This window comes from Gopherus flavomarginatus, chromosome 3 (assembly GCF_025201925.1).
Source record: "Gopherus flavomarginatus isolate rGopFla2 chromosome 3, rGopFla2.mat.asm, whole genome shotgun sequence".
NCBI classification, from domain to species: domain Eukaryota; kingdom Metazoa; phylum Chordata; order Testudines; family Testudinidae; genus Gopherus; species Gopherus flavomarginatus.
This window is the reverse complement of record NC_066619.1, coordinates 271664078-271952435: the sequence shown is the minus strand read 5'-3', so window position 1 is coordinate 271952435 and position 288358 is coordinate 271664078. Positions and strand designations below refer to the sequence as shown.

General features: G+C 43.7%; 1 protein-coding gene and 1 long non-coding RNA gene across 2 annotated transcripts; both read left to right on the top strand.

Annotated features, from left to right (window-relative positions):
• The first annotated feature begins 110742 nt into the window (after window positions 1-110742).
• LOC127047405 (fibroblast growth factor receptor-like 1) lies at window positions 110743-254279 on the top strand. The gene is made up of 4 exons (XM_050945519.1): window positions 110743-110822; window positions 112176-112285; window positions 233894-234166; window positions 254215-254279. The coding sequence occupies exons 2-4, from the start codon at window positions 112225-112227 to the stop codon at window positions 254277-254279; spliced, it is 399 nt and encodes a 132-aa protein (XP_050801476.1). The 5' UTR covers window positions 110743-110822; window positions 112176-112224.
• Window positions 121706-127144, top strand: LOC127048407 (uncharacterized). The gene is made up of 2 exons (XR_007773653.1): window positions 121706-121965; window positions 126914-127144. It is a non-coding gene; the product is annotated as an uncharacterized LOC127048407 (long non-coding RNA).
• Window positions 254280-288358: the final 34079 nt, after the last annotated feature.

Below are 288358 nucleotides of genomic sequence, written 5' to 3'. Positions count from 1 at the left end.
CAAAGATCAATTAAATGCCAGAATTAGGCTATCCAATCATACCATCCCCTTCATAAACTTATCAAGCTTAGTCTTGAAGTCAGATATGTCTTTTGCCCCCATTACTCCCCTTGGAAGAATGTTCCAGAACTTCACTCCTCTAATGGTTAGAAATCTTCATCTAATTTCAAGTTTGAACTTCCTAGTGTCCAGTTTATCTCCATTTGTTCTTGTGTCCACATTGGTACTAAGCTTAAATAATTCCTCTCCCTCCCTGATATTTATCCCTCTGATATATTTATAAAGAGCAAGCATATCCCCCCTCAGCCTTCTTTTGGTTAGGTTAAACAAGCCAAGCTCTTTCAGTCTCCTTTCATAAGACAGGTTTTCCATTCCTGTCTTCCCCTTGCTTCTGCTTCCACTATTCAGCGCTTGTCATTTCTTGTTGTCTTCTGCCTTAACCTAGGCCCTGATCCTGCAGGCAACTGTCCGAGCCCTTATGGGGCCCCGTTGTGGTTAATGGGTCTCTGTGCAGGTGCAGGCATCCATCTGCATAGAGCAGTTTGCAAGATTGGGGCTTTGGACTGTCAGTTCTGGGCAGGGAATTCATCTGTGTTAGCCTGGAAGGTGCATTGTCCAGTTGTTGCTAATTAATAATAAAAGGAAGGAATGTACTGGCTCTGTGTCCACTCTTTTCTTTACCAAAAAGGAACAAACTGGCTCCCAGAGTCTTAACCATGTCTTGATGGCTTGGAATCAGACAGTCATTTTCTGCCATACTTCACCATCTCATAAGCATTCACACTGAAGCTGCTTTTGGGAAGGAAGAAAAGTGCAGATTTTAAACATGCAATAAGGAGTCATTAATAACTGGACAATTTCTAGCATCTTGGGACTTTGATGGGGTTGATTCTTGTTCACAAGCATAAAGTTTAAAAAAAAAAAGCGAGAGAGATTGGGAAGACTGAGAAAGCATTTTTCCTTGGGGCATGTTATCAGAAACCTTGGCTACTTTATTATATAAATATATAAACTTATGTTTAGATTACCCTACTCCTGGCATATTGCTCATGATGCTTTTCAATAAAAACAAATACATTACAATAACTGATTTGTGTTACAGTGGTACAGAGAGGCCCCACTCAGGATTCTTGTGCTGGTTGCTCTCTCTATATACACAGTAACAGAGAGCCCTTGCGTAGGAGAGCGTATGATCTGAATAGAAAAGACTGTCAACAGTTGGTAGAAAGAAAATGTTTTCTGTAAAATGGGGATAACATCCCATGTGGTCTTTTCTCTGCATTTGTATTGGAGGACCTTAGTCTTTTCCCTTCTGTCTGTGTGTGTGTGTGAGATTAAAAATCAAAGACATCTTTTAGTGGAGCCATATATGATTGAAAAAACATATTCAATGTAGTTCTCAATGGTTCACTGTTAAACTGGGAGTACATATCTAGTGGGATCCCGCAGGGTCTGTCTTTGGTCTTGCGCTGCTCAACATTTTCATTAATGAGTTGGATAATGGGGTGGAGAGTATATTTATAAAATTTGAGGATGGCCTCAAGCTGGGAGGAATTAAAAGCACTTTGGAGGATAGGATTAAAATTCAAAAGAACCTTGACAAATTGGAGAATTGGTCTGAAATCAACAAGATGAAATTCAATAAAGACAAATGCAAAGTACCATACTTAGGAAGGAAAAATCAACTGCACAGCTATAAAATGGGGAGTAAGTGGCTAAGCTAGGAGCAGCGAAAGCACCCAAAAAGTGTGTGTGTGTCGGGGAGGCACAGGTGCCTGAACCATGGCTTTGCACCCCCACAACACCTCTGAGGCACCGCCCCCACACCACCCCTTCCCCCAAGACCCCGCCTCAACATTGCCTCTTTCTCCAAGGCCCTGCTCCCATTCCACCTTTTTCTCCCCAAACCCTGCCCCCTGCTCGCTCCTCTCCATCCCCTTCCAGCATCGTTCATCTGTACTGCTGGTAAAAAGTGGGAGGGCCTTTGTCCCCCCATTCTGGTCCCCTGGATTAGGCAGTAGTACTGCTAAAAAGGATCTGGGGGTTATAGTGGATCACAAATTGAATATGAGCCAGCAACGTGATGCAGTTGTGAAAAAGGCTAATATTCTGGTGTGTATTAAGAGGAGTGTTGCATGTAAGACGCAGGAGGTAATTGTCTGGCTCTGCTTGTCACCGGTGAGGCCTCAGTTGGAGTACTGTGTTTGGTTCTGGGTGTCACTTTTGGAAAGATGTAGATAAATTGGAGAGAGACCAGAGAAGAGCTACAAAAATGAGACAAAGTTTAGGAAACTATTTCTATGAGGAAAGGTTAAAAAAAACTGGGCATGTTTAGGCTTGAGAAAAGATGACTGAGGGGGGATCTCTTTGTTAAGGGCTTTTAGAAAGAGGACAGTGATCAATTGTTCTCCATTGCCGCTGAAGATAGGACAGGAATTAATGGGCTTAATCTGAAGCAAGGGAGATTTAGGTTAGATATTGGGGAAAACAATTCTAACTGTAAGGAGGGAGGTTGTGGAATCCCTGTCAACTCAGTGGTCTAGGTATATTGAGTGCTGCCTCTGTGCAGTGGGATGAACTAGATGACCTCTCAAGGTTCCGTCCAGCCATACGTCTATGATTCTCTATATGAACCTAATGGAAGTTGGGGTACTCACTATGGGCAGCGGGTATCAAAAGCCAGGGTAGGCTAAGCCTCCCCTGACCCAAGCCATGGTCCCGCCCATGTTCCGCCCTGAGGCCCCACCCTCCCTCCTCCGTACCCTGAAGCCAGTGGGGGTCACTCTGCTCCAGCCAGCAGCCTGGAGCTTGGGCCTGCTGGTGGACAGAGGTGACCTGGGATGGCACTGGATTGGCCCAGTGCTGGGGGTGGGTGGATGGCTGGCGCAACTGGGGTGGGCAGCCTGGGTCTGGCAGGGCTGGCTGGTGCAGCTGGGGCAAGCGAGACAGGGCTCCTTGGGCCATGGGGAAGGAGTGGGGCCAGTGGGCTAGCCTCCCTGAAGGGGGGTTCACCCAGCACCCATGGTACTCAGTATTTCTCAATATCAGATTTGCTATTGAGTACGCAGTCCAATTTGAGGTTTCTGTCCTGACAGTCCAAGCTCTTCATGGGATTGGCTCTCAGAAATTGCATCTCCTTCTACAATCATGAACTCCCTCAAGAGCTTTGTGCCACTGAAACAACGAAACTTTAGGCCAATAAAGGGAAGACTTGTGGGCTCGGGAAACAGGCTTCAGAGGAGCTGCACCTAACTACGTAACTGCTTCTGACTGATCACAGACATCATGATGTTCAGAGCTAAAAACACAACTCCTTACTTTGACCTAGCTTGCGCCTGCCCATCCCACTCCAATTCTACTTGCTATTCAAGCTTTTACTCACACAGGTGGAGAAGGCAGAGAGAGAGAAAGAGGGAGATTATTTTATTATTTCTTTATAATTGTTGGGAAGTGCTCACATCCTAAGGTGAAGAGGTCTGTAAATAAGTTGAGAGATCACGTTTTGTTTTCAGCAGTTTTCAGCTCCTGAGAAAGCATAGTTTTCACTAGCTAGCAGAGTCAATGGATTGAATGGGCAGCACTCCACTCCCCACCCCAGGGTTGTCCCTCCAAGTAGGACTAGAGCATGAGTGAGAGCTGTACCTCTCCATACTGTACCTGTCCGGCAGCTATTACATTTCACAAAGAGCTCATCCATTAAACAATGCAGATGAGGAAACAAATATGTCCACCCAGTCTTGGGCTTCCCTATTTGTTGTGGATAATTAGCGGGCTGTGCTAACCAGGGGAAAACCCATGGTTTTTCTGCTGCCCCCTTCTCACTGTTTTGCAACAACAACATCCTCCTCTTCTTTCTCCTAAAAATAAAAACCAGAGTCACTTCTTTGGTGCCCACATCTTGTTGATGGTAATTAGCACATGGGATGGGAAAAAAGTATCTAATCCCCAGGAAGTGTTTTCATGGGCAGCCTTACAGCCCATTCCAATTTCTCCCTGCCCTCAGCTCTGCCTTTTCCTACTGGCTGCCTGCTTCCTGGCAAACTAGCCCAGGGGACTTGTACCCCCTTGGCTTCTGGATTTGCAACAAGGTGGCTGAGATCAGAATCTGGCCCTGTCCTCTGGCAGATGCTGTGACTGTGCAGCAGAATAGATCATGGGGTATTCCCTGCAGGAGAACACGCCTTCCAAAACACCAGTCTCGTCCTCACCAGCCCCAAACGGCCAGGGCTCGCTTTGCCTTAAAAGAAAAACAAAAATCTAAAGGCATCCAGTTGCTCCCAGGCATGTTGCCAGTGATTGAGTGACCTGCTGCTTCCTCCCAGTATTACATTCCGCTGGCATGTCTTTTGCCCTGACTGACGCCAACCTTCAAGCTCGCCCCCCAAAGCAAACATTTCCAGTTGGCACCACTGCCTTGTTTTTCTGAAGAACCGATTCATGCTTCCCTTAAAGTTTTACTATATCAACTTTTTTTCCCCTGGTGCATGGAGCCACTGAAAGGAGGAGCTGCTGTTGAAGTCTGTCTTCCCCCTCCTCCCCTCACCCCTGATCTTTTTAGTGAGCATGAAAAATCCATTCAGAATGCTTGTTGTGTGTGAGTTTGGAAGCCTTCTGCTAAAAGAGTTACTCTCCTCTCATTCACAGATAATTACTCCTTTGGGGGTGAGAACCAGAGAGAGAGAGAGAGACGGATAATTTGAGAGGACATGGATACAAATATCAGTGCTGAGCACCCAGTGAATTCAATGGGACTTGGAGATGCTCAGCACCTTGCAGAATTGGGCCCATTATATCCTTTTCCTGCTTAAAAGAGACTTCAAGTATCAAACAAACCAGCCCGAACCCAGCCCGATCTAAATGCTGCAGAGACTGGTTGTGTTTGTGAGAAGCACGCTTTGGTTTATTTTTTACACCATGGAAAGAATGAGCTTTTAGAACACAAAGTCCTTTCTGGCTGGAGGAAGGGAGGTGACAGCATTGGCTCCGTGCTGCCGGGTATGACAGAGACACCCAGGTTGAGGAATGAGACTAATGTGGCGCCCCAGGCAAGCTGAGGTGATATAGACCAGCAGAGGGGTGCCCCAAGAAGGGAAAAGGTGTTTCTCAGTTGGTGCATGTAGGGAGGAAGGATGGTATAGTGGTTAGCATACAAGCCTGGGCTGTCAGAGACTTAGGTTCAATTCCAGGTCCCCCATAGATATTCATGTGACCTTGGGCCTCTGTGCATCTCAGTTCCCCATCTGTAAAATGGGGGATACTGATTCCTTCTTCATTGGGGTGCTGGGAGGGTACAGGTGTTAGAGACTGTGAGGTACTTGGCTACTACAGCACTGGGGCCATAGATCTAGCACAGATATGCAGAGTTTCAAGAGCTGCATCCTGTCACAATGCACAGGGTGCTGAAGGGTAGGACTGAAATATAGCTTGTTAAAAATGGGCATGAGCAGCAACTCTGGATTACAAACCACTTGGTGGTCAGGGGTGCTTGGATCTGGGGATATGGTTCAGCCCTCTCCCTAGATAAATAAAAACAACCAATATTTGCAAAAAGGTTCATTGAGTGTTTTTATTCCTTTGGCTTGACCAACTTCTTATTTTCTCCTGAAATTTGCACTGATTTTTCTGTTATATTTGACACATTTATTTTAAATTTTAAAAACCATTTCAGACCTGACCTCTCTGCTCCAAGTCTATGTAAAGCCGAAAGGGTGGAGGGAAATTGAAAATTGCAATGACACTAAAACACAGCAGCCTCTCCTCTGTGCAAGGCCCCTTTCAGAGATAGCATTAAACATTTTTTGATTATCGATCAAAGTGACCCTCACCGTAGCATAGGGGACCTGAATATGACAGTGTAGTTTTGTATGGGATGGTCCAAGGAGACTATATAGTGATCTGTTTGTTTGTTTCTCCCAAGTGATGTTTGGGGTTTCTGCTTGTGAGGTTTTTAGTTCTATATTCATATGTCTCTCTCTCCTGTTATGGAAGGAATAACAAGTGCTCTGTAGATCTAGTTCACTTCCTTAGCTCTCAAAGCATTTTGCAAAACCAGTGAGTATCATTATCTTAGTTTTACCGACGAGGAAACTGAGCCACAGAGAAGTGGAACGGCTTGTTGAGGGAAGGCTTTGGAGAACAAGTGGCTCTTGCAGCAGTCCCAGGGGACAGTCAGGTTTTAGTTCTACCTTATCTCTTCCAGTGGATCATTCTACAACTGAGCACCCACAACAAAAAAACACTCTCCGTTTAAGTCTCGCTAGTTTCGTCAGAGGCTTTGTGAGTTCAGGTGGAATGAACTGTCTTGGAGGGTCACAGACAGAGAGACAGTCTCTGATGCAACCAAGCTCTAATCTAGCCTTGAAGATTACGATAATGATGGCCTTGAATAATTTAAATATTTACACTGTGCTTGTTGCAGGACCTGTTTGATTCATTGTATTTTATTTATTTATTTTAAGCATGGGCAATGTTAAGAAACACGAAGTTTTGCTGTAGGATTTGCAAGTCATTGTTACCTGTGTGTTTAAATATCTACCCACTAAGCATCTGCTACCGCTGCCACTTGGAGCGCTGTGCTACCTTCATAGCTCAAGTGTCAGGGACTCAGTCCTGGTGAAGGCAGGTATTGTGGCCACATTTTCAATGAGTAGAGGACAGCATGGTTCTCCCAGGTTCTGCTGCTTTGGTAGAGCACCCAGGCTGTCATATAGTCTCCTTGGGGACTAGCAGACCAGTGTTGGGGTTGCAATTCCTTTAGTTCCCTGGATATCTATGAGAAATGCAAGTGAAGGCTTTGGCATTCCCAGGTTATGCTTTAGGGTCCTGTGCGGCTCTGCATATCCTTTTCTCAGTTGTACCCATGTGCTGTTGGAGATACTGCTCAGAGATATAGCAGCTTGCTGTGCATTTTGTACTGTTCCCCTGCTTTGAGTTGGGAACATATGTTGAGGGGCTATTCCCTGTCTCCTTCTCCTCTCGGTCACACAGAGCTGAGCTCCTGCATTGAGGCTGCAAGAAGGGCTTGAGACAGCTACACAGCATGTGGGCTGCTACACCATAGCTAACATCTCCACAAGGTGCACCCCCTCCCATCTTTGTGCTGTACAGGAGAAGAATCATAGAATATCAGGGTTGGAAGGGACCTCAGGAGGTCATCTAGTCCAACCTGCTGCTCAGGACCAATCCCCAGTCAGATTTTTGCCCCAGTTCCCTAACTGGCCCCCTCAAGGATTGAACTCACAACTCTGGGGTTAACAGGCCAATGCTCAAACCACTGAGCTATTCCTCCCACCCGCTAAAACTAACATCCCCAACCAACAACCATAACCAACCTTTGTTGTGATAAAATCCTATGAGGGGAAGTTAAAAAACTTAGGAGGAGGAAGAATTGTTTCTAAAGAGAAGGGTTTTCTCCTTGTCATGGGGGAGCGCCAGCTGAGTGTTTCGAGATGTATGAATAATTGATCTCTTACTGTCTTGCTGATTTATGGGATAATACAGGAGGGTATTTTCCACTGTGAGTTCTTGTGGGGTAGGATAGCAGCCAGGGACACCAGTGTAGGGAACTTTCCAAAGGTTAGAAATTCAAAGACTGATGGTTGTTCCCTGGAGCTTTTGATGGTTTTTACTCAGGATCAAAATGACTCTGTTCTAATTCTGAAGCAACAGCTGAACGCAGAAGGGACAACAATCAAGTGATTCTAGCAAGCAGCAGAAGGCAGATGGGCTAGGAGCAATGAAGAATGATCATAGTGAATGAGAGTACTTGTGATATATGTCTAGAACATTTCTCTAGCGTAACTAAGTTTGAAGGTGTTGATTTTAAAGAATCATTTATTAATGTAAACAAAAGGCTCATGCAGACACTTGGAGGGACAATGTCAGGTTAACAGTCAGACTTATACACAAATCTCCCTACCTGTGTTCTTGTCAGAAGAATGTAGATGATTGAATATTATATAGTTTCAAGGCTGTACTTTGTTTTTCTCTTAGTGCTGATTGCTGGCATTAGGCACTTCAATCAGCTTGGACAATGAGCACAAACTAGTCAGTTTCTTTTTGGTTTACAATCAGTTTCACCTCCTGGCTCTCTCTGAAGGCTGCATTTACATTCAAACAAACAATGGATTTCATTTAAATGAAAAAGAAAAATCGTGGCAGCATATCCAGAGATCTTGTTTTTAAAAATCCTAAATTATGGGCCTAAATTGACCACATTCTCGATTGCACCAAACATTTAACAGAGATAAATGACAGCTCCCTGGAAAAAATAATTAATTAGCTGTTATCTGATTGGTTCTTTTAGCAGTGATGTCATGATTCCATGATGTCATGTCTGAATTCTTCAAACAGTTTCCGAGGGAGAGTGAGATCGTGTATCACCAAAGAAACTAGATTTAAAAAGCCATGAATAGTGATTGTTCCGGTCTGTTGTTGAGAGAAATGTCTGAGGCACTTAGTTTAAATTTTAAAATCTTTCAAATGTGTTTTGCCCAGTGAGTCCAATGCTTCTGACCACTGTCTCAGCTCACCTAACTGGGCTTTGAGAAGAGTGGTGGTTCCCCCCCAGTTCCTTGACAAGGCTCTTTTTCACTGCAACTCGTATTGTTACGACTTCTCTTTTCCTTCTGCAGAGTCTATCCTGCTTTTAGTGCCAGACTTCGCTCTAGGGGTGGGTGCTTTTTGCATGCACATGTGCTGAGGCGCTCCTTTGCAGCAGCCTCCCCCACAGGCAGACTGGCTGACTCAGACTGTATGCCTCCATGCATGCATGGAGCGGGGAGCACAAGCTGGACCTGAGACACACTCAGGGGTGCAGCGTGTGGTCCCCACCTTTGCAAGCTGGTGAAAAGTGGGATAAGGTAAAGGCCTTGCCCTCTCTCTTTTGGGGTGCCTAGCACCACTGTTGGTGCTAAGCATTCCCATTCCTCACATGCCAACACTTCTTACATACTCTCCCATGCACAGCGAACCAAAATCCAGCCCCACACTGCTAGTCATTTTCCAGCCTCAGTTAGATTGTCAGGATAGGGTCAGGGTTCTCTACATCTCCTCCCACTCCCCTTACTTTTCCCTTTGCTTGCCTCCTCAAATAAACAAGAATTGTGTGGTGTCTAACATTTGGAAAGCACCATAAAGACAGTATCTATTCAATCTGATTCGTGGTGTTTATCTGGCCAGCACCCCCAAAATATCTGCATGCCTCACAATCCTTGATGCATTTAGCCTCATTACAGCACTATGAGGTGTGACAATGCTATCATCTCAGTTTTACAGGTGGGAAGCTGAGGCCCAGAAAGACAAGGTGACTTTCTTAAGAGAGTCTGTTGCACAGCAAGGAATTTAACTCACATTCCCAAGTCCCAGGCTACTGTCCTAACCACTGGATCATTCTTCCTCCTTCTTTTACCATCTGTTATGTTTTACTATTCTCTTTATTTTTGGCTGAGGACAGCTGAACAAGAAGGAACAAAAGTAAAGTCTCTGAGAGTGCACAGCCTGCATCCAACTGAAGACAAAATGTCTGCTTGTCTCTGCAGTGAGCAGTGTGAGATTTAAAGGTGAAGCCCATAGAAAATAAAAGCATAAAAGTTACCTAAGTAAATACACCTCAGCCTTCCTTGCACACTTCCAACATTGTGGGTCAGGTCCTCAGCTGATGTAAATCAGCATAGCTTTTGTTGACTTTGATGGGATTACTCTGCTTTGTACTAACTGAGGTTGAGACATGTGTCTTATTTTGCTCTGCCCCTTACCTTTGGAAGAAGACTCTCAATTAATGTAGGCTAAGTGCTTCCCCTCAAACAGCATTGTAAAAGCCATCTGTCCCAGGAAGCAGTTCAGCTAAAGACTTACTGTTAATATTAGAGGATTCAAAAATATGCTAAGTGCCCAAGACAAGGCCCTGCTCTTTTCTCTAATTATCCTTCTCATCTGGAGTTTTCCAAGTGTAGCTTTTAGTTTGGATGGTCCAAAACCCATCTCCAAACTCCCCCAGGTTATGGGGAAAGTTCAGATTGGGATCCTGAGCTGAACATTGTGGCCCATATCTAGTTGTGTTTTATGATTTTAGTGTACAGCATCTTGCTGAGATGTTTTACAGAGTTTGCTGGAAAATTTGCGTGAAAACTGTTGGGTTTTTTTTGCTGGAACAGTTTCAACAAAACCAACAATTTTTGTTTTGTTTTGTGAAATTGAATCTATTACAACAAAATTTGGAAAAAGTATTTCATTTTGGAAAAAATTTCATTTTGAAAGATTTTGAAAGGAAATTCTTTGCTGTTTCTGAAAGGAAAACTTTTCTGAAGTGGAAATGTTTTGGAATTTCTTTTCACAGAGAATTTCAAAATATATTTGTTTTTATTCCCATTCAGAACAAAAACAAATTTCAAAATGTCAAAATTTCTTTCCAAACAAATTCCAAGCTCTGTTTCTGAATAATATTATGGATATTACAGCCTTGCGAGCTGGTCATGAACATTTTGCCAGGAGAGGCACAACAGTTAATCACTCGCCCTGATCATGATGACAGAACACACCTGTCATAAAAATATTTCCCCTTGGTTAGGTGGATTCTTTAAGGCTGAGTGACTGTGTTTTAATGTCTGGCCTTTAGACAGTTCACTCTACAAGCCAGGGACCCCGTTATTTGCAATATTCATCTATTGTTTTATAAACATACTTCACAGCATGTGTAGACTGACCTTGTTTCATTTAGCAGGGGTTCCTTGTATGCCTCCATTTCCCTGACAAGTTCCCTGAGTGACACCCTCTTTCAGAGTCTCCCTATAATCCCCCCACCCATCTCTTCCCTCCCAGAGTCTCTGTGTGCATCCCCGTTCTCACTTCTACCGATGTCTTACATTCCCCTCCAGAGCATGGCCTCTGTGTGCCCATTTCTCCTTTCCCGCCTATACCAGGAGCTGTGTGCACCCTATTCCCCTCTTTCCCCCATACCACTGTCCTTCAACTTCCTTCACCCCCTTAGTAATGTTCTTTGTATGTAGTTTCCTCGGCTTTTTAAAAAAAGGCAAACTGAAAAAACAGAAAACCCATTATGTGGCGTCATATTGACATCCAAATGGTTCATCAGCAGGGTTGAAACCTTTAGATGCACCTCACTGACCTCTGCCACTTGAGCAAACGGAGTTACTGATAGCAGTAGTGGGTTGTCATTCTCTATGCGGCCCAGCACTAGAAGGCAATGAGACACACACTTTGTCAGCAGGTTTCACAGATATTTGCTGTCAGCAGAGGACCAGTAAGATGCAGGAAACTTGTTTGATTGCAGACTCTGGAATGGAGTGTGCACTGGTAATCCCAGGCCCTTCTGCCTGTTTTCCCCAAGATGGATCCTTTCTGTCCTGTCTCTTTCCCGCCACTGGCTCCTCATCCCACTCCCATTCTCCCTGTCTACCCAGTCCCAGTGTCCACTCCTCATGCTGTGCACCTCAATCTCTTTACCCAGCCAGTCCTAGTCTCTCCCTCTGGAGTCCCCATTCCAGGCTTCTCCCCCACTTCTCCCAGTCCCAGGTTCCCTCTCTAGGATCCTCATCCAATATGCTGCCCCTCAGCTTCTTCTCCCAGTCTCTGTACCCAGCCAGTCTCAGTTCTTTTCACCTCCATCCTTGACAGGTTTCTCTCCCCACCTCCTTCCCTTCACCCTAGTGGTTGCCAGTCCCAGTCTCCCTCAGGCTCTCATCTAATCTTAGTCTCCTCACAACCTAATAGTTCCCGCCACCCAGTTCCAAGTCTGGGCTACTTGCCAAGACAGTGCCAATATCTCACAATTTGGCTACTGGTCCCAGTCTCCTCTGCCCCTCGGCTCCCATTTTCAGTCTCTTGGCCAAGCCACTCTCAATCTCTTCCTCCCCACATGACACATTCTCAGTCTCCTTGAGGATCTAGTCCCAATAGTCACCTGTTCCAATGCTGAGTCTCAGCTTCTCTTATCTCCCTTCCCTGGCTTCATGTCCCAGTCAGTTCCCCCACCCCAGGTCTGGCTCTTGTTCCCTCTGCATTTGAATCGGATAGCTACCTCCTCCATGCTGCTTGGGTGCCAGTGCGGGTGGGGAAGCATTGACAGGACCAGGACCGGCTCTGGGCACCAGCGTTCCGCGCATGTGCTTGGGGCGGCACTTTCCAAGGGGTGGCACTCCGGCTTTTTTGTTTGTTCGTTTGTTTGTTTGCTTTGGCAGTGGCACTCCTACCCCCCTTTTAAATTTATTTTTTATTTTATTTTGCTTGGGGCTGCAAAAAACCTGGAGCCGGCCTTGGATAGGACAGGAGACACAGGATCCCTGCTATCTGTTCCGGGGCCCAGCCTCAGTCCTTAGCAGCCCAGAGCTACAGTTGCAGGGAACTGTTCAGTCTCTTATAGGCCCGGACTACACTATGCTCAGTGCAGAAGGAATCTTTGGGGAATTTAGCTGTGCAACTCTAGCAAGTCTGAGCATGCGAGAACAGTGATTTTTCAAAGGCTTATAACTTGGCCAAATTTGGATTTTCACAGGGCTTGTAAAAAAGCACATCCCTGACACAAAGACCACAAATTCCTCCACATTTCAAGGCCCTTCGCAAAGGATGGGGGCACTCTAGCATCCCACAGAAAAGGTTACCCCATTTTTTTTAACATAGGTAGGCCTTATTCTCAGAAATGGGTGAAACATTTTGGCTTGAAATTTAAAACAAAACAAAACAAAACCATGTGGCCTCAAAAATTTCAGACCAAATGGCTAAAGTCTGGCAAAGTTATAAGCAACAGAAAACAGGGTCTCATAATGGGAAGTGTTGGGCAATTTGAAGAATAGCCCTGCCTATATCACCCAATAAACACAGTCAGCTGTGTTCTGTCAAATGGTGACAAATCCCATTGCCCTTTACCTCACAAGATTAGAACATTGCTGTCCTGTCTGTTTTTAAATTAACAGGAACTTTTACCAAGATGTTTACAAACAAGACTCTGATTTTCTGCCTCTTGTTCTTTCCAAGGATACCAAATTCTCCTCTCCTGCAGACTCTATTTCACCCCAGCAAGAGACAAAAGGCTACCAGCTGCCTCTGTTATAAAAATCCGTTCTCAGATCAACATACAGATTAGAATTGGCCTTATTAGACTAACTCTTTGCGGGTAGGGACCATCTTTTTTGTAGGGCTTAGCACAATGGCTCTCTGATCCCTGATTGAGACCTGTAGGGGTTACTTCAGGACAAAAATTACATAATATACTGACTTTATACAAAATGTATTCTAATAAATAACAGACCTTTATAATTCCCCTTCCAATAAAATACTCAGGGGTGTCAACTTTGATAATTTTGTCTTGAAACTTGCGATATTTGGCATTTTTCTTAAAGCCGCAGCTCTGAGAGTCATGTGAATATTTGAGAATCTCAGCTTTTGTATTTTAAAGACAAGAAGTTTCTAGCCCTCATAACTGCAAGGTACAAGGCTTGAGAATGTGACCTGAATGCACCCTAAAGGCTCAGAAACCAGAAAACAAACAAAAATAACTTTATGTGTATGGGGGCCTGACTCATGATTGTTAAATGCTTGGGGTTGACAATGCTAAATACATCTCATCAAATTAATTGAAGAAATAATCAATAATATGTGCAGTTGATTCAAAATGCTGCTTAGAGAGTAGATGTTGGATCCAGATCATACTGGAAGCTTCAGAAATTGTTATATCCTACAAAAATAAATGGTAATTAGACAATGTTTGGATAGATTTTTTGCTCAATGAACTGGTGCTAAAATCATTCTGTAGCCCCATCTAGTGTTTAAAGAGCCAACTTCTTTTTTAAAAAGAAGAGCTCATAGTTTGAGGTTTTATCATCACTTAGGGTACATCTTCACTACCAGCCATATCAGCGGGTAGCAATTGATTTCTCGGGGATCAATATATTGTGTCTCATCTAGATGCAATATATCGATCCCCGAGTGAGCTCCTGTCGACTCCGGAACTCCACCAACGCGAACAGCGGTCGCGGAGTCGACGGGGAACCGTGGACGTCGAATCTGCGCCGTGAGGACAGTAGGTAACTCGATCTAAGATACTTTGACTTCAGCTACGCTATTCACGTAGCTGAAGTTGCGTATCTTAGATCGATTTCCCCCCCCAGTGTAAACCAGCCCTGAGTGTAACTCACTAGGCAATGTCAAGCTAGGGTGACCAGATGTCCCAATTTTATAGGAACAGTCCCAATTTTTGGGTCTTTTTCTTATATAGGCTCCTATTACCCCTCCACCCTCTGTCCTGATTTTTCACACTTGCTGTCTGGTCACCCTATGTCAAGCCCTGTGGTGCTGAATTGCGATATGATAAATCCATTCTTTTGGAAAAGATTATGCAAAATAGTAGGCATTAAATTTTGTCCACGCTGCTTCCCGCAGCTTCCATTGGCTGGGAATGGCAAACCACAGCCACCAGGAGCTGTGGGCGGCCAAGCCTTTGGATGGTCAATGTAAATAAACTGTCTTATGGCTCGCCAGCTCATTACCCTGCTGGGTCGCAGGTTGCCCACCACTGTTTTAGACAGACCTGAACCTGAGTCATAAAGTTCAGATCTAGAATTCGGATCTGAATTTCCCAGAGCAGTTAGAATTTGATGTTCTACATACATACAGTCACTCACTCACTCGAGTCCTTCTAATTTCATTTGCCCTTTCTCGGTTCTTAAACGCTCCTTTCTTGGCAAGGCTCTCTTGATGTTAATGAGAGTTATACATTAGGAAGGACTGCAGAATTTGTTGTTAGCTATGTGTCAGTAGAGGAGTAACTGCTACATAACTAAATTCTCCAACAATTGATGGAAGACCAGGCAGTAGTATGTTAACTGATTATTGGATTGTGGTGATTGTGGACAGGTAACTGCATAAGAGACCTGAAGACGAGCTCTGTGTAAACTCAAAAACTTGTCTCTCTCACAAACAGAAGCTGGCCCAAGATATATATAGGAGACAAGCTATTTTGCTAGAAGCCCAGTACTCAGGTCAGACTGGTCAACAGATGAGACCATCTGTGATTCCGGGGCAAAGTTTCAGTTGCCAGAATGGAATTTATGGCTTCGGGGGGAAATCATATGAACCTCATTGAGGTTTTATGTGGTTTCATCCCAAAAGAAAGCATCAGTTGGAAAGCCTAAGCTTTTCTTTCAGAGTTTGGGGTCATTCAAACCCAGCACTCAAAGCAAAACTCACAGCACAAACCCATGCAAACCAAACCGATGCGAACAAAAGATTCATGTAGACCCTGTGCACTAGGACTACTGAGATGTGCACAGCTCTGCTTAATTACTGTGTCATCCTCAAACCCCTACTTTAATGGCCATTTCTTTAAAAAAACAGTGAGGGGAGGAAGGAAAAGCTATATTTTATATGAAGGAGTGGTGTAAGAGGGTATGTTTAATAAAGTTAGGCTTCATATAAAGGAAAAGAAATCTTTCAAGTGAGATCTCTGACACTCAGTCTCACAGGAGAAATGGTAGAAGCCCCATTGTTTGGTACATTTAAAACTAGACTGGACAAACCACTTGAAAATGTTATGATGGGAGCAATCCTGCACTGAATAGCAGATGAACTGAATGATCTAATAGGTCTTTTTCATCAGACTCTTTAATATCATGTGACAAAGATGTAGATTTAATACATAGCTTTTAAACCTAAATTAATATGTTTTATAATCAGTTGACGCTTAATGAGACCCCAGTTTTTAAATGTAGATGCCTATATCTGTGTAACCATTTTAGTCATTCAAACAAACAGGTGCCAACAAAACTAATTTAGAAGCCTAGCTTTACACTCATGTTTGAACATTGTGCTCTTAGATGATAACTTAAAGGTGCTTCCTGTTTACAAAGAATTAACTTTATTCCAGGCTACATAGACTCCAGGTAGGAGGATATGGTTACTGAGCTAATAGACATTACCCTTATATTGTTGTTATACTGATAGGATTAAGGGCAAAGTTCTCCACTCCGATCTACCTGGTGGTTTTTTATGTTGGTATTTTAATCTGACCAGCTGATGTCCATGGGAGAAGTTTTATACTTGTAGCTGGAGGAGAATATTTGGGCTCAAAATATGTTGTGTGCATCTGAAAGGAGATTTCGCCCTAAATCCTCTTGAGACATAATTGTGTTAAAAATGGTGGGCCAGCTAATCTCTGGTGTGGCTCAGTTGGCTCCAGTGTTTTACAATCCAAGCTGAAATGGCCCACTGATTTCTGTTTGGATGAAATATGTGGTGATCATGCTTATAGTGGGCAAATTGATGGCAAGTTTGAGGCCAGTAACACATCAGCTTGGCAGAATTTGCATACTGGCAAAAGTATGTTTATAGTAGTGAGCTGATAACTGGCAGCATCTCTCTGACTGATGCCATTCTGTGCTCACATAGCATACAATCACTGTAGTCTAGTGGACAGACCACCAAATCAGAATACATAATCTTCCATAGCAGTTCAGCCCAGTGGTCCATCTAGTTCAGTGTTCTGGGTCTGGCAGCAGTCAGCGCCATTTGCTTTACACAAAAGGAGAAAAAACTCCCAAGTGGAGAACTGAGCTTTGTTATCTGAGCTGATTTGTCAGTCTGTCTAGTTGTTGTCACTGAGGCCTTTAGTGTTAGGGACAGATTGGGGGCAGTTTTAGGAAACATACATGCTGTATTTTGGGAGGAGCTCATCTGAGGCTGTCGTTGATCAATAGTGCTGGATTTGGATATTAAATGATGTACGTATGCTCCAAACATGCCAAAGGGATACAACTTAGAAATCTACCCACAAAAGCAATGTAGGCTGAATATATTTGCAGGCAGCTGTGGAAACAGAATTAAAAGCAGAGCAAATGTTTTACTCAATTTAAGGATAAAATGAAAGGTAGCCCTAACCCTAACAACTCGAGAGTTGTAAGAGATGCTGCTTCTTGCCTCGCTTTTAGCTAATAAGAATGGAATGCTGATTTAAGCAGATAAAGGACTGAATGAAATGTAATGCCCTCCATTATTCTCCCTCCTTCTATGGTGGCTCTTGTTAGAATCTGATCTACCCATTCAATCAGTACTAACAGTAATAATTGCAGAGAGCTTCTGGTGACAGAAAGTCAAGTCCAGGAACATTGTTCATCTCACCAGAACTTCTCCAAGGGAGGAAACAAAATGACAGGCTGAGTTTACGTCCCATGAGGGTGTATTATTTGTTATACCACACATGTACACATAATGGAATCCATGATTGCTGGAAAAGTCGCTTAAAAGAAAACTCTCAAGTCAGACTAGTCCCAAATTTGGATTTTGTAAAAAACAAATGGAATGTAATGCTAAACTAAGTAATACAAGGCCAGATTCTTTCTTCCTTATGCTCCCTTGCTTCTCAAGAAGTCCAGATAGACCTGTTCAAGAAGTAAGATGCTCATTGACAGAGGGGCAATGGGATTCAGCCCACAATTAGCACAGTAATGTAATATTTATATTTGAGTGGTAACATGGTCTAGTAGATAGGGCACTGGCCCAGAAGACCTATGTTCAAGTCCTAGCTCTGCTAATGATCTTCTGTGTGACCTGGAGCAAATCACTTCCCTTCTCTGTGCCTCTGGATCTACCCTCTTTATTGATGGTATTATTCTGAAAGCTCCTGAAATGTGAGAACTTATTTAAAAAACTCTGCTCACATATACAAAATGTGCTTCTGACCCCAGAGGGTCAGCCATGTTACCAGGTCAGTATAGGTTTGAATCTTACCCAAAATACCATGCTGCCAGCCAATCCTTTAGTGTCTAAAACTAAAGGTTTATTATAAAGAAAAAAGAACAAGAAGAGAGATGTTAAATGGTAAAGCAGTCATATACATACTAAGATTCAAAGTCCACGAGGTTCCTAGAAGTATCGGTGAGTTTGCTGGCTTGAAAGTCCCTCTGGAACACATCCACAGTATGGATGGGTCATTCAGTCCTTTGTTCAGAGCTTCATTTGTAGAAAAGTTACTCCAGAGGTGTCATAAACAGATGGTGAAGGGTTAATGTCTCTTTTACCTGTAAAGGTTTAAGAAGCTCAGGGAACCTGGCTGACACCTGACCAGAGGACCAAAGGGAGACAAGATACTTTCAGATCTTGGTGGAGGGAAGTCTTTGTTTGTGCTTTTTGTTTTGTTCGTTGTTCGCTCTTGGGACTAAGAGGAACCAGATGTACACCCAGGCTCTCCCAATCTTTCTGAAACAGTCTTTCATGTTTCAAAATTGTAAGTACTAGCCAGGCAAGGCGGATTAGTCTCATTTTTGTTTTCTCAACTTGTAAATGTTTCTTTTGCTGGAAGGATTTTTACCTCTGTTTGCTGTAACTCTGAACCTGAGGCTAGAGGGGGTTCCTCTGGGCTATATAAATCTAAGTACCCTGTAAAGCATTTTCCATCCTGATTTTACAGAGATAATTTTTACTTTTTCTTTCTTTAATTAAAAACTTTCTTTTTAAGAACCTGATTGATTTTTTCCTTGTTTTAAGATCCACGGCGTTGGGTCTGAACTCACCAGGGATTGATGGGGGGGGGAAGGAGGAGGGATGGTTAATTCCTCCTTGTTTTAAGATCCAAGGAGTTTGGATCGGTGTGAAGCCTCTCAAGGCAACCCAGGGAGGGGAAAGGCTGGGGAGAAGGGAGGGGAGATGGTTAATTTCTCCTTGTTTTAAGATCTAAGGGGTTTGGATCAGGGAAGGTTTTGGGGGAACAGAAAGTGTGCCAGACACTAAATTCTGGCTGGTGGCAGTGTACCAGATCTAAGCTAGTAATTAAGCTTGGAAGTGTTCATGCAGGTCCCCACTTTTTGTACTCTAAAGTTCAAAGTGGGGAAAAAACCTTGACAAGAGGTAAGAGGCAGGAACAATGATAGAATGACTTTTGATTCAGGAGTGTTTGAAATCTAAACCTGTTCTGAACTTTGCAGATGGCCCCCATCTCTATAATGAGCCAAAGCAAAATCAAGGATTCACCCACTACCAAACCTTGACACTGTTAAAAATCCAGCTCCTGAGTTTGCAGTTCAGTCCCATGTCTGGCCTTGTATAGTTTCTGTCCAATATTCACTTTTTTATGCAGTTACACTTTATACTAAACAACAATCTGGGTGCAGATGAACACATCTGTGCTATCACCCTTGCAGGACCTATGAGACAAACTTACATGAGATAAACACTTAGCGGGGAAATTTTTCAGCTGGCTAAGTTCTCTGGTGTATCCTTTAACAGCTCAAGTTAAATGCAGATGGGAAGAATGAACTCCAAATATTTGTCATTGAGGAGAAACATCAGGTCCTGAGTGGGTGAAATATCTAGCAGCAGAGTCTAAGATGGTATAACTATCATAGCTCCATTGACTATGATGGAGCTATAACAATTTATAACAGTTGAGGATCTACCCACTAATTCTCCCATTTCAGGGGCTTTCAAAATAATACTATCAATAAAGATAAGAACCTGAAGAGGGTCCATGCAGCTAATCTTGCAGTAAATAGACCATCAATCTTATAGCCCCAATCTATGCTACTAGAACCTAGTTACAATATACTTGTTGCCTGTTTTGGTTACAACATGGCTCTGTTATTTAGTGTATAGAGAACATTAATGATGTCCGCAACCATGCTAAAGCTTGCACTGTCCAAGAATTTTGACAAAGTCTGGTGATGTATCAAGTCTCATCTACGCTAAGGGCTTGTCTACACAGGGACAGTCATGAAGGTTAATCTGAATTAATGAAAGGTGTGCATTTGAAGTGGTTAATTAGATAGGTTTTATACCTTTGTGTGAACACCCTTATTCAAAATTAAAGTGGCCTTAGTTCAGTTTAGCTTCATTATGTGAATTAAGCCAAACCAAATTAAGGCCACTTTTATTCTGAATAACAGAATCTCACACAAAGATTTAATGTGGTTTAACTATTCATTTCAAATTCACATCTTTTATTAATTCAGATTAATTTTCCAGGCTACTCCCTTGTGGGCAAGCCTTAAGAAATGAAATGGTGTTGTAACTGGTCCCCTTACAAAGATGTAATGGGGCCATGGGCATTCATAGACGTAACACAAAATATCTGAAGAGCAAAAGTAAAATAATATTAGATTGATACAGGCAAAGACCTTGCTCTAGTCTCTCAGTTGTTCTACCTTCAAAGGTCTGCATCCTTGGACTGAGTGCTCATCATGACCTGTCTTTCAGCATCTGCCTCCAGATGGCTTTCCATTGCCTCAAGATTATGTAAAGGGTTCTTCTGAGAAAATGGAAAAGCAGTGCCTGCCCAACTCATGGTGAGAGAGCTTCCAGAAATGGCCAACACCTCTGTTATGGACAAGCTCACATTCACTGGCATAATAAGAAAACTCCTAACTATATATATAGTAATGATAAACTGATGAGTGTGTTGTAGATTTATACTGCTCAATTTAAATGAATCCTTCCTTTAGGATATTCTATAATACTTGCATTATGGTCGTGTCTCTCTATAACCTTTCTATACTTTCTAGTCTCTATGGGCCCAATTTTCAAACTTGGGTGCCTAAAGCCAATCAACTAAATTAATGTTTTAGGTAACTAAAGCAACATTTTGTTGCTTAAACTGGATATCGAGGTGCCTAAAACAAGTGCTTAGACATCTTTCTTTAGCCACTCATGTTTGAAAATCAGGCTGTGTGTAAGCAATTGGATTGTTTTTGTATTTTCTGAAATACTTCAATCACAATGATGTTAATAAAATAAAAGGCCTCATTTTTAAAGCTACCTGGGTGAACAGGGCCCAATCCAAAGCCCATTCAAGTCACAGGGAATCTTTCCATTGACTTTGATAGGCTTTGGACCTGGTTTATGGAGTGTGTGATGGAGCAGTTACAGCCAAAAGCAGGGGAGCCTTGAAAAACTTCACAGTCTCTCCCTTGGCAGCAGAACAGACTGGCACCAACACATTTTTTTTAACCACAGGAAATTGTCTAGCATCAAGCTGAGGGCTTGGATTGAAGAAACCATGGGGCATGAAAGCACTGTGTGTGGAGAAGTTCTTAGATAGCCTCAACAGTAGCCTGCTGAGGTGGGACAATGTTTTTGATCCCTGCCCAAGGCAACAGTAAGGGTAAAGCTATCCTTGCCATAATGTTGGGTAGTGTTAATAAAAGGGCTATCATCTTGTGTTGAACCTAGGATCATCTGAGCTAGTTTTAGAATCCAGTGAAGACTCCTAGAGAGCAACTATCAAAAATACCCTCTATGGAGATGGTGGTCACATACACTGAAGAGTGGCTTACATTACCATGTGTAAGAGGTAACCGTAAGGAGATAGACCAATTGTTGCTTAGTTTCTTTTTCTGTTACACTCTGTTTGTGGCTATTACACGCCATTGATTTGACTGTGCTGCTCATCTAGATCTTGATGGAGGTAATGGAAAATTTGCTTCAGTAGGAGACAGTTGGGACTATTGTAGCATGTCTGCAAAATCTAAGGGCTCTTAGTGTAGTCAACCAACTTGTTTTCCTAAAAGGTTTTTTTGGTAGTGACCCAGATAGTTGTTCCCTTCTTCAACTACCTATTTTCATCTCTGCTTTGCCTGTTAGTTCTTCGCACCCAGTTCCCATTAAAACATAATTAAAAACCCTAAGCACAGTATTTTCCATCTCATATTGGATCTGTGCTATAATGTTGCTTGTAAAATATTTGCTTCCTCTGTTTAAAGGGGAAGGGAAGAGGCCTTTTCACTACCTGATTTATATGCCAAATACAAAAGTAAAATAAAACATGTGGCCAATGGCCTACAAAATTTTATGTTGGGTGTATAAGTCAGAGGAACTGACAATAAATTTCATTGCTCATTTGTAATGATTGCAACAGATTTATACATTTTATAACTGGTTATTGAGCAACATCATCAATGTAAGTGTCTTAATTTATATGTAATGGTAAATCAAAGGCTGGTTTGTAAATAAATATTTTATAATTTGGGGAAAATTACCTTTATTATTAGAGACATTTCACAAGCATGTGCCCCACCCCAAACCCCATTCCTCCGTTTCTTCCCTAAAGACCTAGACAAGGGCCCAATTCGTAAATGTGAGTTGATGATAATGATGATGTTAGAATTATGTTTCCATTGGTGATGAATAGTGATTTTACCCACTGTGTTTGACTCATCCACGAAGGCAAACAACCTCTGGCTAAGAGACAGTTGCTTATAAACTTTAGACGTTTGATATAGGCTGGGCTGGACTGTGCTATGAATGAGGATTTTGCTCTATAAAATGACTTTCCACAGACCTGGAAACTAAACAACCAAGCAAAGTAGCAGTTTTTGCCTCCCATGAGCATTTGCAAAGCACAATCGGTATATCAGTTGGACTCTGTATTTTTCTTAATTTCCTATCGTAAAGTTTTGTGTAGTAATGTGTGTTGTTAAACAGCTGCCACCTTCCAAACAAGAGAGGGCTGTATTATACTGATGGGTGAAGTGGTTCTTGTATAAGGATTTTGGGATCTTTTAGTGTAATATTGTTACAGTTGGGCCCAAATGGCATCTTCAAAGCCAGACGCTTCCCAAAACTTTGGGAAAGTTCCAATTCAGATCGGAACTTCCTATTTCATGTCTGTAATGGGTCAAATCATAGCCTCAACTCAGAACATCCCAGAAAACATTGGCAGAGTTCTGATTCACATTGGGATTTGAATTTCCCAGTTTGAGCTCATATGCAATATTTTTTTTCATAAGAATTTACCAATTTGTCTAATAGAAAGACACACCATTTCCATACAAAGATCCCCATTTTCAGGAAGTGGGGGGCTTAAGATGCAATTTGACTCACGAGCACTCACTATATTTAAAAATAATGATGGCTATGTCTGCGCTGAAGCTGGAAGGTGTAATTTCCAGCTCGGGGAGACATACCTGTGCTAGCTCTGATTGAGCTAGCATGCTAAAAATAGCATGGTGGTGCAAACAGTGGGACAAGCTAGCTGCCCCAAGTACATACTCAGTGTCTTAGATGGTACCATCCTTAGGTCGGCTAGCCCATCCCACTCTCATGCTGTGGTGGCTACTTTTCTATTTTTAACCACACTAGTTCAGTCACAGCTAGCACAGGTATGTCTGTCCGAGCTGGGAATAACACTACCAGCTTCTGTGCGGATTTATGTAAGAAGAAACTGGCTTAGTATGACTGGTAGCCCTTTCTGGTGGAAGCCTTAAGAAAATGTCCCCCAAAGCCTTAATTTTAATTCTGTTGCATTATCGTGATTTATAAGAAATGAGAAAGGGTACTGTAGTAACATGGCTGGAGTAGTGCCACCTTATGGACCTTACTTGTGTCCTGATGCAACCACAGATCTCCTGGGAAAGGGCAGTGGGGAGGAAGGAAGTCTGTCTGTCTACTATGTCCACTGGCAGGCTTACAGTTTAACCCCATCAGGGGGCTGGAGGGGCTTAGCCCCAAAATGTTTCCAAGCAATTAATTCACTAATGGGTTATCCCCAATCTCCCAAACAATTTCTTAGTTGAGCTTCACCCTCTTCTGGAATCTAAGTGCTTCTTCCCCAATGGCTTCCCTGGTTATCAGGCCTGGTTTTTCCCCAATAAAGCTCCCTTCACACAGAGAGACAGCGCTCCATCCTGCTTCCTCACCAGTCAGCCCTCAACAGAGCCACGTTCTCTCCTTTTATTTCCCCTCCAGGCTTGGTATTGGCTGCAGGCAGGGCCACCCACAGGATTCAGGGGACCTGGGACAAAGCAATTTTGGAGGCCTCTTCCATTAAAAAAAAGTTACAATACTATAGAATACTATATTCTCATGGGGGCCTCTGCAGGGCCCAGGGCCTGGGGCAAATTGCCCCACTTGCTCCCCTCCCCCGGGCGGCCTTGGCTGCAGGTATAGCAGGGCAGGAATAGCTAGGCCCATAGGCTTTCTTTTCTCTCTCCTCTGCTGGTGTGTGGCCTCTCTGCTTCACTACAGATACCAAGACCCTAGGGCCCCCTGACATGTCTTTAAAACACATCATAATAAAAAAACCACCAAAGCAGGAGCAAATGTCATCATATATCAGAAGTAAATAGCTCAGCCCTTATAGAAAAAATATTAAATCAATATTCCACTGTATATAGGTGATTAAGCCTCCCTATCATGTCCTGAGAAAGGCATGTAAATCTTTAGACTATTGAGTAGAGCCATTCAAAAAACGCCAATTTTTACAGGACATTTAAAAAAAATTGTTTTATTCAAAATTGCCTGTGAATTTTTTTTTTGTCTCTTGATGAAAACCTGAAAATCAAATTATTTTTGTTTAAAAAGAAATTGTTATGGTTTTTCATTAAAAATGTTTTCAAAACCCCCAAAATTTTATTGAAAACTGAAAATGTTTCCCTAAAAAAAAATAAAAAAATCCAAATTTTGGTTTCAGTTTTTTTCATCAGAAAAAGCTCCCAGAAGTGAAAAGCTTCTAAAATGCTTGGATGAAAAAAAAAAAATGGGATCAGGTTTACAACAGAGGGTTTTGGTGATTTGTTGCTGGTTGGTGTTGACTCCAGCTCCCAGCTGCAAAGGGACTACCTTCAACTTCAAAGAGTTTATATGAACATGAAGTCAAGGTTATCTAATTTAGGTACTTATGTGGGCCCAATTTCCATACTGTCTGAACCACCTCATAATCTTTAATGCGTTTACCCTCACAACGCCCCTATGAAGTAGGCAGGTGCTATTATCCCCATTTTGCAGTTGGAGAACTGAGGCAGAGAAAGGCCAAGTGACTTGTCCAAGGTCACACTGGAAGTCTGTGGCAGAGCAGAGACTTTAACCCATCCTAGGCTAGTGCCCTAACCAGTGGACAATCCTTCCTCTCTCCCTTTTTAAATCCATCCTGGGCAGACTGATAGAGACAACAGAATGTAGCAGGACCCCCAGTAACTTAGCAAGCAGTCAAAGGCTGCCGATAGACTAAGGGACAGTTTGAGGCCTCAGGAGTTGAGCTCCTCTTTTGTTTTATTTGGACTTGACTCTCTGCCCATGCTTGGAATCACACCTCGCAGCTGCTATGTTTCCTGGGTGCTGGCTGGTGAGTCTTGCCCACATGCTCAGGGTTTAACTGATTGCCATATTTGGGGTCGGGAAGGAATATTCCTCCAGGGAAGATTGGCAGAGGCCTTGGAGGATTTTTGCCTTCCTCTGCAGCGTGGGGCACAGGTCACTTGCTGGAGGATTCTCTGCACCTTGAGGTCTTTACACCACAATTTGAGGACTTCAGTAACTCAGATATAGGTTAGGGGGTTGTTACAGGAATGGGTGGGTGAGATTCTGTGGCCTGCATTGTGTAGGAGGTCAGACTAGATGATCAAAATGGTCCCTTCTGACCTTAAAGTCTATGAGTCTATGAGTCTAAGCCTACGTGCCACCCCTCCCGGCCTAGGCCTTGTACAGTATAAGACCTTCTCTGATGTAGGTCTTTGTTTGGCAACATCTGAACATTTACCTAATGTTTCTTGTGATTTAAGGCGCCAATTAAGCACAGCAATCGAGCAGGCACTTGAGTTCTGCTGAAGACAATGGGATTTAAGCACAAATTTAAAGTTACGCACACTTGCGCTGGAGTGTTTTGCTGAACTGGGGCCTGAACTAAGAAAAGCAGGAGTTTGTTTGGAAGATACAGCTTGGTAGGGAACTCAAAACACAACACTGTTCTCTTAGCTTCACTTATTGCAACTAGCCAGGGTGGGTGTAAAGATAGTTTGGCCAGTTCCATGTAATGAGAAACCTGAAAGCTACTTTGTCTGGAAATGGACCCGGCAATTTAATTTTTAATAAGAAACTTCTAGCAATGGAAGAGATGACTAGGAATGATTCAAACTCCATTTTCATTACAGATACACTGTCCAGGACTGCACGATTTTAAAAACTAGTTTTATATTTTACTTTTACTTCTAGATTCCATTGTTGTAACAAATCCTCGGAAACCTAGCCAAAAAAATTGTTCTTACTGGGTTTTTCCTTATTCATTTGGCAAACATGGCTTTTTTTGTCACTCTGTTTCCTAAGACACTCCAGCCAACACGACTTTGTTTCTTGTTTATTTCCTTGTGCCATAATTGTAAGCATCATCTGTAAAATCAATTTTGCTGTCAGGATTTGGGTCAGTTAACTTTGGCCCCCTCTGCTGGCTGCCTGCCTCAGCAATATTAAAGTAAAACCACAACAGGGTCAAGGATCAACAGAGGCTGCAATAGTTTTCTTTTTGCTTATTATAGGTGCCAGAATACTGGTTTTAAATATATGGAAAATCTGGCTGCTGCTCTCTACCTTCCACATTGTACCACATTTGTACAATTCGATCTAATCCTGAGCCTGAACTAGCTGAAATGGGCCCCTTTCATAAAGCATTTGAGACCTCAAGGGGTTAATAAAACTGCACTCTGCTATGCAAACAATATCAAATTGTGAGGATTTGTGCTAGTGATAAAATGTTGCATTGGGATTATGAGGTTCCCTTGCTTGTCAGATGGCTGATCTGGGGCAGGACTCTAAAAGGAATGGGGGAAGTGGTGTTAAGAAGGCTACCTAAAGAAAAGATATGTTCTCACCCTTCCATCTTGCTGAAGGCTAGAAAAGCCTCCGGTTATGTTACCAAATTTGTTTGGGCTGCTTTGCTCTCCTTTTGGACCCTTCTGTGCTAATGAACTGAGACCTGAGGAAAGGGACTTGAACTTACAGTGGATGCTTCCAGTTTACAGTGACATATTGTTAGGGGGCTTATTCCTTCACTCGCTCACTTCCCTGGTCCTTCTTGCATGAACAGAGAGCAACAATACCCGAAGTCCTAAGATGCAAAGAATTCAATGTTTATTGGGTTGAACTTCCAGCAAGCAATTATTCCAGTTTCCTTCCTTAGTGTCCCCCTTCCCAGCATTGACACCACAAAGCCTTGCCTGTGCCCCTGTTCCTGTCTCCCCCCACCTTAGCAAAACATAATTCCAATTCCCCTACTCCCATTCCCTGTTCTCATTCCCCCTTACTTCCTGATTGACTGCAGACTATATAGTAAAACTCGAGTTCTGCTTAGCTATACCTTAACCAATCATTTTACTGAAATTTAACTAACCAATCCTAACATATTGTAACATGATTATTTAACCGATTATATCCCATCATCTTAATTACTTTACACCCAGCAAAATTAATTATACAGCAGACAGAAACAATCACAGAACCAGACAAAGATTATACAGACAAACAATAGGGAAATGGACTATAGTGACAGAACAACAAAGAAATGAGGATTTCACATCCCAGCTATTGATAAGTGAGTTCTTGCCAGATAGGACGCTACCAAACTAAGTTTCCTTTTACATCTTCTAGGCTCTTCCCTTTATCAGGACAGGATTGTATTCCTAACAGCCCAATAGCACCTTATTTCAATGTGATTAGTTTGCAATGTAAGGATGTGACCACACACTTCCCAGCTTCTGGCTGCCTCTGCTGCTTAGCCAAAGGCCTTAGCCTAAGAACCGGGCCTCAGACTGTCACAGTGAGAGAAGGCCAATAACAGACTGTGATATTGATTCTTTCTTTTCTACCTGTATAACTAGCTAAGTGATAAGAATACACCTAAATTCTCAAAGTATAGGCCTTTGCAGACAGGCCTGAATATCTATATCCTAACACGTCACTGTTTGTTTCTTTTAAATCATCATTTCCCCAGATAAAAATCCTATTTTATTTTTATTCATTTTTCAGATGATGAAAGCTGGATACATGTGAAGGTATAAAATTGCATTCTAACATGGTCTACAGTCATAGAAATATATGTCTGGAAGGAACCTTGAGGTAATCTAGTCCATTCCACCCCTCTCCGCACTGAGACAGGACCAAATGTTCACAGACCATCCCTGACAGTGATGTCTAACCTGTTCTTTAAAACCTCCAATAACAGGAATTCTACAACCTCCCTTTCTAACCTATTCCAACACTTAAGTATCTTTCTAGTTTATAAAGTTTTTCTAATATCTAACCTAAATCTCCCTTGCCGCAGATTAAGCCCATTTCTTCTTGTCCTAATTTCAGTGGATGGGGAGAACATTTGCGCACCATCCACCTTATAAAAGCTCTTAACATATTTGAAGACTGTTCTCAGGTTCCCCCTCAGTCTTTTCTTGAGACTCAGTTTTTTTAACCTTTCCTCATAGGCTAGGTTTTCTAAACCTTTTATAATTTTTGTTAGTTTCCTCTGGACTTTCTCCAATTTGTCCACATCTTTCTTAAAGCATAGCACCCAAAACTGGTCACAGTACTCCAACTGAGGCCTCACCAGTGCTGAATAGAGCAGGACAATTATCTCCTGTGTCTTACATACAATACTGATGTAAGTAGGGTCTGAACGAATGCTTTCCTGACAGCAAGCTGGGAGGAGGAGAGACTTTGTGTGTTTATATAAATACAGTTTGCTCCTGCTCCGCTTACATATTCAGCAGATACAGTGGTGTCAAAGTGATCAACTTTGGCTCGTATTGGTTACAAATCACCTTAGTGCTGAATGCAGGGGTACTGAAATATGGTTACCAATGTTGTAATTATTGTAAGAATACAGGAAAGCAGGACTGTGCTTAATCTGTCCCAAATGAGGGGGCCACCTTCAGTTGAAAGAACCTCGTTAAGCCAGGGGCTCGAATGTCAGAGTCCTGTGAAAGTAAGAAGAGTGCGGCCAGGCATTTCAGCCAGGAGGCTGTAACTTCTTCCCAAGGGGTCTCCCTGGACTGGTTTAACCTTTTTCCTCCCACTGTACAAAGAAAGAGCTAAATACACTTCAATAGGAGCCTCTTTGTTATGTTAACTACTCAATCAGAGCAGAAATCAGTTGCGGTGGGACTGTTTCTCTGCCCTGCCTGCTAAGAGCTAAAAATCACTGAGAGATGAAATCACTTGAGATGGGGCAGTGTTTCTGCCTGGCCTGCAAAGAGCTGAAAATCACTAAGAGACTGATGTGCAGAGGTCCCAGCAGAGAGGCAGGTGGCAGCAGAAGGTGACTGACAGTTGGCTGGTGAACATGTGGCTGGTATGGTGGAGAGACACGATGAATGCCCAGCAAGACGCCTGGTGGAGAGACGTGGCGAGAATGGTGAGCAGGCGGCCGATGGGAGCAGCAAGCAGGCGGCTGGAAGGAGTGGCCAGTGAGCAGCCAGCAGAGTGGCTGGCAGGTGGCGCGTGAGTGTCCAAGCAGTGGAGTGAATAAGATACCTCTTTACCACAGCCAAAGGGGTGTGTGTGGTGGGGTGAACTCTACAGATGCACCTCTGAACTCTGGGTCTGCACTGACCAAGGACAGCAACTGTGAGTGGGGTGCAGAGAAGGATTAGACATGTCAAAGGAACTTTTGGGTTGCTGGACTTAAGAACCTAAGGGGAAAAGGACACTCTCCAATCTACTTGGGGGTGGGTCTTTTGCTCATTGTTTATGTTTATGAACCCTCTTTGTGGTGTTTTTCCAAACTAATGCAGAGTTACTTCCCTCCTTTAAAAGTTTATTTTCTACACTCAGACTCTGTGCTTGCGAGTGGGAAGTATCGTCTCTCAGAGGTGCCCAGGAGAGGTATGTAATTTTCCCAGGTTACTGGTAGGCAGGCTTGAGCTGGTTCTGTGTTGTATTGTTGAAAAGGAACCCCAAGATATTGAACCCAGCCCTGGTTGCTGCTGGCTCCATCTGGCAGAAGGGTTGCATATCCAGGGGCTCGTCCAGGATCCTGGGTCAGTATCTCTTGCAAGCACATCTTGAGTGATTTACTATATTGGGAAAACACTGCAGAAGAATCCCAGATACAGCAGGGGATGGGAGGATGGCACATGGTGAGTTTCGGGGGAGGGAGGATGCAGGCTATGCCCTCCCCACATACTATTTACCAGCTCTAAGAGTGAGCAATGTGGGGAAAGGTGGAGAAGAAGAGCAAGTGGGGGAGGAATCTTGGGGGGGGAAGGGCAAGGTGGAGGCCTGGGGGGAAATGGGCAGCGCAAAGTGGTGTCGAGGAGCAGGGACAGTGCAGGGGGTTACAGTTCGAGCACTGGTGACTGCTCCACGTTTAGAAAGCCTCTGCTGCTCCTGCTCCACACAGTACATATGAACTGCACAGCATTTCTGTTTCACCTCCCCCCAGCCCCTCCCTGAACCACAAAAGAAATTCTTCTCCCTCAAGCAAATCTCTACTGATCAACATTTTCCTGCTGTATTTGTCACCACTTTGGATATCTGAGCATAATTATCCAAATCTGACTACTTGTGCAGTTTGAATACTAATTTACAGGTAAAATTTTCAAAAATGGCTACTGATTTTGGCTGCTCAACTTCAGACATCTTGGGTCTGATTTTCAAAGTTGCCAAGAAACCACAGGTCCCATTAACTTTATCCAGAATTGTGGGTGTTAAGAATCCCTGAAAATCAGGCCCTAGGTGTCTTATGTTGGGCATCCAAAAGCCAAAAATCAATTACCATGTTTGAAAATTGAAGCTCTGCAAATTTACTTAAATCATTATGGGGAAGATTTTCAAATTCACCTAAGGTATTTAGAGCCACAACTCCTAGTGGTTATCAATAGGACTTGGACTCCTAAATCCCTATGGTACTTTTGAAAGTCTCTCACTTTCATCTCTGAATTTTTTTTCATGACTTCTTTACGGCCAACAAAAAGAACCAAGTTACTGCTGGAGACGAAAGTCCTCTTTACCTGTAGGGCAAGTAGAATACGGATAATAGCAATACCAGTTTCCCCATGAAGATCTTAATCCAAGGGACTCCAGCTCTCTGAGTGTGGTTGGGATTATTAGCAATAATTTATGCAGCATTGTAAATATATAAGGCACTATTGGCTTCCTTGTATATGCATCACTGGCTTCTGCTGAGAGTGCAGACAAGGTCACCAATTAGTTCTGATTACATGGTGCAGGCGGGGATAGGGGGGTGTGATGGACATCTGCCCACTAGGAACTGGACTGAGGCCACTGAAGACTCATCAATTATAAACAACTTATAGTCATTACTGATCTATGCTGGATTTAAACTGGTGACCTAGAGGTGAAAGATGTTCTGACTCCTTCTGCCACAACAATAAATAATCCAAAAATCTTATGAACATCCACAGACTATAGCCTTAAAATAAATGTATAGCTCAGGCTAGCGCTTACCAAATGTTCCTTAATGTTTCCCCTCTGACCTCTGGGAGATTGGTATCCCTCAGGAAATGAGTTTCTAATTAGATAGGAAAAGGCAGCAACAATAGTGTGGGAAAGCTGGACTAATAAAAAAAAGCTTGTAGTAGGGCTGCTCTGGCCACCCTGTACAGAAAGGTGACAAATGATTACATGTCATGGGATTGTAAAGGGAACAAGATTTTAACCCTGCCTCTTCCATGAGACGTCTGCTGCAGTTGTGGACAGCAGAAAAGATGTGGGTTTGTATAAGTACACCATAGGAAGTTGCTGTTAAGAGCCCCGTGTAAAGCCCTGCACAGAGGAAGCCATTTGCAGTGTACAACAAATCTTATTGGTCCTGCAAAACCCATGAACCATACTACAGTAGAACGTCAGCGTTACAAACACCAGAGTTACAAACTGACCACTCAACCACACTCCTCATTTGGAACTGGAAGTACGTAATCAGGCAGCAGCAGAGACCAAAAAAACCCAACAACAAAAACAAACAGTATATAACAGTTAAACATAAACTGATAAAAAAATGGGAAAGTTCAAAAAAATAGATTTGACAAGGTAAGGAAAGTGTTTCTGTGCTTTAATTTAAGATGGTTAAAAGCAGCATTTTTCTTCTGCATAGTAAAGTTTCAAAGCTGTATTAAGTCGATGTTCAGTTGTAAACTTTTGAAAGAACCACCATAATGTTTTGTTCAGAGTTACGAACATTTCTGAGTTAGGAACAACCTCCATTCCCGAGGTGTTCAGAACACTGAGATTCTACTGCATGTATGCTTTAGTGCCCTCTGCTGACGCCTTAGCTATTAACTATTTACATAGCTATAGAGTACTATCTCATCACCTTTCCTGAGGTTCTAACGGAACTAATTCATACACAGAGTTGTCTGTTCATTAAAGTTATTCTAGTCAGAGGAGTTACTCTGTAAAAAGGATCTTTCTAACAACCAGCTTTGCATCGTCAAGATTAAATTCTACCCTGCCTCACAGCCCATGCAAGCCCATTGATGAATGTCCTCCACCTGGACAAACTGTGCCGTGTTCCCTTTGCCTCTCACCAGTAATAAAGATTCTGCAGTCGGGGTTTAGCTGGCGAGTTTGTTGTTGATGCATGAGATAGAAAAGTATATGCCCATTGCTCTCCCATAACTGGCTCTTCATTTGGTCAGGAGATTTACTGCAGGCAGCATAGCAGAAGAAGGTATTCAGGGCAAAACTGGACCATATTTCAAGTGAATGCCCCCTCCATGCGGGTGGGGAAGAGGTTTATTGTTCCAGATGGAAAGCATGCCAAGTTCAAGTGGTTTGGTATGTTTTTAACCTGAGACCAAACCTCAGCGATTTTGCTGAATTACATTTTGAGCCTGAATTACAAAACAAAACTCAGGGATTGTGGACTCATCCAAACCAATAACAAGAAAAGAACTTACTAATTCTCTATGAACCAAAGCTACCGAGTCCCAGCCCAGGCTGAGAAGTACAAGAGCTCTTGCCCCCAGTGCCAGTTAAATATTTGGCTCCTATGATTGCATTCAACATTTTGCCTGAATCCATAGTGAAAGCCTGGGTTGGTTTGTCACAGACTTTGCCACACAATAATCATCTTATGCTCCTAACATGCAAATTTATGTTGTTTGTTTATCAGACTCACCTTAGCCTCTGAGAAAGGTATCTAGAAAATGTCCACACATATCCTAGAGATACCAGCGAGGGTTTTGATTGATCCTGAAATAGAGACACCAGCAAAATAAGTATCATGTTAGAAATGCATGTTGAAATGATATAGCAGTGGGATAGATTTCATTGCATGGATGAGGCTGCTGGACTGTAATCCTGTTCTATGTTTCCTTACATAATAAAACTTTGTTCCTGGTGGTTTGTCTGAGTGGGGCTGGTCTAAAATAAATACACATTGACACACAATGCATGAAAAACCTCAGGTCAAGTTTCCCAACATTGAGTAAAAAGCTACAAGGCAGACTTACCCCTTAGAATAGGGTGACCAGGAGCAGGATTGCAATTACATCAAGTCACATACTACATTGATCTATTTTGTCAGTAGCCCCTGACTTGCAGAGCCTACTTTATTAGTGTCATTGGCTTCCGTAGCTTAACTCTAACTAAACTGTTGCTAGGCTCTTTTCCCTTGATGTTTTCTGTTGTTTTTATTGCTTTTATAATTTCCATTATAGAAAATAAAGCTGCAAAGGCATAATCCTGGAGTGCAACGAGAATTGTACAGTACCTGCCTTTGTATCACCCCACATCAATAACAATGTAAAGTTACTCACACAAATAACAAGGCAATAAATATTGATACTACTGCGTAGAGAGGGGTTCTTTTGGTGACATCTTTTGATGTATCACTTTTGAATTGCAGGATGGCTATGCACAGGTTGTCAAAGTTGAAGCAAGGGTAATGTTCAAAGTTGACTAGAGCATCCTATGAATCCATAGCAACCAGCTGGCTGGGTTACATGAAAGAATCAAAGCCAGGTTTTTTGGTTTTACAGCACAGATCACTACCACTTGAGCTATAGGGCAATATTGTATGTATGTTAGCTGGGAATAGTAACAGGTAACTATCCTTTGCAAGAGCAGTCACTGAGAGGGGCACAAATGCACTTGGCTAGTGCATTACATACATCCATTCACTTAATTCACCAGAATATTTCAGCTGGTCATCTCAGAGGGCCTGACCATTCAGAGTGCTGAGCACTCCCAATTCTCACTGGTGCTCAGTACCTGCCAGGAAGCAAGCATTGCCTAGGAGGATAGGGGTTAGTCTGTCCACTGAGGCTATAGCTTAATGGTAGTGTGCATGTGTCACATGTATTGGGTCCTGGGTTCAGTCTGCAGCCCCTCTTCTTTCATAGAGTATCAGGGTTGGAAGGCACCTCAGGAGGTCATCTAGTCCAACCCCCTGCTCAAAGCAGGACTAAATCACCCCAGACAGGGCTTTGTCAAGCCTGACCTTAAAAACCTCTAAGGAAGGAGATTCCACCACCTCCCTAGGTAAACCATTCCAGTGCTTTACCACCCTCCTAGTAAAAAAGTTTTTCCTAATATCCAACCTAGACATCCCCCTCTGCAACTTGAGGCCGTTACTCCTTGTTCTTTCTTTCAAGGGAGGTTGTAGAGTCCCCATAAGTGGAAGCTCTTAAAAACAAGTAGGACAAATACCTATCAGGGATGGTCTAGATTTACTTGATCCTTCCACAGTGCAGGAGGCTGGACTTGATGACTTCGCAAGGATCTCTTCCATCTCTATGACTCTAGGATTAGTTTTGTGTCTCTATCCGAGATATCTGTTTGATCTGTCCTTAAACCTTGTGATTCCTGCACACATATTTCACCCACTAATAGAGGGAATATACAATACTCCCATATATAGTAATGAGACAAAATATATAGCCTAAAAAGACAGGGCTCAGACCACTACCTATCATGCTCACCTGTCTAGTCTCATTGTTTCCCTGAGCTCCCCCATTTGCACATAGCTACCTGCTGTCTCTTTTTTATACATAGGGCTGGGACCATCTTTTTGTTCTGTGTTTGTACAGTACCTAGCACAGTGGGGGCTGGGTCCATGACTGGATGCTACCACAATAAATAAAATAATAAGTTTAATACTTGGTAGTAGTAATAATATAGCTGACCAGTTTCTTTCAAAAGTGGCAAATGCTTTGGGTTTACTCTCCGTGAATGTAGTTTTGTTCTCAACAGGCAGTGGTCACAGAATTCTAGGCTGTAAAATGTCACCGTTCTTAGAAGGATCAACCTCCTTGAACTGTTTTCCCTCTTGTTAACAATTTCCATCTCATTTCCTACATGCAGCTGGAACTCCTGCCAGTAATGTTCTTTGGCTAATGTAGAAATCAAGGGGTAAATAGGAATAGTAGACATCCGATCCAAGTTTTGTGCGGAGAATTACTGGATGGAACAGTCATGAGAGTGGGAAGATTTTTTTGTTTTTGTTGTTTAATTCCAGAAGATTGCCAGTTTATGAATATATTTTTGCACTGACATCTGTGTTCAGTAGGGATGCTGTTTGCTCCCATAGTACTAATGGGGTCAAAGATCCCTAAAAAGTTTACAGTCTTAAAGCACAACAAAATGACCATCATCCCTGCAGTGCAGGTAGGGAAGTGGCCTAGGTGAGACCCAGCAGACAAGTGAAAGGGAAAACTGGATTAAGTTACAGGCAGAGAGAATGCAGAGCACTACGTCAGATATATAGGCCCAGCGTTTCTGAATTGCGTGTATATAACTCAGTGACTAGTTTGCAAGCCTGCAATTTGATGCTTTTACCAAAGCTTGCTCGGGGTTCAGCAGTTGCTTTACTTTACATTCAGTTAACATAGGAAGGATGATTATAACCTCATCATCTGTAAAGTGGGAAAACACTGGCCAAGTGCATCTTTGACCTCCTCTAGTGGCTAGACTAAGTAGAGGCTTATGAATGTGCTACTGCTGCCCAGCTAATAGAGCTGATTCTTTAGCTCCACCCACAGAGACTCATACCATTGGATCCAGAGGTTGCCAGCTTCAATCCCAGAGTCTTTGTTACATATTACAGGGTGAGCTGGCTTTTTAAGAGGGCTGGCACTTAGTTTCACTTATGCCAGGTGTGGCCTGCCTCCCCAGGTGAAGGAAATGAGGCTGGGGGTCATGTGACTCAGAATCAGGCCTGCTGAAGGAACATAAGGGGGAAAGGCTGAATTCCTTAATCCCAAGCTAGTGAGTCTGGTCTGAGAGTGTAACCTGTAGGTGCCTACAGTGTGGCAAGTGTAACCCATGCACCTCCTGGGTGCGGTATTCTGGCTCATCTAGTAGCACGAGACCACTTAAAGAGAGAGATTAGCGAGTCTGTGTCATAGTATCTTTCCCCAATCTGAACCTTAGAGTCCAAAAGTTGGGGTACCAGCATGAATTCCTCTAAGCTTAATTACCTGCTTAGATCTGATAAGCTGCCAACAATCAGGAATTCTAGTGCGTGATACACTCTAGTCCCCCCAAAACCTTCCCTGGGGACCCCCAAGACCCAGACCCAACCCCCTGAATCTTAACACAAGGAAAGTAAACCCCTTTCCTCACCTTTGCCTCTCCCAGACTTCCCCTCCAGGTGTTCCCTCCCTGGGCTCCTGGAGAAAGAGACAGATTCACGCTCCGTGAATCTAAAACAAAGGGATTCCCCCTTCTCCCCTCCCTTCCTCTTCCCTGTTAAGTACAGACTCAATTCCCTTGAGCCTCAACAAGGGGAAAAAATCAGACAGGTCTTAAAAGCAAAACTTTTAATAAAAAGAAAGAAAAAAGGTAAAAGTTATCTCTGTAATTTAGATGGTAAAAGTTACAGGGTCTGTCAGCTTATAGAAACTGGAGAAAAAGCCTCCTCCAGTAGAAATACAATTTAAAATACTTCCAGCCAAATACACATTTGCAAATACAGAAAACAATCAAAAGACTATAACCGCCTTTCTTACTAAAATACTCACTATTCTGAATATATAAGAGACTGTAGTAGGGAGATTGGCAAGAAACCTGGTTGTACGTCTAGTCCCTTCCAGGACCCAGAGAGAACGAAGCCAAACCCAAAAAACACAAACAAAGGCTTCCCTCCACCGAGATTTGAAAATATCTTGTTTCCTGATTGGTCCTCTGGTCAGGTGTTTGATTCCCTGTTTGTTAACCCTTTACAGGTAAAAGAGACATTAACCCTTAACTATCTGTTTATGACAGTCTGGTCTACAGCCTTAGCTAGCAACCAGATGGCTTTTAGCTCATGCAGGAGAGGCTTGTGCGTTAAACTCCAGCGACCCCAGGTTTGATTTTTCCTGCTGGTGACTGGGATCTGTCGGGGTTACACAAGCAGGCAGAAAGCCTCTGCAGAGGCAGGATTTGGACCAAGAACCCTGCCCCAAGGATTGTGAGCAGGGGCAGGAGGTTCTTGAGGTGTTTTGGATTTTGTTAATAAATCAAACTCTCAAGACAGGGGAGTTACTGAGAAACCCCCTGCATTGTCAAGTTTTCTTCCCTGTGGAAAAAGGGGAGATGGAAGCAGCAGCAGCACCTGACACTAGACCCTTGGTATGCCCTGCTACTGTGTCCAATATGCCGAAAATACAGAGCAAACTACTGTTAGAAATCTCCTCCCTGCGTAAGTACTTAGAGGCAGTGGTCTAATCACCTTTTCACCTTCTCTTGTGTAAACTGAATACATCAAGCTTCTTTGGTCTCTCCTAGGAGGCAGATTTTCCAGACCTCAAATCATTAAATAGGGTCACAGGTATGTAAGGTGCCTTATGAGCAAATGCAACATGAAATCAAGGGTTTTGCTCCTCTGACCTAACATAAATGCTTCCAGGTGCCCCAGATCAGGGTCAGTCCTGTGCCTTTTATGGGACTGGACCCTAAACAGCCATCAACAAGAAAAGTGAGACTGTAATGAGGATGTAGTTAGCTAAATGGATACACAGGTAAATAATTAAGGTCTGATGGGCTCTTTCTGTTTCCCATAGGCAATCAATTGCCCTAATGCAAAATGTGTGTAAAGTGCTGCCATGGTGATGGGTGCTGTTTCACACCCACATTGTGCTGGTGTAAATGACTGTATGAGGTGCAGAACACTGGGGAGTTGGGTCCAAAGAAGAAAATGCACTACTCATGAGGGAGGCTGTGTACAGCAATTCTCATGCAGTGTTTCACTTCGTACGGTTACTGTTTAACGTTTCTTTCTAATCTCTTCACTGTCTTTCTCTGGTGCCTCTAGTGTTGTCAGTCTTTGGGAATGGCGTGGGGCAGGGAGAGGTATATCTGCTTCTACTCTGGAAATGTAAGACTGGCCCAGGCCTAAGGAGCAGCATGGAGGAATGCATGGTGAGAGGAGTGAGAGTAGGGTACAAAGGGGGATGTTAGGTGGGAGCCTAGTGAAGGGAGCGAGATGGGGAAGAAATCAGCAGCTGTGTGGCTCAGAAGAACAAACAGATGATACGCAGCCTCCCATGCCCTCTGCTAAGTATTTTCCCTTCTTGTCCCTCCTCCCCTGAGAAGTGGGTGGAGAGGACAATGAGGGTCCCATCTGAGCGGAGAGGAGATGAACTGACTGGGTAGCTACTGGGGCTATGAGTACTGAGTGACGTCTGTGGGCATCTCAGGAACCTCATGGAACAACGTGCAAAGAGCTCGTCATTCTGACCCAGAGTACCCCAGTGTAAAGCTGCTGTTAGGCTACAACTCCATTCCCCTCCTCACTGGGCCTCTCTCCTATCTCCACTCACATTGCTAGGTTGGAGTAGGGGACAAATGGGGTGCAGGGGCACTGGAATGGGGGGGCATGGGGCCATGGCCCTCCCACTTTTTGTCAAGGGCTTGGGCCCTTACTCCTCCTCTTCCCTAGGAGGCCCCACCTCCCCGGCCAGGCTGGAAATTGGAGCCCAGCCTAGGGAGTCTGAGCAGCTGTGAGGAGTCATGGACCCTCTACCTGCCTTGGGTGGGGGGCTGGAACATAGGCCAGGGGCTGTTCTTAGGCCCCCTCACCCTGGCTCTGGCTTCCAGCTTGGCTGAGGGTAAAGCCTCAGAGGGAAGAGGAGACTCAAGGGTGGGGCCCGGAAGGTGGTGGGGCCTCAGGGCCCCCCCTCACTTTTAGGCAGAATCTGTCACCGCTGGCAGGGAGCGTTCAGATGCCTCCCTGCCCCCAGCCAGAGTGCAGTGGGATATATTGATATCTCATTCTTCTGTCACTGCTCTCTGGTGTACCTCATTCCCAGAATTTTCTGCAAAGTTATAGAGCCAGGAGTGGTGTCTGTAATGCGATATTTCCAGTTCTTGCAGCTGCAGGAGAGATGGATGGGCCTCCCATATTCTTTAAGATGTTCCAGTCTTGGAATGAGTGAGTCTAACTGGCTGCCCATTCACATAAGAGAAGGGGAGACCACTTCTGCCTGCAAAAACCTGAAGTGAAGTGGAGGACTGGCCCTGGACACAGAGAAGACAACATAAAGTAAGAGAGGGAGCTGGTCCTGTTGGTGGAGAGCAGGAAGGAAAGAAGAGTGCTGTCTGGTGCTGGGGTCTCTTGAAGAAGGAGGAGTCTGGTACCTCCACTCATCTCCCTCCGAGGGAAGGGGAAAGATGAGAGAGGGCTCAAGGGAGACTTGGACTTTACCCAAGCCACAAAGCGGGTTGAGTTTGAAAAACATGTAGAAGACCAGGGAGGTTCTGTGGTTATTGAAACCAGCCTGCTTCCCATCTGGGCTGTGTAAACCCTGAATAGCAGCTAATGTGCACTATGCAGCCACTATCCCTACCTCATGCTTAGCCTTTCCATACATATGGCCCTGCAAAATGCTTCCACAGAGAGGAATTACTAGATATTACAGCATGCACTGGGGAATGATGACCAAGGCCAAGATTTACAAAAATGAGAGCCTAAAGCTGGACTTTTCTGGTCCATATTGAGGCATCTAAGTAAGTGGCCTGATTTCCAACAGTGCTAAGCTCCTTTTGACCTCACTAGGAGCTGCAGAGGACGCAGCACTCTTGACAGTCCGGTCACTTGTTTAGGAACCTAAACAAGGAATTAGGGCTGAAATCCTGGCCCTACTGAAGCACAAAATTTAGATTTTTTCATCAAAGAAACACATGACTGAAAACTAAAATGTTTTGATTTGGAAATACTGCTGGGGTGTCTCATGGGAATTGTAGTTTGGTTGCCTTACAGCCCTTTTCTCTCTGAGCTGGGTTCCTTGGCTGGACTACATCTCCCATGATGCACTACCTTCCCTTTCCAAGACTCTGGTGTATTGTGGAAGTTGTAGTCTACCCAGGGAGACTAGTCTAAATAGGAGAGTCATGAGCATGAGGCACCTGAACTACAACTCCCATGCAGCACTGCAGCAACACTTCCAAATTTGAATTTCTCCTGAAGTTTGAATTTTTCCATATGAACCCCACCCCATTTTTTTTTTTACCATATCTAGAAATAATACCCAGTTATTCAAGGAAGCACTGTCAGTTTGATCTAGGGCCCAAATCTAGACCAATAGCAATGTCTCTGCTAATTCTTTCTTTAAATTTGGATGAAACATTGTTTCCACCCAAACAAAAAAATTAAATTATCATAGACTGTGCATCCCAAACATTGCAGCATTGTGCTAGTATACTAGAGCCAGAAATTGAAGCTAACTAGAAGCAATCTAGTCTATGTTCACTGTCAAAACTGATTGAAAGGCGAAAGAGTAAAAAATTTTTATAAGTAGTGAAAGTAAATTAGATGTTAATTCTTTTAGCTCCCCTACCCTTAGGCGTTAATTATAATAACAGCCAATGAGATTCGTTTATTTTTTTTGAAAGTGATAGATTCTTAGCTCATGTAAATTAGCGTAGCTCCATTGAAGCCAGTGGTGCAAATGATTTACACCATCTCTGATCCATGATCTTTAATTGGACGATTTTCCTTTAAAAATAGTGAACATTATTTACTTTGTCCCTATAAAGTAGCTACTGATACTTAGCTAATCTTTCTTCTAAAGCTCTAATTACCATAGAATTTACTGCTTGCTTATATGTCTAAATCTCCTGTAATTTTGGGACAGAATTATCAAAAAGAATGTAGCCACCGCTAGTGATTTAAAAGTTTAATTTATTTCTTGTAGGAGCAGGTTATCAGGAGGTCACAGGCTCCTTGAATAGGGTACAAGGCTGTAGAAGAGAGCTGTTCATGAGCATAAATACATTTAGCCTTGGTATCTTTAAATAGACTTTCATTCCAAATAATCCCAATGATTTAGTTCCCACTAGAACATAAGTTTTCGTTCCACTTTCCGCCCCACCAAGCATGCTTAATTGATTCAACACCAGGATGGAGCTGTGTAATTAAGCTTGCTTAAGTGCAATGAAATCCACACATTGTTTAAAACTAATGTTTTGTCTGCAAATTCTGGAAAGACCTTTAATTAAGCACTTTAAACATGCTGGAAATGGAGATGCAAGAGGACTTAGAAAGCTACAAAGCAGCAGAATTAGTGGGAAGAACATCTAATATTTCTTTAATTCTTGTGCCGGCTTTCTGCCAACAATTCCTTTGTTAATACCAGTTCTGGGGCACTTAATTTTTTTAACACTCAGCTATGAAATTGTTTTAATTGGGGCCGATTATCACTGTCAGTCCTTTGAGTCTCTCTTACTGCTCATGAAACATGGTCTTCCTGCGACCTTGGATATCAGATGAACACACTTCTGCCTGTGGTAGGGTGACCAGATGTCCTGATTTTATAGAGACGGTCCCAATATTCGGGGCTTTACCTTATGTAGGCGCCTACATAACCTATCACCCTCCACCCCCTGTCCCAATTTTTCACACTTGCTAACTGATCACTCTAGCCTGTGGCATTATTTTAGCAAAGGTATCTTTATCAGATACATGTTACTGTACCACATTGGTTTACATCAGTTGCGAATTTGCCTCCCTGACAAGTCTTGCTGCATGTGAATGCCATTACCTCAGATTTAATGCTGGTGAAAGGGGCTGGATTGAGAGCCCTAGAGGATGAAGGCCTCTATTTAGCTACGACAGAGGCAGCAGCAACAGTTCAGGCTTCCCTTGCTAGGCCCTATCAGTTAGGGTGACCAGATAGCAACTGTGAAAAAACAGGACAGGGGATGGGGGATTATAAGCACTATATAAGAAAAAGTCCACTAAAACAGGACTGTCCCTTTAAAAATGGGACATCTGGTCACCCTACTAAAACCAGGGAGGGCTGCCTTCAGGGTGAGCGTTCAGTCTCTGAGCATATGTAATCCTTGGCTTCTCTGCTGGGTGCCAAAGGGGATGTCGGTTTTGGTAATATGGACAATTGTCCACAAGAAAAGAGCCATGAACCCACAGTTCTTCCCAGTGTTGTGTGGCTTTTATCTTATTTTACGGAGTTTTTCTGCTGTGCTGCTTTCCTATTCCCGTGGTGACGTGTTCAGAACAAAATAAGAGCGTACATACAATGTTTCACCAGGTGGTGCTCTTTCGCTGTTCTGGCTCTAGTGGTTTGCTTGAACGGTTGGAAATTTGGAAAACCAGTTCAGTTATCCCCAGGGTTTACTCTTCTGAAATGTCTTACTACTACGATCCAGTGTGCTAAATTTAAAACGCGTTCCCTGCTAGTTAATCAGAGTTGTTAGGGTACCAGATAAGGAAAATGTGAATGCGTTTCCCATCCAAATATTTAGTTAGTTCGAATCTGATATTTGCTCAAGACAAATACAAAAGCAGAAGACTGTATGCTTCCAGTGTGATCAAACTGACAAAGTGCATCTTTGATCAGCCTTTTATTAATTAGATATTTTTAAAGGTCAGTGTAATGCCAGGATATTAGTGAAAACTGGGTTGAGTCTGATGTGTTCAAGTCTATGTCATAATGGCAGATATTTCAAGGCCTGTATTTAGTTCTCATGTGCAAATCCTGGGGAAAAAATAAGTACATTTCATAGCCTCTCAGCAAGTTTAATGATTATGGTCCCTGACTGTGAAACTTCCTCTCAAAGTCTCCATTTATTCCAGCATTTAAAAGGTGCCTTTAAGTGCAATGGTCCTTTCCTACTCAAAAGACTCTTTTTTTTTTTTGCTGGTCAGCGTTGTTTCTGCTGACTTTCCTTACAAAGTCAGTTTTACTCCTGTTAATGCTGTGCAGCCAATCCAGTAATGGGAGAGTGAGCTGGATTGTATTCTGCCTCAGTCAAATTGCCACCTGAATTCCAAGTAAAGAATTGTTGTTATTGGTGATGCCATAGAAAGCAAGAAAAATGTTGAGTCCTCAGCTGCTTCAACCAGCCTAGTTTCATTAAATGATTTCAAATGTATTTTACTGTAGAACACCTGTGAGCCTTTGGTCAATTATGGAATAGAAATGTATTCAGCTGTTTGTTTTAATATCTCGTGGTGCAGAAAGATTGAATTGCAGTTTGCTGAGGCATCCCAGCTGCTGCTCAGGATTCAAGCTGTGAACCTCAAGGCCAAAAACGTGGCATGTATTTGTCTCTTCTCCTAATGCAAACTAGGGACATTGGCAGTATGGAGGATGTTATCATACATGCAGTGTCACATGTAACAGTTCTCTCCGAATGCATTCATTCTTATTGTACTCTCCTAGCTGAGCTGCTTTGCTCTTTAATAATAGATTGTTTAACCTCAGATTTCAAAGCTGAGTAATCTCTTATGACCCCTATTTCGAAGGAGGGGAAACTGAGGCACAGATGTTGAGTGACTCACCCAAAGTCATGTTGTATGTTAATACAACACCTAAGGCTAACCCCCTGGTTTCCTGTCTGTGGGTATGTCTACACTGCAAAGAAAAGCATGTGGCTGGTCTGTGCCAACAGACTCGGACTGCGGGGCTATTTAATTCCTGTATAGACTTCCCAGCTACCCTCCCACTCCACAGGGTTCTAGAACCCAGGCTCCAGCCTGAGCCCAAACGGCTACACAGCAGTGAAACAGCCCCACAGCTCAAGTCCTGCAAGCCCGAGTTGGCTGGCAGGGGCCAGCCGCGGGTGTCTAGTTGTTGTGTAGACAGACATACACAGGCCAGTACCTAGCCACAACCCCACACAGCCTTTTCTCATTGCTTTATTTATCACACCCACTCACAGCTCAGCTGTTGCCTACACTTTATCTCCTCTTTTCTTCTTCCCCAGTTCAGTAGCAAATGGATTATGTTCCTGCTGCTCTACCTGAAAACACTCACAAAGTGAATTTTATATAGTTTTCTTGACTTTGGAATTAGGGCTGGTGGGAAATTTTCCATCAAAACTTTCTCTTCTATAGAAAATTGAGTTTTCAACCCAACTAATTTTTTGTGGAAAGTGTTTGCTCCCCCCTAAAAAAATGTTGACTTCATTAGAAAAATTGAAAACCTGAAACTGAAAATGTTTGGCCAATCAGAAAATGTTTGAGCTTCTGATGTTTTTTTAGCTGAAAATGTTTTGGTTTGGGGTTTTTTCCAGCAAAAAGTCAAAATGTCCACAGGGGGCAGGAAGGGGGAAATCATTTTCTGGTCAGCAGTAGCCAGAATATCTGTGTCCTTTATTCCGTTTACATGAAAACACAGTATGAATTCCTCCTGCACTAACACAGAGCACTAAATGTCTGGAGATCCTCCTCCCCCGGGGAGCAGCATAGGGTGAGAAGGGTGGGGCAGAATCTTCTATGAACTCTCCATCCCAGGTGTTAGTCTGAGACCAGTGCATCCTGGGACAGAACTGGGTGGATAACAATGCCAGCACTGGCATAGGTATCTTGTAGGGGAGAAACCATTTGGAGCACTAGAGAAATCACTTTCAACAACATATCAAACTGATTAGCCTTTCTAATGTATTCCATGAACTTGTATGAACATCTGCAGAGATCCTATTGATTTCCATAAGGCAATACAGCACACAATTCTGTACTGCCCCTAACGGTTGAGTCTCAATAAATTGATTTACTGAGCTCCCAGTGACCTCGGACAGAACAGTCAGGATCCCTAGTTTGTATCTTCCCTGAAATATGGCTGTGGAGAACTGTAAGAATCCAATTGTACATTAAAACATCCAGGGACTAGCAAGCAAAAATCTCCACTTAATTTATAGGCATTGGAATTTAAGCAAGAGAGACTATTTAAACATCTCTCATTTTACCCAGGACATACCTAGATGCACAGCAACATACTCTGCATGTCAGAGTCATTTATAGGTTTGGCAGTGTAAGCACAATTTTTTTTTCTATTGCTGAGTTGGCCATGAATTTAGGTTTCATACATATGAGCAAACACAGTCCTTATCTATCCTTAACACCAGCACACCACAGATTCTTTAAAGCCCTTGGAGGGCTTTTATAGTATTTAACCTTAATGCTAAGTAACGTTCATTGTCGCAGACCGGTCCCGGGGTTTCACTTTGTGAATGGCACTGTTTATAGACATTAGAGCCTTGGAACCCAAAGATCATTGAGTGGAACAATGCTTAAAGAACAGGAAACCTGCGTGCTTTCCAGAGCTAAGTGAGCAGAATGGCAGAGCCCATCAATTCAGTGCTACTGAGTACAGCTGCTTTTGGCAATGAGCTTCGGCACTGTGAAGACATTTCTTTCTCTCTCTCCATAAATCACTGTGCGGTGGCTGTGCCACCTTGTCAGTAAGAGAAGGTTCACCCAGCTGGCATGATTACAAAGAGGAATGAGGGGCTTCATTCCTTGATAGCCATCAAACATTCCTGCTAAACATATGGAAACCCCTGCCCTCCTGATCGAACTGAAGAGTTGAACAATCATAGGAAATCTCTATCTGCTCTAAGGTCATTTAAATTAAGTACTTGAAATATATATTGGGTGCCCAGAACGATGAAGTCATCCTTTCTCCACAGTTATTTGTCAGACAAATGTAATGGCCGCCTACAAACCCTGCTGGACTTTGTCTGTAAAGCATCAAGGATGATGCTTGTCCTTAAAATGATGGATAAGGTGAATGGGCTTATTTTCCCCTTAACAATTGCCACAGGATTTAGGTTGGCAAATTAATAAAGAGTGGGAAGAAAGCTCTTTTGATGTAATGAAATGGAACCTGGGGAAAGAGAGCTATTTTCCAAACAGCACATTTATCGCCCCTCAGATCTGAATGCTAAGTTTATGCATCTCAGCTATTGGCACCTGCAGCTGTATGACCTTGGGTTCCATAGAATAAGCAGGGCTGGGACTTACCAGTAGTTGCATGGGTGATGTCCAAGGGAAAACCCGGTGTGCTGCAGAAGGGCACACTAGTGATTCAAGACGTGGTGCTCTTCCTAGCCAAGTCAGTACTGGATTCGTGTTACAGCAGTGCTAGTCATTGAGCTGCTGGAGGAAGGGTAATTGTATCTTTCCTAGGGATTTGTAATAGCAGCCAACACTGTAAGATCTCAACAATTCCCAGGTTAATTGCACTGGCATAACAAGAGCCCTGCTGGACTTTCTTTGGCTCTTCTCTCTTATTAAGGGAAGCTCCGTTTGGGGAAATTTTTAATGTTAGGGTAGGGCAGAGGAGTGGAGTGGGAAAATGTTGTTGTAAATGCCATTGTGGTTATGGCTTTATCAAAGGGGAAGATCTTTAAGCAGGACCAAAAAGTGATGTTTACCTTTTCATTGCTGATTTCTCCAACACCTCCAGCTCCACCTTCCCTGTTGATTTAATTCTTCCTGGCTTGGTCAGCTGGTGGCACCTTTCCTATCCGCACTTCTCCCCTGTTCTTTTTCCTGTGAGTTTTGTCCCCAGTGTGAAGCCTTTTCTGTTGTTGTTGACTTGTAGCACAAAGCTTTCTGAACATGTAACTTTGACTTGCCAAACTGATTGGTGTCCCACCTTTTGATATCCCTGTCACCAGCTGTGAGGTTCTTTTTCAGGACATCTTTGGACTGACTCCTATGTCCTCCTCTTGACTTTTATCCCATTTAAAAATACCTGCCTGCAGTGCTACTCAGAAGAATGATCAAGATGTTGATCTAGGCCTGAGTTCTTGTTAGGGTCTTAGAAATGAATAAGATTAGGTCAAGGAATTCCTTGCAACTAAAACATCTTGTTCTACTTCAAGCAAAAAGTTTATCATGTCACCCTTTTATTGCATTTTCCTGTAGCTGACAGGTGATCCGTAGCAATGCCCTTCCCACCCTTTTATCTCTTGTAAATGAAAAATACATTAAGCTTTTTTTTTCCTGTGTGCTTCCTCATCAAAGAAAACTCATCATCAGATTGTCTGTTGGCTTTCAGTACTCAGAACACTGTGTAAAAAGCATAATGGTCTCTACAAGATGTCTACCTGTGCCTTAAGGTTTGATTAGTTGGGTTTGGAGCAGACATGCACCATCTTTTTGGCTGGAGAGAGAATTTTGGTGCTTTTGTTTGCAAATTATTTAAAAAAAAAAACTTGGGAATGAATTTTGTAAAAAATTCTTCTCCACCAGAACTTGGTGGTTTAATCTCAACCTAGAATTTTGAAGTGTTATATTTGATTAGCATAATACAAAGTTAGTAAAGAGGATTCGCATGCAATCTCTATCTGCCATGAATCTCATGTCCCCAGTATGCGCAAAGAATTGCAAAGAGGAAACAACTAAGGATAGAGGAATCCAGCATGGCTGGATCCTTCTGATCAAAGACGTCCATGTTTGGATAGGTAGCCTATTATACAGCAAATCAAGGAAAAATCAAACATGTATCTGGTTTGGTTGTAATGGAAGATATATTCGTATTTGCTAATTAAGAGCTGATTTTATGCTTAGATAAGGAGGTTGGCTTGGGCTATGTAGAGCCAGAGTTGGTGATATATAGGAGAAAAAGACAAAGACATCGGACAGAAAGGCAGACAGACATGCAGGGCTGGATGGTGGATGACAAATCCATTGTGTATATATGTGAGTAGATCAGTTAGGAACAGTTAGATCATGCAGGAATAAGCAGTTGTGGTGAAAGAGGGCACTTGGAGGAAGATTCTGGAGCTGCTCTTGATGCTCTTTGGAAGAAGCTCCAAAATTTGTTATGGATCCCAGCCCTGGTTAGCTTCACTCTAGTTTCACTCTACAGAGTGAGCCACACACCTTCCTCTGGATGATGGTGAAGAAATCACATTTGCCAACAGGTAGCCTCCGGGATACCCAAAAGAAGGAGGTGAGGCCTCCATTGGGTTTAAAAATAGAACTCCTAACCCCAAGCCTTCAAAAATCACAAATCAGGTATCAAAAAATTGAGATTGGCTTAAAATTCATGAGATTTTTTTTTTTAAAAGAAGAACCCAACAGTTACTTTTATTTGCCTTCTGTTTCTTTCACCCTTTAGGGTTCATGTTGTCAAGTGTTGTCTGCAACCACAAGGGCTGGAAACTTGCAATTTTAAAAATATGAAAGCTGAGATGCTTTTGTAATCACCTGAGTCCAAGAGCTGGGGCATTCAGAAAAACCATCAGCTACCCTCATATTCACCATAAAATTGCAAGAGTTGACAATACTGTAAAAATCCAATGATTCCTTAATGCAGCCAGAGCCCTTGTTTAGCCGTGCCTGTTGTCTCCTTACAGAGCTGGCTCCAGGCAGCATCATCACCAAAACCAATTTCTCTTTCACTTTCCATCCCCCCTGCCTCACTCAAATCTATACGCACACCTGCAACCCAGGTTTGCGGGAAAAGGGCAACCTGCGCAAGGCTGGCTCCCAGATGACTAGATCAGTGCCATCTCGTCACAGACCCTGTAAAATATCCTTTAGTAACTTTCTCTGAATGGATGTAACACCGACTGACCCCGGTTGTCAGCAGGCGGGATTGAACCTGGGATTTTTGGATCTTAATGCATGAGCTAAAAAGCCATATGCCTGTTAGCTAATGTGATAGAGAAGATTCACTACTCTCTCGCTCTCTAAGTAGTCTTGGTGCCACTCGAGGGGACAGGACACCACACCCAGAAGGTGTGTGGGTTACATGGGCATTGATCTTTCTTAGAAAGGCTCAAGACCCTCACATACGGAATCACTTTTTCTCTGTCCTTCTGGTCTCCCACTAGAACTCTTCGTAGCTGCCTCTGCTGCACCCTGCCCTTCCACTTCCTGTGACTGAGGAGAAGGATAGTCTAATGATTAAGCCACTAGACTAAAACTTCCGCGAGTAGGGTTCAAATACAAGCTCTGCTTCAGGTTTGCTGTGTAACTTTGGACAAGTCACTTAAGTCCAGATTCTCCCTGGCACCTAACTCATTGAAATCTTTGAGGAGCTGGGGCTTAGCTGCCTTACTGGTTCCCCATCTGTAAAACTGGGATAATAGTAGTTCCTTACCTCAGAGAGGTGTTGTGAGGACAAATACATTAAGGTGCTCAGATGCTCTGTAATGAGAGCCATATATGTATCTTAAGTATATAACTAGAAATGGGAGAATTCTGGAAAGGTCTGGACTTCACAAAGCCTCTAGAATTTTTTGAAGTTTTGAGAAACATTTCAGGTTCATTAAACCTTTTCCTTTAAGCTATTTTTAAAAGGCAGTTTTGGAAACTAACAGGGATCTGTGCTCCGCAAGCAATATTTTGCAATAAAATAAACTATGGCATTGAGAACCAAATGCTTTGCCAAAGCCAAATGGATTGATCTCAAATATTCTACATTTGAGCTGTGATTAGTCCGATAAATTGCATAGTGTTTCTGTTCCCTGATTGGATAAACACACAAGCACAGACAGTGTGAATTCTTAAATATGCAGATTTGAAAGTTTGATTTCTACAAATATTCATGTAACCCACTGTTCAGCCTATGTTATAGAGGTGGCTGAAAATTTTCAAATTTTTCAATGCAGAAAAAAACCCTCTTTCTTCCATTTCTTGACCAGTTCTTGTATTAAGTGAGACGCACACGTGTACCTTTTATTTACAGAGGATTCACAGACTCTATTGCCAGAAGGGATCAATATGATTATTTAGTCCAATCTACACTATACACAGGCTGTAGAATTTTTCCCAGGAGTCAGATTAAGGATATGAGTCTGCTACAACTGTCAACTGAGGGGGGATCTTAGGTACGTCTACACTCGAGGGGACAGGACAGATGTGACTCAATGCTACCTTTAAACTAACTAGTTCAGGTAACAGTAGTGAAGGTATGGTGGCATGGATTTCAGTGCAGGCTAGCTTCCCCAGCACAAGCCTGCCGTGGTCCCAGGGTAAGTACTCAAGTTGCTAGCTTGCTCTGAAGTCCATGCCACTAAGTCTTCACTACTCTTTGTGACTTGCACTAGCTAGCTTGAAGCTAGTATGGGTTTGCCTACCCATACTACAATCGCACCTTAATTAACAGCAGAGGCACCGACTTCCTGATTTCTCAGAGGGTGCTCGACCCCCTGCTCTGACCTAGACCCTGCCCCCCTCTCACCCCTTCCCGCAAGCCCCCACCACATCTTTTCCCACTCCTGCTCTACCCCCGCCATGCTTCTTCCTGGCCCATTCCACCCTCTACCCACCTCTTCTGCCCCCTCTTCTCCCACTCATCCCCAGTGCCTCCTGCACACCACTGAACTGCTGACACTGGCAGGTGGGAGGTGCTGGGAGGGAAGAGGAGGAGCTGATTGGTGGAACTGCCATTGGGTGCTTAGCACCCATTATTTTCCATGGAAATTTATGGGAGTAAAATCTGATTATTCCAATATTAGTAGCAAAGGATCACAAAGTGAAGTTGAATGTGATTAAAATGAGCTCATTTACTAATTCGAACAAATGTTAATGGAAAAAGTTTTCACATTGGTTGTCCAGCTTTTGTTCTAAATTTCGCAAAATGGGTCCACCCATCCCACTGGGTGTCCCCCAGTAATTTCTTAATCCAGAATGCTTCTTGAGAGAGCTATTCTAGCCACCACCATATCAGACAGGGGTTGCCAATTTTCCATTGGATGTATTTCTGAAGGCTTCTGAACATGACGTATCCTTCAGTTAAAGTTTAATCTTTAATTCCAGGATACTCCAGGACAAGCCTGGAGGGTTGGCAACCCTAGAAATGACTTGGGTATCACGGTGACTCTCCAGGGAGAGTTAAGTTACCCGGGAATGAGGTCTGACAGGAGCATCTGGTGTGGGACAGTGGTTTCCCTCAAAGCCCCTTTGAGCCAGTGTGGGAAGAAGAGGTGCAGAGTAGGGAAGCAGCATCATGCTGATTAGCTGCTGGGTTTGGAGAGGATGAGGCTGTGACCGAGACCATTGGTGGTCCTGCTAATCCATGCTCTGAGTGGTATATCTGCAGAAAAATATCTGCAGGATCAGGGAAGCATGCTTAAGAGAGAGTCTCCTTCCTTCCCATACCGCCTACATCCGATCCAGTCTGTTGAGCTACCAAGTGGTGGGTACAATGGATCGTCCTTTTTAATCAGGTTGGGGTTGCTTTGACACAGTAGCTTATGTTCTGTTCTGTTCTCCTGTGCACTACATAGGCACATCTGAATGAGATCGAGGGTGCAGGTAGGTTTAATTGACCAGGTTCTGTTCTTGAAGGGTAACTGATGCAAATTCCTGGAGAGGTGTTCAATGTATGTGGAGACTATTCGGGGTTTCCTGATGCATTTGCACCTTCCTTCACTAATGAATGCACATGATTCTGCATGTTGGATTATTGCCGGATGTCTTTTACCCCTTCCAACATTTCCATTTGTTCTCCCCATTCCTGCTAAGGACCAGAATGGAAAAAACAAAGATAAAAAAGAACCACTTGGGATTTGATGACTTTCCAAGCCATCGTTTATTTAGCAAAATTGAAATGAGGTCTCACACTAAATGCATGTTTTTTACTCATTTCATTTTACACATAACTCAGAAAAGTAAAGGGAGGTGGGTGCGAGAGACTCTGTTGGTGACTGATCCTATATCCTGTGAATAGGTTTACAATCAAAACAGGATCATTTATAGCAGCCACTGAATTTTCACTTTCTTCATTCTAAAAGAGAGGAAAATAATAATTGAAAACACACACAAACTCAAGCTATGTCAGCATTAATTTTCATCTCCACAGAACACTCGGTCTCCAGGGCAAGGAAGGAAATTCCAGAGAGTTAGCCAAGACAATCAGGGTTAATCTGTTTTTTAAAAAGGGTGGCGCAGGCAAGACCTTCACTTTCCCATTCTAAGGTCAGCAATGCTTCTCCAGCAGTGGCAGGCACTCTGCTGTGGGGCTGCCTGGCAGTGGGGCACAACCCAAGGGTGGTTTGGTTGGGCTGGGAAGCCAGCATCCAGGTGCATCAGCTATGTGAATTGTGGGCGAACATTAAAAACAAAGAGCATGAATTACTCAGGGATGGAGTCTATCAGTGGTTTCCCCAGGAATTGAAACTGGGGGGGTGTTTGAATTCACAGGAGGGGTGTCAGGACCATTGAGATATATAAAAGAGATATGAATAAAGTAAATGTTTTGTTAGGATTGTGCAAATTTAACATAAGAATAATGCAAGTTACACCAAAACACATAACAGGTCTAGATTTCTAAAATAATATACATTTAAAAAAATTATTTAATTTAAATTGACTTTTGAAAAGTAAGCCAACATGGGATAAGAGGGCAGTCCTCTCATGGATCAGTAACTGGTTAAAAGATGGGAAACAAAGGGTAGAAATAAATTATCAGTTTTCAGAATGGAGAGAGATAAATAGTGGTATCCTTGAGAGGTCAGTACTGGGACCAGTACTGTTCAACATATTCATCTGGACAAATGAGTTAACAGTGAGGTGGCAAAATTTGCAGACGATATAAAACTATTCAAGATAGTTAAGTCTCAGGCAGACTGCGAAGAACTACAAAGGGATCTCACAAAACTGGGTGACTGGGCAACAAAATGGCAAATGAAATTCAATGTTGATAAAAGCAAAGTAATGCACATGGGAAAGCAATCTCAACTATACATACAAAATGAAGGAGTCTGAATTAGCTGTTATCACTCATGAAAGGTCTTGGAGTCAATGTGGATAGTTCTCTGAAAACATCCACTCAATGTGCAGCAGCAGTCACAAAAGCAAACAATGTTGGGAATCATTAAGAAAGGGATAGATAATAAGACAGAAAATATCATATTGCCTCTATATAAATCCATGGTACATGCACACCTTGAATAGTGTGTGCAGATCTGGTCGCCCATCCTAAAAATATGTATATTGGAATTGGAAAAGGTACAGAGATGGGCAACTAAAATAATCAGGGGTATGAAACAGGATGAGAGATTAAAATGACTGGGAATTTTCAGCTTAGAAAAGAGGGGGATATGATAGAGGTCTACAAAATCTTGACCGGTGCCAAGAAAGTGAATAAGGACATTTTATTTAATCCTTCACATAACACAAGAACTAGCAGTCACCCAATGAAATTAATAGGCAGCAGGTTTTAAAAAAACAAAAGGAAGTACTTCTTCACACAATATAAAGTCAACCCAGGGAACTCTTTGCCAGGGGATGCTGTGAAGACCAAAACTGTAACAGGATTATAAAAAGAATTAGATAAATTCCTGGAGAACAGGTCCATCTGTGGCTATTAGCCAGGATGGGGAGGGATGCAATACCATGCTCTGAGTGTCCCTAGCCTGTTTGCCAGAAGCTGGGAATGGGCAACAGGAGATGGACACTTGATGATTACCTGTTCTGTTCATTCCCTCTGAAGCACCTGGCCTTGACCACTGTTGTAAGACAGGGTACTGGGCTATATGGACCATTGGTCTGACCTAGTATGAGCATTCTTATGTAAAAATTAATTATAATAATAAAAATGTTTAGTACAGAAACTCCCCAGCTTAATGACCTCCCAAGATAGCAACAATGTGAGATAACAACCTTGGCAAATAATGCATTTTAAAAATCTTGGCCTACTAGGAAACATATTTATATAAGTTTCCATTCCCAGTCACAAATCTAGCATTCTGGAGCAAAGTGACTAAAATATAGTCCAACAAACGTTTATTTAACATGCCCCTCACTTTTCCCTCCACTGCACTCCACTCACCGGTGTTGTCCTTGGTCAGTGGAGACTCAGAGTTCAGAGGTACTTTCACGTTAGTACACCTGCCAGGTGAGGGACAAGAAGGCACCTTGCTTGTTCCTCCAGCTGCTCACTGTTTGCTCTGGCCACGTCTGTTCGTTGTGCCACTGTTCACTCCACCGCTCTGTTGCCAATGGCCTTGCACAGTCACCTTCTGCTGCCACCTGCCACTGTGACCTCTGCGAGTTAGTCTCTTGAGGTTCCACCAGCTCTCAGTGATTTCAGCTGAGCTCTCAGTGCGGGAACCTCGCTTGCTGCTAGTGCAGTCTGGGCTGTCTCTTCCACAAAAACACTGTACCCACAGGAACACTGTCCCCACAACAGGACTATGCACTTAGACCCGATTGTCAGTGGTTTCAGCTGCAATGGTCACTTAATAGAACAAAAGACTATCTATGGAGCCTAATCAGCTCTGTTTTTAAACAGTGGAGAGGGACAGGTCCCCACCCTCTCTCTTGATGCCTTCAAATCATCACAGGCTAAGTACAGTTCTACTGCCCTTTACTCATATAATAAGAACAACATTTCATCCCCCATTCCCCCCACATTCAAGTGGTTTGTAATCCAACTCCAGCCAAAATCTATCACTTGGACAACACGGATCTGTTTGCTGGATACCTAGGTAGATTAGATGGAAGGAGTTGAAGTATGCCTCGCTGGCAGAGACCCTGAGAGCCCAGGGCTACGAAGTCCAGGTACACACCCTGATTGTGGGAGCCCTGGGCTCATGGGACCTCTGCAATGAGCTGGTTCTGAAAGCATGTGGGGTCGGTCGACGCTACGCCCGGCTCATGAGACAGCTCATGGTGTCTGACACCATCAGGTGGTCCAGAGACATTTATACCGAACACATCACCGGACACTGCCAATACCACACTGAGTAATTGAGACAGCCGACCAGGGAAATAACCCACTTCCTTCCCTGAGGGACCAAGAGATGCACCCCACCCATGTACCTATCCGCTCCACCGATACTGACTTGGACTCCTTATTCATTTCATGGGTGGCTAACCCGAGCCCACTTATTCACTGACACTTTAAAAACTCTTGCACCCCAATCTGGGTCTATGCCGGTTATGCGATATGTATGTATCTTTTCATCCTTGCAAACGGTATCTGTAACCCCCCATAACGCAAGCCTGTCCCCAGATGTACAGTACCTTCCCTCTCAACCTGTGTATATTTCATTTCAAACATTTACTTTAATAAAATTTATAGTCTGGCCCTGAAGCCTTTCCCCGCAGCCTCAGCTCATCACTAGCTGTCAGGGAGAGCTCATTTAGACTTTGCTTACAAATCATCATTTGAAATTATTAGGTTGGCCAACCTCACTGAAATGAATGCACTGACATCATAAAAAACAACAGCTGTATAAGGAAGCAAGGAAACTAGTCTATGTTCATACTTTTCAAATCTATTATACTTTTTCAGATACACATATTTTATCATACACTGTATAAGCTTTTAAAGTTTGTATTAATGTTTCAGTTTAAATTCAGATTTCCAAACAGTCACTAAATTGGTATGTAACTAGCTCACAAAACTGGTGTGGGGGTGTTGGGGAAATTCGGGGGGGTGTAGGGAAATCACTGAAGTCTGTGCTCCTTTCGGGTGCAATTAATACCATTTTCAGTTGCCTGAGTGGTGTCATGCTGCTTAGTGATGATGGGATCATTGAATTAATGCTTATGTTTGTTATATCAGGACATACTTTCCTTTCCAACCTGAACGCAAAAACTGCTTGCTTTCTTACCCAGCATGGGAGAAAAGCAGCCCTGCTGTCTTGCCAAGTTGTTTATTTGTATTGAGGTTGTGCCTGAAGGTCCCCCATTTAAGGATCAGGGCCCCATTGTGCCAGGCACTGTGCACACACACAATGAAGACAGCGGTGAGATGACAGCTGGCTACAACAAACGGATGCGGGAAACATAAAAGACTGCTGAGGTCTGTATGCTCTTTCTTTTCCTCGTTGCAACAGCTGAACTATACCAGAGCCTCATGATTTTCAGGAGTGATTTCAGCTTCCCTGTGCACGTGTGGCTCAGCAGCAGTAAGCATTTTTGCACAGCAGCCCGACCGGCGAGCCAAAGAAAGATGGCTTCCTCTGTGTTCCCCTCACTGAGGTTACCAATGAAGATTAGAAGTGGCCTTAGTCAACTTCTCTAAATATTTTTCCCACTGACAAGCTGAAACAATATTTAGATGGAGATTCCAGATGAAAGTTTTGCTTTACACTGTATTAGCCAACGGGCCAGGACTGTGGAAAACATACCCTGAGCAGAGCCCTGACAGCAGCACACTGTTAACTTTCAGCAGGATGCCTCTGCACTTTGATTCCACCTTGTGTCCTGCAGTTGTTACCCTCGCTTCTCAATTGAGATGTGAAAGTGGTGAGGGTGCTAATTTTAGAAAGAGCTTCTGCACAGCCCCCTTCAGAAAGCATTGTCTTCTCATTGCAGGTTGGATAGTGGACTGGGACTTAGAAGACAAAGGGTTAAATTCCAAGCTCTGCCACAGATTCCCTGTGGGCACTGGGTAAGTCAATTAATCTCTCTATGCCTTAGTTCTCCAGCTGTAAAATGGGAATTACATTTGCCTGCTTCACAGGGATGTTATGAGAGACATCTCAATCGAGAAGAAAAATGGTTCAGTGGTTAGGGCATGTACCTGGGAGTTAGGAGACCTGACTTCAAATCCCTTCTCTGATACCTCTATCCTGAGTGTCATTGGCTAAATCATTGGGATAATAGTGGTTCCTTACCTCAGAGAGGTGTTGTGAGGATAAATGATTGTGAGGTTCTCAGATACTCCCATAATGTGGGTCACATAAGTTACCTTAGATCTCTAGTTTCCCAGATGTTTTGTTCAGTTATGTTAGCCCAGCTGCTCAGTAATTCATACTCAAATAGTGATGACCCGTGGCTTTGCCACTCAAGTTACTGGTTTGTGGATGGTGTGTGTTTGAGGTTATTGTGTATGCTGGTTTTGTTTGGGTGGGTGGTTGTGTTGGTCTGTATCTGGGAAGTTTGTGTGTGTAGCGTATGAGAGGTGCGGGCTGCAGTGAGGGGCTATCTGTGTTTGGGGTTATTGTGTGTTGTGTTGGTTGTGGTGTTGTGTGGGTATTTTTGGAAAAGCTCTGGCAGCTGGGCCAAGTAATCCACCATCAGTGCAGCCACTCTCATACAATCAATGGAATTGTTGCATGCAAATTATCTGTAGAGTAAGGGTGGTGATTGGTTGAGTCACCTCTGATATCACAATAGTCTAGGACTCTTCGTGTGGCATAGATGCATGACTTGCTATCATACGGGTGTAATTCATAGTCAAAATGTCTGAGAACTTAGAAATTGGATGGCAACAGACTGCAAATCCCAGTGATGATTCAATCTGGCGATATTCTGAACAAAAATGGCTCTCAGCCATGCTTGTAGCTGTTTCCATCATGGCACATTGACTGTACAGACATTCTCGGCTTTAGAGTGACAACCCTGAAATCTTACTTTCATTGCCACCATAGCAATACTTAACATCCATTTGAAGACTGGGAAATGGCTGACTAAAATATCAGGTCTGGCATTAATTTGTTACCAACCTAATAATAATAATAATAAATAAAAAAAAATACCACGCACACTCGGAGCATATGATAGTGTGGGTAGTGTTCTATCCACTGGTGGCTTATTTTAGTAGTAAGAAATGTGTCCGGATTAGAATATGGGGAAAATAAAGATTTGGGAGTGTGAGTTGCACTGAAGTATAGATGCTTTGGGCTTTTCTGTTTTAAACCTGGCCTTACTGCTCCTACTCCCTCATTGTACATCACTACTGCTTTGGTCATGATCTTGCCCAGAGTGGCTGAAGGACTGGCAAGGGTAAATGCCGCAAATACTCCCAACCCACTGCTTGCCGATGGGGAAACGCCATTACTGCAAATGGTTGGGGTTCTGCTTTTCACGCTTTGAATCACCAGTAGAAAATCTTTTGTGCCTGAAATTTATTACCGTGTCACAGCTGTTCTGAGACCTACTGAAATGTGTTGATAGTCTTAATTCCAGTTCTTAATAGACAAATGTCCACATGACTGGCCTTGCCATCACATTCAGCATTTTCTGGCACAATGTAAGAATCAGCAGAACTTGAACGCAGGCCCACAGTGCTACTATGTAACCAACATCTTCACACTGCTACCTGGCAACAGCTGTAACCAGCCTGCTCCCTGTGACCCACAATCGGCAGAGGTTGCACGCCATGGGAAGTGCTGCCTCTGCTGATCTGACTGACCGTGGTCTTAGCAATCCTTGGCTGACAGCACAAACACACAGGAAGAGAAAGTCCTATCCCCAAGCAGTTTACAATCTAATTTAATTTCTTGTCCCCACCTCTCTGGGATGTGTTAAGTGTTACATCTCGGCCTCTCCAACTGTAAACTGGGGATATCGTGCCTGGCTTCTCCAGAGGTGTGTAAGAGGAGGGATTGGTCCTGGAATCCTCAATCCCACTTCATACCTGGGTGAAGTAGCCAGGGACTGTTGCAGTCTGTGTGTTCTCCCAAGCCCAGAGACTACTCACATCTTGGGATGGCCTGGGTTTGCAGGTCACTGCAAATGGAGTGAGGGAGGAGGTCAGGCTGCAGCCAGGGGAGACTATGCAGCTACCCACTTCAGTGAAGAAGCAGTGCGATTCCCAGGGTGCTCCTGCACTACCCGCAGTACAGGATAGTGCGTATGTGGCACAACTGAGTCCTACATGATTCATCCTAGGACGCTGAGGGAGTGATGCTTCGGGGATATGAGGTCTCCTCATTGCTAAGATCCCAATGGCCTAAGGCCTGATCCATTGTGGAACTTCACCCACAGCTGTAGCAAAGCCCCACCCTCTGGCAAGGGCACCATTTCAGATTTTGGTAGGGGAGACAACTTCAACTGTGATTCCAGGGGCTCCTTAGGCACTTGAAAACTCTAGGTTTTTTGCAGATAACTTAGCAGTCAGCTGACAGGAGCACTGTATCTAATTTGTACATAAAATAAAGGAAATTAAATAAATGTTACACCCACTCAGCTCTAATACTAATATGTTCTGACATCTTGTGACAAGTCACTTAAGGGATATTGGTTAGTTTTAAAATCTGAATGTATATTCTTACTTGTTACTAACTCTGCGGATCTACAGATACCCTTCAGGACTCCTGGGTTCTATCACAGCTCTGGGAGGGTAGTGGGGTCTAGTGAGTTACAGTTGGGGGCAGATACATCTGGGTTCTATATAAGAACATAAGAATGGCCATACTGGGTAAGACCAATGGTCCATCTAGCCCAGTATCCTGTCTTCTGACAGTGGCCAATGCCAGGTGCTTCAGAGGGAATGAACAGAACAAGGCAATAATCAAGTGATTCATCCCCTGTCGCCCACTCCCAACTTCTGACAAACAGAGGCTTGGGACACACAGAACATGGTGTTGGCCTTCACAATGTCCCCTGGCAAAGAGTTCCACGGGTTGACTGTGAAGAAATACTTTCTTTTGTTTGTTTTAAAGGTGCTGCTTATTAATTTCATTGGGTGGCCCCTCGTTCTAGTCTTACGTGAAGGAGAAAATAACATTTCTTTATTACATTTTTCCACACCATTCATGACTTTATAGACCTCTATCATATCCCCCTTAGTTATCTCTTTTCCAAGCTGAAAAGTCCAAGTCTTTTTAATTTCTCCTCATATAGAAACTGTTCCATACCTCTAATCATTTCTGCTCCCTTTCTCTGTACCTTTTCCAAATCCAATGTATCTTTTTTGAGATGGGTTGACCAAATCTGCATGCAGTATTCAATATGTGGGCGTACCATGGATTTATATAGAGGCAACATGATATTTTCTGTCATATTATCTATCCCTTTCCTAATGATTCCCAATGTTCTGTTAACTTTTTTGACTGCTGGTTCACATAGAGCAGATGTTTTCAGAGAACTATCCACAATGACTCCAAGATCTCTTTCTTGACGGGAAACAGCTAATTTGGACCCCATCATTTTGTATGTATATTTGGGATTATATTTTGCCATGTGCATTACTTCACATTTATCAACATTGAATTTCATCTGCCATTGTGTTGCCCAGTCACCCAGTTTTGTGAGATCTCTTTGTAACTGTTTGCAGTCAGCTTTGGACTTAACTATCTTGAGTAATTTTGTATGAGCTACAAATTTTGCCACTTCACTTGCCACCCTTTTTCCAGATGATTTATGAATATGTTTGTCATGGTATAATTCCCCACTCTGAACCTTAGCGTCCAAAAGATGGGTTATCAGCATGAATTCCTCTAAGCTCAATTACCAGCTTAGTACTTGTAGCGCTGCCACCAACCAGGAATTCCAGTGCCTGGTACACTCTGCCAAAAACCTTGCCCAGGGACCCCCAAGACCCAGTCCCTCTGGATCTTAACACAAGGAAAGTAAACTCTTTCCCTCACCGTTGCCTCTCCCAGACTTCCCCTCCCTGGGTTACCCTGGAAGATCACTGTGATTCAAACTCCTTCAATCTTAAAACAGAGAGGAAAATCCACCTTCCCCCCTCCTTCTCTCTCCCCCTCCCAGACTCTCCCTGAGAGAGAAAGTAATCCTAACACAGAGAGAATATTAACCTCTCTCTCCCCCTTCCCTCCTTTCTCCCCACCAATTCCCTGGTGAATCCAGACCCAGTCCCCTGGAGTCTCACCAGAATAAAAAAAACAATCAGGTTCTTAAACAAGAAAAGCTTTTAGTTAAAGAAAAAAAACAGTAAAAATACTTTGTAAATTTAAGATGGAATATGTTACAGGGTCTTTCAGTTATAGATACTGGGAATACCCTCCCAGCCTAAGTATACAAGTACAAATTAAAATCATTCCAGCCAAATACACATTTGAACTCCTTCCAACCAAATACACATTTGCAAATAAAGAAAACAACCATAAGCCTAACTCGCTTTATCTACCTAGTACTCACTATTCTGAACTTATAAGAGCCTGTATTGGAGAGACTGGAGAGAAACCTGGTTGCACGTCTGGTCCCTCTGAGCCCCCAGAATAAACAACAACCAAAAACTAACAGCACACACACAAACTTCCCTCCCTCAAGATTTGAAAGTATCCTGTCCCCTGATTGGTCCTCTGGTCAGGTGACAGCCAGGCTCACTGATCTTGTTAACCCTTTACAGGCAAAAGAGAGATGAAGTACTTCTGTTCTATTAACTCTTACTTATCTGTTTATGACAATGTTGAACAGCACTGGTCCCAGTACAGACCCCTGGGGGACACCACTAGTACTTCTCTCCCTTCTCACTATTTATTCCTAAGCTTTGTTTCCTGTCTTTTAACTGTGGTGTTTGGCAATGTTTTCAGGATCATCTAACAATTCTTAACAAGCCTTTTGTTATCTTAATCACCCTGCCTCTCTTTATAACAAATTCCCAGCCCCAAAGGCAGAAACTGTGAGCAGCACAGAACTCAGCACATCTCACATTCAAGCTGTGTTGCAGTTAAGAGCGCCATCTGGGGCTAGTGCATACACTAGGGTGACCAGATGTCCTGATTTTATAGGGACAGTCCCAATTTTGGGGTCTTTTTCTTATATAGGCTCCTATTACCCCCCTCCCCCATCCCGATTTCTCACATTTGCTGTCTGGTCACCCTAGCATGCGCTGTGAATAGACCTCAGGTACAAAACTCGGGGGCACAAAATGTCTAAAGCCCTCACATCCCCCCCAAATGGCACCCCTGCCCTCAGTCCCCTGACCTGTGAAGATGGTGCATGATCCTGAAATGACATGATGATTCTCCTGGGGCTATACCAGTCATCTTCCTGGCTCCTACACCCGTTACAAGATGATCAGCAAGTGACAGGTGTGAGTCTCCACTGTTCCTCTATCCCCCACTGTTGCAGCTGTTGAAGGAGGAAATGATACGGGGTTGAGGGAGGCTGTGAGAGGGGGAATGTGTAGATTAAATAAACATCCACTGCAGAGTGCTGTCCAGGAAAGGCTGTGAGGTGCCCCTCTCCCTCTCGCACTCTCAGTAGAAATATTTTCAAACATTTGTCATCCCCACTGTTTTGTATTTGCCTATCATTAGTTCTAATTAGTAACATCTGTATTCCCAGTTCACTTGGCTGACTGAATAATTCAGCGGTGCTTACACTCCTACTGCCAGCTACAACATGACAAGGAGCAGTTTTCTCCACAGCCCAGGTTCTTTATTCTGTTCATTGCAACCATTCCCTCCTGGTGCATTCATCTTGGTGCAGAAATTCTGAAATTCTTCTGAGATTGTTGCACAAGAAACAGGAAGCAGCTTTCAATGCTGCCTTCCAACATTCTCTCTGACCCAGGGGATCCTACAGGTAGTCACAGCAGAAATAATTACAGGGCCTCTATTCTTATTATTGTTTGTTAAACCTGTGTGCCTTCAGTTTCCGTGAAAGTTGCAAGACTGGTAGCTCAGAGAGTGGTATCATTTGACCAGCTATGGCGCAGGCAACTGTGAGTTTCTCCATGCTTCTCAACAACCCCAGCCCACATAGGAGTGTGAGGATAATAAAGTCTCATTTGTCTGTTTGGTTCTTGGCCTGCACGGTTGCCAGTAGCACTGATTGAAAATTTTCTGTTGAAAATTTTTCTGAGGGAAAAATTGGGTTTTTGACTCAATGAAAATGTTCACTGAAAGAGTGTCTGCTTTCCACAGGGCTTGGCCGGTAGCTTATTTTTATTTTTTTTTAAAAAATATGTAAGATTTTGGTTTTTGGAATTTGGGTTTTTGACAAAAATTAAAATCATTTTTGTATACATTTTCTATGGGGAGAGGAAAGAATCTAATTTCTGCTCAGCCCTAGTTGCCAGTTGTGATGGTGTTTCTGGTTAGCTAGGAACTAGATTGAAACCACCAAACTCATTTCAGATAACACAAGCCATAGGCCAGTCATCAGAGGTTCTTCGTCCCATTAGCAGTCCCCAGAGCCATGTAGTCCTTGTCACTAGCTTTTTCTTAAATCTTAAAAAGCTATTCAAATTGTTGGGATTTTTCCCTCCCAACTTGTCCCATTGGAATTTCCCCCCTCCCCATTAGCTTGGAGAAAGGATCTGGAGCAGACTGCTGTATTCTTCTTGCTTTTGTCCACATCACCACATCCTCCCTTCACTATATGGCCCTGCAGGACCCACTGAGCCAACGTGCGCTCATGTTTATGCTGGGCCCTGTGGCATTGCATTGGTGTAACTGGGAGCAGGATTTGTGGCTGTGATAGCACTGCTCCCCATCTAACTTCCATAAGAAGTCTCTCTCCCTTGAGTTCAGACTGACCAGTCTAAGGGTATATCTATACTACCCACCAGATCGGCAGGCAATGATCGATCCGGGGGGATCGATTTATCATGTCTAGTCTAGACGCGATAAATCGACCCCCAAGCGCTCTCCCATCGACTCCTTGTACTCCAGCGCCACAAGAGGCGCAGGCACAATTGATGGGGGAGTGGCAGCACTCGACTCACCGTGGTGAAGACACCACGGTAAGTCGATCTAGGTACGTCAACTTCAGCTACATTATTCTCGTAGCTGAAGTTGTGTAACTTAGATCGATTTCTGCCTCACCTCACAGTGTAGACCAGGCCTATGTTGTTTAGGACCTAATCCTGTCACCTTCACTATTTCCTGTGGCCTGGGGCCACACTGCAGCCTGATGAGCTGTGTGGCAGTACCACTTTTACTTTGCAAACTTTGGACCAGAGTCTGCCTTTATTTTCACCAGTGTAAATCCAGAGTAACTTCACTGACATCAGCAGAGTTACTCTGGACTTAACACCAGTGTAACTGAGGCCAGAATTTGGCTCGAAACATTCACACCTTGATTCTGTTTTGCCTGTCTTTGGGCCTGGTTCTGAACTCATTTACCCCAGTTTAAATCAAGAATCACTCTACTGAAGTCAACGGAGTACACCTTTGTGAGGTCAAAATGAGGCCTTTTCTGTCCACCTTTTTCTGCTAGTTCTTGTGGTTGAGTTGCTGCTTAAACTGCCCTTTGGTCCTCACAAACTTTTTAGCTTGCTCTGATGTAACTGTTAGGTTCTTTCAGCACTTCTCCCTGTGTTGCTGTGGAAACCTCATAATCTTTGTGTGTGTGTGTTTACTTTGCTAGGACTTGATGGAAATATCACTGACAGCTCTATCTTAGCTACATGGGTCCAAAGCTATGTATTCTTTGTCAGATTTCTGTGGGCATTTCCTTTTAAAATCTGATACACGCCAGTTGTACCTGGTGATTTTTTTTACTAGACAGGGGTGAAACAGTTTGGAACAAGTTCATTTTAGGACTTGCCGCTTGAAGCTTCACCTAGAACTCAAAACAAACTTTATTTTGAGGTCTAAAAGGGCTGAAGTGCCCTCCTTTCCACTTCTGTTATTCATTCATATGTATATATTTCTGGGTTCTGTCTGGGTCTCGAAGTGCATACCTCAAGAAGGCTGTTCTCATGGCTTCTCTGGTCCAGTGAAAGGCTATGAAATCTTGCATGAAAGCTCATGATCAGATGTACAACCCCAAGATTTTCAGAGAAACTTTAGATGAAAGACTGAATTATGCTTATCTGAGCCTCTGAACCTTTTGGAGTTTTTCTATTGCTAGTTTTCAGATATCAGTTACTGATAAAGATTGGATGGTATCAGGAAAATTCTGCCATCCTTAGCCATGCGGGAACCACCTACCAGTGGAAAATAGGCAATTTCTAGTTTTGGATCTCACCTGGAAGCCAGACCTGCATGATGAATGCACATCCATCAGTTTGTATCTGAACCATCCTGAAATTTCATCAGAATCACCCATGAAGTTCGTATCTGAGGCTCTGGGTGGCTCATCTCTATTTACAATAAAATGTTGCATTTATTAAGTAGTATAACAGGCACGGATTACATGAATGGAACCAAAGTTTCTCCACTTCCCAAACTAGAGATCAAATGATTGCGGAATCTATTTCTGATCTGATCTTTTTATTTGGCAATGGTACCGATATTATTGGACAGTTGTATATCAGTTCCTTGTATCAGTAATGCCTTCTTTCCCTTTTTCCCTCTCTGGCTTTTAAATTAGCATGTAACCAATGATCTCTTAGCATTTAATCTGAAGGGCTTACCAGCAGGCGTGGTACAGCTGTTCCTTGTGGTAGCCTGGCTTCAAATGTAACGTATTCAGACCCTTCAGTACGCAGCCTGTATATGTGGTCTTTTTTTCCAGGCCATGGAGATATCTGGATAAACAATGCTATGGCTGACAAATGGATTGCTCTATTTCTGGCATGAGAAAGTCAAATTAGACAGGAGAAAGAAAGCTAATAAAACTTAATCACAGCTGTCATTCAAGATGAAATCTCCTAGGAAAATGTGTTGATTTCAAATATCTACATAGATTGTCAGTGGAATTCTCAGTATAGTGGAAACAAGGACCTAGAGTAATGAGAGGGGCAGTAAAACTACTCACTGGGGTATCAAAACGCATCTATATTAGAGTAAACTAGTCACTTCCCTGTGGTTTCAGGTCTGGAGACTGCTACTGACTTCCATGGAAGTTGGCTTAGGTGCCTGGGGAGGAACAGGAAAAGCACAACACCTATTCCACCACAGCACAAGAGCCAGATAAGACCAAATGCTACGCTACCTTCTCCTGGGTGGAACTGGATCTGCTCAGTTGTGTGCCGCAGGCTTTATAATGTAGTAAGTGCTTATGGATGACCGCCTTTAGTTAAAAAGGGACGGGCTTACGCTTCTAGGATTCCAGCATACACATACAAGCGGCAGTGAACTTTGTTACCCTTTTGGATGAAAGGTTAAAGGGGCCAGGGGGCTACATAAACCTAAGACAGCATAACTAATCTGTGGTCATTTCAGTTACCAGAGCTCACAGGTTTGTGGTGTCAGTAGAGTTGGAATTTGGAACCTCCTGCTTGGGTTTTGGAACTGGAACCACTTGGGCTAATGGAAAGGCTGAGCCTATGGCACAGCGTTGAAGTGCTAATTTCTGATTCTATCCAGCAGAAGGAAGTAGTGGACGTTATCACTTGCTAGTTCGTTACAATTGCAATATAAAATGAGTGAAATATAATTTATTATACATGGCTAGTTTTGAAGCAATTGGTATGAGCAGCTGTTATTTGAGAGTCGCATAATTGGCACTTTTTAGTGCCCTCTTAATTCTGTGCCATGTAAGAAGTTTCAACTGTAGCAATATACTACTATTTAGTAACATGTTTAATGGGGTTGCGGGATGATTTAGCTGGGGTTGGTCCTGTTTTGAGCAGGGGGTTGGACTAGATGACCTTCTTCTGAGGTCTCTTCCAACCCTAATCTTCTATGATTCTATGAACTTTCTAATCGCACAAAACTGAACACTCTTGCCCTGCTCCCTGCCCTGCCCTTTCTCTGAGGCCCTTCCTCCTGCTCACTCCATCTCCCCTCCCTCTTTCACTCACTTGCTCACTTGCCTCAGGCTGGGATGGGGGGGGGTGGGCTCTGGCTGAGGGTTTGGGAATCGGAGGTGGGGCCAGGTATGAGGGGTTGCAGTGCAGGAGGGAGCTCCAGGCTGAGGCTGAGGGATTGGGAGTGCGGGAGGGGACTCAGGGCTGAGTAGGTGATCGGGGTGCAGGGTGAGTGCTCTGGGAGGGAGTTTGGGTGCAGGAAGAGGCTCAGGGCTGGAACGGGGTTGGGGTGCAGACTCCAGACAGACAGTGCTTATCTCAGGAAGCTGCTGGAAGGAGCTAGCATGTCCGGCTCCTAGGCGGAGGGGCCAGGGGGCTCTGTGCACTGTCCGCACCCGCAGGCACCACCCCCGCGGCTCCCATTGGCCACAGTTCCCAGCCTATGGGAGCCAGCACTCAGGGTGGGGGCAGCACACAGAACCCCGGTGGCTGCCCCTGTGCCTAGGAGCCAGACATGTGAGCCACTTCCAGGAGCCACGCGGAGCCAGGGCCGGCAGGGAGCCTGCCTTAGCCCCACTGCACTAATGACTGAACTTTTAGCGGCCTGGTCAGCGGCGCTGACTGGAGTCGCCAGAGTCCCTTTTCAACCGGGGATTCTGGTAAAAAACTGGACGTCCGGCAATCCTAATGTTAAATCAAACCATGTACATACAAAACTTTCTCTTAATTAGTTAAAAGCCTGATCATAATGTTCATGTTCTTGTTTGCATCTGTGTCTTTTGTCTTTCTGCTTTATGCATTGAAATACCAGTGATTGTTAGGTTGTCATTTTGCATTTTATGACTGCACTGGAGCTAGAGAATTGGTGAGAGAGACCAGCTTTTGAGCTTACACAGTTCTGGAAAACGCACTCAGGCCATGTCTACACTACCATTTATGTCAGCAAAACTTATGTCACTCATGTGGGTGTGAATATTCCACTCCCCATAGCAATATAAGTTACGCTGCCATAAGTGGCAGGGTGCACAGTGGTATGTCAGTGGGCAAGCTTCTCCTGCTCCTTGTTGGGGGTGTTTAATTATGTTGACAGGAGAGCTCTCTCCTGTTGGCACAGAGTGGCTTCATGAGAGATCTTACAACAGCACAGCTGCCACTGTAAGCTCTCTGGTGAAGAGAGAGCCTCAGACTGTCAAAGCTAAATACAAGGTGGAACAGATTTTATTATAAGCAGTTAACATATATTTCAGGGTGAAGTGGGCCATTAACACCCCAAGCAGAGAAGCAGCTGGGGGGAGATGGGTTGTTGGTGGGTTAATTGTAATAAGTCCATGATTTTTAGTGTCCAGAAAAGTTATAAATTTAAGCTTCCAGGCTTGTCTTTTGAATGTGTTGTGAAGGTTTCCTTTGAGGATGAGAACTGATAGGTCAGATATAGAGTGATCACTTTGTGAAAAGCGTTCACCCACAGGTGATAGGGTGTTTTTGTCTTTTATTGTTTTCCTGTGTGAGTTCGTTTGGGAGCATAGTGATTGGTTTCACCCACATAGTTGTTGAGATATTTAGTATACTAGGTGAGGTACACCACATGTAGTTATAAGCATGTATAGTGCTTTGAGTTGGTGTGTCCTGGTCTGTGGGGAACTTGCTTCTGATGATGAGCTTGAAGAGTTTGGGGAGTTATTTGAAGGCCTGAAGAGGGGGTTCAGGAAAGGTTTATTTCAAGATAGGGTCCCTATTGAGTATGGGTTGTAGTTAAAACAAAGATCAGAAGCACTGGAAAGTAAAATGGGAGACTAAGGAATAAGCAAATTTCTAAAATGAAGCACGTTTGGAACCAATTTCTTAGAGCTTTGCTACGTAACAGATAGAAACTGGTTACATATCACAGTGCAATCCACGCTGAACACCTGTTGAACTCCTCTGAGATCCTGAAGATTAAGAATCACTTTGTCATAAAATTAATGTGAAAGGACCTTTAGTTATATGACCCTGAGAATGAATGGAGTGTCACCATTGCCACAAAACTTGCTAGGTTCAGTAAAAGCGCTTATTGGGCCCTTATCTTAAAACACAGCCACAGTTTACTGATCTGAAATGATCAATCAGCCTAATTGCATCTGATATTTATTAGACTCTAGCTGCTGTTTAGCCATGGACAGCTGAACACACTAAACTTATCAGCTGGGTAATGGTTTTCAGTAAATGAATCACCTTCACAGAAGCACAAGGGGTGCCAACAAACACACCCTCAGAATGTGTTAGGTAGACTGGTGGCTTTGTTCAGTTTTTGAAGGCACAATAATATGGAGCAATAAAGAAAGCTCCTGGACTAAATGCCACACTGCCTTACATCCGATGCAATCTGTCTGAAATCAGTGGAGTCTGATGGTGTAAATCAGTGCAGATTTTGGTCCATGCAGCACACCATGTTGTACAATTAAACCTCTTTCTCACTAGGATTGCACAAAACAGAAAAGTTATTCCAAATGGTGCTGTTGTCACTTTAAACCCAAACTCACCCCTCTCTAATAGTCACTGTCATATATATTCTAGGGAAGCATTTCCCAGCCCTTTCCTCCTTGGCACCCAAAATCCACTTGTGTGTTTTTGCCGTAACCCCAGTCCCACAATCCTTTGCAGCCTGAAGGGACTGTGGGAATGTATGGCTAGATATTGTGGGCATGCTAGGGACAAGAGATTAGCGGGGTACTGGGAAATGATACAGGGTACTGCTGTGAGGGGAAGATTTCATTGTGCCTCACCATCCCTCTCATGAGCCATTTCCAGCCTGCTCCCCCTTTCTAATCTAGTCTTTAAATCATGATTTAGGGACTTCAGTGACTCAGCGAGAGGTTGGGGGGTCTATTACAGGAGTGGGTGGGAAAGGTTCTGTGACCTGCAATGTGCAGGAGGTCAGACTAGATGATCATGATGGTCTCTTCTGGTGTTAAAGTCTATGAGGTGGAAAACCTGATTGTTTTGATCCCTCCTGCTCTGATAGGGGGAAGCATTCAATAAGCCAATAGGCTTTCCTCAACTCTAATGTCCCTGAGCCTATCTGTCATTCTGTGCACAGAACTCTCATGCAACCAATAGAAATTGGGCACATTTGTGGCTAGTTGCAGTCCTATGATTCTGCTATGGCATGTAAGTAATTTTCATGACTAATAGAACAGGACATCACAGGCAAACAAGGAAAGAGGAAAGACAAAAATGGAGTGGATCAGGGGAGAGGGAGCAGAAAGGGTTGTCTTGAAGGGGATAGCTCCTAAAATAAAAGAGGAGAGCACAGGATGGAGCAAAAACCTGTGCTCATGCCGGCCTTGTAAAATGGTAACAAGGCTCTTTAGAGACTCTGGTATTAGGGGAGTGTGAGATGTTCTTTGTAAATGGCCACATAAACTGTGCGTGTCTGAAGAGAAATAGCTGGAAACAGCACACATGCCTGCTTGTGCTGCTAATGCTCAGGGGGGAGTTGTTGAAGAATAGTTCATCCATGTAAAAATATGACCCACGCTAGGCTGCCAGTGCTAGTTAGGTCTGAGGCAACCGGTTGTGTAAATGCAGGTCATACAAATGATAGGTGCCTGGGGGCGGCTTTCAGTTATGCACACAATTTTTCCATAATTTATAAAACTTGTGGAGAGCAGGATACATGCAAATTGCTCATTGGGGTCCCAGTTACTCCTTCCTCTTTCAAATTCCTTTGCCTCCTTGTGGAAATGGCCCCGGTTTCACTTTATTTATTTTCTGACTTGGAGTAATTCCATTCTCAGACAACAGGGTTAGACTGGAGAAGGACAAGCCTTTCTTGTTCTGAGTATTTTATAGACATTAGTTCAGGGTAATAGATTCATGGATTTTTTTTTTTTTACTTTTATTTTTTATGGCCAAAGCTGGCCATTATGATCATCTGATCTGATCTCCTGTATAATACAGAGCAAAGATTTCAAGTGATGGAGAATCCACCTCCTACTTCCATTTAATCAATTTCTCTGTATCACGGTCAATGGTAAGATTAAGAACCAATATTTTTCTTGCTCTAATCAAGAAAGCCCTCGCACAGTCAACATTTTAATAAGAATAAGGCAACTTCAGTAAAAGAACTAACCCTCTTTGCAGAGGGATGTGCCTTAAAGCAGTGCACTAGGAGTCAGTACTCTTGGGTTCTTTTCCTAGCTTAGCTACTGGACTCATGTTATTTCAGCAGGTCAGTTCACTTTTCCCCTTTGCTTTCTCCTCTATACGACAGATGTAAGAAATATTTCATTGGCTTGATTAACGAATGCTTGTAAAGGGTTCTGAGATCCTTGGATGAAAGTTGCTCTATCTGTGCAAAGTTCTGTAATTGTGGAAGCCCTTCACTGTAGCATTCACTGCTGTGAGCAAAGTTCTGTCTTGGTCATGAAATTAACAAGGACATTTGAGGATAAGGAACATTTAATGTTCACCTGTCCCACAGCAGATTTCTTCCTCTTCTGGGAGAGTTGCATTAAATTCCTGGAGGGAAAAAGAGACTCCTTTTGTGCAGCATAGTGAGAATGTTAAGGCTTCAGGAATATAGGTTTTTCAGACGTGTGCTATACGTGTGGTCCCACTACGCACTATAAGCTCCAGTAAGGATAAAGGGAGCAGGTGAGCAAACGCGGAATGTTTGTGCTTTTGCTAAATCCAGTCACTAATGATATTGCAACCAAGTCTTTGGACCAAACCATGTTGCCCTTTACAAGCTACTGAAGTCAGTGGAGCTCCGGGGGTATAGCCAAGAGCTGATTTTAGCTTTTTGCACGGCAGTCCTTTTCTCTCTTAAAAACGATTGTGAGGACATACCCCTTCCTTAAAAAGAGCAGTCCACTAGCCCAGTCAAAGACCTGCTGTTTCATTACCACATATTCCACTTGGCTCCCATGTCTGGGTGATCTGAGGCTGCTTGGGGAGCACCGAAGTATGCTCAGTTCGGTGCAACTCAGCATGTCATGAATGCATCCTCCAACTGGAATGAAATGAAGGTGTTTGAATGCCTGTGCAATGCAAGGACAAGACATGAAAGAACATTGCCATGTTTCATTAGTCGGTGTTAGAGATGTTAATAAATAAGATGCATCATGTTGACTCCTCACTCCAGGGTCTGTGAATGATGAGTTGTGTCAATGCCCATTAGGATGAGGGACCTATTGTGCTGTACAAACACTTAGGAAGACATGACCCCTGGCCCAAAGAGCTTATAATTTAATTGATGATGAGGCACATGATTAGAGCTGGGCAAAAAAAGCAGTTTCAGGTCAACCAAAACCAATCATGAATTTGGGTCAAATGCAGTGAACTGTTTTCAGCTGAAAAAAGGGACTGGGGGAGGAATTTCTAAGGAACGCTTCCCTTGACATTTTCTAAAGCACATTTCACCATTTTGTTTTGAAATGACATTTTGTACATAGAAATTTGGTTACATTAAACTTTTAAAAAATTGTAAAAATACACCCAAAAATGAAATACAACACTTGGTTTGGGGTTTGACCTGGGGCAATGTTTTGTTTTGGTTTTTCATTTTGACCACTGAGCCAAAAAAATCAATGAGCTGACCAGCTCTGCACATGCAATGAATAGCAATCTGGCTTGTGACATGGCTCAGCGAGTGACAACAGGGCAGAACAGCAGAGTGAGGATGAGGGTAAGAGTCATAAGAATGTGATTTCATAGGCTAGCTGTGTGCAGAGCCAAAGAGTGACCATTAAGGTACATAAGTATCAGTTGTCCTATCCAAGCAATGCTTCCTGGCCCATTAGATAGCCATGATCATTGCTGCACAAGTCAGAGAAGAAAGAAGTCCTTACTTTTCTTTGATCTAGGACTATAACTAGAAATGGGCCTTTAACAAACATCCCTGAATTTCTGTAAGTTCCAAACATCTGATTTCAGTCCTGATCTTCACAGCTGACCCTGCAATGGGTCAAAACAAAACCCTGGTCCAAGTTCCACTGACTTTTGGCTAAACTGGGAACCAGATCCAAGCTTTGCATTTTGGCTGTACCAGTAATAGAACTGATTGAATAATGGATTTTGCTGTTTAGAACTGAAAAATCAGGAAAAAAAACCTTTCTAGTTTGATTCGAACCAACACAATTTTAAATTTTTGTTGTTGTTGTTTTTGTATTAAAAGAATAATGATAGAATTGATAGAAACATTTTGAGTTGACTCAAAACATTTTTTTTCAAGTTTTTCATTTTGATTCAGCCGTTTTGGGGGTTTTCTCCATCCTTCTTTTTTTAATTGAAAATTTGGCCCACCAATATGCTGTTTTGAATTGAAAACTTGAAATGAAACTTTTTGACTTTTTCCAAAATAAAACATTTCAAAACAAAAAAAGCCAAAACAGAAAGTTTTGACTGTCCATTTTTTTCTCACTTGAAACTATTTGTCGAATTTGACCTGGATTCAACGAGTAGTTTTGGGCCTCAAAAAATGCATTTCTCTACAAAAAATCAAAAAAATTTGTCAAAAAAATGTCATTCAGCTCTAATCTGTAACTGTAATGCCGTCATCCAATTCTGCCGTTCCCTTCAGCACTCATCCAGCTTTTTGATAACTCTTTGGCAGTTCACAGGGCACCCAATCCAGCGAGGTGCTGAGTGCCTCCTGTGGGGTGGAGAGTGCTAACAGGGCTCGGTCCTTCTCACCCCCAGCTCTGAGAAAACAGAGGGCTGACAGAAGGAAGAGTGGTGCTTCTAATATCTCCAGACTCTTCCTTAACAGGTACCCATTGTGTTTGTAACAAAGTTTTCCATTTTCCTCAGTTGCCTGTTGTTTGGCACATTCCTCTCTCACCCCCACCCCGGGGAGTTTAAGGCAGATTTCCTGCCACTTCAGTCTCCTTCTTTTGGACAGTGTTAATGGAATGGAGCTGGAATTGACACTGCTTTTTTCACGTGATTTGTTCAACAGCAACAAGCACAACACATTGGCTCTTTTTCAGCCTCATAAATGAGGGGTGGTTATGTTTAAAATCATTGTGGGAAAGTCAGTACCTGGGGAGCTAAAAAGGACGTATTTTACCCTGCTGTATACCTTGTACAATGCCAATGGGGATTGGCTCCAAAAAATGATGTCTAGGGTACACGGGCTACTTATTATTTATGTATATGTTGTGTTACAGTCACACCTTAAAGACTCAGACGAGACTGGAGCCTACTATCCTAGGCACAGTATAAACAGAGTAAGGGACAGACCCTGCTCTGAGAAGCTTAAATCTAAATCTACAAGGCAATGGGTGGGAAGGGAAACTGAGGTGAAGTGATCTGCCCAAGGTCTCATGGCTGGTAAGTGGCAGAGCCACGAACAGAACCAAGGTCTGCATCCCAGCGTAGTGCTCTATCCACTGGAATCCACTGCTACTGACTCCTGTGCAAAACTCCCACAAACGTCAATAGAAAGTTGCATAGACGGCAGATTATGAATCCAGAGAACACGTGTCTGATTGTAAGAGTTTTTTAAAGGGAACCACAAAAGCTATGCACCTCTTGTCATCTTATCTACAATGGTGCTTCTCTGTCAAAACCAGGTGATGGATCTGAAAGCCTGTTTATTTACAGAACAGGTACTGTAGGCCTGAGGTGCCTCCAACCTGTTCTGGATACAGAATGGGCCCAACGTGCGTCATCCTTCTGCCTGAGAAGATAGTTCAGTCCTTAGTTCTTCTGCCAAAGCTGCCATCTCGTGGTGCCAAGTAATGGATTATCCTGTGGAGCCCTGTTTAGTGGGAATTGAACCAAGATCTTCAAACCCATTTCTCATAGTGAATAGCCACCGGGGATAACAGCATCTAGCCTCTAAGGCATTGGTCTGGCTTTGAGTTGTCAGCATCCTTTAAAGCTACAGCCTATTCTAGATCAGGGATGTATCACTTGACACTCCATAGAGATCAACTGATATCCTGACCTTCTCCTTGCCAGAAGGAATTGCCAGTCCAGCTGATTTCTCCACTGGCTGTGTCTGTCTTTCAGGTAACTATCATTTTGATTCTGAGAACTGTCTTCCTGACATGCAGATGATCCATTTTGCTGCACCATACCTGGGATTTGCCTGTCCTCTGTTGGAAGTAAATCTTTGTGATTTCAAACCATTAGGCACTTATTTCTCCCCAACCCTTCCAAACACCGTAATATGAGTCATCCCCCATTTTCTTGGCAGATGCTCCATAAGTAACGATTCAGGATGTATCATGTGTTTTAGTGCTCAGTCTATACTGTGAGTGAAACGTCACAGAGGATGTCTTAGAATGCTGGAAAAGGAACATTTCTTCAAAACAAGCTTGTCCAGATTTTCCTTGTGTTCCCTCTGCTGCTATTAAAGGCATTTTCTTCACAGCCCAGGTTCAATGATGAGGACGATTAGATTATCTGCACAGCAATAACAACTAATGAGCAGCAATAGCGCTGTCCGCAAAACTTTTGTCAGTCAGGGGGTGTTTATTCAGATGGGATGAGATGCACAGTCCGTAGACAAAGGTGCAAGAAGCCCCTGCCGGTGGCAGATGTGGGATAATTTGCCCCCGTGATGGTCTCCGCCTAACACCTAGTGTAGCGGAGATGGGTTTAAACCCTGAAGCAGGAGGTTTAATATCCTTTCCCAAAACTCTGGCTTTAGTCTTTTTCATAACAACTCTGGATAGTCTTGTGATCCATATAAATGTCCACTTCTTTTCAGGAACTGCTCCCATAAATCCCACTCAGTATGAGTAAGCCCTGGTCTACACTGGAGGGGGGAGGAGGGGATCGATCTAAATTACGCAACTTCAGCTACATGAATAATGTAGCTGAAGTTGATGTACTTAGATCTACTTACCGTGATGTCTTTACCATGGTGAGTCAACTGCTACCGCTACCCCGTCCACTCTGCCTGTGCCTCTCGCGGCGCTGGAGTGCAGGAGTCGATGGGAGAGCGCTCGGGGGTCGATTTATCATGTCTAGATTAGACTAGCTGCCCATTGATCCAACGAGTAGTAGACATAGCCTAAGGGTGGGAGAATCCAGACTTGAACTGGCTGTCCTCTGAGGATGTGAGAGGGAGAATAGAAGGGGGCTATGTCATCTGAGGGAATCCCAGGATTGGAGTCCCAGGACCCAGCCACGTGTCTGGAGTCAGATTTAACCACCATCACAAGTACCATGCTTAACACTAGAACCACCCTGTTTATCTAGCCCAGGCACAGTCAGGAGTAAGCCCTGGTCAGTATTTCTGTTAGGAGGTTACACAGACTGCCTTGTCCTGGTAGACAGACAATATGGGTGAGGTAATATCTTTTACTGGACCCCTGGTCAGGCTCTCTAGCAGGGCTTACACAAACTCCTTGTCCTTGGCACAACTTACAGCACAGATCCTCCCATGCATAGCTAGACACAGACTCTCTGCGCGGCATCAATGCACACCCCCGGGAGTCAGTGCAAGCAGTCCATGCTCTTTGATGCTGATGTGCACTGTGAGCTCAGAATGAGTGTCTGGCTGTGTGGTCTACACTGCCTTGAGAGCTCCAGGCTGTGTCTGCAGGGATCTCCAGTGCAGCAGCTGGCTTTCCCTTCAAGCTGTTCCTAGTTCAGACTCCACACCCCCGAGCTTTGGTGTGTCTCTGCGCAGCTGGTCCTACTCCAGCTGGAGTGGCTGCTTCTGCCTCCAAACTTCACAGGCTTGTCCCTGTCCTGCTTCCTCTCTGTTCATTGACTCAAACTCTCCCAGGAGGTCTGTAGCCATTCTTGTGTTCTTGTTTTGGAGTGGAACTCCTCTCAGCTAATGAGATTGGGTTGTCCTCCTGGGGAGGGGCTCTACCCCCTCTTGCAGCTGGCCTGTCTTCTGTGGCTATAGTATCAGAGGGGCAGCCGTGTTAGTCTGGATCTGTAAAAGCAGCGAAGAGTCCTGCGGCACCTTATAGACTAACAGACGTATTGAAGCATGAGCTTTCGTGGGTGAATACCCACTTTGTCGGATGCATGTGGCTATAGTGGCCCTTGGCAGCTGACAAGAATTAAAAATTGGTCAGGCTGTACTCTAGGAAATAAAGGGAGAGAGATGGCCCGGGCCCAGATGCCTTGTTCAGTCACTTCTCCGACTGTGGCCACACTGTAAGTGTTCACTTACCTTAGTATTCTGCACAGCTGGGGCCCACTCACTCTGATTGGATGTCCTTCATTCAGCATCACTTCTTGCTCCTTACACTTTTCTCTGTAGCCACAGCTCACCACTCCATCTGAGCCCTCTGTCTCTGCTTTACAGCTGCTTCCCTGGCCCCTTGTGTGTGGAAGAACCTCCTGCTGCCCCCCAAGCACCTTCTTTTTCCCCCTTCAAGTCACTCTAGAAAACCCAAGGCTTCCTCTGGTTTGATTTGAACTTTCTGCACACTCTCGAGTATTGTGTGTGTCTGAGATAGACTGTTTGGGCCAAATTCAGGCCAGGTACATATACTGTAAATGGGCACATCTCCATGGACTTCAGGGGAACTGCATCTACTAACTTTAGCCTTTATGGTTTCTGTGCATTACTATGTACATTTACAGTGCTTGAAGAATAATAAATAACACCAGATAGATATTGTAGTAATAATAATACAATCCATTTCAGTGCATTAAAATACTGCTGGTACAGTTACACCACTGTACATCTGAAGAAACTCCATTCACTAGAGTTACTCTGATGTGACTCTGGAGTCAACAAAGTCAGACTATGGCAGAGGTCCCCAAACTGTGCTGTGTGCCCAGAGGACCATTGGAGGTGGGGGTGGCTGTGGTCCCAGACAATCCTCATGGGGACAGGGAAGCAGCATTGCTCCACTCCTGGCCCCAGCTGCCAGCCCCGCACCTTGGGGTCCTGACTACTGGTCCCATGCCCAGGGCCCCGGCTCCCAGCCTCAGCCCCCAACAGGGGCTCTGGTCCTGGCCTCTCCTGCCCCAGCTGTGGCCCCAGTCTCGGTCCCCTGGCCCATCTGTGCCTTTGGACCTGGAACCACAGCCCCACTCCCAGCATGGCCCAGAGTAAATGGGGGAGGGGCACGACCCTGAAAAGTTTGGGGACAACTGGACTATGGTCTCTCTATCTGAACTGAACTTCCGAATCATAACAAGCAGCTTCAGCTGCACAGAAGGCTGCAACTCAGATAACCGTTTCCTTTATGTGTATAAACCCGAATGGCTCAATTCTACTGACCGGTGCATGAGTTACTCAGTTCTGGGAGTGCATCATAGAAATGCTGGACTTGGTTTCTGAACATTCATGCAGGTAAATCAAGCACTTGGGGGAATAACTGGGGGCAGGTTAATTGATGAGGTAGCTCACATCCAGCATCTTTCTAGATGCCATTCATTTCAGTGGGAGTGTGCATAATAGTCTACAGCTGACGTATGTCTGCCATTTGCTGAGTATTTGTTTTATAGTCTGTTTACTATGCAAAACCCCTGTGAATGGAAGAGTTTGTCCACGTGCACTAAGCAGGCTGAAAAATCCTGGTTAAAAGTTGAACAACTAATGGTAAAACACAGGTGATTTCATTCATGCAGGGGGTGCAAAGGTCCTTTTCTTTTTCCTTTCTTCTTTTTTTTATTGGTCATATCAACTAAAAGAAAGAGATGAGACTTAAATGCAAACATCTAGAGTAAAACACAAGCAAGGAAGGTTCTGAGTCAGCATTATGAACTATGAAGGGGGTGTAATCTCATGGTTAGAACAGGGAACAAGCAGTTCTGTTGCTTCTACCAGTGATTCATTCACTGGACAAGTCATATAACACCTCTGCCTCTGTATCACCCATCTATACGTTGGCAGAATAATTCTGGTGATAGTGGTGTGTGGCATAATTAATATCTCAGAAGTACTCTGCGATCCCTGGATGAAAGGCATTTGTGCCAGGGTGCTGGTCCTCAGTGAACAAGAGATTAAATTTAGCTTCCTCCTGGCACAAGCACTCAGGGAAATGAAAAGGAAAGGAGTATAAATTAAATGCTTGGAGGATGTGTAGAGGAAAATGCCTGTGAGGAGGAAGGGCTCTCATTTAGGGCCCTAGGGGTGGAATCCTAAACCAGGAGAGGATTGGGAGTTGGTACTGTTTTTTGTTTTTGTTTTGTTTTTTTCTTATGTAACTTGTTTTAATTTCTGATTTATAAACATTAACCTTTGAGGACAAATACTTGTTGACATCACCTGTGGGGGTTTTCCCTTGGCTAACTCATTTCCCCAGGTTACAGCATTCTATACGTGCAAAGTATCATTTGGACGAACTCGCTGTGCATTGCCTATGTTTTGCAACAAGTCTCTAGCCAAATTCACCCTTGATGTAACTCCAGTGAAATCAAAGGAAGTAGGCCAGGGATGAATTTAGGCCATGACAGAGAGAAACATACTCTTTTGTTCTGTAGTATCGTTAAGGACAGTATGGAGCTATAAAGGGTGTATATCGACCCAGCTCCATTTACTTCACTGTAGTTATTCCAGATTACACCAGTTGAGTATCTGGCTCAGTATGGACTGTGAGATTTAACACAGAATACAGCCTGTCTTTTGTTTCAGTCTGACTCTACACGATAGAGCTGAAAGAAAATGGCAAATTTTGTTGGGGGAGGGATCTGTCTAAGGTACTTCTCTGGCCCCCTGCACTGTGGTATCTGAGCACTTCACAATCTTTAATGTATTTATCCTCTCAGCACCTATGTGAGGCGGGGCAGTGTTATTATCCCCATTGTACAGATGAGGAACTGAGGCACAGAAACACAGAGGCCCAGATCCTCAAAGGTACTTTGTACTGCAGCACTTAATCTTAAGGCAGTGTTTCCCAAATTTGGGACGCCTCTTGTTTAGGGAAATCCACCTGCGGGCCTGGCCGGTTTGTTTACCTGCCGCGTCCGCAGGTCCAGCTGATCGCAGCTCCCACTGGCCGCGGTTCGCAGCTCCAGGCCAATGAGAGCTGCTGGAAGCGGCGTCCAGTACATCCCTCAGCCCACGCCACTTCCAGCAGCTCTCATTGGCCTGGAGCAGCAAACCACGACGAGTGGGAGCTGCGATCGGCCAGACCTGCAGACACGGCAGGTAAACAAATTACTGTTTCTATGAGTAAGTCTATCTGTCTCCTAAGACAGCATTTTGTTGGCCAGCTGCTATTGGTAAAATTGTGACCGTGCCTTCATACCTTATTTAAATAAATATATATTCTCACTGCTGATAAAATCAGGAAAAAATGTGAGGTGGTGAAGCAATCCTGCCAAGCTCATGCTTGTATGGGACTCGTCCTAGGAGTGATGTCATTATAGCATCCCCATTGGCTGGTAATAGCTGGAATGCCACCATCTTTTGTTTATGGTCCAGCATGCTCAGTCATATAGTGCCTTCACTCCTGTTTTTCTTTGTTTTCGTAAGTGTTAGTGTGTTCTTTCTTTTTTGATCTGTACATACGTACAATTGTGTATTTGAATGCTCATGCCGCTTTCTGCTTCATGTGCTATCCATGCATCACATGACTGAGTTTGCAGGTGATTGTCTTATGGACTTGAGTCAAGTGGATTTTGAGGAGGATAAATTTGTGTTGGCTTCCCTCCATCAGTTTCGGGAACCTTAATGGTAAATATCAGAGAGTGCTGACAACAGGATAAATAAGGGGTTTTGAGAGAAGTGAAGGAAGATATACATATATATCAAAATATTTTGAGTACTTGGTGAGCAAGTTATTTCAAACAATATGCATATATTATTTATAGGCTATTAAAGCCTATAATATTCATTATATTTGCTTGAATACAGGCTAGTTTTTCTCACTTTCTCAATGCCTGTCTAGAGATTACGTGCCTTTTTACTGGTAAATTCTCTCTTTCTATTTCGTGCCTATAGCTTGTTGTCACTCTGTGTGTCCGAGATGTTTACTCGAGATTAATTAGTGGTCCTGGAGAAGACAGAAGATAGAGAAGTAAACACGAAGAAAGATGTCAGCTTTTCTTGCAGCATTTTCTAGGCAATCTGCCCTAAGTATTTTGTGCATCAAAAGTACCAAACTCCGTAGCTTATCATTTGAGGACATCATCAATGACTTTGCGCTCCAAAAATCACAGATGAAAATGTTTTAAATGTAAATTTTAAAATTAATGTGATGTGCAGACATACTGCAGGTTGTACTGCTTCCATTAGGTAGGCTGGTCTGTGAAACTGACTGCTTTTGTGTTGCTGTAGATATAAAGTTTTCATATCTACTAATTAAGAAATCATAGATGAAAGTATGTTAGTTTGAAACTATTTTATAATGAAAACAGGTATATTGAAAGACGTGGTTTAGTTAGATTATTATTCTATTTTTACAACTTTGCCTTTGCATATATGCAAATATAAAGCTTTTGTGTTTATATATTCAATGTCCTTTCTGTGAAAATAACAAATTAATTTTTTGTATGATATGGGACCTCTTACAGTTGTCGTCGCTTAGGGCCTCAGTATGTCATAATCCAGCCCTGCAACAAGGCTTAGGTGGCTTTAAGAATGCTGACTGGCAGAAATTTAAGCGCCATGGGATTAGGTGGCAGCTGAACAGGGGTTTCAAAATATCAGTGGCACCTAAACTGTGGGCTTAGATGCCTAAGTAGCTTTGAGGGGTTGTTGTGGAGCAGCGAACTGATCTCCTGGGCTTTTTGGCCCTAACCAGAGAACCACCCTTTCTCTCAAAGGACAGATGGAAAATTAATATGCACAATTTTGTTTGGGGACATTTTGCAGCTTCAAGTTTTATTGTGTTTTTCAGCACACATTTGTGAAATAGGGGGTTTGTGCTGAAACCTGAAGCTCAGAAGTGTCCCGCCCTTCAATCTGAAAACAGTCGGCATTCAAATGAACATTTAGGAATTTCAAATTCTATAAAGGAGGAGGGGTTTTGTTTTCTGTAGAAATGAATGTATTTTCAAACTCAGAAGGGTCTTACTTTCTAGTAAGAATGTTTTTCATGACATTTTTGTAATGAATTGAACAATTTTCTGTATTACCTCACAATATTTGAACTGTAATTTTTGTTCTTTCATTTTAAAAAGACTCTTATCATTAATATTTGTTTATCTAAGGAACTTCTATGGCTCCCATTATCTTACAAATTTAACACGGTTATATTACCTGTGAGGTAAGGAAGTACTATTATTCCCATTTTACAGAGAAGAAGCTGAGGCATAGCCTGACTAAGTGACAGGAAATCTAGAGCAGAGCAGGGACTTGATCCCAGGTTTCCTAAATCCAAGGTTAATGCCCTAACCACTGGATCATCCTTTCTTTCTTTATAAAGTTTATGGTAGCATCTAGGGACTTATGTGCTAGGGACTTATGTTTTAACTCTGGTCCTGATCCTGCACAGACATAGGCACGTGCCTAACTTTGCACACTGAGCATAGTCGTCATTGACTGCACAGGGAAGTCAACAGTCAATATGAACTTTACAGTGTAGGATGTTAAGCGAGTGCATAAGCCTCTGCAGGATCACGGCCTATATTTGTAAATTTAAAATTACAAGACACAGAAAGCCTGATGTTCCTTTCTCAGTCTGACCTCTTTTGGGGATAACATTACTGTTGCTTGAAAATAATATTAATCCAAAGGATAATATTTACATTTTTGTTGGATAGTATTATTGTAACAGACATATCAATTTTCTTACATTTTTCTCCTGTTGTTCTCACAGGTCTGATCCAGGGTGGCAATAAAAAGCTGACATTTTTAAGAGAAAGGGATTTATTTTGGCTGATTCTGTATACCCGCTGTCATTTGATTTGAACAGGCATTGTTGTTTCTGAAGTGTGAAGTACATTTCAATAATGGATAATCATTGTGTCTTCAGTCTCTTTCGTTTTTACTTGTGCATTTTTGTTTCTACGCCAAAGCAAACTAACTCTTGCTCATATAACTCAACAAGACCAGATAAAATGCATCCAGGAGATTTGAAAGAACTGAGGCCTCGTCCAGTAGCCTGGGTTCAGGCCAAATTCTCAGTGCAGTCAATGGGAATTCAGACTACATAAAATCTGCAGGATCAGACACCTACTGGAGAGAAAAAAACCTCCAGACCCAGGGCTGCCCAGAGGATTCAAGGGATCTGAGGCAAAGCGGGGGAGCAGACTTGTACTCACCAGGCGGCACTCTGAGTCTGCAGTGGCGATGGCGGGTCCTTCACTCGCTCCATGTCTTCGGCAGCATTGAAGGATCCGCCGCCGAAGACCCAGAGCGACTGATGTGCCCCTTGCCACCGAAATGCCGCCAAAGACCCGGTCCGTCGCCGGGTGAGGAAAGGGATTCTCGGCCAGAGCTCGTGGGGTCCCTGCAGGGCCCAGGGCAAATTGCCCCATTTGCCCCCACCTCCCCCTCAGGCGGCCCTGTCCAGACCTCTGAAAGTAACCTTTTACTAACCATCAGGGTTAAGGTACCTGACGACTGGAAAAAGACATATGTGCTACCTGTCTTTAAGAAGGCTATGAAGCAAATTCCTGGCAACTCCTGTCTTATTAGTTTAGGGTATATTCTGGAAAAGTATCAGAGCAAGACAGTCTGTTAAGCAAGTCAGTATGTTAACGTGGCAGAAAGGAGTCTAATAACCAACAAACATTAAAAATACACAATGGCAAACAAAGTTAAAATTACCTTTCTAATTTAGGAGCTACAGAAAACCCAGCAGAGCTATGGTATATCTGGGTTTCTGTAAGGCATTTGATATTGGGCCACAGGAGAAACTAGATAAAAATACCATAGCACAGACTATAAACTGAGAACAGAGACTAATTATTATGAGTAAGAACTCTAGGGCACAGCAGGGCACCACAGTGATCAGTTGCGGAGAGTAGTGATATTTCATTCCTAGAAAACAGGCCAGTTCCCAGTCAGCTGGGGACCAGCTCATTCCATGGGTTACTTGAGGGCATTATGCCAGGGGGGAAGAAAGGGAAAGCAGCACTACATGGAGGAGCCAGACTGGGACTCTTGCCTGCAGAGAGTCCTGATCGACTCCACCTCCTGCTGGCCCATCTGTTGTGAGTGGCCTCCCCTTGCTGCTGGGCCCCACTGCTCACATCACCCCAAGGAGCAGAAGGAGGTTGGCAGCTCAGAGTAGCAGCAGCAGGGACTGGGGACCAGAGCCTTCTGGCAAGGAGTCCAGAGTGACTTAGGGCTGAAGAACAGCAGGTGAGAGCAGTAGGCATGGCAAAGGAGCTGTGCACTCAGTTAAGGGTATTTCATGTGCCAACATCAGTGGGAGCTGCGGAAGGGCTCATTTTGAGAGGGGTGAATGGGGGGCAGAACTCTGGGGGAAAGGAGGATGAGCTCTAAGAGGGCAGGATTGTCCAAAGTGCCCAGAGCAGTAGACTCATCCTTGGTGCATTTTATTGAGGGCAAGCAAGATCATCCTCTGGATCCTGTGAGCTAACTGATCTTGAGGAAGATATTCATTTAGCCATTGGCTCATGACACCACAATTGAAAGAAGATAGAACCAAATGGGATATCTTAGAGCGTCAGTAGAGAGGAAATCAGGAAGAGAGATGCACACTACCCAGGGGACAGCTCTCTGAAAGGAGTTCAAGAAAGCCCCAAGAGCCAGAGTAAATAGCATGCCGAATACAGGTCAACAGTGTGACACTGTCAAAAATAAAAACCTGTGCTATTCTGGGCTGCCTCCGGAGAGGTTCCTATGTGAAGTTAGGGCATGAATAGCACCATAACTTCACATAGCCCTGGAGAGACCCCACTTGGAATATTTTGGCCAGGTTTGGTTCATACGGTTTAGGAAATGTATTGTAAATCTAGATGGAATACAAAGATGATAGGGAAAATGGTGAAGGGTTGGAGGCTGATACATGAGGATGGGTGAAGACTGCTATATTTACATCTAGAAAAGGGAAGGTTTGGGAGGGACATGTCACACACATAAATATAATCAAGCAATAATGCAAATAAGGAAGGGAATTAGTCAGTCTCAGAAGATGGCAGGACTAGGAACAATGGCCATAAGCTAAGGAAGACAAAGGGCTTGGCTACACTGCACAGTTGCAGCGCTGGTGGTGGGTTTACAGCACTGGAACTTACTTACCGTCCACACTTGCAAGGCACATACAGCGCTGCATCTCCCTGGCTGCAGCGCTGGCTGTACTCCTGCTCTGCCTGGGGTATAACGATTGCAGCGCTGGTGATGCAGCGCTGCTCCACCAGTGTGGCCACCAAAAGCACTGTAATTGGCCTCCAGAGATATTCGGAGGTATCCCAGAATTCCTGTTCAGCCACTCCCAACAGCGCTGCAAATGTGGCCACACTGCCGCGCTGGTAGCTGTCAAGCTATGGAGGGGTGGAATGGCCTGACAGTGAGGACACTGTTACTTCAGATATTCATACACACGTTGGATATAATGCTAGATGGAATTATGTACCACGTAATCTTGCAAAATCCAAACCAAGCACTCAGCACTCATGAACACATACCCATTTATTTGGGTGCCTAAGTAAGAGTTTAGGAATCTAACTTTAGGCACTCAGGTTGGCACGTCTTGGCCAAAGTGTCCAATTTAATGTCCAAAATGCCCTTTTTACACTGTCTATGATTCTCTTGTAATCTCAGAATAATGTTACTCCTGCTTTCCATATACCATATAGAGATTTCACACAGTGAAGATATAACATGTAATGGGCTTGGTGGAATAAGAGGATCATAAAATCTCATTTGCTATACCAGGGAGTAGTTAGATCCAGGGAATTCCTTTAGAATTGGAGGCACATCCACCCACATCCTACCTGCTTGCCAGTGAAAGACACACACAGGGAAGTACTTAATATGTTAGAAAATTTATTTAGATTGTTAATTGCTTTGAGTAGGATTGTGTCTTCTGTCTTGTACAATACTCTATATGTATAACCCTTTACTTAGGCTAGGAGTAAAATAACATTGCAGCATTGGGTGGTAACTGTGGGTAACATTTGACTATTTTATGTTTGCTCAAAATTTCAGAGCACTATAAAAAAAATTTCAGAACCAAAAATTAGCAACAAATTTGCAAAGTCAGCAGACAGCAAATTAAAAAACATTCCAGCTGTTACCTTTAAATAGCCACCATTCAGTGGTGTCTGAGATACTGCTCTTGTTTTCCTCTTGGAAAAGGAGATGGTTGCAGCAGTTCCAGTATTTTCCTATAGCAACTGTGGGGAAAAGGTTGACTTCTTAATGGTCATCACTGTGGGCTTGATTCTAATGTGACTGACACCAGTGTCATTCATAACTGTCTCCATTGAATATGTGTTTATTTAGTCTCACCCACTACCCATGTATATCTGGCTAGGTTCTTCACCCACCACCAGACTATAAGAACACCTACATTAATAAAGTTACCCTTGTAATACTCACTGACAGAATGACGCCGGTATAAGGGAAACCAGAACTGGGCCCTGTGTCACGGTGATGCAAACCATTCCCCTTTCAGGGACAATGTTTAAAGCCATAGGTCTTAAGTTGTGCTAGTGAAAAAGTGTGAGCAGGTGCAGTTAATGGCATGGGTCAAACTTGTGCCTTTATGTTCAATCCAGTTACCACTTTAGCTAGAGTTGTTTACACAGGCAGGCAGGTACCTGTTTGCACTTGTATTATCTGTTTTGTGCAGGAAAATGTGGGTTTTGAACATGTGCTTTCTTGTGTACATAGTCCACATGCATATTTGGACTCAGGAATTAGGATACAGTTTTGAACATGTGCCCAGCTGTATTCATGATGAGATGGTTATGATCTCTATTCAGATGAGTAGATAATTCCTTATCTACATTGATCCTACTAAGTACAATTCCTTAGTAGTTTTCACTGTCCTGTGAGTCGTCTTGTCATTCTCATTTTGTACATAGCTCCATGACTGTCTAGCAGTATTATGGAGGATCTCTTGGGTGTCTCTCTGAAGCATCAGGTATTGGTTTCTGCTAAGATAGCAGACTTGATGGACTAATGGTCTGATCCAATATGATCCTATATTCCAGTGACTCCTAACAAATGATTTACCTCTAGCTGTGGTGCATTTTTTAGGTAATGCCATCTCATAGCTGCCAGGACTATTCAGTTTCTGATTCCCAGCTCTTACCCCCCAAAAGCTCCGGAGATGACACTCATTATGTACTGCAAGCTGATATATGAATTTATACAAGCAATCCGGTGAAGTACTGTAGCTAGATAAGGAGTCCACAGCCTATAACCAGGAGATGGCACAATGTAACCACTCCATGAACACTGCTATTATTTGCAAATGTTGTAAAGGCGGCACATTAAGTAAATCTCAACAAATAAGAGTGTATGTGTTAATGCTTGCTAAGAACAGTGTTAAATTACAAGTATTTTCATAACCCCTCCCCCCAAAGGATGTATTCTGATTCTCAAGTGAAAGCCAGAGTGCTAGTAAACTCACAGCAGCTTTAGTAGTGTGTATCTGTGTGATGTGTGTGTGCACATCTCTTTCTCAACGGGTGTCTTTTCCCACCCATGCTTGCTTGTGTGTGAACATAGGTTTCTTTCTGTGTCTGTCCGTCTGTGTGTACATCAGTGTGGTTGTATGTGTGAGCCGGGCAACATGTGACCATGCATGTGTCTATATGATTTCTGTAGCATTGCACCCGCTTACACCAGGATGATTTTGGCAGCATTTTAAGATTTAGCTGCACACCTGCTTAATTATTTCCCAAGCTAAAAAGAAAATACCTAACCCTAGAACAAATGCATAATAGACCCCTGGAACTAATGTATTAGGGACCTGGAGCTGTCATCACTCACTTACAATCACGTTTCCCCCCGCTCTTGAGGTGCACACACCTGTGGTTTGCTGGCAGTGCATTTCTTCTTAGCATGGGGGCATCCCAGGTGCACAGCTAGTTTACATTCTTGGCTCATCCTGTGAGCTTTTGAGAATTTCTGCCGGTATTTGCGTGACTTCTGTGGACTCTTAGTGTTTGTTACTGAGTGTGATTCTATCCTCATTGCTTTAATATTAAAGAGCTGTCCTAAAGCCTCAGCTGTCAGAAGTCAGAGTCAGTCCACGAGTGTAACTCCACTGAAGTGAGTGAATCAGGCCCAAGCATCCTTAATTGTACCACTGTGCGTGAGTGCATTATACCATCTATCAACATGTACCACTCTAATCGCTGTGGTATCTTAGCACCTCACAATCATTAATGTGTGTTTAATCAATGCCTCTTGAAGATAGGACGGTGCTGCTATTCCCATTTTACAGATGGGAAACTGAGGTTAAGGACAGAATAAAGAACTTCCCAACTTCACAAAGGAATAGAATCCAGGTCTTCTGAATGCCAGACCAATGCTCTATCTACTAGACTATCGGTTTTCAAACTGGGCTGTGCCCTCCCTGCTGGTGGGCATGGATAGGACATCAGGGAGACTGAAAGAACAAGGAGGAGGGAGATATGAGAAGGGAAGAGGCATGATATCTTTCTGCACAGAAGTGGGGGGCCCCATTCCAGCTCACTCCTCTCTCCAGAGACGGATGTATCCCCTTGGGAGGACGTTCCTATCTGCCCGCACAGGCTTTTGCACATCCCTGCTGGGGATTGCACCAGAGGAGCCTGTAGCCCGTGAGTGATTCTGGGAGAGACCCAGGGGTGGGGGCCCAAGGAGAGGGGTGTAGCCTGGATGACTATATTCTGCTGGAGATTGTCCTGGGTAGAGAATGGGCTGGGGAACAGCAGGACACATGGGCCAGGGTGGGTTCCTGGTCCCCAGGCACCTGTGGAAATACTGTTTCTTAGAGGGGACATGAATCGCCAAAGGGGAGGGACAGCAAATGAAGTATGGGAACCTCTGCAGTAGATTAGTCTTCCTATCTTTATGTAAGCCTAGGCTAAGGCCATAGGCGCCAACTTCCCATCTGCCCGGTGGGTGCTTGACCCCCGCCCCTCCTCTTCCCACCCCTCCCCGTCCTCACCCCAGCCCCATTCCACCCCTTCCCAAAAGTCCCCGCCCACCCTGCCCCCTTCCCGCCCCCATTCCACCCCTGACCCCAAGTCCCCGCCTCTGCCCTGCCTCTTCTCTGCCTCCTCCCCTGAGCACGCCACATTCCCGTTCTTCCCCATCCGTCCTAGAAAGTCCTAAGCGCCACCAACAGCTGTTAGGTGGAGAGGGGCAGGAAGCGCTAGGAGGGAGGAAGGGGGAGGAGTGGGTATGCGGTGCATGGGGTGGGGAGAAGGAGGTGGGAGCTTAGCTGCTGGTGGGTGTGGAGCACCCACTATTTTTTCCCCATGAGTGCTCCACGCCTATGGCTAAGGCCATAGATCAAGGGTAGCCAAACTGTGCCTCATGTTACAGTTAAAGTGCAGCTCGCAGAGCCCCCCCATCCCATTCTCTGCCTACCAGACAGGAGGAAGGGTGAAGCTAAGGACTTCTGTGGCAGAATGGTGGGGCTAGCGGCTTCTGCCCTGAGAGGAGGGGAATTTTGAAGCCCTGAGACCTAGCAGGTGGGTCCATCTCTGTAACTTTTGAAGATTATCGTATGCAGCTTGGAGGGTCAATAAATTTGGCCACCCCTGTTATAGACTGATGTGTAGTTTTTGTGGTGCATGAGGTTCTCCCTGTTATGCTTCTTGTCTACTTCTCAGGCACGTTGTGCAGCATAAGTAGTTGGCACTTCTGAAGTGACGGAAAAATATTGGGTAAAAGGGACAGGAAGGATACAAAGATCATGCTGATGAGATAGTGATTGATTTATTTTACACATAGGGCCAAATTAGCACCTTTAAAGGTGTTGATAGTGTGGAGAAAGAGCCTGAGCAACGGTGCCTGCAGGCATCCACATGTCTGCACTGGCCAGCAGCAGGAACAGAAATTTGGTGAGTAAGCCCTTCCATCCTTCAACTTGATCCAAACTTTGCAGAGGTGCCTCAAGAGAGTTTGTGGTTCCAAGGGCAGAACTGGCTCCTATAGTTTCTCAGGTTACTGAATAGCACAGATTTCTTATGTTCCTCTTTTCTGTTATACACACATCAAGCAGTTTCTCTCCATCTGTCTAGGAAGTTATGAGTACAAGCAAATGGAGATGGTAAAGAAAGCTAGAGAGAATTGATTGCTCAGGTTGTCTCCTGTTCCAGTATCATTAAAGCAATTTCCCCCTATATTACTCTTCAGTGGCTTTAATGATGTCTGTATTAAATTTTCTATCCTTGAACAGAAATTATTGGTATTGCTTTAGATTTCAGAGCATAAATACCATTTGCTTGCAAGCATAATAACGTGGTAGCTATTTGCCATTTAATTACGTGCTAAGTAACCATATAGTGGAACCATAATTACATGCTACCTTAAGCAATGACAGGGAAACATGGTTATTTCTGTCTCCCAAATCAGTGTTAGCATAAATTTTTAGACTAAAAAAAATGTATAGAGACATGCAGACACATGTGGTTTTATGGTGCTTATTTTCCAAGTAAACTCTGGGTAGTTAGGATCATTATTTTTATTTGTTAAGTGCTACTGGACAAATCAAATTCCAGAGTGCTTACAGCTGAAAGGGGAAAAACACATAAGACAATACATACTGGATAGAGCTGGCTGGGAACCAGATTTTCCGTTTCATGGGAAAATCTGCGATTCTGATTTTTTTTTCCCTCTTCCAAAAGAGCACACAACCAAAAAAATTCAACATTACCTGTGAAATCAGGTTGTGATAAATTTTTGTGTCATGTCAATTGAACCATTTCATTTAGCTAAGAATAAAACCCTTTGTTCCAACTGTGACTTTTAAAAACTTTTTTTAAATGATTTTTAAATAGAAAAACAATAAATGTTGTTTCAAAAAGTAATTTCAAAAGAAAAAGTTGAAACAGTCTGTTCCAAAATAGGATGTTTTGACGTTTTTGAAAAGCTTCATTTCATTTTCTCAAAATGAAATTTCTTCAAAGTCAGCATGTTTTTCTAAACATGTCGATTGAAATGAAAATGTCATTTTTCATGGAAAAAACATTTTAACTGAAAACTTCCAACCAGTTTATACCAGGAAACGTGAAGGAAGTTGTTATTCTAGGGATATCTTTGTCTCTCCCTCGCTCTCATCTAATATTGAGGTGGAGAAGATATTTGGCTGGCAAGGGTTAGTGTGTGGCATGAAGATGGGAGTGTGAGGAGAAATGAAGGGGAAGAGAGGTCAGCGTTGTTGACAGAGCAAAGGGGTAAAAAGCAACAGCAGAAGACTGAGGCATATAAAGAGTGCAGCAGTGTTTGTATCCTGTAGAATCTTTGAGGGCAGTGCAAGGAAAGAACATCTGGATTTTCTCCAAAAGTTGGCATGCTGCATGACTTTCTTACTACAGCACTAGCTAAAGAGAACCTTAAACCAAAACCTGGACCCAAACACATAAGAAGCTTGATGATGACAATTGGGTTCACAGGAAGGGAGGACTATGTGACTTCAAGAGGTTCATGCACTGGGATGAACTTCAAAAGGTTCCTATAAGTATCTTGGCAACAGATGAGCCTGAGCCCAAACTAGGGATCTAAGATTCCACAAGCATTGCATCAGGATGTGCCTCTGAACTTCATTACCAGTCCCTTTCTCTGTATAAAGCCAAACCACAACCCCAGGCCCGAACACTCCTGAGCTTTGGAAAAGTTTGGATCCAGAGCCAAATTTTTGCAGCTCAGGCTCATCTCTGATCAGATGTTTGAGGGGCTTAGCTGAACCTGTTGAAGTTTGCCCATCCCCAGTGCAAATTCTACCCTTGTTACAGATGGTGTCGTCATTCATTTGTACTGCACGCGTAGCATTGTTAAGAAAGACTTAACGCCATGTGTCCTGCATTCTGCTGCTGGTATCCAAGGCTTCACACATGCATTTTCACTTTCATCTCTGAAGAGCAGTGGCATAACTCACGATAAATCAGGAGCTTGCATGTGATTGACATTTGAACTGGCAGGGAGAGAGAGAGAGCCTGACATCTGGCCTAAGTGTTCTTTGTGCCAAGGCTTTGATATGTCCTTGGTGGAGAACCCTATTCTACTGAATGCCATCCAGATATATCGATGTGGGATTGTTCTGTCTCTCCCACAACACTTATGTGCTTCCCAAAGGCAAAGTACAAGGCGCAGGTGCAACCTCTGTGTTTGATCTTACTGAAACGTTCTCTTTAAATGTTTTTATTAAAAACTGATCATATTGAAGGAGCGTGGCCTACTGATTAGTGCAAGAGTCTGGGAGTCAGGAGTCCCAAGTTTGATAGCTGCCACTGATGTTTGTCAAGTCACTAAATCGCTCTATGCCTCAGTTATCCTATCTGTAAAATGGGGATAAGAAGTCATTCCAGAGGAGGGATGTGAGGCTTAATTCATGATTGTTTGTAAAATTCTTTGAGAAGCTTGGATGAAAGGAGATTTTTTTATATATATAAGGGTTAGTGTGTGGCATGAAGATGGGAGTGTGAGGAAGAAATGAAGGGGAAGTGAGGTCAGTGTTGCATATATGTGCAAGATATTCCCCTATATCAGTTTGCCGACATGGAGAGACTCTGTCCTGCAAATGTCCATTAAACAACAGGTATTTATTTCTACTTGAGTTCCATGCACCCTGATTTCACCCTGACTTCACTTTCCTAGATTAAGGAGATGCAAAATTTGGCCCACTGTGCCTGAGGAAATTGATTAAAAAACAGTTAATTGGACAAGAAGACTCCTTATTTTAAATCTAGGATACGTGAAACTCTTGGGCCTTCGGTTTGCAGATATGTCTAAAAGTATTTGTCCTCCACATTCATTACAATTACAAAACCATGGCCCTGAATCTGCAATAAAGTCTGTGGGGGTGGAGCCCCACTGACTCTCCGTGTAGATCCCATTTGAGGATCAGGGCCTCCATTAGAAAAAAATGTGCTACATGGTGGTGTCCATCATGTTTGAAATGCATTAGTTTCAGCTCTGTTCAGAAAGGAGTCTCTCTTACAGACTCATTCTGGAGAATTGTTTCCCAGAGCAACTGTAGCTAAGGTTGGACAGGGCCGTTGCTTCAAATTAAACACAGAGTACAGATTTGGAGAGGGTAAATTTTAGCTCAAAATTAGCCTTCCTGAGCAGTGGAAACAGTGTAACTATTAACTAAACCAGGGGTAGGCAACCTATGGCACGTGTGCCGAAGGTGGCACATGAGCTGATTTTCAGTGGCACTCATGCTGCCCGGGTCCTGGCCACCGGTCTGGGGAGATCTGCATTTTAATTTAATTTTTAAATGAAGCTTCTTAAACATTTTAAAAAACCTTATTTACTTTACATACAACAATAGTTTAGTTATATATTATAGATTTATAGAAAGAGACCTTCTAAAAAGGTTAAAATGTATTACTGGCACGCAAAACCTTAAATTAGAGTGAATAAATGAAGACTCAGCACACTACTTCTGAAAGGTTGCCAACCCCTGAACTAACCCATCCCAATAACAAGTGTGCTCTCTTTTGAATGGGACTTTGGATGAGATAGATTGAAAAATCAACCCCTCCTACCCCCCAGGGAAACACATAGACAACAAACTGAAAAGCGCCTCCCCGTAACTGAATTTAGGAAGGTGCTAGCTTCTTTGAATGCTAGCTTCAGATTAACGGAGTCAAGGTTAATTCACCCAGACTCATCTCCAGGTGGAGAAGATCAATAGAAACACTCAAAGTAATAAAAGAAAAATCCCAAGTAGGTTGTAAAGTACATATCCAAGGAATCAAATACACATTTTCAGGGCTGTCTGACAAACATCCTGTCAGAGTTCATTATTATAATATGAAGTGCAAATCTGCCAAAGGAATGAATTCATCAGGAGGTGTTTAAGTGGCATTATATTAACCTACAGTCAATCTCCTTTAGTCGTGTGTCACTTCAGAATAATCAGCAAGCCTGCTTTGATATCATAAACATATTGCATCCAATTAAGCAGCTAGCACATTTTTGTGGTCTATACAAATAGTAACTAATGATAATTAACATGTCCTGCTGTTCAGTGGCTTTCCATGTGTCTTAAATACTGTAACAGTGCTCCCAATATTTAGTGAAAGTAATAATGCAACATTATAGATCCCATTTTTAACACACTCAATGTACATACCATGGGCCTCTGATAGACACCAGCCTGAATCCACCCGTATTCCTTTTTTTCTTGGCAAATCACTTTTCATTGCAGTTGCTATTTTTTATTCTGAAGAATGATGCTGCCTTTTGGCATTACACTTTTTAAACAACATGGAGCTATTTATGGCATGTGAACTTTCACAGATTTATGTAGAACTCTCTCCTGTTAAGGGTTTTTTTGTTTGTTTGTTTGTTTGTTTTGGTTTGGCTTTTTAAGAAAACATTATTTTGGGATTTCCCAATCTGGATGTGTTCTGTGTTTTGGGGGCCAATCTTGCTCTAAATTATACTGATGTAAATCTGGAGTGATTCCTATGGAGTCAGTTCTTTTTGAGTTCCATAGGAATTCTGTGCCCAGCATGATCAAAGGGTTGGGGCTAGATTAGAATTAGAAATTACCTGGATCACTGCCTTATCGTACTGATGGTTTGTCTTGCGCAGTAGTGTTCCAAGGTGTCAGGGTTCCCTCCCCCACTCTGAACTTTAGGGTACAGAGGTGGGGATCCGCATGAAGACCCCCTAAGCTTATTTCTACCAGCTTAGGTTAAAACTCCCCAAGGCAAAATTTCTCTCTTATACCTTGGATTAAGTAACGCTGCCACCACCAAGTGATTTAAACAAACATTTAGGGAGGGCCACTTGGAGCCCTACCTTCCCCAAATATCCCCCCAAGCCCCTACACCCCCTTTCTTGGGGAGGCTTGAGAATAATATCCTCACCAATTGGTACAGGTGAACACAGACCCAAACCCTTGGATCTTAAAACAATGAAAAATCAATCAGGTTCTTAAAGGAAGAATTTTAATTAAAGAAAAGGTAAAAGAATTACCTCTGTAAAATCGGGATGGTAAGTACTTTACAGAATAAGAAAAGACTCAACAACACAGAGGATCTCCCCTCTAGGCAAAACCTTAAAGTTACAAAACCAGGCATAAAACTCTCTCTTACACAAAGGAAAACATAAGCCAAAATAAAAGTAAACTAACACATTTCCTTGCTAAATACTTACTAGCTCTATAGGAGTTGGATTGCTTGCTTCCTTGATCTGTCTCCGGCAAGCACACAGAACAGACAGCCAAAGCCTTCTCTCCCACCCCCAGATTTGAAAGTATTTTGTCCCCTTATTGGTGCTTTTGGTCAGGTGCCAGCCAGGTTACTTGAGCTTCTTAACCCTTTACAAGTAAGAGGATTTTGTGCCTCTGGCCAGGAGGGACCCCATAGCATTGTATATAGAAAGGTGGTCACCCTTCCCTTTATATTCATGACACAAGGGCTATACCTTCTGCCTTTGGATTCACATGTCTAGCTACGCTGAAGTCAATGGGAGCTGCGTACATAGAACTGAAAAGAGGAGAAAATCCTAATTGTTTTATCTCACTGGCTTTTGCACATCTTTAGCAATAGTGTCTCAATGACCCTTTATGACAAATGATTTCATTATCTAATAAGCCTGACTGTTACATACCTTGGAGGTGAATTAGACAGATATATTCTAATTCAACCACCATTTGTTGGGTCCGATGCTGGAATTCCTGGATGGGTTTCTATGGCATGGGTTATGCAGGAAGTCAGTCTAGGTGATCCTCAGAATAGTCACTTCTGGTCTTTAAATCTATGAATTTGTTTCCCTCAATGTCTGATCTAGATATTTCTGTCAGGATATAGTCCTCGAATAATTATGATGCAACATTATTATTTTACATTGTAAATAATTCCTTTGCACTTTCAGGTTATTAACTGCCTGTGATGAGACTCCCAGAGTAAAACCTGGAATTGTGGGACCGCTGTCCCCCCCCTTAACTCTCCAGCCTGGGCTGTCTCTCTCACTGCTTTGCTAGTGACAAGCAGCAAACCCCTCCAGGTGCTCGTATCACTCAGCCACCAGCATACAGCAATACCCCCAGCTAAATTGCATGAATGCTCTCTAAGCTACTCATGAACTAAACAGAGGGAAACACCAGCAAATCCCCCCACACTTGCACCCCAGAAATGTACTGTTTTACAGTTCTCTTGAACAATGCAAGCTCATTAATTAGTTTGCCACTTTGTCAAAGGAAAGTGGACATCCTACAATCTGAGCAGACTCCCCAAGCACTTTAGACAAACTCACTGGTAAGGATAAAACTTTGAAATATGTTTATTAACTACAGTAAGAGATTTTAAGTGATTATAAGTGGTAGGCATAAAGGTCAGAGATAGTTAGCTAAGAAAATAAAAAGTAAACACATTCTAAATCCTAAACTTTCAGACTAAGCAAGATTTACATCAAACAGTTTTTCTCACCTCACTGGATGTTGGGTAATTTACAGTTCTTAATACACAAGCTTAATTTCCTTCTCAGCCTAGGACCAGTCTCCTCAGTTCAAAGTCTTTGTCTTCCTCGCGTTCTTGTTGCCTTAAACGTAGGTAGGGGAGGAGAGAGGTGGTCTCATGATGCCACTGTCCCTTATGTTATACTGTCAATTTATATCCCAAGGAAGAAACTGGCCCAGACATGTCCTGGGGGGCCTTGCTGAGTCACGGAGTTTAGCAGTTCCCAATGTGTGGTGCCTGAGCAACTGTCTCTTACAGAATTGTAAATCTCCTGTTTACAATTCCCCTGATGGTCAATGGCTCGTGATGGTCGTGTAATGCCTGTGTGGGTGTGAGTCATCTTCCTTGTTGCTCCCTGGCTCCGCCCCTTCTGCCCACCCACCCCCTGTGGCATGAACCTCGAGACCCCCTGCTCCCCCGTGGCATGAGACCCCTGACCCCATCTGCCATTGGAGCCCGAGACCCCCTGCTCTCTCTTCATGGCCAGCCCCCTCTCATGCCCAGAGCCACGAGCCCTCCTCTGCAGCTGGATCATGAGACCCTTCTGCCCTCCCCCATGGCCAGAGGAGCTCTGGGCCAACCGGAGCCTTGAGACCCCCACCCAACCTTCTCGGAGGAGCCTCAGGCTGGCCAGAGGTGCTGCAGTCGCGCCTGCCCTCCGCAGACCGCCTTGTGGGAGAATTCAAACACTCTTCTCTTCTTCTTTCTTACAGAAGAAGAACCTGAGCTTTTGCTATGCCCCATGCAGGTTCTGGGGTGGCCAAGGAGGCAATATGTGTTACTCCGCTTCCTGGGTTCACCAGTAGTCTCCCTGGACTCCAGAGAGCTGAAGTAGCACATAGGGCCTCTTCAGCCACCCTGGAACCTGCATGGGACATAATAAAAAGCAAAATTTCCCCTGTCAAACCCACAACTGGGGTCCGGCAGCAGCGGCTGTGCTAGGGGAGGCTGAGCCTCCCCTGGCCTATTATACCCGCCAGCCATGAATCTATATACAATGATGATACACATCTTTTGACAGAACAATGAGTTCTAGCAGATCATGACCTTTCATACTTGCAAGGCATGCCTTCTATGAAATATCACAACCATCTACCAGTGATGAATATGGGAGTCACAGGGTGCTGCTTTGAGGTATGGTGCATCAGCTGCCAACATTTGTATTTGAGTACCATATTTCATGGTCGTCATCTGTTTCTCTAAGTTAATGAGCAGGGCCATCCCTAGCTATTCTGGGGACCTAGGCAGCCCCCCCTGCAGGGAATGTATGTGGGGCCCCAGGCCTCTGTGGGGGAGGGTTGAGGCTGGCTTGGGGGTCAGGGGAATCTGCACCCCAGCATTCACTGGTGGCATGGCTGGGGCTGGGTTGCTTCATTTCCCAGCACTGGTGAGTGCAGGCCCGACCCTGCTGCAGTCCTCAGGGGAGTGGGGGTGGAGCAGAGCAGGGTGTGGAAGAGGCAGGACTGGAGTGGAGCAGGCGTGGGGGCCATCAGGAACAGGCGGGGCACGGCTGAAGCAGCTGCACAAGGCACCAGGAAATTTGGTGCACCAAATTTCCTGGTTTCCTACGCAGCTGCGTACTTTGCGTATGGGTAGGGACCATCCTGTTAATGAGTCAGATCATGGGCCAAAGTTATTTAATCTGTTCTCATCCTTTTCATATTTGCAAAACATCTTATGGAAAAGATGTCTAAAATACCTGGGTTTGGTCAGGAAAGTTACAGTGTAAAAAGCACCCATACTTAATCCACATAGTGTGATCCTCATATGTCTCTTTACCACTGCAAATAATTGTTTTTACTCTTTTCAGCACAACAAAGCCAATACAGCTATGGGAGTGCAACTGGAGTCTTTTATGCATCATCAAAACCTTCAGCTAAATTCTGACACTAGAATTTTAATTACCGTGGATCAGGGGTGGCTCTAGGTATTTTGCTGCCCCAAGCACGGCAGGCAGGCTGCCTTCGGCAGCTTGCCTGCAGGAGGTCCCTGGTCCCGTGAATTTGGCAGCCCGCCTGTGGGAGGTCCGCCGAAGCCGCAGGACCAGCGGACCGTCCGCAGGCATGCCACTGAAGGCAACCTGCCTGCCGCCCTTGTGGCAACCAGCAGAGAGCCCCCTGTGGCTTGCCGCCCCAAGCACGCGCTTGGCTTGTTGGTGCCTGGAGCCAGCCCTGCCCTGGATAGAGGAGGAAGAATGAAGATAGCTTGGTTTTCAGATCCCAGGTTTCCTGTCGTGGTCATCAGAAAAATCCTTTCTCACCTTGTAAACTGAGCAAATCTGCTCTGGAAGCCAATGAAAAATGAACATCACCATGTCATTTTTACAGTGCCTTTTCTGATTATTGCTGCAGTTTATTGCGGCTTTGAAAAGGGACTGTAAAAATGCCACCTTCTGATTTAGCAGAGATCTGCTCTCTGAGTGTAATCAGAATCATATTTGCTGTCTTAATTGACAAGAGTAATTAGACAAAAGTAATTGACAAGAGTAATTAAAGAGTAATTTTAAGGTCTTTTAGTCTTGTTAGCGCTCCAGGCCAACACAGCTAAGAGAGTGAGCTGGATTCTGTTCCAGCTTGTACTCCATCCATCAACAGAATTGTTAACTATGTTCAATGTACAGAGCCAACCAATTACGCCTCGTGAGACAATGGGGCTGCATAGGAGTAAAGGAGGATAGACTCTGGTGCTTACTTCTGATTTCATACCAGTTTTACACTGGTGTAACTGTTGACTCTGTGGAATTACTTCTGATATATGCAAGTGTGAATAAGATCAGAACCAGACCCTAAATTTACAAAAATTGTATTTAGTTCTGATAATGGTGCATGAGAAAGAACCTAGCCTGACTCTCAGGGCCAGATCCCCATCTGTACTCAGCACACCAGGCAAAAGGGGTGAAGATGAGGTAGTTAGGTGGTGTGTCATCTGCCCACCCCCAATTCTGGGGGTTGCCAGCGGCCAAATCAGCCCCTGGAGCGAGTTAGAGCAACCTTAGGGCTTTGATCTAGAATCCACGAGTCAATAACGGTGGAACCAGGGGTGGCTTCAGGCCCCAGCACGCCAAGTGCCTGCTTGGGGCGGCATGCTGCGGGGGGCGCTCTGCTGGTCGCCAGGAGGGCGGCAGGCGGCTCCAGTGGACCTCCTGCAGGCATGCCGCGGGACCAGCGGACCCTCCGTGCTTGGGGCGGCGAAATGTCTAGAGCCGCCCCTGGATGAAACCCTCCCAGCCTGACTTTTACAGTCATTTTTCAGAGTCGATTCACACATGGAGCAGATTGTACAACAAACAGCCTCTGTCCCCATAGCACATGTCTCAGTTACCGTCATCTTTTCAGTGCCTTGTCTTTTCATCCTTTCCTCTTTTTGTTTTCAGACATAACATTTGCATTTGGAGACACCCTTAGCGAAGCAGAGTTCCATTACTCCATTGGCAAGGTTGTGGGTTTTTTCTTTTTGTTTTGTTTTTTTTAAGTGAGACAAAAATATACATTCAGATTTAAGAAAGGGCATTATTTTATCGCTCTGTTTAAGCACTGCCAGGAGTTATTGTATTATACCCAAACATGTCTATTTACTCTTTAAAGCATGTTCCTTTTATTTACTCCTCCAGAGCTGGGTTCTTTAATCCAGTCTCTTTTCCACTGAATTACACTTGCATAATAATACAATTGCAAGGCCAAACAGGTTCAGCTTGGGTAGGGGTGGCGGTGGAGGGAGCATGTATTCATGTCAAATAATGTCTCTGCCTTTTAAAAATAAATAAATCAGTCTGAAGATCCATCCTGACCAGCAATTTTTGTATCTAAATCTAAAAAAGGAGTCCTGAATGGGAGCTACTGCTCATGATCTTGATCAGCAAACTTCTTTTAGAAAAATCAAGGAAAACCAGTTGAAAAATGAAGCCCATTTCTAAGTCTTTTATCCACATAGTTTGAGATTTGACAAAAATATATGCAATGTTCTTGTGCAATCGTTTATCCATAGGGCTTGGTTATTTAGGGTTAGCCCAGTTCTCAGACACGAGCACCTTAAATGGACATCTAAGCCGCACATTTAGATATTCAAATCGGCACAGAGATATATAAATGCATATTGTCCATGCCTGAGGGTCAGTAGGCCTGATCCTACACAACTGACTTCAGTGGGTATTGAATAAAGCCCACTATGTGTGTGTGAACACAGGGTTTGGATACCTAATAAGGGCCTCCATTGGAAAGCTAGTCCCATAATGAAGTTTATATATTGTATTTCCAAAATGTCTTCACTGGGACAGTTTTATTGTAACGGTTTTTGCCAGTGCTTTGGTATGGATGGGATAGCAGCAGAGGACACCTTGTTATTTATCCACTCCTCACTGATTTCATGTTTATTAACTGTTGTATTATTTTGTTTCCCCTGTGTCACATACTGTAACTGGCTGCTTTCTTTTTGTTATTAATGCCTACTATTATAGCTTAATTAAACAAACGCCACAGCACTTTAGTGACACCAAGGTCCCTGCCCCAAGGAGTGTACTTTATTATTTATCATCTAAGTGTTCCTATCTGATACATTGTCTTCTTCTAGATTGTTATTCACCATGGCAGAAGCCAAATAATCTCTGCTGATGCTGTTGTACAATACAAAGCTGCAGGGTTTGTGACGTTTGGGTTAAGTAAGGGGCAGATTCAGTCTCTTTGAACAGGAAAGTGCTTAGCAGAAAATGTTGACAGGTTTTTGCATGTGCCAAAGACTGTTTAACACATAGCATATTCTTCCTCTTTTATCCATATCTTTTATGGTGTGGTCATCTGATTAAAGGGATTGTATCCTTTTATGGTTAATATTTATGGTTAATATTTAACCCAGGCTTTTGCCTATATGCCGTGTGATTCCCTCCGCATGCAGTTTTGCTTCTACTTTGCACCTTTTTCTGTCTGCCCAGTACAGACTTTGTTTCCTAGTCATCTCTTTAGAACCTGAGACTAGCAGCAAGGACGTATGGGTTCTGTTCCAAGCTCTGATTCTTCGTATGACAAAGAGGATTGTGACATTATGTCTTGGGGGCTCTAGAAGTACAATAGATCGCGTGTGTCATTTTTGCTATGGGGGGAAGGCCTTTTCAGAGAGGAAGGCTTTGCAGCGTTTCCTCAAGACAGTCAGACTCTGGTTTCCCCTGATGTCTTCTGGAAGTTTCTTCCATACCTGGATCCCCTCAAAAGAGAAAGCTCTGATCCGAGCTCTCACATGTTTTGTCCTGGGCTATGTGATCTGCATTGTCCCAGAGAAGTGCGACTGTCTTGGCTGTTTGGAGATTGAAATTCGGTCTTTACTGTAACTAGAGCATGAGTCATAAAAAGGGCATCTACAAAGGTGACTGAATAAAATTAACTTGTGCAAAATAAATGTTGAGGGGACTAAAATAAGAATTCAGTAATCTTCAGTGCCAACAATACTTTGTCAGGAGGATGAAAACCTGCCCTGTCTTTCAGGGGGAGGACTATGGGAGATGTTCTCTGGTGAGACCTCTGCAAAAGGACTCCAGCCAGCCAATGCCAGGGCACTTCATGGTGAGGTGAGTCCAGGTGCAATGCAGTGCACTAAGAGCAGCACAGTGCTCCTGCTTGCTGCTCATAGCCATGTATATACTCAGCAGCAGGGGAGCGCTGTGCTCCTCCTCTAAAGAGAAGCAAAGTGTGCTCCCCAGTCTGAAACACACAGATTCTATCTGTGCATGGGATGGAATGTGCTCAGCCCCTTGCAGGATCAGGTCTATGGTGTGTATAAGTGTATTCTTCTTGAACATGCTGCAGACGTCCTTTCCTACTCATTGCTGAGGTGGAGGAGAGGCTCCCTGCATGCGCTTATCTCCCTCAGGGCCAGCTCCAGGCACATGCCTGGGGCAGCACATGCTCAGGGGCGGCATTCCATCCATTCTTGGGGAGGCACAGTCCTGGCAGCTTTTTTTTTTTTTTTTTTACACTTAGGGCGTCAAAAATGGTAGAGCTGGTCCTGGTCTCCCTCATTCCCCAGCACGGCAAAGGTCAGCATTTGGCTCACTCCATATTTTCCAATTACTTTTATCTGTGCATAGAAACAGAAAAATGTTCCCTAGCAGAATTGTCTCTGTATGGCCTTATGCATAAGAGTAAACAAGGCAGAGCTGCTGACTATATGGTTAACATATTTTTGGTGGTATTTCCATCCAAAAAATGCAGCTGCAATATATTCTCAGTAAAGTGGAACTAATGCTCAACTTCAGCAAGAACATTAATAACTGAAAGACGTTTCAAACAACACTGATTAGAGCAAAAGTTTTCCCCAAAGGGCTTTTGCTTTTTTTAACAAAGAGTTTCAGAAAAATCACTGCCCACCCTAGCAATCAATATTGATTCAGAATCTGAAGCTGCTCCATTGCTTTCTGTGGGTTTCCTCTGGATTTGCGCAAGTGTAAATGAGATCACAATCAGACTCATTGTTTATCAACGGCATTGTTACAGATTGTTACTTTGGCCAATCTGAAGTTTCTCATTAAATGATGATGATTAGAAGGATATGGCCAGCCAGGGTGAAGTTGTGCTAGTACAACATAAATATATACAGTGCATCTGACACGATGCATGTGGCTGAGGCCTAGGATCCTACTGCTCACAATTAAAACACAAACATATAGTCATGGTTTTGGATTAAATTATACAAACATTTCAAAATAGTTTATGCATTCAAATAGATGTGCTGTCTTGGAGAGTCCCACACAAACGAAATAACATACATTGGTCAAAAATGCTGAGAGACTTGAAATGAAATAGTTTGGAAAGTTGTCTTATTTCTTCTAACATCAATTCCCAGACAGCTTCTCCTTAACATTCCTCAGGTCAGTGTAGCAATTAACTCAACATTTCTCTATTTCACTCCGTCTGTTCAGCTTTCGGGGTTTTTTGATCAGTTTTCACTGTCTTTTCTTTCCTCTCTGTTACCTCAGGGGGACAAAAAGTGCCTGATCCTGACCTCACTTTATGCCAACAAATCTCCTAATTTCAATGGGCATTTTGTCTGCATGGCGGATTGGGCACTAAATATTGCAATCTCTTTAAAGAGTGCGATAATATGATTTTTGGGTTGCATAGTCAGAGGCATCAACTCATGCTACCTCGATTTAATAGTCTCTTTCTCTATGTGGCTCTGGTTGAGACCACACCTAGAAATATTGAATCTAATTCTCGTCTCATACCAGCTCCAGTTGCTTCAATGGAATTACTCCTGATTTACTCAGGTGTAAGTGAAAGGAGAATTGGGCCCCTTGTGTTTGCTTCTGGAGACTTCAATATCAGAAAGATTCCAAGAAACTGGAAGTGAGGAACAAAAATGACCGGGATCTACATAAGGATGTATCGATAGAGGATAAATTGAAAAAGCTAACCATGTTTAATTTGGCTAAGTAATAACTAAGCAGAGGGAACTGGAATCTATATGCAAATATTTAAAAGGTGTAAACACCAACAATGGCAAAGATTATCTAGGGTGCTACAGAAGGATTTCATTAAGAATAATGAGATTAATTAAATGAAAGGAAAATTAACTATTTTGAAAAACATTGTGACCAATTCTATATATGTTTTTATACTGCCCTCATCGCATCTGAAGTCCTTGCAAATGTGACTAACATCTGGCCCCAGGGAGAGCATTGTGCATTCACTTTGTACTTTGTTTTGATAGGCACCACTCTGCCACCATAGGCATGACCTCACACACACTGTGCATGGGAGGTCATGCCAGCAGGGGCGGGGTCACACCAGTGGGGGCGGGCCATTCCTGGAAGTACTGGTATGTCTGGTATTTTGGGAATGTGTGAGTGGCCACCCTAATTGTGCCAGGGAATGGAATTGTGGACAGCTGTCCCCAGCCAAGAGCTTTAGACAATCTTTCAGATATTCTGTGCCCAGGCCATTGAGCACTCTGAAGATAAGGACTGAGACAGTGACGTTGACTCACTATTCTGTGGGAAGCCAGTGTAGAGAGTGGATGGGTTTGATGTGCTCCTGGTAGCCTATGTTGTTGAGGAGATGTGCAGCAGTGTTCTGATGGCTTCGTGCCCAGGTATATCACACTGCCATAATCCAGATGGAAGGTGACAAAGGTGTGTCTAACCAAGGCCAGGTCACCATCTGCTAGGACAGATGGGTCTCCTAGCTAGCTGGAGATGGTAGCAGGCATTATTTCTGAGTGCTATTGTGTGGAGAGTTTAGCATCAGCTTGGAACCCAGCAGCACTCCTGGAATACAGTGAGATTGGTTACAGTGTACAATAGTCTCCAAAGGGAAGTGCTAGAAGATCTCTCTCGCTTGTGACTTTTAAAATATAGTGGACAACCCCTAGGAAATGAAGAGGATAATTGTACACTGGACTAGGGCATAGACTAGGAACATGACTACACTTACCTGTAGACTGGCACTGCTGCAATCGATGCTGTGGGTGTCAATTTAGCAGGTCTGGTGAAGACATGCTAAATCAATGGGAGAGTGCTCTCCCATCGATTTCTGTACTCCACCTCCCTGAGCAGTGTAAAGGAAGTCAACAGGAGAGTGTCTCCTTTCAACACAGCGCGGTGTAGACACTGCTGTAAATTGATCTAAGCTATCTCGACTTCACTTACGTTATTCCCGGAACTGAAGTAGCGTAACTTAGGTTGACTTATCCCGGTAGTGTGGACCAGCCCTACATAACCTAGGTCTTTCCCATCCTCTAATTCTTATGACTCCAACTGATTGTGCATATTCATACAATTTAAAACTACACAGAAGGGGTGAAATGTGACTGACCTGGGCATAGGGGGAAAGAAATCTAAACTGAACACTACAAAAGAAGGAAACACTGTAAACATGCCTCAGTAAATCATCCCTCAATGACTCCCCTTGATGTCAAAGAGCCCTACAATTCTAATGTTTTCCCTACAGAATTTGACTCCGTTCTGTTCAAAGTTCAGTAATTTTGGACCAGACCTTGCACTCCTTATTGGAACAAATCTTGTGTTGAATTAAAAGGGGCAAAACCTGCTTCCTAGCCTTCGGGCAGCTATGGAAGGTCCTGATGCAAGGGAATTGGTGCAGACCTCTTGGGGAACAGAACAGAAAACTGCATGCAAGATCCAGATTATGTACAAGATCAGAGCCTTTGTTAGCATGACAAGTGTTGGCAACGTTAGTCTAATTATTCAGGCCATCATTTTCAGACATGGATGCATGCTTATAATTAGCCATCTGAATTCCAAGCTGAATATCTGATTTTCAGAGGTACGAAGCACCTGCAGTTCTTGATTTCAGTGAGAGCAGGGCTTGGATGACACCAGTAGCCATGAGATAGACTATTCAGAATTTGTCTTATATCCTCAGTCAACAAACAGAGCAGAAAAAGTGCCAAGTCATGTGTTTGGAAGAGTGTTGAGTGTATGTAAGAGGGATGTATTTTCTCATGAAGAAAGATTTTTTTTTACCTGTGTACAGATATCTCATGTTTACAGTATTTTAACTGTAACATTATCTGCCTGAAAATAGATTTGACAGAGAACATTCCAGTTCTCTTAAGATACTGTTCTCTGAGAAATGGTGCTTCATACTCAAACTACAGACCCTAACGTAATACCAAACTGATTTGGAAAAACCCTCTTTCCAGCAAGTTCAGATATGAGTAGAAACCACTATGTTCTTGTCAGCTTCAGTGAGAGCTGGGAAATACAAGGCTCAGCATTTTGGGGTCTGTTTTAGACTTGGTGTAAGTAGCTCCACAGTAGACAATATGCAATATGGCTTGATTGCCTTGTCCTTAGCCCGCTAAGAATGGCAATAAAAAATGCCTCATGTATGATGCCCCATTTGTCCAGCTGTCTGTGACTTTTTCTGTGCTGCCCCTTCCTCCTGGAATGCTTTCTCTGAACTGAGTAGTCAAGTTACTTACCTTCCCCCTCATTCAGCGCCCTCCTTAAGAGTCAATCTGGGATGGAGAAAGCATGCTAGTCTAGGGCAGAGGAAATAGGGCAATGGATTTGGGGTATATTGCATAACCTTGGATGTGCCTCACCTTCACCTGCACATATGGTCCTGCAGCTGTGGTTACAGAAGCTGACGGTTCCTACCTCCCCTCTGTGCTCTTGCAGAACACCCTCATGCAGCTGGATAGAGGGGCTGCCAGTCCAACCCTTCTTTTGTGTTCTCTGAGCCCAGAGCACTCAGCTCAACTGTGAGACAATGGACCAACCTGCACACAGACCTTGTCGGTGCATGTCCAACCCACACATCTCCTGGGTGGGGGGCTCTGTCCCCTCTAGTGGCACCAAGACCACTTGAAGGTTAATGAGTCTGTTACAGCCTGAGCTAAGGCCCATGTGGCTTTTAACTCATGCAGTAGAGGCTCATGCATTTAGCACCAAGAGGTCCCAGGTCCAATCCTGCCCGCTGATGACCGGGATCTGTCAGCATTACATGTGCATGATCTTACTTCAGTTTAAGAGTGCCTTCTATCCACTTAGCTGAAGTTGTAAGGAATTGCATAGATAAAGCCTTGTGCATCCCAAATGCTGAGTAGCATTGCAGTGAGTGGAGGAGGGAGAGAGAATATACAAAAGTCAAGATGGGGGAATAAAAAGAAGAATGGAGATATAAAAAGATGCAAGTGGGAAAGAGGAGATGAGCAGATTAAAAGAGAGTCTATGTCATCTGTTCTGGAGCAGGGGATGAGTTCTTGTGGGATACAGATTGACCAGGCCATTATAGCAAAACCAAAATGTCTGGGCACTACTGGTCTACAAGGAGCCCTTGAGGATTAGGGTGACCAGACAGCAAGTGTGAAAAATCGGGACAGAGGGTGGGGAGTAATAAGAGCCTATATAAGAAAAAACTCCAAATATCGGTACTGTCCCTATAAAATCAGGACATCTGGTCACCCTATTGAAGATCTGTGCCTCTGTCCCTTAGTTCCCCATCTGCAAAGCGGGGATAAGATCATTTAGCATGTTGTGAGGATAAATACATTACAAATTGTGAGAGCCTCCCAGACAGTATGGAGGGCCATGTGAGCACCTTAGGTTTGTGTGTCAGCAGTGTAGGATTGGATTCTTCACTGGGTTAAGTTTTTAAAATGATCATAATATAAAATAGACATAATGGCTTCTATTTTGCTGCTATGTTTGTTTAGGTTCATTATTAAATCCTTTCGGCTAGTATTGATCATTGAGGACTCAAGCTATGTTGTTGTTATTTGTATGACTGCAGTATGTAAGGCCTCAGTGTGCTAATAGTATCAGAGGGGTAGCCATGTTAGTCTGGATCTGTAAAAGCAGCAAAGAGTCCTGTGGCACTTTATAGACTAACAGACGTTCTGGAGCATGAGCTTTCGAAGTGGGTATTCACCCACGAAAACTCATGCTCCAAAATGTCTGTTAGTCTATAAGGTGCCACAGGACTCTTTGCTGATTGTGCTAATATGCATTAATAGACAATCCCTGCCCCAGCCTACACAGACAAAGGTTGTGAGAAAGGAACTATTACTATCCTCATTTTACAGGTGGGGAGCTAGGCCTGAGGCATAGAGAGACTAAAGACTTGTTTATACCATGGGGCAATGTTCTCTATGAGGATATGATTTCTGAAGTGGATTAAATGGTTCGTGTAGACCTGCTGGTGTGCTTTAACTTAGTGCTGTTTGACACTCTAGGGCAAACGTCCCAGTTTATTTACCCGCTGCATCCACAGGTTCGGCTGATCACAGCTCCCAGTTGCTGCGGTTCGCCACTCCAGGCCAATGGGGAATGGGGGAAGCGGCGGCCAGTACGTCCCTCAGCCCACGCTGCTTTCTGCAGCTTCCATTGGCCTGGAGCGGTGAGCCGCGGCCACTGGGAGCTGCAATCGGCCGAACCTGTGGACGCAGCAGATAGACAAACAGGCCAGACCTGCCAGGGGCTTTTCCTGAACAAGGGGCGGCCCTAGTTTGAGAACTGCTGCTCTAGGGAACTTTTAGTGTGTACCAGCAGTGTCTACATGGACCAGTTAGTGCGCAGGACATGCGCTTCAGAAACCATACCCCCACAAAGTGTGTTATGCCACCATGTAGACAAGTCCTTAGGAAGGCTGAGGTGGTGCTAAGAAATGAACCCAGAACTCCTGAATTCTAGTCTATTGCCTGACCCACAAAACCATTGTTAGATAATAGGAATACCGACTAAAATGTTCTACTTCCTATGATCTTACATGAATGGGAGTTGAGGACATTATTCACTCTGCAGGATTCTGCCCTTGGTTTGAGTGGAACTTGGCACGGGCACAGAGCAGAGCTGATTGGTGAATCGGGCCTTAGATTGTAAAATCTTTGTAGAAGGGGCTTTGAGTTCTTTTTGGTAAAGAACCTACGACGTTATGCTTGTTATATAAATAAATAAGACAATACAAAAAAGTTTCCTAGCTATTTAGAGCCCAAATGTTCTCTCTTGCTGGTGTAAATCGGGAGTAACTTAATCAAAGTCCAGTGTGTAAATGTGGTACTGTATAAAAGAAATGAGAGGAGAATCAAGTCCATTTATGTCCAATACTGATCTTCAAAACTCCCTTTGAAGTCGGTAAGGATCGTGTGTTATTGGCTGACACAAGGAACTGCCCATCTGGGATATTTCAAATGAGTGAGATTTAATAATAAAATAATAACAGTAATATATAAAGTATACAAAGGCGACTGTACGACAGCTTCTTTTTGTTTCTGGTTTGGTGTTTTTTTTGTTTAGTCTGTTTCTTGAATCCATTGATTTTGTATATGGAAATTTGATTCTGTCAAGAACTGCCAAGCTAAGGCATTTAATAAAAAATGAGTGCGATTTCATAATCGTAATAACAGAAAACAGATTAAATGGACATTTTAACAGCTCCTTGGTTTTTGTTTAGGATCCTCATTATATGTGTTCACACTGGAGTGGTATTAAAACTTATATTTGCTTCCAAGAGGAACAGCTATGCTGGGCCATTTCAAATTAGATTTTGTAACAAATAACAACAACAACGACAATAGCTTTCTCTGTATGTAAAAGCATAGCTGTTAATACTGTTTTTTCCCTTGGCTATTGTTTAGTTTACTTTGTGAGTGCTGTTGGATTGATCTTATACTGAATAAGAGAATTATTTGGTGTAAGACTGGAGGTTAGAACTCAGCAGCATTTAAAAGTAAAATAATCATAGCAGTTAATATATGACACAGACATGTCAAGAGCTTATCCTCTCTCCCCCCTTTTTTTTGTTTAGTCTCATTCTGGAATGATCCAATGGGTGCTTAGAGGTTTATGTTCTTTCAAGAGGAGTTGCCAAGATGGTCTGTCTGACAGACCGAGTGGTGTGCAATTACATAGAGGTATGGATTGTGGTAGAGAAAGAGAGAGGTATAGCTATGGTGACAGACTATCTGTCTCTCTCGAGATCTGTCTCTCTTTGTGTACCACAATGCAGGTCTATCTAAATGCACACTCCTCTCTCTGGCTGGCTAATTATCTTATAGATTGTCTGTTTTTTTTAATCAGTCTCTTTCAAACCTAACAGAAAACAATCAGGCCGAAGGAGGAGTGAAAATGTGAATGTCCCATTAGCGAGAGAGACATGGTGGGCGAGGTCATCTCTTTTATTGGCCAACTTCTGTTGGTGAGAGAGTCAATGGCTCGCTGGCACACATCTCTGATCCCTTCGGCATGGCCAGAAGCAGAGCGATTTCCACCAAAGGAAGGCTCAAGTGAGTGCAAATAGAGAGGGCAGCTGGGTGGAGCTCTGCGTGGGGAGGAGACAGCAAGCCAGCTCCCTTACTTGGGCTGGACTGCCGTGCCCGGGGAACCAGCAGCCACCCAAGCACCGGCCCCAGCCAGCTCCTCTGCAAAGGGTTAAAGGGAGTCTCAGCCTTGAAGTGGGCTGGAGGGAGGGGCGGAGGGATTAACCTGATTGGTGAGAAGTTTGTAGCTGGGCGGTGCCGGGCCGCCCTTACGGCTCTGCGCTCCCCCAGAATCACAAAGCCCTGCAGGGAAAGTCGCTTTAGCGTTTGTTCCTTTGCTTCAATTCCGCCCGCCACCCCTTAAACGTGATTCCGGCTCAGCTAGCCCCAGAGCGGCATCACCCAGGCATCCTGCAGCGCAGCTCTCCTGCGATCCCCGGGGATCTGTCATAGCCTGGGCGGCGGATTCCCAGCCGCTCACTCACACACGCACCCTGACCCGGAGCTGCAGCTCATGCAAAGCAGGGAAAATACAAGTTTTTTCTCCCCTGACTTAGCTAATCGCCGCAGCCCTGCGCGCTGCCAGCGCCTTTTGTGGCAAAGTGTTTTCTGGTGGAAAGATGGTGGCTTGAAACTTTGATGCTTTAATGAACGCACTGAAGGTTTTGTAGGTAAAGGGACCATCAGAGTTTCCTTTAAAAAAAAAAACCAAAACCCAAACAAAAGAGCCACGAACTTACCAAATCCTCAGCCAAGGAACCTGCTTTTCCGTGCCTGCCCTCCCTGCCTTGCAAAGCTGGGGGCTGTCAAAGTGCAAAGTTTGATTTACTCCCCTGCCCGCCTGCGGAAGGAATGAAGCTGAAATGAAAAGAAGCAGCACATGGGACTGGCTAGAGGATTGCCATTCAAAGGGATATGTTGTGATGGGGCAAACAGCGCGCTGTTAAGTAACCGGACTGCAACTGAAGGTAAGTGGCTTATTTAGCGTCCAAGAAAATTAAATAAGGAAACTTAACCTGGACACTTGATCGAAGTCCCTGTGTTTGGCTGAGGTTAAAAACAACGCCCGTGAAGGGCCCGGGAGCTCAGCAGGCGTTAGTGAATTAAGAAGTGAGTTAACATCTGTTCTTAAAGCCGGCCAGGGCGCACCGGTGCGCTGTGCCCCTGCCCCCAGCCAGAAGGCAGGACTCCGGCAGGCTGCTCCAGCGGTGTGCTGGTGTCATGATTAACGTTAATGATTAATCAGACCTCTCGGCCTTTCAGGCAGTCTTCGGCGTTGGAGCCACGAGTGACAGAGCTCAGCAGGCAGGGGGTGGCTGAGTGACCCATGTGTTGTTCCACTCCTCCCACGGGTGGGCAGCATGCAGAAACTTTTCTGTTCCCCTCCCGAGCGCTGGGGCTGCTCGCTGGCCTGCCCGGGAAGGAAAAGGCGCACGAGTGATAATTACCCCGCGAGTCATCCATACACGTGTGTGCCTGCCCGGGGGAGCCGCAGGTTCCATCTCCCTCACTGGCTCTGGTGCCTTTGGCGAGAGGAGGGGTTTACTTGAAAAAGGGACAGGAAAACCCCTGGTCAGTTTCACGCTGGATGTTTGAAGCCTGGTTTCTTCTGGCTGGCTATAGAGAATCACAGAACTGGAAGGGACCTCGAGAGGTCATCTCGTCCACTCCCCTGCACTCAAGGCAGGACTATTATCTAGACCAGAATGGGGAAGTGCTGGGAACTGCACCCCTCTTTTACAGGACTCACTGACTAGTGGGGAATGGGATCGGGTGCGGGGTGGCTTGGTCGCACAGGCCCTGGACCAAGGCTGACTCCAGATGGTGGGGCTGGGAGGGGAAGGGATGGTGACTGCTCTGCTGGGTTAGTTTGGGAAGCACAGTTTCTTCTGAGAGCTGGTAACCTCTCCTGGCATGACCTGCCTCAGGCTCCCCGCTGTAAATAATATATTAACATAATAGCAGCAACCAAAATAGCCTTTCTCTGAGATGCCTCACTTTGCCTTTACAAGACATAAACGTTTCTGGATTGCTTCCTTCCCCTTCCTGGCAGTGCAGTTCTGTAAGATGGAAATGACGGTACATCATGTGTCCCTCTGCACTCCCCAGGTGGGTTGATGTGCATTCATGCCTTGGGCAGAGATTCTGTATTAACCACCGCCCCCACACTTCATTTTACCACCTTAAGAATTTGTGGTGCAAATTTGTAAGCTAATGGCAATGTGTAATTATTTGGTTTGTTGGATGCTATACATGGATTGTTGTATGTCCTGAGGGCACAGAGCGTTTAAATCAGGGAGTTTACAAGAGGGAGGAATTCAGATAGTGTTTAGAGAGTGAGAGTTTTGGGAGGAGAACAGAGTGTAATTAATGTAAACCTGATCTACCTAGATTTTTTTTTTTTTTAAACACATATTAGAGCAGCCAAGGAATAGTCAAGGGTACGAATGACAGGCTTGCAGCAGGGCACACCTTTGGTGTAAACCAAAACAAGCCCTGTTTGAAAGGAAAGGAGGGTTGGGGAAATGAATTGCTGCAAAGAAAAATTCAGTACTGAAGGAAATATACAAAGCTCTAGCACCCACGTTAGAAGCAATGAAGCAGAAAAGCTAAATTCTGTGGGTGGAAAGGATAGATTCCTTTTTCAGTACCTCCAAACGTTTTCAACCTGAAATCTTGTTTTATGGCCACTCACTAGTGTTTGTTTGCCTTCAAGACTGGTTCTGTACAAGATACCCAAAAAGTGTTTGATTTATATCAGGCAAGAGCAAAAGATTAGGACAGAGCAAAGTTTGACATGCTGAATGCCAAGGAATGAATTATAAATATTGCTGGTACAAATTTTGTTTGCTCTATTGACACATTGAGGGTTTTGTTTTTTTTTTTTTAATAAATTCTCATTTCTCTTCTTTTTCCTTCCTCCAGGTTTGAAAGATCAGAAATCTGTACAATACAGACAGAACCAGTTTTCAAAATGGAATTCCAGTTTGCGCTCTTTTTTGTAGGGATAATTGCGTTTTCTGATTCAGCCCGAGGTAAGGAGAATGAGCTTTATGCAGCCTTGGAAATGGTTTGTGGCTTGTGCCTTTACATTTTGCTCCAGTTGTGCTCATGTTCTTCCAACACCCTATAGTCCCTTTCAGAGATCAAATCATGATATTTCATTCTGCATAGAATCTCCCTTCCCCCTTGTCCTCCCACACATGCATTCCTCCCATGGCACATTTTTTTCAGTGTTGACCGTGATATCGCAGCTCGGATGCAGGATGGTCACTTTTGGGCCAGTTTGTTAATTGCAGGTGAGCTCTTTGCTTTTGTCATTTATGTGTAAAAATACACAGTTGGCTTTCAACTTTCAGTGTAGGGTTAAAGGAAAACAATTTTATTCCTTTGTGGATCAGGAGTGCCTCTCCCCTCTTGTAATCCCTCCAAACTCTGCCCTGTGTATTCCCAATTGCAAACTAAACAAACAAATCCATTAACTTCCCAAGTGACAGACAAATGACAGTTCTCAACAGCTAGCACATATTTTAACGCTGGGACTCCAGTAGACGATCGGATTTCAACAAACAGGTTACCCTACCAGTGGTGGATTGAAAAACAATGACCTAGGAGTTGAGGTAAGGGAGGAGAGGTTTCATATGAGAAGATAATTTAACAAAAGTTACAGGCTCAGAATAGAAAGAACCATTACTTGTCCTCAGCATTAGTCTAACACCACGACTCTCAACTTTTTCAGACTACTGTACCTCCTTTAGGGGTCTGATTTGTCTTGCATACCCCAAGTTTCACCTTACTTAAAAACTACTTGCTTACAAAATCAGACCTAAAAATAGAAAAGTGTCACAGTGCGCTATTACTGACAGATTGCTTACTTTCTCATTTTTACCACATAATTATAAAATAACTCAACTGGAATATAAATATTGTACTTACATTTCAGTGCATAATATATACAGTGGTATAAACAAGTCGTCGTATGAAATTTTAGTTTGTACTGACTTTGCTAGTGCTTTTTAGGTAGCCTGTTGTGCTACATACATGTCTAGATGAGTTGATGTACCCCCTGGAAGACCGCGTGCCCCTAACGGTACATGTACCCCTGGTTAAGAACCACTGGTCTAACATACCTTTGCCAGTGCTGTCACGTTAGCATTGGAAAGTCTGAATGATAAACCACTCTCTCAGTCTAACTGATTCTGTGCTGGTCACAAAGGAGAGGACTGCATTGTTCCATGAGAATGGTTGTATGTATTCAGGATGTAGATTTACCCCAGCTGCAATCCCAAACACTGTTGAAGAAGCATAAATTGCTGAGCGACCATTAAAAATGCACAGCACAAGATTATGTGTGGCTTAGTTTACAATTTAAATATTTAAACTTGCTATTAGTTATGGAAGCCATAATTTGCCAAAAATATATACGTGTGTGTGTGAGAGGGGATAAAAAGCATTGCTATAGAAACTTGGAGCTTGGTTAGTGCACTGTTTTTTTTTTTGGTTTTTTTTTTCTTGGCATTGACTCCCAAGCAAATATTTTATGGAGGCAGAAGCACTTTAAAATGATTCTGCTGGAAGCTGAATGAAAAGGAAAACAATGTATAGCCTTTAAGACCTGAAAGTCTGAATTCCAGGCATGGTTTACGGTGGAGACCCAGTTTTAAGTTGTAGGCAATGGACAGGAGTGGTATGAATTAAGGACCTCGTGAATATATATTATTCTAATAGACTTGAGTACCCGGTGGAGTTCAATGAGAAATCTTGAGTGGGCTGTTTACCGCAAAAAACTTTTGTCTGTTTTCTGCAGTGTTTTGAGTAGAGTGTTACTGCTTTATTGCTAAATCTTGTTTAATTTTTCCTTGTCTATCCTGCTCGTATTATTTTATTGCACTTAAAATATAGTATGCAGCTTTAATGACCCATAGTGCTGTGAATGATTGTTTTGAACAGAAAAAACAAAAACTTCACAGCCATGATTTCAGAACAGATCATATTTTTGCATTTGCAGAGATTACTTAGACATAGTGTAAACTTTATAAGGTTACATTGTCTGGTGAACAGACCTCTTTACTGCTCCAGACAAATACACCCTGCACATGGTGAGAGAGGGAGTCTGATTGTTTAAATGGCATAAAAATGTGGTAAATTACTGTATTGTGGCCAAAGAAAAAGAATATAATCCTCTTGCTTTCTGATGTGGGGAGAGATAAATGGAGCAAATGAAAAGGAAAGGTGTCATTACAGGAAAAGCAGAGGCAAAAAGGTAACACATTTAAGGCCTGATTCTCCTCCCACTAAAATCAATAGGATTTTTGCTAGTGATTGAAATGGGAGCAGCATCGAGACCTTAAACACACAGAAGTGAGAAACAGAAATATCTAGAGCTCTGAAACCTTATTTGATGCTGTAAAATTTCCCTTATTTAAAACACACCAGTCTAATGTTTAGACTTTTTGAAATGTGCCCTATTTGTAACATGCCTGTGGATTTTTTTTATTTTACACTGGGTTAAACCACTGCAGATATATAAATATTACCTGTTTCAGTCATGGCGGTTTTACAGACAGTCCAGTGGATGAATCTCAAATTGAGGGTTTTCAGGTATTTCTTTGAAATAGGAGGGGACTCTGCGCAGTTAATGTGTGTCCTGATTGTAGATTGCATGCATGTAGCCCATATCATGGCCAACACTTTGCAACATGAGTTGCTGTATGTTAAATGGGTGCCTGCTGGTGGGAATGGCGAACACTCATCACCTGTGGATGTGGAATGAAGTGCCTACATTTTAGCATCCAAGCTCGAAGATTTAGGTTAACTTACTTTAAACGTCTCATGACACGTAATGGTGCTACAGTGCTAATTCCATGATTTCACGTTGCATACTGTGTGATCATGGAATTAAGTCCTGGGATCATAATGCGTTTGCACAAGAGGGCAGAGTTAAGGCTGCTCGTGCAACTCTAACAGGTATTTCCTGGCTTTTGAGCGCTTAGCGATGATCTTAATGTTCCATTAAACTTTACATTATATTCTTTTACTCTGTGTTCAGATGGCACTTTTCCTGGTGAAGGATCCCAAAGGACTTTGTGCCTGTGGCCTTATCCTGCAGTCTTTATTCTAACTAATCTGGGGGTTTTGCTAGCATCACAGCTGCAGGAGCCGGCTGTGCATCCTTCCTGAACTATTGAAATACAGGCATTTCTGTGGTGGAGGGTGGCAGCCAGCTGACATGCAGTACACGCCAGGAGAGGGGAAGGTTTGGCTAAAGAAACCAGGGTAAACCTGAACTCTTAGGGAAGGTGCTATGGGATTTTTAATTTCTGTAAAGAGTAGGGACCATCTCAGTTTTTAAGGGCTCATACAAAAGAGTCCTTGCAGAGTGAACGCATGAAACTTAAGTTGTCTGCTTGGCAGTATGAAAGGCATCTAAACTTAAAGTTTTTAGCTAAGGGCATGTATAGAGAATACCTACCTACTATAGCCTTGCTTAAATGGTAATTGGGACGAATTGCAACATGGATTTACTAAAGGTAGATCATGCCAAACCAATCTGATCTCCTTCTTTGAGAAGGTGATGGATTACTTAGATAAAGGAAATGCGGTAGATATAATTTACCTCAATTTCAGTAAGGCGTTTGACACGGTTCCACATGGGGAACTGTTAGTTAAATTGGAAATGATGGGGATGAATATGAAAGTTGTAAGGTGGATAAGGAACTGGTTAAAGGGGAGACTCCAGCAGGTCGTATTGAAGGGTGAACTGTCAGGCTGGAAGGAGGTCACTAGTGGAGTCCCTCAAGGATCGGTTTTGGGACCGATCTTATTTAACCTTTTTATTACTGACCTTGGCACAAAGAGCGGGATGTGCTAATAAAGTTTGCGGATGACACAAAGCTGGGGGTATTGCTAACACGGAGAAGGGACAGGGATACTATTCAGGAAGATCTGGACCACCTTGTAAACTGGCGTAATAGTAATAGGATGAAATACAATAGTGAAAAGTGCAAGGTCATGCACTTAGGGATTAATACATAAGAATTTTAGGATATACGTTGGGGATGCATCAGTTGGAAGCGACAGAGGAGGAGAAAGACCTTGGGTATTGGTTGAAAGCAGGATGACTATGAGCCGCCAATGCGATACGGCTATTAAAAAAGCAAATGCGATTTTAGGATGCATCAGGCGAGGTATTTCCAGCAAGGATAAGGAGGTGTTAGTACCATTATATAAGGCGCTGGTGAGACCTCATCTGGAATATTGTGTGCAGTTCTGGTGTCCCATGTTCAAGAAGGATGAATTCAAACTGGAACAGGTCCAGAGACGGGCTACTAGGATGATCCGAGGAATGGAAAACCTGCCTTATGAAAGGAGACTCAAAGAGCTTGGCTTGTTTAGCCTGGCCAAAGAAGGCTGCGGGGGGATATGCTTGCTCTATATAAATATATCAGGAGGGTTAACGTTAGGGAGGGAGAGGAATTATTTAAGTTTAGTACTAATGTAGGCACGAGGACGAATGGGTACAAACTGGATATAAGGAAGTGTAGACTTGAAATTAGACGAAGGTTTCTAACCATTAGAGGAGTGAAGTTCTGGAACAGCCTTCCGTGGGAAGTAGTGGGGGCAAAAGACTTTTCTGGCTTTAAGACTAAGCTTGATAAGTATATGGAGGGATGTTATGATAGGATAGTTTAATTTGGGCAATTGATCTTGGATTATCACCAGATAAGTCTGCTCAATGGTCTGTGGGGAGATGTCGGATGAGATGGGAATTGAGTTACTGCAGAGAATTCCTTCTTGGGTGCTGGCTGGTGAGTCTTGTCCACATGCTCAGGGTTTAGCTGATTGCCATATTTGGGGTCGGGAAGGAATTTTCCTCCAGGGCGGATTGGCAGGGGCCCTGGAGGTTTTTCGCCTTCCCCTGCAGCGTGGGGCATGGGTTGCTTGCTGGTGGATTCTCTGCAGCTTGAGGTCTTCAAACCAATTTTGAGGATTTCAATAACTCAGTCCTGGGTTAGAGGTTGTTATAAAAGTGGATGGGTAGGGTTCTGTGGCCTGCCTTGTGCAGGAGGTCAGACTAGATGATCATATTGGTCCCTTCTGACCTATGAGTCCGTGAGTCTAAATGAGAGACCCATGGTTATTTTTTAAACCTAAATTCCTTCCCATTCTGGTGTCGTTATTCACTTGAAAATTGTCACGGGAATCATGATTTTGGAATAGCTATTTCAGTGTATTTCCAAGTGCAGACAAGGCCTTCGTCTGTCCCTCCTCTTTCGGGCTAATGGTAGTACAGGAGTGCTCCTTGTGTGTGAAACCCACTCTTCTGTACATGTAGCTTGAGCATTCAAGTTCTGTGCAGGCAGAATGTGGAGGGGCTGGAGAGACAAAATCTAACCCCCAGGCTAAGGGCAAGGTATAGAATAGCAGCCTCAACCATTTGCACCAGTTGTGCTCGTGTTATCCTCCTGGACCTGTGCTAATACAGCCCCCCCTTGCTCCTACTTTCAGCCACCCCTCATCCTGTCCCCTCTGTGACCTTCTGTGCCTACTTATGAGGGTGCAACGTGGTATACCGGCTCCTCTTTGCAGCTGCTCCATCCTATGTGCCCCATGCAACCCCTGTGATGGGGATAACTGGTGCCTGAGAGTCTTACGCGGGCCCTCTTCCCCAGGAGCGAATGCTGCCCTGTGTTACTAACCTTTAACGAAATGAACTGTCGCAGTGTGATCCTGCTTCTGCACACCACTGGTTGGACACAGGTAATACAATCTGATATTTTCCTGCTTATGGTATCCGAGTGAGACACAGCGCAATATTTGTTCCAAATCTGTCAAGTTGCCATCGTATTCGCCTGGGTTACCGTATATGGTAACACAAGGGTGCACTTGGCTAGCTACAGTAGTTTAAGCACGATTTCATATGGTATGTTTAGAAGTTTTTGGTAAGAGCAGTAACAGCCCTTTCTTTGGCCAGTAAACTGATGTTCTTATCAAAACTGACAAGTTTGGACATTAATTTTATTTTCTGTGCATGGGGGCATATTGCTATAACTTTTTTGTTTTTTTCCTGTGATGCATGATTTTAAAACATAACTGGACTCTGACTGATGCTTGACTTACAATAAGTTCACTACTTGTGCAATTTAACTACGGCAACCTCAGAATTCACTAGACTGGCACAGATATTTATCATGTGTCCGTATTTGACACTTGTTCTTTTAAATGCTGGAAATATGGGCCTTGAATGCTTGATGGTTTTTTCTTTTCACGGAGATGGTTCTTAATACTAGGCAATATCTTTACCATTAAGTTCTATAAATGTAATGATTTATAAGAGTGAATAGTAGTTAATGCTGATGATATAAATAATAAACAGGACAACATTTGCCTTCTGTTGTAAAGATACCACTATACCATGGTTCGTCTTAGACTTGATTATTATTTGGACATCTTTCTTTTTCTTTCTAATGGGAAAGAAAAGCATATAGGACCTGCTTCGGATCCCATTGACATCAAAGGGAGTTTTTTGATTGACTTCAGTTGGCTTTGGATCAGGTCTATCGGCATAAGAATAGTCTGACAGCATAGCCTATACCTACCTATTATATATCCTTGATGTTCGGAGGGAACCCTGATTATTTTTCAAACCTAATTTCCTAGTCCTTCTGGTGGTGGTTAAAATTGTCGCTCAGTGTAAATATAGAATTCAAAGTGTGTCAGACTGAAAGATAAGCATTGATTTATTATTATTATCTTTCATTATTATTTTATTTATTTATTATGGAACTCAGAAAATCACTCCAACATGTTAACTTTTTTTTAAGTTAGAGTTAAAGTTCACGTTTTTTTAAGTTTGGTTCCACACTGGGCATGCTGTTTAGCTGCTTGGACCTTCTTTTAGAGAAAAAAAAAAAGATCTGTCATTCTTGTGATTCAGAAAGTAAATTTTAAAGTTTGCTGTTTATGCATAAAAGTAATTTCAGTATGCCTTGGGATTATATTCCAACATTTCCAATATAATTCTTTCTTCCAGAAAGACAAATGTTGAGTAAGTAGCATGTGCTAATTAACGAGTGCCTACTTTTAAAGGTGTGAGAGCACTGTAATGAGTTTAGCAAGTAGGGATCTAGCTTTTTTGAGGGGGTGTAAATTGGCCCTGGGGAGTTGATTTACATCAGCTGAGAATTTGGTCTTTCCCAAGTAGTCAGCTTGCACAGTGTAATAAACCCTGAACATACTAAAGCAGATGTGTACATAGAGTAGTTGCTATGGAGTATGGCAAGTAGAGATATTCACCTTTTTGTTACATATTTTGTGTTAATTCCTGGAAGAGGTAAATCATTTCCACCTAAGGAAAAAATAAATGACACAAAGGTTGTCTTTTGCCCGCTTTGGGAAAAAAAAAAAATTCTGAAGTCATTGCTGTATTTATTTGGTTTGAGTAGTATCAATGCAGCTTTCTTTTTTTCCAAAGATGTGAAACTCCTACTTCGGTCTGCAGTGGCTTGTAAAATCACCCTGTTCAAAAGGTCTGCTTTCAAATTAATCCCAATATTGCAGTAGTCAGTGGAAACACTCCTCCTCCCCCGGTTTTAATTAGCCTGTTCATTTTATTTCACTCTTCAGAGTTTGTCTTTCGTATGACCTCCTTCTGTGCTTTATAGTGGGGCAGTTGTGCCGAAATGTATTAGATCTTGTTTTGAATATTTTCATTTGTATTTATATTTCTTTTCTTTTGTGAAGCTGGCCGTGTAACCCAGGATCTGTCCTGTTTTGTTGTACAGAGTTTGAAAGTTTTTGTTCGTATAAGGGAATTAAAAAGAATATAATCATAAAGAAGCTGATTGTAAGAGTGGCAAGGAGGAGAGTCCATTACAAGCACTTATTGAATCTGCTTCTGTAGCCCTTACTCACATGAGTAGCCCCATTGAAGTTAAAGAGATACTTGCAGGATCAGGTCTTTAGGCCAGGATGCTGTTGTAATGGGATTGTTAGAAATGCCTAAGTTAGATAGATACAACATGTCTGTTTTAACTTATAAAGGCCAGATCCAGAGCCTATGGAAGTCAATGGAAAGACTCCCAATGACTTCATGGGCTTTGGATCTGGCCCTTAAAAAACTGTCCTATGCAAATTAATTGTGATGCTGACACTTACACAAATCCACTGCTTTATTACAGCATATAGCTCCATTTTACAGCAGTATGAGTACAGGGTTTGGGATTGCTGATGTGTGCTATAGTATATTTGTACGTGGGGAGAGAAACTCCAGCTAGCGCTGCATTTCTTTTCCCAGAAGATGCACCATTTGCTGCTTGTTGCTAGCTTTGGTGGGCTGGAAGGCTAAGAGAATGATGTAGTAGGTGCCATAGGACTGAAAGCAACTTGGACATTCATTGCTTTAACTTCAGGTCAGCCTGTGGCTGTTTTATTCCAGAAGAGTAAGTGATGAGGTGAGTGAGGTGATATCTTTTATTGGACCAGCTTCTGCTGGAGAAAGAGACAAGCTTTTGAGCTTACGCAGAGCTCCTCTTCTTGTCTGCGCAGGGGAAGCAATGCGGCTATAAGAAGACTGCAAAGAGGAACGAGTGTCACTCTGAGGGGAATGTTGCTGGGTGCAAAGGGGGCTGGATACCGTTGTGCAGGATTATTTAACAAGTTAACGTATGCCGTTTGCCATGGAATCCGTTCGCAGCTCTCTGATTTTCCCCTTTCGAGTCAAATAAACATCAGGTGCCTGGAGTTTGGTTAGTTGCCCTGATTACACAGTCTCTGCATTGTATTGCAGTATCCAGCAGTGCTGTGAATAACCTAACATTTTTATTTCATCAAAACCACTCCAATTTTCAGGAAGAAATCCAGCCAATAACTCCAGGCTACTTCTGCCATTAAGTGTTCAAACTTAATTTTCAGCTGCACTAAGGGTAGAAAAATGTAAATTGGGACCAGAGATGTCTTGGAGAGGACTAATGTTTCTCTTGATTTCTGCACCCTCAGCCCCTCCTGAATAGTTCTTGAAGTAAGAGCGGTTTCTATCTTGGCAGGAAACAAAATAATTTCTCTTTGTGCCTGGTAAATTTATTTCATAAAAGAGTGATACAATCTTGGGTACCCTGTCAAGTGATTGAGAAGTGAGTAAAGCAAGAAGTGTCATAAACTAGATGCCTCTTGGGTTCTGTTGACTTTGGTGAGTATTGTTGGAGCTGTCAGTATTTATGCATGTTAAATTAAATAAAAAAAAAGTCTGTATTTCTGCATTTGTCTGCCCGCCACAGGTTTTTTTAAAAAAAGTTCTCTGTTATATTTGACTGTTGTTCAAGTTGATTCATATTTTCCTTGACCAGGTTGCTCGTATGTGCCCAGTGAATTGACTGCTGTGAGAATTCTGGTGAAATAGTAGTTGGTTTGTGATCCTTGGTTCACATTCTTTCCATTACTTATCCATTCAGGTAGACTCAGCTTTCAACTGCTCTGAAAAGTGCCTCTGTTTACATGGCATCAGTGAATTTCAAATTGAGTATTTCTCGGTAGACAAGTAAGAAAATGGTTTTAACTGAGCATCAATCCTGCAGGCTCAGTTTGGGATCGGAAATTCAAGCTGGATTCTTTCAGACTTGTGCAACATCTCCAGTAATCATGACTTAACTGTTACAAAAGCCTGGTGCAACACCCATTGAAGTCAGTGGAAAGAATTGCAAAAGAGACTGAGTCCAAGGTTGGTTAACAATTCTGTTGATGATATATGAACCAGAATAGGGTTCTTCCATTGGCTTGCCCTGCCAGCAAGTGTTGGAGCCATGCATAGAGATTCTGAAATTCTGTTGACTCATGGTGCCAGATGTGAGTTTAACTCCACCCAGGATATAAGGGAGGTGGGGACAGGAAGTCCTGGAGGGAAATCCAAGGGACAGTCAAATTCAGAGAGAAAGCTGATGCTGGGTTACGATGTATTATTGTTTTTGAGCCCCCAGTAAAACCAAATCCCAGGAGAGGGATTAGCCTTCAGACTAACTCAGTGTGTGTGAACTCTATTGAAGCTAAGGTATGAACGTAACCCATTCACAGCTACTGTGGTGTCTCTTTTTCACCCATGTTCCACCAGGTACTACCCAAATGGTGTATTATTATCTACGTGGATAGACATCAGTTGCCTGTGAATAGCCCCTAAATACCCTGTAGGAATGACCCTGTACAAAATTCTTGTCATGGTGGCTTGTTGGTCACAATGGCAAATGTGTTACTACTGCCCTGAATGACTTCGAAGCTTTCCCATGTCAAGACACAGGTAAAGGCCAGGTGGGTGTGCTGGGTGAATGGGGAAGAAAGGTACAAATCAGAGGGAGGAGGAGGCGGGGCCATGACCAAGCCACACTGGTCCACAGAGCTGGCCAGCCACACTACAGGAAATAGGCTGCACTGTTCCCCTGCACGTTAGAGAGCTGGGGGTGAAGTTGTGCCTTTTTGGGGCACAATTAATGGGTTTACCTAGATTAAGAAAAAGGGGGTTAGATTAGATAAATCAAGGTACCCTGCATCTACATGAGGGAGAAGGTCATTGTTAGAATGGGATTATATAACACATTTTAGATAATCTTGACCTCTTTTCCTAATCTACACAAATGTACTATTTCCTGGAGCGGTCCATACCTCCTTAGTATGGACTAGGTTGTAAATTACACAATCCGCCACTTTGTGTTTTGGGGGCAAAAATTGTTTTTAACAGTAGTCCCTACCTAGCCAGTTCTTAGACTATCACCGCTCTTTTTGTATTTGCATTGACTTTTCTTTTGGTGTAGCTTTTCCAAAGTGATTAGTATTTCTGGACGGTTTGCTAATTAGTCTGACATTTCAGTGAAATTGAAGCTAAGGCTGATGTGTTCACAATAGCTAAAGGAGACATTCATCATGGTAAATCAGTCCATGCCTGTGGCCCAGTTTTCTTTGAGCAGAAATGGCCCAATTCTGCCTTCAGATTCACATTCACAATTCCTATTTGACAGAGAAATAGTCTGAAGGGACTTAAAGAGATAAGACATTTGGTGAAAAATAACTGAGATTCAAATTGAGTAAGAGCAGTCTCATTCATGTGGGGGAAAATAATTAAAAATGCACATTTGCAGTGGGTGGGAAAACCTGGTGAGGCGTAATGCTGAAAGAGTTCCAGTAGTGAGAGTGGACAGCACATTAGACATGAGTTGATAATGCAGTCAGGCTGGAAAATTAAAAGTCGGTGCAATTTTGGACTGTGTACACAAATATCAGGAGCTGGAGGAATTGATTTAAGAGGAAAGATTAAGAGAGCTAAATATGAATGATTTGGTTAAGCAGTGACTAAGAGGGGACATAAGTCTACAAGCATTTGAACTGTGAGAACAACAAAGGGGGAGTGGAATTAGTAATATTAAAATATTTAATAACAGAAGTAACTTCCTAACAATGAGGGGTACCATCCTGTGGAACAGTGCATGGAGGGAGTGGTAGACCCTTCGTTGCTTGAGACTTAAAACTGGACTTGGCAAAGCTCTGATAAATGTACTGGAAGGGAGATTCCTGGCTTGGCATGGACTGGCTGATGTAACATAGGAGTTCACAGACTTTTTCTCAGGTGACATCAGCTCTCAATAGGTTGGCTCGTGGGCCCTGTGTCCTCCCATTCTGCATTGATCGGACCTCCTGTCCATGATCACACAAGATCCCAGTGGCTACTGCAGCAACTGCTTACTCGGAAAAGTATTAGGAAGCGTCCAATGCATTTGAATGTAGTTTAGCAATTGGAAGCTAGGAGGTGAGCCAGTGCCATGTGAACAGACAGCCATAAACCACCACCAAATCTTTTGAAAACTACCGTGGTCTGTGGAACGTGGTGTGGGGAGCCTTCTGCTCTAATAGGTCTTTTCCATCTTTAATATTTGTGGGCCAAATTCTGCTCTCAGTTCTCTTTGGATTCCATGAGAGTTGTACCTGTGGAGCTGTGAGTAGACTTTGGCCTTATGTTGCTACTGGAGAGCAGAACTGGGCCCTAAAAGCGCAGGCTGCATTTCAAATTTCCACTGTTTGGTGTCAAGCAGTGGGAAAGAGCAGTGTGATATACAGGAGTCAATGTAAAACTATTGTAATAGGTCCTGGCTGATTGACTCCATTATTCCTATTTATATTCACAGTCAATCAGAAACACAATGTAGTCCATGCTAATTTCATCAAGGATTAGAGTGGGGTTTTCTGCTCGGTTTGTTTCCTGATGTATTTTGATTTGACTGGGAGTAATAAACCCATTATGAGTTCATCTGCATATGCGTGGAAATGGGTTTAGGATGGGTGAATTGTAATTAGTGTATTTTTTTTTTTTAATCTGGCACCTACTGCATGTTTGGGTCACATGTTCATCTTCTATCCTTTTCTTGCTACAGATAGAGACAAATGAATCATAGAGTCAACATGGGACATGTTGTCTTAGCTGCAGGGGAAAGGACAATATGGGAATTCTTAGATATCTTACCTTCATGACGAATGACCACATGAGGGCCTGATCCTGCCTGCTTCATTCAGGCAAAACTCCTAGGCCCTAATTCAACATAAACCAGAATTGAGATCAGGGTCCCACTTCTCATGTCTTCAGTCAGTGGGAGTGTTGCGTTAGCACTGCATGCAGAACTGTGCCTGGTGCTGAAATCATACAAATCCCCCTATGATTGGGTGCAATGTGGGGGTGGGGCAGAGGGCCCAGACCCCCCACTCTCCCCTGGACCTGAGCTAGAAATTTGGCCTGGCTGCCCCTCTGTCATGATGAAGGTCCAACTGGACCAGATTTGAGCAGCAGTGTCACCCCATACACAAGGTCACAACACCACTTTCCCATTGGCACTAGGTAGCCCAGCCCCGAGGGGGAGGCAGAGCAGGGGGCACCAGGAACTCCCAATACCCAGAAGGGTGGGATAATTGGATCCAGGCTGTTGATGCTTCCTGGGGAAGCAAAGATACAGAAGTAGGATGAAGCCTGTGGCTCACAGAACTGCTTGGCCCCTGGTGGGGGATGGTGCTTTTCTGTCTGACCGACTCTGGTTAAGAGTTCAGGGCTGGAGGTAGGGTGGGGAGAGTTTGGAGCCGGGTATGGAGAGTGTGAGGAGCAGAGCATTGGGCTGGGTGCAGAGACAGCATGAGAGACCTCAGGCCTGGGTATGGGGAAGTGGCAGAGGCAGAGCGTGGGACTGGGAGGCGGGTAGATATCGCAGGCTGGGGCAGTGGAGAGAGCTTGGAGCTGGCTGAGGAGGAGAATGTGTGTGGAGCTGGATGCAGGGGCAGCCTGAGAGAGCTCAGGACTGGGCACATGGGAGTGCTCAGGGGAGTGTGTGGGGCTGGGGGCAGAGCCGGGAAGGGAGAGTTCTGGGACCCCTCCTTAGGAAAATTCTGGTTGTGCCGGAGTCCCTGTGTCAGCTGTATCACTTTCTGGCAACCAGTGAAGTAGCAATAGGGATGCTGACTTTAAGAGTTTGATCTGCCACCCTTATTCCTATGGGTAGTGGTATTCAGATCAACTGCTCTGCTCATGTGGATCAGAATCAGTTATAGAGTTTATGGCCAGAAGGGACCACCGGATCATCCTGTCTGATCTCTTGCATATCACAGTCCATCAACTCCACCCAGCACCCACACGCTAAACCCAACAACCAAAATTAGACCAAAGTATTACTGCCCCCAGGAGACTAAACGATTGTGTGCCACAGGCAGAGAGAGCAGGAGTGACCAAGGTGCATGAGTGGCCAAGGCCCCTGTGATGGCAGGGAATTGATTAAGTGAGAGATTCCCAGATGAACCTGGCAAGCGCCCCACATCAGAGGAAGGTGAAATGCCCCTGTAGTCACTACCAATGTGACCTGAGGGAGAATTCCTTTCCAGCCTCACATGTGGTGATGAGTCAGACCTGAGCCTTTAAGCAAGATCCAGCCAGCCAAGCTGAGAGAGAGAATGCTTGGTGCCACCACAGAACACTGACTCACCCCCTTCAGTGTCCCATCTCCAGTCCTAGTCATCTCTGATGCTTCAGAGGAAGGAAATGAAGGTGCCCCGTCCATAATGCTGTTCCCTAAATTGTCCCAATGAAGAAAAAAGTCAACATGAGCAAGGGGGATATAATCAGCCCACAAGATTTGGCCTACAGATATATGATGCGTATTCTCATTTAGTGAAAATTTCTGGGAGAACCCACCATATATAGTGCTCTCCTAGATAAAGTCAGGCATAGGTGCTGGAACTAAGGGTGCTGCCGTACCTCCTGGCTTCAAGTAGTAATAACAACCCAAATACATGGTTTCTACCTTCAGCAGCCCACATAAAAACTGTTCCAGCACCCCTGAAGTCAGGAGAGAAAACTCAGCTCTAAACACTAGCTAAGTGGAGTTTGAGGTTTATTTTCTTTTATCCTAGTAAATCCAGTAAATTCTTTCAGTGTGATCTTCTCAGAGTTTTTCAACTTAGTCTGACTTGCAGATTATTTGAATGCCATTATAAACTAGGGGTCAAGCAAGTTAATTCCCAGAACAGTGTGCGGCCCTGTTTTCAAACTGTGCTAATCAGAGTTTTGAGTCAACTCATGGTAGTTTGCTTAGTGAAATTATTTTCCTGTTAGAAAATTACAAATCGGCTCTGACTGTCCATATTGGTTTCAGTAACGGGAATGCTCAAATCGCATGTGGAGAAAAGCCCCAGAATGGAGTAACAGCAAACCCTGGCACAATGGAGTCTGATTCCTTAGCTTCCAAGATCTAATGTGAAAAAACAGGCTGGCTATGAAGTCGCACAACCAACATTGTTACGGTTGCATTTATACCTCCATCGGGATTAAGGAAAGCTGTGTGCAACACATCTGAGCCGTAAAATAAATGTCCTTTTCTAAAAGACATTTGGTTGAGTTGTTCATTTACCCCCTCCTCACCTTCTTGTAATTGACTCTTGTTTACTTTTTCTTCCTCCTTTCCCCAAGTTTATTACCAGTGTTTGGCCAGAGGAAATGAATTAACATAATTTACTGTTTTTAAAACAAGACACATTCTGTGCATGCACACACACACACTCACCCCTTCACCCTCCCAGGGCTGTGCTAAGGAGCATGTTTACAGAGTCTGGGTCCATTTAGAGAGAACAATACCCTGATTATGGAATGCAGCCTTCTATTCACAGAAACCCGAAGAAATCATCAGTTTAAAGTAGCTGCTGCCCCTTGAAGGTACATGCTGCGTGAGCTGTTTAAAAAAAAAAATCAATCTTTTGTAGACACAAACTGCAAGCATTGTTCTCAGCGGAAGTTGATTTAGGGGTTGTGGTGGGGAATGGTCCTGGTATAAACTCCGTGCCAAGTTTGAGATCTACTGCCATTCAAAGCTTTTGTTGTGATTTCTAATCTAATTTCCAAGCGTAAATAATAGTTGTGAGATCTCATGGGAGAAGTGACCTGATGCTTCCTGGTCTGGCAAAGTGCTTGGTGCTGGCAGTGTAGGGGGAAAAATACTGGTAACTGAACCCAGAAATATTTCCTATTGAGGATGAGTCAGGATTAAAAGATGCAGTTATATGTGGTCGGCTGCTGCTCTTAATTGCTGTAGTACACCTGCCTCATAGACAATGCCGGAACAATGTCTCTCTGATTTATCCCTATTAGCTGGGAAATGCAAAGCACTGTGCTTCATAGACTGGATGCTCCTCTCTTTCCTAATACGGGGCAGATTGTGGCAAGCAGTTACTCATGTGTAGTTGCACTGACTCTCCTCCAGGGAGTAACTGCTCACCAGTGGGAGTATGGGGTTTGCAGTCTGCCCCAGGCCTGCAAGATGCTGAACCGGCTTGACTCCAATCAATTTAAGCGCCTTACAGGATCAGGCCCTTCTGTTGGTGGGGTTAGACTTGCGCTCTGTTGAATGTGACCATGACGCTGCAGAGAAGAAATAACCCATAGACTCTAAAGGCCAGATTTGGGCTGTTAGGTCTTCATGGGGCTCCCATTGAAATCAGTAGGAGTTACACAGGGATCCAGAGGCAGAAATTGGCTCACAGAAATTGGAGGTGGAGAAGATTTGTTTCTGAGGTAATTTGGTCCATCCTCTGCCAATGCTGCGTCGTGCCCTGTTGTATTAGGCTCTTTGTCCAAGTCTAGTTTTAAATGACCCAAGTAGTGGATCTTCCACCTACTTCCACTGGGAGACTCAAACCATCCAGCTTCCAACCCCACTGTTAGGACATTTTTTCCTGCTTGTCTAAATGTTGCCCTAAACAGCTCCATACTGTTGCTCCTTTTTCTGCACCATGAGCCAGTCTAAGCAATTCCTCTCCCTCCTGGCTCTTCCCAACCTTCTAAAACTTGTAGAACAAAGAGCATCCTCTCCTCTCTGAGTTGTTGCCTTGCTCTCGTCTTGCACCTGGTTTCCAGTCACAGGCATAGTGCTGTCTGGCCCCATACACGAACACCGTTCTACACCAGGGACCCCTGGAAAAGGGCAAAGTGGAAAGTCTGCCCATGGGAACAGGCCATGTTTTGTTAAAAAGAGATGCAAGTCTAAGCAGCAATGTTCCTCTTTTGCCTGTCATCTTCAGACCCTTGCTGGAAGATTCTCTGCACCTTGATGTCTTTAAACCACGATTTGAGGACTTCAGTGGCTCTGACATAGGTTTGATACAGGAGTGGGTGGGTGAGATTATGTTGCCTGCGTTGTGCAGGAGGTCAGACTACAAGGTCATAATGGTCTCTTCTGACCTTAAAGTCTATGATTCTAAGAGCTTTGTGGTTGTGGGATGAGGCTGGGGTGGAGCTAAGGGATGATTGCTGCTGTTCGTGTCATCTGCCTGGAAACCTGTTGGACTTCTGCAGGCTAAGGTATGTTTTCCCTTCTTTGAATATTGAAGCACTCTTGGATTGGCAGAAGGGGCTTTGGGGTGAACCATTGGGAACATAACTTCTGAGGGAGCCTTGCTGTCATGAGGGCTGGGGAGCAGCAAGTTAAAACTCATGGCTTTTCCTAGCCCTTTTATGGATTATTTCCCCTGTGGATGGGGGGTGATTTAGTCTCAGTTTAAATGTTGTTCAGCAGCCAGTGAAGATGGAGATCTCTATTATTCTCCATGGCATTGCCTCTGGTTTGTTGACAGCTCTCCGGTATCAAGGTGGCTAGAAGAGAACGCAATATACTTGCCAGAGCCAGATAAAGAGGGACTGTTCTCTTCCACATTCATTTCTGTGAGGACCTTTGACTAGTGATGCTGCTTCATAGTATAGAAAACAGCCTGTACAATATATCTTTTGTGGGTGAAGATATTTTTCCAGGGGAACAGAGCCAGTAGGTGGAAAAAAGCTAAAGGCACAGGCCAGTATTAACAATATTTTTAAGGGATTTGTGAAGGGTGCATATTTGTATTGGACTGTAAGACAGTTGTGTGAGCAAATTCTGACCTTGTTCATGTATGGCTTCCATTGATTTAAACAAGAACTGTGTTCATGCACCCAAGAGCCCTCACTCTCTGTGTTACCCGTGTTGTCTGGTGGTTTAAAAAACAGAAGGGTAGATTCTTATCTCCCTTTGGTGTAAATCCAGAGTAACAAATGTGAATGTCATGTGAGTTACTCTGGATTTACATGAGTGTAAGTGAGATCAGAATCTGGGCCCAAATTGTTTTGATTACCCCAGTGCCAGCAGTGCAATAAAACATTTTTTATAATCTGTCAAAATTCATTAGATCCTTTCAGATACAGCCCATTAAAATATTTTAGTAGATTAAAAAAAACATTGTTTAGGGTTTGTTTGTATGGAATTAAAACAGTTTAGATCTTCTAATGTGAAAAATGTTGAGTTAAATAACCTGCAATGCAGAATAAGAAGAGAACATTTTGATTAGCAGAAACTGATTAAAGTATCAGCTGGGGAGAACAATCTGAATGAAATTTTATTGGTATTTTGATGTGTACCTTTTTGTTCATATAGTTTCAGAGGTGTAGGACTATTTTGTCTTCATAAAGGTTTAATAAATACACAGATACAATCTGAAAAGCTAAAAATACAATAATCTGCACGAGGGCAGTGAAAAATGCAACGCAGTAAACGAAGGAGCTTTGTGCTGTGTAAGTCTGCCAGCCTTAACAACTTGTAACAGAGCCACCTTCTGATACCATTCAAACCTGAATGTTGTTCTGCTATGGGATAGAGACGAGAGCTTACTGGACCATTACAGTTCCATTTTGCAGCAAGTTTTGAAGTTTCAAAATCTGTTTTCATTACACACTTGAACATTTTCGTGGAAATGGAATTGGGTGTGTGTGTGTGTGTGTGTGTGTGTGTGTGTGTGTGTATGGCTCGGTGGTTAGGGCACCAGCTCGATATGTGAGAAACCTAGGCTATGTCTACACCTAAAACGCTACAGCAGCACAGATACAGCACTTCAGTAGACACTCACCGCAGCAACAGGAGGGGTTCTACCATCCCTGTAGTTAATCTGCCTCCCTGAAAGGCAGTAGCCGATCAATGGAAGAATTCTTCCATCGACCTGATGTTGTCTGCACCCAGAGGTTCGCTGGCTCAATGACGTCACTCAGGGGTGTGGATTTTTCATACCCCTGAGCGAGATAGCTGGGTTGACCTAACTTTTCAGTGTAGACCAGTCCCTAGACTCAAGTCCCACCTCTGCCCGTTCAGAGCAGAGTTTTTTCATCCCAAATCACTCTGAATCAGGCAGAGCAGGGATCTCCCCCACCCCACCATGAAAGCTTGTCCCAACTGATATCAATACTTCTCCACGAAATGTTTCAGCTTATGAAGCAGCATATTTTGATAACATTTTATTTCACTTAAAATGTTCCCACCAACTCTGATAGAGAGACACGAAGGCCAAAACGAAGGAACTTTTGAAATATTTGATACAACTCATAGACTTTAATACCAGAAAGGACCGTGAGGGTCATCTGTCTGACTTCCTGAACGCTGCGGGTCACAGAACCTCACCCACCCGCTCCTGTAATAGACCAATAACCTCTGGCTGAGTTACTGGAGTCCTCACATCAGGATGTAGAGACTTTATGCAGCTCTTGGGTCAATGGTCAGCAAGTAAGCAAAGCCTCAGTTCATATAGTGGGAGACAGATTATGGCAACCATTGTTATTAATGTTTTACTGTGGTAATGCCTAGGAACCCCAGTCATAGATTGGGACCATACTGTGCTATCATAATTATCATGGCAAATCCCAAAGGGACATGGCTTCCTTGCCGGTCAAGCGCCACCCACAGTGATCTCTAGCTAGATTTGTAAGGTGGTCTGGCTGGATATTCAGTTTATATCCATCATTGGGGATCTTATCACACCACTGGAGCTTTTGGTGAGCATTTATTGTGCTAGGTGCTGTTTAGACAGAACCAAATGATTGCCCCAAAGATCTTACAATCTGTTATCGGTCATAGAACCTGTATTCCTTACACAGATACTGTGCTTTATTGTGACAGTTACACCTAGCAAAAATTAGACTCATGGCTAAACTTTTCATTTAAAAAAAAAAAACAAGGCCTCCCAGGTTGTACCCATAGCATGTGTATTTGTGGGCACCAAGAGGTTAGGTTGAAAGCTCTTTCAGGCAGGGACTGTCTTTTTATATTATATGTACGTGCAGTTCCTACCGCAGAGAAGACTTGATCCCTGATTGGGGGGCCCCGGGCCCTACTGCAGTACAAATCATATTGCTAATAACTGTGTGCATAAAATGCACAGATACATGTGGAGAAACAGGTGATACACTTGTGGTATGCATGCAGTGAATACTCTGTGGATGCAGTTGTCTGAGCCCCTGTACCCACAATATTGTGCAGGAACCATGCATAAGTCCAGTCCTGCTGCCCTTTCCAAGGTAAAACTTGAATGACTTTAGCGACTGTTGGACCTAAGTGTGTGTGTGTGTGTGTGTGTGTTAGATTTCTGATGCTGGGTTGTCAAACTTCATTAAAGACAAAACTAATACACATTAATTGAATGACCACCAGCTGACCCATTGCCAGCTAGTTGATTTAGCCACAAGCCCAGGAAAGATTCCACCACTCCAGAAAGTGATTGTAACCCCTCTGGAAAAAAAAGAGAAGTCCTTGTGGCACCTTAGAGACTAACACTTATTTGGGCATAAGCTTTCGTGGGCTAGAACCCACTTCATCAGAGGTTCTAGCCCACAAAAGCTTATGTCCCAAAAAATTTGTTAGTCTCTTAGGTGCCACAAGAACTGCTTGTTTTGTTTTGTTTTGTTTTGTTTTTTTGCTGATACAGACTAACATGGCTACCACTGAACCCTAACCCCTCTGAGACATCCCTTAGCCCCCTTATGCATTCCATGGATCTTTGCAGCATCCCCTGAATATTGGGTCTATCATACAAGCAGAGGGTAGAATTCCAGAGCTGAGGGCCTTTCAGTGAGATTATCTCAACTCCAGCTAGGGTGACCAGACAGCAAGCATGAAAAATTGGGACAGGGGGTAGGGGGTTATAGGAGCCTATATAAGAAAAAGACCCAAAAATCGAGACCGTCCTTATAAAATTGGGTCATCTGGTCACCCTACCTCCAGCTGACCTTCCCTCCTTGTCTTCTACCCGTCCCACCCCTCTTCCCAAGATATGTAAGCTGTGGGAGGGTGTTAGTTTGTGTCTCAACTGATGTCAACTGGGAGAGAGAGGGAGAGAGGGTGAAAACCACCAAAAAGCAAACCAAAACAAAGTTTCAGTTTTGGGTTATTTTTGTTGAGAAACTGTAAAATTTTGACCAAAAACAATTTTCTGGAAAAAAATTGTTTGGGGTTCAAAAAGCCATTATTTTGTTGAAAACAAAAATCTGAATAGAAAATTTTTGAGCAGCTGTTGTCATAATTAACTCCTGGAATTGCACTTACAAGGTTTTTCAATTATTAATCATCCAAGTTGTTAGATAACAACAGGTAACAAATGAAGAATGCATGCGAGGCCAAATTCATCCCTGCTCTATGTCATTTGAAACCAATGTGGAGTTACACCAGGGATGGAGTTAGCATTTGATGTTTGTAAATAAGGAAAATTTCTTATTTCAGCTTCCAGTTCAGCAGCACACTTAAGCACAGGCTTAACTTTAAGCATCTGAGTAATCTCTGTTCAAAAAAGCATTTCAGCATATGCTGCAGTCCTGTTGAAGTAAATGCAATATGCTCGCTCATTTTGAAATCAATGGGATTCCTGCACAAATTTGCTTTCCTGAATTGGGGCACTGGCCAGTCAAATGTGGAGTGACACCTGTCACTCAGGGCATAATTCTGAAGAATCTGGCGAGTAAGTTTGCCATGTCTTTGCTTTCATTTTTTTCCTCCGTGCTTGCACTAAACGGTAAATGTGAGAGAATGGACGTAGGCCTTCTTGGGGCCCAGCTGCAGTGTGGTAATGTTTGGCAGTTGTTGAGGAAGATTTGTGAGGTTTCTTCGAGGGGAAAGGGTCAGGTCAGAGGTAGAAGCCCAGTCACCCTTTACCAGAGGCTTTTGTAATAACAGGGCAGCTCCCTGGGGAGGTGTCCTTCTGTCCTCCCTTAACTTTCTCATTGACAAAAAGCAGACTGCCTGCCCCCAGCTGTTCCCGCAGTCAAGTTACAAATGAGATGTTGAAAAGCAACCCTTGGACTTGAGACGGCTCTTCTCATTCTATTTCATTCTACTCATCAATTAATGTCAAACAAAGGTGTTTTATAACTGTTTTATAACTTTTTAAATAGAGGGACCCTCGGACCCCATTGAAGGGAAAGTCTGACTCCTGTGTGCTGCAGCAGCTGAGGTCTGCATGCTAGGGGCTGTGGGACAGGGAAAATGGAACTTTTCCCTTTTTTGTGGCTGCCAAAAACATATTTTTCCTTTTTCAGTTTACCAAACCCCCTGAGCCTCCTCTTCAGCTGGTGAAAATGCAAAAGAAGCTGGTGATTTTGATGGTGTGACGTTGCTTTATACCAGTGAAGGATCTGTCTGGCCTTCTGCTTTAATTCATTTCTGATTTGCTTAACAGAACTGTAAAATCTGGTGCTAAAAGCTATGCCCGTTTATATGGAATCTGTCTCTCCACCCCATGCTCTGAGGCAGCCAAGCAAAATGAGACCAATCAGTATTTCAAGTAATTGTTCACACCTGTAACTCTTGGCCTGCACGATAGGTGTTGGGTCTGAATAGTGAATTATGCCAAGCCTTAAAGAAAAAATTATGTACGACACATTTTTTTCTAAAAGTCAGGGGGAGACTTCCAACTGCCCCACACTTTACCTCTTTAACCGACATCTGGCAGCTTGGTTGAATGTTTTCTGACTAACTAGCTTCGACACAAAGGCTACTGGTATTTTTTTTTTAACACCATTTTCTGTCAGAGCTGATAAAGCAGCAGTCAGCCTTTTAAAGATATTGCAGGGTGTTTGGGTTTCTTGTTTTGTCTCTATTTGGATATTTTAGCAAGAATTTGACACAAGCCGAGAGCTGTCTGGAGACTTTTTTTTTTGGTCTCCCCTTCCTGAAATGCTTTTAGCTGAGCTGGGAAGAAAAGAGTATTAATGGAGTTCCTGTATTAGCTCTATTTACACAGGGCACCATGGAAGGTGAGCAGAATAGGTCAGCGAGGCTAATGGTTGCATCACTCTTGATTTCTACAGTTGCAAAAAGTTCATGCACTCTGAATTTAGAGGGGAAGAGGAATACCACAGAACATCTCTAAACATTTGGTTGCTGGCATAAATGTGTCATGTGAAATTTCTCTCATTTAATAGGATTTTCATATTTTTTGCCTGGGCATTCATTCTCCCAAACAACATGATGTCTCTGTATATGCTGCTGGCTGTCATTAACCTGAGATGGACTGTTTATGCTTAGTTTATGTTAGCCAAATAGGACAACCCAAAGTTGAACAGCTGATTTCTCTGATGGTACTAACTGCTGCCTTTTAAAGACTCTGGTAAGAAGGACAGATTCATGTTTTTTTTAAAATGAACCAGTCTCCTTATACTGAAGTATTTTCTTGTTTTGAGGAGGAAGGATAGTTTTGTGATTAAGGCACAGAAGTAGGAGTCAGGAGTTCTGATGGTTTCATTGCCTCTGCCATAGTATCCTTTGTCCCCTTGGACAAGTCATTAAGGCCTCTATTTTCAAAAAACAACTTCTAATTTTGAATGCCTTAATTTCTGAGTGACACAGGGTAGGTGTTCAGAGGAACTGAGGACCTGCAGCTTCAATTGACTTCATTTGAGGTGGTGGGTTTCACAGCCCCTGTGAAAATCTGGCCCACAGTATCTAAAGTTGGTCATCCAGAAATTGAGGCAACCAAAACTAGATGCCACTTTTGAAGTATGGACTGTAGCTTTTCTGTGCCTCTTTTTGCCCATTGGTAAAATAGGGATAATAATCTTGTACTTAGCCTGACACACTTCTGTTAGGTGGATGGGTTAGCTGGCGTGTGCAAATCACTTTATAATCCTTGGATATATAATATAAGTGATAAGTAGTTTGTTTTCTCAGTGATATTTCATTATGGATGCAATTATGCAAAGTTTTGCACACAGTCAAATATTTTGTCACAATCAAATAACACCTTTCATTTACAGATCTCAGAGCACTTTGTAGCCAATCCTTAATTAAGCCTCATAACACCTATTGTTTCAGATGGGGAAACTGAGGCAAAGAGAGGTTAAGTGACTTCCTCAAAGTTGCACAAATCAATGGCAGGATTAGAACATAGACCTTTTGTTCTGCTGTTTTGGCCACTGAATCACATTTGTTCTCCAATATAACCTGTAACATATGAAGTTAATTTTGAAGATATATTCCTTGAAGTAACATTCATGACACCAGAATTGAGTAACGGGAAAAAAATAGAAAAACCAACACCAGATGTCTATATTTATAGAAAACTGCCACATACTATATGGTGATGACAGCACATTTCAATATATTTATGAAGTGCTGGTATACTCAGAAATATAGAAATCCAGTCATTGTCACTAAAACTATTCATTATATGTCCTGCTTTTTTATTTTAATCATCAAGATACATTTTCTCTTGCTGGTTCAAAACCTAAAAAATAGTTTTTCCTCCTTCTAGTCACTGGTATATCTTTGACAGCTCATGGCCTGTACCTCTCAAATGTCCCTCATTTCAAAGGGACATTGCTTGTTTTAGTCCCAGAGTTACTGATGTTCCACACAACTTTTGTTTCCTGTCACTTTACATCAGAAATAAAGAATTGTGAAACTCAGGTTCAGCAAAGTGAGTTAGACTAAATGGAATGAATCTCTCAGCATGTAAAGTTTTTTACATGAATAATTTTTTTGGATCCCTCGTTTTGGGTCTTTTTCACACCTGCTTCCCACATTTGGACCTTGGCAGGTTGAGAGGTATGATCTGGCCAAGGGAAACATGGTTGAGACATGAGAGGCAGTGATATCTTGTGCTTAAAGCAAGGGAAGGACACTATCCAGAATTCTACCACTGATTTACTGTGTGACTTTTGCCAAATCACTTATTAAATCTCTCTGCGTCTCAGTTTAACTATATATAAAATAGTGATGTTCGTTTACTACCTCACAAGGATATTGTATGGCTTAACATTTCTAAAGCTGTCTGAGATTCTTGGAAGAAAGGTGCTCTCAAAGGGCAGGGTTACGTGTATTGCAATATGGAGAGTTAAGGGATTTATATAGGTGTACTGGGGTATTACTGTAACAGATGACCAGCCTATACAAAAACATATGTAAAAGGAGGTCTTCCTTGGATTTTCTATTGAAACGCAATTGCTGATCTGAAAGAACGACAAATGAAGTTGATTGGGTTTTCTCGGGCTGTTCGTTATATAATTGCTAAGCACAGTAGCTTGATAGCAATGGCATTTTAGCCTCCAATCTTTGCTGTGTATTTGTTTGTACAAAAAATGCCTTTGCCATACGTAAGTTATATTTCCTTGCGTTGCAAATGATGGATTCCTCCCCCATATCCTGTGACAGCCTTCCCTGGAGACAGACAGTCTGTGTTGTTTTAGTGAGATGAAGAAAGATTAGCAGGAAAGATCTTGCTGGTGTTTGCAAAGACTTTGAGCAAAGAGAAAGATTATGACTGAGGATCCATTCAGAAGTGGGCAAGAAAAAGCTTTACTGTTAAGTCACTCCCCGTGTACAGCATGCCCGTCATTGACTCATGCAGTCCACGTACCTGGTGCCTGGCAGCAAGACAGCTGAGCAACAATTCACAAGGAACTCTTGTACAGCCCTCTCAGCCCCTGGGGTGAAGTGCCGAATGGGGTGTGTATAAGTTGGATCATTCTCCAGCAATCCTCGTCCTTTTAGAGCTGACACCCAGAATGACATCTGTGGGCTCCACAGGCCATATCTGGTCCATGAGCCATAGAAATGGCTGTCCAGGTTACAGGACATATGAAGGTGGAAATGGGAGCATCTCTGCTTTCCTCTTTCAAAAGGGTTTTGTAGGTTTCTAGGGGCTAGGAATGGCTGTTGCTACCTGTCTACCTCTATGTAGTGCCAGTCACTAGTATGTAGGTGCTTCATATTCCCAACGAGTGCAGAAGACAGAACTTGTGTTGTAAATAAATACTACCTCACAGTTTGCTGGTGTCTGGCTGATGGACTGTCTGCCTTAACATTGATATTTGAAGATGTGTAGCATTTACTATGAAGGAATATAGAGATTACAGTGCTGGAACAGACCCAGGGGTCTGGGTACCATTTAGTCCGGTATTGTGTCTCTGACAGTCAAATGGCCAATGCTGGATGCTTCAGACAAAGAAGGCCTTTCTCCTCTCTGCCTCATAATGCACCTAAAATGTGAAATACTGTACACATTTGGGGATGGGAATGAATATCCTCCTGGCCCCAGCCAGTGATCAGTTTGTGCCCCAAAGCATAAGGATTAATAGCTCTTGTGGATTAATAGCCAAGTGAATTAACACCCAAAACAAACCCGGAGCAGGAGAGCTGAGGGTCTGACTGAAATACTGCTTGTTGTTTTCTTTGTGGAGCACAGACAGGATGTACAGAAAATAAGGTTTGGTCAGAGATGCTTGTTGGAAACAACATCATTCCACTGCGACCCTCAAAACATGACCTCTTTTGAAAGAGTTTTGACAGGGGAACTGGATGACTCACAGGGGTGGTGGATAATTGGAGGCAGCAACTTTCACCTCCTGCGGTGCTGATTCAAATCTAGCTCTTGTTGATTAGAGTCTGGTGGCCTGTATGAATAAATTGGTGGTCTCAGCCCAGTTCCCATGAAAACATATCCTCAGTTTGCAATCTTTGCAGACAGGCTAGACGCTGAATCTCATTCTCCGTAGAAGTGCTTCCACCAAGCCAGGTTTGAAGCAGATTAGCAAGGCAGTGAATGTACCAGTAGCGTAGCTAGCAATAGAAATTTTTGTGGCCCCCAAATAGTGTATGGGCACTGCACCCTTCCAAGACACCCACCACAGCAGGGAGGCATCAACTGGTATAGTCATTTTCCTGCTGTGAGTGTCCTGGGGCGGAAGTAAAGCCTGGGAAAGGGGGAACGCTTCATGCTGCTGCAGAGCCAGTGTGGGGGGGCAGGGAGTTTTCAGGTCCCTGCCATGCTTCTCGATGTCACTGCCCAGGCTATCTGCACAGCTCCCTCCAGTAGAGGAAGAGGGCTCTGTGCTGGTGGAGCTGGGGCTAGGGAGTGGAGGGAGGGCGAGTCACTGGGTCACGTGACCCAGGCCGGTGGCAGAGCTGCTCCCATTTGAGAGCATTTACATAGGATCAGGTTTGTGCCTTGGTGCTGATTGGGTGGGCCATTGCTCTGCAGGCCCACCAGTGGCTTTGGCCTTGAGTTTGTACAGCTGCTACATTGTAGAGCAGTCTACACTTATAAATTGGGTCGACCTAGCTATGTCACTCAGGGCTGTGAAAAATTTTGCACCCTGAGCACAGCAGTTAGGCCGACCCAACCCCCAGCGTAGATGTGGCTAGGTTGGCGGAAGAATTCTCCCTTCAACCTAGCTACCACCCATGGACAGTGGATGAAAGTTCCCCTGGGGGAGACGAGCTCCTTGTCCTTCTGCTTCTGCCCACAGCCCCACCCACACTCCACCCCTGCTCTGCCCCAGGCCCTGCCCCCAACCACCGCTGACTCTCCACTCACCTCTTCACGTCCCCCCGAACTCCCCTCCACCAGATCTTTTCCCTGCCCGCCACGAGACCTCCCCCACCGCATGCTTTGCAGCTGTCTTGCCGCTCGCCTCGTCACCCTGCTCCCTCTTCCCCTGTGACACCCTCTCCCCTTTTCAGCTTAAAGCACTGATAACATTCCCCAAGGGAACTGAACAGGCAACAAGTGTAGCTCGTTGCCAGATAGATTCTCCTTTGCATGGCAGGGAGTTTGTTGTATGCTGTACAGAGAGAGGTGAAAAGCCGGGCTACCTGTGCCAACCTGAAGCCTAATCTCTCCTTTAGAAAAAGTACTTGTCATTGACAGCCTGCATTAACGCAGTAGTTCAATCACCTTTCTTACCCAGAATTCCTTGCCAGATTCATTTACTTAAACTGGGTTTTAATAAAACAACTAGTTCAAGAAATAAACTCACTGGCTGTGTCAGCTCCTCTTTGAGCCAGGTTAGCAGTTACTTCTTCTGGGTACAGTGACTGACTGAAGGATCGTCATTTGGAAACTGTGTTTAACCCCAATAACATTTTCCTACAATATAAAAGCCAGCTGAATGTGGCCAAAGACTTCCCGGGCATTGGCAAATGCCTGTGAAATGGCTTCATTACCACTTTAATATTCATTAACAATGTCAGTCATCTCTGCTATTAGGTCTTTGGAAGGCTTTTTCACTGTGTAAAGTTACTCAGGGATCCCCTCCACTCGCCTCCTCAGTTCCCCCTCACACCCCCGGTCTGCCATGGACTCCACTCCCCCCTTCTCCAGGGGGCGGGGGGGCGGAGTTTGAGGAGAGATGCGGCTGGCAGCTGGGGGAACCTCCGGTGGAGTGAAGGAGAGGAGAGGAGGAAGAAGACTCCAGGCAGCAGCAGCAGACTGTGGGAGCCTTGGGGAAGGGTCAGAGCAGGGAGGGGAAGAGGTGGTGGGCGGGGGCAGCACCACAGCCCAGGTGTTGGGCGGCAGGGATGGCTGTGCTAGGGGAGGCAACGCCTCCCCTTGCCTATTATACCCGCTGCCCATGCTACCAACCCTCAGAGAGGTACGTCGGCGGAAAAAACCCTTTTGTCTACATTGCTACTAAGAAGTGTCTACACTATGGCGCTGCAGCAGCAGAGCTGTAGCACCATAGCTCTGCTGCTGTGGCAGCTGTACTATAGACATCTCCATAGTCTGCTTTTGACCTCGCTTACACTGGTGTAAATCGGGAGTAGCTCCATTGAAGGGAGAGGTTACACCAGTGTGAAGTCAACATGCGTGGGATAACACTTGGGGCCCACATTGTCAGGTTTGAGATGTAAAAGACTTAACAGTAGAGTTGGGCAAAGGTCGAGCGACCGCACTTCCATTACATGAAGGATTTCGAGATTTGTCTTGGTTCTGATTATGAACAAACCCGAATTCTTTGTGAGGAAAATTAATTTAGATAATCATTTTGTTTTGATTTCCCCCCTTCTTTATTGTAAGTTATAAAATATAATTTAAAACATTCAAAATGGAAAATTGTTTCAAAATGAAAAATCAGACCATTTTGTCCTGAAAATGTTGAAATGGGATGTCAGAAAATTTTTTCCTCATTTTTTTCCGAAATGAAACTTTGGGGAAATGGACACTATTTCGCCAAGCATTTCAACTTCGATGAAACTGCATTCTCCAATGGAAGGTGGTTCTGTCAAAGTTTTTCCAGCCGGCTCTTCTTAATATGTCAGCCAGTCCATTTCCTTGCCAGTGCAAGGTGGTCCCTGATGGGATGAAATTCACTTCTGTATGTAAGGCCCATTAACCACTTAACCTTAATGGGACATCAGTGGTGCATAGGCTTTATATAGGCGCTCTCTGAGCATGGGGGAATTTCACCTCATAGCAGATTAACAGAAAACTTCATTCTCCTGGGCTGCTAATCTTGCACCCTTCTTTCACCTATGAAAGAAGCCTGATCTCTAAATCTCTTTTCTTTCCAACTGCCTTTGGGTAATTCGGGGGATTTCAGAACTAACATGTTATGAGACCAAGACAATGGCAGCCGGAGCCAATCTTGTTGGTTTGTATTTTGGGTGCATGAGGGAAATGGCCGAGGGCTGGAACAGCTCTCGTGTGTGTAGCTCGTTGGTGTCTTGCTGGTGGAGTTTTATGGTTTTGTTAACAGATGTTGAGCCATACGATTTATTAAAACTGCCACAGTGGATTTATTAATGATTATTTCACATTCCGTGAGGTCTTAGGAAATTCTACCCACAGTAAGGTCAAAGTGAAGGGGCATTTGACATACTGCTGCCTTATGTACAATAACAACTGATAAAGGACCTAGGAAATAAGTTTCTTACCATAGGGAAACTTATCTGCAGCAGATATATAAATACAGCCTGTCTGGAGAGAACTGTTGACTCTTTTACTCTGTTATGAGATCTCTGAGAGTGGCACTGCAAATCAGCACATGCTGGGAAGTGCTGTGACTTGGGCAGGAACATTTTTACCAGCAGTGTATTGCAAAGCTGGAGCCCCAAACTTTGCCTAATGGATGGCCATGCTGGCAGCTTGACAAATTCTGAAGGACTCTATCAAATTTGTATGAAATGAGATGATTGTATTCGCCCTTATCTTTCGGAGGTGACAGCCAACAAAAACTCAATATGGCTCACTCCAGGCATTCAAAAATCCTAGGTCAGGCCCCCAGATCATGAGTTTGGCTTAACAATTATGAGATTTATAAACTAAACAAAAACATTTGGGTTCTTTTTATTTGACTTCCGGTGTTTTAGCCTTTTAGGTTTCATGTTTTCAAGCTTTTCTCTGTAAGGAGGTGAGCTAAAAACTGTCTTCTTTTTTAAATGAAAGCTGAGGTTGTCATATAACTACATGCCTCCAGGAGCTGGGGCTTTAAGAAAAATGCCAGTTATCGCAAGATTCATGATGAAATCCCAAGAGATGGCAACATACCACCTAGCATGCAGAAGATCCTCTTTGAGGGCAGCTGCAGCTGACCTTCCAGATTCTTGTGGATCCCTTTTGACCCACTGGCCAACTTTGTCCTAGCATGATTTGATCTGTTGGAGACAGCATAACAATGGCATCCTCTGCTACCTCTCCTGCTGCTTCCAAAAGGGATTTTACAATGTTTTGTTAATTTTTGCACAGGCTACTTACTGCCAAGCTTAGACATTCCTTGTCTGTTATTCATGGGTAGAAATGCTTGATTAGAGTTTCTCCTCCTGCAACATCAATGCAGCTGATGCCCTGGGATCTTCCTGCACTGATAAGATTAAGAGCATAGAATTAATACATCTTGCCAATGGTTTTTGAGTGGCTGAGGACAGAAATTGCAGAAAGGTTTTTTGTAATTTTTTTTTTATTTTTTGTTTTGTTTTGGATGATGATGTTTTGAAGAGTTTTTCAGTTCATTTGTCAGCCCTCTTTCTTTGGTGGGTATTGGGATAGAGAACTCACCTATTGGAGGTGGATTTTTCACTTTGTTTCCTCTGCTGGCAGTGGATATAAGAATGGCTGTTGTGAAGGGAATGAGTCACGGGTTTGTTTGAAGCGCTGAAGAAAGGTACTACAGGTTTTCGCTGATCTCAAACATGAAGCTGTGATGTTAACAATTTCCTGTTGAACTCAGTTTTTGGTTAGTTTCTTTTCATATCAGGAAGATTATGCTGTTGCTATAAATTTGCATCATTTATCACCTTAAGGTAAAAGAGAAAGGGAATATTGTATTTTATAGCTCCTTTTGCCTTGCCATCAAAACTGCTGTTTAAGAAGCAGAATATAGCCACCACACTGGAGTTGTTCTGGGTTACCATTTGACATGGGGACACCATATATAAGCTGTCAATTGTTGTGGTGCTATTTTTACCAGTAGTCTTTATTTTTACTCTGGTGTAAAACCGCTCACCAGTATGCAAACAGAGGTGACCAGAACTCATTTCACATCATCGTACTTTCATAGATTTTAAGGCTGGAAGAGACCTTTTAGTCTGGTCCCCTGTATAACGTAGGGCCATAGAATTTCATCCAGTTGCTCTTGTATTGAGACCAATAACGTGTGTTTGATTAAAGCATATCTAGCAGTCTCCATAGATCATATAGGGGGGTTGAGGGTTTTGTGCTAGGTTTTGAGAACATGTCGGATCCCGGTGGGGCAGCATGGGAGAAAGCTTGCTTTGCAGCCACCTGAGGATATATACTCTGGATAGAGAATTTGATTTCCCAGACCTCTCACTATGTTGGGTCAACTCTGCTGTCAGTTACATGAGTGGAAATCTCTATTAACTCCAATGACTTCACCCCAGCATGCTTGGGGCCTTATCTGCACTGCTAAAAAAGGTGTACTAATGGTAACTAACAATCCTGAGGTACAAACATAGTGAAAACCTGGCACTTCAGTGATTTTAGTTGAGGTAAACTTATTAAAGTCAACGCTAGGCAGGAAATAGGAATGTCTACGTCACGGTAAAACTAGGGCTGTGTCTACACTGCGTAGCTGTAAGGTCTCCCATGTAGCTGCTCTACGCAGGTGGGAGAGAGCTCTCTTGCTAGCAAAATAAAACCACCCCCAACGAGCGGTGGTAGCTCCTTCGACAAAGTGCCATCCACTCTGTCACTTTTTGTCTGTAAAACTTTTGTCAGTCAGAGGTGTGTTTTTTCACACCCCTGACGGGCTAAAGTTTTCCCTACAAAAGTGCAGTGTAGATATAACCTGAAAGGTCTAGTCTTCACTGTGTTTATACCTCAGGATAGCTCATGCATGTTGGTTACCACCAGGTAAAAAATACCCCTTTATTAGCAGTGAAGACAAGGCCTGAAAGTAGAACTTGCCTTGCTAGGTTCACTTAATTACCAGAACATTAGCGCACGCTGAGGAGATTACTTTGATATATGAATGCCCCATGGGAAAAGTGTTTTTTCATAGAGCTGCTCTGGTACAATAGATCATGCTTTGTGTCTCTCGTGGTTCACAGGTATGTTTCCTGAATTCTGCTCACACATTAGGGTGGCAACCAGTAGGTGTTTAAGATAAGACATGAAATTTACATTGTGTCTAGAGTGTGAATGCTTGACCAACAGATACCATGTTTTCTAATATTGGTTGAGTTCAGTTTATATGTATTGGATGCCAAACTGTCCTATTAAAAATAATAATGCCATCTAAGGAGAAATCTTCATCCCATTAAAGTCTATGGCAAAACTCTCATTGACTTTAATAGGACCAAGATGTCACCCCTTAAGATTTTTTTCTGTCAGATATGCTAATTAAAAAAACAAACAGAAAACCATGTATGGAATTTTCTGGCTTTAATTGATACGGAATTGCATTTGAAAAGCAGTTCCTGAAAATGACAGAAAATAAATGGAAAATGTAATTAAAACCAGATTTTTCAAAGATTTTTTTTTTTTTTTTGGTGTGCTTTTTCAGACTAGATTAAAAAAAAACTAGAAAAATACAGTGAGTTCTTGTTTTTCTCTGGTGTTTTATTTTGTACAAAATGCTTTTTCCTTCCTCCCTCAATTCAATATAAGTCCTCTTTTGTTATGTCAATGTCATAGAACGAAAGCCTGGAAACATAATTAATTCAAAGTGTTCTGCATATGTGTAAATGGGTAACACTTATTGATAGCAGAGTTAAAGTATTTCTTTCTTCTGGGCAACAAGGCATTTTTGCTGAATGTTTCAGCCACTGTCCTTGTTTCTTCAGACAAGTGAAAAGGATTTAAAGGAGGCAAAATATGCAGGCTAAGCAAGTACCTTCAGTTCACATTGTGAACAGGCGCACAGACAGAGGTATCTGCATATCTGCTATACATCTACAGACACACAGACATGTTCAGAAAGACCTACGCATGACATAACATCTCATCTCATAAAGGAATAATGGCTATATACACACAAACCTCATTCGCGCACACAGGTGTGGACATGGATGCACTTGCACACTCTGTGGATGCATTCCGTAACACATCCCGGAGTGGCTCTATGTCTACCTTTAAAGGAATAAAATAACCAACTCCAGAAGGCTCTTTGGTGTTCATGTATTAAATTCCTAGTGCACAGCGGCTATAACTGAACTTTATACCGCTCGAGTAATATTCTTTCTTCCTCCATACAGTACACAGAATAAGCTAATTAAAATCTAGTGGCATGGGGGAACCATCCTCAATATATTGAAGTAACCAGATTTTTGAGGTTATTCTTGCTGCAGAATTCCCTCACTGTCTCCCCAGAAAGGATTTGTAAGTATTCATTGGAAATCTCCCATGGATTTAACTTCTTCCTTTGTTTTGTTTTGTAGTAAAAGCTTGATTGAAAGTGGCTGTGGCAGCAGTAATGCCTGGCTGAGTTTGGAGAAAACAAGCCCTAGGCCCATTTAGACATTTCAGTTGAAAGAAGCCTCCATTATCTCCTGTTAGGAGCTGTCCTTAGAAAGTAGCTCTGCGTGTAAGTGTGTCTGTGCCTGCACATACATGCTTCGTGATTTCTGTTTCATTTTTACTTTTAATCACAAATTTTTGGAAGAAGACTAACTTTTCCTTAGGTGTGCAATTAATGCCTGATTAACTAAAACACAGCTTTCTAGGGACATGGCATTATAGGGAATGTTCCAGGCAGTAGATGAATCCGTTCCAAAGCTAAATTGCTGCTTCAACGTCTTTCCCCTTCCCCTGTCTCTCTTTCTTTAGAATTCTTTCGGTGTCCTATGAAAAGAAAATTCAGAGAAGAAAACTTGAAAGTAACACAATAGATGTCTTCCCCTCTTACCTCTTCTGCAGAAATCTACTCTCTTAAAAATAAAATCATGAGCTAGTGCTTGAGGTAACAAACGTAACCGGATCCAAGTTAGCCTTGTGTTTCATTAAATATGCTGAAGTGCTTACTCGATTTCTAGTATATAGTTAAGTTAATTAAAAAAGTGATTTTTTGGACTAAGGCCATGAACCCATTTGCTTTTAGTGATACATGAAGACTTTGGGTTTGACCCAGTAAAAATATGAAGGGTCCACGTGTAAACTGGGAAATTTCTTTACTTCTTTTTAAAAAAAACAAAAACCCAAAACACTTATGGAGACTGGAATTATCTGAGCCACCGAACGGGAATAGCATGGGCAGTGGCACCGCTAGCTGCTTCAGCAGTGGGCCTCACACCTGTTCTAAGGGATCACATTTTGGTGGAAGTTCTGCCAGTTTTGGTGTTGGGGTTGTGAACGCCCACTAGAAAGTAGACTAAATCATGGATTCAGGGGGCCAGACTCTTATTTACTTTAGGGCCCCTTTATTCTGCTCTGGTAGCGTAAACGGACCTTGAAGGCGATTGAAACAGTCCCCTGAAAATACTCTCTGCATAGAGACCCACTCCAGCCTGTGCAGAGCTGGCTAAAGTCTTTATAGTGGCTCAGTTCCCAGTCCCTGGTCTAGGGAGCAGATTGGGAGTGGGTTTGGAGTGACGGCTGCTTTCTGCTTCCCAGCTGTTATAGGGAATAACTTGCCAATGAACAATAGATTTACTGGTCAAATAGGGAGAATTTCATTTTAAAACCTTTAAGGTGATTGTAGAAGAGTTTTTTTCACAGCCCCGATAGCAAATACGGAGGAAACTGTCTGAATTTGTGAGCTTTGTAGTGGAGTTTTGGGGAGCTCTCACTAAAACTGGGGATACAAGGCATCCACGGAGGGAAGAGGGGCTCCTGAAGGTGGTCTGAGTTCCTGCGGACTGCTAGGGCCCTGTAGGCGAGGGATGGTTTGCTCCCTCCTCAGATAAAGTCTGGAAGTACCACATTATCCTGCCATTTGCCATTTTTTGTGTTTAGAGTGGCATTAAGGAAGAGTCTGAGAAAAGGCAGCAGGAGTTGCTGGGTTCAGCCTCTTAGGCCTCCCAGTCCTACTCTTCTTTCGGCACATTTGTGGATCTGCATTGGGCTGTGCTCTTGCCTCTGCCAGCCAGGACATGGCTCCATAAACCGATGGATTTGTGTGGAACCGACCGTTGTGGGAGGAGTTTTGGACTGGATGTCCTGAAACTTCCTGGAAAATTTCTCTGCGACCCTGCTGGCCAGCCCATGCCTGGAATCCTTATCCACGCATTTGCACATGGGGAGTAATCACACTATGTTTAAAGGGCAAGGTCAGTTTGTTCTTGCGTTAGCCTGTTATTGTTGCAGTAAGAGCAAGTCCACAATATCCTAACAAGAACTAGGAGCTTGTGTCCACACGCATTATGGGGTGGGGGAGCAGTAGGGGAGGCTTAGGTTCGCTTACAACTCTCAGCTTAACCTCCTAGGACTCTGCAGGGCTCAGCCAAGGATTCAGAGGGGTAGCCATGTTAATCTATATGAGTAAAAGGATTGTTATTCTGACTGTGGCTGCCTGTTGTCTGCCACCTGGTCCCCTGCATTGCTGCTGACATCTCCAGAGCTCCTGGCCTACCTGCAGTGGTGCTAATTAGCAATGTGTTTGAGCCAAATGCCTGGGTGCAAACAGCTGTGCATCGGGTTTCAGATCTGGGTTCACAGCTCAAACTCTTTAGTAAGATGACTCCCAATGTTGTGAACTTCTGGCAAGTTTGGAGTTGGATCCACATTTCAAACCTAAATTTTGGAATGCTCAGATCTGGCGATTTTTTTTTTCAGTAGGTCCATTATGGAGATATGAGGTCTGTTTCTCCACTGCGTAGCTCTTTGCATGCTCATCTACACCTATGCAAAGAAGACCCCACTGACTTATTCTTCATGCCGGTGAGAGGAAGCAGCCCCCTGAAAATACCGCCTGTGTGTGGCTGATGTAGAACTGGCATAAAGTCTCTATCCTGGCCCTGCTCTCAGCCCTTGTACGAGGTATTTTGGGAATGGACATGGGGCAGGGAGGAAGTGCAGTGCACTCAGGCTAGTCTCTGCTTCCAGGGCCTTTAGGAGGCTATGGCAAGTAGAGAATAAGTTAGAGCAGCCATGAAAAGGCCACTTCATGCCCTCAGAATACAGAGAGCACAAAAGTGGCTTGCAGCAAACTTTGCTATCATCTAGCCCGCTACTGCCCATCCTTGCCATAAGCAGAGGAATGGAGTAATCGCGACCCTGATTTCTCAAGTTGGGCATTTATAAACGGTGTTAGAGGCTACTTTTGAATGTAAACCCTTATCGCCAGAGAGGGACTCTCCAGGTCAGGATTGCAGTGTGTTGGGGGAGCATGCACCAGGTCCTAACTTGGACCCGGCTTTGGGAGGAGAATCTGATTGGCAGGGATGGAACAAAGCTCCCTTTAGTCCTAATATTCTGACTTGGGACGCTTTCAAAACAAGACTCCCAGGGTATGTCTACACTACGGGATTATTCCGATTTTACATAAACCGGTTTTTTAAAACCGATTGTATAAAGTCGAGTGCACGTGGCCACACTAAGCACATTATTTCGGCGGTGTGCGTCCATGTACTGAGGCTAGCATCGATTTCCGGAGTGTTGCAGTGTGGGTAGCTATCCCATAGCTATCCCATAGTTCCCTCAGTCTCCCCCACCCGTTGGAATTCTGGGTTGAGATCCCAATGCAAAAACAGTGTCGCTGGTGATTCTGGGTAAATGTCGTCACTCAATCCTTCCTCTGTGAAAGCAACGGCAGACAATCATTTTGCGCCCTTTTTCCCTGGATTGCCTTGGCAGACACCATAGCATGGCAACCATGGAGCCTGTTTTGTCTTTTGTCACTATCACCGTATGTGTACTGGATGCTGCTGACAGACGCGGTACTCCAGTGGTACACAGCAGCACTTATTTGCCTTTGCAAGGTAGCAGAAAAGGTTACCATCCCTAATGCACCGTCTGCCATTGTAAATTGGTGATGAGATGATGGTTATCAGTCATTTTGCACCATTTGCATTTGGAAATTGACGATGACGGTTATCAATCCTTTTGTACCGTCTGCTGCTGTATCGTCTGCTGCTGGGTGCTCCTGGCTGGCCTCTCTGAGGTTGGCGGGGGGCGCATGGAAAAAAATGGGAATGACTCCCCGGGTCATTCCCTTCTTTATGTTTTGTCTAAAAATAGAGTCAGTCCTGGCTAGAATATGGGGCAAGTGTACTAGAGAACCAGAGAGCACAGCCGCTCTGTGTCAGATCCCGCAGAAATACTGAGCTGCATGCCATTCTAGGGGGTGCCCCTGCAACAACCCCACATGTTGCTTCCTTCCTCCTCCAACCTTCCTGGGCTACTGTGGCAGTTTCCCCCCATTTGTGTGGTGAAGTAATAAAGAATGCAGGAATAAGAAACACTGACTTTTTAGTGAGATAAAATGAGGGGGAGGCAGCCTTCCGCTGCTATGATAGTCCAGGCAGTACAGAATCTTCATTAGACATGAAAGGCAGGGGCTGATAAAGCTCAGCCCCCAGTTGCTATGATGAGGACGGTTTTCAATCCTTTTGCACTGTCCTTTTGCATTTTTACCCAGGCGCCCCTGGCTGACCTCACCGAGGCCAGCCAGGAGCACTCACGGGATGATGAGGGCAGTTTTCCACCTTTTTGTGCTGTCTGCCATCAGGAAAGGAGGGGGAGGGGATGCTGCTGTTCAGCGCCGCAGCACCGCATCTACTAGCAGCATGCAGTAGACATACGGTGACATTGAAAAAAAGGCGAGAAACGATTTTTTTCCCCTTTTCTTTCGGGGGAGGGGAGTAAATTGACGAGATATACCCTGAACCACCCGGGACAATGTTTTTGACCCTTCAGGCACTGGGAGCTCAGCCAGGAATGCAAATGCTTTTCGGAGACTGCGGGGACTGTGGGATAGCTGGAGTCCTCAGTCCCCCCCTCCCTCCCTCCATGAGCGTCCATTTGATTCTTTGGCTTTCTGTTACGCTTGTCACACAGCACCATGTTGAGTCCCTGCTGTGGCCTCTGTCTGGAGATTTTTTCAAATGCTTTGGCATTTTGTCATCTGGAATGGAGTTCTAATAGAACAGGTTTGTCTCCCCATAAAGCGATCAGATCCAGTATCTCCCGTACAATCCATGCTGATCAGCACTCCACGCTGGGCAAACAGGAAATGAAATTCAAAAGTTCGCGTGGCTTTTCCTGTCTACCTGACCAGTGCATCCGACTCCAGATTGCTGTCCAGAGCAGTCACAATGGTGCACTGTGGGATAGCTCCCGGAGGCCAATACTGTCGAATTGCAGCCACACTCACCCTATTCCGAAATGGCAATACCGATTTGAGCGTTACTCCCCTTGTCGGGGAGGATACAGATATCGATATTAAGAGCCCTTTATAGCGATATAAAGGGCTTCGTTGTGTGGACGGGTGCAGAGTTAGTTCGGTTTAACGCTGCTAAATTTGGTATAAACCCGTAGTGTAGACCAGGCCCCAGTCTGACCAAGCAGTGCACTCCTAGGATTAATTTTAAATTAGCCAAGACTGAATTATTTAGTGAAGCCTCATTTCTGTGGGATGGAATTGGTGCTGCCGGGCCTAAATGCCGCCACCTCATGACTGGATTCCAAATTCCTGTCAGTTTTATGAGTCTGGCCGTGAAATTAACCATTTGACCATGTAATGACTTTTTATTGTATTTAATCTTCAAAAAATGCTATTTATTCAAAAGCATGCAGAGGGCCACGTTTATAAAGCAGCGCTTCTTTGGCTCATTTCCTGCCCAGCTGTTGTCCTCGTCAACACTCTCCCGTGGCCAGGCAACAGGGAGGCCTACCGCAGTGGAGAGGTCAGGCGTGCAGCTCACCAAGAGCCATCTCTTGGGGGAGCCATGGAGCAGGGCCGGCTCCAGGCACCAGCTCAGCAAGCAAGTGCTTGGGGCGGCCAATGGAGAGGCGTGGCACGTCCGGCTCTTGGGCGGCAATTCGGCGGCAGGTCCCTCACTCCCTCTCCGAGAGAAGGACCTGCCGCCGAATAATGAAGCGGCAGTGGTAGTGCTGCAGATCACAATCGCGGGTTTTTATTTTTTATTTTTTTTTGCTGCTTGGGGGCAGCAAAAACCATGGAGCCGGCCCTGCTGTGGAGAAGCCTTCTTCGCCGTTACTCAGCTTCCTGGCTCACTGTAGCCACTGAACCCAGCTTTGGCCCCGCTTCTGTCGCAGACATCATCAGAACCTGGTGTCTGATGAGGCCTCTGTCAGAGGGGCAAAAGCACTTACTTGAAAATGATTTATACTAATTAGGCAACTTGAAGGTTTCTTATGCAGCCAGTGGAGTGGGAGGAGGGAAGGCACTGAGTTCAGACTCCTTTATTTTCCAAAAAGCCATCATCACCTGATAAAGATTAAACTGCTTTGAGGTTTTGAAGAGGACGCTTCATGCTGCCTCAGTGAAAGGGGGAGTGAAGCCTTCAGTCCCGTAACCTTTGTTCTCTTTTGTTCTCTAAAGAGCGTGTCAGGGTTTTGGCTGTGCTGATGGCCTTGACTTTTTCTTTGAATTCTAAGAGGATGTGAGATCAGCCCCAAAGCCTTTCTGCACCAGGATGCTGAGGGAGGGAAAAAGACGTGCACTTCTCTACACAGCAGGGTCAAAATTGTAGAAAATAGAAGCCTAAAGTGAGGATCTTAAATCCTTAGGCTCCTAAATAAGTAACCTGATGTTCCCAAGTGCTGAGCACCCTCTGGCTCCTACCAAAATTAGTGAGAGCTGCTGGGGCTCAGCAGTTTGGAAAATCAGCTTACTTCATGTGGTGCCTGAATATGGATTTAGGAATCTAACTTTTAAGGCTCCTAGTTTTGAATATCTTGACTCAGTTTTATGGTTGGAAAAAAAAATGGGTAAGAAACAGAAACAGGTAAAAAAAAAAATGTTGTTCCAGAAAAAAATCAAATATCATGAAGAGGTGAGGGAAAAATCGATAACCTACGTGACTAGGATTTCACCTGTGCCATTTAACAGAGATACATTGAAGGGGGCAGACCCCCCACATTTTACCTAAGAGCAAAATTCCAACCTATGTACCTGTGTCAACCCCCCCATCCCCACCCTCCTCCCAGTGGCTTTCATGGTGGTAATGTATGCCTAAGACAGAATTTATCCCTTAAAGATTTGCATAGTCATTTTCCCCCTCTGATCCCTATAACACTGTTCTTCTTATGCCATGATATAGGCTGTGTTTCAGTGTAAGCTAATGTACCTCAGCGTTCCGGGTGGCACTACGAAAGCAAATCGAGGCATCGATACGGCTGATGGTAGCAAGCGTGCCTGTGTATAGGGCCAGACTGGCTGCTAGCGCTTCCAGGTGTACAGGTCAGGGTGGGAGAAAAGTGCAAACAGCCTCCCACTCTTTGGATGAGATTCTGCGCTGTGCATCTAGTCTAGGGGTATGTCTAAGCTGCAGTTAAACACCTGTGGCTTGCCTGTGGCAGCTGACTCAGGCTACAGGGCTGTTTAATTGCAGCATAGACGCTCAGGCTAATCTCCCGTTCCATCTCTCTCTGGTGTGCTGGCTCATTCACTGGTGGTGGTAGGCAATAACACATTTGCTGAATTTCTCAGCGTTGATCCCTAAAGTGTTGATTAGTCAGCAGCTTGGCTTCAAGGTGCTGAGATATGCTCTGTGGGGAGCAGTGCTCAAGAGCTATCTCTTTTCTTGACGAATGTCCCCTTACAACCTCGCTGCTCGTATGGTTTATGTGATTTCTCACCTGGCCTGGCGCCTAGAAATGAACTCATAGGCCTTGAAGAGCAGTAGGCGCTGCAACGAGTTAGCTAACCCAGCAGAGCAGTTGGTGTGAAAGCACTTTCTAGTAGAACGGATATCTCTTTAGATAAGCTGTCTGGCCTAACTCCCTTCTCTGATGATACCAAGAGTAGTTCTGTGGTTCCTTTGCAAAAACAGTTCCTCCTGAAATAGCCCAGTATAGGATGCACAAAACTTCACATTGGTAATCAAGGGTTAAAATATGCAGGGACAAAGTCTAACTTCTGCACCCCAAATAAAGAGAATATGCTAGAACAGCAAGGAGAGTGGCTGAATCCACTGAGGAAGAAATAACTTTCATTTGGGAGCGTCTACATATGAATCTCTTGATAAGTGAGATGTGTCATAAAGCCTGCCTACTGGACTCTGTGGTTCTGTAATCCCCTCCCAATGGCTTACTTTGCAGAGATATGATGAGGGGATTTGGGGAAAATGAATGTACCTGTGATGACAATTACTCTTAGTCATGAGTTTGGAGATGCCGTTGAGAAGGTCTAAGCAGAAACTTCAGGGCTTATCTGAAGATCTGTGGACTAGAAAAGAAGCCAACTCTCTTGTACTTACCCACTGTGCTCTGGTGCCAGCTGGAAGTTCTGAACCCAATCATCTGTGTTACCAACAAACTCTTGCAAAGTGTTGATTGGTTTAAATACCAGTTGTTGGGAATTGAGGGCACTCAGCACCTCACAAGGCCCACTGTAAGGGAAAAGCTTGTCTTGTACTAAGACACTTCTGACTCTGGCTGTAGTCAAGAAAGTATGAAGGAGAGAGACATGAGTGGCCAATGACCTGCCTGTTGGGGGAGGCTAGCCCCTGGCCTCTCCCCTTGTGCCCAAGGCCCCTCCTCCTTCCCTTCTATCCCCCATCCCTAGCAGTAGCCTATAGCACCCCCACCATGGCCTCTGGCCCCAGTGCCAGCTGCCCCGAGTCCCTGTGGGAGTCAGGTCAGCCAGCCCCAGCTCCAGCCCCAGCCAGCCTTGTGTAGGGCAGAGCTCTGGGAACTGCAGGAGGGAGTCTGGGGTCGGAGCGTGAGTGGGGCCACACCAGGCTGTTTGGGGAGGCACAAACACAAACAAGCAAACAATCAGCCGAAGTCCATAAAAGCTTCAGATTGTGGGAGTGATTAAAATTTTGGCTGTAGGCTTGGGTCAGTTCTTATTTTACTCAGATTCACACATCCGTAGTTACTGTACAAGGCCCAGGGGGAGGGCACCAATGTTAGGAGACCTGCATTGTCATCCTGGCTCTGCCACTGAATTGCTCTGTTGCCTTTGTCAACTCAGTGTTGCCATCTTTCCCGTGTCTTGTGATAGTTGCTTTTCATATAGCCCCAGCTCCTGGAGAAATGGAATTATATGTGAATCTTAGTTTTCATTTTTTTTTTAAAGTAAAGTGAGATTCTAGTCCAGAAGAGCTTGAAAATGTGATTCGAGTGCACTTTAAAGGCTCAGAAAGCAGAATGCAAATTAGAGAACTCAAAATTCATTATTTTAAAAAAATCTCATGATTGCTAAGCCAATCTCATGATTGTTGGAACCTGACTCATGCTTTTTGAAAGCATGGGATCGGCAATACTGCCTTAAGTACAGACTTGGGTTTTGGATCCCTCAGTTTTTGGCAGCCTAACTTAAGCCATCCTGGGCCAGATTTTCAGAGAATGCTGAGCACTCAGTAACTGCAGTTGAAGTCGGGCAGCTGCAAGTGCTCAGAACCTCTGAAAATCAGGCCCAAGGTGTTTTGAGTTGGTCACTCAAACGCAGAGGCAACTTTTGAAAATTTTTAACCTGAGCACCTCTGTGCGTTAGTTTCCCTTTCTGTACAATGGGGGAGAATGATATTCACAAACCTTTAAAGGGCTTTGAGAGCCCACAACGGATGTGCTGTGTAAGTGCCAAGTATTTATTCTTATTATTCATGCCTTTGTCAGACACTAGGAGGGTCAAACCACCCCGTGTCGTTGAATGTGTCTGTAGTAAAAAGTATTTAGAACACCATTCCTTCCCCCATCCCACTCCTGAGATGGGACTGCAGCGTTTTCATATTGATGTAGTTGTGGGTTAAAGTTGGAGGCACATGGCAAAGTACAGAACTCTGTACGCACGCAGCTATGGGTTTAGAGGGAAACGGCTGAAAGGTATTGTTGTTGTTAAAGAAACAAACCTCCAGAATTCCCCAGTCGCCCAGACCAGCCTGCCTCAACAAGCCTTGTGTCATGGTAACCTCTGTCTTCCAGCTTCCCAACAGCATGTGTGAACACCGTTTCTTGGGGAGAGATCTGCTAGCGCCAGAAAAGTAGGAGGCATTGCTCAGTTTAGAGTTGTCCTTGTGTTTTTCCTCCCTCTAGTTACTGAGATAAGGAGTCTGTGAAAGACTGTGCAAAGCACCATGTCTGTTTAATCAGCATACGCGGGAGAAACTAGATATGCCCTGTTAGTGCAGTCACAGCCAAGGCATGAAATCAAGAGGAGGTGGAGGTGGGCGTGACTGGAAGAAATGTTCCTTGTCTCTTAGGAGTGTAAGTGTAGCCGAAAGCCCACACGAAGGGGGATTGAATCAGTGTCCTTGCGGAAAGCCTCTTGGAGCCTGGCAGACCGGGGTTGCTGTGTCTCAGTTCTTGTGTGTAACCCAGAGTGAGTCACGCTGCAGGGTTTGCTGTGACCCTATTAAAGGGTACTTGGGAGGATTCCAAGCCTTGCTTGGAACGTCATCGTTTTTAGATGAAATAATGTGAGAACTGGGGCTTTATCTGGGTGCTTACCGAGACTAGGGTGGGCTTTTCTGCCCTTAGCCCTGAAAATCAATGGGAATTACGCACATTCAGTATTGACCACAACATCTGAGGCTGCAGTCCAACATGGTGGTAAATACATTCTGCCTGCCTCAATTCTAACTGTAACTGCAGGGACCGTGTCGTGTTTTCATCTCGCATCCTGAACAGTAATATTGCTGTGCACTTATGAACAGCTGCTGTGCTCCATCCCAGAGCTGGCTGCATATCAGCAGGGAGTGTATCTTATCATCTCTTATCTCAGGGGGCATTATGAGGCTTGATTAGTAAATGTTTGCAAAGGGCTTTGAGATCCTCTGCTACAGAAGGCCAAAGAGCTGTAATGTTGTTGTATTATCTTCTTCTCACACTGCTCAGGGAGAATCCCCAGGAAAGTTTAATGCAGACTGAGTCTGCAGGGAGTCTCCTGTGGAGCCTCTCAGAGAGTGGACCCTACCCTTTACAGAAAAGCAGCTGTAGAAAAGGCGCCTCAGCAAGCAGCACTGCCTAGCAACAAGGAGGGTGTGTGTGGAGACACAGGGCCCCTGCATGGAGGGTCCTGGTGTGTCATGGAGAGGAAAGGTTCTGGAGCAAGCCCCCAGTGAGTCCCAGGTGAGGGAGTTTCCTGGCCTTTCTGCTTCTTGTGTGAAGTTTGTATGTGTGGGAGCAGATGCTCTCTGCAAATCGATTGCAGGGATTTCCAAGGAACTTATCACTGATATATGTATATTTTTAATTACTGCCCTTGCTGTTCAAAAAACAAAAGTTTGTCTCTTTAAACAATTTGAATTAACTGGTGCATGCGGTGAGTAGATGGGGTAAGGCGGGTAGTTCTGACGAGCTGATGCACGCAGTGGGTGAACGGGGAACAAGGCGGGTAGTTCTGACGAGCTGGTGCACCCGGTGGGTGGATAGGGAACAAGGTGGGCAGTTCTGATGAGCTGGTGCACGCGGTGGGTGGACGGGGAACAAGGTGGGCAGTTCTGACGAGCTGGTGCACCCGGTGCGTGGATGGGGAACAAGGTGGGCAGTTCTGATGAGCTGGTGCACGCGGTGGGTGGACGGGGAACAAGGTGGGCAGTTCTGACGAGCTGGTGCACGCAGTTTGGGTAAGGAAGCCACAAGCAGGGTTTTGGGGAACATTGTCGAAGTGGTTTAGACATAGGAAAATCACTTTAGAGATGAGTCTGTGAGAGATGAAGCGATTTGCGTAATGTCACGCACCGGGGCTGTGGCAGAGCTGGGAATGGAAGCCCAGACTCCTGGATTGTAGATCACAGCTGGCTCTAGAAGTCTCGGTTTTATTTGTAAGTGACAGCTGAGGTCTGTGTTGATGTTACGGTGTAGCTGAACCATAGGATCTCCTAAAGGTTTCATCTATTAAAATGATTTGCCTTTGAGATTGTGGAAGTGAAAGGAAAAATGCTTATATAAGATTGAATTAAGATCCCCACCCAAAAAGAGAAACCTCTTGTCTCAGATCGACTTTGGTATTTTATGACACTGTACTGTCTAGCTGATTATTGTAATGCCCTCTTTTGGGTTTAAAATCACAGCTGTAGCACTTCGCATCTCACTGATAAAACATTGCAACTTCATTAGAAGTTACTAATTTTGTAAGAATGTGGAACTCTGCAATGTATATTGATTTAGCTATTTAATACAATGCAGCACTAATCTGTGGTGTCTAACTATGCTTTCTGAGCTCATATACTAATGAAAATGTTTGTCTTTCAAAATGAAAAGATCTGTGTAACATTGACATTCATTTGTATATACATTTAGAACAGGTTTACAAGGCTTGGTTTTTCAAAATAGCTTCAAGCTGGCACCCAAATGTGCACACCTAAAATTGCATTCTCATGTTTCTCACTGTAGTGTTTCGATATGTAAAACCTCAAATGTAACTGCACCGATTGTTTTGTATGTTCAGATAAGCTAATAAGGCACCCAGCTTCTCAGTTTTGCATATGCAATTAGATGGCCAGATTCTGCTGCACTGAGTGTTACATAAATAGTCCTGTTGAAATCAATGACTTTACTCCTGGGTTAAGATCCAGCTGTATATGAGTAAGGGTGGCAGAATCTGCACTAATATTTGTATTCCCAGACGTTTTGTGCATGCAAAAAATAGCATAGAGGTACACCGCTACCCCCTATAACGCGATGCTATATAACACGGGTTCGCAGATAGCGCGGTAGCAGCTGGGCTCCGGCAACGCTTTAAGGGATCCAGGGCTCCGGCTGCTGCAGGGAGTCTAGGGCCCTTTAAATCACTGCTGCAGCCCTGCTACCTCTACCGCGATATAACGTGGTAGGGATTTTTGGCTCCCCATGACCGCATTATATTAGGGTAGCGGTATATGCAAAACTGGAGGCTGTTTCTGAAAATGTGGCCACAGAAGAATGAAGTCCCAGTGAAAACTAAAAGCATGGATGTACTGGCTAACAGGAGTTAATTCTGTGCATTGAAGAATTTGGAATTCTCTTTATTGCATGGAATCAGTAGCCGTCAGCATTCCTGAGAGTGAGCCTGGTTGGAGAATGTGTGACTTCCTAGCCACTGGAAATGAAATAGTTCTCAAGTTCTCACTGCTCTCGGATGCACCAAGTGAGTCTAGTCCTTTTGGCTCCTTAGTAATAATTGTTACTTACTCTGAGAATTATTTAGTCAACAAAAATCCATGTGTTTAGTCTTCCAGCTAGATAATGTCTGTTGTTTAGACAGCAAGTGAATGTGGAGTAACCTGGCTGTGACATTGGTTCTAATTGTGCAGGGGAGAGCAGATAAAATATCTCTCTCCTTTTATGGCAGTCTCCTTTCAGTATGTTGTTCAAAACTTGGCAGACTGAAAAAGGGTCAAAAGCCAGCAAATTGCCTACACTTTTAGTGCTGGTGCTTTATGCTTTTGACGAACAGATCATTTGACAATAGCTGTTTAGTAGATCAGTCATATTATGGGACCAGATTCTGCTGTCAGTTACACCAGCGTAAACCCAGAACGACTCACAGGGTTTCAGTGGAGTTGACGCTGCATTAACACTGGTTTAATTGAGGGCAGAATCTGGTCATTTATCTGACACTGGAGACCCTATCATCCCATTGATTAGCCTGTAGAACATCCTGCTGATTTCTGAGCATCTGTTCCTATGCTGAGCCTATCACAGTTGTATCTGAGCACTGTGCAGAGGTGTCAAAGGGAAGGTGTGAGGGGTTATCTTAATATGCAGTGGTGCTTAGGTGCTTTGGTGTTGGGCAACAAGAACCTGCATATGTAGCTTGTGTAAAATGAATCTGGGTTGGGCTTGAGCTAGCTGCATTATGACCTTGTGGGTGTGAGCTCTTTGCACTTCCACGCAGAAAACATGAGCCCCTCTGCCTGGTGGCTTGCCACACCAGAGGCATGGGCTCGGAGTCATACAGAGGATGCAGAGGTCTCTGCTTTGTGTGCTGGCATGCCAGTGATATAGGCTCTCTGACCATTTCCTTGCTCCCCTGGGCCAACCTAGAGTGGAAGTGCTATGGAGGAAGCGTGCTCATCTCTGGGAGGAAAAGGTTGTGGGTGGAGTACTTTGTATCACTCAACAGTGAAGCCTCTCATTGAAAAAGGAGCCGTGCTGACAAGTCCCAAAGGGAACTGCATCCTCTTTCTCCTCTAGCTTGTTTCACACTCTGAACCTCAGCCTGGTGGGGTTAAAGCAGGGGAAAGTGGGGTGAATGGGGAAGGATCCTTGAGGATCTGCAGACCTTTTGCTGGAGGGATAGCATAAGAAAACAACCTGCGCTTGCCTCTTGGAGAGGTTTGACTTGCTAATCCTTCAGAGGTGAATTCTCCAAGCAGACAGCCAGTCCCCCTCTGACTTGTGTGAACAGCTGTGGGGTTGTGGGAGCCTGCACACTGGAAAACACTCTCCGAATTCTTTTCCTTCCCTCCAGGTCTAGCACAGCAGTGGAATAATCTGTGACATTAAGACAGCGGGAAGTGGAAGTGACTGAAAAATAAAATAACATTCTCAGGAAATAGCACTGTGCACTTTTCTGCTCCCAATTGGGAAAAGACAACACTTCATTCAACTACATGAAGCCCATCACTGGTTCCCGCCTGCTAATAACTTCCCCCGTTTCCCTGTGCTCTGCCGTCTGCCCCACAGGCAAGGGAGTACTTGGAACTGGAGTCTGGTGAGGCGCATTTAACAGTGTGCACTTTGGAATAACACCTGGCAAAACAATTCCATGGGTTTAAAGCTTCTGTGAAGGGCCGCGGTTGGGTTGTTTTAATTTTTTTAATTCTTACAGTTCCATTCTGCAGGAAACCCAAAACACCTTCAAAGTCCTGTTTTTATGGATGCTGCTGCTTTTACAAATGTATCACAGCCCACTTTTTCATGATGTCCCAAATCCAGTGTGTAATGGATCAAAGCGAGACCTTCGGAGACAAGCTGACCACTCAGACAGGTGGTCTTCATATTCATAGAGGAGTTTTTAAATTCTCCCTCCCCTTCTCAATACTATTAAACCTCTGGATGCAAGCACAGCCTCTCTAGACAGGTGTCTGAGGGAGGACGGCTAGTCTTATATTTCACTTTTCATTTGTCTTTAAGGGGCACGAAAGCGCAACAGAGTCAATGAGTTCAACTGATTTCCCCCTCCTTTTCTTTTATCTGGTGTGACATTCTTCAACCAGTCGGACTTTAACTCGCTGGAAAAAAAATTTTTTTTCTACCAGGAAATATAATCTTAATCCCAGAGGAGCTGGTTCTCATTTACTCTGATACCCCTTTGCACCGCGGTGTCTGACAGTGTTAAAAGGGCTGAAGCGGTGTAGTGGAGCTTTAATGTGAATGAGAATTCTTCGCTCAGTGTGTTTCTAGATGCATTTGAATGTTATAAGTACAGAGGAGGGAGGGGAATTGCTTAGGGTGGTGAAAAGGTAGAAACAAGAGTCATGGGTTGCACTGAGAAGTAAAATGTAGACTAAATATGAGGAAAAAAATTGCAGATGTTTTAGGCTCTAGAACAGCCTTCCAAGAGTAATGGTGATGGAGATGCTATTGTTTGGGACATTTAAAACTTGACCAGACAAAGCTCCAGAGAACAATTCATGTACTGACAAGAAGGCAGATTGTGGCAACAGGTCTCGTCTCACTGTGACCAACTGTGTAAATGATCTCGATCAAAGTGTCTGAGAAATCGCCTTTTGGAAATTCTAGTGACTGTGCACACACCTGGTGACCTCACGAGATGCCCTGAAATTTTTTTTCTCCTCCCAGCAAAGCCGGTAACAAACTTCTTCACAAACAACTTGAACAGCCCCCCTCCTCCAGCCCAGACACACACGCACACAAATCAATTTAATACATAGGTCCGATGAACCAAGGTTAGTGGGACTGGCCTTAAGCAACTTAATGCTGGCAATAAGATTCTTAGACTTTAAATCCTCAAAAGCAGATTATCCTCTTTGTTTATGTATAACTGGGATTTAAAAATAAGCAAGGAAAACTTTGGATAACTGGAGTCCTCACCCACAGATCTGCGGCATTTGGTGCCTGCTGTAGTTGTCTGAATCTTAAACAATGCGAAGGAGTCGATGCCGCCTACGGATCTTGAGATTCCCTGAGAATTTCCATGTACTGTTTTGCGTGCCCACAGTTTCAGCTCTGGTGGGCTCATCTATGGCTTCCCACAGCCACTCTGTAATCTTGTGGTCCCATTCTAATGTAGGACCCAGCAAACTGCTCTCTGTAATTACAGAGCATGCAGTGCTGAAACATTAGCTCTTTGACCTATTATAGTGTCACTGCAGGGATTCCTTGGTGCCTAGTCCCAGTTCCAGTAGCCAGTGCTGGTATATTTCAGCGGAGACAATACTTCATTTGGCACTTGGGGTACAGACAGTTGCCCAAAGCCATTTTCAGCAGAGCCGTAGATACACTGCCCTTGATCCACTCACATTGTGCGGATTCTGGGCTAGATCCTCAGCAAGCTTCAATAGAACTATGCTGATTTACGCTAGCTGAGGATCTCAATGCCCAGGGCTAAGGCATAATCTGGCTCCAAATTTACAGTACTATTAATACTGTACTATTATCAATACCATTGTATTAAGATATTTTAGCTTTGCATTTAAGACCAGCTGTAGGTGTGAAGGCAATCCCTACTAGGTTATTTGTGGTGTGTGTGTGTGTGTGGTGGGGGAGGGTCCCAGACCTGACTCCTCCTGTTTGTGATACACATGGCTTCAGGTTGTGACCTTGCATCATTACACAGTGATGGAATGTCATTTGTTCACAAGGCTGTGTTGCCGTAGTGAAGGCTCAAAAGGATAACCAACCTATTTAGCAGGTAGGATACAAGAGAGCTGTGTGAAAATCAGGGCGGTCCCATGAACATTCAGGAGTGGTGACTCCACTCTGTGTGGCTCCTCTCATCATGTGACGGCAAGGGTTATAGGTGCCTAAAGCTGGGCCTGATGGCTTTGGATCCTAAATCCTTTCTGATTGTTGTAATCTGAGCACTTGCCCCTTGTGAAATGAACTAGCTAGTTCATTCATGAATTACACAAATGTCTGTGTACCTGAGAGAGAGAGGGTGGGTGAGGTCATATATTTTGTTGGAGCAACTTCTGTTGGTGGAAGGGACAAGCTTTTGAGCTTCACAAAGCTCTTCCTGAGTCCTGGAGAAGGAGTGTCCAAGCTAAATACAGAGTGGGACAGATAGTTAAGCATAAGAAGTTCACGAGTGTTGTAGGAAACAACTTAACATGAAGAGGGCAGTTCACACATCTGCAGTTGTAGGACAATGGAGGGTTAGAAGGCTGCAGGGTATGTTCCAAGTTGTTTTAATGGGACATAAAATCAGTGTCTCTGTTAAGTCCATGGTTTTAGTGTCCAGCAGAGTTACGAATTTAAGGGCACATCTACACTGAAAACACTGCATCCGCACAGCTGCATTGCTGTAGCACTTTAATGAAGATGCTGTAAGTCAATAGAAGAGAGCTCTCCAGTTGGTGTGGTTAACCCACCTCCCCAAGAGGTGGTAGCTATACCAGTGGAAACACTGTCTACATGGGCCTTAGGTTGATATAACTACGTTGGTCAGGTGTATGGATTTTTCACACCCCTGAGTGATGTAGTTATACTGATGTTGGTCTGTAGTGTAGACTGGATCTCAGTTCCCAGGCTCATCTTTTGAAAGTGTTGTGCAGGTTCCTTTGAGGATGAGGACTGAGAGGTCGATTATGGAGTGATCGCTTTGTGAAAAGTGCTCACCCACAGGTGATAGGATGTTTTGGTCTTTAATCATGTCCCTGAGTTCATTTAAGAGCGTAGTGGTTGTCTATGTACCTGTTCTCTCTGTTGTTTGATGAGTGTTTCAGAGTTTGCTGAAGTCTATTTGTATTTGGTGTCCTAGAGTTTGGCAGCATGGCAAGTGCCTTCCCCATCAGGCTTTCTGCAGTTGCTTCTTCCTGTTCTATCATTGTGCATCCCTCATTCCTCCAGCCAAAAACAAACTTCCATACCCTTCCCATTCTGTTGTACCCTCAGTTCCAATGCATGGTTTGTTTTTAGAATTATTGAATAAACAAGCAAAAGTGATGGAATGATTTCATAACCAGTTAACAGTGCTGCCTAAGTCCCAGTTCAAAACAGGATGCAGTGCAGCTGTGACCTATAAATTGGGGGCCCTCAACACATAATTGAGAACTAATGTGCCACAAGGCATAGATGCAGATACAATATATAGGAGGCAGCCTGATTTTCTGTAACTTGTATGGTCATTTATACCTGTGTGAATGGCAGACTGGAGTGAACTGGACTGAGGCTTTGGAGATTTGGATTCTGTTCCTGGCACTGCCCTGATCTACTGTGTAACCTTGGTCAAATCATTTCACCTCTCTGTTTCCCCTATGACTTTCATTTGACTTCTCTGTTTGGACTGTAAGGAATGTTCCCTTAACACAATGGGGCCCTGATCTTGCCTGGGACCGCAAGGCTCCTGTAATAAAGATAATAATAAAAGTAATCATGTAAAATGCTAATTACCGAATCAGTATGGCAAGGTTTTATAGAGACATGACTCACTTTTGGGGGGTGGGGAGTGGCAGGGAACCAATAGTTTTCTCATTGAAAAAAGCATTTTGGGGGCTCAAAAAACTGTTTGTTGAATTTGGGGAAAGGTTTTGGATGATTAAAAAAAAAAGATGAAACTGGGTTTTGAACAGATGTTTGGCCAACAAACCCCCCCCACCCCAAGCCCCCCAAAACACCAAAGAGAGGGTGAAAAACATCCGAAATGGTTGATCTGAAACAAAAACATGGAAGAAAATAATATCAAATTGACTGAAAACTATGTATGTATGTATTTGATTTTCATTGCGACAAAAACTTGTAACTTGAGCTGGATTTTTTTTCTTTCCACTTGCTGCTGCACCCTCCCCCAACTGAAACATGCATTATTTATGCAGCCCTAGTTTTATACTCACATTGCACAGGTGTAAATGACTATACCAGCTCTAACAGTGGAAAATCAGAATCGCACACTCTTTCTGTGTGTGTATATTTGTATAAGCTAGTTGAAAAAAACTTCCATGGAACCATTTTCCATTGCAAAACATAGTTTCACTGAAATTGAAATAGTGTTGATTTCACCAAAATTTCATTTAAGAGAAGAACCAAAAGAAAGGCCCAACATTCTCAGAATGAAAAGTTTTGATTTTACATTTTGAAACTACTCTTTTCTATGAAGAGTCAATATGGCTTTTGTAAAGGGAAATCATGCCTCACTAATCTATTAGAATTCTTTGAGGAGGTCAACATATAGGTGGACAAGGGTGATTCAGTGAATGTAGTGTAGTTGGACTTTCAAAAAGCCTTTGACAAAGTCTCTCACCAAAGGCTCTTAAGCAAAGTAGGTAGTCATGGAATAAGAGGGAAGGTCCTCTCATGGATCAAGAGCTGGTTAAAAAGGAAGCAAAGGGTAGCAATACCTGGTCAGTTTTCACAATGAGGATAGGTAAATAGTGGGGTTCTCTAAAGATCTGTATTGGGACCAGTGCTGTCCCCCCCGCTCATAAATGAGCTGGAAAAAAGTGTAAACAGTGAGGTGGCAAAGTTTGCAGGCGGTACAAAATTACTCAAGTTAGTTAAGTCCAAAGCAGACTACGAAGAGTTACCAAGGGGTCTCACAAAACTGGGTGACTGGGCAACAAAATGGTAGATGAAATTCAGTGTTGGTAAATGCAAAGTAATGCACAGTGTGAAACACAGTCTCAACTATCCATACAAAATGATGGGGTCTTGAAATCATTGTCGATGCAGTGGCGGTCAAAAATGTTAGCTGAATGTTTAGAACCATTAGGAAAGGGATAGATAATAAGACAGAAAATATAATGCCACTATATAAGTACTTGCATATGGCATAAAATTCTGGTTGCCCCTGCTCAAAAAAAGGTATATTAGAATGGGAAAAGGTGCAGAGAAGGGCAACAAAAATGATTAAGAGTGTGAAACAGCTTCCATATGAGGAGAGATTAAAAAGATTGGGACTTTTCATCTTAGAAAAGATAGAGCTGGGGGGGAGTGGAGGTCTGCTAGAGGTCTATAAAATGATGAATGATGTGGAGAAAGTGAATAGGGAAGTGTTATTTACCTTTTCACATAACACAAAAATTAGGGGTCACCCAATGAAATTAATGGGCAATATGTTTAAAACAGTCATAAGTAAGACTGCGAGTTTGTCATGGGATGGAGATCACAGAAGTCATGGATTCCGTGACTTTCCGGGACCTCCATGAACTTCGGTAGCGGCTGGTGCGGTTGGCCAGTCTTATATTTCTAATTTTTAAAGTTTTCTGTTACGTTATATGTTATAATATACAGTTTATATAAAGACAAAATCAAAATGAAATATTTCAATTTAAAACAATTCCCCCCCCCATTCCAAATTTTTGTTCTCAGAGAATTTGTGAGTTTTGTTCCAAATTGAAACAAAGCCAAATTTGGAAATCTGTCCTTCACAAAACAGAATTTCCATCCTCCTCACAGCCCTAGTGTGTAGTTACCCAGTATGTGAGACTGTATGTACCTGTATCAATACACCATGTGCTATGCACTATAGTTGCTCTAAAGGCAACATAGTCCAGTGGATAGGGCACGTTGGGTCTGTTCTCAGCTCTGCTGCTGGACTAGTGGTGAATGCAGTTCAAGTCACTTGAGTTCTTTAACCTTCAATTTCTGTAGCTGAAAATCTGTGCTTGTGGCAGGTAAGCATCAGAGTACTGATAGCATGTGTTAATAAATGAAAAATCTCTATATATGTATTAGATTTAGTCTCCTCTCTACTGGAATAGGAATTTTAAAATCTGTTTGTTTTAAGAAGAGAACTTCCTTAAATTAAAAAAAGAAAACAAACCCCCAAGCAAATAAGTAAATCAGTCCCATGCAGATACACAAATCGCTTCCTTGTAAATAGGAGCCCCGGAGCAGATGTTGACAGAGTTTAGGGAGATCACCCACTTTCATGTTAATGGTTTCAACCTGTTAATCTGAAAATGCTGTATTCCAATCTTCAGCCAGTTTTTAAATAGAAAGTCGAGAGAGAAGCTCTGTTTGTCTAGAGAAATGGGAGGCTGCGCCAAGTTTGAGATAATACCGTTTGCTGGAGTGTCTGCCCAGCAATGACAGAGAAGCTTTCAAGAAATGTAACTTTTCTTCACAACATAAAAGTTTTCCGAACAGCCCGGTCTCTGGATTTTGGCTTTAAAGGTGACTTTTTCAATCAGGCAGATAAATGCTTACTTTAATGGATGTAAGGGGGGAAAAAAGTGGCAGCTCAGACAGAGAAGGCCCCTTGTTTCACCTTAACTGCCAAACCAGTGATCCTGACCCACCATGATTGTCTGTAAAAGGAGCTGCTTGAAAAGACTGAACTGGTTGACACTCGTGGCTTGTTCCTCTGGGAGGCGGGGATCAGACTGTAATGACAGGTACAACAGGACGGTGATGACAGATTAATTCAGACAATATTCTGAGGTTGCCCGTGGCCCTTAGGCTGTCATCGAGCATTTGGCAGGACCTCTGGCTATAGGGGGAGTAAATAGGTCTTCAGCAGTACGGTACCAACGAGTGATGTAATGAGGGTAGTTCAGGTTAGATTAATAAGGGGGCAAGGAACGAGGGAAGTCTCTCTACAATGAGTGAGTCAATTCATGGGTCTGCTGTGCTTTGCTCAGTCTCCAGTATTACAAGGAAATAGATTTATGGGAGCAGAAAATATGAAACCGTGGTAAAAAGAAGAAAGGATTTCCACCAATTTAAAACAGGGATTGATTTTTCAGCTGTATTGAGCCCCTCCAGGCTCCCACTGACTCTCTTCGGAGTTGTGAGGGCTCAGCACTTCTGTACACCAGGCCTATCCTGCGTTTGTACTTGTCTAGCATCTTTTACTTATGGATCTCAAAGTATTTTGCCAGATCTTCCACCCCTTGTTGCCAAAGGAAATTTAATTGGTTGATTATTTAGGCTCCAGAGCATCCCTGCGAGGTAGGTAAGTCACAGTATTCCTGTCTGCACATGGCAAAATGGGACCTTGGCTCCAGTTCTGCTCTCAGTTACACAATATAAATCTAGAGTAACTTCACTGGAGTCAAAGGGAGTTATTCTGGATTTACACCTGTGTAACCAAGATCAGTATCTGGTTCAGAGAGAAAGGTGACTGGATTCTGTCAAAGTCTTACGGTGGGTCCATGGCAGACCTGGGAAGAGAGCCCAGTAATCCTGGGTCACAGTCCCCTCACTCTGTTGGTGAATACTCCACTCCCCCAGCATGCACACAAGGCCTCAGCTTTTAGCGCAGGCCCGTTGTCTTCCATAGAGCAGAGGGGCGCTGGTAGGATGTGCTGGCTATGTCTGGCGTTCTAGCAAGTGCTGCTGCTTCTGCAGTCTCAGCTGCATCCTCTGATACACGCACACATGCCAGTGTCATTTGAAAAAAATCCACATCTCACATATCTGTATGACCCAGAGAGATCAGAGGAAACCTTGGGCCAAGGGCGCTGCCCTGCAAAGACGCCATCCAGGTTATCCTCATGTACTAGTGGCTTTGACAAGTTAAATAGGGGCTGAGATTAAATATGAATGGGGCCTATGTTGGAAAGATCAACCTTGGAGACCACTTAAAAAAAAAAAGTTATGTCAACAAAAAGGTCACGTGATTAAGGAGAAAAGAATCTAGGCATGTGGGCTGTGGCTGCTGCTGCTGCTACTACCATCATAACATTGCAGCAGAGTGAATAGGAGGGGTAGAAATGAGTCCTGGAAACATACAGGGCAAAATCTGTTACAATGCAACCATTCTGGTGGGGGCAGGGCGAGGAATTTTAGGGGTGCTGCTCCTAGGGTGGGGAACTGCAGCTGCGTAAACGTAGCATCACTTTAGGTTTCCTTAATAGCTGGGCTTCCCAAAGAACATATAAATCTCCTTACGCCGAAGCAATTGACATGTGAGGCAATTAGTGGATCCTTTCCCTGTGTTGACAGATATCATGTCTCTCTCAAGTTATTAATTACTAAGTTGTTGAACACAGTCTATCCCATTCATTATCATTATTTATAATCGGTGATTTGTCTGATACTACTCACAGCAGCAGGGCCAAGCTACCACTAGCATTCATCTCTGGGAAATACAGGCAAATACATCCTGGGCACATACAGGCACTGGTTATATGTGGACCAAACTCTGTTCTCCATTGCATCCATATGAATATGAAGTGACTTCAGCAGTCACTCCAGATTTATACCAGTGTAACAGAGCAGAATTTGGCCCATTGTTTTTGTTGTTTCAAAGGAAAGTTCTTTGCAAGTGGTTTTTTTTGTTTTGTTTTGTTTTGATTTTTTTAAGGAGTTAATACTAAAAGAAACCCAGTTAGTGTATCCATCTTTAGCTGGGAAGTGCATTATAAGTAGAAGATGAAATGCTTCGCTCCACTAAAGTAGTGTAAATCTGGACTGATTTCAGCAGAGCCTTTCCAGATGTACCCAGGGTGCAGTCTAGGTTACTACAAGGTGGCCAGAACATTTTGGAGGAAATGAAATTTCATTGGCATATGCTGTGTTGCCAGAGTTGAAACATTGTGATGAAAATGTTGGGAAGGGAGAGAAGATGGACACGCTGATACTCTATAGCCTTGTGGTTAAGGCACAGGCCAAGGAGTCACAGGCCTGACTCGGGCTTGTGCTGCAGGGCTAAAAATAGCAGTGTAGACATTTGAGTATATGTCAGGTCAGGCTGTGCCTGCCACTGTCATTCGAGTAGACAGTATTACTTGTGGTTCATCAAACCCACTGCCTTGTGGGTAGCCCCGGAGGGCGTAAGGCAGAACACACAACACATGACCTATACACACAGATCTTTATCAGCATACTTTTGTATGGGAGCGAGACACGGACCTTATACTCTCATCAGGAAAAGAGGCTCAACATCTTTCATATGTGTTGCCCTCATCGAACCGTTGGAATCTCGTGGAGGGACAGAGTCACCAACACTGAGGCGCTCAACCGGGCCAGCATACCCAGCATGCAAACACACCTCAAACAGACGCCTCCGCTGGCTTTCGCACGTGTGCCGAATGAATGACGGGCGCATCCCAAAGGATGTCCTCTATGGCAAATTGGCATCTGGAAAAAGACCTAAAGGATGCCTCAAATTGTGTTTCAAGGATTTGTGCAAGCGAGACCGCAAAGATATGGACATGGATGTGGATAACTGGCAAGATCACACTTAGGACCACAGCCTTTGGAAAAAAGAGCTTAACAAAGGTGTCCGGAGTTATGAGAGGAAGCTGTCCGGCTTAGCAGAGGAGAAAAGAGCCCAAAGGGTTGAAACATTAACTTTAAATGTGGGGCAGAGATTGTCTCTCTTGAGTGGGTCTCTTCAGCCATATTCGCAGCTGCCATAAAACCAACTGAGTAAATTCTTTACCTCTCAGGGGTGCATACGCATGTTCTCTCGAGATTTAAGGATGCTAGACGTTTGAGGTCAGGTTAGAGCCTAGGCTCTAAGACCCTCTCCCCCCTCACTGGGTTTCAGATCCTCGGCTCCAGCCCAAGCTCAAATGTCTGCACTACTATGTTTAGCCTTGCAGCACGAGCCTGTTGACACAGGCTCTGAGACTCGCTGCTGTGGGCCTTCTTTTGCTGTGTAAACATACCCTCCGACTGAAGTCTCTGCTTCTGCTTGATACAGAATGATCCAGGGCAAAAACAACTGCTTTGAATCAGACAGAACAGGGACTTGAACCTGGGTCTCCCACAGCCCAAGATGCCGCCCTTGCCAATGCACATCCCCTGTTCCTGAATAAAAAAAGCTCAGGCTTTGATCCAAAAGCAGACACTTTAACACAACTCCATTTTTGTGAAAACAGTTTGGCTTCGTTCCAGTGCGGAATGAAAACAGATTTCGAAACTTTGAAAGTTGCCATGAAACAAAGTGTCAGGCTCCAGTCACCTCTTGTTACTACATTAGAACCACAAAGTTCACGCACTGCTTCCTGGAAGAGTGCGCGCTATCTTCTTTACAAGACAGATCCTGCGTTTATGTGCATGCAATAAAACTGTTTATCATCTGAAAGAATGCTCCTTGGTCAATTATCACTGACTCTAGCTAGAACATCCCTTATCACAAATATGGGCCAACAACATACACTAGTAAGGCTGCCTCTGGTGGCATAATATTTTAGTATAAATGGGTATGTATTAAAACATCAAATCTAAATCCTCCTCATTTTGAGGGGGAGAGGAGGGTTAGGATTTATGTTGCTGGATCCAAACCCACACCTATGGTTTTGATTCTGGATTAGATCCTATTCTGGAGCGGCCTGTTTTCTGGATTCAGTTTGGACGGTAGTCAGGAGAGTAGGAATTTAATGAAACCAGCTGATCATGTGAGATTTCCACCGTTCGGGATGGTGTAAACCTAGTGAGAATAGCTCATAAGAGTCCAGTAACATCATACTCAGTTCTGAGTCCTAGCCTTGGTTTGATCACAGATCCTAGCCAAAACCAATCTGGAACCAGAAGCAAACTCTACCCTTCTGCTTAGATGACAAAACTGTGGGCCTGGGGCTATAAGAAATTCTCACAGACTTTTGGCACAACAGCAATCTAGTGCATCATCAGCATTTTCAGCATTGGATAATTGAGATGCTTCCAAAACTGATTTCAGAGCCAAGCAGTGCAGCGTCCCTGGCTGCTGTGCATGGCAACATTTTGCATTGAGTGTTGAAGCATTTTGTGGCATGTTAGTGAACTGAAAGGTATGTCACACAAAGTCTTTTTGGCATGGTGTGTCTCTTAAGCTGTGTCACGACACTGCTACAATGCATGTGTATGACATGTCATTTCACTGACATGCATACCACAGAATGCTGTGGCCCCTGTCAACATATGTCCTTTAAACTTGGTCCTTGTCCTTGGTCAATAGGCATTTTATATGGATCTGAGGCTATCTAGGTCCAAAAATAAACATTGCCTTATGGATAAAGGCCCCTTAGTCTGACCCCAGGGCTAAGCTCCGAAGAGCCTTCCTTCCACCACTTCCTCTTAGACTTAAAGATTTTCACCTCTTTGCTGTGGAGTGCATGAAATTCCCAAGCTGTCTGTAACCACAGGGGTTATAGCAAAGCAAGTAACTCGCTCAAAGGGCTCAATCCTACTCCCGTTGAAGTCTGTGAGAATTTTTGTCATTGACATCAGTGGGTGCAGAATCTGGCCTATAAGTTTAGTAGCAGATCCAACTGCTCCAGACAGCATGATGTGGCATAGAACTCACCACTAATCCTGCGCTTAGTCAGAGCTTGGCCTGAGTCTGTCCCTAAGTGTTTGAGGTGTGGGGTGTTTGGTTGGCTAATGCCATCCACTTTGCAAACCTCCTGTTTGTGGCTTTTCCCTCACAAAAGTTGACATCCTGGGGACCTGATGATAGGAAGCATGGTTGATGTTGTGCTTAAGGTGCTGAATGGAAGCTCAGGAGAGTGGGGATCTGCTGCACACTGCCTGTATGATCCTGGATGAGACACAATCTGTTTGTGCCTCAACTCCCCCTCTGTATAATGGGGATAATAGTGCTTCTTTTCTCCCTCCGTGTCTTTCATGTCTATTTAGACTTCAAGCTGTTGAAGGCAGAGACTAATTTAGTTGTCACAGGGAGTGATCCTTACAACTTTCAAATAGTTTGGAATTGGAGATGCCTTACATCAGTGGTTTTCAAACTTTTCTTCAACTAGATCCCCAGAAAAAAATTGTTGATGCCCGCAACCCAACGGAGCTGGGGATGAAGGGTTTGGGATGTGGGATGCACTCAGGGCTGGGGCAGAGGGTTAGGGTGTGGGGGTGAGGTCTGCTCCCATTGGCTGGTTTCTGGCAAATGGGAGTGCGGCGCCGGTGCTCAGGGCAGGGGCAGTGCGCAGAGCCCCGTGGCCCCCCCACCTAGAAGCCAGACCTGCTGCTGGCCACTTCCGGGGCACAGCGCGGTGTCAGAAAAGGTAGGCACTAGCCTGCCTTAGCTGGGCAGCACCATGGACGGGGCATTTAACTTTCCGGTCAGCAGTGGTGACCAGAGGAAGGCGACCGAGTACGTGACATGCCGTGACCCAGTACTGGGTTGCGACCCACAGTTTGAAAAACGCTGCCTTAGATAACTTCCCAAACTTTCTCTGTAGTCCTTCCACTAAAATCTCTGCACCAAATCCTCGTGCCACTGGAGTGAGGGGCTTTCCATTTTATGAATGTGCCAGCTGCCTTTTTTTCTTTCCATGGTCAATCTATGAAGTTCGTCTCAGAGCATGCTGTCCTGGTGGGTTTAATACAATTAGAAACTAGGTGTCATGAGTAGATCATGAGAAAATGCGGTCACAGAAGGTGGCTCTTAGTTATCATAGTTTCTCCTAATCTAAAATACGGCTTTTAGAAGACAACCCCCAAAACAAACAAACAAAAACCCAACAGCTACAATGCCCAAGCGATCTCAGTGTAGAATCTGTGGCCAGCCTCGCCTGCGTTTGCATTCTGGGGCTCTAGTGGTATTTCAGTTTGGGCCTCGCTTTGTTCTTTCTTATCATCCTTGTTTTCGCCCTTGTCACCTGGCCATTCCCAGGAAGAACCAGAAGGGTGAATGCATTTAGCCGCAACTCTTGCAAAACCTCACTGATGGCACATCTGCATTCTGCTGGACCTCTGTTTTTCTTCTTTTCTTTCCATAATCAACTAGGGACCGGGTGGGCGTATGGCTAAAAGACATGAATGATCTGATTTAATGGGGGGAAAATGCATTTTAGTGAAATCTCTGCCTTCCGTACAAACATATCATCATGGCTCCTCTAGGTGATTTTTAAAATCCCACTAGGAACTTATCTGCCTCTTTAGCACCTAAATAATTTTAAAAATCTCAGCTTAAGTGGCTCCAACATCTGACTAGGTGGGTATTTCTATCAAGTCTTCTGTCTGGGATTCATTTTAAGTGAAGAAAAAATAGTATGTTGAACAAGACGTGATTGTTGGCCAGTAACTACAAGGGATGGGACCAGCCCTTGTTTTCTAAAGCTAACTTAATTAGATCGTACACCTGTCCCTCTTATGTGGTAATTTATATGGGGAAGCCACTGCTGAACATGTACCTGGCCAGATTCTGAGATAATTTACATTGGTGTAATCTGGAATGTTTCCAATACTTTATTGGAATCACTCCATTTTATGCCAGTTTAGCCAATCTTAGAGCTGGCCCTGGGTGTTCCAGTTGGACATAACTGTGTGAAAATAAGGAAGAGCCTTTGTTACTTGGTGAAAGTTGAGAACCAACTTCAAAGAGAGAGTGACAGAAAGCCTCCATCTTTATGCTCAAGATTGTCACATGCAACACAGAGACCTCTCTGGGTAAATCCCAAATTGCTGGAATTCCTGTAGCCTCAGCAAACCCTGTCTAATCTCTCCCGGTCCCTCACATATCGCCTCTGAATGTTTTCAATGAGTTCCCAGGCCTCGTGCTTTCTTGCTCCTGATAACTAGCCATTGCTGGGATGCCAGCAGCGCTGCATTGCATAGTTCAGCTATCAACTTAAATATAACAAGATAAAGGGAATGGTTTAGAGTGAATATCTGTGGTAATTTAGATGTCAGGGATACACAACACATTTTCTCGAGCAAGTATTTTAAATGGATCTGAGTCAGTTTTGAAAAGATAAGAGTTGGCTTTTTTGATAGCATGCTGTCCATAGCTATATAATGCAAACATTCCTTCAGGACCACAAATAGCCTCTTACAGCAAGGGATATATTTCAAATTGTTCTTAAATGGCAGGAAGTCATATCCTGCACTTCCAGACATACGATTAGCGCTTTAAAAGGTCTTGGTAAATAAATGTAGCAGTGTAGTTGTAGCTGTGTTGGATATTAGAGAGACAAAGTGGGTGAAGTATTATCTTTTTATTGGACCAACTTGATGAGAGAGAGAGAAGCTTTCGAGTCACACAGAGCTTTTCTTCAGGTCTGGGAAAAGGTTCTCCTAGCATCACAGCAAAATGCAAGCTTGGTAAATAAATGTCACACAGGGCTAGATCTTCAGAAGAAAACCTGTTTATGGGAGTGCTAGTGGGAGCTGAGCATTTTTCAAAATCTGGTCCTGAGCTCTTTAGAAAATCTGGCCCATAATAAGTGAAATGTGACACCCAGGTTAAAGGATCTGTTGATGTGATCAAGCAATTACAGAATCACAGAAATCAAAGATGGAAAAAGGATTCTTAGGCCATGCCTATGTCCCTGCCAGTGCAGGACTGTTCCCTGCAGTGTATTCTCACTTACTTTTGTCTAGTCCAGTTTAAGTGTGTCAAGTGATGGAGCTTCCACCACTTAGGAGACCATTGCACTTTCAGATAGATCTTGTTGTTATAAAGCTTTCTTGATATTCCGCGTATGTTTTCCTTTACCTTAATTATTAGACTGCAAATAATTAATTTCCACATTAAAGTTGGTAGGAGATACCTTCATGCCCAAGTGGAGAGAATGGATCCCTCAGAGTCTGTGAGGCAAAAAGTGGGATGAGGTGGCTTTGTCCAGTGCCTGTGCCCAGCTATTGAACAGTAAAATGCCACCCTGGAGTAGGTTTTTCCATCATGGCCATTAATGTAGAGATTTCTGTTCATGTGCAGTAGGTATGATGCCTTCATGGCTTAAACAGATAGCTTGATTTCTAATGCTTGTTACGAAGAATGATGCCTTGTTGGGCCAGGGCTGAGAGCCTAAGGACTGTGAGTTTAAAAGGAGAGACACAGTTGTCTAGCACAGGGGTTCTCAACCTTTTTCTTTCTGAGGCCCCCCCCTCAACATGCGATTAAAAACTTCACCACTCATTTGTGTCACAACTGTTTTTCTCCTATAAAAGCCAGGGCCGGCATTAGGGGGATATCAAGCAGGGCAACTGCCATTGTCCCAAGCCACAGGGCACTCTGCAAAGCTACAGTGGTCAGGCTTCGGCTTCCACCCCAGGTAACAGGGCTCAGGGCCCCAAGCTTTGGCCCCAGGCTTCGGCCCCATGCAGTGGGGCTTGGGCTTTCTGCCCTGGGCCCCAGCAAGTCTAATGCTGGCCCTGCTTGGTGAACCCCCTCAGATCTGTTCATGGCCCCCCAGGGGGCTCCTAGACCAGTGGTTCTCAATCAGGGATCTGTAGTTAGAGCAGGGGTGTGGGAGCTGAGGACTTCTAGGTTCCATTCCTGACTTGGTCACTCATTTGCAATGTGGTCATGGGCATATTTCTTAACATATTTGGGCCTCAGTTTCCCCATTTGTAAAACGAGTCTCAAAAGATGTATTCCCCTCCCCTATCTTCCAGACAGGGTGTTGCGGGTATCAATGTTTATAAAGTACTTGGAGCTTCTTGGATGAAGGGTTCTAACTAGATGCCCATCCTGCTGATATTCTCTCATTGTTTCCTTGAACTCCTCTGTATCCATCTGTCATCTCTTGTCTTAGACTCAGACTGTGAGCTCTGTGAGGCAGGGACTGTCTTTTGGTTTTGTGCTTGCACAGCGCTTTGCACCATGGGGGCCTGGTTCAGGACTGAAACCCTAAGGACGATGGTCATACGAATAGGAAATAATAATAATATGGGCCATGATGGCACTAATCCAAGCTTTCATCCTGGGTCCCTAATTCAGAAAAAAGATGCCCATGGTGTGGAAGTGATTTGCCCATACTCCAACTAGGGGGAGGATTTGGCAGGGAGGAAAGGATTGTAGCCACCTCCTCCATTCATGGAGACAACTCTCCACCATTAATGGAGTGGGATCAGCATCAGCTTTGGAGGCAGCTGCTCGCCTGCCCTTCCTAACTGGTGATATATGCTCCTTAAATGAATGCAATCTTCAGTTTAGGTGCAGCACTTCACCTAACAGTGCTATGCTGAGCTGCCAGGCCTGGAAAAGGGCGGAAAACCATCCCAAAAGCTGTAGTGGAGCAAAGGAGAACATTGGGGATGGGGGTGGCGGGAGGAGAAATCTAAGGACATTCCTCATCACAATACTCAGTGGCACAGATTTTCCTTTTACAGCTATTTCTAGGTCTGCTTTATAGCAGATCCATTCAGCTTTTATTGGTATATAGTACACTACGTAGTAGCAGCCACTGCTGTCTGCACAGCTCTTAACATGATACCCTGCCAGATGGCAAGAATATAAACCTGCATTTGTACCCTGGGATTGATAAAAGTTTTTTGCTGTTGTTGCCCCTGTAACATTGTCACAGATGTGAGGCTACTACATGCTGGCTCTCATCTCCACAACAGCGGCTTATATAAATACAGCACAGTGCCCCTTTCATAACAATATAATGAATGCATTCCTTAAATCCCAGGAATAGCCGTGCGCTGGGGAGGATGCTCTGTAAGCTTTTTCCATAAGCCTTTTGGGCAAAGATTGAGCAGGAAGGGAGCAAAGCTTGCTCCTGGGACCAGATCTTCAGCGAGTGGGAATCAGCACACTTGCGCTCACTTGCACCAGATTCAATGTGAATCCCAAGAAGGAGGGAAATTTGGAGACAGTTAATAAATGTAATTTGAAAGGTTGATGGTATGATCACTTTGGATTAACCTAAAGGTGTGCAGGGGGGGCAGAAGTTTTCATGGAAGGGAACCCAGGTGAGTGGGTGGACAATGGAAGCCCTGTCCTGTCAGAGGAAAATCTGCTATAAAGCAGCTGTAACATTTAGGGGGCTATTCTTTTAACAATATAAGATGCATCATTATGGCTTAAGGTTTGTTCAAATGTATTGGCTGAATTGAGCTCTGCTTCCTCCAAATACGTTTTTCCATCTGTGTTATCCCTTTCTCCCCACATCTTCTTCCCGGTTGGCCAGGGTGTTTTTCCAGCAGGAGGCATCCCACCTTCAGGACAGGTTGGTAACCCCCATGTTTTTGATCAGTCTCCTCCATGTGGAATGGTGATCTATCGCTGCACAGGAGGAGAAGTGTGGAGAGAGTGTGCGTGCTCTTTGTGCGAGCCACAGTGTAAGTCTGCACTACAAGAGGGGAGTGTGGGGCGATGATCAGAGCAGGAGATTAAGAATCGACAGCCCTGGGGATCTATTCCTGATGCTGCCATTGATTTGTTGTGTGACTTGGGGCAAGTCCAATGCTACCCTTTGTGTCCCTCGATTTTTCCACCTGCATGCTGTTTATCCACGTTGATGTCCTTGGATGAAAAACAACATGGTTCGGATTCTGTCCCCTTTTCCCATGTAGAACAGTGTCTGACTCCATGAAAAGGCCCATCGAAATTGACAGTGGGGGCCCCATTGCAATACTGTATAAATGCATAGTGAGAGACCGTCCTTGCCCGGAAAAACATCTCTGAGTCACTGAAAGGTCAAGTGAGTTGTCCAAAGTGTCATAGAAAGATTGAGAGAGAACCAGGCCTGGATCCCAGGTCTGCTGTGGGGCTAGTCCGACTCCATAACCACAACATCACCCAGCCTTCCTCCCTCATCTGCTATGATTTTTACTAATAATTTAGCCCCATTACTATTAATCTAGCCCATTATCACTAGACTTCAATTCCTCCTAGTGCTTTTTGGAGTTATGGTCACATTGTGCTTTTAACGTGCAGCCACCAGACGTGGCCTCGGTGAAACTGTTCACTGGCTGGGATGCAGTCGGTAACATAAAAGGAGGTCAAAACCTGGCAGTTTTCGTTTATAAATAGTACTTTTCTCACATTAGTAGGGGGAGGGGAAGAGTCATTTGGTGAGATTTATAATGTCATGGTTACTTGCTTCTTGGCTGACATAGCAGGAAGAGCCCCCAGAGCATGCCAGCAGTAACCCTTGGAGCTTGAGAGAGAGACGCTCATAAAGATAACATTTTATTTATCCTCAGAGAAACAGGATGATGGGAAATGTGTGCGTTTTCCAGACAAGAAAATCGCCCCCATCTCCAGGCTCCCCTGGAACAGCTGGACTCTCTTACTCCTGTAGTCCCAAACAGTTTCAAATTCACTTCCCCAGTGCCTTCAAAGGAGTTTTTGATAAACGTATTAAACTTTACAGCCAGCCAGGGCTCTAATTGCTAGGAGGATTATGATAAGCTTTTTTCTTGTTGTTTCAAAACAATCTGTAGGCCAGCATACTAGTAGGGCGGGCACAAATCCCCTCCACAGCTTCTCCGGCAGATGGAGAGTAAGTGGGAATGCACCTCCCTCATCTGGATTTCAAACACAACCATGCTGTTAATTTATAATCTGTCCATCAGACTTTTTGTGTGGACAGAAGTTCAACACGAAGTGTGGGTTGTCCTTGGCTTTTTCATCTGCTCCATACTTATAGTTACCACAAATGCATGTTTTTTCAAAGCATGGTCCTGTTTCTTTACTGCTAAATTTAGTGGCTGTGGTCTGTTAAAAAAAAACAAAGCACCAAAAAAAAAAAAAAGTCAGAGAGGCCTTTAGTTGCACTCTAAAAATAGGAAAATCTTTGCTGCTAAATGAAGTATAACCATAAATTCAAGAAGAGTTTGCAAGAAGCCAGAGACTGGCACTAATTTCAGCTTGATCCCCCTGTTAACTTTCTTCTTAAAGGCAAACAGAACAAGTTTAACTGTATATTTTCTTGTTTTCTGTTTCTAAATATAGCTCAAGCATCTTCCATTGCTGTACATAATTAGTTGTTTTTTAATTACCTTACATTTTTCTCACAACTTTCATTGAAGGAGGATCTCAAAGCACTTTGTAAATGCTAATTAAGCTTCAGAACATCCCTGTGAGCAGCAGTATAGTCATATTGAGTGGGTAAACTGATACTCAGGGAGATGGTCAATTGTCTGAAGTTACAAAGCCAAGAATAGAACCCAAGGGTCTGAGCATCAGCAAGAAGGCAAACTGGTTCAGTGGTTAGATCACCACTCTCAGATTTGGGAGACCTGGGTTAAGTCTATGCTCTGCAGGGCCGGCTTTAGGCCGATTCCCCCGAATTGGGCCCCGCGCCCAAGAGGGCCCCATGCCCACACCTAAAAGGGAGAGCCCTCAGCCCTAAAGAATAGCTCCTTACGCGCCTTTTTAATTTTTTTACTCACCTGGCGGCGGTCCGGGTCTTCTTCGGCAGCACATCGGCGGCGGGTCCTTCACTAGCTCCGGGTCTTTGGCGGTGGGTCCTTCAGTGCCGCGGAAGACCCGGAGTAAGTGAAGGACCCGCCGCCGATGTGCTGCCGAAGACCCGGATATTCGAATCGGGCCCCGCACTTCCTAAAGCCAGCCCTGATGCTCTGCTATGGGGTTCCTGGATGACCTTGGGCAAGTCACTTAGCTTCTCTGTGCCATATTCCCGATCTGTAAAATAGGGGTGACATGAGTTCACAGGGTCCTTGTGAGGATAAATATATTAAAGATTGTGAGGTTCTCAGCATGATGGTAGTGGCAGTCAGAAGAATCCCATAGATAGATAGATTCTCTCTTCCTCCATTCTTGTGCTTCTGATGGGGGTGGTGCAAGTGCGTCTTTCAGCCACTTTTGCATTCTCCATATTCTTCCACACCCCCGATGAGGCTGACTTAAACCTGTGCTTCCCCCCCATGGATAACTGTGGGCCCTGGGAAGCAGAGTGTAGCTACAGTGCTATGCTCTCTAGCTATGGCCCCAGTCTGCTCCCCAGAGCCGCATAAAGGGGCTCTAGCGTCTGTGAGAATCAGGCTCTGAGAATCCGGCCTATCAGTCCCCTGCTAAAGGCCTCAAACCTCAGATTCTTCACTTAAGCCACATGACTTTGCTTCTCAGCTCCTTGGGGCAAGGGCCATCTTTGTGTGCTGTTTGTTCAGTGCCTAGCACAGCAGGGCCTAGACTGGAGCTCTAGACCATCACCGTGCTTCTAATAATAATAATAATCAAAATAACGACTCATTCATCGTCCATAAGCTAATGTCTTTAGGTTACTGGCCATCGCGTCGTCAAGGTAACAGATAAAAGGTCTAACAACTTTTCTCCAATGCTAAGTGGAACTGTACAGTTCTCAGGATTCTGTTATGTATGGAAAAGAGGTTTACTCAGTATTGCAGAGAGTCTCATTTGCCTTTTTCCTAGACAGACACTTTGCTTCGTTAATGATCAGTTACCTTTCAGGATGTCTGAGTGTGAGTGGGGCAGTCTAGCAAGCCAAAGGCAGCAAGTTCTTCACAATAGAAGAAGAAGGGAACATTCAGTGAAATTCTAAGGCTCCAAATTTAAAAGCAATGAAAAACAATTCTGTTTTCGCCAATGCCACACATTAACCTGTGAAACTTATTGCACAAGCTATCACTAAGGCCAAGGGTTTAGTAGGATACAAAAAAGATTTAGCCATTTATATGGATAATGGGAATATCCATTGTCAGATTAGATAAATTATATCTATTGTGTGGAAAGGATCTACAGTCTCATGCTTCAAGGCATAAGCCAAATGCTACCTGCCAGGGTTGGGAAGAAACTTCCCTGAATGGCAGTTTCTTCCAGTGTTCTCTGAAGCAGTTGATACCGGCCGCTTCAGAAACAGGACACTGGACTAGATGAACTGCTGGTATGATCCAGTGCGGCAATTCCTGTGTTTCTCCGTGACCTAATAAACAAAACCTAACCCAACAAATTAAATAATAATAAAAAAATTTCCTGCTTGTGAAACTCTTCTGGCCATTCATGTGAAAGGACTTAATATGATGTTTTGGAAATAACATCATCACCTTGAATGAAATGCAGAGGTTACTGATTCCCTTGCTTTCTTCCATATTTATTACACTGGTCTACAATTTTTGAGAAGTCATCTGCTTCAGAGATAAAATGTGATATTTATTATGTATTTTGATGTGCTGAATTCAAATATGACAATTAAAACAACTGATTGGCTACTGTTTCTAAGATATTTAAGTTTTTACATTTTATGTCTATGTATATTGTGTAGATAGTAGAGTTTTAATCATAAATTGTAAACCTAGGTCTTTTCATGTGTTTATGGTTGCTTTACATGATAATATTTCACCTGTCTGTTTATGTAACACTTTAAAAATCAGCAAAAGGGTTATATAAATAGAATTTATTATGAAACAAAAGGCAAAAAACTATTATGTACATAGTTTAGTCCTATTCAGTGTCTACTCGGCGCTTCTTGGCTTGTCTCTTGTATTCATTAAAGGGAGCATCTCTTGTCACTGTCCAGCAATAGTCTGCAAGCATCGATGGGCTCCATTTGCCCTGATAGCCTGCCAGGAGATTCCACTACTGTAGTCTGGAGCCCAACAACTCTGCCTTACTCTTGGGTAGTTCCAAATCCCTGACAAGGTCATTCAGTTCACCTTGTGTTATGAGGTGTGGTTCAGAGGAGGAGGAGGATGGGAGAAAATGTGGGTCCTGTGACATTGATGGTTCAGGACCAGAAGTTTCATCCTCTTCCTCTTCCTCGTCTGACTCAAATGAGAATGATTCTGGTGCATCAGGAACCGGCAGTCCTTCTCCGTGGGGTACTGGGTGTATAGCTGATGGAATGTTTGGATAATGCACAGTCCACTTTTTCTTCTTTGACACACCTTTCCCAACTGGAGGCACCATGCAGAAGTAACAATTGCTGGTATGATCTGTTGGCTCTCACCAAATCATTGGCATAGATTTCCTTTTCCTGTTCAACCACTGGCGAAGATTTGTTGCACAAGTCTTGCAGCATCTGTGTGGGGTCCACCTCTTGTCCTGATCTCCAATTTTGCAGCCAAAATAAAGGTGATAGGCATTCTTAACCATAGTGGTTATACTGCGCTTTTGTGATGCAAAAGTCACTTCACCACAAACATAGCAGAAGTTATCTGCACTGTTCACACAAGTACGAGGCATCTCTGCTCACTTTGGCTAAACAGAAATGTGTCCCTTTACAAAATCAAACACTGACAAATAAGAGAGCACGACGCTGTATGATTTCTAGAGCTGATATAGGGCAATTTGTTCAGCAGAGTGATGTAAGCTTCGTTATGATTGCATCATCCATGACTTCTAGGAATAACATGATGCAATTCATATCATGTATGACGCAATACCAGCTTCAGATTGCGTCATTCATTGTTTTGCTTCAAAAGCAAGTACTGTCCAAACCCAGTCATAGATTTATTCATAGATCCAGTCAAAGATGTATTTTGGTCATTTCTGGTTTAAATTGAGATCCTTTCCCTTTATAACTCACTTATCCTCTGCCATTCCCAAGTCAAGGGTCGTATATAGTGACCCAATAGCATATCTTGAAAACTAGAGGCAATCAACAAGTTTAAGCATCATTTTCGTTCTCAGTGACCCAGAATTAGTAAAGTTGGACTACATTTATTTCAGAAGCATTTTGGCTGTAGAGCAGTGTTATTATTCTACTTCTGTTGAAATGGGAACCACAAGTGCTGTGAGAAATGCATTTAGAGCTTGTCCAGAGCTACTGTAGCTTCTGCAGGCGCTTCATTGTGTGCTGTGGTTCAATGTGCTATTTTACAACTTCCTAAAGCCACACTCCTCAGGATATCCTCAATTGTAACACCGGGGGAACTGTTTGGCAGTGGTGGAAGCATGTTTGGACTCTGTGCCCTAAAGTTAAGGTGCACCCCTAGTTACAGGGAGTTTATATTGGGTTTACAGTTATTTACTAGTGACTCCCATTAAATAAAGTATTGTCATGGAATTAATGTTTAGTGCGGGGGAAAGGGAGTGTGTTGACAGCCCTAGACACTGACTTCATCTGTCAATGGAACATTTACCAGGTGGGGAGCAGCACATGCCCTAGCAATGTGCTTAATCCCTGTTCTGGTAGAATAAGCTGTGGTGTGAGAAGTTCTGTTTCCATGACCCTTTCAGTCCTTGGTGTGTGTGCTGTGACTGTCAATGGGGCTGCCCATTAGTGCCAGTTAAAATGGTGATTTCTGTGATGTAGACACTGGTTCACCAGGAGCAATGTGATTGAAACCCACCATCTTAGGTCGCGTGGTCACCTTTTGGCAGCTGTTGACTGGGGTCTGGGGTTGAGTCAGTCATGCAGAAGTGAACAGCTGCATATCTCATTGCGAATCCCTTGAGTCACCCTGCGCCTTCTAGGGCTGCTTATTTACTCCTGGTTAGTTTCTTGTTATATTTCTGTGGCAGTTCGGAGGCAGAAATACAGTACGCTGCCTAGCTAGATGTAGGTTTGTTTCAATATGTCTTAAAATGAGGATCAAAGGGCTTGATGATCTTTTATTTTCACAAGTGTCCTGGGATCTGCAGGTTTGGCTACTATTATTACTAAAGCGATACGCTGTTGTGATAGAGAATTCTCCTCTATTTAGGTTCCTTAACCACTCTCATCACCATAGTATGTGCTCTGTTACGAGGCCTGCTATCCTTCTGTAACTGGTGCATGTGTGTGCACAGCGAGCTCGTCCTATCACAGCAGATAGCCACCTGAAAATGAGTATTCATCACACAGAGATGCGCCCTCCACGGATCTGATCCTATGAGATACTGAGCTCCTGTTGTAGGCCGTTGGGCACGCTGAGCTCTGGTTAACTTTTATGGGGGTTGAAGTTGCTCAGCATTTCTAAAGATTGGTCCCAAAGAGAGCAGACAGAGATTGACACAATCCCCATAGAGTGATGCGGCTCCTCACTTTTGCCAAAGCAGGCCAGTGGTCTAGCACAATGGTCTCCAAAGTGGGGTTCACAAGAGGATCCTTAAGGTTGTGCGGCAGGAGGAGCTCTTTATTTTTTGCTTCGTCAGTCTGGGCAGGAGTCTGAGTGGCTTTTTTTTCTTTTTTTTTTGCTTTGGCAAAAATGGTAGAGCCAGGGCGGCAGGGGGTGCGTGCTCAAAATTTTTTTTACTGATAGGGGTGCACAATCAAAAACGTTTGGAGACCACTGGTCTAGCAGGCACCATATGGCCCGATGGGGTGTGCTATCATGCATGCATGGCAGAGATCATTCGGGGAGTATTGCTGCTTCGTTGGAAGTAATGTAGTTACTAGTCTTTAGGAACTAGAGTCAGAGCTGCTGACCTGTCTCGCCTCTCTGCCTACCTAGTTTGCTGCAGTTTTAATTAACTTGAATTCACCTAGCAGGGCAGACTGATGCCGCCCTAATGTGGGGACACTGCTCTACTCTGATATCCTAAACTTGTTGTCCAGGCTGGATTGCTGACAAATTGACCCCGAGCCCTCTTGCTGCCATGTGTAGTCAGGTCTATCTGTCGCTCACCCAGCACCTGGCGAAGGAAAGCTGACAGACAATCGCAATAAGGAGGCCTGGCTAAGTATGTTGAACAAATGCATGGGCGGACATCACTTTGAACCTGAAACTCACCTTGATAAAGGGAGAAACGTGGAGCTCAAATTACACTCATTTGGCAGGTGCTTGTTCTGTACACTCAGGGCTGGATCCAAATCTTTCTACTGAATTCAATGGGCTTAAAGAAGTGAACCCCCATCCTACAACTGCACTGGCTCCCAATTCATATCAGGATTCAGTTCAAAGTGGCCTGCTTTGTTTTTAACTCCTCAGCTCCACCATCCAATCTAATTCGGCCACATTTTGCAGCTAGTGTAAATAGGCCTAGCACTATTGAAGTAAATGGAACGACACCAGTTTATGCTAGCTGAGGATCTGGCTTGTTGCCCATCTTGCTTTCTCCTTCTACTCACATGGACCTGGTCTGTTTCTCTTCCTTCCCCAGTCATCCTGCATTAACCTTTCCTCTGTTCCTTCACACATTCTGGCCACTCTTGGCGCGAGAGCCTTCTTCTCTGCAGCTCCTTCCATCTGGAGCCATCTTCCTGTATCTTCCCCGTTTTTCCTCCCATCATCTCTGCATACTGTGTTCAATGTTACGCTCACTTTGTGGGGGTTAAACCAGGGTTGAAATCGGGTTAGCCTTTTGGCTGGGGTTGCCTTGCCACCTGCATCACAACCTGCTGCTTTGCCATGAGGCAGCTGCCTACCAAGGAAGTCAGGAACGCCAGTTCTCATTTTCAGTGGCAGTTGTGAGGGTCTTTGAGCTGAGCAGGCCTGCTCCCCTTTGGAACAGGCACACTGCTGCGCCAAGCCAAAGGCCTGGGGTTTGCTTTCTCTTGAGCCAGCGGTAGCCTCTGTCAGGCTGTTTTTTTAAATCCAGTGCCGCAGCCCCCACTTTTTTAGCTCTTCATGTTCTGCACAGACCTGTCCATAAAGCAGCATTAATTACTAAATTGTGAACTAGGTACTGAGGCTGAGAGAAACAGGGTCAGCATTTTACCCATGCTTGGTGGATTTCCTGCTCCTGGCATGTGAAGGCTATGGGGAATCTCATTGGGCTGCATGCAGTGCAGTTAGTTGCATGAACCCCATGGTGTTGAGATTGGGAGACACCATGGGCAGAGTACCTTCAGCTCTGACAATAATGGGCTGGCAGAGTGGCCCCTAGGGGCTATTAGGACTGGTGCTAAGAGCTGAAGTGGCCCCTGGCTACTCCCAGGACTAGGGAGTAAGGTTGCCAACCCTCCAGAACTGTCCCGGAGTTGCCAAGATTTAAAGATTAATCTTTAATTAAAGATTTTGTCATGTGATGAAACCTCCAGGAATACTTGCAGCCAAAATTGGCAACCAACCCTATCGGGGAGGGAAAAGGTCATGATAAGCCCCAACCTTTGGGTTCTGTGCCAAATGTAGCGTGACTGGATCCAAGCATCTGGCCCATGGTTTTTAAAAATCCCACATTTAATACTTGTACCTAAGAGCGTAGGATCTGTTCTTATGGTCATTTTTCCAGTGCTTGTATCTTAAGACCCCACAGCCAGTACAGTGCCGGTGTTATGAGAATGAGCAATGCATAGTGTAATGGCGGCAGATGAAACCGAACTCGAGAGAGAGCTAAGGAGTTCCCATTTGTCTGGGTGAAGCTGGGAAAAATGTAACATCTTGGGAGAAATTCTACTCCTCCCCCTCCACAGTTAGCCTAGATCTGACTAGATTTCTAGGGAATCTTAAAATAGCTGTCTAGGACTTGCTAGTACAAGGACAGTGGGTTCGTTTTTTGGAAAAAAAAAACAACAAAAACTAAGAACAAAAAAATGTGCAACCTTACCATGAACCAGGGAAATGTAACCCTTTCTCTTGTTTCTTCCCCTTTGAAGACCTGGCTTTTTGTATTCTCAGCCATTACCATATGAATCAGTGAAAAACTCCAACATCTTGATAAGAATCCAGCTATACTTTATCAGTCCATCCTATAAAGTAACTAGAGCAGCTCCTTTCACTCCAGCCATTGTGGCAGCACACATTATGTTCTTCAAAGACTGTCTGTCTCGTTCAAACACAAGGTCCATATCTTGGCTGAACATTAACGTTACCTGATAGGCCCTACGTCCAGCTCCACCTTGCCCTTCCCAGCGAATTCGGCTTTATTATAAAGTCACAGCGTGAGCGAAGGGAATAAAGAGCCTTTGTCCTAACATTGGGTCCATCCCCTGAAATTGATCAGGCACCAGGATTGATTACAAGGCAGGTAAAAAACTGATAACCTAGAGAATTTGTATGAAGACTCCTTTCTAACTTTTTTCCTTCTCCAGTTTGCATTTCTGGTGTCAGTCTCGCTTTTAAAATGATCTTATCTTCCCTTCGGGGCATTGCCAGCTCTCAGAAAGTTAACACAGCAGCAGGTAGCAGCGAATGCATACCCTTGAAATTCCTACGTCTTAATATCCCACAAACAATAAAGGAAAGAAGTATCAACTTCTATCACTTAGGGCATGTCTACACATACAGCGCTGCAGCTACCCCACTGCAGGTCATCTGCTGAAGACGTTCTGTGGCAACAGGAGAGAGCTCTCCCATTAGCTCAACAAAATCACTTCTGCAGCAGATGTTCTGTCGGCATAATAAAACCACTCCTGAGCACCATAGGGTATGCCGACATAAGGTGTAATGTAGACATTGCCATTGTGTTTTGTAATGATCCATTCAGTAGTTTTGCTACAGATTAATCAGCATGTAGCAGAGAGATTGATGAATTTCAGCAGTACCTGTAATAGTAACGTTGTTTTAAACCAGGCAGGTTTCTCTTCTTTTGTTTTGCAAAAATTCTCTTTTGTTTTACGTAATTCAACTTTTGGAAGCAGGTTGGATATTCATTTAGAGCCCTTGCAAACTCTCATTTGTTTAGAGGTTGTTGGGTCTGCGGCTATAACACCATTGCATGTAATTTTGCTAGATCTAGCAAGCTAAGCAGAATTTGCTCTGGTCAGTTCTTGGATAGTAGACCTCCAAGGAAATCGTAGGTTCTATGTGAAATGATGTGTCTACTATTAGAACCAGAATTTAGCTGAATGTGAACTCCAAATGCATATCACATGCTGCAGCCAGTTGCCTGAAAGGGTCAAGAAAGAAATCCCTCCCTCCGTACGTATTCTGTGGTTTTTATATTTGTTTGCTCCTTCTGCTGAACCATCAGAGATGGCCATGGCTAGACATCAGATAGGATGGGTAGGTGATCTGAGGCAGGACAGGGAATTTTCTTTCTCCGATGTTTGGCTGGTTTATCTAGCTCACATGCTCAGAGTCCAACTGGTGGTTATTTTGGGAGTCAGGAAGGAATTATCCCCCAGGTCAGATTGGCAGTGTGGGGTGCAAGTGGTTTAGCTCTGGTCATCTGGACGTATCTCACCTAATCAATGCCTTCTGCTGTAGAGGCTTTTAGCACCTCAGTCCCTCCTAGTCTCTGCCCATGGCACCCAATAGTTTAGTCTCTTGAGGGCTGTAATACTTGAGTCTATATATACTGTATTACTTGGGGTTACTGGACTCAATATAGGGGTGAGTGAGTCGGATTTAATGGCCTGTGATGTACAGGAATTCACACTACATGATATAGTGGCCTCTTCTGGCCTGAAACTCTCTGCCTCTTTCTGAGGACAAAATTAATCCCTATAGATCTTCCTATCAATTTAGCAGTCACATAGATGAAGAAGGAGATTCTGTCCTCAGTTATACCAGCATTTACGCAGAGTAACATCTCCGGTGTAATGGAAGGCAGAATCTGCTTTTATATCGTTTTAGTCTGCAGACACCACCAAGTGAGATCTTTTCCAGAATCTCTAGCAATCATGTGCGAGACAGGAGGTTTCACAGTAGCATGAATGAGGAATTACTCAGTGAAGTCAATGGAGTTAAAATTATATAAGCCAGTGCTGTAAGTGAGTTCTGAATTAGGTCCTAAGTGTTAAATTAATCTAGGATCGTCATACTTCTTTCTCTTGGAATTGTGTAACATTACTCCACATCTCTGTGAATACCCACCCATAATACATGTAATATAACATACACTCAAAGAGGCTAAATTAAGTTGCGCAGAGAACCTTAATTCTGACAGTTCTTAACTTTAGAGTGCTTGACTTTACAAACTTAACAGTGCTCTTTTTAAGATAATTTGTGTGTATGTAAATATAGTTTCCTAGGGTTTTTTTTTTAAAAGATGAAAAAACAAAGTCCACATTGTATCATATTGACACCTACATAGGTCATCAGCAAAGTTGGAACCTTTAGATCAGCTGCACAGACCTCTTCCACTTGAGCTAATGGAGTAACTGATAGCAGTAGTAGGCTGTCATCCTCTGTGTGGCCCAACACTAGAGGAGGATAAGATGCACACTTTGCCATTGGGTTTCACAGATATTTGCTGACAGCGGAGGAATGGTGAGACTCAGGAATTATGGATTCCTTTCCAAGCTGTGGAGAGGAGTGTAGGCACAGACTTTTCTGCCTGTTTTCCCCAATCTGGACCCCTTTCTGCCCTATTCCCTGTCTCTTCCCGAACTCTAGCTTCTCATCTCAGTTCCATTCTCCTTGCCTACCCAGTTCCAGTCTTCACTCCTCATGCTTCTCATCCGATTTCTAATCTCCTTACTCACAGTCCTAGTATCCCCTTCCAAGCCCACTGTCGGGAGTCCCAGTCTCCTCCTCACACCAAGTCCTGACAGGTTCTTTTTCTTAAGTATGAGTGAGTGTACAGTCTTTGAAGAAATTCTGTATTGCTGGTTTTTGATGCGAGTTGGCTTTCTGCCTTATGCTACGTCTACACTATGAGCTAGGGTGTGATTCCCAGCGCACGTACACATACTTGTGCTAGCTCTCATTGAGAGAGTGCGAGTATAAATAGTAATGTAGCTGTGGTAGCATGGGCAGTGGAGTCTTGGCTTAGACATGCTGTTTTGAAACCGGTGGGTACGTACTCAGCGGTGCTAGCTTGTGTCATTGCTTGCCACTGCCTGTGCTACTGAGGCTAAGCTACTATTTATATTGATGCTAGCTTGATGAGAGCAAGTGTGAATATGTGTGCGTACGCTGGTAGTGACACTCCTAGCTCAGAGTGTAGACATAGCCTTAGTCTATCTAACTAGAGCCAATTCTTGGTGCAGCGTGTTGGTGCATGGTGCTTCCGAGGAACTGGGTGGGGGATTTCGGCTGAGATTTCTGAAAGAGCGGATGTTCTACTGCTGAACTTGAATTAATATGCAAATTAGATACAATTAACTCAGGCCTAAACAGGGACTAGGTTGGGTCATTACACTAATTGAATCTATTTCCCTATGTTAAGTTCTCCTTACACCTTCTATGGATCGTCTTAATTATCACTGCAAACGTTTTTTTTTCTCCTGCTGATGATAGCTCATCTCAATTGATTAGACTCTTCCTATTGGTATGCATACTTCCACCTTTTCATGTTTTCTGTATGTATAAACATCTCCTGTCTATGTGTTCCATTCTATGCATCCGAAGAAGTGAGCTGTAGCTCACGAAAGCTCATGCTGAAATAAATTTGTTCGTCTCTAAGGTGCCACAAGTACTCCTGTTCTTTTTGCGGATACAGACTAACACGGCTGCTACTCTGAAATCTACATGCCATTTGTGTTCTTCTTTGCCTGAGGACTGGTATATATAGTGTTAATAAACAAATCACACCAAGAAAATATCCAGACTTCATGGTACTGCTTTCTCTTCCAGTGGGAAAGTGACCTGAAAACCCCAATATCTGATACTGCTCGGGAGAAGGCAGACTGTATTTTCTAAGAAGCGCTGCAAAAGGATAAAGGTGCTTGTATCTGAATTCAGCAATTCTTTTAGCCAAAAGAATTTGTTTTGTAACAGAGGTATACTTTCCCTTAGGGTCGGGCCGGCTCTAGCAATTTCGGCGCCCCAAGCACGGCGGCACGCCACGCGGGGGCGCTCTGCTGCTCACCGGTCCCGCGGCTCCGGTGGACCTCCCGCAGGCTTCCCTCTTCCTGGGGGCCCAATATCAGCAAAACAGAGTCTATGGAGGGGAAACCTAAGCAGGGCCGGCTCCAGGCTCCAGTGCGCCAAGCGTGTGCTTGGGGCGGCATGCCGCCCCAAGCACGCGCTTGGCGCGCTGGAGCCGGCCCTGCTTAGGTTTCCCCTCCATAGACTCTGTTTTGCTGATATTGGGCCCCCAGGAAGAGTCTGCTCTTTTGTGAAATATTCCTACCAGAGATCTTAGGAATTTTGACGCTGTCATCCTGTAATACCCTGACTTTCCCCCTTTTGAGAAACCACATGATTTTCCAGGGAGGATGAAGCCAACTTGCTGGTTTAAAGCTGCAACATCTCACTGAAAAAATGCTGATAATTTCACAGTCATGCGAGCGCCTGACTGGTAAATGTGTGGGCTGCCTGTCGATGTTTGTTTTTTCACCAGTTTGGCTGCACTGTGGCCCCCTCTGAATATGAAGCTAGAAGATCTTTTGAAAGGCCAGAAAAATCTGCTGATGGCTCACACTGCTGATCTGAGCCACAGTGTCTGCTTGGCTGAGCAGAAAGATGACATAGCAGCAAAAATGTTATTGTAAAGAAAAAGAAAACACCCGTTAAGCTCTTGCCATTGTTTGAAGCCTCTGTTCTGATGCCAGCTTCTGCACATTGAATAACACAGAGGTACCAAATTTTAATCTTTTCCCTGCTCCTAGCAGGTGTTGTGTTATGCTGTGAATGAATAGGAAGAGATGCACAAATCACAGTATAGCCATTAGTAATCCTGCTGGCTACCAAAAGGCAACTTTTAGTAGCTCTCCTAGTGAATGGTTTCACAAGACTTTCTGCTATAAGAGTAATTTACTAGATATTTTTCCTTATAGCTCTTAGAGGCAGGATATTGGATGAGACCGCTGGTGCCTTGAGTCGTGGCACTGAGAAATATCAGAGCTAGTTTGGCGTTGGGATGGCCAGTTTGGCTCTGTTAAATCCTGATGCACTGTAGGGTAGATATGTCTAAATGCCTGTCTTTTGGCTAGAATCTGCTTTTTATCACTGATGCAAGAGTGAAAAATCTCAGCCTCTGTAAGGGCCAGATTTGAAGGCTTATTTTTCAGAGTGGAAACGGTTTATGTAAGGAGAGCAAAGCTAACTTCAAAGCCTGCCACTATAGAGAAATCTGATGGTGAATGTCGTGCATAACTGAATATCACCCCTGCTACAGCAAAGCATAACATGCTGGTTTTGAGCCCAATCATGCTCCTATTAAAGTCAATGAGACAGACCTTCAGCTGGTATAAATCACTGTTGCTCCAGTGAAGTCTGAGATACTTGCTGTTGACTGGATTGAAGCAGAATTGGGCCCATTATGAGATCATGGGAGCTTCTTACAGCTTTCTAGTTTTGTCATTTGTTAAAATCCCAGAGAAACCCTTTGAGACTGTGCAGTTTCGGGGCTGTGGCTATGGATAGGACTTACTTTATTCTTTCAGTTTACCCGAGCATATAGCTATCACATTAAAGGGACGCTGATTGCGTTATATTCCCGTGGGCTTGTGTGTGCATGTGCAGACCGCTGATGCCTGCTGGATGGAATCAGAACTGCTCAGCTGTGTGTCTGAGGTCCTTTTCTGTTAGCAGCTGCATGCAATATTCCTGTAGCTCAAATGGAGGTACCTTGTGCCATTGGTGCAGGAGGATCTGAGTTCAATATCTGGTGTCACAGTGAATTTCTGAGCAGTTGTGGTGTGCAGTATGAAGTCTTTCGTAGAATCATAGAATATCAGGGTTGGAAGGGACCTCAGGAGGTCATCTTTCTAGTCTACAACCCTCTGCTCAAAGCAGGGCCAATCCCCAACTAAATCATCCCAGCCAGGGCTTTGTCAAGCCTGACTATAAAAACCACTAAGGAAGGAAATTCCACCACCTTCCAAAGCCACTGATTCATTTTGATATATACACACATACACCCTTGTGACATGTCAAGCAACCCAGCTGGGCAAGGATGATGCATCTCAGAAGAGCGGATCTGATGTATAAAGAACAACAATTGGTACCTCTAAGTGTTAAATTTAGAGGGCACTCGGGAGGCACATGGATTGTCTTGGAGGCTAACTATACTGATCCTATTCAAGATAATCATTTTTATCCAGCCTCTAATTTAACTGCGGGGATTTGGGGTGGACTGATTGAGGCAGAAGGTAATTGAGAAGAAGTTTATTTTTCCAGAGCTTTTGCTAATTTGCTTTCAAGAGTAGCAGAATTGAATAAGAGCCAATGAATTTTATATTTGCTGGGAATCTAGTGAACGCTAGTCATTAAGTGTGGTCACAAGACTCCTTTCTTGCAGCAGGAAGCAATAGGCATTGGTGAAAACTCACTGATGTTTGGTCACTGAGCAGTTTAGAGCTCTCAAAAGTGAGGGCTCTAGATTATTACAATGTTGGTGATCACACTTAATAATAAGGTTCCATTATCACTTTTCACCAAAAACTGTAGTAGCAATTGGACATCTCACTTAATGAAGTCCAGTGAAACTGAGGTAGCATCAGAGGCTAAAATAGGGAAAGAACAAGTTAAAAATTACTTAGCCAAGTTAGATGTCTTCAAGTCACTAGGGCATGATGAAATACATCCTTGAATATTCAAGTTGCTGACTGAGAAGATATCTGAGCGATTATCTTCAAAAAGTTATGGGAGATGGGAGAGATTCCAGAGGACTGAAAAAGGGCAAAAATAGTGCCAATCTATAAAAAGGGGAATGAGAAAAACCCCAGGGAATTACAGACCAGTCAGCTTAACTTCTGTACCGGGAAAGATAATGGAGCAAATAATTGATCAATCAATTTGCAGACACATATAAGATAATAAAGTGATAAGTAACAGCATGCATTTGTCAAAATCAAGTCATGTCAAACCAACCTAATAGATTTCTCTGACAGAGTCACAAGCCTTGTGGACGGGGGGAAGCAGTAGACATGGTATCTCTTGACTTTTTACTAAGGCTTTTGATACTGTCTCGCATGACCTTTTCATAAACAAACTAGGGAAATACAACCTAGATGGAACTACAGTAAGGTGTGTGCATAACTGAAAGGAAAACCGTTCCCAGATAGTAGTTATCAGTGGTTCACAGTCATGCTGGAACGGGCATATCGAGTGAGGTCCCTCCGGGATAGTGCTGGGTCCAATTCTGTTCAATATCTTCATCAGTGATTTAGATAATGGCACAGAGAATACACTTATAAAGTTTGCAGATTATACCAAGCTGGGAGGAGTTGCAAGTGCTTTGGAGGGTAGGATTAAAATTCAAAATGATCTGGACAAACTGGAGAAATGATCTGAAGAAAATAGGATGAAGTTCCATAAGGACAAATGCAAAATACTCCACTTAGGAAGGAACAATCAGTTGCACACATACAAAATGGGAAATGAGGCCTTGGAAGGAGTATTGCAGAAAGGGAACTAGGGGTCATAGTGGATCACAAGCTAAATATGAGCCAACAGTGTAACACTGTTGCAAAAAAAAATTCTGGGATTTATTAGCAGGAGTGTTGTAAGCAAGACATGAGAAGTAATTCTTCCACTCTGCTCCACGCTGATTAGGCCTCAACTGGAGTATTTGTCCAGTTCTATGCAACACATTTCAGGAAAGATATGGACAAATTGGAGAAAGTCCAGAAAAGAGCAACAAAAATGACCTAGAATATATGATCTATGAAGGAAGACTGAAAACACGCAGTTTGTTTAGTCTGGAGAAGAGAAGACTGAGGGCATACATGGTAACAGTTTTCAAGAACATAAAAGATTGTTACAGGGAGGAGGAAGAAAAATTGTTCTTCCTAACCACTGAGGATAGGAAAAGAAGCAATGGGCTTAAACTGCAGCAAGGACAGTTTAGGTTGGACATTAGGAAAAACTTCCTAACTGTCAGGGTAGTTAAACAGTGACATAAATTGCCCAGGGAGGTTGTGGAATCTGCATCACTGGAGATTTTTAAGAGCAGGTTAGACGAACGCTTATCAGGGATGGTCTAGATAATACTTAGTCCTGCCTTGAGTGCAGAAGACTAGACTAGAAGACCTCTCAAGGTCTCTTCCAGTCCTATGATTATATGATTTAGCATTATTTTAAAAAGGTTATTAATGGTTTAATAGCTATTATAGCCATATTATAGATGAGAGGTTTGTGTTATAGAGGGCTATAAGTAGAACTTGCCAGAGGATTAATAACCCTGTTTTGTAGCATCTTTTTGAGGTTTCAAAATTATTCATTTTGCAGTGGAATGGAAACAAAACTTTTTCACACGGTTTTGTGAAATGTAATTTTGTCAAAACGTCTGCTTTTGGTTCAAAATCTGAGCTTTACAAGAGAGAGAGAGAAATGAGTCAAAATGACCAAAGAGACCAAGGACTCAAAAAGCTTCCTGAAGAAAACATCGTCAAAATCATCTTGCCAAAAAATGTTGCAACTTAGACAAAAATGTATATCTCGATGAATTACCGTTTTGTTAAACTGGTTTTAATGATGAGCAACCTATTGGACTGCAGAAAAATCTCTATAGTGGATTAGCCATTTAATAAAACATCTACTAATAATGTATTAAACCTTTAAAGCTATTTATAAATGGAACCTTAATGTAAAGTCACAGCTGCAGAAACTATCAGAAGCCTGCATCCCAAGAAAGGGGAAAAAAACCATAGGCAGGAGTTGTAGACCAAGCTGGATGAGCAAGCATCTCAGAGAGGTGATTAAGAAAAAGCAGAAAGCCTACAAGGAGTGGAAGAAGGGTGGGATTAGCAAGGAAAGCTACCTTAGTGAAGTCAGAACATGTAGGGATAAACTGAGAAAGGCTAAAAGCCATGTAGAGTTGGACCTTGCAAAGGGAATTAAAACCAATAGTAAAAGGTTCTATAGCCATATAAATAAGAAGAAAACAAAGAAAGAAGAAGTGGGACCGCTAAACACTGAGGATGGAATGGAGGTTAAGGATAACTTAGGCATGGCCCAATATCTAAATAAGTACTTTGCCTCAGCCTTTAATAAGGCTAATGAGGAGCTTAGGGATAATGGAAGGATGACAAACAGGAATGAGGATATGGAGGTGGATATTACCACATCTGAGGTAGAAGCCAAACTTGAACAGCTTAATGGGACAAAATCAGAGGGCCCAGATAATCTTCATCTAAGAATATTAAAGGAACTGGAACATGAAATTGCAAGCCCATTAGCAAGAATTTTTAATGAATCAGTAAACTCAGGGATTGTACCGTACGACTGGAGAATTGCTAACATATTTCCTATCTTTAAGAAAGGGAAAAAAGGTGATCTGAGTAACTATAGGCCTGTTAGTTTGACATCTGTATTATGTAAGGTCTTGGAAAAAATTTTGAAGGAGAAAGTAGTTAAGGATATTGAGGTCAATGGTAATTGGGACAAGTTACAACCTGGTTTTACTAAAGGTAGATCATTCCAAACCAACCTGATCTCCTTCTTTGAGAAGGTGACAGATTATTTAGACAAAGGAAATGCAGTAGATCTAATTTACCTCGATTTCAGTAAGGCATTTGACCCAGTTCCACATGGGGAATTATTAGTCATATTGGAAAAGATGGGGATCAATATGAAAATTGAAAGGTGGATAAGGAACTGGTTAAAGGGGAGACTCCAACGGGTCGTACTGAAGGGTGAACTGTCAGGCTGGAAGGAGGTTACTAGTGGAGTTCCTCAAGGATCAGTTTTGGGACCAATCTTATTTAACCTTTTTAATACTGACCTTGGCACAAAAAGCGGGAATGTGCTAATAAAGTTTGTGTATGACACAAAGCTAGGAGGTATTGCTAACACAGAGAAGGACCGCGATATCATACAGGAAGATCTGGATGACCTTGTAAACTGGAGTAATAGTAATAAAATGAAATTTAATAGTGAAAAGTGCAAGGTCATGCACGTAGGGATTAACAATAAGAATTTTAGATATACATTGGGGACACATCAGTTGGAAGCAACAGAGGAGAAGGAGGACCTTGGAGTATTGGTTGATCACAGGATGACTATGAGCCGCCAATGTGATATGGCCGTTAAAAAAGCTAATGCGGTTTTAGGATGCATCAGGCGAGGTATTTCCAGCAAAGATAAGGAGGTGTTAGTACCGTTATATAAGGCACTGGTGAGACCTCATCTGGAATACTGCGTGCAGTTCTGGTCTCCTATGTTTAAGAAGGATGAATTCAAACTGGAACAGGTTCAGAGACGGGCTGGTAGGATGATCCGAGGAATGGAAAACCTGCCTTAAGAAAGGAGACTCAAAGACCTTGGCTTGTTTAGCCTAACCAAAAGAAGGCTGCGGGGGGATATGCTTGTTCTTTATAAATATATCAGAGGGATTAATATTAGGGAGGGAGAGGAATTATTTAAGCTTAGTACCAATGTAGATAAAAGAACAAATGGGTATAAACTGGACACTAGGAAGTTTAGACTTGAAATTAGACGAAGGTTTCTAACCATTGGAGGAGTGAAGTTCTGGAACAGCCTTCCAAGGGGATAGTGGGGGCAAAAGACATATCTGGCTTTAAGACTAAGCTTGATAAGTTTATAGAAGGGATAGTATGATGGGATAGCTTAATTTTGGCAATTGATCTTTGATTATCAGCAGATAAATATGCCCAGTGGTCTGTGATGGGATGTTGAATGGGATGGGATCTGAGTTACTGCAGAGAATTCTTTCCTGAGTGCTGGCTGGTGAGTCTTGCCCACATGCTCAGGGTTTAGCTGATCGCCATATTTGGGGTCGGGAAGGAATTTTCCTCCGGGGCAGATTGGCAGAGGCCCTGGAGGTTTTTTGCCTTCCTCTGCAGCGTGGGGCATGGGTCACTTGCTGGTGGATTCTCTGCAGCTTGAGGTCTTCAAACCACAATTTGAAGACTTCAATAACTCGGACATAGGTTAAGGGTTTGTTATAGAAGTGGATGGGTAGGGTTCTGTGGCCTGCTTTGTGCAGGAGGTCAAACCAGATGATTATACTGGTCCCTTCTGACCCTAAAGTCTATGAGTCTATAAAGCGTGACCAGACTGGCACAAAGAGTTTGGCTGTGTATGCGTAATACAGTGTGGATAGTAAAGGAAGTCTCCCAAGAAGAAGAAATCCCAGAAAATGTTCTTCCTATAAGCAAACATTTACACCATGAACAAAGCCTTCTGAAACAATGGAGTTGCAACACAAATGTAATCTGATTACAGCAAGTACCTCCAAGGTAAACCTCTATTCCTGCTTTTAGCTGGATTTGTCCTGGGCTGGCAAACCCTAAGGAGGCAGCATTTTGCAGGTTAACACAGTCCTCCTTGCTTACATTTCGCAAAGCCTCCTGGATCAGAACCTCATGTTACAAATCAAGCTTTAAGTGAACTGCTAGCCATTTCTCCCCATCAAATAGAATTGGTAGGCTGGGCAGCTGGCTTTTTGGTTCTGGATTGCTGGTTTTTTGTTTTTTTTTTAAGCTGCCCTTGCTGATTTTTTTGTCAGGTCATGCTAACCTGACTTTACATATACATATATTTTTGCTTCAGTATACTTCGGGCTGATTCCTCAGCTACTGTTAGTCGGCATAGTGTTACTGAGATCAATAGAGCTATGCCAGGTCACCCTAGCTGAGGATCTGGCCCATTCTGTTTAGAAGTCACCTAGGACTTAGGAGGCAGTTTCGAAAGGCATAGGTAGTTTTTACTTTCGGGCACAAAAAGAGCTAACAATTTTACAGCAAAACCCTGCTTTGCTTAGTGGATCTGTTTTGTTTTCCTTACTGGATCTGCCCTGTGAGTGCTAAGTTCTGCCCTCTGCATAACCCCACTCGTTTCATTGGGCTTGTATAAGCTGTAATTTGGTTGTGAAGATCTGCAGTCCCTATAAGTGGAGAACCTAGAGGTCCACTGCATATAGGGCATCTGATTCTTCACAGCCTTGTGTGATGATAATACCACCTAGCTCCTTTGTTGCACTTTTCATCAGTAGATCTCAAAGCACTTTACAGAGTAGGCAAATTCCATTGTCCTCATTTTACAGATAGAGAAACCAAGGCATAGAGAGGTGAAATTACATGCCCAAGCCCGTCCAGCAGGCAAGAGTAGAACTGGGGATAGAACCTGGCTCTCCGGAGTCCTGTTGTAGTAGGTGAGCCATTAGACCAAAGTTTATATACACCTTGCACACTTCTAACTAGCTGTAGGCGTGCAAGGCACTGACGAATCAACCACTGGGGACCAGGCTGTTGGGGTTGAGATCTGCCGGGTAGAATTCTATACTTATTTTGTGACTTGGAAGCAAGTATTGTGGCATCATCGTAGGTGTGGGCTGCATGAATTCTCTTGTGTGCCACTAGTCAGCACACAGAGTAACATCCAAAGAGGATACTCATCTATTTTTCGCTGAAAAATCATGTAATTGTAAGGGGAAAAGTCATGCCCCATCTCTTGAAATCCAATACGAAGCAGTTGGTTCCTCTGTGCCATACATTCTTGTTACACAACTCCATGTGTGGCCGCTCCCTGTAATTAACCTGAGCAGATACTTTCCTTTTCTAATTTGTAGGAAGTGGCTCATGACATCTGTTTCAGCCCCAAGGCTCCTTTAGCTGTTTCCAGCTTTTCATTCAAAGAAAAGGGAATATGAAGATGTGTAACAATTAGCAAATTTGATTCATGGCTCTGGAAACAGTGCTTGAGACTTAATAATTAAGTACATACATGGATCGAACCTTTTAAAGTGAAGCAAAGGGACAGGTGAATGCTTACATCTGGTTAAAGACACTCTGTTTACTTAAACTTCATTCAGACACCCTCACTTCTCTTTCTCTTTGCACCTTAGATTAATAAACAAAAATAATTTAATTTGCTTTCTATCATTTGTGCTGAAGATAGTGTTATCCCTCCCCTGTTCATACCTGCATCTTGTATCTTACCTTTAGCTAAGACCTTGATATTGCAGTGAGTTCCACACAGGTGCAGGGATTGACCCACATGACGATTATTTTGTGACCCAAGCTTAAGACTCTAAGCATTTTGGGGCAAGAACTGACCTTGATAGATTCATAGATTTTTAAGGCCATAAGGGACCACTATGATCATCTGCTCTCACCTCCTGCATAACCAGGCCATTGTAATTTTTTTTTAAATAGGTCTCCAGACTTAGACTTTCCAGCATGTCTGTATAGTACCTAGTGCAGTGGAGCCCTGACCTGTGTGTGTGTGTGTGTAATATGGTAGAGAAAATAGAATGACAGGGATTCTATGAAAGATGCAGGGCGGGAAGTGCCTGAGTGACAGGAGCACCAGACCTGATGATTTTCAATGGGACTTGTGGTCATAAGTCACTCAGGTGCTTTTGAAAATCTCACATTTCTTAGGCAGTAAAATGACTGGTAATCATAATAACATTTGCATTCTGCCCAGCTCAGATAGTTAAACTAGATGGGCTGGTCCCACTGACCTTCATATCTGTGTATGATGCTTGTGTTGTTTCATATTTGTTATAAATATATTACAAAAATAATTAATTCCTCAGGGAATTGTATTGCTGCAGTGAGGGCCTATGTGAATGATAATGTGCATGAGATAATCAAAACCCCTTGGCTGGTTGGTTGGTCAGACTCCTTCAGGGTATTACCCAGAAGCCTAATCAAATGCTGGAGCTGCTGCCCTTGATTCTGCTTATAGGAGTTCTGCGCAGGAATGGAGAGCAGTGTGCAGCTGTCTGCACGCAGTCCTGCGCTGGGGACCATGGGGACACACCTCCACAGAGAAGTTCCTGGAGGCACTGGGCCTATTTCTCCACTGCTTTGCTCCGCTGTGTAATCATTCACATCTGTGTCCAGTGGGGAGGATGCAGCGTTGTCTGCCCCTTTCAGCCCATGGAGCCCAGCAGAGCCCCATCCGCACTTCTTTTGCAGAGACTGGTGGGAGCACTGCCACTGCAAAGTCCTTGGGCCCCCTCAGAATAAGAACTGCCATTGTACCTAGCATGGGGCGCACGGGGCAAAGAGGATCATTGCATTCTGTCCTCTGTGTGCTCAGGCAAAACATTAGTGCATATGACACTTAACATCTACAGGTTCCCATGTGAGGGCCAGATCCAATCTGCGTATGAGCAGTGTGTATGGCAAAGTACCATGTGGCTCCAAGGCTCATAGGTTCCAAGGCCAGAAGGGAACATGGTGATCATCTTGTCTAATCTCCTATACAACACAGGCCATAGAACTCCCCCGGTATATTGCGGGGGGGGGGGGGAGGCGGGGGGGGCGAACAGTATATTTCTCTCTGTTAATAAATAACATGGTTTGTGTGTATACCATATAGGAGTGGCATATATGGCATGACTAGATCTGGGCCTCAGCTGTATGTATACAGCAGTGGAGCATAAGACCATCTGTGAATAAATAATGGGAGCTCTTTGTGTGTATAGAAATGGTGGGTCTGGCAGAGCAATGTAGGGACCTGAGTTGTACATATATAGCCATGACATGTATGGCTCTCGGTTAATAACTAATGGGGATTTTGTACTTGACTCTTGCACGTAGTGTTGACAGTGTACCACGCTCCTCAGAGTCGTGAGAGGCTTTGTTCTGTGCATACCCAGTGTATAAAGGGCTGATGAGAGCAGGGCAAATCCATTTTTCTGGAGTAGGACATGTTTTTATTTCAGTCATCAGAATTTTTTTTTTCGTGGATGTCTGACCAGGGATGAGAGTTGCATAATGTTTTGGAGAAGAAAAAAAGCGTAGTGTGCCTGAGGGGGAACAGTAAAAACGAAGCTAACTCGTAGTTGTCTGCAATTGACCTGTGACAGCTTTGGCAGTTTAAAGTCCTGACCTGCCTAAGTGTGTATTTGTTGATCTCAAATTCTCAGTGTAGTTATTTTGTCACTTCAGGCAGTTTAGCCAGCCTCTGACTGTCAGAGTGCTGTTTGTAGGCATGGCTGGAAAATATACCCCAGACACTTATTAAGTCACCCAGCTCTGGTTACGTTACACTGGCATTCTCTTAGGGTGAAATTCTCTTCCCAGGCCTTCCCCATACTGACTGAACATAAAAATCACACTTAGATAGTGCCTTTCCTCAAAGGAGCTCAGATTGCTTTACAGACATTGATCCATTTAATGTCACAATGCCACTGTGAGGTAGGGAGGTATTCCTATTTTATAGACAGGGAAACAAAGGGGTTAAGGCCCAAACTGTCAAACTTGGGTGTTTAGATACCTAAATAAGTGGCTTGATTTTCAGAGGTGCTGATTTTGTGTAAGTACCATAAACTTCAATGGCTCTTCCTCAGAGAGGGTAAGAGACTACTACTGCTACTCGCTAATGGAGTCACTCCTTTAACTCAAGAGGCAGAGGCCTGTGACTCGTTGCTGAAGACCTTGGGTTTTGTTCCTACTGATGGCCCATAGCTGAACACAAAGACATGGTGTCACCAACTTCAAGCAACCAAAAATCATGAGTTAGGCCCCAAAACTCAGGATATTGGCTTAAGAATGGTACTAGGATCAGTCACCTTCTGAACACCCTCTTTGTGGGTTGAGGTAGCTCTGTGGCATCCTGCCTCACCTTCCCCTTCGTGGACTCCTCAAATACAAAAGACAGTCACAAGCTATTTTTATTGTTGCATTTTAGAGCAGAGCTGAGCTTCAAGGACAGGAGATTAATGCGCAGGGAATGCCCTTCTCAAGGACTTTGCGAGATACTATTACACAAGAATTGCACGTTTGCAGCAATTGGGTCTTGAAACAGTGGGCTCAGAATGCAGATAACATAGGTTAAGCCATGTAAAAGCACTAGAAGTACTATGAAGCTGCATGTAGCAACATTTATATTACAACAGGCTTCGTTTTTAAGGGTGGCAGTGTAATCAAGTGTAATTGCAATACCATTTTCGATGCTTTTTATTAGGGCCATGCTCATTTTGAGCCATTGAAGGCTCGATTGTAGAGGAGAATAGGCCTTTATCGCTCTGAAATCAAACTGTGTAGCTGTTTTAGCAGCCACAGAGCTGGACTGTAGTAGTCTGGATCCTCTGTGGTTGGTAATGAAATTCAGGGAATTCCAGGCACAAGTGGTTCTTCCTCTGTCTCTGCTTTTATCTGAATGACTGAAGTAATTTGTGCAGGGGAATGGAAGATCGAGAAGGCCATGCTAGATTGCTCATTGCACAGGGCTCCAGATGCTCACTCACAGTAGGTAAATTAGCAAACTTTTAACTTTCTCTGGCAATGGCATCAATAGATAGGTACAAACCAGAGAGGAAGGGCACTATTCATACTGTGTTTGTCTGTCACCGGATGTGAGTAAAATAAGGTGCATCTGGCACAAAGGCCCAGTGCATTTCTCCAAAGCTCACTGTCATGGCAAACTAGCTAGCACCCCTCCAATACAGTTAATTGGCTTTACAGATGAAAGAATTAAATTCATTTAATCTTTCATTGGCTTTGCCATGTAGGGAGAAATGTACATTCGCCTTTTAAAGTCCAGTGTGTGTGAAATCGTATGCATTCTGTGCTGAAAATCACAGTAGTTAGTGGCTGTGTCAGTATGCAGTAGCATATAACAACTCCCATTGGATGAATCTACCTTGCAGATCTAAATGTTGTAACTTGTCACTATAGCTGGTCAGGAATTTTCCAACTAAATGTTTTTTGTCAGAAAATGCCAATTCATTGAAACCAAAACTGATGAAACTTCCAATTGGAAACTTTTTTTAAAAAGAAAAGTTGTGAAATTATTGAAACATCCTGGTTTGATGTTTTTGAAATAAAAAGTTTCATTTTCTGGTTCAGAATGACTTTTTGTTTAGAAGTGTTTAATTAATTTATACTAAAAAAAGTGAAAAATTAAAGAAGGTTGAAATGGAAATGAAACATTTCAACATTATCTACATGAAACATTTCAGTTGATGCAATTGGAATATTTTTTTCTGATGACTGGTTTGCAAAAATTGAGATTTCACCTTTTTTTGCTCTGATTCAGGATGGGAACAAATTTTAAAATCTTGAAAATTCTCATGGGGCAGGAAAACCATCTCCCACCCAGCTGCCCTCACTACCACTGCAGCTCCACCACTGGTAACAATGGACTGGACTCAGGATGCAGGTGTTTTTACCAGTGTGTCATCTAACCCTGCTCTAAGTGAAGATGGATGATCCAATGGTTAAAACAGCTGAGTTCTGTCTTACATTACAGCCACCGCTGTTACTACCACTGTTTAAGCAGCAACTCTTTTGAATGGCAGGTCCTATTTTCCTAGTGTGTACAAGGCCATAATTATTCTGTTAGTGTGGGTCAGATGACGACATGCTGTTGCAGAATGTAGGCTCGCATGTGGGGAAAATAGGCATGTATTACAAGATATGGAATAGTCCTGTAGATTGTGTAATAGTATGTTTCATTAATATGCTACAATATATCAATGTATTTGGCATTTTGTATAATAAAGTATATCACTACCGCTTTCATAGAATGAGAACAAATATACTGTGCATGCATATATAGACCTTACACACATAGTAGTCATGTCCATGTGATAATTTGCAGAACCATGTGATATAAAAGAAGCATATATATGTTTGTGTATACCATGTAAGAAGTTGCAGTAACATTTTGTTATGTATAAATACTGTCTTTACAAACTTTAAAAAATTGTATATAATTTGTATCATTAGTTAAATAATTCCTTTCCCCACTTCCTAGTCACAATATCGATAATAACCATATTTCTATAGCAGTAGCTGGTTGCCAGGCACTTCCAGTGTCACAGACTTGTACCGGTTCAAACTCTAGTTATAACAAAGAGGCTGACCACTAAACTCAAATTTTCAAGTTGTAGCAGCAATAGATTTCAGAAGCTGGCTATACTTTTAGCATCTACTAGTGATTCCTTGCTGGGACAGCATGTTCAGGAGGAAATAGAAGAACAGGGCCAATTCTTTAAAAATACCGAATCTTGCAGACTTTGCAGAAAGTGCTGAAATACGCTTTTCCACAAACCTGCAATTGAGGTGTACTTCTCTGTCTGAAGGTGTAGCAGGGCGGCCACCTCCTGAGTGTGCACTCACAGCCTCGGGTGGCCCTGTGGTCCCTCCTTTCAGGTACTCCAAGGCCTGCACACCAGGCTCTCTTGCCTCAATAATGTCCCTCCTTGGAGCTAGTTTGTTATGAAAACATAGTGTGAAATAGCCGATAACACAAGTCCCAAACATATTAGTCCATTTCTCACTCCAGTGTAAATCGTCATTACAATCTCAAGACATCTCGTCCCTTGTCACACTGGCACCTTTTGCTATGCCTGGACTCTTTGCTCTTCTATCCCTCTGCTAGGACAGCCATGCCAGCCCTTCCAACTGGAGTGTACCCTGCTTTCTCCAGCGGGGACCCCCGCAGCCTCTCTACTGCGAGTGTCCTTCCCAGGGCAGCCTCCATCACTCCCCCTGGTCCTCTCACTGGTTCGCCAGGGTCCAACTCTCCAGCCCTGGAGATGTCAACTGGTAAACCTCTCTGCTGCTGCCCTGTCTTCAGCCCTCTCCAGACGTTGGCTCCAATTGTCTGGCTTAGAGACAGAAAGCAGCTCCCTTTGCTACGCTCTGGCTTGGGGATGCCAGCCAGCACACCCTTCCTGCTGCTCTCCTGCCTTCAGCCTTCTCCCAGGTGCTACAGTCAGTCTCCTGGCTTGGGCAGCTCTCACCTCCTGCCCTTCTCCTGACTGACCCAGGCCCTGACCTACCAGGTCTCTCTCTTCTCTAGAGGCCCAGGGGTTCTCTTTTAAGCCTGATTGTTGTGAACTGTTATGACAGGTGTACTGGCCCTGCTTCCTCTTAAAAGGCCAGTGTCACCCTGTGTCAGGACAGATGGTTTAAGGGTTTGATGATGACATGTGGAGCTTTTTATCTTAAGGTCGCTGCCTAGAACACCAGCTGTCCCACTGTTTTATTCCTGCTCATGCTAATAATGGATGACAATTGGTATTTTCTTATTGTCATACAGCAGCTTAGCTGGGATGAGTCAGTGGCCACAGTCCAGTCTATGCTCAGCCCGCTGACCCGCTCTCTTGCTCTAATACCATGCGCCGATTCCATGGCGACTGCCTGGTCTAAGGAACTGAACAGAATCGAACTGACCCTCTGAGGTGGTCGCTCATGAAGTGTGGGGAAGTTACCACTGTCACTCTCTGGACTTGTTGTTTTCACTGATGTCACTGTGACATCTGTGAGCACTCAGAACGCACTTTAAAAAAAGAACAGCATGGGGTTGCCTTCTTTACTCAGCATATAGTCCTCTCAGATGAATGCTGAGCCAATCTCGTCCTCCCTAGTCAGTGATCTGTAATGCTAAGTTTTATCATTTCTCTTCTGGCCCCTGCCTTTCCCACTACAGACTAAAGTAGCACCATACATTGGGGTCAAGAAGGGCCAGATTGTCAACCCTCGACTCTAACTGGTGAGTCATTACGTGTGAGTCGTCTCATCTAAATCAGTGGGGACTAAATATGTGGATAACTGACCACCAGTAAGAATAAAGGGCTCATAATCTGTCCCTTAAATAGGAAAATCGTGTCCAATGGTTAAAAAAAAAAAGTGTCATGCCCAACAAATCCCTTCTCAATGACTCTTCCTTCTGGGTATCTCCCCTTACCAGCCATCCTCCTCCTCCAAGTAGCTACCTATTGAGGATGCATTCTCCTGCCAGCAAAGCCTTGATTGTTCTGCTTGGAATAAATGAATCAAAGAAAAGAAAGAAGTTTTATTAGATCCTTTGTCCCCCTGCTAATTGCTCTAGGGAAATAGTTTTGCCAGCACTTCGAGCCTTCATGCCAGGTAAAATACCCAGCTTGTGCAGGAACATTTCTTCAGTGGTTATGTATTGAATGGGTGTTCTTGCAATAATGCCAGGCCTGATTCTCCTCTCAGCTACTTGGTTGTAAATCAGGAGGAATGCTGCTGAAATCACTGGAGATATAAAACGCGTATAGGAGCAGAAGCAGGTCCAGGACAGTATCTTACCTTTAGTTTGTGTATTACAATAGTGCCTAGAGACCCTCACTGTGCTCCAAGCTCCATTGTGCTAGGCACCGGATGCTAATTGTGGCATTTAAGGGTTTTCACACTGACGTATCCCAAAGCTTGTACCTACTACTGAAAGGCAGCCATGTCTGGAGTGAAACAGAAACACAGCAGCTGTCTTAGCAACTGCCGATCACTTCCCCGCACTAGGTCCCATGGGGACGCCTGCTGCACCGTCCCCACTGCTTCAAGTACTCTGGCAGCTGCTCAGCCAGCCTCCTGTCTATATTGCAGGAGGAGGCTATAATAGCAAGTCACCTCACAAGAAGTTGTCCTCCATCCCTACCCACCTGCCTGCATCACGTCTCCATAGGTAAACCTGGGCTTATTTTCCCCTGCTCTGGTCCCTAATGCTCTCGCTGACCTTCTGTGCATCTGCTCAAGTATCTTTTGTGCCACTGTCTCTCTAACTTGCTGAGAAGGTGATGGAACCCTTCCTCCACTTCAGTCCAGTACAATTGTGTCCCACAGGTGAGTAGTGTTCTCCATATTCTCCTCCTCCTCCTCTGAAACGTCTCACTGGTGTGCCACAGGCACTTTTTTTTCTGTCGCATATTAACATGACGGTACAGAACGTTGGGGAATGCTGGGGCTGTTGGAGTGGGTGATGGGATGGATCACTTGATGATTACCTGTTCTGTTCATTCCCTCTGGGGCACCTGGCATTGGACACTGTCAGAAGACAGAATACTGGGCTAGATGGACCTTTGGTCTGACCCAGTCTGGCCGCTCTTATGGATGTGCTGGAGATCTCATAGAAGGAAGGGAGTGTGGTTTAGAGGGAAGATGTGTTGTCTGGGGTTACTGTAGGGCATTTAGGAGTCAGGACTTCCAGGACTGTATTCCTGGCATTGCTACAGACTTGCTGTGCAGCCTTGGGCAAGTCACTTAATCTCTGCATGCTTCATAGACTTTAAGGTCAGAAGGGCTTCACATTCCCTATCTATGAGATGAGTATGTTGACTATTTTTCAGGGGTATTTTGAGGCTTAAATAATTGTTTGTGAAGTGCTTTGAAATTCATTCATTAAAAGACAACAATGTGAAGTCTTTTTATTGTTTATTATAATATTTAAGGGTACAGTCTATTACAGCAGCATTTCTCAGAACGGGGTCCTTGAACCCCTGGGGGTCCCCGAGAGTACTCCAGGGGGTCCGTGGGCCCTGCTGATCAATTCCTCCTCCTTCCTTCCTCAACTCCTCCTTCTCTGTCCCAGCGCCTCCTCCTGGAATCAGGCTCTATTTCCCGGAGACTACTGAAGCTAAACCGGGAGATTTTGGGAGCTAAAAGTCTGGTAGTGCAGTGGGCCTAAGGCAGGCTCCCTGCCTGCCCTGTCTCTGCACCACTCCTGAAAGCGACCAGCACATCCCTGCAGCCCCTGGAGGGAGAGAGCAGGGAGGGTCTCCTCACGCTGCCCCTGCCCCGAGTGCAGATTCCGGGAACTGCGGCCAATGGGAGTTGCAGTAGGGGGGGAATGTCTGCGAGGAGCTGCCCAAGGTAAGCACCGCCCAGCCAGAGTCCACACCCCTCACCGCCTTCTGCACCCCAACCCCCTGCGCTAGTCCAGAGCCCACAGCAAAATTTTAAATCAAAATGGGGGACCTCGGGTTGCTAAAGTTTGAGAACCGCTGTATTGGAGCATATTTTGGTGCGCTGCTAAAGGGAATACATGAATATGAAATGGTCTGACAATCTTACCTGGGCAGAGAAGAGAATCTTTATCTCCAAGATGGTATTGCATTCTTGGGTCTGAATTTCTTTGCTTTGGACAGCTAGAAACTTTTACATAGTTTTACCCTAATTTTTGTATCTAAAACATGGCAGTAGTATCCCCTGTGCTCTGGATTAATTCCAACTTAATTAAACTCCATTCTGCTTGCCTAAATTCCACCCCCGCGCCCCACCCCATCCCCAGTTTCAGCTGAATATGATATTCTTTTCCACTTTCTGGTCTAAACTGTTGTGTACAACTCTCACATTCCTACGTGGAAGTGGCAGCATTTCAGTAGTGGGCAGAGCAACGTCTGTATGTAGAAAGTGGTTCTTTGGGATCCTTCAGGATAAAAACTGCTCGATGAATACTGTATCACTTTAATTATTGTCATGGGAATGGAAACGATCCCACGTATACTTCATCCTGTTTTACCTATTTCCATATTTGTTTAATTGAACTGCTCATCAGAGCTGATATTAATGGCTTTATTTGAAGCATGTGGTTCTTATGAACTGCTAAGACACCAATAGCATTGGGATTAGTCTCACTGCCAAAAAAGCCAGGTCAATTCTTCAAGAAAATAAAAAAAAAGACTAAGACAAACTTTATGTTAACAGTGTCTTAAGTTTCATTTTAGGTTCCATAAATATTTGTCCGTGTTCCTCTTGTAAGGCCCTTTGGCAAGACGCAAGGTCCCTCTCCCGAAAAGTGAATATAAATAAATTCCTCAAACCATGATGGAGGATTGGAGGTAACTTTAGCTCATGCGGGAGACCCAAAGCCAAGCCCTGGATTGATCGTGTTTCTTGGATTACTATTTGTACAGAAAGGAGGGGTCAAGGAGAGAGAAAACATAGACATTCTTAGAATGTCATGTCAAGGCTAACGCCATTCAGTACATGAAGGCATAGGTCATTTACTGAGGCTGTGGCAGTAATGTGACCGCTGCTTGGATTGCGATTGCTTTCTGCTCCTAATGCTTCCAGAAATCTTAAAATATTTTTCCTGCTTGAGAGGTGAAGGAAGGAAATCTCAGATTCTTAATGAGGCCTGGTAATGCCATCTATTTCAGAGGAGCAGGCCAGAAATCATTGTGTGGTCACCCTCTCCCTTCCCAGCCTTCCTCGAATACCTTTGATATTCCTGAGAACTTGCTTTACCTCTGTGGTTTTTGGAGCAATAGCTTAAAAAAAAAAAGCCCATGATGCATGAAAGTCCTTGGCTATAGCTAAGTACTTAAACAGAGGTTTAGGGTGCAAGGACTTCTGATTTAAGAGTGAGGCCCATTCTATGCAGTTAAAGGGGGGAAAGAGCTCACATTTTATACTGTCTCTGACCACAGATTAAGATTACCAAAGAAGTACAAAAGCAGTGGAGTCAAAATGAAGGAGGTGCATTGAGAGGAGCAGAGCCTTGGCTTCCAGCAACTCTCTGGTTGCTGGATCAGCTCCAATAAAAATTTAAATTCAGACGAACTGAATGCCTTATTTGTCTGGTGAAGGGAGGGGAAGGTGGATGGGTGAAGTTTTTCCTCCACCTCTGGATGTTAAAATAATGGCACTCAGATGTGAAAACTCCATAATCCTGAAGAATGTACTATTATACCATCGCTGGGGTTAGTGTGTTCTTTGGTGTCTCTCTCTATGTGCACCAGCCCAAAAAACCAGAAGGCGGTGGGTGGACATGTTTGCTGGAGGAGAAACTCTGATTGTTGTACAGCATGGGTCTCATTCAGCCGGATGCTTTACAGCCTTTTGCAAGATGCTGAGTGTCATCAGCTCTTAAAGAAATTAGTGGGAGTCAAGTTAAAGGCTCAGGCTTTATGTAGACAAGGGATAATTTCTCACCTTGATTCCTCGTATCAGATCTCTGTGCTTGATTGACACAGCCGCTAGGCTGCAAATATAAAGGAACAATCACGCTCCATGTTTTCTGCTTTCACAAACAGCTGCTTTGCTGTGCAGCAGTGCGCATTCTGTGGCTTCTATTTCTGCTACATCAGTTCTACATATGGTTTGCAAAGCAATGACAGAATTTTGCTAACAGTTCTTTAATCTGGCTACTATAGACGCAGAACAAAAAAAAAAAAAATCCAGGTAACAACAGCCAACTGTAAAACTGCATCTGGTTTTGTGACTGTGCGTTTGATATACATTAGCATTCTCAGATTGGTTCTTGTTTAAAACTTTTAAAAAACCGAAAACCCAGGAAGTCCCTTTCTCTCCTCTGGAAAGAATTTGAATTTTATGATGTCACTAACATAACTGGAGAAAACTTTAAAAGCCTTTATAACTGACAGGGTCTAGTTAAAACTGAATATTCATAGAACCATGGAAATTGGGGCTGGAAAAGACCTGTTCTGCTATCTAGTCTTTCCGCATGTTGGCATGGGACTGTGTGTGTGTGTGATTTTACTTATCTGGTTTAGGTTTAAAGGTGCTAAATTATGTCGATTTCACCACTTCCCTTGGGAGACTATCCCAGAGCTTAGTAAGTCTCTGTGAGAGAAAGTTTCTCTTGCTATCCTGCCTGTTATTAATTATGCGCCATTACCAGGGCTGGCTCCAACCAGCCCAGCAAGCAGCTGCTTAGGGCAGCCAGAGGAGAGGGGCAGCAAGTCCAGATCTTTGGCGGCGGGTACCTCACTCCCTCTCGGAGCGAAGGATCAGCCGACGAATCGCCGCCGAAGACTGAAGCGGCAGCGATAGAGATGCAGATTGCGATGACGGCTTTTTTTTTTCTTTTTGCTGCTTGGGGCGGCAAAAATCCTGGAGCTGGCCCTGCCCATTACATAGCTCATGCCAGTGTTACGTTGGGCTTTTTTCATGTTCATCTCTCCATTTAGTGCCACCTGACCTGCCGGTTGTACGTTGTTAGGTCCAGGCTCCCAGTCAGCCTTACTGCAGTGAAGGCAATGGAGCCACGCCACTTTGCACCAGCTGAGGATCTAGCTCTGTGTATGTATGTGTGTGTGTGCGCCACAGACACGGGACAGCAGAAAGGAACCAGTCTGTGTCTGCATGCATCTTGTGGCACAGGCTCCTTGAGTACTTAGAAGAAGCGTACAGGTCCTGAGCCTACGCTTTTACAGAGGCCCCTGATTTACACAGCTTCAGTGCAATCACACAAACTTGCCTGCCCTGCAGCGTGATTGCTCTATGACAAATTGTTACTTAATTGTTGGATGGCAGAATAAAAGCTTTGGCTCCCTTCGGTTATTCATAACAAATTGGGCTGGAGAAGCCTTGAAGATTATATTAAGCAGAAAAGGAGCAGCTTTGAGGTGCATTCTTTGTGTGTTCAGAGTTTAGCTTCACTAACTATAGCAGTGTACTGAAGCATGCTTATAAAACGGAGCTGTGGCTGCAGCATTCTATTTAGGCTTGGAGGAATTTCAGATTTCTAACATATAATTTAGACAGCTAATATCTATATTTATTTTTAAGCATTTTTAAAGATTGTGATCAATTTAAGTTTACCCAGTTGCAGGAAATTCTGGATTTTAAGCATTGTTTTTGATTTTTATCTATTTAAATTTTCACAGCTGCAGGAAATTATGGGTGAGTCAGACAATTATTCCTTGACAGTCGATACTGAGATTCAATAAGCTAAAGCATTAAAATGCAAATTGTCAACATCATACATTAAAATATGCAAAGTAAATATCCTTAATTCAACAAATCATACCTGGTTGTACTGTGCTTTCATTAGTCCATTGGTAACAAGCCTAAAGCTCTGGATTTTGATTCTTATAAGTACTCTCTGGGGCTCAAGCACCCCTGAAAAAAAATAGGGGATGCTCAACACTTGCAAGGCTAGATAATCTTTAGTGGGCCCCGGTGCCCGGACCATGGCTCTGCCCGGGTTCTGAGGCACTGCCCCTGCTTTACTTCTCTCCCCCCACCTCAGGTCCCGCCCGCACTCGACTCCGAGGGCCCACCCCCATTCGGCCTTTTCCTCCCAAGGCCCCTCACGCCTCTTGCAGAGCGGGGGGGGTGGGAGAGGGAGGAGAGGAGCACCCACTGGAAAAAACAAAAGTCAGTCAGTGCCTATGCTCTCAGGCATCATTTTTCTCACTTTGCCTATCTGTAAATTTTGATTATGATCAATGAAAGTATTTTTTTTGTTAGTTTGTGTGTATTCAGTGAGGACGACACCTACTGACATTCACCTATAAAAATCTAATCCTTCCAAGCCTTATTACATTATGGTGTCTGCATACAGAAACTGGAGGGTGTTCAGAGAAAAGCAATGCAACTGACTAGAGCACTGGAGGGATTGATTTATGTGGGGAGATTAAAAGAGCTGCCTGTAAATATATGTCTAGCTTGACTAAGTGATGCCTGGGGGGATATAAGTGTCTTAAAAGTATGTGAAGGGTTGAACAGCAGAGAGAGAAGACAATTGTTTGTGAGCAGGGCTGGCTCCAGGGTTTTTGCCGCCCCAAGCGGCAAAAAAAAACAAACAAACAAAAAAAAAAAAAACCGCGATTGCAATCTGTGGCACTACTGCCGCCGCTTCAGTCTTCGGCGGCAATTTGGTGGCTGGTCCTTCGCTCCGAGAGGGCGTGAGGGACCCGCTGCTGAATTGCCTCCAAAGACCTAGATGTGCCGCCCCTCTCCATTGGCCGCCCCAAGCACCTGTTTGTGAGCACGCAAGTGGGTTAATGCTAAAGGTAATGGGAGGAAAACGAGCAAAGTAAAATGTAGTCCCTATACAACGGGAAAACTTCCTTATTGCAAGTTCTGTTAAGACTGTGGAAGACTCTCTCTGGTGAAACAGTGTGAATGTGCCATCTCTGAGTCATTGAAAACAAATCAGCATTTCTATATTAGGTACATATCTGGCCTGCTCACTGTAATATCTGAGTGCCTCAGTCTTCAATATATTCATCCTCATGATAACCCGGTGAGGTGGGGCAGTGAATGCTATAATCCCCATTTTACATCTGATAAGCTGAAGCACAGAGAGGCGAAGGGACAGGTTTTTAAAGCTGTTTACGTATTTAAAGATGCATCTCACTATCAGTGGCTCTCAAACTTTTTTTACTGGTGACCCTTCTCACATAGCAAGCCTCTGAGTGCAACCCCACCCCCCATAAATTATAAACACTTTTTTTTATATATTTAACACGATTATAAATGCTGGAGACAAAGCGGGATTGGGGTAGAGGTTGACAGCTCACAACGCTTCTGTATTAACCTCGCGACCCCATTAGGGGTCCCGACCCCCGTTTTGAGAACCCCTGCACTAGATGTCTATCTGCATCTTTAGGTGCCTAAATACCTTTAAAAATCTGGCCCTAAGTGTCTTGCCCAAAGTAACACAGGACATCTGCGGGGGAGCAAGGACTTGAACCCAGGGCCTATCCTAGTGCCCTTACCACTGGACCATCCTTCCTCTCACATAAAACAGTTGATTATACTGTAGGGATCAATACTGCTTTGGTAGAGGAACAGATAAGGTCTTTTCCACCTTATAATTTCTGTGATCCTTTGCGGATATTCTTAAGTATATTCCCTCTTTTATTTTTCTATAAACCTAAGCAGAAAGAAAACAAGTAATACTTCCCTACTGGTTCCTCTATGGATTGAATAACTTCAACGGATGCCATTTACAGAGCAAATTACATGGGGAACCATTAAGAACTCAGCATATTCACTTGAAAAAGTTAGGAGATGTAAGGTTCTGCCCCAGATACACAGGTGTAATGCCTACTAACATTAACAGGGTTTACACTGCAGAGAGACTCTATATTGCAAGCTAAGCTATGTAGGTGCTGCATAGGGTAGTAGATTGATAATGGGAGGTGGATAGAGCTGTTTGCCTTTAGATTGCTGGTTCAAATCTGGCCCTGCTTGGATTCTTTTGTTAAAAAGAATGATGGGCATTTCACAGCAAATAAGTATCCAGAATGAAAAACAATCCTAGGCACTCTTGTAACTTGTATACTATGCTTCTGTACAATCTTTCAGCTGAGAATCTCAAGGCACTTTGCAAACATTAATGTAGTTAGTGTCACAGCAGCCCAAAACTCTTGGTTTTTTTTAATTTTTAATCTGGTAACTCTGGATGCGCTTGTTATCCATATAAATGTCCAATCCTTTTTCCAATTTTGCTGTAGCCTTATCAAATAATCAACATAAGAAAGGGATTGACATGATTTGTGATAGTTGTATAGGTTCAATTACAAAGAAATCAAATAATGGGACTACATAAAGTTAATAAACAGTGTAAACCTATCCAAATATACTACCTGTGTACCCAAAACAGTAAATCCAATAACTGCATTTTGTACTTACAAACTAAAAAATGAAAAGATTAGGGATGAAGAATCAGTTAGTAGAGGGCCTCAGAAAGCCACGGATCTAGTTGACACCAGTTCAGGAGCTCGTGAGAACCCCAAAATAGAGAACTAGACAGGATGTTTTATATTCCAACTTTATGTAACCTGTCAGATACATAGCCATATTTGACACCTTCCATGACCATAACAAGATTTATACCTGCCCACAATCCATATGTGGCTTTCTGGGTTTTCATAACTGTGACTTAATCATTAATATTAATAAACTACACAAATTTCTTAATAATTTTTAATCGTTCCTATATATAAATGCAGTCTAACCAGATTGCTAAACCTCCCCCCGAAACATCCTACTTGCAGAATCCTGTGGTGTCAAGTCCCCTTTGTGGTCCCGTTTTTGTCTTTTTAGAATAAGAGTGCAGAATGTATGACCTGGGGTTATCTTTGTAGGCCTATCAGGTTTCAGGTAAAACCCAGCCTTTAACATAACTCCTTCTACCAGGCCTCACACTAATAGAACAGGCTCTTAAGCATGGCAAGCTTAATAACCTAGTCACTTATGTTCACCTACTTGCCTCATGCATGTTCCAAGCGAATAAGCAATACAGGCCTGTCAATCTTATAGTGTCATTCCACCTATCACAAACATAAAATCACTCACAGGGCTACAGGTTTGCAAAAATCATCCTTCTTGCCAGGAATAAGGGCTTGCAGCAGAGCCTGAGACTAGCTCCAGGGAAAGTAATGAGCCCAGATGGACTACAGCAGAACCACCTGATTGGCCGACCTGCCAGATTGGGTGAAGGGAGCCAGCCCGCATGCTCCTAAACCTAGCAGCACCAGCAGGCCATCGGCTGCTCAATGCTTACCTGCAGCTGCTCCCAGGTCTGCCTGTTTCACAGCCTTGTTCCTGGCTCTGATTCCTGGTTCTGGCTGTGACCCTGGGCTCTGATTCTTTGTTCCTGACTCCAGCTCTGATCATTAGGCCTGATCTCCCACACCCTGATCCTGACACTTTTTCCATGTCTGGCAGTCTCAGGAGCGATGGGTAAGGATTGGTTAGACATAGGCTACGTCTTCACTACCCGTGGTATCGGCGGGTAGCAATCGATTGCTTGGGGATCGATATATCGCGTCTCATCTAAACGTGATATATCGATCCCCGAACACGCTTATATCGATTCTGGAACTCCACCAACCCGAACGGAGTTGCGGAGTCGACATGGGGAGCTGTGGACATCGATCCCGCGCCGTGAGGACGGTGAGTAATTTGATCTTAGATACTTTGACTTCAGCTATGTTATTCACGTAGCTGAAGTTGCGTATCTGAGATCGATTTTCCCCCGTAGTGTAGACCAGCCCATAGTGAAGGAAATACCCTGTCATTGCAAGGTTGCAACCAGTTCCAGACTGGAAGAATGTTGGTCAGACAGTGGGAAGCTTGTGACTGACATACAGAACTTCAGACATTTCAGCTGTCAATCCAGCATCTTTAACCAGAACGAAATTCTCTTAGCATATTATGCATTATGAATAAAAACAGATGGATCCCAAGTAAATACATAATTGAATTCCTGTTATTCTGCTCTTCACACCGCACTCAGGCTGCTCTCAACAGAACCTCTTGAGTGAATTACAGCTACACAATGAATAGGTAGAAGGAAAGGATGGGGGAAAGTTGTATTGTTTAAGTCGGTTAATGCTTTTCCTAAAAGGAGGCACTGAATGTAGCTGAAACTTGAGTTTGACCTAGGCAATGATACTAAAAAGCAAAGCCCGGTTCTGAATTTCACTTTTGTTTTAGGAAGACAAAAATACATAGCGCCCTATTAAATAGTTCTCTCCTCCCCTAGTCTTGCCGAAAAATGAGCTTTGAGTGCTGACAGACAGCAGCGGTATGCAGCACACAGGAATCCAACATAAACAGATTTGCTGGTTGTGTACTTGCACATGTTAAATGAGGCCTCTGCTTTGATCTTACCAGCACTATCCTGGAGCCCAGCAAGAGAAAAGGCTAAGTAAACAGACCTCTGGTTCCAGGGCTGCTTTAGTGCAGAGGTCTAGTAAATCTTTTATCAATGGCAGAACTACCGAGGTCCCTCCTCAACAGCGGGTGCCTCAATAGCAACAGCATGGTTTTACTGACCCTGCGTCTTTCTCTGCTCACCTTCCCATAATGGCTAGCAGCTGGGGGATACGAGTCATCTTTCTATTTACTGTGGCACACCAGTTTGCACAGGAGAGGCACCTGCTTAGACTGTGTTCATATAACCTCCGCTATGGTGAACGGAACACACAATGTTATAGTGGATCCAGTAGCACCAAAGCCAGGTTAGGCCTTGTTATTAAATGTAGCACAGAAGCTAGAATGGACCCTGTATTACAGAATCCAGAGGAGACATTCAGTACTGCCTACCCCAGGTGCTCCAAAATCACAGCTCAGCCCCAGAAAATCATGAGCGTTGTTAAATAATAAATTGGGGGCTCTTTTGATTTGTCTTCTGTTTTGCTAGCCCTTAGAGATAGTATTGTCAAGCTTTTGTCCACAACCAGGAGGGCTAGAAACCTCCTTTTGGGTTAAAATGAAAGCTGGGATTTCCCCTTAAACTCAGGATTCCAGAAACTGGGATTGAAGAGAAACACCTAATATGTCAAGACTCATCATAAAATCATGAGAGTTGGCAACATCCTCTTCTGGTTGTAACACAGAAGCCCTGCTTTGCTACATTTTCTTCCCTTTTCTTCTGGTGGGTTGAACAAAGGAGGCCTGGCTTCCTTTCTGTCGCAGTGGAAAGCTGATAGGAGAAGGAAGGCGTGCCAAGATATTTTATTTTTATAAGTGTTATCAATGTTCCAGTGTTTTCATAACTAACAAGTGCAGCACTGTATCAGAGGGGTAGCCGTGTTAGTTTGGATCTGTAAAAGCAACAAAGAATCCTGTGACACCTTATAGACTAACAGACGTTTTGGAGCATGAGCTTTCGTGGGTGAATACCCACTTTGTCGGATGCATCCGACGAAGTGGGTATTCACCCACGAAAGCTAATGCTCCAAAATGGTCTGTTAGTCTATAAGGTGCCACAGGATTCTTTGCTGCAAGTGCAGCACTGTGTCATCCTGGAGCCTGGGCTTTTACCAGTGGGTCAACACTGTCGTCTTCACTGCATTCCAAGGAGGAAATGCAAGCTACTGTGTCAGTTCCTCTGTCTCCTTCTGCCACACACCGCTGGTCACTGGCTGCACTCTGCTGCCACGAAGAGAGCTGAGGTCTCAGGGCTGTGCCTTTGAGGAGTTCTCTGGCCTTCGTCTGGTTTTCTTATTTTTGATCACTTGACTGAGCAAGTGTTGGGAGATATCAAAGGCAGAGTGGTGGGAGAGCAGCTGTGGGCTAGGAAAGCGCTCAGCCCAGGAAGAGGCAGGACACAGATGACCCTGGCGGGGGGAGAAGGTTTGGAGCAAGGCCTGAGAATGGGAGGAAGTCACTGTTACAGACAGGCATGAATCAGAAGTTCAGGGGACAGTTTCAGTTCCTGCCCTGGCCCCTATAAGTTGCCATTGCAATGTATGCAGCTGGATCTATGCCACAAGGGGTTGGAGAATTCCCCCAGCTCAGGCACGGTGTACAGCCGCTGCCCATCTCACAAGCCCTGTATGCAAGGTGTGCTGGGAGTTGGGGTGGAGAGGTGCTGGGAGCAGACGGAGAATCTCCATAGTGTATGTTACTATGAAGATTCCAGGCTGTGGAACAGCTCATAGGGTATAGCTCTTGGGTGGCTGCCCTAAAGTAGAGTGCCCTGAGGGTTGCTCTCATTTACACTGGGAGGGCCAGTTTGGCCCCTGGATCAGGCCAGAATTCTGAGGGTGTGAATGTGGTTTAAAGCCACTTTTGCTGACTTGGACCCAACTATCTGTACTGTGCCTACATTTCCTCTTATTTCCCTCACTTCACTGCAACCCTGCCACGAGTCTCACCTCTTCCTGCCCCTGTCTCAACACTGCCCCTTCTCCCCAGAGACATGCAGATATGTTTTTGTTCATTGAGTTTGTCAAGGTTCCTTCCCCACTCTGAACTTTAGGGTACAAATGTGGGGACCTGCATGGACACTTCTAAGCTTAATTATTAGCTTAAATCTGGTAACTCTGCCACCATCCAGAAATTTCAGTGTCTGGAGCACTTCTTGTCCCCGCCCCCCCCCCCCCCAACCTCCTCTCCCTGGGCAGCCTTGAGAGGCTTCACCAATTCCCTAATGAACACAGATCCAAACCCCTTGGATCTTAAAACAAGGAGAAATTAACCATCCCCCCTCTTTTCCCCCACCAATCCCTGGTGCGTCCAGATCCAACCCCCTTGGATCTTAAAACAAGGAAAAAGCAATCAGGTTCTTAAAAAGAAAGCTTTTAATTAAAGAAGAAAGGTAAAAATCATCTCTGTAAAATCAGGATAGAAAATACTTTATAGGGTAATCAAATTCATATAGCCCAGATGAACCCCCTCTAGCTTTAGGTTCAAAGTTACAGCAAGCAGAGGTAAAATCCTCTCAGCAAACAAAAAAGGACATTTACAGGTTGAGAAAACAAAAATAAGTCTAATCTGCCTTGCCTGGCTATTACTTACAATTTTGAAACATGAGAGACTGATTCAGAAAGATTTGGAGAGCCTGGATGGATGTCTGGTCCCTCTTAGTCCCCAGAGCGAACAACACCCAAAAACAAAGAGCACAAACAAAGACTTCCCTCCACCAAAATTTGAAAGTATCTTGTCCTCTGATTGGTCCTCTGGTCAGCTGTCAGCCAGATTTACTGAGCTTCTTAGCCCTTTACAGGTAAAGAGACATTAACCCTTAACTATCTGTTTATGACAGAGTTACTCCTGTGGTAAGGGACTTTGTGACAAATAGTAAAATCCATAATTGGATACAAGTTGTTTATACTCTTTCATACAAATCCTTTATCACTGAACAGGTACACAGCATGGTTGGGGATTTATAGAGACTTGATTGTATCCATGTTTTATTCTTTTCAGTGACGCTCCCAAGTGGGCTTTACCATAATCAGATTAGTGGTTAATGGGACACAGCCTTTTGGAAGAGATTGGTATTTATTTTCAATAAAGATTAGGGGATTAGCAGCCGTTTAAAATCTGCTGATTTATCCAGCCACAGGTACAGGTGCAGTGACTTGCAAGGATCTGCTGACTCTCTGCTTTCCATTGACCTTGGGCTTTGACCTGGTGACTCATCAGTTGAGACAGATATGCCAAGCTGTAGCATGTGAGCGGGTTTTCTGGTGTGAATTCTCTGATCTTCTGAAGATTTGAGTTATCTGAATAATAACTCCCATCTCCCCCCCACACAGGGCAAATGCACTTCCTGATTGTGGCCATTGTACACCTGTGTGGATGGAACAGCACATGCTGGGAAATTACAGATGATAAAGTGACACTAGCTTTAGTGAAACCAGAGGGATTCTGAAAGGATTCAGGGTTGTCAAGGTATCTTTCCCACTTTGAACATTAGCGTCCAAAAAGTGGGGACCTGCATGTACCCTTCTAAGCTTAATTCCTAGCTTAGATTTGATAGCGCTGCCACCAGCCAAAAATATAGTGTTTTGGTACACTTCTTGTCCCCCAAAACCTTCCCTGGGGGACCCAAGACCCAAACCCCTTGGGTCTTAAAACAAAGAGAAATAAACTATTCCCCCTCCTTTTCCCCCTCCCAAACTTTCCCCTCCCTGGTGTACCCTGAGAGATCACTGTGATCCAAACTCCTTGAATCTTAAAACAGAGAGGAATTAACCTTCTCCCCCTCACTTTCCCCCCACCACTCCCTGGCGAATTCAGACCCAATCCCCTTGGGTCTTACACGAGGAAAAAAATCAATCAGGTTCTTAAAAAGGAAAGCTTTTAATTAAAGAAAGAAAAAATAAAAATTATCTCTGTAAAATCAAGATGGAAAATGTTTACAGGGTCTTCAGCTTATATAGACTAGAGGGACTCTCTTCCCCCTAGCCTAAGATACAAGTTACAGCAAACAGAGGTAAAATATCCATCCAGCAAAATACACATTTGCAAATTAAGAAAACAAACATAAAACTAATCCGCCTTTTGTAGCTAGCACTTACTATTATGAACAGGAGAGACTGTGTTAGAAAGATTGGAGAAAGCTGGTTGCACGTCTGGTCCCTCTTAGTCCGAAGAGAGAACAAACAACAAAACAAACAAAGACTTCCCTCCACCAAAATTTGAAAGTATCTTGTTCCCCGATTGGTCCTTTGGTCAGGTGTCAGCCAGGTTCGCTGAGCTTGTTAACCCTTTACAAGTAAAAGAGATATTAACCCTTAACTATCTGTTTATGACAAGGGTGGAAGGTGAAACCAGGGCAGCAGTTCATATACTAAACGACCTTTTGATATAAATATGTGTGTGTCTGTGTGTACACAGTGTAGTAGGATAAGCTAACTATGTAATCATTTAGGTGGAAATTTATTTCCAGATACGCTGTTTTTGCTATATAATTCCTGTACTATACCAATCCTTTCCCCGTCAAGGAAGGGTAACTGGGATTGTGCATTACTAGACTGTGAGACAATTGAGTTGCATGCTAATTGGTATTCCAGTTTAGTTCTATCTATCTGATGAATGCAAAGATACATACGACCATATTGTCAGCCAGTGGAATGATTTCATTGAATTACACAGAAGCTGATGTCAGCAGAGCTCCAGCAGGCTCAGTTGCTGCTTAAATTTGTGCATCTGGAATAAAGCAACTACACGTAATAGTCACAAACTGGTGCTCTGGGTGCTGCAACAAACATGAAGTTGGTAGCCTAATAGGGTGACCAGACAGCAAGTGTGAAAAATTGAGACAGGCATGGGGGGTAATAGGAGCCTATATAAGAAAAAGACCCAAAAATCAGGACTGTCCCTATAAAATCAGGACATCTGGTCATCCTATAGCCTAATAGGGTACCACACCTTTGCAAAGGATTACTAACTCCTTGATCTTGGGTGTTCATAATTTACAGCCACTGTACTAGTGGGGCGGAAGGGGGGGGTTTCAAAAGCACCTAAGGGAATTAGGTGCCAGAGTCTCTCAGATGTTTTTGAAAATCTCACTCATAATATTTTACATTTGATTTTTTATATTTTGATTTTTTCCAAAACAAACCCATTGCTAGGTTCTGTTTCTGTAGTGCCTTTCACCACTCCTCACACACACAGACAAGAAAGCAAAGCAAAGCAATTCTCCTCTGGATGAAATGTGGCAGCTGGTTAACAGCAGTAGGTGAAATGGTACTGCACACAGTTGAAACTGCAAGAGGACTTGGGCAGGCAGAATGTAATTATCCAAATTGGAATTGCCCAACGCACCACGTCTATCACTCTAACTTAAGCCACAGAATGTCTCTGGATTTTTAATAGGCAGGAGTACTCAGAAACTCTGTTCTATGGCCTGGTCCACACTACAGCGTTAAATCGATTTAAACAGCGTTAAATCGATTTAGCGCTGTACCCGTCCACACTACAAGGCACTTAAAATCGATTTTAAGGGGTCTTAAAATCGATTTCTGTACTCCTGCTCAACGAGAGGAGTAACCCTAAAATCGATATTACTATATCGATTTAGGGTTAGTGTGGACGGAAATCGAAGTTATTGGTCCCATTCTTTTACTGAGCTACCCAGAGTGCACCGCTCCGGAAATCGATGGTAGCCTGGGACCATGGACGCACACCACCGAAGTAATGTGCCCTAGTGTGGACGCATAAAATCGATTTTATAAAACCTGTTTTATAAAATCGATTTTATTTTCGATTTTACTCTGTAGTGTGGACGTGGCCTATGTCTCATTTGAAAGGCAGCACCTGTAGCAATGCTGTGGCCCTTAACACTATGCCGTGGCATAGGACCAGTACTGACTGAGAAGAAAAAAAAGTCACTTGCTTTCCTCAAAATACTGACCAGGCCTGAGCCTGTTTAATCTGTGAGATCTGACAAGATAACAGTCTGATGTGCTAAGGCTTCAAGGATCAGGAGAGTGCATTGGGAAATCTTGAGTCCTGCCACCAATGTTTTTACACCACAGGTAATGTTGCTTCAGCATCTGGTTAGTAAAAAATCAGGTGTTGATGCTGTTAGAATGTACCGAGTGGCTAAGAACGTAGTTGATGCCTCTTTTTCAATTTGCTTTAGCAATTTAAAATATTCTCATAGAAAAATTGGCACGTGCACATTTTTTTTTAAAGTTAGATTTAGGCATTTTCCACTTCTGGAAAATATGTGCAGGAGCTTATTCTATTCTATATAGGCCCTTAAACTACCCTCTTCATGACAGTGTCTGAGCATATAGTTCTGGTGAGCCAGAGCCCATCTGAAGTTCTGCTTTCCTCCCATCACACCAAGCATAGTCTGGACTCAGGAAACCAGTTGTTTTGGTTGGATGAACTCTGCACAGTGGCTGGTGGCATCTTTTCTAGAACTTTATAATACTACAGTCTTTTAGAGTGAAATTGGAGGGATGTTTGGAGCCACTTCTCTCTACTAGAATTGGGCAGGAAACGTTTTCTCATCCTGGGAAAACTTTCAAGATTTCCACATTTTTTTCCTGTTCTAATTCGGGACAAAAACCCAAAGTCGTGAGAATTTTCACAATCTCACCGTTTAATACAAATTTTAGGTCTGGTCCGTTGAAACATTTTGTTAAAATTTTGACTTTTTCATTTAAAAAGTAATTCGTATTCTTGGCTTAAATTTAAAACAAATGGACATTTGGAACCTCATCCCTCCCAAATTTTAGTTTTGAAATCCCATTTTGACAATTTTGTAACTATTTTCCTGTATAATGTTCTTGAAATGAGAAATTTGTGAACATTTTTTCTTGCAAACAGGCTTACTTCTGACAAATCAGCATTTTCTGCGCCCCCCCCCCAGAAAAAAAAAAAGCTTAATTGAAAAATTCCTGATCAGCTCTACTCTCTGTTGAATCTGTTTTAGGTAACTTGCTTTCTGGCTTATCTCTGGTCTGACGTGCTGATTGACTGTGCATTGCGTACAGAGGCCTCTGTTCTCAGAACAGCCACTCTGTGTCAGATGCTGCAGTGAATTTCCCAGTACCAGTGTCTCGTGTTTGAGATAATGAGCATTCTGGCACAGGCTGTGTGGTCCATTCCCACCATAATTATTGGGACAGGTGAGTGGGCTTCACAATCAGACAGGACAGTGTCAGTCCAATCTAATACATATTTTGAATGAAAGACATTGAGGAAAATGGATGGATACTCTCCATTGTGGGATAACATGAAGGCAAACCAATTATTTTCAAGTATAACTCACATCATTCAAGAATATGGCACTGAGTCAACCATAGTGGTTTCTGTTGCCCTGCAGACATAAACAATGACACTTACAATTTCCTGCTTGTACGGCTCACACTGCAGTGTCTCTCTATAGGGGAAATGGCTAATTACTTATTAAACCTTGTACTGTTCTCAAACTGGGTTAAACATTGACTGCCATAAGTTCAAGGGGAATCCATGTTACTACACACATGAATCCTGGCATCACTTGATTAGGCGATGGGGTACTGCATAAATGCATGGGAGCAAACAAGAAATTGGTTTGCATTGTAAAGGCATGGAAGTAAATGCCTTTGTTTAAAGCCATAGGTTTTGGAGATGGCTGTGACTGGTGAATATGATGGTTGTTTTGTTTTGTTACAGAGTAAGTGAATGAAACTGTGCTCTGCAATGTGTCTAGTTTGTCTTACTGAAAGTCTTGGCGTTAGGGGAGGTTTGGCTGGGAAGTTCATTGGATGCACAAACAAGGATTTGCCTAGCTGGGGAGCAATTAGCGAAGTGGACCACAGTAGCGCACATGCTAAATTTAAGCTAGATTAACCTTGAAAGCTTCAATTTAGGTCTGAACCAAAGCTGATGGGAAGTATGCGGGTCTCTTGAGTTTGCAGAAACGGTGCCTGGTACTGCTTCCACTAAAGTCTATGGGAGTTTGGATGTTGATTTCAGTAGTAACAGCATTGGGCTCTTGGGCTGACAGTCTTGGGAGAACAGGATTTTTAGTGAGACTTCTCTCTTTCTGTCTTACTGAAGCCAGAAGAACATCTTTACTAGCGATATTTAAACTATTTTCTATCCTGGCTGGAAACAGGAGGTTAAATAAACACTTATCCAAAACATTTCCAAACCTTACAGATTTGTTTCAATAACATTTCTAACCGCCCCCCGCTCCCCGACAAAGCCCAGTTATTGTATTCAGAATAGTTTGGCCATGTGAATATTAATAAGAAGGCTGGATAGTATAGATCAGCTGTTCTCTAACTTTATTGCAGCACGACCCCCTTCTGACAACAAAAATTACTACACAACCACAGGATAGGGGACTGAAGCCTGAGCTCACTCGAGCCCTACTGCCCCTAGCGGGGGGACCAAAGACAAAACTCGAGCCCCACTGCCCTGGGCAGGGAAGCAAAACCCCAAGCGCTTCAGCCTTGTGCAAGGGCCTGTAACCTGATCCCACCAGCCAAGGCTGAAGCTTTGGCTTCGGCCCCAGGCCCCAGCAAGTCTAATGCCAGCCTGGCAACCCCATTAAAATGAGGTTGTGACCCACTTTGGGGTCCCAACCCACAGTTTGAATACCACTGGTATAGGTCGACCTGCCTAGACAGTTAGATCACTGTGGTATCTAATCTCAGAACAGCACCTGCTGGCCATCCATTGTGTTATGTATCTGAAGTTGAATTTTAGCCCTTTCAGGCAAAGATTCTAGTCCTCTGTTTGGCACAATGCTGCGCCCACTGATGGCGGTCAAGAAACAATAAATGGCATCTTTGCCCCTACACTAAAAGAGGAAGCATTCTAGTGTAAGATGTCTGTCTCCTCCAAAGTAATTGGAAGTAACCCTAACTCTGCTCTGTGTTCGCTGCCTCAAAGCCTATGGATAAAGTTACCATTTTCACGGCTGCAAAAATTTCCAGCAACACTTGAAATTGAGTGTTGCCAATGCACATTTAATTTAATAAGATGGTAATTGCATGTTAAATAAATACCAACCCATTATTAAAATGTGTGCTCAGAGGATTTAAAAAGCATATAAGATATATATCTCTCCCCAACTGTTGCTGAACTGCAATAAATCGATGCAATAATTAAGTGCCAGTTGTTTAATACACAATAACTATTTTACAAAATCTCAGGGCAATGTATATGTAAGGGACTTAATTGAATGGGACATTTCCCCAAATATTCTCCACCCCCTCTTATTTTTGGAGCTACCAGTCTAGAAAATTGATGAGCAGAAGCAACTCAGAAGGCCGGTTATTACTCATGTAAAAATATGGCAGGTACTTCTTGTGCTATCAGTAAATATACATTTCCTCAGAGAAGCAGTTTCTGCTGCAGGGATGTCGTAGAGAAGAGAAACTTGTCATCTTATGCATGAAAAAAATAATCAGCAAATATTTCCACTGAATCACGTTCCTACTGCATAGCCATAAACTGTGTAGACTTAGATGAAGAAGTGTTAGTCAGTAGTTTATTAGTCCCAGCAGAGTCAATGAGATTACTCACTAGAGCTGGTGTGGAAATAAGTTTTTTTTTCCGCCTGCAAAACATTTTGTTTTTTCATTTTGGTTTCCAAAAACTTTTGCTTTTTGTCTTTGGAAAAAACACACAAACATGTTTGTCCAAAATGATTGCTGGATTCATGGATTTTAAGGCCAGAAGAGACCATTAGCTCATCTATTAAAAAAAATAATAATGGAGATATACCTATCTCCTAGAGCTGGAAGGGACCCTGAAGGGTCATAGAATCTCAGCCCCTTGCCTTCACTAGCAGGACCAAATACTGATTCCTGCCCTCCTCAATCCCTAAGTGGCCCCCTCAAGAATTGAACTCACAACCCTGGGTTTAGCAGGCCAGTGCTCAAACCACTGAGCTAGCCCTCCCCCCAGCAATTAGCTAAGCGCAAGTCCCTGTATATTGCGAAAATAAATGGAAGTCCTCCTGCATGCCAAGGGCCAAAGAATTTCCCCCAGTTCCCCTTGTATTGAGCTCAGTAGGTTCTTGCTAACGTATATCTTCCAGACAGGCATCCGGTCTTGACTGAAGACATCAAGAGCTAGTGAATCCATCACTTCCCTTGGTGGTTTGCTCCAATGGTTAATCACTGTCAACAACAACAAACATTATGGAAAAGTTTTACTTTTAACAACCCTCTCCACCTTTTGTTGTTGTTGTTGTTGACCATTTCTACTGTTCACATGAGAAAGTGCTCACTATTGGGTGAAATTCACCTCTGTGCAGAAGTCAGCACAAAATTCACCCTGTCCTTAGATCATACAGTCCTTGGGGCAGGGACCTGTAGGCCTTTTGCAGAGGCTTTAAGTGGTGCATAGGACCTGTGTTGGCTTTCTGCACAGGGATGAGTTTCATCTAAACATGAGTCAGTGCTGTACAATCAGGCTTTGTAAGTGAGGAATTCCCCAGCTTTCCCAAAGCCAGTCAGCAAGAACAGGAAGTGGCACCTAGAAGCAGCTACTGGGGTGTGAGTAAGTTGAGAACTCAGGTTTTGTATAGGCCGTTTGCACTTGAAATAATTTGATAAGGAGCTCAGATACTACAGTGGTGGGTAAGGTGTACATACCTATGCAAACATGCTGATTTAGAAGACGGTATTTATGGGAAAAGATGTATTTTGGCTACTGGCAATTGTCTATCACTACCATTTTGTCCTTATTGGTGGATTTCACTGGCTGATCACATACTGATTGTGTATATGATGTTCCTTCCCTACATCCTACGCTCCTTTTGTTTGTTTGTTTTTCTAAGGTTCGGGTTATTTGAGTGCCCCATATAAGAAAGGGTTGCTAATTTGCTAGCATAGGACTTCAAAAGAAATCTTATCTTATTGGAAAGTGAATGTTTAGTATTAAATAATAAAAGATACGTAACCCATGGGGCCCTTAAAACTTATTTAACTTCTTTATAAACTTTACAATACATCACATGGATATTGTAAATTACTTTCTATTCCAAGAAACTGTCCAAGCTGGTTGACCTTCTTTGGAATTTCCTCTTTGTAATTATGTTTAATGTGTTAATAAAGTTCACTTTGAACTGTATCATGGCAAATGGTCTCCTAGGACATGGCTCAGCACTCGTGTGTTCGCCATATGTGAGTAAGAGTATTTCAGGGAATAACAGGGCCGAGTCCAAATATTGTAGGAGTGGCACCTCCACCCCAGGTTAGCTGTAAAAGGGGTTCATGAGAAGTAAGGAATGTGGAGTGGGAACTCATTTAGCCCTTACTTCTAGGTGTTACTAAATTATTGCGCTAGGTTCAAGTCATTATCAAAACACCATATATTGAGAGGGTTTTCACAGAGAGCCATCAATCATGTTTAGTACATGTATGAGTCAAAGGAGTGCATGAACTTTGCAGCTCAGTCCAAGGAAACGAAATTACATGTGTGAGCTTTTTTGCCTGTGAGAAATGCAGACAGTACACCCCGGGACACTACACCATCATGTCTTAAATACTTTTCTACAAGTTGTTTTCACTGTTTCCCAGAAATGGCTACTCACTAAAGCAAAACATAATTTCTATTATCAAGAAGTAACAACCGCCAGCAGCTCAGAGGCTGTTGCAACGACGGGGGAGGAGGGGGAAATGGAATGCTTGTGAAGCAATGTCATCAGCAGAGCAGCAAGTAAAACTGTTTCTATGGTATAGGATAGTAGAGCGTACTATAGTAGGATATAAATTGAAAATTGCCCAGCTGTTCAGTGAGACAGGTGTAAGATCTGTCCCTTTATAAAATGGAACAGAATGGAGATTCCAGCTGCTTGTATTCCTAGACGAGACAAATAAATCAGCGCATATGTCTGCATATATATGAGTTGAAATCTTTAAACAAAAGCAGCAATGTTAATTTTCCTCTGTGCTTGCATTAATTTAAACAACAAACGTTTGTGTCTCTCTGGGATGGTCTGGTGTGTGTGTGTGTAAACTAGAAACAACAACAAAAAAACTTGGTGCAAAATGAAGGATCTAGAAGGGATTATTTAAATTATATTTTCAACTTGGTTGCATGCTGGGCCTTGGAACTCCGGAACCATCTCTTCTAGTAACTACACTGGTTTGAATGTTATAGAGAAAATGTATATTTAGTTTCTATTTGGAGAAGGAGTAACATTGAGGCACAGATGGAGGAGGCCACATTCTTTTCACGCCTTCCTCACAGATCCAGAGATGCCTTGTGAAACTGGGGGCGGGGAAGGGGGAGAAATTAAGGAAACAACTCTTGCCAGTTACTAGGCTCAATATAGGAGTAACTGAATAAAATTCTGTGGCCTGTCTTTTGCAGGAGCTCAGACTGGATGATCATACTAATCTCATCTGGCCTTAAAATTTATGAATGACTCTATGGACTCATCTGCACCGTCCCTAACATGATGTGTTAATAGCAATAGCCATTGGGATCAACCTTTTAAAATGGAAAATGTAAATATCTAGGCAGAGCATGAATGGGGGCAAAAAAGACCCGTTATGACCGAAGCTGTGGCACCGTATATATGGCTGGGGCAGATGGCTTACATCACTGAAACTGTAGTGGAATAATTACCTTGCCTAGAGGTCTCATCATTTTCATACCCACAGAGATGCTAACCCTAATTTTCCATAATCTTCCTGATTTTTACATGCAATTACAAAATTACTAATTCAGGTTTAAACCTATTAAGCTCTCCTGCTGACAAAACAATTCCACCCCCAATGAGTGGCATTAGCGTTGTCGAGCTGCTCACCCCAGCACTTGTCGACAAAACATTTGTCTTTTGGGGTGCGTGTGTGATTTTTAACACTTCTGAACAACAAAATTTTGTCTTTCACTTGCCAGTGTAGACAAAGCCTAATCTAGTCTCTTCCACACTGCAGGAGCTGCAGAGGAGAAGGCTCTCACACCAACAGCATTTGGCATACATTGCGTCCGGTTCTTGTAGGGACCAGTTCTGAAAAGTGCTGAGTACCGTCAGCTCCCATTGACTGTAATGGGGATTCAGAGGTTTCAGCACCTCTTGGAAGCACCCAGCAGCACCTTGCAGGATCAAACTCCTTGTCTGCAGTTAAGGAAGATAAGATAATCATCTGTGGTGCTGTCTCAGTTTGTCTCTTGCTGCTGATCCTCTCAAATCCCTAAGGAGGCCAGTTGCTGAATTGTTTGTGGGGTGCAGGGTAAGGCAGCTCATTAGTGTCCCCTCTCATTAGCGATTGGGGCAGGGAGCTCAGCAATACAAGGCTTACTGGAGGGATTCAGTTAGACTGGGCAAAACTTTTCGACCAAAATTATTTTCTGATGAAAAACAAAGATTCAACAACACCAAACCATTTCATGAATTGGTGTCATTTTTTACCAAATTCCTGAAGGAATTGAAACAAGTCATTTTGAGGATTTATAATTCTAAACAACTCTCAGTTCAACTACATTGAAATACTCAAATCAAAATAAAAGGCTACATTTTGGTTCAAACAAAATCTTTAGTTTGACCCCCAAAATATTTATTTATTTATTACTTTTCAATGTGCCAAATATTTTGAAGAAGTTTTGTTTTAGGTTCAATCCAAAATTATGCACGCTCTTCCCCTCCCTTTCCCCCCCAATTTCAAAATTGGCCACACCCTGAAAAATCCATTATTCACCAGATCTCTATTCAGTGCTCAGTTAACGGAAGATGGAACTACACTGGACTTGAGCTATGAGATAGAAGCAGGACTTAGCTACTCCCAAGCAGCACATGAACAGCTAAGGGCTTCTTAAATATACCTTTTCAGAGAAGAGATTTCATTTCTATTGGAAAGATTTGAGATCTCGACCGTAAAATGGTACAAACTGCCTGGCTCAGTAGAGTCTGTGTAACTGGCACTCGGTGCATATGAGAAGTTCTGGGTGGTCCCTTTGCAAAATATGTTTTACCTCTCCCTATCTCCTCCCCAAAAATACCAAAGGACAAACATTGCTGTGAGGTGTGCCAAAGCGCATCTCAATTTGAAAAGCATTCATCCGTCACCATTGCAGTCCCAAGGCAAATATGTGGTGAAATAAGACCCAGTAGATTCCTGCACATTAAAAAGAGATACAGAGACCCATGACAGAACACCAACATGTGATTCTGCCATAAACATCTCTAGGAGGTCCAGCTCTCTGCAGCACAGTGACAGCCATGAGCGTGTGAGGGCCTCTGAAGCTTGTGGTATATGATGATTCCAGAGAGAGAGGGCTGCTTACACAGAAAGTTGTTAATGAGGATAGGTAATCAAATGGGACTGTTTACTATGTCAAACACATAGGGACATGCTTTTAGCTTGCATTGGACGCCTCCATGCCCTGGAATTGCATCCTTCTGAGAACAGCATGCAGCTGCACACAGGGAAATGCATAGCTGCAAAAGAAATTGGACATTTTTATTCCTCCTCCTAATGTGGAAGGTTGTGGGGGGAAGCACTTGAGGGGCAAATTTAAAAGTGGGGCAGGTTTAGAGTACAGCACAGGCATTTTTTTAAAGGAAGAAAGGCTCTGGGAAAGGTTCCCTGTTTTTTAGACCACCAAAAAGGTCTGCGTATAGCTCTTATGACAGGGGAGCGATCCAAAAATTCCTCAGAATGAAAGGTCAGTCAGAGGAAAATGGCATTCGGGGAGGACCAAGCTTATCACTGACCGAATCATGTGACAGATCCAGAGGCAACACCGCTTGCCATCAGGAGAACCGCATGTGCAGTGTGCCTGCAACAAGCCTCATGACACCACTGGGAAACTATTTTTTTCCTCCCAGCCTAAAAATTTGTCAGGAGTCAAGTTGAATGTTGGCAGGAAAAGGTTTTTGAAGAAGACACTGCTGGGAGGGCCCGATTCCCTCTCCACTGTCCCCAGTTGCCCTGTACCACACATTCTTCCCCAACACTACTTATAGGTCAGTTTTTGACACTTGTGCTCACTTTAAGAAGTACCTTGCTCTGCAGTTGATTTCAGTGTGGTAACTCATGGAGTTGAGGTTTGACTTGGTTTGAGTAAGGTGGCAGAGTCTGCCTTTAACTTTAAAAGAGGACTCTAAGATTTGATGAAAGATGTCAGCTAGCATGTAAACTTGTGTGGATTTTGCCCCCCCTTACTCGTGAAATAAGGTACTATGCCATGTGAGGAAGGGTGGCAGAACTTGGGGCCAGGTCCTCAGCTGGTGTAGCTCCATTAAAGCCTGTGCCCGTAACTGATCACTGACAACGGGAGAATCCCCCAAATGTCTGGAAATGGGGTTAGACTCAGATCAGCCTTCAAAAATTCTGATGACTCTCTGAAGCTTCTCCAAAGTATCCACACCTTTGTAGTTTGTAAAAATTGACTGGACTTTTGAGTTTCTCACAAGAAAAGCTTTGCTTGCAAGACTTCCAGTCCTTAAGGTCCTTGCTGGAAACACACAATGGCAGCTTTTCTTATAGTATTTTGACATCCCTTCCGGAATCAGGGGGGCAATATTACTTGAGAGACCACCTCTCCTATTGGCCTGCTTACAGCAGGTGACAGTTGAGGTGTGTTCTAACTGCCATCGTCTGGAATTTGGCTTTCCAGGACACATGCTCTCAGGTGAGGGTCCCAGCCTTTGGGACTTGTTCACTCTTGGCAGTTCACCAGAACCCAAATCTATTGAACTCCAGGGCCTGACGTGAAGCCTTTAATTGATTTCATCTGGCTTTTGATTAAACCAATTCATTATTTTAGGGCTAGGTCCTGACAACTTTATTCACTTCCCACCAGCATGAATAAGCATGAGAGAATATGGCCCGTAGTCACTATGGTCTGGATTATGGAGCCTACCTTACTCCTGCTGATAAACACTCATGCAGAGAGTCTCATTGCATTTGCTCTTATAAAGAAGTGTGTTCCAGCATGAGAGAGGACTCCAGCACAGATCCCATAGGGGTTGGGTCCTCTAAGGCGCTGGGCCGCTATTGAGAAATGATGACCAGCCTCAAACCCATTGAAGCACAGTGAGGATTGAGGTCACTCAGCACCTCAAGTCATCAGGCCCTGTTAAAACAAGTGTGTCCTTAGGCAGGAACAGAGCACTTATTGATCACGGCTATTTTTGAAATGTTCTGAGAAAGAGGCTGGCTGTTATACTGGTAGGGGCTATAGAAGTTAATAAATCAATGAATCCAATAAAGACAATTATTTAATTAAATGAAGAAATATACTTGAACATTTCAGCTTTGAATTTGATTCTCTCATGGGGGGACAGCTCACGGTGTGGGAGACCTTATCAGTCCCCCTCCCCCGCCCCAAAACGGGTTGGCCTGCCCTTGTATTTATCATTATCGTGCAGCACAGTGTGTACATGTTGCCACATTCCAGGACACCTTGTTATGCATGAAACTATCGCCTTGTACCAGCAGCAAACATTCAGCAGTCAGGCTAGTCCAATGAACTTGTCAAGGGAAGATCGAGGCAATGGATAAAAATATCCCCAAAATTCATCATTTTGCATGTATGCGATGTTAACATGTCAGGATATTCTGCACCTTGTCATTAAGTAAATGCTACCCAGCAAATTTGTTGTGTTCTAGAACCATACTAGTGTATTCTTATGATTCCTGCTGCTGACAAAACCCATCTGGTGACTATTAAAGGGAATTGCTATACATATAAACATAAAAGGATTATAACTCCTTGTTTTAAGTACCAATGCTGTTACTAATTTTGGCTTCAGGATTTGTTATGCTAAAACAACCAGTAGTCTGGGTATCTGGGAACTAGTTCCCCATGACATAAAAAAAGAGGTGGGGGAGGTCTGGGGCAGAGGAGGGAAGGAAGAGAGAAATACAGCTGATTGCCATTGGCAGATTAATGCAGTTGGTTAGAACAAGGTGATAAGAATGTCTAAGTTCTGGATTCAAACCTTCCATGGGCTGATATCTTCTTTGTTGTATCTGTTGTCTGTTTTTTTCACTTTGATTGTAATCTCTTTTCAATAAGTAACTTTTGTTCTATTTGTACAGGGTCCCTATTCATGACCGGTGGCTTGTAGATACTACGGTGACAGAACTGGTTCCAATTATGGTTTTTTTTTTTCTTTCCATTCTTTGTTAGGCCCACCCAGAATTGCTGATAAAGTGATCCACCGGCAGTCTGTGAGGTTAGGAAGAACCATCAAGCTACTGTGTCCGGTAGAAGGTGACCCGCCACCTCTGACTATGTGGATGAAAGATGGACGGACTATCCACAGTGGCTGGACAAGGTTCCGGATCCTGCAGCAAGGACTGAAAATCAAGGAGGTGGAAAGCGAAGACGCAGGGACATACATCTGCAAGGCCACCAACGGCTTTGGCAGTATGAGTGTAAACTACACCCTTATTGTGATTGGTAAGTGCTGCAGGAGGAAATGTAAAGCTTGCCTTTTTCAGTGGTTGCGGAGAAGTTTCATTTCTTTTCACCTGGCAGCGATTGCAGGCCCTCTTTGCTAATCATTTGCTGACCTCCACCTAGCTGGCCCATTCCAGTGTTTGAGGATGGCTAAGGCTAGCTACACTGCTGCACATCTCTGGCATTGCAGTCAGCAGCCACAAGATAAGATTATGGAGTGCCAAAGGTTACAAATAAACAGAAGTGATGCAATAATCGCTAGGGCACAGATCACAACGAATTCCACACAGGAAAGGCTGAGTGCTAAGGAGAGGTCATGCTGATCTTTGTGTTTGCTGCTGGAACAGGGTAGTTTTTAAAACGAATTTTAACAAGCCTATATTAAAGGGCACAACAAAGGGATTTTTGTGCAGTGAGCAGATGCAGACTATGCTAGGAATAAATCTAGCTATGGTGAAACTAGGCACAGCGCTAACACTGGGCAGTAAGGATCCCAAGTTTCCAAAGAATTCCCATCACTGGGGTCAGGATTTAGAATATGTGTGTAGAGGGCCTCTGTCTTTGAAGGAGAGACCACAGGGGCTAGTCTTGCCTGTGTATTCCCCCAAAATTCTCAAGACCTTGGCCCAGATGATGGGAATCCAAGATCACCTGCTGGGTTTGAGTCGATAATTCTGAGGGCTCAGAAGAGGCCTGAATGCCTTTTCCTTCGTTCTCAGTGCTCAGAGCGTCCCCATGAGTTGCTGACAGGAAATGCAACCAGCTCTCCTGAACTGGAGAGAGAGGGCTGGCTAAAACGTGGCATGTTTTAGGGTGCAGAGGGAGGAAAGGTAAGAACTAGAATGTGGGAAGATGCTAGAGGCCTTCACTCACCCACCTGCTCCCTCAGCCAAAAGCGTCCCTAGCCAGCATGAATACTGAGGCCACAACGTCCTACCTCTTTCTCTGCTCATTTTAAACAACCGAGAGCTTCTTGCTGATAAGAGCAGCCTTGCCTGTGAAGACAGAAGAACTCTGTTTGAACTCCAACTCTCTCCTGCCTTGTCTTCCCCAAACTCATGCCAGAAACCAGATTCATGGCTCTTTTCCCAAAAAATCTCTAGGGAGAGGAAAGGGGCTGATCCTGCCACTCTGCAAAGCACTTAGGGGAGGGGAAGACAAAAGACCACTTTTCCTGCCCAGAGGAAGGAGCTGCTGGCCTGACACAAACTAAGCTGCTTATCCGGCCCTCCTGAGGGAGCCCTGCAGGAGAGCATAGAAGGGGAGAGTGCGCCTGGCATCCCTGTCCAGAAAAAGTTTAGAAATAACCTGTGCCTTGCAGAGCTGTTTGCAGAGATGTGCACAGTACGGTAGCCAAAGTGCTGGGAGTAGGGAAGGCACAAGAGCGACTGAGGACAGAATTCTTTAAAAACACCAGCAGGTGGGGCACGTTTCCACATCAGCTCCGTTGAAACACTGGGCACGGGAGTCACAATGAGAGCTGTGTGGTGCTGAGCACGTCTGCAAACCTGGCCCTTACTTAGGTGGCCAAATGGAAGCTGAAGTCTCTTGAAAATCTGGCCCTGAGCTCTTTTGAAATGTGCTCCTATGGGACTTGCCTAAGGTTACCCAAGAAGTCTGTGGCACAGTTAGGAGTTGAACCCCAGCCCTGTGCTTTAACCACAGGGATAACCTTCCCCTAGGATGGAGTCTCTTAGAGTGTCTACACAGCAGCTGGCAGGTGTAATTCCCGGCATAGGTAAACATACCCGTGTTAGCTCTGCTCAAGCTAGTGCCTAAAAATAGAAGTGCAGCATGGATGGCAGCTTGGGCTAGCCTCCAGAGTAGGCACTTGAGAAGTCAGACAGGATTGCACACAGGCGGCTGTTCTGTCCCAAATGGTCAGGGACGCAACCCCATGCTCTAGGTATCCCAAAATCTCTGACTGCCAGAAGCTGGCAATGGGCGACAGAGGATGGATCACTTGATGACTGCCTGTTCTGTTCATTCCCTCTGAAGCATCTGACACTGGCCACTGTCGGCAGATAGGATACTGGCTTAGATGGACCATTGGTCTGACTCAGTTTGGCCATTGTTACATTCTTAGCTTTGAAAAGCTAACAGGCTGCATGACTGAAGAAAACTATCAGCTCCTGGGAGCCAAGCCTGCCAATTCTTTAATGCCTGTAAAGCACCGCACACACCTATAGCATGGCAGGGCCCATAATGACTTTTAAATTTCCTTTGGAAAGAGGAATTGAGCTTGAGGCCTGGGGTCTGTCCAATGTGAAATGCCTGTGTAGTGCCAGGGCTGAGGAAATGAGCACATACTTTCAGGAGCGCTGTGCTGCTAACTGATCTGAGAGCAGCTTTAGAGACAGGCTGAGGGAATTCAGTGACTAGGAGCAGATGATTAGTGACATATGGCTGACAGAAGAGCAGAGCAGGAAGAGGGGATTCCCAGCTGTGGGAATTGTAGGATGAGTCACTGAAGGCACAACAGGGGGAGCAGAATGACATGAAGACGGTAAATAGATAATGGCAAAGGACTAAATTTGCCTCATCTTGTATGTGTGTCCCGGGGGCAGAGACGATTTTCTCATCCCCAGGAAACCTGCCAGAGAGAACGGGCCCCGTTGGGTGCTATGTAGGGCCTGGATAATGTGCCCAGACGTAGCTTCTTCTAGCACCAAAGGAGGATGGCTAGGTTGTTTGCAGGCATGGTCACATCTCCACCTATATAAACTGGGGCTTGTGGGGAGTGCTGCTGAGCCTGGGGTCGCCTAAGCTAATGGTCTCCTAAGCTATTTTGCCTGGCAGTGGGGTGGCATAGGTGTAAATGAGGTCAGATATTGACCAAGCATCACTAAACTCTTCTCTGTCATTGCTGCCCAGGTCAGCACAACGACTGCTGTATGACAGTTGTCTGATTTTATGTTTGCCGGATAGGAGAAATAGTTACAGCTTTACTGTGGATGCTGAATGATATAAGCAGGCACTGTGGTGGGCACCTTGATGGGGGGATTGTAATAGTAATTATATGATTTTTGGAATTCACACTTTGGTGGAGACCTCCAGGCCCCTTAGAGAAGAGAGACCAGGAAATGCTTTAGCAAGGTAGAAGGGCTTGTGAGAAGGGAAATCCTCAGGTAATAGGATTTCAGTAATGTCAGCCCTTGACTGGGACAACAACTGCTCATACACTAAGAGCCAGCTTTGCTTTTGGACATCCACACCAGCTCCTCTTGACTCCATCCTCTGTTTATTGAAACACCTTGTCTCCTTCATCCTTAGTAAAACAATTTTTGTTGCTATTATGGAAAATTAGAGGACCAAGAGCCTTCTCCTTTTCACTCAGACGCAGTTCATCTTCACTGCTCTTCTATACCCCCGACCGCCGAAACGTTATCTGGCCAAAAGTCGCCTGTATCTTTTCAGGCTGACATCAGCTTGTCTGACCATCATACCCTAGTCACCATGGCTCCGTAATTAGGCATCGTTCCCAATGTCTTGCTAATGAGCTCACTGCTTCTACCACTATGTAGTTATACACCGAATAACACTAGTAGTGACTGAAAGATGTTATTATGCAATGGCTGTCTGATGGTCTATGTCCACATCACATCCCCCTTCCACACTAGCATTGGTTCTTTTTTGTTTGTTGGGTTTTTTTTTTACTTTAGCAGCCTCAGCAGAAAGGGCAAAGAGTGAATAGGCTATGGAGAGTTAACTAATCTCTCACCCTTGGAGATGGTATTTTGGCATATTGATGGGGGAGTGCTATGGAGCTTGCATTACCGCTGCCTGTGCTTTACCCATTCTGTGAACCTTTGGATATTGTTCTAGCAACTTACATGGGCTCTAAGGGCCCACCCCAACTCCCATTACAATCTACGGAAAGGCTCTCCTGGATTTTACTGGGAGTTGAATCAGGCCCGAACTGCACTTGTTTGAAAAAAAAACAAATAAACACAGGGGAGGAATGAAAAATCATAGGCCAGGAAATGAGAATTTGGGACTAACGTTGAATTGAAGGTGAAGCAAAACCTCTGAAGATAACAGGCTGCTTTGGTAAGTTGTATCATTGCACAAATTGTATTAATAACAATACTTAGCACAAACACTAGCTAATTAGGCTCTGATCTTTCACCCACTGAAGCATATGGAAATACTCCCATTGACCTCAGTGAGTGCAGGATTGAGCCCACGTGGAATTTAAAAGTGCTAGATATGAAAAAGACAAAACATGTATTGAATAGTGGGGTGCCGAAGCTTGTGGTAGAGTTAAGTGAAACTAGATGATCATAATGGTCCCTTCTGACCTTAAAGTCTATGAGTCTATGAAACGGGAAAAGTTTGTGCCAAGTGCTCATTTGCCGACCTATGTCTTGATACTAATGCTGGCTAAGAATAGCATCTCCTAACGTCTTAGGTTATAGGTTGTATTTGCTCAGTCCATTCTTGATTGTTGATTATTATGTAGCCTGGTCTCAAATGGCTGTCCCTAGACTTCTTCGTTTTATGTTTCAAACTGATTGCTCGTCTGTAAATGCTATTTCCCCTGAAATCAGACATCACCCGAGTATCTTTCCTGCAGAGGTCTGAAAGTCAACACAAGGTACGACTGTGTGATTCTTTCAAAGAATTCAAGTTGGCTCTGAACCTTAATGCATCTGGCAGATGCTGGGGTTTCTTCTTGTGAAAATGCTTTCTGTGTGAAGAGGAGCCTTTGTTTATTTTAGAGATCATGGCAGTGTTTTAAAACCAACAGCTTGTCAGCTGGAGGATGGAGAACAAATTGATGGTGCCGTTTTGTTTGTGCTCCGGAAAGTGCAAACATCATTACGCAGAATGGCCTTTTGAACCATATGGTCCTTTTTTTAAATTAATTTTTTAAATAGCACTTTAAGAATCTTATTTCAGCATTACTCATAATGCCACATATTTATACACTACGGCAGGTGCTCGGATACCATCGTGACGGGTGGAGTGTAAGATCCCAAAAAGAACAGAAAACAGAACAAGAAAGCATCCTGTCACATGAATGTTTACTGTGGGAGAGCTTGAAAAAATTAAAATTCATTTTCACCATGAAAACATGCCGGGTGTTGACATCAGTGGGGCCAGGATTTCACCTCTGTTCCTTATAATAATTCCTTTTAATTTAGCCTTGCAACACCCCTTTGAGGGAGCTAAATGTCATGCCCATGTTATATCTGGGGACACTGTAGCACGGTAAAGTTCAGTGACTTGCTCAAGGTCCTACAAGAACTGGGAGTTAAACCCAGCAACGTGGAATCTCATACCTTTTCTTTCCACTGTATCGCACTCCCTCCCTCCTTTCAAAAGAATGATGGTAGGTTATGGGAAGATCTGCCTTTTGCAGAGATGGCTAAAGAGAGTAACTTTTTGAAGCACATAAACCCCATTATTTAGTGAACTGTGCATGTCTGTCTGTCTCACATGCATAGCTTAGAAGCTGTAGGTGGAAGAGTTGCTTTCAACTCTGTTTCCAATAAGCAACTGCTGACTTCTAACAAAAGGCACTTGTACAGTTCATACTGAAATAATACCTTGCATCGGGAATGTATAGTACAAGTAAAATCCTGTGATTGCTGCTTTATTATTTACTTGTTATTTCTTAGGACAGACTATTTTAAAAAACTGATCAAAAGCAACAGGGAAGTGATGGTTGACAAAGGCTAAACAAGGAGTTGATTCATCAAAACTTCAGGGATCTCCAGTACTTAGAACCTTTTTTTCTCCTCTTTGTATCCTTTGAAAGAAAAGATCTCTTACCCTTCATCATTGTTATTAATTAATATTTATATTCCAGTAGAGTCTAGAGAATCCAGCCAAACTTTTGGGGCCCCTTTCTACCAGGCACTGTACAAAGACATAGTAAGAGAGTACAAACACAAGAGGCTTAGACAGTCAATGGTAGTTAAGCTTCTAAGTGCCTAAATCACTTTTGAAAACAGGATTTAGGCTCCTAAATCAGTTAGGTGTTGCCATGCTGAGTGCAGCAACGCCTAAATACCTCTAAAAATCTGGGCCTAAGATCACATGCTCAAGCTGGGAATTGAGTCCACATCTCTTGTATCCTTAACCAGAAGACAATCTCTCCTCCACCACTTGCTCCAGAGCCTCTTCTTTCCTCTTCTGCCTTTACACAGTCCAATGGCTCCCAATCCTGCTGGAAAGGTATAACAAGTGGGGTTCCACAGGGGTCTGTTTTGGGACCGGCTCTGTTCAATATCTTCATCAACGACTTAGATGTTGGCATAGAAAGTATGCTTATTAAGTTTGCAGCTGATACCAAACTGGGAGGGATTGCAACTGCTTTGGAGGACAGGGTCAAAATTCAAAATCATCTGGACAAATTGGAGAAATGATCTGAGGTAAACCGGATGAAGTTCAATAAAGACAAATGCAAAGTGCTCCACTTAGGAAGGAACAATCTCACACATACAGAATGGGAAGATACTGTCTAGGAAGGAGTATGGCAGAAAGAGATCTAGGGGTAATAGTGGACCACAAGCTAAATATGAGTCAACAATGTGATACTGTTGCAAAAAAAGCAAACGTGATTCTGGGATGCATTAACAGGTGTGTTGTAAACAAGACACGAGAAGTCATTCTTCCGCTCTACTCTGCGCTGGTTAGGCCTCAACTGGAGTATTGTGTCCAGTTCTGGGCACCGCATTTCAAGAAAGATGTGGAGAAATTGGAGAAGGTCCAGAGAAGAGCAACAAGAATGATTAAAGGTCTTGAGAACATGACCTATGAAGGAAGGCTGAAAGAATTGGGTTTATTTAGTTTGAAAAAGAGAAGACTGAGGGGGGACGTGATAGCAGTTTTCAGGTATCTAAAAGGGTGTCATCAGGAGGAGGGAGAAAACTTGTTCACCTTAGCCTCTAATGATAGAAAAAGAAGCGATGGGCTTAAATTGCAGCAAGGAAGATTTAGGTTGGACATTAGGAAAAAGTTCCTAACTGTCAGAGTAGTTAAACACTGGAATAAATTGCCTAGGGAGGTTGTGGAATCTCCATCTCTGGAGATATTTAAGAGTAGGTTAGATAAATGTCTATCAGGGATGGTCTAGACAGTATTTGGTCCTGCCATGAGGGCAGGGGACTGGACTTGATGACCTCTCGAGGTCCCTTCCAGTCCTAGAGTCTATAATCCTTTTTCCCAGTGAACAGGCCTTGCTGACCCCAGTAAGTTGCTACACTGCTCATATCCAGGTCCCCTTTGAGCATGGGCTCTGGATTCCAAACATCCAAGAATCCCATTCTAATCCACCTCCGCAGGAAATGTAAGGAAATAAAAGCAGGTAACCAATAGAAGTAGAAGCTACAGTTTACTCTCATAGCCAAGCTTAATAGATTTTGTGGCTTACCACAAGATCTGGGATGGCAATTACAGTGCAGACAGATTTATAAACGGTGGAAGAAGAGCTCTTTTTAATCAGTATTAGCATTCTAGTGATTAAGTACATAGTTCCTTATCCCAAAGAATTATCTGTTGACCATCAAAAACAAATGAGCTGTACACCCTACAAGGGTTATTTATATAAATATCCCCATGAAATTGTTCTCTGGCTGTCCACTGAAGTTTTTTTCTTACTGAATCGATCCAGATGGGCCATTTGCCAGCTCATGATCTGTAGTTATCAAAAGGATCTTTGTTTTTGTCTTTAAACTGTGCAATCATGCAGATTTCTGGCTGTGAAAACTGCTGCACACTCAAATTTCCTTCACAAAGGCAGGTAGAGGGGGTAATGCCTCTGATACGCCACTGCTCAGATAGCGGCTCTGACCGTAAATGCGAGAGCAGGGGCTGCTCTGTTTAAAAAAAATAAAATAAAATAAAATTCAGCCAACTCTACTCAAGACCTACTGCTATCATAGTGCCTATGGGAAGCTGCCAACCCCACAGGGGCCCTGGGGAAAATATAGCTTGGGATCATGTAATTAAAGACTGTATCATAATACATACAGACAAGGGGAAGTGAATTAAGGTTGCACAGATGACCTTAATTCTGGCATTGCCTAACTTTTGAGTGAATGCTTGACTGTGCAACATTAATACAGTTTGTGGGTAATTTTCCTAGGATTTTTGAAAGGCATACTGAAAAAAACAAATCCTGTCATATGGAATCCTATTGATACACACATGGTTCCTCAGGAAGGGTGGAACCTTGCCAGTGCACAGGATCCTGGCTCTTGAGCTAAAGGAGTAACTGATAGCAGTAGCAGGTAGTCATCCTGATGTGGACCAGTCACTTGAAGGGGATGTGAAATGCACTTAGTTGCTGACAGCAGAGGAATGGTGAGACTCAGAAATGTTGGGATCTGTATTAGGTTCTGGAGGGAAGTGTTCTGTAACTTCTGCTCCATTCCCTCTAGACTGCCCCCGTGCTGTCTCCTCACTGCTCTTGGCTGCTTATCCCAGCCTCACCCTTCCCCTCTCACACAGCTCATCCCAGTCTCCTTGTCCAGCCAGTCCCAGTCTCTCCCTCCCTGCACTCCTTATCCCAACCTATTCCCTCCTGCACACGTGTCTGGCTCTTGTCCAGTCTGTATTCATGTCAAACTGATTTTTCCTCTAGGGAAAGCATTGAGAGCAAAAGAAAGCCAGTCTCCCTGCTTTCACTTGTGGTTCCTTGTGCCACAGCAGCTGGGGCCAGCAATTTCACGGAAAATTCTGCTCAGCTATGTAGCCCCAGGATGGAGCATGCTCAGTACAGACAGCATCTTCAGAAAATCTAGCTGCCAGGACCTCTTAACCCAAACAGTTAAAGTTTGGCAAAATTATAAATAACTGAACGCAAGATTTTATACTGGGAAGTGTTGGACAACCTTCACACTCGGCCTATAGTAACAAATAATATCACTTTGCCCACAAGTCGGATCATTCTTTGAAGGGGAGATCTCCAATGAACAGCTGGGTGCCATAGGAAGTGATGATATTAAATATTTACACTGCGGCACAGCCATCTCTTTCACTGAAGTTAAACACAGGGAGCTTTTCAATAAGAAAATACTATGGGCCAAATCCTGTGATCTCTACCGACATTGCAGCATAGGCTGCTATTGCTACAGGTGATAGCCCAATAAAAATGTTAGCAGACTTTAGTTGTTTGATCAAATACTTGAAGCTCAATATAGTCCTTTATTTATCTTTGAATATGTACATTTATTACCCTTTTATTACCCTGTTTAGAGATCTACCAGGTAGGGATGGCAGAATTATCTGGGCCTTGCCATTCTCAGTACACACAGAGCTGTGTAAGTTGCTAGTTTCCCTTAGGGTCTGCAGCATGACCAACTTAATCTTGCTATGAGGCATCCCAGCACAACTTCAAAACAAGATCAACATTTAACCCCAAGAAGCAGCTGCTCTTGTGTTTTTCTTTTCATCTCAGCCTGTTGTTTTTGTAGTCTCACTTCTTCGGTTTTATGTGGAGGAAGATTGCGGTGAAGAATCCATCACCTTTCTGTTCACATCCTCCTCCTCTTGGCAGCTTGACTCCCTTATAGTGTGTCCCATACCACTCATCCACTGTCTGTCTAATGACCTGTAAAATCACGTTATGGAAGGTGGGAGGTTAAAAACAGCCAGTTGTCATAGACCTCTCTGAGCCCTTGGAACCATCAGTTTTGCTATTGAATGTCTAAGATCTGTCTGCTGAAAGTGATTGTGTTGAGAATCTTTAGCGGCCTTAGAAGATTTATGCGGCCTTTAAAGTAGCTTTATCCTGACTGGCCAGCTGCTATTTTTTTTTTTTTTTTACAACTTTTCCAAGACCGGTCTCTTTGATAAACAGGACTCTGTGAAAAATTTGCATTAAAGAGCCTTTAAAAAAGCAAAAACAAAAACCAGTCAATGTAGGTAACCAGGGGAAAAAAACCATGGCAGTGTATGAATGGACACTTATTCTAGCATGGTTCTCACTGCTTATAATACTAGACAATCCTGTATGAAAAATAGAGTACAGTAAAATATGGTTTGCATTACAGTTCTCTGATGAAGTCATCAATCTGTGTAGAAATCATTTATAGTACAAAAGCTGTGAAAACATTTGTAGCCCAGAGTCAGGTGCCGTCAGCCATCTTTGAATAGCATGACAAATGCATTTATAGTTGGGTTTTGGCCTCTTAGCAAACTCTGGGGACCAAAGAGAGATGTACTCAGCAATAACTTGTGAATCAGTGTTGAGTCAGCAATGCACACACCGAGGACACTTTTAATGCTAAGCAGAAAACTGACATGAGTCAACACTTGACAAAGATGCAGGATTTGTATTTCAAAAACAAGAGTGGTTTAGCTTTCACAGAGTTAGTACTTAATTTTTTCAGACATCGACTCCAGCATAAAATGTGAAAGGCAGTCTGTGCAGCATGGGCACAATTACACACCATGTAATCACAACTAATAATGATTTTTGTTATGTGAAAATGAGAAACTTCTTGCTATAGTAAATAGTAACAACATTTTCATCTTTAATTTGCTGTGACCATAATCTGTGCTGGTGCCAACACCCACCAATTAACACCTGGTGAGGATCTGGCCCCATTAATTCACTGACAGTAATGGTTGTGTTGCTAATTAAAGCCCAGATTGTTTATGGCTTTTGGGAGCTGAGCAGAAGAGGGTGCCTTAAATCGCCACCCAAGATCCTGGCAGTTGAAGTAATTGCAGAAGGAGTGATACAGGCTAGTGCCCTGTAGGCTCCGCTTTGTCACAGCAATCCATCTGCACAGATCCAATTGCAGAGCTAGGAGAAGGAACTCATCTTTTGCTGAGAATGTGACATCAGATGTATTGCTAAGAGAAAGTATGTTATGCATCAGGTACAAAGAGTAAACCAAATTCTGGCCTGAGTTCTGCTGGAACTCATCGTGTTGATCAGGGGACTGAAAAATACTCAGTATGGACGTTTGAGTGTTTTCACATTTTATTATGAACTTAACTGACTTGTATTGCTAAAAACCTCCCCATGCTTCCCAAAGCTTTCACTAGGAAATGGAGTTCCTCCTCCTGTCAAAATGACTCATCATGGTCTATTATTTGCATGGCAGTAGTGCCTAGAGGCCCTGAACTGGTCCCATTGTCTAGGCACAGCAGAAACATAGGCTGGGATATTTGTAAGTGCCTGAAAGAGTTAGGTGTCCAACTTCAGTTGAATTTCAGTAGTACCTCATTCCCTTAGGCTCCTCTGGAAAAAAAGCCAGACACATTCCCTGCCACAGCGTGCTAAATCTTTAATTTGAATTTTTCCAAGTGGAGGTACCCTCTTTGTTGAATTTCCTGGGAAAGAAAAGAACAGGAGAGAAATCATCTGAAACCAAAAGGTAAATATTGCTGGAAAAAATGTCTCACCAGCTTCAGTGGTTTCAATGAGTGTCGCACACATGGATCTGCAATCCATATATGGCTCGTATTATTTTGTTGCTGAAAAGCTCTTTCTGCGTAATGCCTCTGAAAGAGGTTATTATGCCACAGTGTCAATATTAACTGTAGCCTTTCCAAAAATGGCACTGACTAAAAATGTATCAACAAGCCATTCCATTGACGACTCCATGTGAATGGGTGTGTGATGCTGGAAAACACCATGCCTGGGTTACAGTAACGTGTCTTGCAGCTCCAGATCCAATAATGTGTCTCGGTGCTAACACACTATAATGTCCACATTTTTTACAAAATCTTTTTTTTTATTAGTTTCATTTGATTTTCTAACATACTTTACAGTATGCTCATCAGTACATCATGTGCTAGCCAACAAAGGCCCCACTGTTTCAAATAGACGTCTTTTTCTTTCCCCATCAAGCTGTAACATAGAAGCCAAGTTTGGAAGGTGACAACACCTGTTCACAATTTAAAGGAAATTAAAAGATTTTTTTCCATGGATATAAGCATGAAAATCGTACATATATGTATGTATATATAATTTCCCCCTGCATACTCCATCCTGCGGTAGAGGATTGCAGGCCAGAGCTGCAGTCAGTGTACATTTAAGGCATGCAGACCATATGAGTGCATTTAGCCCACAGTCCTTTGCAGATGCTTTGGAGCGTGTGGCTGCTGCTGTTTCCATACAAATATCAAGCTGCAGCTCTGCTGTGTGATTATTTGTTTGGAATGAAAGCATTACGCAGTGTCAAGAGGGCTGACATTAAAAGTGTGTTTCATCTGGGCAGTTTATGGCTTCCTTCTGTTAGCTGATATAAATAGAATTAGCCCCTGGTGCATACTAGTTTGTGGTGGACATTTCACTTCTTTTGCTTGGTGTATTTCAGGGTAAAAATCATTTTGCCTCTTATTTTATTGAAAGACTTTATTAATCTCAAACTTCTTTTGGAAAAAAACAACCAACCAACAGGCCAAACACCCACCAAGCACAACCCTCCATGCAGATGATGGATAAGAACCTCAGTTCGTGTCTGTGAAGTTGCACTAATTTGCACCAATCTGACCACATCTGTTTACCGATGCTTAGCAATGGCCTAGATCGTTCCTGGTCCTTGCAAGTTGTGTGTGTGGATAAGATGGGAGGGGCAGAGGAAGGGACTTGAAGTTGCTGACCAAAGTTCTGACCCAGCTGCTGTCCTGAGCTAAAGGACCGCTATTGCCTAATGCCCAAAGCAGTGCTAACCTCTTCAAAAGGGACAAGGAGGGCAGCCACAGCCTCACCCTATTCTGAACTCCCTGCCCTCCTGATTATGCACAGTTCCTTTATTTTGTGAATGGGATGACAGCCCCTTAACAGCTTTGCTTTCCCAGAATGAGCGGGAGTGCAGCCTGCATCCTCTTCCATGGTGGCCCAGCAGTTCTTCTCCCTGGGGGGGTTCTGCGGACATTGTGCTAACAGGAGTCAAACACTATGATGGACCCCAATGCACAAATTCAAGATGGTTCTTTCCCCGCAGCTTTAGGATGCCTCCCATCTGCCCAAGATGTCCATCCTAATCTGTGTTCCCCTCTGCTTCCTCTCTGCTCCACCCTCCCATTCTGCCTCCTCCCACAAGCCTTTGATGCCTTTGCCCCTCTTCTTCCTGTCCTCAAACTCCTTGAAGTGTCTATCCCTCTCCTCACCTGTTCCCTGTTTTCTTAAACTACTCCTTGATAAAAGCAAGCTGCATCGGCCATCTGCCACACCTCTGGGTGGCTGGCTGCCCATCCCTCATGTGCTGATCCTGTGACTGGCTGCTAAATAGGCTGCCATGGGAGAGGTGTCTATGTACTGCTGAAAGGGTGCAATAGGCAGACAGTTGTGTGGGCAAGCAGCATTAAAGGAGCAGCAGAAGATTTGGCAACTTTTCCTCACCCCCGTTGTTCTCTGTTTTTCTCTCCAGCATCCCTAATGCTTCTGCACTGTCCTTCCTTCCCTTCACAGTGACCGAATGGGGAGCAGCTCTTGTGACTTGAATTTTCTATCCTGTGCCATCACTAGCTCTTGCAGTCCCTTCTGGTGACAGATACCCAAGTACAGCTGAGGCTGCTGGGCTGGATACTTCCTGAGCACAATACTTGCAAGAGCTTTCAGCAGGGCACATGCTGACATGTTGCCGCCTACCCAGATACAGTGACTGAACCCTCAGATTATATCTCCTGTAGTCATACGTACCCAATATATCCTGAATACAGTGAGTAATACCATTTAATCACATTTCACTGTTGGCTCCATCAAGTAACTGAGAAGTGCCCAGCAGGAAGGTTTGTAGATCAAGGTACAGTATGTAATGCTTACTGATTGTATAATTAGAAGCACTCAGCCTGGTTAATTTATAGAGTGTGAATTGCCTTTGCTGATTTAAGAGAGACTGTCTCTTTGACTTACACTCTTGTGATCCGTACATGTAAGCATGTTACCATGAAAAAGTGTGATGCTGAGGAAGTGTATTATTTCATTTCTCTTGCTCTGGTTTTGTACTTTTTCCATGCTGTCTCTGGCATTCAGTTTAAGAAAAAGATGGGAAATAAAGGAGGAGAAAAAGTCTGGCAATTAGCATAAACCTATTTTTAAATATTTTTTTGTGTGTGTTCAAGAACAGAGAGAACATATTCTGTGTTGTACTCACTGAATAATATCATTATGCTAGAATGCTGCTTGCTTTGTAATAATACAGATTTCATAGAAGTCTGGAGTGTTTACATTATACACTTTTTGGCAATAAATCTGGAAAAGAAGCGGGGTGGGGGAAGAGACCAACATTAATCCCAAGAGCTCTGAAACTCACATGCCTTCTTAAACGTACCCTGTTAAAGACATTAAGTCCCTTGCAAACATCCATCTATCAGCAGTCGAGAATTTATAAAAGGCGCACGTTGTTCTGAACTCCCTGCCCTACTGATTATGCACAGTTCCTTTATTTTGTGAATCGGATGACAACCCCTTAGCCTGGCAATGATGACAGATTTATGTATTTTAACACTCAGATACTGCTATATTTGTTAACGGCTTCCAGACTCCAGCGGTGCTGCAACCATAGTTTATTTTCATTGTCATTTTCACTGATTTTTAAGGTGTCCTGCTGCCGCAGCCACTGTAAGCCGCACTGCTGCTGAACTCAAAGGTTGAGATGTCAAGATGTTAAGAGCACAAGGCACCATCCTCAAACTGCTTCCACTTGTAAAACGTCACTTTCACTCTGGTTGCGCTGACAGGTTAGAACCTACTGCTCTCACTGAAGCCAAGCAAAAGAGAGAGAGAGAGAAAGCCCAGAAGAGCAGTAAAAGGAGTCAGATAACATAGAAATTACCCCTTCCCTCCTTACCTCCATGATGTATTTTGCAGCTATCAAATTAACGTTTTAAAGAGGGCCTCCTTAGAAACCACAGGAAAAGTGAAGAACATAAGTATACCCTTTTGAAAACCTAACTGTTAAAACACTATGCGGGTCAACACCTTTCTCCTCTACACAATGCAGGAGCCTGTGATCTCTCTTTAGATATTTGAGTTGCCATCTTATATGAATGACAGTACAATAAGGAGACAAACAGCGAAGAACAATGCTCCTGTTTAAACACAGCTTAAATTATTAACAATCCATGCACAGAAAATGTTTTTGTTGAGATTAAAGGGAAGCGAGTGGTTTTTTTCATAGCAGAAGGTCCAGCGCAGCAAAGACATTAGTAATCTCTCCTTCCATCCATCTTGTAACTAATACATGACTGTGCGTGTGTTGTGCTCCCTTATTTCAGGGAAATCACTGTTTCCAGGCTTGCAAGGAAAAAAAATTATCTTTTAATGTCAGCCAAACCCCAAGGTTTGAGTTTTATGTCACACAAATAATCAAAGCAATTCTTTGTGACGCAAATGGCTTTTACTACTAATTCATTGTTTCTTCGCAACCTTTTAAAGTCAGTGGGGCTGTTCTCTTGCTTAAAGTTAAGCAAGTGCTTAAGTGCTTTGTTGGATGGGGACCACAGTGTTTTGCACTGTACAGGAGTGAGTCCTACATCACAATAATATTCTGACGGGGGGGGGAGAAAGAGCGGGGGACCCCCTCGCCCCATGATTGGGTTTCCTTCTGCGCACTAGTAAATGACCCTCATTGTAAAGGGAGGCCATGTGCTTTTGTTTTAGATGGAATAATTTGTAATGTTATTTCTTCTGAAAGGCCTTTAAAATAAACAGAGATCCACATCTCATTCTGTCTGACCCAAGCAGCCAGGAGAGAGAAGAGCCTGTGACAATCCCCGCCCATTTGTTGGCTGGGGAATGGCAAAGGGGTTGGTTCTACTTCACATGCAGCCTGGAATTCCCAGACCTGCCTGTTGCTCTCTCCAGAGAAATCCCAGGAATCCAGCAAAGGAGAGGAATGGCGCCTCCTCAATCCCCCGCACAGCCCACTGTTTGTGCTGTGTTTGCAGCGTCTCCTGACAACTGCAAGCCCACTTCAGCTTCTCCTGGTAGCCACTGTGCACTTTGGCAGAGGAAACACCTCACTGAGGAGCAATTTATGGGAATTCTAGCTAGGAATCTGCCCTGTTTCGGGATGCTGCTTTTGTTTGAAGACGATTTCATTAGCCCTTTTCCTCCCCAGAAGCTTGGGAGATGAAGCACTTGTCAGCTGTGGCTGTTGTGAAAAGTAAATGACGCCAAGGATGGGCTATTTATCATTTTTTGAGAAGTCAGGCTGTGCCTCCCTGTCTTGGATGTAAACAATGGCCTAGGCATGTGTTCTATTCTGACAAATGTATTTCTGAGACGCAAGTAGCCTTATATTTGTTGTGGCTTATTAGTTGGATTCATCTACTGGGGATCCAGCAGCCTGGACCGGCCAAGTACATTTTTAGAATAAATGGGGAGATGCCAAAGAAACTATTCTAGTGCATGTAGAGGGGCCACTCTTACAAATGCTGCCTCAGGTATGTCTACTGTGCCAGCTGACTTGGGCTTGTGGGGCTAGGAGTAAGGAGCTGTTTAATTGCAGTGGAGACATTCGGACCCTGCAAGGTGGAAGGATCCCAGAGCTCAGGCTTCAGCCCAGGCTCGAATGGCTACAATTAAACAGCCTCTTAGCCCAAGCCCTGCAAACTGAAATCAGCTGGGATGTCTAATTGCAGTGTAGATATACCTTTGGAGAAATAACTACTGTCCTCTGTACTGCCCTAGAGTAATTTTAGAAAATTCAGTGTTGGCGCGTGAAAAACATGTCAAGAGACGTTCACAAGGGACCAAACTGGTGTAACTCAATGGAGTAATACACCAGCAGGGAATTTGGTGCAAGGTGTTCTCAGTACCTGTGATTTTCACACGTACACCAAAGGCAGCTTATGTCTTTTCATGTGTCAATTCTATTCTCCATAACACTATAGGCATGGACTATATCAGTTAATCAGTACTAATTAATAACATAGAAGGTGGAGAGCTGTGCTGTGTGTTGTGCCTCCTGAGAGATGCCACCCAGAAGGATTTAAGGCATATTTGTGCCCCCAGATTCTGGGCTGCGTGTAGGCCTGAAAGAATGCCTGGTGTAAGTTAGAGCTGCCCCTGGGACTGTCTATGGGCTGTGCTGGGAACCAGAATACCTGGAGCACTGAACATTGAAAGCATACACTTTGGCCAATCAGGGGAGCAGAGTACGGCTGCTCCCCTCATCTCCCCCAGCCAGTTGTAGTTCCTTTACAGCCCCTGTACAATGGCAGCAGCATATAGGGGATGCAGTAGGGGCCAGAATTCTCCCCAAAGAGTATTGTCACCTATTAATAGATTACAGGGCTCAAAGAGCAGGAGCACTATACTACTGGGTATAATCCATGCCCATAACTGCTATAGATTTCAATGGGAAATCAGTAGAGTTACTCATATGAAATGGATCTGGAGCCAATGGAGGTCAGGAGTGAATTACACTGGCAGAGCTGTATGGTGAAACTTTCCCAGTACCTACCTGCCCACACCGTGCCTCATTGTATCTAGTGCTTGCACTAAAAAAATGTGCCATGCTTATCTAAGGAAAAGCACTGTAATTGTATAGGGGGTTGGGAGAAAGTAAGGGGGAGGGAAAATGTTTGGAAGGAGAGGGAGAGGAGGAGAGACAGATGGTAGGAACAAAATGGGAGTGAATCTTTTGTATCTTTCCTTTTTTTTACTGCAGAGACATTAAAAGCTTAATGTTTTAGGAGCATCTTCTTCCTTACAAAAGCTGGCAAAGGATGGGATTCAGTATGAGTCTGGCAGATTGATTTACAAACTCGCCTTACGAACTCATGCTGCTTAAACATACCAGAATGTGACAATTAAAGCCAACATCTGGAATTCATTGGTGGAGCAGATCCTAAGTAAACATTCAATGAATGTCCATTTCCTTAGCATTGGATTTCCTCTGGCTACCACAGCTTAACTGGTGTCATCCTGTCAGATACAGCTGATGATAATAGCAGAGCAAAATGTGAAGGTAATGAGCCAGACCTGTTTGTTCCATCCTTTAGCAGCAAAACCAAAATAAAGCAGGGCTAGAGACACTACTGTGACTTGCACCGCACTGGAGAAGTCAAAACAAATGAAACATACAAAACAGAGGTGTCAGTGAATTAAAATCTCATTCTGACTTTGTGAGAATGTTTTGGCATTTCTGATTTGTCAGAATATTTACTTTTTCATGCTGTTCCTCCCCCATTCTTTCCTCTCCCGTCTTGTGGAACTGAGCGGTAGCTCTCAAACTTCTACCCTCAGAGAGGGCATTAAAAAGAAGATAATGTTGTACTTAAAACTCATTAGCCCACCAGTTTTCACCTCTGTTTCCCTTTGTGGGCCTCTCATTGCTCAGTGCTTTCAAAATTTCTGGTCTTCAGCGGGACTTGATTGTGTCATGAACCAGATCCTGCCATTTTACTAGCGTCACATTGGGATTTGAATTTGGCACAAGCTTGAGATGCACACATGAGTCAAAGTTCTGGATGTGTAATGTCAGTGCGACTCACTCAAGTCTGTACAGGGGAGATTTTCAAAGGCACAAACAGTGGTTAAGTGCCTAACTGCCCCTTGTGCATCTGAAAGTCTCCACCTGTGGTTTAAACTTGCCCCCCACTCCCTCCTCCCCTCCAAAAAAAAAAAAAAAGGAATTGGCATAATTTTTCTCAATGGTATAACTCCCATTGACTTCAGGGGGAAATGACTCAGGCCAGTGCTGAGCCTGTCATAACATTTTTTCCCAGATCTGGACCTTAGCGTCCAAAATATGGGTGTTAGCATGAAAACCTCCAAACTTAGTTACCAGCTTGGAACTGGTAAAGCTGCCACCAGCCAGGAATTATACAGTGCCTAGCTCACTGTGGTCTCCCCAAAACCTTCCCTGGGGGACCCCCAGACTCAGATTCCGTGAGTCTCACAACAAAGGGAAATAACCCCTTCCCCTTGTTTCCTGGTTACTTGCTCTCAGGCTCCCCTCCCTGGACGAACCGAGGAGATTCCCTGCTTCCAGTCCTGGAAACACAAGTACCGAGAGTGCTAATCTCTCTTCCCCCTTACCCTGAGGGTATGCAAAGTCAGGCTTAGTAAATCTAACACAGAGATTTTCCCCCTGACTTCTTCCTCCCACCAATTCCCTGGTGAGCTGCAGACTCAATTCCCTGGAGTCCCCACTAAAGAAAAACTCCAACAGATCTTAAAAAGAAAGCTTTATATAAAAAAGAAAGAAAAAGACATTAAAAATAGTCTCTGTATAATGGTGAAAATATACAGGGTCAATTGCTTAAAAGAAAATGAATAAACAGCCTTATCCAAAAAGAATATACTTCAAAACACTCCAGCAACTACACACATGTAAATCCAAAAAAACAATATGAACCTATTGTCTTACTATCTTTGTACTTACAACTCGGAAACAGAAGATTAGAAAGCCTAGAGGTAGGAAGATCACTCTCAGAGCCGAGAGGGTCAGACACAAAACAAAGAACAAAGAACTCACACCCCAAAACTTCCCTCCACCCAGATTTGAAAAAGTCTTGTTTCCTGATTGGTCCTCTGGTCAGGTGTTTCAGGTTACTCCTTTCCAGGTGAAAGAGACATTAACCCTTAGCTATCTGTTTATGACAGCGCCCTTTCAGAAATCCCACTCTTTCTGCCTCCTGTCATTCGATGCTTCGATAGTGATTGATAGATTGCCTGTCTATCCTTTCTTTACTGGAGAAGTTGACCCGGGAGGCAGAAACACTGAAGTTAGTTATAGGAAGCCCCTGAGAAAGGCTTCTTTTGAAAATGACCTACTTCAGGCTGCCTCTGAGAGCATTAGGAGCAGTAAGATATTTAGAACCTGATTTGCAGAGGTGCTGAGCACCCACAGCACCCTCTGCCTTCAGTAGGAGTTGAGGCTGCTCAGTGCATCTGAGCATTAACCCCCCTGTCAGGCGTGGCTGCATGAGTAGGAATTCTTTTTCAGACTAACTAGGTCAGGAAAGCCTTTGAGTTGGCATCACATCTACATCCCCTGTCTTTGGGGCTTGAGTCTTTTGATCCCCAGGTAATCGGGTGGCTAAATACAGCCTTTAAATGATAAGACTTTTTTGAAGCCTTCTGGGGCACTTGTCTTAACATCTCTTTCTCCCTTTCCCTTAAGGTCTCACCAGATATCTCCACCCTGTTCTCTTCACCAAATTCATCGAGGATTTTTTTTTCTTTTAATTTTTGTTAGGGCCAGCAATCTAAATAAGGGCTGAGCCCACAGTGACGTAATGGTGGTCCATATGACAACAAATACCAGTCTACCAGCCATTGCAACACTTTTCCTCCCAGAGTTTTCTCTGCTTTGTGTCCATTCTCCATGCTGGGTCAGATGACATTTGTGAGCCAGTGAATGTTTGTTTGCAGTGACTGGGAGGGCTTGTTTTCCCAGCCAGTAAGCCAGTTCCTGTGCGATAGAATGCAGTTCTCATCACAGCTGAATTGATAAGAATTAATCTTACATCTTTGACCCACACTGAGGTTGCAGCCATGGTCTCCAAACTCAGTGGTCATTTCCAGGGCAGTAGGGATGGTACTAGGTAGCAGCCTATCTAGAGGTTCACCAGGCCGTCTTTTCTTTCCAGGTGTTAGAAGTAAGATTTCTGGCACATGGCTGTGCAAGCTTTGGCTTTGAGAAGAGTCTTATCTCAAAGCTTAGATCACAGCCATTTCAGCCCTCAAGGGAAGGTATTCATTTTTGTTTCACCCAGATGTTTATGAGCAGTGATGTATTCTGTTTCTGTGTCCTACAATTGAAGAAGCTGAGTATCAGACCATGCAGCTGGAGCGCAAAAAGAGGTGTGACAATCAGATATTCCAATAACTGAAAATGATTCCTATATGACTTCGCCAAAAGGGTTCCCAAGCATATGAAGCTCTGACTGCTATGGAGCTGACAATCATGCATTTCAAAACCAGATTATTTTTATGTCTAAATAGGGTCTTATCTTAATTTTAGCTATTCATTGTTGCAAAATATGGCCATTGGTTCCAGCAAACTAGAACCATCTAACACCATGCTGGGTCATTGAGTCAATGCTGTTTTAATGGAAGAATGCACTGATTGAAATAACAGGGCCTCTTCCTGCAAAAAAGGACCCAAAATACTCTTTGGAGGTCTTCAGTCGAAGTACTGCCCATCTTAGCTTGAGAAGAGATCTGATAAACCCACAGCCCAAAGCAGAATGGCTGCAGATGAAACTCATTTGGCCATTTGGGGCACCTTAGAGATTAACAAATTTATTTAAGCATGACACAAGTACTCCTGTTCTTTTTGCTGATACAGACTAACACGGCTGCTACTCTGAAACTTGTCGTTTGGCCATTGCATTTTATATTCTGATAAAACAGAATTGTCTGCCAGGACAGAATTGAAGAAGCAAAGAAATATTTTTATGTTGGCCCTTCTTTCCCTGGGCTTTGCATGAGCTTTAACCTAGAAGTCTGAACTGTGGCATGAAAGAACTCACAGAAAGGAAAGATGCAGTTAAGTTCACATGCGTGTTTTTGCTTCACTGGTGATTTCTAACTAGTGGGTTGTCCAAAGCAGCCTGTAAATATCTTTCTCTGAGTATTGGTGCCAACAGTAGGCTGAAGTACCAATTTCCTTCTGAGGAAGAGATTCTCTTGAGGTCTATAAAGTCTATACAATATCCCTTCAGATTTTTATTAACCCAGTAAAAGATATCATATTTTCTGTGCCTCTGTATCTCTAGACATCATGGATTGGGGAAATATTCCACAGGACAATGCACTGAATGCTGTTGCTGAAAATTTTGTTTTAACTGAGCCATGAAAGCCGTAGTCCCAATATATCGTAAAAGCTCTTGAAATGCTGCAGATGCACAGTGGCAAAGGGGGCCACTGGTTATGTTGTCATTCAAGTTTTCCTTCCTGTAGCTGATTAGCACTACCTGAAAGCAGATTTTCTCCAGTCTGTTGCTCGTCCCTTAGTATATGCCTGAAAGCATGAATTTAATGGGTTGTTTCTATGTTTAAAAGTGGTGCTTAGGCCATCGCTAAGCCTGTGAGTGCTCAGCGAGTCTATAGTACTTACCTATGTTAAAAAATAATTAATTTTATGAAGGGGGTGCCCAGAGGTTCCTACCTCTTTGTGCTAGGCCCCACTATACCAACATGTCATAAGACACAATCACAATCCCAAAGAGCCTACGGTCTAAACAGACAAAATAACAAAGGATTAGGGAAACAGAGGGACAGGGAAGCAAAGTGATTTGACCAAGGTCACACAGCAAATTAGTTGCAGAGCCAGAAACAGACCCCCCGCCAAGTCATCTAGTTTATAGTGCCTAAGATTTTCTTCTTTTTCTTCGTTTTTGTTTAAAAGACAGTTGAACAAGAAAACAAAGACTTGACTAGTATGATGTGTATTGTTTTATAAAATCTGTTGTGCAGGAAACTCAAATGAGAATCATAGCAAAAATGTGTGAAAATATACCCATTTGGGGGAAAATTCTGTAGGTTGGTGACAGAATAAGGGTTAATGAACAAGTTGGTTGTCAAATACATTAAATTCTCCTTTTAAGGCTAAGCTGCTGCTTTTTTTTTTTTTTTTTAAACTAGGGATAAGGGAAGCTGCTTTCAAATTTATTCTTTAGTTTTTATGGAAGAGGAAAAAGGAGGAGCGAGGATGGAAGAAATGCTGAGTGAAGGAGGAATGCAAGGTCAGAGATAACAGCGTTCTTGCTGTGCTCAGCTTAGTCTAAGATAGTTTGTCACCTATTATTCTTACTGAGAAGATCTGCTTGCTAGGGAGAAATAGATCCAAAATGGCTTGGTGTTTAAAAAAACAGATGGAGTTACAAGGGTCAGTATAATGTAATACAAGTGGGGCTCCAGGACAGACTCGCCACAGCCTGGATTCTAGGTCTGTCTGCTTGGAGAGAGCGAGGTTTATTTGTGCAGTAGTAACTAGCATGTCAAGGGCTGAGCTGAACTGACCCCAGAGCGCCTGGTGCTCCACTGCCTTGCACCTTGTGCAGTCATTGGTCCCTGTGCAAAGAGTAAGAAGCCTGGGGTTGTGTCATCTTTGTTCTGATTCCCCGTAGGTGTTATCTGAGGGGAAATGTGCATCCTGCTGGCCCTCTCCCTCCCATATGAACAGCCCTCCTCCGGTCCAGTAAATAAGCTGGGTCCATGCCACACAGGCAGCCGAGCCCCTGCCACGTCCACGTGGGGAGGAATGATTGAGCCCTTGGTCTTCTGGTGTGCACTGATTGCTGGTGAAAGGTAAATCTGACCTAACTCTGTTGTCTTTTGCATCATTTATCTCACCTAAAAATAACATTGTGGCCCCTGTGGTTGCCTTAAGGGTTATTTGTAGTGTGGTCTCTTTTCCCTTTCCCCTGCCACAACACTAGTATTGCCGAGCAGAAGAACTGTACCATTGTGTGAATCCAAAGGAAACACTGGATAGAAAATGTGAGGAATTTTTAGGCCATGATATGTTTGGACTAGGAAGCAAGGGATTTGCAGGAATGCAGGGTACAGTTCCAAAAATATTCCCTGCAATAGTGCTCTTGGTCAGGAACTGTTATTTTTATTGGCTTATTGGTCCCCTTGAAGAGTGGTGATGTCATTTTCCCTCACGGTGGAGGTGGAAATGGAAAGACAAAGAATGTTCTGTGATTTTTCAGGGGCGAGAGTGGACAGCGGAGCCAGATGACTTGCCTTGTCTTAAATGCTTTTTCTAATAGAAAAACAAAAACTATGGCATCTTGAAGGCCAGCAGTGACTGCTTTAGAAACAATAGCAAATAGCACTGTAGAAACCCTCTCCAAAAACCCTCCCTTCTCTTCCTCCCCCTTGCGTTTTCTACCTGCTGTAAAATCTTGTGCTTCTCTCCCAGCTATTATTTTTTTGTAAAGGCTGATGTCAGGGGTGCATATTACATGTGATTTGTTATTTAATTATTTACATTGATATAATACAAACAGGTGCCCATCTCAGTACCCTGGGCACCTCTTGCAAACATTTTAAAGAGAAAATATATTAAAAAACAAGCAAAGGAACAAACCCCCAGCAACTCTGTAATGTATAATAATACTAAAAGAAGCACAAAAAGATAAAGTAAATTCCTCTACTTTGTCCTGTAGAGGCAATGTGGCCCAGTGGTTACAGTAATAGAATATCAGGGCTGGAAGGGAGCTCAGGAGATCATCTAGTCCAACCCCCTGCTCAAAGCAGGACCAATCCCCTGACAGATTTTTGCCCCTGGTCTCTAAATGGCCCCCTCAAGGATTAAACTCACAACCCTGGGCTTAGCAGGCTGATGCTCAAACCACTGAGCTATCCCTCCCCTCTAGGAGCTAAAAATCTGGGTTCTAATCCCAAGTCTAGCACTAACCCAATGAGTGTTTCCTGTCTGTTTCCAAACACACCCTGTGTTTTGTCTATGTAGATTGTTCTCTCTCTGGGGCAGAGATCATCTCTTCCTGTATGTTCGACATTGCTTAGCACTGTGGGGCTGTTAACTTGATTGGATCCTCTGTAATGAAAACAATAACCATCCCGATGACAATTGGTTCTTCAGCAGCCATCCTGAAAAGATGAGCCTTGTGACCGGCTGTGAAGGTCAACAGCTTTGAGCTATTTTGGACTGTGGGGTGGGAAGAGGCCCTCAAAGAGAATGCTCTGCCGCCAGTCTCCTCTTTACGCTGTGGGGGATCGAGCTCCAGCAGCTCTGCTGATCTCAGCTGGGGGTTGTATGGCAGAGAGAGAGATTTCTGCTTGAGTCAATGAAGAGGCATTCTGAGATTTTCATTCATGAAAGGAAGGAGGCCATAAAGTTTCCTGAGCTTAGCTAGAGAGTTAAGCCCCGTTTCAGCAATGTACTTTAAGTACGTGTGTAAATTCAAACATGTGAGCCATTACATCGACATCAATTGACTTACTGGATTGGGACTGTGCTGAACAGTTTTTAGTTGGGGGGAGGGAGAGGGAGGAGGAAGAATCTGTGAAACACCTCAGTGCCTTTCTCAGGATTGTTCTGCAGGCATCTTGGGGTTGTGGAAGAAGGGAAATTAAAAACCAACAAAAAACATGCTAAGTCAAAGCTTTGCTAACTCTGAAACATAACATTAGGGTTGATAAAGTCCATGTGATGCTGACAGTTATAGAGTGGCAGGAAATTGTAAAAGGTGTCAGGTTTTCCATTTTAATTCTGGGAATACTCTGGAAGTAGGTTTCCTAGGAAATGCTGTTGAAAAGGTCCCACTTTCTGAATTGTAAAGATTTACAATTTACCTTTTCTGTTAATCTTTTGTTCCTCAAAAGGTCAAATAAAGGAAGTTCCTTTTTTAGCTTTTTTTTTTTAAACAGGTTTTCCCCATCACACTGGATAACACTGAGTGTCTAAGTAAATGCACCAGTCTCATTGGAAACAAAACATTTAAATGCAAGTCCTCTACAAAGGCTCTAGAGGGATACAATTATATGCCATAATTCATACAACTTCTTTAAATGTATTACTAATACTTAGCACTTACATAAGCACTTTACAACTTCAGAGCACTAAACAAACAACTGATTAATCCTCAAAGAAGGCAGGAGGTAGGCAAGTAAGAACATTTTTAATGGCAAGATGGAGCTTGGAATATCATTGCAGCTAAAGGCTAGACATACGTTTCCTGCAGAAGATGGGTGTAGATGTGTGCCGTTGGGATAGACATTTTAATTTCTTAGTGATAACTTTCTTGCCGAACAGTGGTTGATAGGTTTGGGGTATTTTTGTTCTTCATCAAGCCTTTCATTAATAAGCTGCTGGATATCTCTATCTAACTGCACCCATTATGTTAGAGACTGTGTTGTGCTCAGTCCTGTATTTCTTTCACACACATACCCCTCAAATGCCCACTGGTTTTATTAGGAAATCTTGGGTGCAAATGCAATGCCAGATTGAGTCATAAGGGCAAAATCCAAATGCCAGAACACCAGCTGCCAGGTTTTTGTGCAGCTCCTCATGTGATGTTTTATGCAAACTGTTTAATAAGCCAATTTGCATATTTGAAAGTAATTTGCATGTGGTCATAAAGCTCTACTTATGGTCAATAAACCCTTCCTTAAAAGGTGGCAGGGATATGATACAGAGGAGAGGGCAGATAGAAGGGTGGTGGGTTTCATAGAACCATAGAGCTTAAGGCTACCCAATCATCTAGACCAGGGTGGGCAAACTTTTTGGCCCGAGGGCCACATTGGGGTGCGAAACTGTATGGAGGGCTGGGTAGGGAAGGTTGTGCCTCTCCAAAGAGCCTGGCCCCTGCCCCCATCCGACTCCTCCCACTTCCTGCCCCCTGACTGCTCCCGTAAGAACCCCACACCCATCCAACCTGCTCCGTATCCCCTGACTGCCCCCTCCTGGGACCCCTGCCCCTAACCGCCCCCTGGGACCCCACCTGCTATCTAACCCCCCCGTTCCTCCCCAGAACCTTTGCCCTATCCAACCGCCCCCTGTTCCCCATCCCCTGACAGTCCTCCCAAAAACCTCTGCCCTGTCCAACCATCCCCTGCTCCCTATCCCCTGACTGCCCCACGAGACCCCTTGCCTCTTACCAAACCCTCTGGCCCCATGGCTACAGGGGCAGGAGAACAGTGGGGGAGGGGCCCAGGGCTAGCCTCCCGGGCCAGGAGCTCAGGGGCCAGGCAGGACCATCTTGTGGGCCGGATGTGGCCCATGGGCTGTAGTTTGCCCACCTCTGATCTAGACTGATGTCCTGTATACTACAGGTGACCAACACCACCCAGCATCCACACACTAAACCCAGCAACGAAAGCAAGACCAAGTATTATAGCCCCTCAGAAACTAAGCTATTATGTGCCACAGGCAGAGGATAACAGGGGCAGAGGCCCACCTGTGCTCGAAGCCCTTGCAATGGCAGGGAATTGATTATATGAGAGCGAACGAGGTAATCCTGGCAAGTGACTTACACCCCAGGCTGCAGAGGAAGGCCAAAAAATAACAATAAGAAGCCCAAAATCACTGCTAATCTGACCTGAGGCAGGGGAGGAATTCCTTTCCGGACCCCACAAATGGGTTTGTGGGATTACTGGGGGGCTTGAGTTGGTGGGTGCTGGAGGGGATGTGTGGAGCTGCTGAGGTGCCTGGGTACATTGCCCCAGGGTAACTGGGTGCTGTCCACGGTGTTTAGGGTAAGTGATTGGTGGTTGAGGTGACGGTGCTGGGATGTCTGGGAAAGCTGGGGTAGGTAGCTGTCTGGGAGGGAGCCAGAGTCTGTCTGGGGGGCAGGTAGCTAGAGATCTGGTGAGTGGGGTCACTCTGGAAGTCTGGTGCGGGCTGGGGATCTTTGGGGGCTGTCTGGAAGGCAGGGGGTTGGGGCTGGCTGGAAGTTAGGGAGTCTCTCTGGTCCCTGCCTGAGGCTAACAGTGAATTCCCTCAACTTCTGTCCACACCAGCCAGGCCACCAGCTGCTGCTCCCCTGCTGTTTTCCTGCTTGGGGCAGACACACAGGCAGGCTGCTTGAAGCCATGCTCCACAGCAGCATCTAGTGGCCATCTGGGCTCCTGCAGCTCCTGCCCTCAGTTCAGCTAGATGTGTGAGTGTCGAATACAAGTGTCATAGGAGATGCAGGACTCTTGGCAGCCCTGAGTATGAAATATCCTGAAGTAGGACTTCAGGCCTTCTGCTAGCCCTATACGTAAGTGTACATTTCACCCTTAACGAGGGCTTAGGTGGGGTTTAAGTGTGGCATAGGGCCCTGTGTGGGACTGGAGTGAATTTCCCCTAGAGTGCAAGGACTTGTCTGCACACACAATTATACCAGGTTAATTGAAGGTGTGATTTTTAAGTTGATGCAGAAGGCTGTGTAAAATTTTTATTTCAGTTTAAACCTGGTTTAATTTGGTTTATCTTAAGTCAGTTTGGGCATGTCTAGATGCTGCCTATACTGACAGAAGTGGTTTTTCCATCAATCTAGATAAGCCACCTCCCCGGGCAGTGGTAGCTACCGCGACCTAGCTGTGTCTACATTGAGGGTTAGATCAGCTTAACTATGGTGCTGTAGGGTATGAATTTTTCATACCCCTGAGTGATGTAGTTAGATCAAACTTAAAATTAAGTTTAGATCAGGCCTTAGTAACAAGTTAGCGCTACACCAAAATAAGCTATGTGTAATAATTGTGTCCACATCAGAGTTTGCTTTCCACCATGCACATTTGTGTGTAGACAAGGCCGGATTCTGATCTCAGTTATGCTAGTATAAATCCAGGGTAACTGAATTGGATGGAGTCACACTGCATTTACAGAATCTGTCCCTTTGTGTGTAACGGATTATCTGCTTTGGGATATTATAGCTAGATTATGCAGCGAGTGGGTATGTAAGGGGCAGCGGATCAGCCAGTCACTTGATTTGCTATCCTCGCTAGTGAATGCGAGCCAGCTTTCATTATAAACAATATTTTAGGCATTTAAGAAGACTGCAGTTTGTATCCTTCGAAGTTTAAAAGGGAAGGTCATACTTTGCTCTTTCAGAAATAATGACCTTAATAGGTCTTCCAGTAACGGCAGTGTATAGGTTCCTTTCCCCCACCCCGCCCAGCTTTCTAACTTTAAAACGTTCTGTGCATGACTGCATGATTCAATTTCTTGGGAAGAACTTAAGCCTCTTGCCTGATTGGAGAAGAAAAATCTTTGATATGTGTGGGCTACAGATTAAAGAAATCTAACGGCCTCTCAAATTAATCAGCCCAAGTATGTTCTGTGAATCTGAGGTAAATTGTATCAGAAATGCTAATGACAGCGGCTAATTAATTTCCTTTCTATTGTTTTTCAAATACATAGGCAAATAAACTGCACTGGGATTGTGGGGTGGTTTTTTTGGGGAGGGGTCTGTCAGGACACATGCTAACGGAAATAAACAGAACAAAACACAGCAGCTAATTGTATGCCATTAGAAAAAGTAAATCTAGTGGAACATACGTATAGGGTGACATTGGGCTTTGTTCAGGGAACTGCGTGGGCGGCAGGACACTGCACAGCCTGGCAGCTTTCCCCACTCCACAGTCACTGCTCCAGCCCTTGGTGTGGAAGAGTGACTGTGTCAGCTGCCCATCTCCTGTGGAGTTTGTGGCTGCTGGGTGAGCATCACTGTCTCCTTCCCTCCCTAAATCTCCCTTACGTAATGGCAGAGTCCAGCCCTGCCACAGGCAGGGAGATTATGTAGCAGATAGTTTTGGTGGGGATCATGGAGTTGTGCGTAGCAGAGTTTAGCAGCTGGATGAGGGGAGAGAAAATGAGGCCCATGCCTCCCTCTCTTGTCCGAGAAACCCTTCTCCCTCAGCTGTGGATATGATTCCTGTGCAGCAGCAAACTGACCCCTGGGCTTGTGTGTGAGGAGGGGTCACATGGGGTACGGCTACTGTGGGATAAAAGACCTAGGTACAGCTACAGTGGGATAAAAGACCCAGGGTATGGCTGTAACTGGCCCTGGTGTGGCTCGGTGTTGACGTTTGGCCTCAGGCTGCAGCCTGATCTTGAGCATCTGCACAGCAATTTGTCAGCCCTACCTGGAGCTGGAGCCCTGTGAGCCTGAGACAGCTGTGCATTTTTTATCCCTGTGTAGACATAGCCTTGGAGGATGCACGGGGGCAGTGCATGCTGTCAGTGTATGACAGACTTGGTGGGGATGGCCCTTGTACACGTACACTCTGCGAGCCTGACATCACTTCCGTCATCTTAGTTGGCCGACAGCGCCTTCAGGTGCCCAGTCAGTCAGCGTTGAGTTAATTTTTATTTGTGAGTATTTCTCTGGTGCTCATCACCGTTATATCTGAGCGTCTATAACACTGGGCCAGAACACTGTTTGTTGTATGACTAATGCAAGCACTAAGACTAGCCATGAAAATAGAAATGGAACCGGGAACATATGGCCACACTATACTCTTGGGTGAATTTCATCCATCTATGGAGTCACTTTTTTCATAAAATAACTTCACTTCAGCAGAGGGACACTTTATTGCACAAGGTGTGCTCTCCCATGCCACTATAATCAGGATTTAACTACCCTACTTGGATTCCACTGTGCAATAAAATAGACCGGGAGAGCTGGATTCATTTTCTGTGTTATGTTAGAGTGAACTGTTTATAACAGTTCCCTTTTCTTTTAAATAAATCTCGTTTGGAAAAACAAATCCTGCCCGAGAAAGCAGCGCTCTGTATTGAGTTAGTCTCCGTTGTATCATATATGACTGAATATTTGAGTTTATGTCTAAGAGCTAAATTATTGTCCCTCTGTACAGCCATGTATGTACTCTGTTGCAACAACAAAGTCACATTTTAGGATATGCTGCAGTTTCAGCCTCTGACTGCCAGAAGCTGGGATTGGACAGCAGGGAATGGACCACTTGATAATTGTTCTGTTCTATTCATTCCCTCTGAAGCATCCAGTACCGGCCACTGTCGGAAGACAGTATCCTGGGTTAGATGGACCATTGGTCTGACCCAGTATGGCCATTCTTATGTTCTTATGTTAGAGCTTCATTGCATCCAACAGCTGTTGTGCCAGCTGTGCATACAGAGGGTCTGGCTAATAAAGGCTCATAGTTGTGGATCTGCGGGCCCTAACCCCATCCCCAAGACTCTCTGTGCAGTGGGTAGCAGGGAGCCTCCTCCAGTCTGTGCTCTGCAGCATTCAGAGATAGCCAGAACCGAGCTCTCCATATGCTGTCCTGCACCCAGAGTAGAACTGTGCCTGTGCTGGTGGAGTGGGGGATCCTCTGGGACCACAGGACACAGTTGGGAGTGAGGGGTAAAAGCCAGGTAAACTTTGGGGCACCCAGGGCCACATTAGCAGCTTTCCAGGAACCTGAGTGCAGCACCTAATTTTTTATCCCAAATAAACATGCCCACCCAAAATTTTCGTATTTTCATAATGTCATTGTGGTGCCTGTTGTTGGACATGCAAATAAAAAGTCAAGATTCCTGCCTTGAGGAGCTTAATCTAAATTACACAAATAACCTACCATGTAGGGGGGAAAGTAAGGGAAAATATTTACTTGTATTTCTATCTTCCATGATAAATTAATAGAAATTGCTTGTTGTTGGAGTTCTTCAGCAGTGAAAACCAGAAACTTAAGGCGTTCACCGAGAGCAGCAAGAGACTGACCTCCTAGTATTTAATAAAAATACGCAGTGCTTACTTAGTGATTTGCATCAGAGGATTTCAAAGCCATTTAAAGAATTTGGTAAATCACATGATCCCTATTTTACACATAGGGAAATTAAGTCACGGAGAGAAGTAACTTGTAAAGAGTCACACACAGTAGGTCTTCCTGGCTTCTCTCTCTCTAGTTAAAGTACTTATATGGGCCCCCAGTACTGGAGTATCTGAGGACTTCTCAATCTATCCTCACAGTACCCCTGCGGGGTGGGGAAGTTCTATTATTCCCATTGAACTGAGGCATAGAGGGGTGGAAATGACCACAGGTCACCCAGGAAGTCTGTGGTGGAGCAGGGACTTGAACTTGGGTCTCTAAGCTAGGGCCATAACCCCTGGACCAGCTTTCCTCTGCCAGCCCTTGTTCTATATAGCTAAGAGACCTGAAAAGTCCACACTTGAGGCCTGATCCTGCAAGCTGCTGAGTGCTTTGTAAGAAGTGCCAATCATCCTAAACTCCTAGGTGCTCAGATGCCATGCTGTTGCATGTGGTATAAGAACCTAGATGGATCAATAGATGTGCTGAATGTCTCCAATTCCTTGTGACATTCAGGAGCTATTCTGTGCCTCACAGGAGCATGCTCTTCAGGAATCTGTAGCCTACACCCTCATTACCTCTGCTTTGCAAGACCTTTTTTTTTTTTTTTTTAAAGTCTTTCTTTAAGAGGGAGAGAACGGCAATTGTCCCACAATCATTGCCAGATCTTTACTGGCTGACACTGAGATATGAGAAAAAGTCAGCAAAATATAGAATCTGTCAAGGAGTAGAGAGCTCTCAAAAGAAGCCCTGGGAAATGGAGATTGTGTGAAACAAAAGCACCATTATTTCTCATGAGCTTCAGCTTAGAAGTTCCAGTGTGTAAAGGCACTGCAGACCTCATCCATTGAGCGGGAAGTGGCTGTGAAAGAAAAAGAATCCATTTAAGATCTAATTGGTTCTAGGAGCTTTGACCCGCACTGTCCTCATTACATCTGGAATCTGGTGGTGATGGAGTCACTCTGTTTCGGAAAGCCACTTGAATTTACAAACTCGCCTCCACCATTAATTTCTGGTGCTTTTATGCAACCAAACTTTAACTGGTCCACCTGAAAGAGGAATAGTTTTCTCTCAACCGTGGAGAATTCTTTAATATACCCAATAAAATGCAGGTATTTTTTCTGTCACCTTCTGTTAATATAATTTCTAACTCCTTTAAGCACCTTTCATCTAAGTCTCTCAAAGCATCATTAATTAAGAAACACACTCCTTGATGAAGTCAGGTGAGTTTAGAAAGCTTCATTTAAAGTATATATTTTCTTCAATAACTGTGGATAATTGCTCACTAATTTGGAACAGTCAGCCATTTAAATGTCAGTTCATGTCAGTTTGGGGTGTGAAAGAAATATAAAAAATATTTTTGGACAATGCTGGTGCAAAGCCGGCTGGTTTTCTGGTGGGCCAGAGGTTTCTGGGGTAGGAGGAAATCTAGTCTTCTCCTTTGAAACACAGCCCCACAGCCCCAGGGTTTTTTAACCCAGTTTTTGCATGTTCTAGTTTCTGCATTACACCATGCTGGAAATGGCAGGGTGTTCGGGCATTGCAAAAGATGCCTGTACTCTTCTGTGTACTGCTGTGGTGGTTTCCAGTGGTGGTTCTTGTGCCCCAGCATCTGAGACTGCTTGGGGGAAGGTCAGTAGAGAATCCAGGCTGAGGCTGTTAGCTCCACAATTATGTGGATCCACTGTCCATCCCCCCACCCTTGCATAGAGGCATGCACAGCTACCAGAGCTGCTGTTCCGTGGCTGTGGGGAGGATTACTTATCCCAGGCCTGCTGTGGATCTTCCCAGCATCCAGCCTAGAGATTCAGGCTCTGCACTGAGCCCGAATGGCAGATTTCCCTTTGCGAAATCGCTTGTAATGATCACAGGCATTTCTCATTACATTTCATGTGGCTGATTTCAGAAAACTGCAAGCAAAAGTGATTGAGTCCTGTTGTATATTGTAAACAGAACCCCATTTAAAAATAAAAATAAACAGTGGGCTCTTGTCATGCTACAGTGTACAGATGGAGTGGGTGGGTAAGGAGGAGAGGAGAAAGAGAGAGAAAATCTTCAGAATCCTGCCTTCTATAGCATTCACATACAAGGAGTCCAGTTCTGGCCCTTGTTACACCTGCAGTAGCTCTTCTTCAGCAATTCACATAATTCTCTGGAGCTTGCTGCCCTTCATCAAGTAATTGTTACACTTCTTATGTTAATGCCATTGGGGAAAATAACAAGTGCATATGATTAGGAAGGTGCTTTGATAGGACTGCAAAGAAAAATAGCCCAGGAGCTTAACTGGAAGGTAAATATTCAGTGCCTGTTCTGGTTGCGTACACATCATTTAATGTCCGTAATGGGCTAGTTCTCCCCTCTCACTCATCTCGTTCTCTATGACGTATTGGTAAGGCTTTTACAGACTTTTATTTTGCAGTGGGATGACATGATTATAAAAATGCGCTATACCCTTGAGAAGAGCAGGGGGTCAGGCTTATGACCCTTTTGCCTGGATCCTGTGCTGATTTGCACTTTGAAGTCATTGGGCATTTCTTGGTGCTGAATTTGGCCCTGCAGGTTTACAAGGATTTTGCTTGACTCGTGCCTTCTCAGTTTTGGCTTTGGAGGTGGGGGCTGGTCCAGAGCTTCACCACTTTAGTGGGAACACGAGGGGGCTTCAGTCCTCAGGGAGGCACAATTATCTTCAACTCCCTCGTGCACATAGGAAACAGATGCCCTAGGTACCCCTCTGAAACAATGTAAAGTAGACTCCCCTCCAGGGTTGACAAGTAATGCTGATTTGTATGGTGGTGAGGGGTGGGAACCATGGCCTCTCTACCCCTTTTGGAGTGGGTAGCAGCTGTGGGAGCACCAGCAGAGAACAGTCCTTGTGCACTCCATGGAAAGACTGCAGTTGTGACTGGTCTTGCACCAGAGGGATATGGGAATGGGTTTAGTGCATCAGTGTGACTTGAGATGCCTGCTCTGGGAAGCAGCGCAGAAGCTATGTAACAGTGCACAGTAGAATTACAGGACAGTTTAGGACAGAGCGTGAAGACAAACACCATGTCGAGTTTTAGCCATAGCGGTATCTAGGGAGGCAGGTTGCCATTACCCAAATTAAAATCTGATAAGACACCAAGTTTAACACCTCTGCACTTTCAAGAAGTGTCAAGGGATCTGTATTAGCTACAAGGGGTCAGAAACTTGGGTGAACAACATGGCAAGAAGCTGCCAAATATTCCCATTCTTATTTACATTCTGCTATCTCATCCAGGGCTGAGTTTCAAGGAAGAAACCAAGACTCAGGGCCACAGCACGCTCTCACCTGCTGGACCCTGGGAAGTCAGCTGCTCACTTACACCTGTGGAGCCCACTTCTGTTCCAGTGCTACAACATGCTTTTCATCTGACAGTGTCATTCACCTTTCCTGATTTATGGAATCAGTTCCATGGAGGAAAAATGTTTGTTTTGATTTCATAGGGATTAGATGGAGTTAGTATTCTGCAGCTGCCATGTCACAAACATTTTGTTTATCTTCAACTGTCCTCACAGTTCAGAGCATGACATCCACCCTAATGTTCTCTTGATTGATCTCTGGATCAAGGTCACCTGCAACTCATTTTTCTTCTGTAACATTCTTGCTGGAGCTGCTTCTCCTCCCCACCAGTCTCCACCCTGTTTCAGAGAAAGAGTGAGTGTTTGCAGAAGCAGATCTTGCTTCAAAGTAGCAGATGCCATGATCATCCCCCTCCCGCCCCCGAATGCGAAATGGCTGATATAACTCAGTCAGCGTTCTGCTAGGCCTTGGTCTGGACACCACCTGTCTGAGGGTTGGACATGTGCCAAAATTGGATCATTTGGACCCCAGAATCCCTTTCATGTGCTAACGAAGGCATTGTTCCCCCCAGCTTGGTAAATTTGTCTTTACTTGTACTTCACTGACCCTCAATAGGCACATATCCATAGGCAGAGTGATGTGGGCAGGGCCGTCATGCATTGATTGGCTTGAGGCGGGGAAAAAAGCCCACTTTGTCAAGCTGCAGACAATGTGGCCAAGAGAAAGAGGGGGTCTGCATTTGTTTGGGAGGGGTTATTCTTACCACTGGGAGCTGAAGAGTAGGAAGGGGAAGAAAGGCAGCTGTGCTTGGGAAACAAACTGCAGAGTCAAAAGGTAAAAATCTGACTTTCTCAGGAAAGCGCAGCCGCCTTCTTCTGTAAGCTCAGGCTTAGGGCATTGACCTCGCATAGTGGTATTAAAGTTGTATACAGACCAGAACGTTTTTGAGTTAAACAGGCACATATCAGTAACACTACTTTTTAAATCTGTTTCATCTCCATGCTGTTAAGCTATAGTAGAGAGAGAGAAAATAGCTCTTAAGTCATCTAACGTAAACCCTTGCAAGGCAGGAATTCTCTGTGGTGTATTTTCTAGTGCTTTGTCCGGGCTAATTTTAAATGTCTCGAACATTGAGATTGTCTTAATAGATATTATTTATATTATGATAGAGCCTAGAGGCCCAAAGTGAGATCAGGGCCCCATGGTGCTCGGCACTGAACAAACACATAGGAGGAAACATGGTCTGTCCCAAAGAGCTTGCAGACTAAGTAGACTAAACAGAAAATGGGTGGGAGAAAGAAGGAATGTTATTCCCATTTTACAGATAAGGAACTGAGGTAAATACAGGTTAAGGAACTTGCCCAAGGTCTCAGAGGCAGATGTGTATTGGATCTAGAAATTGAACTCATTGCTCCCAAATTGCAGTCTAATGCCATAAGTACAAGCCTGCCCTTCCTCTCTGGAGGTTATTAATAGATGTTTGCAGTGTTAGCAGACATGTTGGTCCCAGGAGACAAGGTGGGTGAGATAATATCTTTTATTGGACCAACTTCTGTTGGTGAGAGAGACGAGCTTTCAAGCTTGCACAGCACTCTTCTGCAAGTGCGTGGAGCTCGAAAGCGTGTCTCTTTCACCATCAGAAGTTGGTTATTAATAGATGTTATTTTACTGCCATGAAATTTGTCCTGATACTCGCCTTAAATGTTTTCATTCCTAATTTCATCCCAATAGTCCTGGGTAGATCAGTACCTGAGCCTTAGTTCTAAAGCAGTTGATGTTGCCTTTTGATTTGGTTTTCCACTGTTAACAAAAAAAAGAGCAGCAACTGTTAGGCTGGATCCTCTCTATGGAATTTAAAATTTATTACCCCATAAAGAAACTTTCCTAATGCATAAAGTAGGTATTACATATGTCAAAACTTACTGGACATGAAAGAAACCAAATCAAGACACAAATTCCCGGTATGAAAGGCAGACAATACGAGTGTCTCCGTTGCTTCCGTGTTCACCTATCTGGCCCTAAACGTGGATCATTCTGTCTCCTACCCATCCAGAAGGATATATAAAGACTGTCTTTACAGTACTTACAATGCCATCTATCTGCCTTGTGTGCTGTCTAGTAGTAGCAGTTTGGTTCTAGAGTTTGATAGGTCTAATGTTCCCCCTTTCATATACCTTTTTGTTTCATTGCAATAATGAAGTCTGGGTTGCACTTCTCAAGGATTTGCTGTAACAGGTAGGAAACCTTCGGCATGCAGCCCGTCAGGTTATCTGCTGGCAGGCCATGAGACACTTTGTTTACATTGACCATCCACAGGCACGCCCCCCCCCCACCCCCCCCGCAGCTCCCAGTGGGTACACAGCTACCAAGTTGTCTGCTCTGCCAACAGTACCAGCCCTTCACCTGCTACTAGTCTAGTTTTCCTTCAAGCGCATTCTTCTGGGCCCTCTAGTTCATGGGAAGACCTACTTGCAAAACCACCAAGAGCAGCCAGCATGTCTCTCGGCCCGTGCTGCTTCCTGCAGCCCCCATTGGCCTGGAGCGGCAAACCGCGGCCAGTGGGAGCCGCGATCGGCCAAACCTGCGGACGTGGCAGGTAAACAAACCGGCCCGGCCTGCCAAGGGCTTTCCCTGAACAAGTGGCGGCCCTAGTTTGAGAACCACTGATATAGAGTGTGCTTCCTAGTTATCTCTATAGTTCACTGTTAAATGAACCAAACTAAGGGGCTTCAACCACTTCCCTTGGACTGTGCTATGGTCCAAATGTTCTTATGGTTAGTCAGTTTGTCATGATACGTAGTCAACATTTGATTTGGTTACGTTCATCTTTTTGGTCCTAGGTCTTTCCTCTTGTACAACTCATAGTTCACCTCCCTTCTGTGTGTTTACATCTTTAGTCTAAGAAAAGAGGGCTTTGTAATCCAAGTAAGTTTGAAATCCTTGAGTTTGTCCAGAATAATTTCCCACTAGTAGGACCCAAAGCTCCGTACATATGGAATGGGACTGCAGAAGCACTCGCAGTTGTCTTAACTCTGCCTCCGTTGAAGTCCACAGTAACACTCCCACTGACTTCATTGGTAACTGAGTTAGGCCAGTGCTGAGTGCTGCTGAAAATCTCACCTACTGTGTGCAGGACCAGATTGTGGCTGATCAGCAGTGGTCCACATAGCCAGGATCTAATAAACATAAGAACTATACTACGGGAGTGCTGGCCTTGAGCATGGTGCTTCCTGGGTGCAGAAAGGGAGCATGGCCACTGCTCCACTCTTTAAGGGTGCACAGCATGCTCCTGCTGTGCATCCAACTTGTGCATCCTCCCCTCTCCTTTTGGCGTGGCTAGGGCTTCAGAGCGCACTAGGTGCATTTAGGTGCCAGGATTTTAGTTTTGCAGTGGCAGAAGGGGAGTGGGGACGAAAAGGCAAAGGCTCATAGCATGTAAAGTGCTTTTATATCCTTCTAGCTATATTATATTGTATATTCCGCAGGCATCACTTAACACAGGACCTGATTCTCCCCTGCTTTGCACCTTGTGCCATGAATTACGTCAGTGGAAGTTGAGCACAAAGTGGGTGTAAAATGCAACCAGATCAGAACAGTAACACGTTACATCCACTTTGTACAGGTGTAAATAAGAACACCAGATACAAGACAGTGGAAGTTCAGGCCTGTGGGCTCTGCCCCCAAGGCCATTATAATCTAGTGTAGGAGTAGCTTCTCTGATAGAAACTGCAGAGGGAATTTCAGATAGGCAGCATGTACAGTAATTGCACAAATTGGTATTTTGGCAGGGCCTAACATCCCTAGTTTTGTGAAAAAATGCAGTGGGATTTTTAATGGTGATGAATGATTAGGGCATTAGTTTAATGTTTTGCTCAAATGACAGATGAATCATAGTTATAACAGGTGGAAAAGTCATGCAGAAATAGATTATCTAATCCAGCCCCAAGAAGGCTAGATCACATTAACATTTGATGGTTAAAGATGCACGAAGAGCACTTAACCAGTAAGAACGTATCCTTTCAGTTCTCTTGCTTCATTCCTCGTAGGTTCAGATTATTCTTCATGTTCACTGCATTCCTTCAAATTTAAAAAAAGAAAACTCTTCCAAACCCCTTTCTCCGGAGACAGATTAAATAGTACCCAATTCACATCTGCACCCATTGCCAGATGCTGCCCAAATGTTTAAGATGATTGCCAGCCAGTGAAGAAGAATTTATTGGTTTGGGTATTTTGCAAAGATAACAACCACTGGGTCAGCCATTTGCACAAGGTGCCAGGAAAATACTGCATTGGTTTTTACTATGCACACTGAAAAATAAATCCTGAGCCCTATTGACAAAGCTAGCATTTTCTCAGCAAGAGTTTTATGATGGTTTTCATTTAAGTTCAGGAGGTGGTCCAGTCATTTCGCTCTTTAAAAAAAAAAAAAAAGAAAAAAAGTGGTTTTCCTTATATACCTTCTATATAGGGAAATAGTTGAAAGTTCAGTAAACACATTTGAAATGACATCCTTTTTCTAGGTAGAACCTAGATTTGAAGGAAGCTTTTTTTGACAATTTCTCTACCAAGACATTCTAAGTTTTGCTATTAGGCTAACCTCTTTGGAAAATAATGTCAGCCTATTCTTTTTATAGTTTAGTCTGGAAGAAAACGTCTACAGAGGGTCCTCCCGAGATTTTTTTAAATATTTAGAAAGAACAGCAATTCAGCATCACTTCTATTTTCAGCCTTCCAGGATGATATTTAGCTCTTTCAAATGATCCTTTTTCCCCCGATCTTATTTATAGCAAGGGCACTTAAATTGTGCCTGACTGGGGGCTGCATTGACAATTTGTGGTGGACAAAACACATTCTATAAATGTTAGAGATGCAAGATGTTCTCATTAATAGTTTATTGGAGCATTTTTTCACCTGGTGTCAATAATTGATTACCTCAGGGAAGAGGTATAATTTTGACGTTGACTTCACCTTGCCCTTCCCAGAGGGTCTTAGTATCCTGTGTAGATAACGCCAGGTCATGATGAAAATATGTTACCTGGTCATGACGACTTGTAGGGTCCCCCTAGATTCAACTAAGATCAGCTCATGTTGTTTTAAACATGACTATCCTTGTCCACAAGCACAAAATAGAGGCCCAAGTGTGTTGTTCCAGCTAATTTGACACTGGGTCTGTGATCATTTCCCTTGTAAAAGTACACTAATGGTTACATTGCTAGGCAAGTGTCCAGCAGGAATCACTATAGCTTGATGTCTTGTGTTTTATTACATAAAAAGAAATTAATAATAATTACTTGAAACCTGCAAACTGTGCACACAACTAGTCTACATAACCACATGGCCATCACTAGTCTATATAACCACATGGCTGTCACTATTACCCACAACCTCTCCCATACACTTTCTCTCTATTTTTTTGTTACACTCATTTGTTGTATCTTGTCTTAATTTATATGTTGTGATCTTCAGAGCAGGAACTGTCTCTTACTCTGTGTTTGCATGGCAGCTACCACGAAGGGACCTGATCCTGATTGGGTTTTCTGGGTGCTATTTGAGTTCCAATAGCAAATAATGAAAACAGTATTAATCATGATTGTGGTGATACTGCATGTTATGCCTGGTAGATAAATCTCAGTATGATGTTGAAAGGCCAGAAGGAACAGACCTGACAAAGTGTCAAATGTCTCTTGTGAGGTGCTGGGCACCGCCAGCTCTTGCTGAACTCCAGTGAAAGCTGAGTGTACTTGGCTTGAGGTGTAAATGGTAGTCGTCTTTGCCAGAATTGTGAAAACGGCAATTCTCCCCAAATCCAGAGCAGCACTAAAAGGGCCAGATCCTCAGATGGTCTAAATTTCTATCAGTTGAGGATCTATCCCAAAAAGGAGTGATAACTGAAGAACGGAATTAGAGCACATCTCTTTCATGTGGATCTGGTGACATTTTTCTCTTACGTAATTTTTTTTCCTTCAAAAAGGGCAATATCTTGGCTTTTAAATTTCAAGAACATTTGCACCAGCCAAGGTCTGGTAGGATTTTCCATATGTGAGAGCTGATTCTAACTATCAGGCACTGAAGTAGAAATGAACATTTAGTTTTCAAAAGTAAATGGGAATGTATTTTCTGGGAGCGCTTTAGCATCTTAATTTACTACTGTAATGCAGAGAGCTGGGAGGCTACCATCTTTTGATGGGAGTCAATCAGCATCTCTTAATTTTCTCCATAACCTTAGAGTGAAATAAATTGCCAGTGTTTTACCAGAGAAACTTGGCAGGAAAAAGTCAAACAGTTTCAAGTGTCATTTTCCATGTTAGTACCTTTGACACACATTGTTTCTTTCCACATTGTTTGAATATCTGAGACAAAGGAGATATAAGGATCTTAGAGGTATTGTCTAGGTGTTGCCCTTCTCCAGGCATTCAGCAAAATGTCTGTACATTATTTGTCTTACTCCTAATCTTTACAGTGGTTCCTAGTGGAAAGTCTTTTGACACGGGCTGTGTGATCAAGAAATCTTAACTCTGCTGGTTCTCCGCTGGGAATGCCTCTTCCAGGCTCCTTCCATTATTCTTTTGCTATTCAAAAGTCAGGTTTCAGAGAGTGTTCTGTTGGGGAGCAAACTGTTGATCTTGGGGGAAACAAATACACATTGCAGCCAAAGAGGGAAAACTTACAAAGGGCTTGAGTGTGGCTTTTGGGCACTAACCGTGTTGCAGAGTGTGGAGAACCTCACCACTCTAGGGGCAGCACTGTAGGTAATTCCTCCCAGATCTTGCAGGGGAATACACCTGCTGCAACAGCTCTTGTGTTGGTGTAGCACCAATGTGCGCCTCCTTTCTGGATCATACCCCGCCTCCCCCTCCACTTGCCCTCTTTTCCCACTTGGAGTGACTTCCACCCTAGGGATATAAAGATGGAGGAAACCCTGCACTAGAGAGCTAGGAGAGTGACTGTGGGTGACCAGCAAGGGATGGCTACGAGACATCTGACCTTGGCCATTCTTACATGCCTCCACAGGGACCAGTCACAGGGATTGGTTCTAAAATACTATTTTTTTAAAAACCCAGCTTATATATTATTAGCCCATTCAATATATGCTCTGTTATTCATTAGGGAAGTGCAGAACAAAGGGCCCTGAAGTTGTGTGTATTCTAAAACTAACTGGGAATCACATGCTATTCCTGGGCTCTGTACTTAACTCAGCTGCTGGTTTAGTGTGTGGGTTTAGGTAAATCATGCCCCATTTCTGGGCCTTTGCCAAATAGATGTCACAATCTAGTGTCATGGGGCTTAAGTATTATCAGTGTTATATTGTTTGTGTCTTAGCACAATTAAGAGCATTCAGTGCACAACAAGCACAGTCTGTAGAAAAGGCAAAAGAGTACAGGATCTGATCCTGCAAATAAGTAGTCTTCAGTGTTTGCCTGCAGGAAAGCAATGAGAACCTTTGTGCGAGCAAAGACTATTCATGTGATTGAGAGTTAGCAAGATTGGATCCATGTTGTACATTTACAGAAAGCAGTAGAAGTCTTCCTGGTTTATGAAGAAACCCATCGTCATCAGGAACAATATTTATAGTTTAAAATGTGTCAAGTCAGGGTGTTATTGAAACCTATAAAAACCAAAGGCTGCCTGCATATGTGGGCCAGCACTCTGGCCTTAGCATTAACAGTTATCCAATAAAAGGAACAGTGATATCAATCAGGGCTGTGCAGTCCAGGAGCAGTATGAATGTTCTCTTTTACCTGGGAATTCCATCCCCTTTGCAAGTTTTAATTAGACCCTGAACTTCATGCCTAAGATTTTTGGGATGCTGTTTGGTGGGTGTTTGCATGGTTTTTGTTTTGATAATATGAAAAGAGAGAAAATGAAACCAAGGGCCAGATTCTCAGCTGGTGTAAATCAGCATCATTCATTCACTTCAGCAGAGCCACTCTGATTTACACAAGCTGAGGACATGGCCTTTGGAGTTCAGAAGATTCCATGGTTATGTATAAGCTTGTTAGCACATAACAGGTCTGGGAAGAAAAGTCTGGTGCTAAGATTGCCTACCAGCTTCATTAGAGCCTTTAAAGACTATTGAGTGTGACCATAATTAGAAGGTTTTACAAATGCATTATATTTCTTCAGATGGCAAATATATAATTGAGAACTAGAATTTCAGCATGACTGTTCCCAGTGACATGCACCGATAATTTTTTAGTTCCTGAACATTTTTAAATCCACTGGTTTCCCAGCTCCCTCTGCATCACCTTCAAACTCCTTGATCTGGCCTCCAAGTCTCTTGAAAGCTCTGCCCAATCCCTCATGTCTGCTTTTGTCTCTTACCACTCCCCCATATGTCATCTTCATACCCCCTTTGCCTACTGTACTGTTCTCCTTTTTTCATACTGCCCCTATATCTGAAATAGCCTCCCTCCTCCAGTTCACCTCATTCACACCTTCAAACCCCTCCTCAGAACCCACTTCTAGCTAGCGTTCTGCCACCAACCTCCATGCAATCCCTCCTCCTTCTGTCCTGTTGTAACACAATTATTGCACTACAAAGAAAGCAAAGCCTGCTTTTGAAAATGCTACTAGGTCTGAACCTATAGACTCCTAAATACCTTTGAAAATTGGGTCTGAGGCGCCTAACTCCCTTAGGCTTCTTTTGAAAATCCTTTCTCTCTCTCTCTATCTATCCCCATACACATCTCTCATCTCTCTCTCTATATCTATCTATCCCCATACACACCTCTCATCTCTCTCTCTATATCTATCTATCCCCATACACACCTCTCATCTCTCTCTCTCTCTCTATCCCCATCATTGTAGAATCTATCTCTCTGCCTCAGTGGTTATTTCCAATAAACCAGGGCAGTAACTATGCTTATTGATGGGTTTGTGAAGATTAATTTTCAAATGTTTGTAAATTTCTTTGAGGATGATAGTTATGAATGAATAGCACAATTTCACAAGGCTGAGTAACTGAGGCCAGGTCTATACTAGACAATTTTGCCAGTATAGTAATGTTGGTTAGGGATGTGATTTGTGTGTGTGTGTGTACGTGCGTGCCTCTGTAAGCTGCATCTATACTAGAAAGGTTTGCTGGCATAACTATACCAGCAAACCATTTCTAGTGTAGACTAGCTTCCATGAAGAGGCCGTGTTTGAAGAATGCTGGAATACACTTGTTTGGTGAGTGTTTGCAAAGAAAAGACTGTTCTTTTCGTTAGGAAACAGTCGCTGGGTTCTGGATTGTTCCCTTTCTCTGATGTTCTTTCAGCCATCTTTTAAATATTTCACAGGGCTTATTGCCCAAAGGAGGCAAGGTCAGACATTTCTAAGACAAGAGTAGTCCCCACTGCACAGATCTCAGTAAAATTAGGATGGATTGGTTTGTCAAGTTAATGTCTTGCAGCTGGACTTTGGCTAAGTGCCTCACGTCTCTCATTACTTTACCATCTCTGGATGGTGGGACCTCCTCTGTCCTCCTGGAGCCTGCTGTTCTGCTGATCAACAGGTGGAAGCAAGCAGCCCCTGCCAATCAAAGCATCCGGGAGCTCTTGCAGCAGGTTTGCACTCACTGTTAATTAAACCCTCTCATCAAACATGTGCGCTGCTCCTGGAGCCTTACTGAGGGACTGAAATCATGTGGTGATCAGTGAGTGATAGACTGAAGTGCTGACCCTCTTTGCCCTAACTATCTGCAACAGGAATGGCTTCTAGTTTCCCTGAGTTACACAGGCACGGGAAGCCTAGCTGTGCTGTGAGTGTGAAGGAGCATGATCGGGTGGACTCCGCAGATTTGTACAGATGATAATGCAAGATTTGTGAAAGGCTGTTAAACTATTTACAGTGCCATGGTGAGGAAATGTATCCTGTCTATTTGTAATCTGGGCCTCTTTTCTTTTCCCCATCTGGGGAGAATCCCACTGGGTAATGGGACTGAAAAGGAAAAAAGAAAAGCAAAAAAGGGAGGAAAAAAACAACCTCCAACGTTCTACAATAATAGGCTGACCACTAGGCAGCAAATAGTCTAGTTTCTTCAGTGCTGCATGCATATCAAAATGCGGGACTAATGCACTAGCTCCCTTTTGTGTTATCAGAGTTTTTAAAAGTGTAAGTTGAAGCTTATTTTAAGCTGTCGCAGGGAGAGCAGGGGTTCCTATCATCTGAAAAGAGCTCTCAGAAAGCAGATTAGGCTGAGTAAGTTTTCGTAAGGAGGGGAATGCATTTGGGGGCAGTAAACATTCACATTTGTTCATCATCAAAGTGACAATGCTGCCCTCATTACCAGGATTCCTCCCCTCCTTCTGTTCCACTCTTGCCCTACTCTATTTAGGCTCATGATTTACTGGGTTTCCTTGACCTCTGACCTGTGTCAAAAGAACTATGATGTAAACACCTTCCTGTGACTGCAAAGCAGAGGAGTGGGTCATTAGAGAGCCGTGACCTGTAGAAGCAGGTGGAAGATCAGAACAGGTTTGGGGCCTGAGTTGTATCATGTGTTTAAATCTATTTTAGGCAGCAGGGCTTGTTATGAAGAATATCGTTTTAGACTCTACATGGGGGTCCTGATCCAAAATGCACTGAAGTGAGTGGGATTTGGATTAGGTCATAGGTTTGTTGTTCAGACTGAAAAATAACAAAAAAAAAACGCATTGAGAGTGAACAGGGTGAGTGGGACGGTTTTCTTCCCAAACACACAGATACCTCAGTGCTTTGTGGTTGAAAGCAGATACGTTGTTACTTGCTTCAGATGGGCTGCTTAACAAAAAAGAGGGTGGCATTGTGAGAAGTAGGTGGGAAAGTGTCAGAGAGCAGGAAAAGCTGAATGCAGACACGTAGGCATGATTCAAAGCATCCTCCGCTAGAGAACAAGCCTTTGCATTTTGTTTCTCTCAGGTGCCAGCTTTCACCTCTAAAGTCCTGCCCATGCTAGCAGAATATGAAACCTGTCTCAGAACCAGTTGAGCATGTCCACGCTACTCTGCTGGGAGTGCATCCTCATGTTCCCAGAAGGGCAGGGATCCACATTAGTTAGAACTATGTGGTGGTCGGGACTCAATCGCACGGTTGCAATCTGACTTCAGAACTACTTTGTGAAGATGCAGACAGTGCTGCACTCCTTTAAGCCACTTTATTTTTAGAGCAGAAGTTAAATCCGGCAGCATGGACAGAGGACTCTGCTAATATTTGGTGTGGGAAGAGGTAAAGTAATGTTGCTTTGGGTGCTCTCTGCAGCACATCCAGATAACTTTTCTGCCTGGGAATCTCATGTGAAGCATGTTTTCCCTAGAGATTTTTCAGTAGGGTTGTGTGCACATTTGCATGTGAAATGTTTGTATTTGTTCACCTTTCCTCTGAGTTGTCTCTGGGAGGAGCCATTTCAGGGGCCAGTAATATGTGAGATCTGGCCTTCCTGAACTGAAGATCCTGGATAGTGGCATTGCTGTGAGAAGACCAATATCATGTTATTTCATCTCTATAAAACGATCTCTGTGGCAAAAAAATGCCTCTAGAAAATGCAAATACAGGTCCAATCTCGTCCCTGACTCACACCTCCTATTGACTTCAGTGGGGTTTTCATGGGTCTCTCTGAGTGCAAAATTTGGCTGGACACTACAAAGATGCACAGGTTTATTTGGGTTTCTCTAGAACTCAAATGTGCAGCCCTAATTTCTAGTATTCTCCAACTTCACCCAGGTTGAAAATACTTTGGGTGAGATAGTCATCTGACACAACTGGGTTTAGCTGCATTAAAGAAAGTGGGAGATACCCCAGTTTACACCAGGGGAGGATCTGGCTCCTTCGAACACACTGGCCAGTGAGGTGGTGTGTTGTGATCACTGCTCAGAATTGCACACATCCTATTGCATGTGTTACCCCCACCCTGACCCACTTACTTCACTCATCTATCCGGTCCAATTTGTTTTTAGCTTGTAAGCTCTTTGGGAAGGGGGCTGTAATGTATATGTCGGTACTCTGTCTAGCCCAGGGGAACCATGATCTAGCTGTAGCACTACCACAATATAAATGTTAAATACTAAGAAAGAACAGCCTTTCTCATGGGATTTTGGCATTTTCTGTCTGGGATGAAGCCAAGAAGTGCAGAGACACACAAAAATGTCATTTAAAAGAGTTGTGATCTTTCTGCATTTTGGAAACCTTTTGAATTTGGTTCAGGTGATGGGTAAAGACAATGTGCTTGGTGCTGTACAGATCAAAGAGCAGGCAAAGGGCTGGATTTCCAGCTTAATTACACTGGTTTCACAGCAGTGGGACATCAATGAAGTTATTCCTGATTTAGAGCAGTCTAAGTGGGAGCATAACCAGGCTTGCAGACTCTGCCCCCAAGGAGCTGACAGCAACGTAAGCCAACCACAGCAAAGCCAAAACACGACAAATGGAAATACACAAGAGGATCAGAGTGTGGAAGTGTCACACAGGGTAGTGCAGAGATTCTTCTTTGCTGAGAGCACTGTCAGGTTGGTAAACTTCACAGAATGAGTGTTTTTTAAAGAGGGACTTCCAGGAGGGAGGTTGGAGGTCTGGCTGATTGGGAATAAGGGATGAAAACAAGAGTGGGATAAGGATACAAAGGAGGAGTGAATGGAGGTAGGCATGCAGGCATGTGGTGTGAAGAGGGGAGGAGCTGGAATTGGATGCACAAGATGATAGGGAAACTAGTGGAGGGGTTATCTTGTTCACCAAATCTAAATTAAAATCATCACTGGGGTTTACCAATACTGAGAAAACAGACCTGAATACAGCCTGGCAAAAGCAACCAGTTTTGGAGAAAGGACCTTGGCATCTCTGGTGACCTAGAAGGGAGGCTGTGAATAGCATTATACTGGCATGCTCAACATGTAATAACAATTCCTTAGATGCCTACATCTTGTTTATTGGGATGTTGTTTTTCTTTCTGCCTGTCTCTGGAGAGTACATCAACCACAGCTTACAAGGAAAAAATGCAGTGGCTCTGCAGGAAGAAAAAACCCAAAAAACTCAGACTTTCTTCCTACTACTATTGACTTAGCAGTGTCTGCGCAAAGGTTAGACTCACATGGAGCAGTCTGTTTAATAAACTGCAAAGATTCTCTGTTTTGCAGCACCGCTGACACTCATGACAGATAACCAACCCCATCTTAATGATAATAGGGCCGAATCCATCTCTGCTGTAACCAGCTGCAGTGGTAAGCTGATGACTTCAGCAGAGTGTACCTGTTGATATGGGGACAATTTGGTCCAGAGAAACTATACTTTGCCTGAGTGCTCTCTGTGTAACACTCCAAGAATTGGGTATTGAAGTAGTTGTCATGAACAGAACAGCTGGGATTAATTGCATGGGTGTAACTGAGGGTAGAATTTGCCCGTAATATATATAGATACCTAAAGAGACGTTAGCCCTTTACACAGTATACCAGCAGCATTATATGTGCCGGCCCTGGTTCTCTCACCAGCCAGAGCTGTATATACTCCCAAAGTACACTCGAACAGAGAGTAAGATTTAACATGAGAGACTTGCAAATAATAGGCCACCCAGGGGTGTGCGCAGGAATTTAAATTTGACCACTTTTGGAGGGGCGCGTAAAACACATGATGTTATGAGTAAGGCTCCGTGTTTGTCACGGAAGTCACAGATTCCGTGACTTCTTCAGCAGCCCCTGGGACAGTTGCACTGGCTGCTGCTGGGGCAGTCTCGGCCCTCCCACCCTCCAGCAGCAGAAGTTTGGATGTGAGGGGCACTGGGGGTTGGGGTGCGGGGCAGTGGTTACCTGGGGGGGCTCCCCGGAAGGGCAACAGCAATTCCCCTCCTTCAGCTCCTAGCTCCACCTGCTGCCTCCATTCGCAGGCACTACCCCCACAGCTCCCATTGGCCATGGTTCCCAGCCAAAATATGTGTGTGTGTGGAGGGGAGAGGCTACAGCGGGGGCAGAGAGATCCTCCAGCCCCGGGGCCATGGTGGGGAGAGCGAGCTCCTCCGGCCTCAGGCTGCAGTGGGGAGAACAAGCAAGCTACTCCAACTTCGGGGCCGCTGCAGGGAGTAGGGTTGCCGCCCATCTAATTTTCACCTGGACAGTCCAGGTTTCTGCTTGTGTGTCCCAATGCCATTTGACAAGCCCCGATGTCCATTTTTTTGATTGAGGGAAGAGGCAGAGAAGAGGTGGGGTCTAGGGAAGAGGTGGAGATGGGGCAGGGCCTCCAGGGAAGAGGCAGAGCAGGGGGCATGATCACAGGGGTCTGATTACCAGGCATTAAAAGGGTGCCAGCCCCGGGGTCACAGCTGAGAGAGAGAGAGCTTCTCTGGCCCTGGGACTGGAGGAGCTCTGTGCTCCTGTCACAGCCCTGGGGCCAGAGGAGTTCTGTGTCCTCACTGCAGCCCTGGAACCAGAGGAGCTTGCTCTCCCCGACTTGGCCCCAGAGCTTGAGGAGTTCTGTGCTCCTACCAATTACTGGAGAGAAGGGAGTGCCTTTGCTTGACACCCTCCTTGTGCATGCTCATGAGGACCACATCCGTGTACTGCACCTCCTTTCAGTTCAGAGGAGCTACAGTTATTTACACTAGCTCAAGATGTGGCCCAGCATTTTTAGACTTCCAAAGCCAGTCGTTGTGGCGTATATGGTTAAAACCTGGATCAAGTGTAGCAGCCATCTGTTATATTTACTATCTAAAATATCCCTTCCTGACTAAGTCAACGGACTAATGAAGCTTAGGTAGCACGAAGATGGACACAGTGTAAAAACTGGATGTATAGATGGATTCCCCATCACTGGCAATTTTAAAATCAAGAGTGGATGTTTTTCTAAAAGATATTCTCTAGCACAAACAGGAATTAAAGTCTGATCTTGGAGCTGAATGATTTTCATTATGTGTGTGCACATGAAGGAAGACTTTTTTTCAAAGTCTAACATGGGAGCTGAATGAGTTTTATTGTCACAGCCAACATGTTACATTTCAGATTGACCCTCCCCCCCCCACCACCACCACGCTGTTCTCTTTTAAAGATGCCAGCTGTTTTACTTACAAAATGCTTGGGAAAAACAGTGGGGACCTCATGCTCACCAGCACCTACATCAACAGCAAGTCATTCATGGCATCTTTCTTTCTTTCTAATTGAGAGAGAGTAGATGGATTGTGTGACTTAAAGATGCCTGTGGCTGGCACTGAATTCTGGGAGGAATATGAGAGTCCCCTAAAATTCTGCATTAGGGTGTAACCAAGATCTGTCCCAGGACACTGCTTTAAACATTGCATTTTTCTTTTCCTTGCCTAGCCACATGCGATGTTTGATTAATTCCCAACCAACTATGACGGCAAGCGATCATAGTACATCAGATAGGAAAATGTTAGTATAGCAAAGATTTGAAACATAAACAATATGCTCTATGTCAGCATGCATACTCCAGCCTCTGGCACAACGTGTTTTGGAAGGCGGTTTCAGCACAACCAGACAAATAAGGTCTTAATCTTCTCTAATAAGGAAGCAGACCAGTTATGCCTTTGCTTTTACTCAGTGTGCCATGTGAAAGGGATAAGGAGGGCATCAATTAAAATGTGTTTTGCTAGGGAGTCACAGTCCAGTTGGAAGGCATCAGAACAGGCTGCATTTTCCATCCTTCAAATTGCCAATAGGCAGTTAACAAAACCAGCGTATTAACAGAGAGAATAAAAAATAGCTTAAAAGAGTGCAAAAGAAAATGGGCATTGGGTTTAATGAGTGCCATGCTCTGGTCCAGGTGCATGTTCCCAGCGAAGCATCTGTTTGTCACTTATTATTTGGAGTCACTAACACTTGCTCAAAGTGCCAGAAAAAAAAACAGAGCCTGACACGTAGCGGGCACAAAAGGAGGTTGCAATAGCGCAGATGCAAGATTGGATTTCACGTTCTGGTGTTCGTTAACTTGGTGCAGGGGGCGGTGGCAGATAAGTTTCAGAGAGACCGACTGGGCAGATCCCCAAATTAGGTGTTCCACCTGGTTTCAGATCAAACAACCATGAAAGTGACACATTTGTAGTTTGCACTCGTGATAATGCAGCAATGTGATAGGACATTCATTGTGGATTTATTTATCACGCTATTTTCCTAATGTACTTTAAGTTGCAATATCACGAAGTTCGGATGATGTATGCCCATGGTTCACTGACTTGGAGAGGCACACAGCTGCCAATAGTCCTGCTCAGTTACTGTGAAATTCTTTTCCCCAGGGCCAAAAAATAACTTTTCATGCCTGGGGACTATCTGTATGCCATGAGAATGAAGTCAAGCATATAACATAACAGCTACTCTACTCTAGCTAGCCACAGTGAAAGGCCTACTCTATGGTATGTCAGTAGAGATGTGCCACAAAACCAATGTGAAAGCTTTTGTTCTGAGGGGTTTTCCTGGTACCTGGCATTCAGGCCAGGTTCATCAAAAGGTTCATGTAAAGGTTAGCAAATGTTCCAAACCTCTTTCGTTCCCAAAGAACCAATGGTAGCTCTTTATCTGGCAATGCAAGAAAATTCTGTGAACTCCAAATTGCCTGACAGCTTAGAAATTAAAGCAGTTTTTAACAACTAGTTTAAACGAGGTAATGGTAGGAAGCTAATAGAATATAGTGTGGAGCGAGAGGGGATTTCCAATTGGTTTTTCTCTCTGCATTTACTATTATACATTATTTGTATTGCAGCAGTGCTTAGGGGCCCTAGTCATGGACCAGGACCTCATTGTGCGAGGTGATGTACAAACACAGAACAAAAAATTGATCCATTCCCCAAAAAACTTACTAGTGCTGGTTGGCTGTTTTTCATCTCAACAAATTTCTGATGGAAAATGAAGTTTCAACATCATAAAAACATTTCCCCTCTCAATGTTTGCAGGCTTTTTAAATTTCCTGGCAGGAAAATCTAATTTAATTTCTGTTGGGTTCAACTCAAATGGAATATTTCATTTTGTTGAACTGACCTGAAACATCTTGAAAATAAAACATTAAACTGTATTTCCCTGTCAAGACGTTGCTTTGTAAGACTTCTAGTTCAGCCTCCCCATTCTCTCTCATAGGTCAATCTTCCTGGAGGTCTGCATTCCCCATAATGCAATACAGATTTCTTTCTGGCTAAGCACTGTATGGTGCATCATGGGAGTGACATGACTCTGAGATAGCCTGGCCAATTGGAGAGAATGGAGGCATCGGGCCTCTGAACTACAACTCCCATAATGCAATGCACCTCAGCGGGCAAATATATTTTAATATTGAAATTACTTGAAGCATTTCAGGTATAGCAGGTTTGCGCATTAGCCTGCTAAAAACAGCTTGTGAGTTCAATCCTGGAAGAGGCCATTTAGTGAACTGGGATAAAAATCTGTCTGGGGATTAGGCCTGCTTTGTGCTGCAGGTTGGACTAGATGACCTCCTGAGGTCCCTTCTAACTGGATATTCTATGATTTCTCAAAGGTAATTTTCAACAAACCAAAATGAAACATTTTGATGTCAGAATGTTTCGTTTTCATAAATTTCAAAACCAAACACAGGGACATTTCCAAAATAATTTTTTGGGAATTTCCATTCCACAAAAAATTATGATATTTCAGTTTTTCACCTCCGTTTAATAAGAAGACAAATGTTGAAATGACGCAATGCTGAAGGATGACTTTTTGTGGTTTAAAACTTTAGGAAAATATATTTTTAACCTATGAAAGCCTTGAATTTTACCACCACATGTCACTTCCACCAGGTGCTCAAACTATACATCTGAAATGTCTCTTATTTCAGAGAACGTCACTCATTTTGGTCCCATATTTTGCTCCTGTTTTCCACATAAATTTGATGTCCCTTTTATTTTTTTAAATATTGTTTACATCACAAATAATAAATAAATGAAACTGAGGTTATAGTAAGCCATTTACCCTAAAGGAATGAATTCCACAGCATTTTAAGTCTCCTGCATTAATAATTTTATTGTGGCCTTCCTTTTGGCTCTGTGTGACACACTGCATCCCACATTTGGGCACTGGTAGACTGAGAGGAACAGCTTGGACATTAGAGACAAGTGAGATCTTGAAATACATTTTATGTGAATGAGCTTTTGTACTTCTGTAAGTGATGGGTCCAACGTGCAAAATTTGGATAGAAATAATGATTGAAGGACCAAGCTTCAAGGTTTGGGCAAAAGTTTTGTGAGGGCCAGGGATCCTTAATATATGCATAACAGATCACCCATCCCTAAATATTTCTAGAGATTGGCCAAGCTACAATGGATCTGCATGTTCTCAGATATTGGTTTTTGATCTGGGCTGCTCTTTAAATATAACACTTGTGCTCAGAAATGAGATGTCTTGTTATTTTCTAGGAGGACTTAGGCCATGTCTACACTAGTAAGCTTACAGCAGCATAACTGTAAGAGGGATAGCTCAGTGGTTTGAGCGTTGGCCTGCTAAACCCAGAGTTGTGAGCTCTATCCTTGAGGAGGCCATTTAGAGATCTGGGGATTTAGTTAGGGATTGGCTCTGCTTTGAGCAGGGGGTTGAACTAGATGACCTCCCTTCCAACCCTGATATTTTATTCTATGATTAAAGGATGCAGCTGCACTCTCCCATTGACATAATAAAGCCACCTCCTTGGCCCCCTCAAGGGTTGAACTCACAGCCCTGGGTTTAGCAGGCCAGTGCTCAAGCCAACGAGCTATCTCTCCCCACCAAAAATAAATAAATAAAAACTAGCATTTCATTGTTAGGCTAGAAACTGCGAAGGCTCCAGTGAACATAATACTGTCCACACCAGCATGTCTGTCATTATAACTTACGTTGCTCCAGGGGGTGTTTTTTCGCACCACTGAGCCACATAAATTGTACCAACAAAAGTGGTAGTGTAGACATTGCCTTATTGTGTGGGTTTTTTTCATGCAGTTCTCCTCCTCCTAGCTTTCAATGAACCATCCTTTGTAAAAGGATAATATGTCTTTAAAAAGCAGAGTTGAGTTTAAGTATTTCTTAAATAAATACCTGCAGGATTGAAAGAATCTACAGTATTTATACCTGATAACACTGCTGTGATCAAACAGTTGTGGTCTGATGTTTAAACAATCCCCTTTCTTTGTGATCTTGTTAGTTGGGTGTGGCAGTGAAAAGAGGGATTTGAAGATAAAATCCATCTCAGGAAGGGGACCTGTCTTCTAAAGCAAGGCTTGTAAGCAAAGCAAGTAGGGGCAGCAATTAAGATTTACCCACAATGCTTTGATGGCAGAGGAGGATAATATTACACAGGCAGGGAGAATACGAATTGTCAGTGCAACAGGTGAAAGAAATCTCACCCTTTCTGTTAGCAAAGAGGACAAATATTTAATTTGTGTTTCCTGAGAAGTGATCTAGGGTTTTTTATTGTGAAAGAAACGAAGCGGCGACGTTCTCTTTAGATGTTAAAAAAAGGCCACTATAATTGGGGTTTTAGTTTACAAGTTTTCCATTGCCTTAATTACAAGGAGCACCCTGGCACGAAAGGAAACCTGGCTTGCTCTCACTTTTTATAGACTTTTCCATGCTCTACAGCTGATGGAATGACCACTTTCTGCCTTGGTCTATTGCAGTGGTTCTCAAACTTTTGTACTGGTGACCCCTTTCACATAACAAGTCTCTGAGTGTGACCCCCCTTATAAATTAAAAACATTTTTAATGTATTTAACACCATTATAAATGCTGGAAGCAAAGCAGGGTTTGGGGTGGAGGCTGACAGCTCGTGATCCCCCCCCTGTAAT

Excerpts from the sequence above, each read along its gene's own strand:
- LOC127047405 (XM_050945519.1), top strand. The coding sequence starts at position 112,225 with ATGGAATTCCAGTTTGCGCTCTTTTTTGTAGGGATAATTGCGTTTTCT. Across the intron at positions 112,286-233,893 it reads GTTTTCTGATTCAGCCCGAG|GCCCACCCAGAATTGCTGAT; the intron begins GTAAGGAGAATG and ends ATTCTTTGTTAG. Across the intron at positions 234,167-254,214 it reads CTACACCCTTATTGTGATTG|GTCTCACCAGATATCTCCAC; the intron begins GTAAGTGCTGCA and ends CTTTCCCTTAAG.